The sequence below is a fragment of the Harpegnathos saltator genome, unplaced genomic scaffold, assembly GCF_003227715.2.
Source record: "Harpegnathos saltator strain DR-91 unplaced genomic scaffold, Hsal_v8.6 scaffold213, whole genome shotgun sequence".
Classification (NCBI taxonomy): domain Eukaryota; kingdom Metazoa; phylum Arthropoda; class Insecta; order Hymenoptera; family Formicidae; genus Harpegnathos; species Harpegnathos saltator.
In genome coordinates, this window is record NW_020229999.1 from 1,252,662 (window position 1) to 1,519,698 (window position 267,037).

The 267,037-nt window shown below is 48.5% G+C and overlaps 6 protein-coding genes across 13 annotated transcripts; 3 read left to right on the top strand and 3 right to left on the bottom strand.

Annotated features, from left to right (window-relative positions):
• Positions 1 to 2,537: 2,537 nt before the first annotated feature.
• Positions 2,538 to 160,661, top strand: Liprin-gamma (liprin protein kazrin). Its single transcript, XM_025298337.1, has 19 exons — positions 2,538 to 2,588; positions 77,414 to 77,565; positions 85,655 to 85,767; positions 122,483 to 122,912; positions 126,548 to 126,925; positions 127,969 to 128,354; positions 136,684 to 136,890; positions 137,360 to 137,533; positions 137,581 to 137,809; positions 141,073 to 141,162; positions 142,852 to 143,068; positions 146,229 to 146,496; positions 146,827 to 147,174; positions 147,356 to 147,479; positions 148,014 to 148,158; positions 152,952 to 153,141; positions 154,924 to 154,950; positions 157,363 to 157,383; positions 158,452 to 160,661. The coding sequence occupies exons 1-19, from the start codon at positions 2,539 to 2,541 to the stop codon at positions 158,689 to 158,691; spliced, it is 3,789 nt and encodes a 1,262-aa protein (XP_025154122.1). The 5' UTR covers position 2,538; the 3' UTR covers positions 158,692 to 160,661.
• A 1,921-nt stretch (positions 160,662 to 162,582) lies between these two features.
• LOC109503604 (disks large-associated protein 1-like) lies at positions 162,583 to 164,006 on the bottom strand (the record flags this gene model as incomplete). The annotated part of the gene is made up of 1 exon (XM_025298286.1): positions 162,583 to 164,006. A coding segment is annotated over one exon (1,404 nt), but the record flags the coding sequence as incomplete, so codon positions are not given.
• Positions 164,007 to 166,038: 2,032 nt separating this feature from the next.
• On the top strand, positions 166,039 to 169,866 carry Eno (alpha-enolase). The gene is made up of 7 exons (XM_011156931.3): positions 166,039 to 166,296; positions 166,904 to 167,009; positions 167,113 to 167,286; positions 167,386 to 167,543; positions 167,872 to 168,172; positions 168,265 to 168,551; positions 168,991 to 169,866. The coding sequence occupies exons 2-7, from the start codon at positions 166,947 to 166,949 to the stop codon at positions 169,310 to 169,312; spliced, it is 1,305 nt and encodes a 434-aa protein (XP_011155233.1). The 5' UTR covers positions 166,039 to 166,296; positions 166,904 to 166,946; the 3' UTR covers positions 169,313 to 169,866.
• Positions 169,867 to 169,974: 108 nt separating this feature from the next.
• On the bottom strand, positions 169,975 to 182,832 carry LOC105192659 (facilitated trehalose transporter Tret1-2 homolog). Of its 4 annotated transcripts, none has more exons than XM_025298336.1 (11): positions 182,120 to 182,832; positions 179,402 to 179,727; positions 179,122 to 179,317; positions 176,905 to 177,040; positions 173,599 to 173,807; positions 172,285 to 172,554; positions 171,955 to 172,186; positions 171,540 to 171,736; positions 170,869 to 171,048; positions 170,531 to 170,665; positions 169,975 to 170,439 (listed from the first exon to the last, which is right to left on the bottom strand). In XM_025298336.1, exons 2-11 carry the CDS (start codon positions 179,416 to 179,418, stop codon positions 170,368 to 170,370), a joined length of 1,644 nt encoding a protein of 547 aa, XP_025154121.1. In that variant the 5' UTR covers positions 179,419 to 179,727; positions 182,120 to 182,832; the 3' UTR covers positions 169,975 to 170,367. The 4 variants fall into 4 exon arrangements, with proteins under 4 accessions (XP_025154121.1, XP_011155234.1, XP_011155237.1 ...); XM_011156932.3 differs by lacking the exon at positions 182,120 to 182,832 and adding an exon at positions 181,288 to 181,565; XM_011156935.2 differs by lacking the exon at positions 182,120 to 182,832 and adding an exon at positions 181,048 to 181,281.
• Positions 182,833 to 208,232: 25,400 nt separating this feature from the next.
• On the top strand, positions 208,233 to 210,090 carry LOC112588423 (uncharacterized). Its single transcript, XM_025298333.1, has 2 exons — positions 208,233 to 208,603; positions 208,702 to 210,090. The coding sequence occupies exon 2, from the start codon at positions 208,881 to 208,883 to the stop codon at positions 210,027 to 210,029; it is 1,149 nt and encodes a 382-aa protein (XP_025154118.1). The 5' UTR covers positions 208,233 to 208,603; positions 208,702 to 208,880; the 3' UTR covers positions 210,030 to 210,090.
• Positions 210,091 to 212,408: 2,318 nt separating this feature from the next.
• LOC105192666 (uncharacterized) lies at positions 212,409 to 249,076 on the bottom strand. 5 transcript variants are annotated; one of them, XM_025298302.1, is made up of 5 exons: positions 248,919 to 249,076; positions 230,975 to 231,079; positions 230,436 to 230,549; positions 226,662 to 226,852; positions 212,409 to 216,380 (listed from the first exon to the last, which is right to left on the bottom strand). In XM_025298302.1, exons 3-5 carry the CDS (start codon positions 230,485 to 230,487, stop codon positions 215,223 to 215,225), a joined length of 1,401 nt encoding a protein of 466 aa, XP_025154087.1. In that variant the 5' UTR covers positions 230,488 to 230,549; positions 230,975 to 231,079; positions 248,919 to 249,076; the 3' UTR covers positions 212,409 to 215,222. The 5 variants fall into 5 exon arrangements, with proteins under 5 accessions (XP_025154087.1, XP_025154086.1, XP_025154085.1 ...); XM_025298301.1 differs by having other exon boundaries at positions 226,662 to 226,861; XM_025298300.1 differs by having other exon boundaries at positions 230,436 to 231,079.
• Positions 249,077 to 267,037: the final 17,961 nt, after the last annotated feature.

Below are 267,037 nucleotides of genomic sequence, written 5' to 3' on the forward strand. Positions count from 1 at the left end.
TTTTGTTGAGCGCTCCGATGGCGCGCTGCGCGCTCGCTCTTTATACCGCATGTAGGTCAAGTGTAAGCTGTCAATATTTCGTTTTCCATATTTCACCGGCGATGCGTTGGCTCTTCGCGCTGTGCGCTGTGTGGATATTTTTCTTCTTCATCCAGGTGCATTTCGAATATTGACCCACCGTAAATCTTATTTTCACTCTCCATTCAGAGTTACTTCGCAGCCGTCACCGGTGGTGATCGGTAAACTTTTCCGCCGAAATTACGCCCACCCTCCTCCCGCCTTCCCACCCTCACCCCCCGGGAAAATGCGTGTGTCGGATGTTGACGGCATGACGTTACGACTCGCGATGGATCACGCTCTTCCGACGCGCGTTCTTCACTTTCGCTTCGCTTTCGCGACGGGCCATTCGTCATTTCCGTGTTTTCCGAAATAACGAATCGCTCCCATGGAGGAATGTCTACCCCCGGAATTTGCGAGCCGCGGTCACGACATCGCCGTCTGTCCTTCCGCCCTCACCAATCACCTGCGAGAAATTACAACTGACTTTAGAGGGACGGAATCGCGGTTTATCGCGTGATAGTCGCGCGTTACGACAGTTCGCCACTGCAAAAAAGGGGAACTACGGACGCGACTCGGAATAGGCCGGCTTCTATTTCTGCAGGATGCGTCGGCGAGGATACGACGCGAAGTTTGCGAGTCGTGTGCAGTTTCCGTGAGATCCTCGCTGTTCCCGGGAATCCCTTTATGAGGGCAACATCGTGGGGTGTCGGCGCGATAACGTCTCGCACAAACTTTGTGTCCGGCGAGAGAAGCGGTAGCGACAATGCGAGAGAGCTTACGCGGCGGGAAGCGTGAAGGTCGTCCCTTCTGCGCGCTGCGTATTTTTCTCGGCGTAGCCCGTCTATATCCTGCTTACGCGTCGCGCGTCCTGTTGGGACTCCAAGTGTCACCCCATCTCTTTATATAGGTATCGGATCGAAAATCCTACCGCGACGAGGATATTCCGCCAAACCGTGTAACACAACGTGGAAATCATCCCTCTCTCGGGTCGGCGTTGCGTTTTTCCGATACGCCTGGATATTCCCGGAAGGTCTCTGAATTGTCTCGAGATGGAGGATGTTTCTGTCTTCCAGGGAAGACGAATTCGCGTCTGAGAGAAATGATTCTGCCGACAATATCGAGCGAAAGAATTACAGGCAGGAGAATCATTTTGTTCGCAGTGCGTCAAAGATAACAATCGTATTCCGATCCATTTTGCAAAGACACTGTTTTCTTGTCAAAGCAACGAGCAGGCAAGAAGTTGGGGCGCAAAGTAACGATCATCTTACATCAACCGTTTTTTCTCCCAGTGAAAGTCTTTTATTATCATTTCTTTTTCCATCACTTGTTTAAATATCTCGTTTAAGTAGTCTTGTCGCGTGATTGACTCGTTACGAACAGCAAGAGCACAACAACTGCAAATGTTAATTTCTGTACTTGAGAAAATTCGAGAACTATTCGTGGACGATTGGATCAGCGCGGAGGAGGTTCCAAGGACGCGAGAGGATTTTTCGTCGGCGGTGACGTTGACGCTGCTCCGCGGCGAGTTCGGTACACGCAATTTGGCGCCATGATGACAGTATGACTATTGCATATAACGGAAGCAATGAGCATAATATCACGCTCACGCGTACACCGAGTAGGAGAAGGGCTGTTCCCGCAGAGGCTCGTTCTCGTCGCGACGCGGCAACGAACACCCGTCGCGCCGCGCGGTGATGCGCTACGGGGCGAATTTAATAATTGCGCGGATTCGCCATCTTTGTCGGGCGCGGTGTAGCGCGACGAGGCGTTAATTACTTCCACTATTACCATTTCAGATTGAATCGCGGCCGCGATGCGCCGGGGTTCATTACGCGAGCAATCTTCCTTATGAATAATTTTGCATTTGTTGTTATCGGGGGGCTTTTTCGTGGGGCGCGCTTCGAGACGGCCGAGTGGCTCAGAATACGAGAGCCGATGGTAATTTGAGTAATACACGAAGTCGCTCAAACGAGATCGCGGCGGAATGGAAAGTTCAGCGACGCGGATACGAATTGCACAGATCTCACGAATTTTTAACGCGACTTTATTTCCTTGCCTCTTCCGTTCCTTCTCTCTCCCACTCTTCCAGCGTAGTGTTGCGTTAGTATTTACGCGAGAGAGAGCTCCTACGGAGCCCTCGGATACGCCGCTGTAACGCCAAGGGCACGCAGAGGTCCAACGCCCGGATCTTCATCCTAATTATGAATGGCGTCATTCGTTCGGCCTCTCAAGTAGGGGAGACGCGCACGAACGTCCTCCTTCTCGCTCCCTCTCGTTTCTGCTCTCCTTTCCTCGCTAGACGGTCCCCACGTTATGCAGTACGCGATACGGCCGGCGTTTATAAAATGTGGGCCACTTCAGTACGCGGATCGTCGATGCGCGGATCGCATTACTCGTAGCCGAAGCATCGTCCACCTAAGTTCGCGCCACGATGATCGAGCTCGCTGTTGTTCGCCGTTCGGCCGTCAGGTTGTTCCGATGGTGCCGTTGGCTGCTTTACTACCTGTACGCGAATGTATCGTATCTCGGTGAGTGCGTGTAATTTAAGACTATCGATCTTACGAGGGATACTCGAGAGAGAACGAGAGAAAAAGAGGAAAGGGGCGAGACGAGGGTACTTTTGCACCCTCGGCGTCTCTGCACCCGCGGCGTCGTACTTTTGCAGCGCGATAAAGCTTCGCAAAAAGATAAAACGACAGACAACTGGCGTAGTGTAATTGCGGCTGCGGCGCTTATCGGCGACTCACACCGCGTCGCGGTCACTGTCAAGGCTGATAAGAACAGAAGCGCGATGTTATCTAATTGTGCACGCTCGTGTGATAAATGTTTCCATATTTTCGCCGTTCACGTTCACCCGGAACACCACAGCAGAACCGCAGCTTCGGTCGCGATCTCGCGCGAAACTCGATGCGCGCCGGTCGTCGGCCGGTAGGATAAGAAAGAGAAACAGGAAAAAAAAAAGGAGATCCGTACTTTTCTCGCAGAGAGCGCGATGACACTGATGTGATGTTTTTTTATCGCGAAGAAATATGTAACGTGATAATCGCCTCCTCGCCTTTATAACGTGCATTGCGCAAGCTGACCCCTCTCGCGAGATAAGGCTCCGTGCGGATCCGATGCGTCGTCGGGCCATCGTCGAGGAATTGGCGATCGACGCAGCTTGCGATATAATATTGCACACACGTCGCGTCGAATCGATCGGGATCGAGATCGATGATCGTTCCTTCTCTCCCGGAAGTGCGACACGTGTGATCACGGTGTCGTCTCGCGTCTGTCGCCGAAGACGCCGGTGTCTTCCCGCGTGACGACGCTGAGGCGACGTCGATATGTGCATGTCCGAGCTAGGCTCCAGCTGTCCGACCCGATAGATGCGCATGTGCTTAGATAGAAACTGGGCCGCCACTTCCCTTCGCGTTAGAACGCACTTCCGCATGCCTCTCGAGCGCGCTTCTCCAGCGGCGACGTTGCTGACGCCTCCTCTCGCTGTCTCGCCTCGCCTCGCCTCGGCTCGGCTCGGTTCGGCTCGAAACATTACTCGCCGACGAACAATATCGCGGAGCGGAAACGGAAATAGATTCGAAGTGACTGCCTCGTCATCGAGTCGGACTTGCACCGGCCATTACGTGGCCCTAGCGTGGCGCGCAAAGCGGCCTTTATGGCATATCGCTCGGGAAAAAATTTTACGATTAATGGTTCCGCTGCATTAGCCGACGCCACGGCGAGCTTCTCCATCGTTCCGTTATTACCATCGCCGCGGTATCTGGAGCATCCAAGGCGCGGTTTTTATCGTTACGCGTTGAGGAGCGCGCTCTGCGCTCCCGCGGCGTTCCTCTCATTCGGACGAAAATGATAATCGCGAGATTTCAAGCGTTTCCGAGCGCTCAAGGCGAAATTAATATTGTAAGATCTGCTAGGAGAAAGAGAGAGATAGATAGAGAGAGAGAGAGAGAGAGAGAGAGCGGGGGAGGGAAGGAGGGAGTTACACTTTTCCGAACAGCTGGCGCTCTCCGCATCTGCAATTCAAAGACGCGGCCGCGCCTCGCAAAATGCAATTCAAAGAGCTCCTCGCCGAGCGTGACAAAGAAAATAACATACATTCGCCCGTTTCTCCGTTTACGCGGTATGTCGCATGTATACTCGTGCTAGCGCTAATAACACAATGCGCGTTGTAAATTTATGTAGACAGCGTCGTTAACGCCTTGCCCGCCTTCTCTTTCTTTCCAGCGCGGCTCGCCCCGACTGAACGAACGAAGCGCGCGACGCGTCTCATCGCGTTATCACACTTAAAATAATAACGCGCGAATTGCTTCGCGCGAGTGACGTGTGAAACGGAACACGGGGCCGAAGCGCCGATGAAAACTCGGTCGAACACCCAAGGCGTGCATTTGTCGGGTCGACAAATTAATAACGCCCGCGCCGCAAATCCGACCTGTCAGCGTCGAATTGTCTGAATTGTCGACAATGAAAGATTTCCGGCGCGAAGGCGATGTGACCGGGCGACGCGGAGCGGGTTTTCACGGTTTCGCGTGTACGCCCTTCTCGAGGCCCGGCGTGTTCTAATAAATATAAACAGAGCAGGAGAGAAAGAGGCACGCAACTGCTCCGTCACAGTTCATTTGACACAGTTCTCTCTCATCAGCGGCTTTTCGAGCCTTCTCCTCATTTATGCGATTACCAGGACTGCTCACGAGAGAGGACATTCCGCGTGCGGGAGCGGCTGTTGCCGCGCGAATCACTCGAACCGGAATTATTTTAATTATCCGGAGCGAGATTTCAACGCCGAAGCGTCAGAGTCACGCGCGGCTCGGGAAAAATTCCCTTTGGAAGAAAAGGACGTAGCAAGCCGTCCCAGTTTCGCCGCTCGGATTAGCTTGCGGAAACGCTGCCGGGTGGCTATATATCGCCGTCGCGACCGGCCCGGTTTGCTTTGCAACAACGCAGAGTGCGTTTCGTTTTCGCGGTGTTCAGGAGATACAGACACACAGCGCGGACGATCGTGCTTTCGCCGATCATCAGCAGGTACACGCCGCGCCGCGGCGCGGCGGTGCAGTTGCGAGAGCATTGCGGCTCGCTTTGATTAGCGAATCCGTTGTGAACGCGCGATTAGCCGCCCCATGAGCCGCGAAGCACACAGGAACGGCGGCTCGAAAACAATCGGAAACGATTCCGGCTCCACTCAATCGAGTGACATCAAAAGCTCGTCGATGAACTTCGCTCCGCTCGCCGCTCACCTCGCGGCTCCGTCCGGCAAGGCCAGCGCCATTGAATACACACCATGACGACTCGTCCCAGGTCGATCGAGGGTTGCGAGAGTGGAGAAAGCCGCGTTTCATCGGGGTTACTGCACCGCAAATCGTTAATTGGATAACGCGCCTCCGGGGAGAGGAAGGGGGAGAGGGGTTGCGGCTTTTCTTGCTTTCTCTCGGCCAAAGCCCTTTGCCCGAGAGAGGCCGTCGTCCGCTTGCCGTCGTCGCCATCTCCGTCGCCGACGTCGGTGACGTTGAATGCGATTGATCTCGCGGGGGCGACGTGAGGCCGCGAGACGGATCACGTATGTATGTTCGTCTGTCTTGCCGACAGGAATTCAAAGTTCGCTAGAATAGTCTCGTATTTCACTACGTTTAGTGCGTCACTTAATGAGCTGAATTTCAGTTTCCGCGGAAGATCATTCACGAAAGTTTAGCTCTCGTGAGCTCTAACTTTCCCTTTTGAGTACAGCCATGACTGTTTGCGAGGGTCGCTTGATATTTCACTCTTCTCATTCTTCCTCAGGGATCTTCCGAGAAATGACGTGAAATCTGCTTATTTTTCAATACAGTCGATTGATCGTAAAAGTTGACCGATCAAGCCACGCCGATCGAAGCTTAACAAACTTTCACGCGAGCTTTGCGAACGTTCGCGATCATTTCTCAGCGAAAATATTCCAAAGACCGCGCAAGTGTATTTTATCTCGTATACACAAACACCTTGAGAAGATATCGCGATACAAGCAAGCGTCCGTATTGACGATGGAGTTTGTTGATACTGGGGTAAGAATCGGCCGGCCGATACATCCCCGAAGCTCTATTTGGTATTATGTAACTTCTCAGACTTCCTCCCGCGTGGAAGATCGGGATAAGCACGCGTCATTTCTTCCGCAAAGATCGCCATCGCCATGCGTCAGAGCCAATAGTCGCTATTCAATCCATTAATTGGATCGCGCGGAAGGGACACCCCCTATTTTGCGGCCTCGTAGACGGCACCCCTCGCGAGCAAAGAGCGAAGGGATCGGCAACGTGATTAGGGTCTCCGCGCCCACGACGCGGCGGGAGAAAATATTTTCCCAGGTCGGGACCGGTAAACACGCGGCTTTCGCGCCGCCAAGGATCGACCAGTCGGTCGTTCGTTTCAGAGGGCCGGCGAGGTGGTGTTGGCGGTGATGGCGCTTGGGGGTTAAAGCCGAAGCGATCGAGCGGCTAGATCCCAGCTGCGAGTCAATGGCGGGCTGATTGGCCGCGCGGGGATGGCGATTACACGGGCCGCCGGTGTAACTATGGGTTACAATGACACCCGTGATTCTCCAGCCGCACCCTTGGCTCGTCTCGCTGTCGACCTTGATGCGATCTCGCCACGTGGGCAGCCTCGCGGCGAGCTCGTTAGCAGCGCCGTGGCCGGTCGATGAAATTAGCCGATGCCGTTGCGACGAACAATGGTCGGCGGTGCGCGGTGATTTTCGCCCGGGCACAATGGCGCGCCCAGCGGCGAAATTGCCGGCGGAAATTTTGCGGAACGTTTATCAATCGTAAAACGCGCTGGAATTGCGAGCCGCGTCTCTGAAGCCCCGCCGTTCGCGAGAGATTCGCCGAGTCGGAGAGGGGCCAATTTATTCTCAACTTCGCCGACTGCAAACGCGGAAGGTGTATTAGCCTGGCGCTCTCGTGCGTCTTGTTTTATGACTTATTGCTGTACACAATTTTGCGTTTGTCCTATATAATAATAATAATAATAATAATAATATATATGTGTGTGTGTGTGAATATATATGTATATACACACATACACACGGTGTACGGTGAATGTGCCAATTATTGAGCGAGTATTCACACCGTGAAAATAAATTAATGAATTAATGATATACGCGTTAAGCAAAGAATCCGAAATTCTGTAGTCATCCGAACAGAACACGTTCGGTTCGTTCATTAATTCCACCAATCGCTTTCCGTTCATGTAGATGTATAAAATACCAACTACCAACTAGTAATTGGAGAAACGTTAGGTCGGAGAGGTCGGGAATCAACAAAACGGTCAAACATTGTTAATGACGACATTTATTTATAATTACTAAAACATACTAAAGTCAGGAATTATACACTCGACATAATTAAGTATCGATTGGCACACGGCGCGGTCGCGATTCGCAGGCAGAAAAATCTTTCGGATTTTCGCGGAGAAGCGACATCGCCGTCGATGGTCTCTCGAGGTGTCGAACGATCGTTACTGACGTCACGGTCGAAATCGTTGAAGCACCTTAAGAACAGCAACGCGCGTCGTCGCGCGCGCACTGCGTCAAATTATTGATATTCTAATTACCTTGGAATAATTAGGGGACACCGCTCTGCGGCGCGCGCGGTTCCTCACGGCGCGGCAGCGAAATGCATTTCCACGTTTCAGCGAGACCTCTCTGAGCCGCGGTGGCTCGCTTCATTTGCGATGAATGCTGGGATCTCACCGCTGCCAGCAGCAGCAACAGCAACAGTGGCAGCAGGCGATACACAGTAACGCCGATTAATCGCCGGCCTAACCAGCCGCGCTTCGTGAAAATATAGATTTGACCGGCCGCGCGCTATTGTCGGCCGTCCGTTTCCGCGAGCTTCGGAAATATCCGGCCGCCTATATTAAGTGGAAAATGTGACGACGCTCGGCTATATTAATCCCGCCGCTCCGCTAACGAGAATAACAAAATTTCCCTGGAACAGAGGCAATCTTCGCCGCGGACATGCGCGGCCGCACGCTGCTGCCTCGGTCGGCGATTCGTTAGCACAACGTTTGCTCGAATTTAGAATTATCTCCCGCGGAAGAGATTTACACGCGAGTCTAATTATAAGAGACACGTGCGGCGAGTCATGCGCGAATTAAGTTTCGAGGAGCGAGCTAACACATTCTTATTCTCTCGGTTAATTTCTCGTGGACTCTCCCAGATAATTTCAAGAGACGGAGGAGGTGCGGGGCGGGCGGTGGAGGGCAGAAGTGGCACTGGAATCTAGGAGGAGGCGGGGGCAATAAATCCAACAAATTGCGCAAGTTTTCCGATAGAATCGCGCCGATAATGCGAGGGCGCACAATTAGCCGAAGGTTTCTCGCGCGCACGTCGCGCTCGCGAAGCGAGAGCTCGGGCCGACGGGGATGATGATGGTCGTAGCGGACCTCTCGACGTCTCGCGACTCCGTCTTACATCACGTTACGCGAAATTGAACATCGACGACGCTCGCCGCGTGTGTTTATCCGGTCGACCGGCCGCGAAACGTTATTTACGAGAGGATCGGGTTTTTCGCTAGCGTCCATTACGGCGTAAGGCACGCGAGAACGTAACGCAGCTCGTAAATATATTTCCGAAGGCGGCCCGCCGCCGCATCGGCCAGCCACGCCGGAGGGAGATTCCTGCGCTCCACCCCCGCCGCAGTCCGGATCCCCCTGTGACGCGAGGGTGAAACCGATACCCGTGCAATTTTCTCAATTGCAGCCCCACCCCGTTCTCTCATCGATACGCATGTTCCGCTGCAGTTCGCGTTTGATCCGGTGATGTCATCGGCGTAACGAAGCAAGGAGCACTCTTTGTATTTAATTACGCGGCGCGACGACGAAGTATGGGGAAAGTGTCCGTGTTATTAACCGTGTTATTAGTAGGATGGGTGGGGAGGGAAAGATCGTGTAATTACGCGTCTCTCTGAATATCTTCGTCGAATGTCCCCTCGTTGACGACGACGACGACGACGGCGTCGAAAATAATATATCGAGATGCAGCGCACGCGTATCTCGTTCGTGCCGAGAGCGAGAATCTCCGGCGAAGCCACGCGCCTTTAAAGACTCGTTCGACGCGGCTATCGCGGCCACGTAATTGCCCCACGTACTTATCCGGCTATTAGCTCGACGGCAATAATAATAAACGCCACCGACTCGAAACAACGACGTTGATTTATTACCGTATCCGTGACCGCGAATTCGCCCCGGCAGCGCTATCGCCAATTATCAAAGTAGAGCTTTATTCAGTTAGTGGCGCTTGTTTAGCTGGCGATAAATCCGTATAATTCGATCGTGCGCGGCTGCGTCTAGAGAGGCAGCGCGTAGAGAGAGAGAGAGAGAGAGAGAGAGAGAGAAAGCAGGGGGAAGGGAGGTGAAGAAGTTACTTCACGCTCTTGAGGCTGGTGACGATTCATCGTCTCGCCCTGGCCGATAAGTGCACTCGCCTTCTCCCCCGCCAAGCCTTTACTTTCGAAAACGCCAATAAAAGTCGACGCGACGGGATCGCGCTCGCGTGACCACCGGAATTTAGTTACTCATTTAAGTTTCATTTGCGTTACGTGCCTGATGCATCCTGTGCGCGCGCAGTGCACGCCCTTCTCGTCTTCCATCCTTTCGTTCTTTCCCCCCGCGGCGAGAGGGCCGATGCATCGCGCGACGCACGCGAGCGCAAGGACGACCGGCGTCGCGTCGGCTCGATAAATCGGTCGATAGGATATTATCGGGCCGCACAACAACCACCCTTCTTCGCGCGTAAGAATTTCACTGAACGTCGCGTAAGTGAAATTCCGCGGCTTCGTGCGATCTCTCCCCGTACACACGTACGAGTACGTACGGCTCACCTCTCTCCTCCCCCCTTCTGCTTCTGCTCTTTGGCAGAACCCTCCGTGGCCGGTGAATTCACTCGTGAATCTTTTCCGTTCGATTTCCGCGTAATTTGCCGTCGTCGGATTCCTCCGGCTGCGCTCTCGGGCGAACGGCCGCGCGAATATTCGCCCCGCGAGATTTGCTCGGTGGCGACATGACGGATACGCGCCGCGCGTCTTGCTCGATCAATATTTGCAATGACTACACCCTATCTTTCTTTTTCCTTACTCCTTCTTTTTCCTCTCTCTCTCTCTCTCTCTCGCGCGCGCGACGACAGATCGGCGTTCGCTTCGGCTCGCGATTCGCCGCGAAGGAGAGAATTCACAGAGGAGCGTTTGATTGACAGCTAAGAAATGATACAGGCACGACTCAATCGGCCAGATATATGAAGCGCTCGACGGCAAAAAAAGTAATTAATTTCTTGCCCGTGCGTTCCGCTCGATGGCTTCGAAATACTGTATCCAGCTGAGATTGTATAGCGCATGTGTGCGCGTACGCGCTCATACACATACACACACACACACATACATACATACATACATACATACACACGCACATGCGCGAGCGCAACGTCCACATGAACGAAACGCAGGCGGTATTATATGAAGAAATTGCACCCGAGCCTCTTTGTCTTTGGCTGCCTGAGATTCTGAGGAGAGCATCAGAGAGCGGAGGATATACATTCTTTGATGTCTTATCCTTTTCATGGTGCTTCGACACTTTCTGTTTTTCCTTTTTTTTTTTTTTTTTTTTTTTAATCAGTTTTGTGCATCCGATGCTTTGTGGCAAAATATAAACGCGAAACGCGCGTTTGACGGTTTAATAACGGTGCGCTCGCTGACAAAAGGAGAACGCGTCGAATAGAACGGAACTTCGCTCGCACGTTTCAGGCGCATTGGCACGAGAAAGTCATATCGAGTACCCAGGGCATTAATATTAAGCGCGGGGGGAGAGGGAGATGTGTCATTTCATCGAAAATTATTCCGGTTCTTTGTTTAATCCGGCACTTTATTATCGGCTCACGCGCGTGCGCTCGCGCATTCGCGACCGCCGCACGCCGGCGAGGTCGGCGGTCAGGTAGGAAATAATTCACCCTCGTTCCTTCCCAATTGCAGTAATACCTATCGCTTCGCGTTAACATTCAGCGCAATGCAATTTAAGCGGCTTCACTTAATAATTTGCGATTGAAGCTTTTATATGTGCACGATATAGGCGCGAGATGGATATGGATGCGCCTCGTGCCTGATGAAAGCGTATATTTGGGGAATGGCGCCGGATGGAATATTCCTCGCCTGTCGGCGCCGAGGACGCTCGATTGTTGTCTCGATGTTGTCTCGAAACTTCCTGCGGCCTGATCCGCTTTCCTCTATCTGAATTGATCGATTGCCTGTCAAATATTTCTGAGCCGCTCTCGAGAGAGAGAGCGCGCGCGCGAAACAGAAAGAGGAACGGAAAGCGAAAGGATCGACAGTTTCATCGTCGTGATCTCGAGCGCGAAATGCAATTGGATTGAATGCAAATGTAGAGCGGATGTCTTGATATCGTGGAGAGAAACACTTGGCTAACCCTGCGCGAGAGATCGCAATCGGTCCATTTTAAACGGGGCATTACAGCTTTATGGCGTGTTGCGGAAACGCGCTTTATGGAAATACTCGAGTGTTTTCACCGCTGCTTATCGTGCAGAGGGGAACAGAAAAGAAATGAAGGGAGAGCTCAAGTTGAAATTTCGCTTGTGCGCGTGTACTTTCCAAATCCCGTTCAAGAGTCTCAACATGTAAAATTATACAAGTTCTTATATTGTTCTGTCTCGATGCGGCGAATGATTACGTATTCTCATTTTCTCCACGTCCACGTTGAGAAGATTTGTTTTGAAAGATTATTTTACATCCTGTTATCTTAACGTTCTGTCTTCATCTCATCCTTAATCTTATTTTAATAAAGCAAAGCGTCAAGCAATTACGCGACTTGACTGCAGATGAGTTAAGTACGCGATAAGCAGATAATAAATAATCCATTAAAAATTAATGGAATTGAATAAAATGACGAGTTCGTTTTTCTTATATAATCTCTTTATTTACATACTATACTTTTCAATCGACGCAAGAAACTCTTGTAATTTCAGACAAAAAGGAAACAATGGAGAAAAAATTGTACAGGCAATAGTCGCGTTATCTAATGACGTGGCGCACACAAAAAGGAACATTAATTTCATATATTAGTATATTTGTATTATATAACATATTATATATATTGTGTAATTCCAATGTGATATATCGCTTCCCATCTCGGCTTTCCGATGCGACGTTTCGCTTCTCATTGTTTTGTCGCGGCATTTCGTGGATGCTCGATCATCGCACTGACGCTCGCGTACACGCTGTTCGATTGCAGAGCCGCGTGTTAATTATGCTGACGATGCTGACGAGAGTCCGATTGATGAATGTTCCAAGAGAGTCGGCGAAATATTTTAGTCTCCCGACGCGCGAATTGTAACAAACCAACCGCCGAAGGTCGTCTCGCTCTCCATCGATCACAACATAAACAATACCGTCAGTATATATCCCGAGCTTCGAAAGCTCTCGTAAACATAATCTCGTGCGCCTCGCTACGTTTCGGGCCGACGAGCGGGCACCTCCCCGCGAGGATCGGTGAGTTAGTCGTCTTGTTTTCGTTGTTTCGCGACTCTTGAAAACATCTCAGCGGGCTCTTGTCGACTTGATTCGCGTTGATTAACACGCGTTTCTCCGATCGAATCGTATTCACGCGAGTGCCGGTGTCAGTGTCAGTGTCAATGTCTGTGCCACGACGAGGTGCAACCGGGATGCTGGATCGGCAAGCCAGGACGCAGGCAGCGCTACATCATATATTTCCAGGTATGTAAAATTATTTATTGTACAGGTTGTTTCCGATCGCGCAATTGACGTTTGACGAATTTATCGAGAACAAAGAGACACTCGAGTCGTCGAAATTTAGAGCGGCATTAATAGCCCGTCGTCCTTTGATAAATTATCGTTTGACGATTATAGTTTGATGAATCTCCGATTACTCGCCGCTCTATGCCCGTACTTATTTAATATATAATGCGAAAACTCGCTCGAACGACCGTACAATGGTCGTTTATGAATACGAATTTTGGTTGATTATTCTATCCATCGAAAATCGTACAAATGATTGACAGCTAATGAATGTTTTACCGGCTTTATGCTGGTAATAATGCTCCTTGAATTTTCCCAATACTTTGTCCCGATTGCTGTTTGCCTTCTTATCGCGCCGAATTTTAAACCAAAATTTAAACAATTTAAGCTAAAGAACATTCTTGAACGCGCAATCAATTTGCATTAATCGTCTACCAATTTCCGCACAAAGGAACGCAGATACGCTTCTTTGTTTCCTTTTAGGTTACATTTTTGCTCATGCCCGTGCTATTTCCCCGGCTTATCGGGACTCTCTATTTCTTTTTTCCTCGCATAAAAGCGAAGCGTCTTCGGATGGGGGGAGGAAGAATGTTTCGAGCGGCAGCGGAAGCACCGTTGCAAAATCGCGCCCACGGTGAAATCGATAACCACCCCCCGTCTTGGCGCGCGCGTCGCTCCGCTCTAAAAAGTATGTCAGCCAGCACATCGATACGGACGATGTGAGGTCGCCTTAAGTCCAAAGTTGTGTCCCCGCTTCGCGTTTTAAGTCGCGTCGACCGTGTAATTTCGCGATCGTTAGGCGCATGTAAAGCTCACGCGAAACGACCGGCTGCGAAGCCGTACGGCCGCGCCGGCACCGTTATATTAAGCAAATACGTCCGACCGTATACCGCGACCAAATTACGCCCGGGAGATCCTTAATATGCATAATTTATAGTGATTCCGTGCATTTTGCGCGTCGCGCCGCGTTTGCCGTTCGCGTCGTGATTATAGCTTGCTCCGTCCGTCGACATGCTGTTAACGCGTGTATCGCTCGCATTCCGGGGGGCAAATTTCGGACGAGCTTTTCCCGGACGCCGCATTCCCGAGCGTCGTCGCTCGTCGGAACTGGCCAACTTTCCCAATCGTCGTAACGCCCGCTCGTCGAAGAATCGATCGGCAGCCGCGTTATCGTCCGATTATCCGGAAATCCCTCCCGTTATTACGAGATTAACGCGCGCAGCGAGAAAGACAATAACTCGCCTCGCGGATAACAGCCGGGGCGCAACAATTTGCGAAGGCGCTGACGTTCGAATCTAGTACGTATTACTCGCTGTATCATGAGAGCGACCTACTCTCGATTGTCGATCCTCTCCCCTCTCTTTCTCTCTCCCTTTCGTGAGAGAGAGGATAGAGAGAGAGAGAGAGAGAGAGAGAGAGAGAGAGAGAGAGAGAGAGAGAGAGAGAGAGAGATACCTCTTTGGTCTCGCGCGCCTGACAGAAACCAGCCGCGTTTGGATCGCACAGGCGGCATTTCGCGATAGGCTCGGCGCTCATTATGAGCCGGATAGCGGTGCCGTGTCTAATACGTAGCCCTCGATATTATACGCCCTGTCTACAGGCCGTCCGTAATCAATATCCGCGATTCGAGCGATGCCCATAATTAATTTCGTAGACTGAAACCTGAGCCGCGTGATTAGCGCCGTATGCGCTCTCGTCGGTTTGTACAGCTCTTAGTTTGTGGCGTATAATACCTATATATGTACATATATATATATATATATACATATACACACACGTACACGTGTGTACGTCGTGAGGGTTTAGCGCGTTAGTTTCGTCGATGGTGCGGGAATCACTTTATCAGGAACGCGACCCTCACTTAGGGCGGGAGACAAGGTGCCCGGATAAGAGCGTGCATCAGATTCGCGACGGTATAAGGGAGCAGCATCGCTTTCAGCGATAAGAGACTTTATTAACGAGAGGCACGCGAACGAGCGACGCGAGCGTGCTCGCAGGATAGAGGACGATCCATGTGTCAACGCACTGTTCAAAGCGCCTCCTCCTCGCTCGTTAGTGACTTACGGCGCGACGTCGTTCCCTTGCTTCTCGCGGTGCACCAGAATTCTCTCCGGCGTAAAAACTGTGTCACGGATAGTTCGGCCCCGTCGGCGACTCGGCGTCTTCTTCTTTTTCTTAGTTTACTTTTCTTCTCGTGTAATCCGCTTAGGACGTTGTTAGTGTCCGCTCGCGCTGAAGTTGGAGGGAGGGGAAGGAAGAGAGCGCAGGGGCGCTCTCTTTCCCGTGAATTGACATTAATGGAATATTATACGCGTTTATTCGGAAATGTTAATGGAATACGAAGGAACGAAGTGAACGAGTTCCCCCCGCATCTCGACGCTAACGTTGACGGAATCTTCCGCGGCTTAACGGCTTATTCACGTAAATATTTTCGTCGCGTCACATTTATCGCGCGTCGTTTTTCCGGTGTCCTCCTTCTATTCATCGTTAGCTCCGTAGAAAATTCGCGGAGCGTCTCTCGCGGAGGCGAGGAGACTGTTTACAGGGGCAGCACAATGATTTTCTTGCAAAGAGTTGTTATGTCGATGTAAATGCCGAGTGAGACGGGAGGAAGTGGGCGCGAAAGTAATTAAAAGTTTGCCATGTTGATGAGCTTTTCAGACGGCGCGTCGTGACATCGTTCGCTATTCCGGGAACGTCCCGACGCCACGACGACGAGGAACTTCGTGAAAGAAAAGAAGAAAGAAAAATCCGTTACGACCCGGTGTCTATCACGCAAGAATTTCGTCGCAATTAAGCGTTTATAAACACGCGTGTATACACGCACGCGGGCCTCGTGCCACACCTCGCAAATTTATCGTTGCCGCCGAGAAGGTGTCCCCGGGCCTCTCGGTGTTGCATCAACGGTGTCTCCCGACGAAGAACAATATTCATTAAATACCGCGAGGATGTCGCGCTGACGACGATGAGTAGAGCCGTTAATGTCGCGCGAAGCGACATTAAACGCGAACGCGCTTAATATCGAGTGTATAAAACGGTCGCGATTCGTCGCGAATTTCGTCAAGTACCTTCAGTTCACGAGCATTATTCCCCGAGATCGTTTTTCACGTCCGATCCATAGAAGGGATAGCGACTTCCGCTTCTCATCGATCCTCGCGTATCTGCATTCTGCTCCGTGGAATTCCAGTCGAAACTGCGGCGGAGGAACGTTGGATATTGCGACGATGTTGCAGACGGCTTCGCGAATAAAATATCCGTCAGCGCATGAATATTTCCAAACACGTCTGCTGATGGTAATGACGTTGCGATGTGTCGAAATATGCTTCCGGACGCAGTTTTTCGGTCGCGATATCATGTATCATGTATCTGTTTCTCCTCCCCCCTCTCTCTCTCTCTCTCTCCGCCCCCTCGTTACCTTTACCTCGTCCTCCACCGAGCGAAATTTCCACACGAGCCGTAATTAAACACGTTGTGTTCCATAAACACATTCGCGATGTAGAAGTAATTAAAAGTTTTGTCTATTGACGAACTTCGCGTCTGGATACCGCGGCGTTGCGTCGCTCGCGACGCTTTCAGGAACGTCGCGACTCCGTGGCACGCGCAGCGATTGTCGTTGACGTTGAGATTTGTTTGTTACCGGGAGGACAAGTGCGACACAGCGAGCACTGTACACAGTAATCTCACTAGCGGGGAGTACTAGAGACGCACACCGGGGATGCGTGTGAGCAAGCTCGATGCGCGCGCTCTTCGCGTTAATCCGAATGATTCATTGAAATCCAGCAGGCGTCCCTGCGTTGGAAAAGAAGACAAGAATTGCTCGAATTTGCACGTGAACGTCGCATGTGACAGCGGCGCGACAGCGCGCGCTGGCTCCACGTGTGAAAGTATTATTTACGTGCCCGTTGAATAATTAAAAAGATTGCGTGTGTCGTCAATCTCTCCCGGGATATCGGAGAGAGGCCGGCGACTTTGTCAGCCTGCGCGCGTTTTCGCGTATAAACCATCTATGCCCGGCTATTCGCCGGGGATTTTTTCGTGTACACACACGTAAAGGTAACACACACATACGCGCGCGCGCGCAAGACGCTTCAGCGTGAAACGATGACTGAATGCGTCAAAACCAGCGCATCATCAGTCGGGTCAGCGGTCTGTGACCCACTTGGGAAAACGCGTGCCGGCGTCTCGTCGAATAATAAAACGCGCCAAATCACGCGAGAGAGCGAGCGGATCGAAGTGGTGTCGCTGTCCAGGAGCCCCGGGTTCGCGCGGCCCCGACCTGGAACGGCGTAGTTAAAACTTTTCAGCCGGAAGGAAAAATAACGCGCGACCGCGTCGCGGGTTCGTCAGTATCGCCGGCAAAGTTCCCGCGATTCGCAGCTGGCTAATACATAATGGCACGATAACGTGAGTTCTCTCTTTACCCCAGCTGCGAACAAAAGAATGTCTTATGAAGAATAACGAGGGCCTCGGAGAGGAAGAGAAAAAGAGAGAGAGAGAGAGAGAGAGGGGGGAGAGAGAGAGAGAGAGAGAGAGGGAGAGAAAAGATTGCTTTAATTCCAAACGATTTCGACTTGGCGGAATCGATTTATCATCTTCGACCACGCGGGGTCGAACAACCGCGAAACTCTCGATCACCGTTCCAACAATTTCTGTATTTCACCGACAAGAAATATCGCCTCGCGGCCCGCGGTACACGGAATAATTGGAACCGTGAAATCCGAGTCTGAAAACTGTGAATAGCTGCAACCTCGTTTGTGATTCAGTTCTTCCTTTTATTCACGAGCGGAAGTACGTTTCTGAATATATTGTGCTTTCGGTCGATCGGAATAACGGAGAGGGAGGGAAAAATGATAATAATAATAATAAACATATTAATGGAAAAGACGTCGCATTTTCGCACAAATTTATTTATTTCAAACGCGCAACGCGCGTGTGCGTTTCCATTCGCCGCGTAACCTCGCTCGCGCGAAAGAGACGCGCGAATTATTCGGAATCGATTATCCGCGAAAATGAGGAATGCGACTCTCATCTCCCTCTCTCTCTCTCTTTCCGTCGCGCGCGCAACACCGCAGTACACCGCGATCAAAATCAACTTCCAAATGATAATTAGCTGCTGTCTCGTCGGGCTTCCTTTCAAAAAAAGCGGAAGAAAAAGATGTCGTGGCTGGAGAGCGCGGTGCAGCGGGCGAGAGGGGGTGTGGTGGTGGTGCCGCATTATCAGTAGCCGAATCTGTGGTCGATATTCACGATAATGTCGGCCGGTATGACGCGGCGCACAAAAAGGAGACAAATGGAAGCGGCGGGCAAAGGGGAGAAACGGGGAAGAAAAAAGAGGAGCGGGAAAGCATCGCGGCGATGGCCGTGCGGAGCCACAGGTATCCCGCAGAACTGCGCGCGACCACCCTCGGTCTGCCGATGTGTACAGGTTGTTTCACGAATTCCGCGTCGCAAGCTGCCTCGTTTTCGTCCATCGTCTTCTCTCCCCCCCCCTCTCTCTTTCTCTCTCTCTCTCTCTCTCTCTCTCTCTCTTCCTCTCTCTACTCGTTCCGGAACTTTATCGCCCGGCGCCGTCTGTCACGCGCTATGCGCGCATGGAACACGCAGCCGCCGCAATAAAATCGGCGTATAGCGGCGCCCTCCGACGACTGACATCGAGATGGGGCGGAACTTTGTGTAAATCTAATGTCACGTAAATATTCCTCCTCGCAGATCCTTGTCTCCTTCTCCCTCTCGCTCCTTCAATTTCTTTCTCTTTATATCTCTCAATGCGCGGGACACATTTATACTATACCGTTCGTTTATATACTCCGTGAGCACTTTATGAAATGGGCTTCCTCGGCATACACGGTAATGAAATAGCCTCGTAAAACTTAAAACTGTAGACTCACGTTTACTGTCTCAATAGCTTATCTCAAATTTGTTTCCTTTTATTATTAGCGCGATGTGACTGCTACAATATTGCAACATTTTAGTCTTGTCTTTAAATTTTACGTCCTTGGAGAGCATGCTCTGGAATGGACAATAAATGCTTCATCATCATCTCTATTTCATCAACTTCCTCTCTCTCTCTCTCTCTCTCTCTCCCTCTCCCTCTCTCTCTCTCTCTCTCTCTCTCTCTCTCGTGCATTATGGTTATACGCTGTAACACGCGTTATTCTCGCCGGATGTAACGTTATGATCCTCATTATCAGCGTTTGCGGTTGCGGAGCGATCCTTTCGAGACTCCCAATGCACGCGACCACCGCAGGGGGCGGGTTATCGCCATCGAATGTTGCTAATGTTTACAGGCACCGCATATATCCCGAAATGCAACAGTCTCGCTCGTTTAACGAGAGCCGACTAAACGCCCCGCGCTGTCGTCTCGTGCGCGACGAACCAACCGCGCCGTAATTCAAGGACACAGAACACCCCCGACGATACTTCGCCGCGCGCGTCTCTCTCCAAATTTCTCTCTCTCTCTCTCTCTCTCTCTTTCTCTTTCTCTCGCTCTCGCTCTCTCTCTCTTCGTGCAGTCGAATACATTTTTAATAAATCAACTGTCCCGCTCGTCCGCCTCGACCAACCTTCCTTCCTTCCTTCCTTCCTTCCTTCCATCCTCTTCGCACTCTGCCCTTTTCGCGCCACCCTTCGTCCTTTCTCGCCTCCTACGCAGTGCTGGATTTAGATACGTACACACCCGTGCGCGCGAAAATTTTTCCAACTTTAATCTCCGATCCCACACACGAGAGGTGACAATGCGCGTCTGACGCAGACCTTCCGACCGACCGACCGATCGATTCGTGTGAACCGCGAATTGAAGTCAACCGATCGTCCGAAATTAATCGCGAGAACAGCATGACTCTCGCGCGCTAGACAAATGACCGCGCGCGGTGTTTATGCGAAAATATTGCCAACTCCGCGGTGGGAGGAAGCGCCGACACGAGTCTACTCTCGCCGAATGAGACACGGTAACACAATGCGCACTGCGTGCGCGCCGAGAAGCAAGGTTCTCCTCTTATAATAGTATATAACAGTAAGACAAGCTTGTCATTTATCACGGCTCGCTCTCCTCCGTCTCCGCCTCCGCCAAGTGGAGAGGCCAACACGCTGACAGGCTCGCGAAAATAAATTGGCGTAGGGTGTCCTTCGCCTCCGATCCAGCCCTGCTCGCGCGAGTCGGCGCGGTGTATACGCGTGCCATGGTCGCCCGAGCACCCCCTCGCACCCGCCGCAGTATTGATCCACGAGCGTCCCTCGCGCCGCGCTCTCCATCGCTTCCGCCAGGTCGCTCGGGGGATGGTAACGGAGCGGCGCGATGGCGAAGATGGGGAACGGACGAACGCGGTGCGGGGGTTCGCTCTGGGGCGAAGGGGAGAGCTGCTGGGGAACCCAAACCGAAACCCCAACCCCGCAAACTGAAGCGAGCCATCCCCGCGGTTCGCTCTTTGCCCTCCTCGGCCACACCGTCCCGTTTCATCCCTCGGGCTCGCACCAACACCCACGCGGACGCCAATACGTGCGAGCGTGCGCCTAGGCGTCTATTCGCGCGTATCTATATATATGTTTGTGTGTGTGTGTATGTGTGTGTGTGTGTGTGTGTGTGTGAATATGTGTGTGTGTGTGTGTGTGTGTGTGTGTGTGTGCGTGCGCATACGAACGCTCGTGCGAGTACATGCGGCTGCACGTAAACTGAGGCGTGCAGGCCGCACGATATTTATGAAATTGGGATGACCGGCTGTGTATTGCTAGAGAGAGAGAGAGAGAGAGAGAGGGGAGAGAGAGAGAGAGAGAGACGATTTCCCAGCATTGAGCGAATACTCGGCTGTAAGGAGGATGAGCGAATTGTTGAAAGTATTGGCCAAAGGTGAATACGCCCGCCCGTGCGCGAAACGGGTCTAATTGAAAAATTCGCTTTTTCCAGCGGAGCTGGAGGAGGCTTCGGAACGGGCTTCGGATTCTTCGCGAAGTAGCCGCGCGTCAAGTGAAAAATGTCACCGGGCTCGATGGGGGAGAGGGATGTTCCTTGGCTCGCTCGGCCGATGTGAAATCTCGAATGATCATTTTCGCTTTCACGCTTGCGAAGATATTCGTCGGCTGGGGTGCCTTCCCGCTGCGTATTCCTTTCCCTTTTTCTGTCTCGCCGCGCGTCGAGGGAAATTTCCCGGACTACGATAAAACTCGAAACACGCGTCACCCTGTCTCGGCTACGATTAAAAAAATCCAACGTCTCGCTCGTCCGCTCATTCGCTCGCTCTCACTCGCTCGCTTGCGCGCTGTGACGTTCGGCATGGCTGCGTGTCCTACCGACTGACGAGAAAATGAGAAAGGGCGGTCGCGCGGTGGTCGGGGCTGCTAGCTGCGGAGGAGGAAGCGGCGGCGGTGGCGGTGGCGTTGACGGAGTTGGGGTGGCGGAGCGAGAGCGAAAGGGAAAAGCGTGGAGAAGCGCGTCCCGCGCGTTTAACCCCCCGAAAAAGAAATTCATCGTGAATCCACTTTGAGAGAAAGCGAGCTCTCTCCGCGGGGCACAAAGGGTCGGAGTATTGTTTACTCTGACATGAGCAGGTAGTGGGGGTGCAGGGAGCGGTGAGTGCAGCGAGGGATTGGCTTGTGGGGGTGGTTGGCTGGAAGGAGAGAGGATCGCTGAGAATTCGACCACGCGATAAAGGGATGACAACGGTGCCGCGCTCGAGTTGCCAGAGCCAGGCTGTCGCCTCTCTTCCTCCCTTTTTCTTGCCCTTTCTCTCTCTTTCTCTCTCTCTCTCTCTCTCTCCTTTTCATTCTTGCTCGTTTTTATTCAGCGGATGAAAGGCGCGCGCAGGGACGACAGAAAACGAAAATGAGAGACGAACGTAGGAATTTGAATTGAGGTGGCCGATTATATACAGTCGCGAAGTCTTTTGTCTCCCGCGACCTCCTCGCTGCGCCGCGAGATGCTCTTTATGCATCTACTTCCGTCTTTCTCCATTCCTCTCCCTTTCTCAGAGGTAAATTGCTTATTAGACATCGCGATGAATCAGTGCGGCTGACGAGCCCTTTGATCGGAGCGCCAGGGGATCGCGAATTCGACGTGGAGCCAATCGCGGCGACTGCGATATCCGTGATTGCGTACATTGTCCGAATTGTCCTCGCAGAGGACAATTTGGACAATATAGTTGCGCGGCGCACGTAAATTCAGGGTCGTCTCGAGACGGGAATTTTGAGGACGAGGCGTCGCACCCCGGACAAGATGGAAATGAAACAACGAGATCGCAGGACTGAAGGACCCTCCGCTCTCTTTCTGTTCGTTTGCTGAAGCGTTTTATCGTCGGGTGCCCCTCAGTGGAAGTTGTACGTCCCTTCCCAGCCCCTCTCTCTCTTCTTTCGCGCGAACGTCTCGTTTCTTCTTAATTGTCCGGAGCGTTCCGTCAGAGAGAGGATCGAGTTCCGTTCGCCACGTGTGACGTGAACGCAATCGGATGTAATAACGGAGAGCAGTATAAAGTGGTCGGCGGAATTTCCAGAGAACCGACCGTTCTCGTATTTATTCATGAACCCCTTGTTTCGCGGCCTCCTTCCGGCGGCGATAATTAACGGGAAATTGCTTGTAGAGCCCTTATATTTACTCGTCGAGCAAAAAGTGCGAGCTCGCCGGCGCCGCTGTGCATTATTATCGACTGCGTATCGGAGTCGACTTTCCTCCCGCGATGCGAGTTTAATTTCTTGCCCGTTTGTCGAAACTTTGTGAATCGCCGCGTTAAATATTCCGGTAATTGTTCCAATAATTACTCGGACTTTCGAGACTGAATTTTCGATGAGGCAACAATCGCGCTTCGGCTTGAACGGAGCGGCCGGCGTGGAGGTTCCATTGCTGCGTCCGCGACTCTACAGATTCGTTGCCGTTGGAATCGCTTTCTGGAAGTTTCGCTGATTGAATCCTCTTCCGGAGTGTATCACATTATGTCTTCGGTAACTCGCGTCGGCCGCGGATGAGAGACACTGGCAACTATATCGCAGCGGGCGATATCGATTGCGGACCTCATTTCGGAAGCCGATATTTATGTAACATCCCGTGCGCATGTGTCAACGAATGATTGTTCGATCCGTCGATGTTAATGCAATCATTTATTCCACCGGCTATTGTCTCGGCGGCTTTACAATTTGTCGCCGAAATTACAGCATCGATACACGCACGGATCAATATACGCGTCTCTCGCGAAAGAGAGAGAAACCGGCCGATTGTTTTTATGTATGAACCGGCGACCACAACGCGCGCAGGCGACCCGAGCGCGCCGTCGTCATCTGCTAAATCGCCGCATACATTAGACCGACGAAGCACGTCGTTCGAATTTAAGCGCGGCATGCATATTTATAAGCGTCATTTTTCCGCCGCCGTCGCTACCGCCGCCACCGCCGCCGCCGCCGCAAGTGGCTAATTTTGTCGACATTTTTGCCGCGAAGTGTCGCACGAAAACGCGGGATTACGCGCGTTTATCGACGACACACACCGAGGCCTTGCGAAGTTAGCGGCGCACCGAGCTGGGAATTTCGGTGAAAATCACGCGGCATTCACTAATTTGATCCACAATGATCTGTACCTTTCCTCCTGTCCCACCCCGTGAAAGAGAAAGATCATTAGCAAATATCGCGCGAATCAGGAAGTTTCTCTCGGAAAGTTCCTCGGATGAAAGAGGAAGAAGAGTTCAAGTACCTCGTGGATTACAACTGACGACGTAATTTCCGGCGGGACAGCGCGGCATTGTTCAGTGGTAAACTGCGCTTCCGCTGCATTCGCACGATTTTGTCCGAGAGCTCAACTAGACGGCTAATTGTTAATCGATCGTCGAAAGGGCGCGTACCTCGTGGCAATGGAGATCACAATCTCCGGGGCATGGTGCGAATTAGTTGCAGAGAGTTGCGCCGAGCGAGATATCGCTCGGCGGTGCAATCCGCGATGCGTTTCAACGACGTTGTCCAAAACATCACCGTCGGCCCGGTGACTCCCGACCGAACGTGGAAACGGAAATTGCAATCTTGGCCCCGAACGCGCGCAAATTAACGGCGACGCGGTGTCGCGTTTTCACATCGCTACATGATCCGAAATAAATACGTAAATAAATCGCTCGCTTGCACGCGCGCTCGGAATCCAACGAACGAACGTCGCACGGCGATCGTTTCATCGAATATCCATCAGGATCGACAGGGTTGGTTCCGGGTTAAATCGCATCGACAGCTAATACCGCCGACTGTGCGTACGGCGGAATAAAAAAGTAAGCGAGAATTAAGATAAAGCGATCGTGTCGGATTGATCGAGGTGTGTTGCCCCCGCGGACGATCGATAGCTCCTGGAAGCTAAATTGGAGCGGCTTGTAACGGACGTTCGGCCTGGTTTCGCCCGGAACGGAGAGTAACGGGGGTGTTCTGTTGATAATAAATCGCCCACTCGTTTGCCGAGCTTCCTCCAGACGAATCAGACGAAGCCTTCTTCCGCGCTCCTTCTTTCTCTGCTCTCTTACGTCTAGGGAAATCGAGTAACCCCCAAGAGCGCCGACGCGAACGCGACCCGGGATCGACGTGGATTAGCCTAACGACATTTTTTGTCTTCATTTTCGAAATTACGCCATTAAGGTTCGCGCATCTGATCGAAGTACGTAAGATGCGAGTGGAGTTTTCGTATTGGATATTTCAGCCAGGACAAGTCCCAGCTCGCCGTTACGGCAATTTCGTCGCGCGATTTGCAAGGATCAGGATGTCTCGCGAAGACGAGTCGCGAGAAATATAGATGGAGTTGATCGAGCCGGACGCGCGTTTTCCGGCGACTCGCGTCGAATAAATGCGGCGCGGAAATGAACGATTTAGCGATTTGATATCCAGTGAGCGCCTTTCAGTTTCGCGTGTGCTCTTCCCCTCCCCTCCTCTTTTTCTCTCTCTCTATCTCTCTCTCTCTGTCTCTCTCTCTCTCTCTCTCTCTCTCTCTCTCTCTCTCTCTCTTTCTGTCTCTCTCGCCAAGGCGGCTGAATAGTCGCCGAGTTCTTTTCATCGCGCGCGAACGAGAGCGCCGCTCGCTCTCGCGCTCATTAACGCGCCGGACGCGGCGTCCTCGGCGTCCTCGCGAACCTCGCGACCACGCAACCTCATCACACGTTCGTCGTGGCGGCGAGGTCTATTATTGGATTTCCAGCCGGTTGCGCGGCCCTTGCGGCCGCGTCTTTCCGTCGACGACGTTTAGAAGGGACGATCTCGAAACGCGCTTTGATGACGATTCGATCCGATGGCGATGATAACCGGAGACCTCTTCGCCTCCGCGCGGCGCTGGCTTGCGCCACGTGGGGACGCGTAATCAGAATCGACGAGGGTGGCGGGATGTGAAATGACACGCGGTTAATATTCATGGCGAGCCGGCTTGACCCTCTGTTCTTTATCCGGCCGTCGTCAGTTCGCGAGATGCACCCCTTGACGCCACGCCATGTGTTCTGTGTTCATTTTCATTCCGGTAAGCTCGCTCGTTGCGTCCTTGTCAGAGGAGGAGAAGCGCTCCCCCCCTTGCGACTCTTCGTTAAATATGAAGAGATAAATTTACCGGACGATTGAGAGACGCGGCGGATTGCGCCTCTCGACGACGTTTTAGCATCGTGCCGTCTGAGCGCGCTCCGTCTTTATCCCGCCGGACGTCCACGGTGCTTAAGGTCAGCGCGAACAAAAGCCAGGGTCGATGCTTATCAGCCTCGACGTCGTGCAATACGAGCCCCTGTACAAACGTATCTTGAATCGAGGTCGTTCGTTCGGCCCGCGATGAAAATCCTCCGAAATTTCTCCGCAGTCCCGGGCGTGGATTTACGAGATTGCGGGTCGGCTTAAATCGAGAAAATTGGCTTCGGGAATGCCGATTACGAGACTCTTGACCCCGCGAACGGCGGAGGGAGAGCGAACGGCGGAGGAAAATGGGAGGGGGGGAGGGCGGGAGGGGGAGAAATTACGAGCGAGTCTTCGCGAAACAGGTACCATCTTCAGACATCATGTCGCCTGCGGATTGCCTTCGTTAACACGGATTGTCATTCTCCGTCGAGAACGCAACTACCGTCGTACGGCATGAGTGTAGCATGAGCAACTCGGGAACGAGAGAGAGAGAGAGAGAGAGAGAGAGAGAGAGAGAGAGAGAGAGAGAGAGTAAGAGATACAAGTGGAATACAAGATGTTGACCATTTCACGACTAATGGGCCACTCACACGCGTCTCATTGTATAGCAGTTTGACGCCTCGCGAGTCGATTCCGCCCTCTTCGACGTAACGCGTTTTAGCTTGTAATTCAGTTAGATTCGACTCGACGATTCAGTTAGACGAAGATACGGGACAATATTGTTCTTTAGCGTCGTCTTTAGCACGACAATTTCCGCCGAGATATTCATAAAATCTTACTAGCAGTTGTCTCTGGTGAAAGATTAGTCCGCGACTAACTAAATCCGGAAGCTTCTCATCCCCGAAAGTGACGAAGAGCGGCGTGAGATTAGTTAATGGATCAAAACCACAGTGGGCTCTCCATTGAGAATCCTCCCTCTCTTTTTCCCGTCGATAGTGGCGTGTTAACACCGATATCAGCGCACGACTATAGAATTTCAACATTGATATTACGAAACTTCCCGATGGCCGCGTTAAATCGTCGCCGGCTCGTGCATGCAAATTAGCCGGGGGCGAGGGGGTGGATCGCGCGATGGTCGGGGCTGGTAGCCACGGCGAATATGGAAATTTCGCCCTTGTGAACGCTAAGTGACTCCTCGAAGCCGGACAGGCGGATCCGCCGCGAATGAAGATCTCTTCGGCAACACCCCCACACCCGCTGACGTTATCGTCAGCGTCGCCACCGCGAGGGCGTGCGTCAAATTGAACGCCCGGCGATTTATGTTCGGGGCTCGTGAGCCGTCGATTAGGATTATCCGCGGATTATCTGCCGGTTCAGTCTGTTCCTCCGTCTTTTCGACGACGACGACGACGATGACGACGAGGATATAAGATGAGGACAAGGAGGGCGGCGCATAGAGTTTCGCCCTCTCGCCCCCGTCAGCCTTTCATTTCCCAGGGTAGCTTCTCGGTGCGCCGCGCGAATTTCCCATCCCCCTCCCCGGTGAAGCTCATAAATTTGCGGGGATGATGTCTACCGCCGCACGCCGGCTGCAACGTGTTTCTCGCATTATCCGTTACCGCCGCCGGGACGAAATTAACTTTCTTGCGCAACACTTTTAAATTACTGCCGACCTGAAATTGCCCGGCGCGGGATTGATTAAAATATCTCCATTGCCGCCGCCCCGAGACAAGGGTGAGCCCGGTGAACGCTCGACGTTGCTCGTCACCGATCGAACCGCCGCCGCCACAGTGTTGCGAAACCTCCAAATAGTGGCCATAAATCAATTGTCGCTATAATGTACTATAGTTGAATGAAAAGCATACTATATTGTAAATACTAGTACTTTATCACTAAAATAACATGTTTTCTAATTTTATTATTTTATTTTTTATTTTTTTGTTTTTTTATTTTTTGCTTTTTATTTTCTTTTTTAGTTTTTATCTTCTGCTTTTTACTTCACATAACTAAACATTAACTAAACAAAATATTTAATATAACTATTCATCGTCCGAAACTATATTTACTACAACTGGATTTGCAAGCAATTCAATAACTTCTTTAGGGAAGGGATCGGTTTTTTTATCTGAAACTTTTTTTAAAGACAAAATGATGAAATCTGAGGAAAGAAGAAGTCTTTTATAAATAAATCTTTATTCGTCGCAATTCTCGAGTTTTTTCTTGTATGATACTCTCTCATATCTCTACAGTCTTTATTTTTACTATTGTTTACTACATTATTTAATTAAAGCTTAAACATTATCGTTAATTATTATATTTGTAGTTAACATTAGCAAAATTAACTAGAATAAAGAATTTTTATAGGGGGTATAATTTTTGTGTTGAACAATATTACCTGCAGTAGACAGCGTCTGACCGTAAGCGCACTGAATGTCAAACTCTGCTCATAAAATTTATCATATTTTATCATAAGCGCTGGATATCGCTCTTTCTACCTTTGCATAAGGATTAATAGATATTTTATCTTTATTTTCACAAAGTTACAACATGGTGCGAAATGATGCATTTTTTATATATCACGATATAAGTGATTAACTGTATATTAAAAGTGAGTCCTGTAAATCTAATTTTTATTGTATATACTTATAACTTTCTAATATACTCTTTATTGGAAATAAAAGTACACAGATGAGATATTAGACAGGGAACATCATTTTCATGATAAAAAATTGTTTCAACGCAAAATCAGTTGTATCATTTGGAGGGTTATAACCCAGCTATTCTATACTTCGCATCACGTGATACATTTGAATTCACTTATCTTCGTGATACAATTGGATTTCATCAAAATGTTACTACAACTTATTAATTTGGACCTTTTGGAAAATATATTGAAAACGGGAGCCGAAAATTTCGCTTTTTATTTTTTCCTATTTTGGCCATGTTTAGCGATTTCTGCAACACTATGCGCCGCGCCGCCCGGCTCGTTTCGTGTCGAATCGTTCGATCGACGTGCGAACGGTTGTCATTTGCGTTGCCCCTTGCGTCCCGGTTTCTCGTGAATTTCGTACAATTCACTCGTAACAACGATCTATTTGACAGGCGACCGGCAACCTGTTGCGCCGCAAAAATGATCGCGAAATCTGTGCTCGATATCAAAAGGGCAAATTGAAAGCGCGTAAACTCCTTTGCGACCGTTTATTTTCGTTATTATTTTAATGGCGGCGATGCTCGAAGAGCTTCGATGATGCTGCGCGACGTATCGTATACCGCGGTTATATATCTGCGACTGTTCTCTCCTCCCTCCCCGCTCCTCTTCCTTTCCCGCAGCTACCAAGTCCCAGGTCTCGCCGAAATTACCGTAGCGCGACGTACTAATTTAATTCTTCGGAGTGGATCCGTTTTATTTGCGTTTACTTTAGCCAACTCGGCGAACTTCCGCCGGCCCGACCCGGCGGAACGCTAAATGTTTTCTCCTCGTAAAAGATAGATTAAAATTGCGCGCGCGGGCGGAAAGCCGGCGCGATGAAGATGGAAATGCGGCGGAGGCTTATCCTCGACCTCGATATCGCCGCGGCGCACGATGCTCCCGCGGGGGTACATTCGCATCTGCTTTCCGCGAATAGCACGCGCGAGATCTGTCGATACGGGTTCTTCCGTACGGCCGCGTTTTCGTCCGATGCGATAATCGTCTGGGGAAATAACGGGCGTCGATGCATCAACGCGACTACAACGTCGGGAGCGGCGTTGTCCGTTGAGGTGGAAATTAGAAGTAGAAACGTAACGATGATGGAATCGCCACTGGACAGAGCGAGAGAACTTGGACGTTTTGCCCTTTGCCGAAGAATCCCGAGTCTCTCTCTCTCTCTCTCTCTCTCTCTCTCTTGGTGCAAAATGTTCCACGAGCGAGAAGCCTAACCGAGATTCGGAATCTCCCCTCGGGTGGAGAGGAGTGAGATTTCACGTTAACAACGTCTTTTTCCTCGTGCATTTTCCCGGAGAGAAACTTTCGCGGGCCAGCGCGGACCCGGCTGCGAGATCAACTCGTCCGATACCGCGTTTATCTCGCAGACGGATCACTCTCTCTTTTTCTCTTCTCCTTCCCCAATGGGCCATCGAATCGATTCGGGCGCGCACGGGGCACCCGAAATCCGCGCGGCTGACGACAATGGCCACGAAAAGCGATGAAAATTGCGCGGTTAAAGAGAACGTCGGTGTTCCTGGCGACCGGTCGACAGGGGGGACACACGCGGGGGGAAAACAGTTGCGTTAGCTCGAGACGTTTCCAATTTCCCATGATGTGGTCTTATATCGAGGAGAGGGGGTTGGGGGTGCAACGCCGCGGCGATCCTGAGCGCGCCAAACGCCGCGCCGTTGTTGCCACGGGAGAACGTGAGAGTCTGAGATTAAATTGAAAACAGACGTGCTGCCGCTACGCAGAATGAGAGAGAGAGAGAGAGAGGGGGGAGAGGGGAGGGAGAGAAAGAGAGAAAGGAAAGGACGCGACGGTTATTTCAGCGGGCGACGTCGGCTCCTCTCGGTACGCCGCCTCCTCCCGGTTCACCTGCGAGATTTTATTCCCTGGGATCACGGGAGCTCGTGTAAGTAATCCGTACGTGCGGATGGCCCGGCCACCCGGAGATTTCGTTCGATCTATCTCTGCCGTCTTTCTCGTCTTCCTCTCCTTGCTCTCCTTGCTCTCCTAGCTCTGCTTCCGTCGCGCGGAGCTCGGCCGCAGCGGCCACATTTGAATTCTTCAGGCTTCGGCCCGAAACGATATTCACGGCGCGAATTTCTCTCCCATCTTGACGGCCGATCAGACGAAGTGGACGCGAAAATCTTGGCCGCAGCATTCGCGAGAGGAGATACAATATTTCGAGACGTATAATTGTTCCGCGCAAGTTGATATTCTTCATACACATCGAAGGATATTTTTGTAGACACAGATCAATTTAGGTTCGCTCTGGCCGAGGAAATGATTTAGCCGTCGCGCAGTAGGGAGTACGGGGCGAGGGGGATCGATTCGTTTAAATGGTTTATTTCAAGCCGATTTTGTGAATTTTTTATAAGTGCTTGATTATGCCGACGATGCAACGGGTGATGACGTCGGATTTGGTCGGCAGATAATTCGGGTTTTAATCCGATTCGTTTGATTTGCCTGACGTTAAAAAGTGATGTTCTGCAGAATTTCATAATCAACCGCGACTAGTTTTTCTCGGTTTTCTTTTAACGCATGTAACACGGATCTGTCCGTGAAGATTGTCCGCGATACCTGTGATATTCAATTTTTATCGCGTTGCTAAAAAATATCGCGATGTTATATCGGAACTAGCGCGCATATTCAAAAGATGTCTCTCGTTTTGAAACGTCGCCGTCTATATTGTATATTCTTTGCCGGCTCAGAGTCATTATTTATGCATCAGTGTTTCCCAATAATAGCTTTTTCGCTGTCAATAATCTTTGTCAACTTTTTGTGCACATTGTTTCTTCGACCTCGTCTGTGCTTCAGGAACGTGCTATTTTTTTAGATTTTCTAGATTTACATCATTTATTTTCTATTAAACCGCGAATTTCTATTAAAAAGCTCGATTTAACCCTTTAACGCCTACTGGTAACTATAGTTACCAGAATTACACATTTAAGAATCCATAATTTAGTCAAAAAAGGAGATATTTTCGTTTTCTTTGCACCACTGTAAAGGTGAATTCTTCTTGGTAAAAGGTATATATTCTTGGTAAAAGGTACAAAAATGGTATATTGATTGTATGTAGATTCGGTTTAGTCTGTTTTTAGCTCAGTTTTAATGATAACATGTTTTGTCAAATTCCAAGTAGGCATAGTTAGCATTGTTACTGACATCTGGGAAAGTGCACTATAAATGAATAGATTGCTGTCTGTTATAACTTTATACATTTGGAAGCTTTCTCAGATACAAAATGTGAAATTAAAAGAATACAGAAATTCAAAATGGCGAATCCAATATGGTGGACACGAGAATCAAGAAATCAAGCTATTTTCGTGAAACCTACTGGTGACCTACAGTTTCTTATGCGGCGAAAAATGAAGGGACAATTGACTATTTAAATGGTGATCTATAAGATATTCTTCTGAAATAGTAAGCTTGAGCTCGCTCTGAATGATAAACTTCACTCACAAATATAGTAAAGTTTCAACTTAAAAATGTCAAGCTGACTGTCAGAGTTATGTCGTATAGATTACCCTTCATTTTTCTCTGTACAGGTTGCTCATTTCGTATATGCTTTTAGGATCCAAGTCATATTTACCAATAAACAAAAAATGAACGATAAAAAGACCAATATAAAATTCTGATATTTTTTTTGGTTATTACTACTTATAGTCTCAGTTCAAAAAAATTCAAATTTTATTCTTAAAACACTTATGAACAAGTGTCGGGTGTTAAAGGGTTAAACAACAGTTTTAAGCATCATTGCGTTAGAGTAATTGAATTTCCCCTCGTCTAAGAAGGATAAGAACCAAATGAATAAGTTCTTCGTGGGAACAGAGAGATTCCTAATCGTTTGCACTCGTCTCAATCGAGTTTTTAGACGGCCGAATGCTTTAGATCGCGGTGTGACAGAGACATCGCTTCTCGCGACCAAATTCTCTCGTCTGCGCTCCTTATTCAGTTACATGAGCTGAGCTCCTTTGTCCGTGCGGTAACCGGGTAGTCGGTCTCGCAAAACTCTCGCGAATTTCCCGAATCGATGAATACTTGTCGACTCGCCGCTCTCTTGAGAGTTCGCGCTTCTCCGTTTCGCGCGAATGCCTTCCGGGATGATGGTCGCTCGCGAAGAACAAGCGCCGTATCCGAGGGGATACCGCGGCCGCATCCCAGCGGCGAAATATCTTCGAGGAAACGAACTGTTACCGATACTCCCGCTACGTGTCCCGACGTCGCGCGCAACGCATCGGAATTCTCCTCAGGCACTCGCGGGATAACCGCGGCAATTTCGTCGTCATCTCTCTCTCTCTCTCTCTCTCTCTCTCTCTCTCTCTCTCTCTCTCTCTCTCTCTCTCTCTCTCCCCCCCTCTCTCTCTCCCCCTCTCTCTCTCCCTCTCTCTCTCTCTCTCCCTCTCTCTCTCTCTCTCTCTCCCTCTCTTTATCACTCTTTATCTCTCTACTCTGTTCGTCCGTCTACCGTCCGTCGTCAGTTTAATCCGAGACTTCTTCAAGTTCGAGGATGTTTTCGCGAGCGCTTCCCGGCAGCTTCCTCTCTGCCAGGCAAAGCCACATTGTAGGAAATTGGAAAGTCTGCTCCTGACAGTAGAATCATCCTCTTCTGGCCGACACACGTCGACCTACATTTCCTCAGTCTTATTCTTGCTCTCTTGGATCGATCTGGACCGCGCGTTCTCTTAGATGCGAGTCTGCTCGCGCACGCGAGATAATACGTTGCCATCTTTTCTCTTGGGCTCACGTCCGCCTCCGGATTCAATCCGCGCGACTCGCCCCGTCGTTCCTACGAGAGCGTTACGCTTGCTTAACCGCGCCCGTCAATTCGCGAGTCGTGCCGAGGCCTCTCCTCCTCTTCTTCTTCCTGCTCCTCCTCCTCCTCCTCCTCCTCCTCCTCTTGAAAATGGGACGAGAGATTTCCAATCTCGCTGTCGATACCTCATCTTCACGGCGAGGGCGAGACTCGAGACCTCGGCAAGTTTGTATTCTTTGTTCTTGTTCCGCGTCACTGCGCTTTTCCTGTCCCTTGTTCCCTTAATTTCTCCATTTTCGCGAAGATGATGTATATTTCGTCGACGAGCAAAATCAAAAAAGAGGCCAATAAAAGCGCCCGCACCGATATTACAGTGCAATCACGAATAAAAACACTCGATGCAACACGCCCGCAAAATTCAGGACATTGCACAATTTAATGTCGCAAACATCTCGTCCCCTTGTCCCCTATTCGAGCTCTTTCCGATGGGATATAAAACATTATAATTAAATCGTTAAGTGCACAACAGAGGCAGCGGAGCGCGTCAAGTCGGAAATTTATTAGACAAATAAAACGAGTGAGAGCTTAGAAACTCTCTCTCTCTCTCTCTCTCTCTCTCTCTCTCTCTCTCTCTCTCTCTCTCTCTCTCTCTCGCTCTCGCGTGTTCCGCGTGTCGATCGATCGAAAGGCGCGCGTGAAGAAATAAAGCGCGCGGCCGCGTAAACGGAGGCTCGCTCGCGCGCTCCGTGAAGCCGCGGGGAATCGGCGAGGAGAGAGGGCGAAAGGGAGGGAAAAGGATGCAAAGGCCAGGCGGAAGTAGCCGTTCGAGTGTAATCCCGCACGCATTCGGCCGCCGCTCTATTGTGACGGTGCGACGGTGCGCTTTGTCGAAAAAACGTTTTCGAAAGAGCCGACGAGAATACGCGCGCGCCGCCGCGCGCGCGCGCGCGCGTGTGAGAAATGGAGACGACCGGCAGAATAGCTCTGTTGTAGAGCGGAGAACTCTCGCTCGTAATACTAAATCAATATCTGGCGGTGGGGTGACCCGTGTACAGGGTGTTTCGAAAGCGGCCGTCGCGAGCGGCGATCGATCTTCCATCGACGGTGTGTGGGTGCCTTTCGGCTCCGTGCGACCATGTTGTCCGACCGCCGCATAATATATTCCGTCGCGATGATATTCCGCCGAAATTACACGATGATTAGTGTAATCGAAGAGGCCGCGGTGAGCTTTGAAGAGCCGAGGTAATCGGCTTTTTCGCATGCGGCCGAAAGAGAGAAAGAGAGAGAGAGAGACGAAGCGATTAACGATTCATCGTGGATTCGATTGCTGCGGAGAAGCGCGAATGGAAACAGCTTATTCGCCGCGGGAAAATACACGATCGATCGTCTTTCCGCTCGCGGAAAATGCCCTCCCGCTCGCGCCAGCCCTCTCGCCAGTCCTCTCGCCAGTCCGGAATACCGCCAGGCGGTATCGGCGGCCATCGCAATATCGAATCTCGTAATTCGGCATTTTTATAGCGCGTTCACGCCGAATGACTCACAGGAGCTTCCGTCGCATCACCGCGTTTGCTTCGCTTCGCTTCGCCTCGCGCGCGCGCCTCGCGTTGTAACGGCGACGATAAATGCACCTGTCCGTTCGCGCTGTCTGGCGAATCAATTTATAGGCCGCCATTAATAATGACTAATGATCCAGGCAGCGGGCATGACGAACGCCTGCGTTCTCGCGCCTCGCCGAAAATTGCTAGATCAAACGCAATATCTCGGCGGCTCAACGCGAGATTTACGCGTCCGCGTCGTGCGTTCTCATAGGACCTACATTTATAATTAGCTGTAATTTCGTCGCGACGTACGTGCGCGCGAAAGTTTTGATGCGTTCGCACCTCTCTCTCTCTCTCTCTCTCTCTCTCTCTCTCTCTCTCTCTCTCTCTCTCTCTCTCTCTCTCTCTCTCTCTCTCTCTCTCTCTCTCTCTCTCTCTCTCTCTGTGTGTGGTAATCAAAGTAACAGGAAAATATGTATGTACATGTATGTATTCCCTCTCTCTCTCTCTCTCTCTCTTTCTCTCAGCTTCTCTATCGGACATTGTCCTGCCACTTTCGAGTTAAGCACGGCGCGATATCCGTCATCCTACTTCGAAGCTGTAAATGCACGAGACAGACGCGCGACAGCGCGAGAGGATGACGTGTTAACTGCAGTACAGCGGATTTATAGATGACATATCAAAAGCGGGACGCGCGCGCGCGCACACACGCAGCCGATTCGAAAGCGCTCGCTTTCGCCGCGCAGCGCGGCGCGGCGCGGCGCGTCTCGCGACTTTTCAGAGTGATGTACTGCTGTTTGTTCATAAAATTTAATGGATCTTCGTACAAACAGTATCGTTCGTCGCTATTGCGCGAGAGTGAGTATCGGCCGCCTCCCCTCCCCCTCTTCCTTTCTCTTTCCCTTTGGTCCCATCAGCGTTATTAAAGCCGTTCGCTATTAAAGTCGCCGTGGCAGGGTAAACACGAGCAGCTCTCGCGAAACAGGGAAAAGGGATACAGCGGAAAGTTTCGTCGGACCTCGTCGGGAGGGGAGGGAGCAGCAGAGTTCCTTTCTTCCCTTTCTTTTTCCTCCGTGCTAGCCTGCGGGGAAGGAAGGGCGAGGCGAAGGGTAGAGAAAGGGAGGGAAGGGAAGGTGATAGTCACGCGCGGGGGTTTTACGTGGACCCCATTCAGCACGTTGCTGCATACGCCCCTCTCGGATCACGCGCGCGAGGGGCATATTGTTCGTGGAGTGACATGCTCGCTGTAAATGTGTTGGATTATTGTGAAAATGCGCCGCGCAGGAAAATCGTGGGCGGACTCGGCCATCATCGAAGCCGCGACGTTGCTGCATAATCGGGATGCCCGTTTACGTGTGCCCTATTTTCGGGACGTTCGTCCCGCAGGGTGATAAATCTCTGACGGTATATGACATTCAGAGCGCACGGTGAGGAAGCAGGAGAGAAAGAGGAATTTTTAGAATGATATATTTAGCGATACACGATAAAATATATGGCGATCGACGGTATTTATATTTTTAATGCATTCTGCAGACGACTCTCGTGCGGATTTCTCGTGCAAGCGCGTTTTTTATTATCGCTCGAGCCCCTTAATACGTGTCTCTTCGCATTCGGGAACTTTGATCACGTAGTGACAAGAGAAAAAATATGTATATATGTTTTGATGAAAAGCACGCAGCGCCCCCGGAAACCGGCAAGTATCGCATTAGCATTCTAATGGCGGGGCTTGCGTGACAAAAGCGTGAGGTTTCACGTGGACACCCTGTATTACAGGAGCCCGTTGTTCTCAGTCTGTACTCACGGCCACCCTCCTCGTGCTCGCGCAGTTAGTCACCCTGTCCTCCACCCTCGATTTTTCCCGTCCCACCCTCGCCGTCTAATACAGGATGGCCCGAAAGCGGCGCGCTCCTCTGCGCCCTTTTTTGCGGAGAGAGGCCGCGCCGATCTGGCGGAAATTTGACAGTGATTGTGACGCGATTGGAAACGAATTGAGCCGCCGAGCGCTCTCTTCCCTCCTCCCGAAAAAAAAAAAAACAGAGGGAGAGAGAGAGAGAGAAAGGTGCATACAAAAAGAGAGAAAGAGGGAGACTCCAGGCAGGTTTAAAACGCGCCGGAGTCGGCCGGAGTCGATCGGAATTGATCGGGAGGATTTCGTCCGCCTCCTTGAATACCGTCGACTAGGAGGCTCGAAGGACTTGCGGGTCAAAGTGCAACGGGATCCCCCGCGAGCTTCCAGACACTAGAAAATTGACCGTCTGGAAATTCTTGGAGAAACATTATCCGTCGCGTCGCGGCGTTTTCTCGTTCGCTTCGACGTTGGCCGTCGTCGATCCTCGCTTCTCGTATTCTCCGCCACCGACTCCGCAGCCGACCGAGCGCGGCAGGAGCGCGTCTCGGAAGGAGGTTAAACGAGTCTTAGGGAAATTTCAAGGAGAGGAGCCCCCGATCTCCACCCCATGTTCCGTCTCTCCCTTTCGCTCGGCGCGTTGTGGCGGTCCACCCTCCGTGCACTTAGTCATCCTCCCCTAACCTCGTTTTCCGCCCCTGTTGGCGGTACAGGATGGTCCAAAGGGGCTTGCACTCTCTGCCGGAAGACTCGCCTCGCTTCGCCTCTCTCGCTGAGGCATCGCGGAGAAATACGATATCCGGGCTATCGGCCGTTTCCCTTTCTTCTCAACGTTCTTTCGCGTCGTTTCATCCCGCTGCGAGACGCGTAACGCCTAGCTGTATTTTCCTCTTTCTCTCTGCTTCGCTCTCTTTCTAGCAGAACAGCAGCCCTGGACCTTACAAAGGAATTCCTTTTACAGAGGGGCGACTTTTTCACGTGAAACCTTAATCCGCCCGCCCGCGCCTCGGATTTATAAAAAGAGCATGCGTTTCAATTATTCAGGAATTACGAGTAGACATTGATCGGGCGAGAGCGACGCGGCGAATTAATGGAAAAGCCGCGGTTGCTGTAATCAGTGTAGCCTAGCCAGTTATCAGACCGGTTAATTAGCTTAACCGTACGGGCCAGTCTGTAGTTTTCCATTTCCGCGCTAAACCAGTTGATTCATCATGAAGCGTATGAACGTCGCAGCGCTTCGTGCCGGGGAGCGCTTTCCGAACGGCGTTGTACGCCGCGCGCGCGCGCGCGGAAATTGCGTGCGATGGTAATTCCACCGAGAAGGAGGTTTGCTTTCTTCTTCGAACGTGAAATATCGCACGGATAAATCACACGAGAGCGTTCGGCACGGCTTAAAGGCGCACGAGCGCGTTTCACGCTTTTCAACACGACTCGGTTCAACAAGTCGCGTGTAAAAAAGCACGTGTATAAATCTATATCATCATTATTATTATTATTGTACTTTATCGATGGGATATCAACCCCTTTGGCTTTTCGGGACGTGATGTACAAACGATAGAAGTCTCAAAGGAAATGGCAAAAGGACCGATTAATTCCTATTATTATTCCGCTTTATTGTTATATATCAACGGGATGTTAAATTCCCAATTTATGGGTGGGTTAAAAATTGGATAATTATCCGAATTATGCTAATTAGCAGGGATGTTAGGAGATTGAGGATAGCTCTTTGTAAAACGTGATTATCTCAGCTTAGGCTAACTCCCAGGTATCGCACGTGGGCCGAGATGATCGGTCATTTTTTAACACGCGCAGGTGTTCGGAGAATTGGGGGGGGGGACGATGAGGGTCCCGAGTAGTTTTTCTGTAGCCTTCTCTCTCTCTCTCTCTCTCTCTCTCTCCTCTCTCTCTCTCTCTCTCTCTTGCGAGTAGCCACGTGGCTCGCTCGTTGAGTCCGACAGCAGGTGGTGGCCGTACCAGGAGGTTCACCTGGACCTTGGAGGATTTAAAGCGTTTTCGAGTTCATACATAACTATTTCCCGCTATGGTCGACGAAAGCGTGTGTTTCGCCTCCCCTCTGGGTTCTCCTCGCCCTTTTCACATATCTTCCTCTCCTTCTTCCTCATTCTTTCCCGTGCCCTCCGATGCTGTTGTATCGATATTAATTGATTTGCCAGCGCGACCCGCGGGATTTATCGACATCGTTAATCTCAAAGTGCGGCAGCGCAATGAAAACTAACGACACGTGAAGCCACTTCGACCTCCGTGTGCAGAAATCCTTCGTTCCTGTGCTCTCTTTTTCCCTTCTCTTTTTTCTCCCTTTTTTTTTTTTTATCCTTACAGCCAGGCTTTCTCCGGCCCACGCTCGCATTACATCGGCGCCCCGTGTTTCAACGGAAAGCACCATTATCGAATTTGTGCCGGCGTTACTTTAATACATGTGTATATATATATATATAACGCTAGATCTCTGATTTTCGCAGGAACGTTGCGCGAGAGAGAGGCCCGCGTCGTTTAATCTGAATTTATAATAGCCCGTGATAGTTTTCAACAGTCGCGATAGGAGTTCAGAGGTCAGACAGACGCAGCCGCGTTACGATGGTCTGCGATATCGCAGTAATTCGCGAACTACACGCGCAGTTCCTCGCAGTCTTTCAAGCGCGCCGCGGGCGATTTGTATATCGCGGAATTCATCGCGATTCTCGTGTATCTCGCTTTTATTCCTCTCATTTTGTCATCAGACGTTTCTCCTTTTTCCACGAGAAAGAACCTCGCGATGCCGTGTTCGTTCAATATTTGAATACGACGCGCGTTAGTTACACGATACGCTGCGCGGAAAGCTGCGGCGTAAACCTATCCGATATTTTTTGTCGCTGAGCATTCCCTAAACCGGCGTTGACATTCATTTATTTTTCCGATGTCGCCATAAACAATGTAAATATTTGCGGCAGCGGCGGCGACGGACACGCGTACGCGCACGCGCTCCGCCGTCGAGTTATTTTTCCGATAAAACTCATTCGCGCGACGCACGATAGCGCGCGTCCCCCGTGGATTTTTTAAAGCTGCTTCCTTCACGAATAGTCAATTGCGGCTGGAATTAACACCGTATGAATAACTGATCCTCTGGAAGAAAAAAGAAAAAGAATCTCTCGGGTCAAAGCGTTTCCGCATTTTTCTTTCCTCCTCGTTAACGGCTGCGAGTCTAAGAGCTTCCTTATTAGTCCCGGCGGCGACACACATTAACGCACTTAACGTACCGCCCGCGTCAAATCGGATCGAACCTCGTAATAAGACATCGACCTGATATCGCTCTGCGAGAGAGCCAAGTCTCGGAATTCATCGCTGTCCGATGCACTCGTGCGTCTCGATGCACTCTATCGCTTCGCTGTTTGCTCGGGAAGTGTCATGCGGACCGGTTAGAGCGTAGAGAGCGCATCGTGCTCCACTAAACAGCCCGATGTATTCATGGATGTCGAGGCTCTCGTCATCCCGCAATATTCCCGTAGCAATATGTGCTCTATGCTCTTGCGCATGCATGCATACATACATACATAGGCATGAGCCTGCCACCGTTTGTACGTGTGTATATGTGCACATGTAGGAGCGAAGACCTGGTGCGCGAGGGTTCTCTCTCTCTCTCTCTCTCTCTCTCTCTCTCTCTCTCTCTCTCTCTCTCTCTCTCTCTCTCTCTCTCTCTCTGTCTCTCTCTCTCTGTCTCTCTCTCTGTCTCTCTCTCTCTCTCTCTCTGTCTGTCTGTCTCTCTGCGGGCGACAGCTGCACCTCGAAACCTTCTTACGGCATCTGCCGCCAAGGGTCCAGGTTGGCCGTGCCACGTCACACCGCGCCGCGCAGTGCCGCGTCGTCGACGTGTCCTAACGATCCCATCTGGAAATCGCTGAGTTTTTGAGGCAGAAAACTTAGCGTTAGGCCGACATGGCGCGGCCGTCTGGTCGCGCGGATATCCGGCCAGTTGGCGGGAGGAAACGAATCCGTTTCCTCTCGGCGAAGAGCCGGCTCTCGCGAGTTACGTCAACTTTATTATTTGGTGCTGGAAATGTTATTCTCTCGATTGAATGTTATTCCACTTTTGTTCCGCGCCTTTCTCTCTCTCTCTCTCTCTCTCTCTCTCTCTCTCTCTCTCTCTCTCTCTCTCTCCTCCTCGTCGTTGTTGCCTCACTTATGAAATTAAATTTCGATCCATCGATTCGCGCGCGCGCGTAAACTTGCGGTTTAGTGAGTCGAGTCGAAATAAAATTGATCCTCGTATCTGACACACTTGGCCTCGTATCTCCGCCTCTTCATCCTCGTACTCTTTTGCCGTCTTGAACGCGGTTAGCGATCGCGTTCGAGCGCGTTACACGTCTACTTATCTGTAGCTGCTCGGCGCGCAGCGCGGTACGCTATTGTGCCGTTCGACTTTACGATGAAGCCAAATGGCGTGCCGCGATTTATGTCGGCGCGGGGCTGTATCTAGCAGCGGCACTTAGTGTGTTCGGTGGGATTAGTTGTCGCGCGCTATCGGGGAGATGTGAACTGTGGCTCTAAAGGAGTTGTGTGCAGGTGCGTCGCCGTCGTACAGCACTTAACTTAATATACACTGTTACGCCGCATTAATACGCCCGTGCATTAGCCGAGCGTAACTCCATTTGCATAACTCCGGCGAAGACACGCGCGAGGATCCAACATTTTGTTTAATCTAATACCTCGGTGGAGTGCTCCTCTAGGTACTATTTCCCCCTATAGGTACGTACTTTCTTTCTGTTATAGCCCCGTCGCTATTTTGAGATCTTTAACGCCGATTTACGTCTGATTCTCGGTCGTCAATTTCTGAAATTTTGTCCTTTCAATTCCGCACGTTTGATTCGATTGGGGAGAGTCCGCCGTTGCCTGACACCTGGCGCAGTTTCCCACGTCCCGCGGTATCCGGGGCTGAAGTTTTCGAGCCGGTTTATGATTGATACCGCCGCGAGAAAGAGAGACGTACGACCGAGCGATCGTACGTACCTTGGATTTACCGCCGCGGAACGCCGAACGCCGAACGCCGTCGTGTCTCGATTTATGAATGGAAGGGCGCGCAGGGCCCTCGGATAATTTGTAGCCCAACATAAATACCGGGGCACTTAAGAGCCCCGTAGACACGTCGCGCGCCGTCCTACGATGCCGGTGTATCGATATTTATCGCGCTGTTAAATGCACCTCGTAAACTTTACTGCCCCCGGATCCCGATGAGAGAGAGAGAGAGAGAGAGAGAGAGAGAGAGAGAATATGAAGCGCGCGGTGAAGAGGGACGAGGGCGAGCGCGACGACGACGGCAATCGACCGCCTTGACGTTCCGGTCACGCCTTGGAAAAAGCCCGGGAAAACGCCCGTAATTCTAGTCGGAATCGGTTAACTCCGGCCACGGCGACTGCCGCTTCGCCAGGTTAGCATTACGCTCATCGCGGTTGAACGTGGGGAGAAATTAAACGAGTCAGCGGAGTAAACGGTCGATCGCACTCGGCTGTACAATATGCGGCAAGACGTAACAAGACTCAACCGGCCGACCCGGTGAGCTCGGTTTCCGTCGTCGATCGTTTTATTTGTACAGTTCCGAGCAGGCCGAATGGCCCAACTTTCGGCTTCGGCGAACGAGCGGTTCCGAACGTGAATCTGATTCGCCGAGTTATCGTCCGCTCCTGATTCGCCGGCGAATTATCTCTTTCGCGAAAATGCTTATCAGGCACCCGTATAGAAAATGTTTTAGAATCTATTTGGGTTCTATTCCGATTTCCCAAAATATGTTTGGGTTCTAACTGGGAAATCTATACGGATTCTAGTTACAAGTGTAATGTTTTAAAAATGCGACTCTAAATGGGAAACACAAACAGATTCTGTTCGGTCACTCCCAACGTTTTCCCAAAAATGTTTCTGGGTTTCATTTTACATTCTATGATAAGAATGAGATGTACAATACTTTAAATATGTACACTTTACATATATATGCATGCACACATATATATACTTGCAAAATGTAAACATTTTGAAGCATAAATACTTGAAGCAATATTTTGTGAGAAGTTTTTATAAAATAAATGAATATTTAAAACCATATATATTTTTTTATTGTAAATATTAATATATAATAATTATCTCATATATACAACAATAATGCATATACATAACCGAATTAATAATATGATATATATATATATATATTAATATATGTATATATATAATATATATATATATATATATCGTATTTATATATATATTAATTCGATTTTTAAAATAACTCAAATTGTTTGCGAGAGAAATAATTATGAAAAAATATTAATAGAAGGCTTTCAAGCTAAAAAAAATAAAGAATATATATAAATATCCGACAAACTCATCTACATTTACACATGTACGATTAATCAAATTATCTTCAAATATAAAAATATATTCTATGCATTGTATAAAACGAAAATGTATTACATCACGTCCGAATACGGAACAATTTAAGATAAAAAACATTTGTATTATCCCTATTGCATTAATAAAAAAAGGTTGGAATTTACACGTTATTTCTGTTCCGATTCTAGATAGAGAACCCATTTTTGGGACAAGAATGGGATTTCTAATTGGTATCGTGATGGGATAATCTATTTTGGGTAACAAATTTGGGTATTCTAGTTGGAATCTAAACTGTATATGGGAAAATCTTGAGAAATTTCTATACGGGCAATTTACATCGCGCCTCCTGCGGCGCCGAGCTACAAGAAAGCAAAGTCACGAACTTGAAACAGCGCGGGGTAACCGCGCTTCTTTCTCCCTCTTTCTTTTTCCCTCTTCCCTTCCCCTTCCTTATTTCCTTCTTCGCACTTTCCAAGTCGCGCGTATTATCGTCGCAATAACGGCAGGCTCGAACGTCCCGCGCCGATGGAGAGGAGCGGAATTAAAAGCCGCGGTTCATCGGGAATTGCACTTTCCTTTGGTGGAACCAATCGCGGCGCGGGTTTAATTAGAGGATCCTTCGCGAAGCGGAAGATCGCGGTTATTTGGGTCACGAAGAGGGGCGGCTCATGAAAAATTTCATTAACTCCACGACTCGTCTCTCGCTTTCGTCGCGTCCGCGCCGCGAGGCGGAGAGGAGAGCGAGAGAGAGCGAGAGGGAGAGAAAGAGAGAGAGAGAGAGAGAGAGAGAGAGAGAGAGAGAGAGAGAGAGAGAGAGAGAGAGAGGGAAAGAGAGTGAGAGAGAGGGAGAGGGAGAGAGAAAGAGGGGCGGAACGGGGTACAAAATACAGACGAAGGATAAAGAATTTACGAAGGCCGATCCAACGTTGAAAGTCCGAAGACACGTCGAAGGCCGAGGATATACGCGCGCTGCATTATTCAGGTCGAGTCGCATCACCGCGGCTGTTTCTTCGCGGCGATCTTGTCCCTTCCCCCGCCTCCTTCCCAACCACCCGCTCTCACAAGCTCTCGTCTCCCGTGATCCTGCCCGCCTCCGTGTCCTCCTCGATCCTTCGCGTATCGAGGTCGCCGTCGCCGTTTCCTCGTGCTGGCGGAATTTCTGCGAGCTTATTGGAAAAACATCGTCCCGAGAGACGGAAAGTTTGGCAGCGCGCCTCCTTCAACTCCCCCACTCGAGATAAGGGTGAAAGATCGGCCCAGCCACCCCCGCGCCCCCCTTCCCCCTCCCACTTGCATCGTGGCTCAACACACCGACGCGGCGACCTCGATGAGCTCGCGAATTGGTGCACTTCTGATAATGCCATGCGAATTACTCGGGACGTTTTCAATAACGACCCTCGATCGCCCGGCAGATTTGCATTCTGTGAGAGCTAACTCTTGTCACTCTCTCTCTCTCTCCTCCCTCCCCCCTTCCGCCACCGAAGCAATCTAAGAAGAAGAGTGGGAAGGCGACTTTCAAGGATCGCGTCTCCTGTTGTTCAATCCATTTCACGTCGTCTGTCCTTCTAAGCCGATCTTCCAGTCAATTATTTCCTGAAATCTACTGCGTTTCTTTCCAGCGTGATTTGATCTTACAAGCAAAAACGAAATATATCGCGTGAACATTGCGCGTTGAATCTGTCTCGCGTGGGAGCACGTGAACGCTGGAAGAAGAACATTGCTCGCCCCGTTTTTCCTTCGCCAGCATGAACGCCGACGAAAATTCGAGAATTAACAGTTACAAGCCGCAAACGGATTGGGTGCTTAACTGTAGTGCGGGAGATCGTTTGGCGAATCGTACGCGAAGGAAAGTACCGCGTGAACGTGTAGTTTGCGCAAACCGCCCGTGAATTCTGCAGTTTGTACCGAACACACCGTTACTATTCCCGACCGTGATACCAAGCGCGCTTTACGGTAATCGTTACCGCATATTTGTCTCGCGGCAAGGATCGTCCTAAAATCGCGCGGAATTAAACAGTTCGCAAGTTGAAATTGTGGGAAGTACTACAGTGTCGACGATAGCGTCGCGATGCAGGCGGAGGAAAGACTGCTTGGATTAACGCGACAGTGGACGAACCGAGCGCATTTTGCCTGAAGAGAGCAGAATCTCTGCTTCTTGTGAATCAGATTTGCTTTCAGAGAAGCAGCGATTCTGCTCTCTCCGAGCAAAACGCGCTTGGCTCGTCCATTATCACGTGTAATTCAACCGAACCTTGTTCCCCGCGTGGAATATCTGAGATAATTAAAAGCAAAATTCCGAATAAGGTAGTTAGAAGGGAGAATACGTATATATATATATATATATTTATTATAATACGCATGAATCTTCAACGCTAAGGACAACATTAAATAAGAGATTATAAATATACGAGTTTTCTTGTCTCACTCGTTCAGCTCAGTTAGATTCGCCTATTATTCTATTATTCTGAATCATTCGATTATCGTGTATATATTTTGTCTGCAGCTGAGTGGGTTACGCAATTGATACGTTGCTCATTGAAATTAAGACTAAAGATTAATCGCAGGTAGAATATTGAGACGATCGATTGATCAATTGCTGAATATACGTTATACTTTTTCGAGTTTCAACGAAGAGAAAACTGCAGCGAGTAATAATCAAGTGACAAAATAACAACAAACTTAAGGTAACTTAAGGTAACGGACTTAAGGTAACAGTCCGTATAACGTTACGATTTTCCCCCGATTTTTCAAATCGATGAGATTTACAGGATTAATGCGGAACCAAACTTTCGACTCGGGATTTCAGCCGTCGCGTAGAAACGCTCGCTCCGGGGACTTCTCGTTTTCTCTCGTCGTTCCCCCGCTCTGGCGAACAGCGTGAAATTGCGATCGCGACGTAACACCCTCATCGATATCGGCATAAAAAAAATCCTGTAATAAAATTCCTGCTCCAATAACTCTACAATACTCTCGATCCTTACATTTCAATTTTCCGTGGCTCGTGATCGTCGCCGATAGACCGTCGTAAATGGCAATTTCTTCGTCGGGCAAACTATTTGCGATATCTGTTATACCATGAAACTGGCGCGACGCCAATGCAAACTCGATTCCGACAAAGCCGCCGTCCATCGATGGCGTATTATGACACTATGAGACACTTTCTCATCCTTTCAGTCGATCACAATGTTGCCGCGCGCAATTTTTCATCCGCCCGACACGCCTTCCGCAAAAAGACCAAACAGAAAGTCGACACGTGACGGAATACGCGAATTTACCGTATCCTCTTCGTCCTCTTCCTCCTTTCTCTTCTCTTTCTTCCTCCCCCCCTCTCTCTCTCTCTCTTTCTCACTCTTTCTCTTATTCATCGCCTCTTCGTTCTCTCCGCTACGGAGGTGGCGTAATTCGCCGCGCCGCGCCGTCCGAGCTTCGATTTTCTCAAAGGCAGCCTCGTTCATCGTACGTTATTTAATAACGGCGACTCGCACGCGAGCCTTTCGTATGCGCGGCTTTTGATTTCCCTTATCAGTGCGCCCGAGGCTCCTTCGCCTTCGCGAAGGCAACTGCGGCAAGTGCTAACGGCTCCGTTCCGCTCAACATGCACGGCGGAAGGGACGATTATAAAATCACACCGCTTCCCGGATATCCGCGCGATATCAGCGCTGGCGCGGCGCTGCTGGCGAAGGACGCGCGAATTTTTCGCTAATTGCGCCGCTACGACGCACTATCGCGCCTCGGCATCTTACCTGGCGCGCCCCCACGGCGACTCTTCGAGCGCCGTTCATGCATCGGATTCCTCGCGATCGCAAAACTCCCTCGAGATGTGACACCACGATATCCCACGAACTGTGAAATTAAAAAGAAGAAAGAGGATCAAGGCAGGAAGAAAATCCGTTGTATAATTTAGCGATTTGAAGCGAACGCTTCTTTTCCGAAAGTTCGCTCCTTGGAATTCTGATTCGCGGGCGGAGATAATCGGTCGCTAATTGCGAGTTCCTTGACGTTTTACACAATTTTCTATTTCACTCCTTCTCTCTCTCTCTCTCTCTCTCTTTGTCTCTCTCTCTCTCTCTCTCTCTCTCTCTCTTCGTCTCTCCTCTTCTCTCGTGCCGGCCGTAATCGAGAATTAAATGCGCGAGGAAATTAAATGCGTACACATAGTGCGCTTTGTTTTCGAGACGCTCGTTTCTCCGCGCTCTCGTTGCTTCCTCCAGTCCCGCATTTTTCAAGCATGAAATGTAGATTCTTGATAAACACCATCCGGCTGTTTAGACTTTGCATTACGCTTACGCATCCGTGTACCTTCGTTTCCTTCGGAGCTCGTAGCTCGCGTTGATCCGAAAAACCGCGTGGCAAGCACGTCGCGAGAGATATTACGTTCGCAATTATCCCGCAAGTCATTAGTATGCGACGACACGTGAATCACCGCGCACGGTTCTCTCTCTCTCGCCTTCCCCCTCTCGTTTCATTTGCCGAATTGCGGTGGAAAATTCTGCATTCCTCATCCGCGACGTCCGCATCTTGGGTTGCATCTCCTCGCGTTGCGGTCGAAGTAAAATGGAGATTCCTCGGCAAGATAGAGCGATACACACGAAATATATTCTCGAGCAAGACGTCCGCCCGCCATGGGAACAAGAAAAGCCGGAATAATCGGAATTCTCGAGGCACCTTTCCCCCCCGTCGTCGTCGTCTCCGTGTGAGCAAACGACTCGGGTGATCCCGACTTGATAACAGTTTTATCGCTATCTACTGTTACCTCGCGCGCTCGTTGATGCGCTCATCCGTTTACGCGTCGTCCGCGAATATGTAGCGTGGATACCTATTTCATGCGCGATTTTAATTGAGATAAATGCATTGCGCTCTCTCTCTCTCTCTCTCTCTCTCTCTCTCTCTCTCTCTCTCTCTCTTTCTCTCGCGCACTACTCGGATCGCGTATCAATGAAATTTTACGTCCGGCGCACGATGTCGGCGTTTATTTGTTTCTACGGTAAATAAATACCTTTTAATCGCGCACTTGATCCCGAATTAATCCGCGAATGGCGCTATGAAATCGCAGTTTCATTTCGGTCAGTGGCCCGGCGGCTCCGTTTTGTTAGGAAAAGTATCGCGTACGCGTTTAAATATTGATGTTGCACGTCGCGTGCAGCTTTAGCGGCCAATCGCCGAAATAAAAGCTTTCGCTCACAGGCAATGCGCGCGCGTTCTCCGTTCAGGACGTGTACAACGCCACAGGTAAAACGCATTGTTTGGTTGCCGGGTAGCAGATATTGCGGGCACTCGGCGCACCGGTCGGCTCAGGTGTTTCCTATCGCGCGGCGATGCTACTCTGCCGATTCAGGCCCGCCACGACCGAGGTCGCTTTAAAGCCGAGCATCTGCTCCTGAAAAGGGATAAAAGCCGGCGCACGCTTTTATTAAAATTTACCATTGCTCGTGATATAATAGGATATTCTTTCGGTACCCTCGCCCGTGAGAGTTTTCCGCGATCATTTTCTAAGTTGCTCGCGTAAATTGCAACGTCTGCCGGAGCTGCCGTGTGACGGGCACCGTTAAATTTTGCAAAATAACGAGCGCCGCTCGAGCCATAGGGGAGGCCTGTAATTAACGTGGAACGCAAGTTTCATATCGCGATCGTACCGCAAAAAATATGCAGAGTGCTTTGACCCCTTATACCGTGACCTTTTTATTTCCACCGGCGAAGTGAAGAAGAAAGAGGAAAAGAGAGAGAGAGAGAGAGAGAGAGAGAGAGAGAGAGAGAGAGAGAGAGAGAGAGAGAAAGTGAGAGAGAGGTGCGTTTTGAAATTTAAGAGAAATTGCTTGAACCTGATCAATTTCGTCAGAAACAATTATTTACAAACACAACAAGTGTAAGAGTATGCAGAAATGTGCAACTGCAGGCGGCGAAGATAATCATAGCTCTTTTTCATACATCATACATCTCTTCAATTTTACTACGCTTTGATAAAATAGTTCATCCTATTAACAAACATGATAATTTCCTAATAAACATATAAGACAAGAGGCTTTTGAGGGTAAACCAGTTCTTGTAACATTGACACATATGGAACGGAAAGATAATCGATGAGGACGGAACGCATCGATATACAAACTCCTCGGCTACAAACTTCCGTAGGGAAACTTTTACCGTGAAATTCTCCGCGTGTGTGTTGGCTCGGGTAATCAGTTTAAATCACGAAACAAAGAGCGATGAAGAAACATACAATTGCGCGTGTCGTGATTCACGAGATGTTAGAATATACTCGCAGTAGGCTCACAGTTGATCGCGAAACGCAGCGAAATAATCGCGGGAACCTCGCCAGACCATTATCACGCCCTCATTACGGGCCCTTCTTCCGTGGTTCCCTCGTCAAACGGTCCTCCGCCTTTCTCGCGCTCGTTCTCGTATTACCCGTCGCGTTGGCTCGCTCACTCGCAAAAATAAACGGCCACCACCACCCCGACAGTTTCTCGTCTCGGCATTCGGCCGAGCAAAACGCCGCGCGCAGGATGCGCATAATGACAATAATAACGGCAAACAATAATGACCTCGTGGGCAGAAGTCGTTCTTCCTGTTCAGACAGCAGGCGCTCGATATAGCCCCGCCGCGCGCCGACTCGCTACCTTGAGGGCCCCCTGAAACGAGAGGGTCCCTCCCCACCATGGGGCCCCATGGAGGGCCCGCAGGTCACGGCAGACGTTGGCCGTGCGTTTCGCTGGCCGCTCGCATCCTCTCCAGTCGGCAGTGAACCGCTGTCGAACGTCTACTTACGCGCGTGTTCTCGCTCCGCTCGCCGTTCTCTCCGTCTCGTTCCAGCGAGAACGGCTTCCGTTCCGAGAGCAGTAGAACGAGAGAGAGAGAGAGAGAGACGGCAACACACGAGCGGCTTCGCGGAAAATCGCCGGATTCGGGAAAGCGACGGAGGAGCTCCGCTCGCTCGAGCTTGCTCACTCGTCGTCGTCGTCGTCGTCTCCTCGGAATTCGCTTCCACCTGCGCCACGTCGGCGCCGGATGGAACTGAACTCCGAAGACGAGGTCCCGCGGCGTTTACGCGCGTGACCGGCCGCGAGGCCCGGACTCGACCGGCTGGCGGCGGAGCTCCTCCTCCTCGTCGCTCGTCCACGACGACCAGCTCGGCCGGGGGTATCGCGCTTCGCGCAGAGTGCTAAAAACGGAACGCGCGCGGCCGGCGAGAGGAGAACGACGAACGCGTTCTCCTCCGTTCGGCGTTTCGAGTTCTGCGAGTGCACAGTGCTCCGGAGTGGAGGCGACGGTGAATACGGTGTGACAGTGCCGGTTCAGTCGCGCTAATCGCGAGTTACCGCGAGGCCGGAAAAGTTGTGGAAAACTGCGACGCGTCGCGCTCCGACGGAGGATGCGCCGGCGCGAACTGTGCGGCGAAGTGGTCTTGTTTGATGAACGACGCGTATCGGTATTGAGCGAGTAGATTGTCGCTCGGCTCGATCGCATATCGAAGAAAATTTCGCTCCGATAGCCGGAGCGATTCACACGCTGACGATATGGGTAGGGACGAGATGGGGTGAGCGAACGCGTTCGTCGAGATGATCGCGAGCCGCGATTATCCGGCGACCTGCGATATCGCGTCTTTCGCGTAAGGAAATATGAGGCGGAAGGAATAAGCGATTTTATGTTTGATTTACTTTGCTCGCTAGCTGGAAGTATATATGGAACCTTTCATATTCTACAAAATATATTGAGCTCTGTTAAATATATGTTTTTTATATCATGACGTGCGTGTGATACCTCTCGTAACGCACGATGCGAATATACATATTTGATTTGCTTAAATGCAGATATTAATTTATAGAAATTATTTATTTATCTGAATCGTTTATTTTTAAATTTATTTATCGGGATGTGGATATTTATCTTTATCAATTTCCCAACACCGCTTCTCTTCTCTCTTCCGCCAATAGCGAATTATTTTTTTTCGCAATTCGCGAAATTTAATACGCGTGTCCCACGAAGTGCACCACGAAGGTATGCTCGCGAAGAAAGCGTGCGGCTCACGATTATTTCCCCGCGCGCGAGAGGGCTTTCAAATATTAAATAAATCTCTTGTTCTTTTCCTCTCGAAATTTCGAGATCTCGAATGCAGCGAGTGCACGGTGCATTAGAGATACTCGCGAGGTTGTGAAGGTGCAGTAGACCGTGGCCTCGGTGTTGCATTTGTATGCTGCATTTCGACGGGAGGATTTATAATGGAGGGAGATTTAAAAAAGCGTAGACACTGCGGCGGCCGTTCGTGATTGCGAGGAAAAACACCGGCGGAGTAGCGAATTTAAAGAGCGCCTGGCCGCGAGGATGGTTAAAAACACCGGAGCGGCGTAGCGGCTCGCCGGTGCGACGCGGTAATGCGCGATAATCGGCGGGATGCGTCCTGCGTAGTCCTGTATGCGAGCGGCGAGACGCAGTCGTCGCGGTTCGCGACGATATTAGCACGCCGATATTATTACATCTCGGGAATTAAATGACGAGCGCGCGCCGCTCGATGAAACATAATAGGACATCGGGGCCGGTGTAAGAGGCGGCACCGTCTCTCTCTCTCTCTCCCTCTCTCTCTTTTCCGATGCGCAGAAATTCATTCTCTCGCGACGGCGAATTACAATTTACAGCGCGGACTCCGGATGCAAACGAGTAACGAAAATTTCCGATTAATTGTGAATAACGCCGGCAGGAGTGATTCTCACCAAGATTACACCGAGCTCGCTAATCATTTCTGTTATTATCCGTCGCGTTTCCATTCTCGAGCGTCTGCGGTATAATCGGCGCGCCTTTCTTTTATTTAATAAGCCCAAGAGACCACTCTCTGATCTCCGCGTAACATTTCGCGTCGTGTCTCTTCCTCCTCTCCCTCCTCTCTCTGTCGAGGGATATTAATTACGTGACGTGCAGCCTAGAGATGCGACTAGGGCAAGGAAGAGCGAGAGAAATAGGCAGATGGAGCAGAGAGAGAGGGAGGGAGAGAGAGAGAGAGAGAGAGAGAGAGAGAGAGAGAGAGAGAGAGAGAAAGCTAGGCGAGAAACTTGGCGCATCGCACGGATGCGGTACTAATGCGTTTCTCCTCTCTCCATTCGCGCGGTCTCTCACCTAAATTCGCATCTCTCTCTCTCTCTCTCTCTCTCTCTCTCTTTCTCTCTCTCCGAGACAGCGATCCGCGCGAGACGCAACGTCGTGTACCGGCTGCTGTTGCCGCCGTTGTTGCATCGGGCGGTGCAACGCCGCTCGGTAGCGGTTGTTCCATCCGCCGTCGCTCTATCCAGCCGCATTGCATTTCGCCGGCGCAGCGCTGCGCACCGTTCCCGCCGTTGCATCGGTAATGCGGCTGAACAGGCGGATTTACTCTCCCCTGATGTTCCGCCGGCGTGCTATCGCGTCCTACATGGGTCGAATCCAAGACCAACAACCGTGCGTGATGTTTCTCGTCTCTCATTTTCTTGCTCTCTCTCTCTCTCTCTCTCTCTCTCTCTCTCTCTCTCTCTCTCTCTCTCTCTCTCTCTCTCTCTCTCTCTCTCTCTCTCTTCTCTCTCTCTCTCTCTCTCTCTCTCTCTCTTTCTCTCTCTCTCTCTCTCCCTCGCGACAAAACGAGCCGCTTTCCGAAGACACCGAAGTGTTTTGCAAATAGAGCGAGCTATCAGCTGAATCACGATCGAAGCTGCTCCGCTCGTGTCCCACTTTCGAAAAGCCGCGCGTCTTCGTTACCGTCTCTTTGATCGTCCCTCCCGTCCGCTTGCCGCTGCGAGATTCACCGTTGCGTTCAACGTGCGATCAAAGACAACGTCGTACCGTCTCGTTGCCCGGGCGAGATAGGTGCTTCCCCTGGTCCCGAGGAAAAAGATAAAATAGGGAAATCGGTACGTTGGTGCATTTTAATTCGACGCGGGGATGCTGTGAGAGGCGCGTACATCTTCGTGCAATTTGTTTGATTCCTTGCTCTTGATTCGCTGCGCCGTTTAATCGGACGCAGCAAAACGCAAACTCGGCTCGGAGCGGCCGAGCGGAACGACGACATAAATTCGAAGGATGCCGCGAGCGTCGCCTCGTTGCCTCGCGGTCTCGCCACCCACGGCTGTTTCTGGACACACGACGCCACAATTACCTTTCTTCCCGGCGGATTTGTGGCTTCTTTCCTCCTCTTTTTTTTCTTTTTTTTTTTTTTTCGGGAATCTCTCTCGCCCCGCGCTCGCCGCGCAGTCGGGGCTACTATTCCCGCAGGAACCCAGCGGATAGCAGCACGCGGCTCTCGGCGCTCCTTGGCTTCATAAATTCCTCGCTCGTGGCTGCTCATAAACACAGCGCGCTCGTGCGCGTTCGCAAACGTAGTCCATAGTTCGCAATATACATTTCTCCCGAAGATCTGTAGCTCTCGGCCCTTTTTTCCCGCGGAATTCTCCGTTCTCCGCCGCTCTCCCGCCGAGGCAGTAAGGTCGCGCCGCTTCCGATAAATTCAAGCGGTGCACGTGACTCTCCATGCCTATGGCGCGGTATCGTGCATATTGCAGCGAACCGCAGCGAGCGGGTATCACGTAGATACCTGGATCTTCCCCTGGACCTTCCATCCGCTCGAGCTCAAGGACGTCGAGGTCGGAAAAGAGACTGAGCTATTGCACTCCGTGATCCACAAATAATATTACTCGGCTACCTGAGCCGCGCCGCGTCGAGCCAGAGTTCGCCTTTTCACTCGGTGCTACGTTGGAGGTCGCTCTGCTCGCTCGATGCGCGCTTCCGTGGCGAATCCACGAGGGAAGATCTCGTTTGCGGCGGTGACTTAATCGGCTTTGGCCTCCGCAAGGCTCGCAAGGCGGTCCGAGCGAGATTTCTTTTTAGCCGCTGCCGCCGCCGTCGTCGTCGTCGTCGTCGTCGTTGTCGTTTCATGTTTTATTTTATTGCTCATTCGAGACGATGTTTCCAATATCGACATCTAGCTGCCTCATCTCCCGTTCGCTGACGCGTACCTCTGTCTTCGCTCCGCGAGAGAAAAGCCGAGCCCCGCGAGCTGTATAGCCCGTCACATCGCGACTGCGCGCTTGATGGCCGAGCGAAATCGAGCGAGGTCGTCGCCGAGTGCGGAGCCGAACGTTTCTGGAAACGTGAGAAAATAAATAATAAGAGATATACGGTAGAGACGATAAAAATTGGTCGACGATATCGGAAATAGCGGATTGTTCGATTCTCGTTCGTCACGTCGCGATCACCACCTCGTCTCTAATTCCTCCGCGAGATCCCCCGAGAATTCACCGCGCTGAGTCACATCGAGAACGAGTTTGAGATTTCTTTTTTTCTCCCGGATGATTCGATCGAGCGCACGACTCGAGTCGTGCTTGTCGACAAAGTAAGCTCCCGCAGCGACGATTCGCGTCAACGGGGCTCTTTATTCTCCTCAGCTGTGCCGCGAATCGAGCGCGCGGTCGTAAACGTATTTCCGTTGATATAAACGCGTTTACGATATGTTTCCGCGCTTGTTCCGCGCCCGTCCGTTCCCGACTGAAAGGTCCGCGCACGGTAACAAGACGCGATACCGAATCGCGCCGCGGCGCGGGTACCGTCTCGTCGGAGCGAATAATCAGGAACGAGAGTGGAGAGCGACGGATGTCAGCAAATAATATTAGCCGGGTCGAGTCGGCCGGGTTGGGTCGGATCGCGCGAGCGCAACGGCGGGTATCTTTGTCCCGGACCTGTGATTCGATTTCGCGCGTAAATTGGCGCGATACGAGGACCCGTAACTCGGATTCGCGTATCGAATCGAGCCCCGGGAGTCGCCGCCGCGCCGTCGATATCGGCCCCGATATCGGCTAAAGCCGGCGGATAACAAATGGCGGCAACAATGCGCCGGTGAAAACTTGCCCCGCGCTCCGCTCTTACGGAACATAATTCGCGACGTTGATTTCATTGAGAGAAACGCGAGCGGGCGAACGTGCACAATGGCGCGTCAGCGCGCGCCGGTAAGTCGCCGGTTTCGAGAAAACTGCCCCCCCCCCCGGCAATTGTGTTGCCGTCGGATTGAACGTCCAAGTTACGACGGGATTAGCGGACGCGGCCGAAGTTACTTTCAGCGCATTATCGCATTCTTAAATGACGACTCGGCCGCGAGGAAGCGAAGAAGCTCGGCCGAGCGAGTGACATTAACTAGCCCGACTAAACTTGCTCGATCTTTACGTCGGATTAGGGAGCACTCGGTGTTGCCCGGCGAATAATCGACTTACGAGAGTCGAACTTTCGTTATTAGAAACGACGGTGTGTGTATCCTTGATTGCGCGAGCGAGCGAGCGAGCTCCGTCGCCCCCTCCCCCCTCCCCCTGGCCGCCGTCCAACAAATTATTAGTGGAAAGCCGAACACGGCGAAAACGGACAAAAGTCTCTCCTCTCCTCTCCTGCCTGCACGTGACCTGATTTCTTTCTCTCGCGCGAACAAAGCGGGGCGGACGACGGGGCCGGGGGCAGATTCGTTTTAAACATCTAAGTTATCGGTATCGACACGGCCGGATATTGACGATTCTTCCGCGGTTCTCTCCGTGACTGACGCGTCGTGAATTTTACGAAACAAGGATGGAATTATCCGGGCGAAGAGCTGCGCCGGATGGATGTGAAAAGGGGAAGGGTGTTCGCGCGCGCGCCTCTCTCGCAAGAGAGAGCCCCTTTCTCGCGCAACAGAGAGAAAGAGAGAAAGAGAGGGGGGAGGGGGGAGAGGGAGAGAAATGTCTGTACGCCTGTGGATACCGATAGGGAAATGCTTTGTGAAAAATATGCTTTCCTCCGTCGCGCAAATTTATTCCGCCAAGGACGAGGCGCGTGTGCGCCTCCTTTCGAGAACGACACCTTTCTCACTCGCTGCGCGCGTCGGTGTGCGTGCGAGAAGCGCGCCGTTGGTCGTAAATTTCGCTTAGAATATCCGCGGCCGATCCTCGATGTAACTTGTAGGCATGAGACGCGACAGACAGAGAGAGAGAGAGAGAGAGAGAGAGAGCGAGAGAGAGAGAGAGAGACGCCTCGAAAGCCGATTCTTCACGAGTGTAGTCAACATGTCGGACGTTTCCGCTGTCGACGTTAATTAAGCAGGATTGATTCGTCGCTCCCTCGTCGTGGAATAAGAGCCGGCGGAGAAAGTGTGTTGTGATTTGAAATCGTGACCGCGCCGTGCTGGCCTGTGCGCCATGAATAACTACTGAGCGACGAACGAGCGGAAGTGGAAGCGTGATTGGACGAGCGCGCCCCGCACTTCGGAGCGCATTCGCGAAGCGTGGGAACATTTCTGCTCCGGATGAGCCGAGCCACGGTGGAGTTCAGTACGGAGGAATGCTCACCGGCAAGTTCTTCCCTTCGTGTGCCTTCGTGCGGCTCTCCTTTATTTTCCCTTCGACTTCATCCGTAGCTCGTCTCGAGCCGTCAACGTTCGAACGGATTGATTCGCCGGACGCGCGAATCCTCGTTGGGGAGGGGGGGGGGAGCGAACTACGATCTTTCGCGAATCGTGATTTTTCTTTCTCGCCTCTCTCGAAGATTCTCGTCGAGCGAATAGGACGAATGTCCGAATTAGCGATAATCGCCACTCGTCCTTTTTAATTCATGCAACAACACGGATTCATATTTAAATCAAGTGATATTACTTAAAATTTTACACATCATCGACTGTAGCTAGTTTTGTATAAAGTTGAATGCCGCAACGTCATAATAACAAGTACATTGTTAACGACGACAGTTTGAACAGTTGCGCTTCAGAAGTTGACGCTTAAAGTCAAACGGCCTATTTGCTGGATCCGCGCAGTTATTCTTCAACCCCTTCGAAACTAGTCCGTCGTGTCGCTAAGTGGCACTTGAATCGTTTCTAAGAAAATATAAATGAACGGAAATCTTCTCATAAATCAGAAAAATATGACACAATTAAAATTCCAAGTGTGTCAAAGTCCAAGTGTGTGGGCTTTCCAAAGCAATTGCGTGTATTTAGCTCAATAGGTATTTTATCAATTTCTTAATTAACGCTCACGATGAGGTTGCTCGTAGCCACTAATTGGGACATTTATCTTAATGCTTAATTACCTTGATGGCGAGTCGCGGAATGGAATATTTTCGCAGATACGGCGGATGTGTCAAGCGGTGTGTAACCGAGACTGTCGAGTATACTCGCGGAGTTGCTCGTTCTCCGATAATAAAGCCGCAGGTGTGATAGTCAAACGACGAGAAACGCAGAGAGAGCTCATTAAATCTGCGATCGGCTCAAGTTCGGGGCGCATTGTCCGGTTTATTAAAAGGGTTCGATCAGCCCACCTTTTTGACTCCGTGAGCGTGCAGATTCCTTCGCAGACTCATCCATAAAGCATTCGAAGCAGGATAGCGGGAGTACTCGAAGGGCTTGTCGCGAACGAGCTCGTGCCGGGCCGATCGGGATGAATTTTGCACGATGAACCACTGCGCAAGAACATCACTTATTAACGGCGGAACTGCTTTCTTCCTTTCTCTCGACAGCCGTCGAAGTCACATCCTTCCAGACGCGCACCGCCTTCCAAAGGACCCGGGGGACCCGTTCTCTTTTTCGTTTCCTCCTCGTCGAGGGAGGGAATGACGGGGGGGAGGGGGGTGAGCGAGAAGACACGGCACTTGCTCGAGTATGAATTCGGTACAATCCGACATTTTGCGGCGGCGAAACGGAAAACAGCGGTGCGGATCGAGCGACCATTGTCGTCGCCGCCTCGCCGCGAACGAGGGAGTCCGCAGTCCGGCGACGTTTCCGCCCGAAGCTTGACGCGAGCCGGCTTCAATTTCGGCTAGCTCTCTGCCTCGACAAATGCGATCGGGGCGACTCCGACGTTCGGTCCCAATCTCCTGCACGTCGCTTAGGATCGTGAAACAGCGAAGTCTGTCGAAGCGCAGCACGAAGCGTGCGCGTCCACGTCCGCGCGCTCGCGAGCGCTCGCGAGCGCTCGCGAGCGCGTGCGGCCTGTATTTGCATATTATTCTGACGCGCAATAAATATTTATGAGTATTCGCAGCTGCAGCCCGAGAGCGCACTCGTCTATCCGCGCGCTGCACGCGCGACCGGCGAAAGATTGGCGTAATTTGGGCGGGACGCGACGTCGTCGTATTTCGAGGGCGAGCCGCGCGTCATCGCGGATCCCGCGGGGATAAAAGTGACACACATACGCACGTCACGGATGATCGCAATTACGCCGAGAGAAGGAGGCGCGCGTTTAGCGAATGATAAATATTTATGAGAGCCTTCTACTTGTTGTCCGTCTCTGTTTCTCTCTCTCTCTCTCTCTCTCTCTCTCTCTCTCTCGCTCGTTCATGCATGCATCGATCATTTCGTCCGTTCCGCCGCGCGCACCGAGACGGCGATCGCTCGCCGAGCGCTCCTGCGATTGATCACTTCGGGAAACACTTCCGCGGGAGTGTCGTGCGCCGCATTCGGAGATCCTCCCGGGCTCTCGTTCATGCCGCTCCTTCCTCCTCGCTGTTCCTTTAGTTCCTCGAACAGCCGGGAGGATCTGAGTTATCGGTCGAAGCGAAATTGGTAATTAAAATCGCGTCGAAAGAGTTTCCGCGCGGGGCGACTTGCGTGTATCACGCCGTTAGAGGTGACTTCAAAGCGTCCGGGATTGTAACTGGCAATTTCACGGGGAAATTTCTATACGATTGTGAATATTGCACAGTTAATACGCGCATATGTTTGGGCGAATGTTTACCTCCGGTAATGATTTGACGGAAAACCGCGGTTTAACCACTTCATCTCCCCTCCCCCTCCCCCCCTCTTTCTCCTTCTCTCTTTCATCAATTCTCTTTTTCTGAATTTTTTTCTCGCTCTCTCTCTTTCCCCCTTCTCTCTCTCTCTCTCTCTCTCTCTCTCTCTCTCTCTCTCTCTCTGCCGCTAAATCGTCATGTGAGCGATCAAAGGGATAAGAGGGAAATCTAAAAATGTCCGCCGCACTGTTCTCTATAATTTACACGCTTTCAGCTTTATCCCCGGCGCTCCGCTTTTGCCGGGACTCGGCAGTGTCTCTGTAGGGCCCGGCCGCCGAGCTGGTAACGCAATAGACTTAAACCGATCGCGGAGGAGCTGGCGAGGAGGATTTCTATAGAGGGTCTCGATAACGTCCGCTCCGTCTCCGCCGTCGTACTTTTATTCGGTCTTGCTCGGGATTTAATCGAATCTGCGGGAGGGACGGAGGGAGAAAGAGAGACAGAGAGAGAGAGAGAGAGAGAGAGAGAGAGAGAGAGAGAGAGAGAGAGAGGGAAAAAAGGGAGAATGAGTGAGAGAAGATGGAGGTGGAGAGTCTTAAACGCGCTTCCTATCTCGTCGTTTATTCAGCCGAATACCTTAACCTGTAATCGCGCGCGCTCTCCGCACAGGCGACTCTTTACGGCGAGAGACGAGTGCCTTAAATGGCGCGCTGCGCTCTTGGCTGTTTTCAATGCCGTCGCAAGAATGCACCGGGCGCAATTAGAGTATCGTTACTCTCTCTCTCTCTCTCTCTCTCTCTCTCTATCTCTCTATCTCCCTCTCTTTCTGCCGCAGCAAGTGCTGGCATCCGTGCTCGATCGCCGAGTGACCGGGTAAATCGATCCGCGAGTGATTCTAGTCATTATTCACGCAATTAAACGGCTCCCGACGAGGCCGACGCGCGCGAAAGCCCGCGCACGACAGATTCTCATCCGCGCCGGCCGGCGGGGCTCGTTCTTTAACGAGGGAACGTTATCGGCGGGAAGAAATCGCGCTCGCTCGCCTTTATCCTCGCACGCGGTCGGACTCTCGCAGAGAAATTGAATTTTTTATTCGCGCAGCGGCTGCCGCGCCGCGCGCGCGCGCGAGAGCCGCTGCATGCACGTTTTATTGCGGGCTTCAGTGCGATCATTTACGACGAGCCGTTGCCGCGCGCGCCCGGCGCCGGCCGCTGTATGTGAGCGAAGAAATTTATTTATTGGAATACCAGCGGAGAGCCTTCTCGTCGGCCGTCGTTTCGACGGCTCGCGTCCCCTTCGATAAAGTTACATACGCCGCTGGTATTTTTCTCATTTTGCCTTTGCCCCCGGCGGCATCGCGCGGCGAATGATCCGAAAGTCTCGCGATGCTCTCGTGTGTGCCCTTCCGGCGCTCTTTACGCGCCCAAGCTAACGCTGTTTACCCGAAAGTGCGCGAGGCGACAGCATCAGTGCGCTTCGAATGATTTAAGGGGATGCCACGCCGCGGAGAACTTGGCCGGCTTCTTTCTGCGAACTTTCGCAAACGTCGCCACATCGGTCGTTCGCGCAGAATCGCGAACGCTCTCGCGCCGTCAAAGTGCGCCGGCAAGAATGCTCGTCGTGGATATTTTTACCTTTTGCGCGTGTGCGTGCGCTTCCCTCTCTCTTTTCCTCCTTTTTTTCACACAATCGCTCTTAACAACATCGCCCGCGGCGCAGCCGTGCTTCGTCGCCGTAGCGTAACGCTTCGTCCCTCGCACGTGCATATATATATATATGTACACGTACGTGTGTGTGTGTGTGTGTATTAAATATATGAATAATTTATTACTGCCAAGCGCTCTAATTGATGTAAAATATGACGCTGTGCAGCACGCGACGGAATTATACGGTCGGAGCGATTCATCAGCCGCGATCGGGCCGCGCACAAGCCGGTCTTCGGCGCCGCGGCGCGCTTAGACGGATGTGCCGCTCTCGCGAGAGAGCGATGCACTCTATTCTCGCCAGCCCAATAAACCGCCTTCCTGTGCGAGCCGCGTGGCTGTCCACATCGCAGAGAGCCGACTCTCTGGATGGAATAAATGCATCGCCGGTGTCGTTGCCGCGGCCGCGGCTTCGCGGCCGAACTCGGCGGCTTTAGTTCCGCGGGAGCCGTCGCGTCGCGTCGCGGGAAATGCGCGTCGCGACGTTTTGCATATTCATCGGCACCGAGGCTCTCGTCACAGGACCACGCTTAATCACGTTCGACCGCGGCGCGCTGGGATTACTTGCAGTGAAACGCGCGTCGAGCTTGCGAATACTCGCGCTGCCACAGTCGCAATCTGTTCGCCGCGCTAAATTCATCAATGATCATGAACGTATGAGGAGAATTATAAAGATCGCGCGTTACACGTCCGAGTGTTACGCTTGTTATTTTCCGGACATTCGCTGCTCCGCACACGGGGGAAGAATAATTCCGTTAGGTAATTGAATTTCCCCGGCTGCCCGCCGGGCATAGGGATTGTATGGAAAACTCGGTTGTAGAAACGGGGGGGAGCTGAAAAGGTGACGCGAAAGACTCCATGGTGTACGATGGGAAAATTAGTGTGAAAGTGCGTAATAAATATTGTCTACTTTATTGAGACACGAATGTAGAGACTGAATGGGCAGGAAGATCGAAATATACTTATAGAAAAATAGAAGGACACTTTCATGGAGGATTTCACCTAAAAAAGTGTAATTTCAGAACAGGCGGAATCATCTAAATTTTAGAGGATTTTATTCTTATATATGACCTCAAGAGGATTTCTCTAAGATTAAAAGGAAAATATTATAAACATATTATTCTTAAAGTTAGAGGAATTATACAGGGTCTGCCAAGAGTTCCGGAAGGGCTAATTATTTCAAAAAATAATGATTGTTTAAAACAATGTTTGAAACAAAAGTTGTAGAGCTTAAAAAGAGCTATCAGATATTTAGTCTGTTCTTTTTAGCTGCACTGCGAAACTGGTGCAATAAGTTAGAATGAGACAACTATATTTTTTCTCACTTTAACTTATTGCACCAGTTCAGTAGTGCAGTTAAAAAGAACAGACCAATTGATGATTGTTTGATCTTGGAATGACCGTGAGAAACGTGTTATCAAGGTCGATATAAAAATCTTAAATGGAAACTCCAATTTTTTATTACACCGTCTTTTTCCACCAATTAATTTGAACAACTTTTGTCTGAAACATTTTTTTATTTGCCTAATATTTTTTGAGATATTTAAGGATAACTTGGTAACTTTTTCAATATTTAACTCACGATATCTCGCTAACAGTTTGTCGGGATAAAAAAATGGTACTAGACTTTTCTATTCCATTTGATCTCAAGAATATTATTCTTACTGGATATACTAGTTAATTTGAAAAATTATTATAAATAATATGTAGCAAAAAGTAATATATATATATATATATATGTATTTCTGGCTCCAGTTTTACAATAAATAGGCACGAATAAAATAAGGTCATCATAACAAATAAATTTCCAACCAATTTTGTCATGGACTTCATAGCTGCAAAGATGTTCATCATAAGCAATTGTATGAAACATTGTTAAAAGAAACAATATATTATTCAATTTCTTGCAACAGATTATAAACTTATTTGATCAATCACAGCAAGAAACATACCCTTTTTAAAAAGCGTTCCAAATATTCTGCCGCATGAGCATATGGTTATTTTTTCGTTCGTGTCTGGAGGTAGAGCATGACTGAACAAAAGAAGCCGACATTCAAATCAACATATTCCTCTTCATATAAGAGGAAAATTAATTGATATAAGAGGAAATCCTCTTGAAATAAGAGGAAAACAATTAGAATAATATCTAATAAATTTTAGATGAATGGTTCACTTTAATCGCTTTGTCGAAAGAGGAATCCTTTTTCTGTAAAGGGCTCTGCTCAGAATATGAGACTATGGGAAAAATCACTTTACAAATAGAATATTTTTTTTCGGGTGTTCCAGTCGTTCAAATTCCCCGATCAATCGAGTCCTCTTAAGACTGCACAAAGTTGAAACGTCCATCCCATGTTCTTGTTCGGTTGCACGGAATTTTTTTCCCCGTACACGCCCCCGTACGTGTCTCCGTACGACCCAGACACAATTGGGAAAATATTATTCTCAATGGCAAAAAACACAACAACTGATCTGTGTGACGAGTGTGCGATAACAATTTCAGTAGCTCGGTGCGCACGAATTTCCCGCTGATTTATTTATCTGTTACGCTCAAGCTGCGCGAATTTCAGAACAATCAATGGCGGTGGCGTAAAAAAGCGCGTTCTTTCCGCGTGGACGATGTGCGCAGATTGACATATGCGCGCGCGGTTACCGGCACGTTCATACGACGTGGATAACGAAGCCGCTTTATGACGGAGTTCGTAGCGAGCTTTATCGCGCGTCGCGCTCGCGCATCGCTTCCTGCGATCGCATCGCCGTACTTGGCCGCGCTTTGTGACACCGGCTGTCACCGCGAAAGAGCCATAACGTTGCGCGATTTACACGAAGCGGAAATGCGCGGCGCGTATCGCGCGCCTCGATTGCGCCACGTTCGATTAACCCCCAACTGGTCGCGTCTGCCTGCAATCGGCCGACTTATCGCCCGGAGCGTCCGCCGTTCGCCGCTCGTTCGTGTCCTTTTATGCGCGCGCGTATAATGATAGCGTTATCGATGACGCGTAAATTGCAGAAATTAATTTCGCAAATTGCGCCTATCGCCACGGGGATTCCGTGTCAAATCCGTCGCAAAAAGTGTCTCGGCGATGCTCGTTCGCGACGTGACGATGCCGCGCACGTACCGGCGCGAGGAAAATCCCGAGGAGTAATCAGGTGAAAGTTCCAATGGCGGGGCGCGCGCTCGACTTCAGTCCTCGACGTTCTTATCGCTGGCGTCCTTTAGATTCGAACGCGTTCGACATATTACGGAATATATATGTACATACATTAAATACAAAAACGTGCATTCTACGTCGCAACTTCAAACGTTCCTACTTACAAAGCAAGATAATAAAAATGCCTCGAGTCAGACACATGTGTATATCGATACCTTCAGCTCACTCACCCTAAATGCAAATCGAGTCGGCGAGTGATAATCGATTTCTGTCCGTTCGAGTCGCAATCGCGACACGTATGCACGCACACATCATTGCTCGGCATCCTTAAATATTTGCCGGTCGTTATCACGTACCAGAGAGAGAGAGAGAGAGAGAGAGAGAGAACGCGGAGGATAATCTATTTCAAAATATATTAGCACAGTTTCCTTTCTCTCCCGCCGCCTCCCTCGGCAAGAGTAATTCGTTTCCGATAGCATTTCGCAGGGGCCGCAATTTTTCAGCGCGTGTGTGCGGGGGCAGATTGGATTCGCTCGAATAATCGACGGGAGGCGATCGACCGATCGACCGCGAGCCGTCTCGTGCGCGCGCGCGCGTCTCGACGCGCCGAGTATCGATGCGCGTCGTGCAGCGCTCGACGTATACGGGATGCCGATTAGCGTGACTCGCTCCCCTTCCTCCCCTGCCCCTCCGCCGCCCCTGTTGATGCACACGAACATGGCTCCGTCGTTGGCAATTAAGAAGCAATTTAGCGCGCCTCCTCGCGAGAGCAAAACCTTCGGCATGCGCGCGCGCGTGTACGTGCGTGCGTGCGCGCGCGCGCGCGCGCGTGTGCATGTGTACGTGAGTTGCCTCGGTAAAGTGAGCTCGTGTTGTTTGTTGCGAACTGCCACCTCCAACTTACGCTTATCCATCGGCCGACGATGCAACTCGGCTAGCGGGCTTGCAGCCCGCTTAGATTCTGCGTGCGTGCGTGCGTGCGAAAGCGAGCGCGCGAGTTGCTTCAATTCGTTGCAATTTCCTTCGTTGTTAGGGAAACGCACGACGCGCGGTTAAGTGTTTAATCCCGAGTGAGTAACGCGAGGGGCGCCGCGCTGTGCGCGTACACCGCCGAACGAAATATCCTATCGTATATCCGAAGGCAGATCCTCCGATCAATCACCCCTCGAGCGGCCGCCTCTCTCACGGAGAGGCGCTATAATTTTTCCGTCGAAAACGGCGATAGATAAATAAATTCGCGTGTGAAATTCGCGACGGAGAGCGCGGCTGAGAAACATACAGATGGTTGGGTGGGTAGATAAGTGGAGAGGGCTGAAAGAGAAAGAGCGGAGGATTGGGAGAGAGAGAAAGAGAGAGAGAGAGGGGGGGGGAGCTTTTGTCGTTCCAGATACACGCTACGTGCCGCAGTTTTGAGCGGCTCTAGCAGCGTACATTGTGTACGCGCATGTCTATTTACCAGGGCACTGTGCCATCGTGCAGTCTCTAAGCTTCGACGGCTCGGCACACGGCTGCGCTCCGCTTCGCACGGTTCGCTCGTCTCGGCTGTAACGTTGCCTCGTCCTTTTTCTCCTCTTTTTCTTCTTCCTCTCCGCCGCGGCTAAATCGCGACGTATTCGATACTCCGCGAGCGCAAACACTCGACGCTCCGCCTCGGCGGTCCCCGCGATTCTCTCCGCTTTCCGTGCGCGGCCGAAGCTCGCGCGTAAAGGTGTTACACATCGGTCGCGCGATTAAATGGAAATTCCGCGCGCCGGAGGCTTAATTATTCAATCCAGTAATTAAATATGACCGCGCGGCCGGCCCCCCCCCCCCCCCCGAGCCGCTCTCATTTGCCTAATACAAGAATCGTGTCCGGCACGATAAGAATTTTCAGCGAGAGACCCGGGAGAGCGACCCGGCCGACGACGACGACGGGCTCGTCGGCGCACGACAGGAAGGAATACTTCATCGCTCTCGCTCGTTACTCGCTAATCTCGCGACTCCCGCGTAATTATTGGGACACGTGTAAAGGGCGGCGCGGCGCGCGGCTAATTCCACGTCGCGCGCTCGTTACATATACGACGAGTAATACAATATACAGTTAACGCTGTCGCGCGTATTACGTCGGGTCGTACCACGACGCATACCCGCGCCATGCATTATGAACCGTACTTCATTCGCCGCGTTCTGCTCGGCTAGAGTCCACGTATCTACCGCTTCAACCGCCGCCGCGCACTGTACAGTGTGTTGCCACGCGCCGCACAACGTCGTCCCTTTTCCTAGGCTTCCACCGCGACATAACCATCCGCTGTGGTATAAATATTCATGTCTCCTCTCTCTCTCTCTCTCTCTCTCTCTCTCTCTCTCTCTCTCTCTCTCTCTCTCTCTCTCTCTGTCTGTCTGTCTCTCTGTCTTTCTCTTTCACTCTCTTTCAGTCGCTCGCTCTGTCTCCGTCTCTCCTCCACTTGCTGCGTTCTACAAAGTGCGCCCGGACTGTCGAGCGAGAGATCACGCTGACTCGACAACGAAGAAGCGACTCTCGTTCGAGCTCTTCCGCGGCTTCTCAACGATCGGTCACGCAAGTTGTCGTCTCGTGCAAATCAGGACGATCGACGGAGAAGCGAGAATTTTTAATATCCCGCGCATCAAGCGTCACTCGGCCGCGTCCGTCAGGGGGATGGTCTTTCGCGTCATTCTCTGTTGCTTTGCGAGCGAAAATACGCTTGCGAGGCGCAGTTGCGAAGGGCACTGTACAATGTGTGCGGCTCTTGGCTTCTATCCTCGGCTACATCCTCCTCCTCTGGTCCGATCTCGCTCTGATCTCATTTCACTACGGTGACCTGTGTATGCGGCCCTAGAGACCTTCGCGAGAGGAACGGAGAGACAGCGCCGGACAGAGTGGCGGGGAGCAGAGCACGAGAGAGGCGAAAGGGAAGCGAGAGAGAGAGAGAGAGAGAGAGAGAGAGAGAGAGAGATAAAAAGAGAGAAAGAAGGACTGTAATTGGCTGCTCGTCACTAGATAGACCAGCTACCGACGCAAAATAAATTTCCTCGCCGCTAACTGAATTTGGACACGGTCGCCTAGCTTGCTGCGTGCGCGAATCCACGATAAAAGGGACGATTAACCTTTCTCTTTCTCTCTCTCTCTCTCTCTCTCTCTCTCTCTCTCTCTCTCTATCTGTCTCTTTCGCCGTAGAACGCAGGGAAATTTCGCCGCGCGCGTCTTTCCGCGCCACTCGCTACGCGACTAACCAAGGCGGAATGTATTACAGTCATTCACGCGTCCGCGATTTCGCGGACGCTCCGCTCTTTATGCGTCCCTTATTTATTTGGCATTTCTGCACGCCCGAGCCCGGGCAATATTCCCATGCGCTTATCCGGCGAGAGGGCCTGGCGTGACTACGTCGCCCGCCGACGTCGACGTAGCGACAGCGCGCGTTCGCACACACTTTTATCCCGGGAAACAGCCGCGCGTCCCGCGTCACCCTGATCAACTTGTGTGTGTCTAATTAAACACGAAGTCGCGAAATTACTTTGGCGAAATTACTTTTGCTAGTCCGCTTTATATCTCACAGATACTCCGGAATGATTTGACGGAATTTCAAAGTTTATTTCTCTTCTCCTCTGCCTCCGTTCAATTGCATAAAGATCAAAAGGACCACGGATAACCGTGGGACTGTCCGTCCATTCCGATCTCCGTCGATCGCTGGGAAATTTGCGGCAACATCTCGTCCGGAACGAAAAGCTTTAGATACCGTTCGCATTGTCGTATCGCCGGTCACGGATCGTCGATCCTTCCGGTCCGGCTTTCACCGTTAAGGCTCATCCCGAATGCTCCGTCGTGCGAGACAGATTGTCCCAGCGCACATTGTTCTCGGCCGACAAAAATCGAGCAGGTCGATTAAGAGAGCGACGGCCCCCGATCGCGAATTATGCGTCTCGCGCGACGATGGCCGTTCTTTCAGCCGAACGTTCGCTCGCGCGCGCCCGAGGGAGAATTTTATCTCTCCCCCCCCCCTCTCTCTCTCTCTCTCTCTCTCTCTACTTTTTCTTCTTTTGTACCGATTTAACTGGATTATTCTAATTTCCCGTCGAGAGAGAAACGGTGTATAATAATTCTCGCGCGCGAATTACCGTTATCATATTGTATCATTTTACACAATTTTTGCCGTTTACCTCTCTGCACGCTTTTCGTTCGTTCTCGATTTCTGCGCTAAGCGTTTCGACCGTTTAATTAGTGGTAGTGTCGTGTATATTTCTAATAGTATTTAAATCATTCGTAAATTACATTTTACGCTCATCGAACCAGATAACCGTAGTCATCGGCCGTCGGGGGTCAGGGATAAGTTGCGGGATCGATTCTCGTGAAACGAAAAGGTAACGAAGCGTCCAAGTTTAAGATAAGAAACTTCGGCCGACGTTCCGCTTGAATGTCCCACTGAAGTCAAAACAATCTGACGATTCCACCAAACTTGGTCCTCGGCTCACTGGAGCTTAATCGCGCCCGTGTCAACCATCGCGAGAACTCGGCCAGCTCGACGTTTTTTTAGACCCTATCCGATTATCCGAATATTATCGGCGGTATAAACACATTTTTCCCTTCGAGCTCGAATCGCTCTCCACGTTCCTCCTCTTTGCTACACGGCTGCGCGCCTCCGAGCGCCCAGCCGTGTAGCAAATCGCGAAGCGACATTCGAGATCTACAACTGTCGCGAATGCTGAAATCCGGACTCGAGGCGGAAGCGTCGCGCGAGGCGATTGCGACGCGATCCACCGACATCGCCGAGTACACACACCTGGGAGAGGAAAGTGCACGAAGACGAAAGAGACGGCGAGGGTTGGCAATTGCCGGGCGTACTCGTGCGCGGAGGAACTCGCTGCGGCTGGCAGCCGCCTAACGCAACCGTAACGCAATAATTATGCGGTCGGGGGCGCGCTAATTAAGGCTGCGGGCGGAAAAAATAAAGGGCGTTTAGCCTGGGCGCCGTGCTCGACTTTAAAGCCCTCGGCTCTCTCACGACGCGCTCCTTCGAGTTCCCTGAGCCTGCCCCTCCACGGGAACCCCCTCCGGAATATGCCCTCCCGTCCTTTTTCTTCTCCATTGCACCCGGGCTAAAATCGCGCTCGGCTCCGCGGAAGGATTTTCCCGGAAACTCGCGCTGGCCGATGATATCGCTCTAAGCCGACGCGACACGCGGCAGGCCACGTCGGCTTAGACCGCGAAGACGAGAGAGAGAGAGAGAGAGAGAGAGAGAGAGAGAGAGGAATTGGCGCGGAAACAGGGGTTAAATTGATACCCATCGGCTGATTAAAGTCGCGTTACGATAAGCGCTGTCTCGGCTGTCAGGCCGACCGGGTCGCACCTGCGAATTCGTCATCTGCAACGAAATATTCCTCCCCCCCCTCCTCCAGGGGGCCAAATTTCGCCGGCCACGCTGTGTATCGGCAGTAATGGAGCTGGAAGCGGGGAGGGAGGTAATTTCTCGACGGAACTTTCGCGGGAGTTCTCCGGGAGGACTCGACTTCGCGACCGATACAATTAAGCGCCGGGAGAGCCCTTCAGCCGTGACTCACACGGCCGTCCGTATGTTAATCGCGTTAAGCGCTCAGGTTGCAACGCTGCACCTGCGGGACGCGTCGCTCAGAGCGCTACAAAGTTTCGCTCCGGGTCTTTCACGCGAGACGACGACGACGACGACGACGACTCGAATCCCGCGGCAACGTCATAAATCCTAACGTGGCCGCGTCGCTCTCGCAAGTCAGCCAGCCAGCTAGTTAGTTAGTTAGTCCTCCGCGTAAGTCGCGGGATAAAATCACCACAATTGGCGGGGACGCGTCTCGCGCGAGACTTCCTGCCGCGCGAGGGAAGGTTTACTCGTCGCTCTATGTTTTTTTCAAGAATTCTTTTCTTTGTGTTTGTGAGGAGGGGTGAAGGGGGAAGTTTTTAGCTCTTGACAATCGGTGATAAATTTTGTCGGCCAGTCGTCACGACCGACTGGAGCAATCGGCTGATTAAAGTAGCAACATTCTGCGCTGTTTTATCGGGAAAAAATGTCGCGTCCTTTTCCAATCAGTCGGCTGTAGGAACAAGATAGAGAGACAAACTTCCACTGTGCTTTCAGATGCCCACCCTTGTTTTTTTTTACGTCATATATATTTTTCTTTTTAATAACCGAAATGTAAACACGTAGAATCATTTGGTACCGCTGCGATACTGGGTCGCTTCCGCAAGCAGCCTGGGGTAGGTTGGCAGAGTACGAAATACATATATGTTTGCGCAGCTTGAGGAACGCTTCATCGTTTGAAACAAATATGGTTTGCCGTTGCCTCAAAGTAAATGCAAAGGCACGTTCTCGATTGCCAGGGGACTGCAGTTTCTTTTTTTCTTTCCATTTGCATTTTCTTCGATTTCAATAATTTCACGAAATGAAAAATTACCTTTCGTCCCGCGAAATGTTGTGTGACGTAGCTGCAGAAAGTTTCACTCTAATTAACAACAACATGCCGCTCAAGCTCGTTCGTTCGCGACGTGCGGAGAATATTAACAGGATAACAGAAATTTCGAGGCGCTCGGGCATTCATTCCGCTGCTCTGAAATTGCAAATGTCCTTCTTTTCTATAACTGCCATAATTCTCCAGTTTCAACGAAACGGGGAGAAAATCATGCTCCAGGGGCAACATTTTGCGATTCCCTCTCCGCCGTTTCGCGAAGCTACCCCTTATCGTTCAGATCTCTCCCGTATTCGGGATATCTGCCGGCCGACGATCCACGGAATACTCGTCGTCCGCGCGATTTCTTCCCGCGCACAAAGAAAGGCGCGACGCGCTGCTCGACCGCGAAATTCCGGGGACGAGCTTCCCGGTAATTAGTTCCCCGCGACGACGATCGCCACTCGCTGCCGCTACGGAAGAGACAAGGGCCCACGGCTGACTCTCGGGGGGTAAATTAGACGCGACAACAAAGCCGGCTTCGTCAGCCGGAAATTGCGAGAGAGCGGACGTGGCCGCCGCGGCCGTGCATACACATAAAGCGAAACGGATGCCGCGGCAGCAGGATCGAGCAAGTACGTTTCCGTACTTCCGTGGCCGGTGAAAAATTAGGGGAGGCCATGTTCGACGAGATCTCCACGCGAGCATCTCCTCCCGGCAAGTTATATCTAATTCATGCGACTCGTTATCCGTAAACGCGACGCCGGTACAACGGCTCGCGTCGTAACTCGTATTTACGAGCCGAAGCTGGTCGGTCGACCCTTCGAGAGGAGGAGCAATCGATCGGAGACGGAGTACGATTCCGGCGAGGGGTGACGAGAGAAGGAGAGAGAGAGAAGAGAAAGAGAGAGAGAGAGAGAGAGCAACGGTGAATGTCGGTGACTCGGTCGTTTTCGTCGATATATCGACTACCGCGATGCCCTTTCCATTTATTTTACTCGGGTGGACTCGATGACCGGAATGGATCCCCTCCTTAAACAGGGTTATTTCCACTAGACGCCACTCTCTCATCAGAATGGAGCCGATAGGACGCGCAAGACAGGACGGCCCTCAAATTCACGCGTTCGCGCCGATCGAGTACGACTTTGGCGCGCGTTTCTTTTCCTTCCGTCACGTTTTTCCTCTCTGTTTCCTTTTCCTTTTTAATCAACGCGTTCGATCCATCTATCGGAATATTGCTGCAACGTGGTCGATCGCCCCGGCCGCCGCCGCGGAAGTCGGGACGCGACGGCGGCCGATTGATGGAGGAGAGAACGGCCGAAGAGAGTCCGAGTCACATTTCCCGAGCGGCTGAGTCGCGGAGGGAACGTCGGGGCCCGTTAGCCGTTCATTTCGAAATTGGGCACCGGGGGGTCGTAGGCGACAGCGGGCACCCGAACAAACCTGACAATAACACTCCTATCTGGGCGGGGGGGGAGGGTGCAGTAACAGAAATTATTGCCCCATTGTGACAGCTGAATCGTTACCCTAATACCTGGTCGTGAAGGATAAGACGAGACTTAGGTCGCGCCATAAATCGCGAAATGGAGCGGAGCGGATCGTCGGATCTATAGTTTTGCCGTAATGCGGTGTGGCGATGCGGTAATCATCTCTTTGCCTCTCTTTATCTTTGCGCTCTCTCTCTCTCTCTCTCTCGCTTTCATCCCGAGCGAAAAGCTCCCGCTTTTATATTTAATTTTATACGTGTACATTTTCGCGCGCGTGAAACGCGCAGAGACGCGAGTCCCCTCGATCGAAGACTGTTTTTAATTTCTTGTTCCATTCTGTCGTTTCGTACACTCCGTACGCTATTTTTGTCTCCACGCTGAGTATTTTCGTATTTTATTCATCGCCGCTGTTTCATGCTGTTCTATTTCTATTTGTTTCTCGAATCTGATCATTCTGCGGGGGAGAACGTGCCTCTATAGCAGATTTCATCCGCCGATTTATACGAGTCCGCTCGAAAAGCAGTCCAATTCATTCGCGACTTTATTGTCCCCGTTCGACTTGGGGTGCTTTGTTCCCCCTGTCGTCAACGTGAAAGTGTTTGCTCGCGGAAGTTCATCGATACGAATGAAACCGTAGAACGAGAGAAAACGAGAGAGAGAGAAAGAGAGAGAGAGAGAGAGAGAGAGAGAGAGAGAGAGAGAGAGAGAGAGAGAGACAGAGAGACAGAGAGAAAAAGAGGACGGGAGAGAGGCAGGAGGGAGGAGAAGGGGAAAGGAGAGAGAGAGAGAGAGAGAGAGAAAGAGAGAGTGAGAGTAATTTCTCCGCTCGAACTGCGGTCCGCGGTTTGTCGCCGGTCTCGTTTCCGTCGCGATACGCTCGTTCGAAGATTATTAATGCGGCTAATGCGGCTAGAATTACACGGGCGTCTCACTTACAAAACGCACGATGCGAAAGTCAGCCGATGATAGAAAATAATCGAGGTTACTGAAACGGAATACACGGGCCATTTATCGCGGAGAGCGAAAGAAAACGTGACAGACGCGTGTAACAACATATCGTGTTCCCTTAATCGACCAACAAATGAATCTCGCGGGCGGAGAAGCCCGGTGTCTCTCTCTCTCTCTCTCTCTCTCTCTCTCTCTCTCTCTCTCGAGTTTCTAAAGTATAATCAGCGTATTTTCACTGAAACGCTATACTCGGAACTGGTAGTTCAGTCATAGGATATAGCCCGCGGCAATCGGTAAGATCTTGCTGAAAGGATCGCTTAACAGTAACGACTGTTCCCGCTAGCGTTGCAAAGTTTGCGAAGGCGAATGTAAAATTGCGCGTAACCACGCACGCGGGAGACGGGAGACGGGAGACGTTAATTGCGTCGCCGCGAACGCGAAAGTTGTTCTCTCGGTGTACAGTGTATAACGAATTTGTGCACTGCAGATTTTGCGCAGGGGGAAACCTTATTTCCGCCGGTCAAAGAGTCGGTAGCGAGCGATGTATTCAAAAAGTCCGTCTCCGCCGAATAGCGAGCGCTTAGTTCGTTTTCTCGTCATTGTGTCGCGTCCATTCGACCAAACCTTTCTCCCCGCGCAGCGTAATAAAATCAGAATTTACATTTCTCGTGTAATCAAGAATCATACTTTATTATAATCGGCGAGTTGCCGGGCGGAAGAGTAAAGTGAGCGAGCGAGAGAGAGAGAGAGAGAGAGAGAGAGAGAGAGAGAGAGAGAGAGAGAGAGAGAGAGCGAGAGAGAGAGTGCTCCCATTGAGAAACGGTGAATATTCATTGATTACCGATGAAGACTCGAATCAGAGACGACTTGAGGGAGCCTCGGCTTAAAGGAGCGCGAATAGTTAATATTTCTAAAGTTCCCGATAGCGATTAAGGCGACGAGCCGATGAAGCGCGCGACGGCCGATGGTACATCTCTCGTCTGGCTGGGACAAAGTGCTCCCCGGATGTTACCGTCTTAAATCACGGCCGAGTTGGAAATCGCCGGCGAAGATTTCCGCGCGTAGCGACGAGACGCGGCAAGAAAGAATGGAAAAACGCCTATAGATCTCCCTTATGAGTTCTGCTGTCACGGCACATAAATCAGAAGGCAACTCGCGACCCCGCAAGAATTTATCGACTCTAAACGCCCACGTAATGCAATCCCTTCGCTCCGCTTTGTCGTCGAGACATAAATATACCGTAATAATAAAATACCCGATTTAACTCTGCGCGGAGAGCGAGCGAGAGCGCCCCCGCGCGCTTTCTTAATCCGCTGAACCGTTGATTGGATTGATAATGAAAAACGACGAGGGCGTCCCCGCTTCGATTAGTTGAACAAACAACGAGGAATCGCTCGGCGGATCATCTCGCCGGTGTTACGGCCGTTTGTGTGTTTGTCCGCACAAGTCGCGCCTTCCGTTTTGTTACTTTTGTCGCAACGCGAATACTCCGAGTCGCGCGTGAACGCGGAAAATCCGCAGCGGCCGAAGCCGCGATATTCGTCGCTGAATGCGCCGCTAAATAGAGGTGTGAATACGGAGCAATGAAACAAACGGAATTGTTTAACCACTTCGTTAACGTGCCACCGCAGCCGTTCGTCGTTGCTGAACGTGAAAACGTTTTCGACCGAGAGAGCGAAGAGGGAGGGAGGGAGAGAGAAAGAGCGCGTGCAGAAATTGAAATGGCGGACGTTTAATCGCTTGTTCGTTCGCTCGCAGCGCACGCGAATTTATTCAGATTGGAGCATTGCTATGCAAAAGTATTCTAAATCGCTTATTCCGTAACGAAGTCATAAAATCATTAAACCGTTTAACACGGCCCACGCGCGGACAACGGGCCGCGCTTAGCTCTGCCGAAGAAGGCCGCCTCGCTGAATTTCAGCCCGAATTAACAGATAGCCATCGTTATGTATTAATAACTATATTCAATATCATCAATTGTGTTTAATGTGTTCGGGACTGTGCGCATACGGTAGTGCATTTCTGTTATAATTCATGTCGATATCTCCGCGAGAGATTCTTCGGGCGGAAAATCAGCGTTTCGCGCTTCGAAACCGAGCGGACGCGCGCTCGCGGGCGCTGGCCTTTGTGTGTGTGTGTGTTATCTTTTATATGATACTTATAATATGATTTATATATATCCGTAAATATATTTATGAGAATTTCGGCGAGTGTGAAACGTCAGGATTTTATGTTCCAATCGGCGAGAGCGGATTACGCATGCGTGCGTGGCGAGAGGTCGCCGTGTGTGTTACACATACATTTGTAATAATACACCATTCATAATTTGTATCGATAGCTGCGATAAATTTGACGGACGAAATATTAGATTTCCCTGTGCGTTGTCTTTTGCACAGCACTTATATAGCTTCTACCAATGTTTGCATTACCGAGAACACAACTGATATCAATATTTATGACAAATCTGGCGGATAAACCGGCAACTGCTCCGCCATGTTTCGAGCCGATACGAGCAGATGTCCACGGGGCGGGCAGTTTGTCACCGTGCGTTATTTCGTGACTGACGATCGTATCGCGCCGGATATTTCAGTACCGGAAGGCTCGCGCGCGCACACGGAACGTACGTGCGGTAAAAGTCGGCGCTTTTTCCACTTCGCCATCGGCGGTCCCCGGGCGATTCGCGCCTATGATTTCTCACCGCGCCGTGACGCGGCGAAGAAGGGTGCGCCGCGATAGATCTCTCTTTACGTGCGGACGTCACAGTGCATAAATCAATGGGTAACGTTGTTGAACACGGCGTGGATTTATCGAGAGAGCGCGTCTCTCCCCGCGCGTAATGATAAATTATGACGATCAAATGACGGCGGCTCTCTCTCTCTCTCGCTCGCTCGCACGACGATGACGACAGCGAGCGAGGGGGTGCATAGCGCGCGTGTGCGCAGGCTGACGTGTAACATGAGGTTGAGCCGTCGTTTTCGGGGGGGGGGGGGACTATCGACGAGCCAACGTGAGCCGTTATTATATGCTCGTCGTTTGCTCGCCAGCCGCCAATACGGACTTTCCGCGTAACAGCGTCATCCCCGAGGCGACGGCCGATGGCGTACGCGCGTACGCCCGAGCGAAAGCGCGGAGATGAGCACGCTATTTTCACGATGACGCGTTCTCGCCCACCCTGACGAGAGTAGGTGTCGATCAATTTCTGCGACGTGCTACTTTGCACACGTTGCTCTTAATCCTGAGATACTGACACGCGCCTTTACGAGTTCTTATAAATTTTCTTCTTTTTTTTCATTTTTGATATATATATATATATATTCTTGTAATATATTCTTGATCAAGTTTCTTGATCAAGTTCAATACCGAAGAGTTATTAGGGTGGTCCGTTACTTTTAGGACACCCTGTATATTAATATATATATATATATATATATATATATTAATATAATAACTCTTTGGTATTGAAGTTTCAAGGAAAATGATCTAAATAAAAGTTGTAGGAATTTAAGTGAGCTACCTTACGATGATCTCGACTTTGACCCTGACCTCTATTTTCAAGGTCATTTGAAGGTCAACTTGTGTTTTTTAAATGGGAACCCTTATTTTTTATTACACTGTTTTTTTTCTACTAGTTAATTTGAACACCTTTTGTCTAAAACATTTTTTTATTTGTCTAATATTTTTTGAGATATTTGGGGAAAACTTGATAACTTTTTCAATATTCAACTTCCGATATCTCGCTAACTATTTGTCGGAAGAAGAAGTGGTACTAGAGTTTCTTGCTTTATTTAGTCTCAAGAATATACTGTTACAATAGCGCTCTGATTTTTGTTAATTTGATGATTTTGAAATTTCTAAAAGTCAGTAAGTTAACAAAAGTCAGGGTCATTATCAGTTTTTTATTTAGAGAGCATTTGCAAGGTCAGTTGAAGGTCAACTTAATTTTTTAAAATAGAAAGCCCAATTTTTTATTATACCTTCTTTCTCTACCAATTCATTTTAACAACTTTTATTTGAAACATTTTTTAATTGCCTAATATTTTTTTAAATATTTAAGGAAAACTTGGTCACTTTTTCAACATTTAACTTACATTTAACTTATATCTCGCTATTCGTCAGACTATTCGTCAAACTATTCGTCCAAAGAAAAAATAGTATTAGACTTTTTCACTTTATTTACTATCAAGAATATATTACTGTAATAGTGCCTTGACTTTTGTTAATTTAATAATTTTGAAATTTCCAAAGGTCGATAAGTATATATATATATATATATATATATTTACTTTTATGCACAATTTTAATTACGCGGATTGATTAGAAGAAATTAGCAGTCGGCGCGTAGACGACGGTGTTGGCACCCGCGCGCGCGGAGGAAATATTCATCGAATGATATTATAGACATCGCGTAAGTGAGATACAGGCGAATCGTCGAGTCGCGGCGGCGTCTTGAATTCGCGTGCTCCTCCGGCTGGTAATCAGGCAATCTACATTTAATTAGAGAGAAACTCTAATCACAGCGCACTAATTAACGTCACTACGTGCTGCGTGTGGGTGGCGCAGCTGCGGCCGCGGACTGCGACTGCGAGGTTCCGCGGCGGCTCAGCCGTTTCACCGCCGAGACAGCCCGGGCATAGACTGGCTGACTTTTACGCGGTATCAGACGAGAAAGCGCGAGAAAGAGAAAGAAAGAGAGAGAGAGAGAGAGAGAGAGAGAGAGAGAAGTGTATAAATTACATTAATTAACATTGACGTATCCCTCACAACCTCGCCGTTATACCCGGCCGACCGGCGTGAAAATCGGCGTGTATTATGCATTCGAGCGCCGGCGCATTAAACTCGCGGTCTCACTCACTTAACATACTAATCATGAAAGGCTAATGAGCTTATGTACAGCATACCGTGTGCCTGTAATTCGCGGATCCTCTCAAGCCCTAAGGATAGCGAAGGGAGCGATGTTCCAAACCGCACGATTCCGAGAAGGATTGTCTCTCTTCTCTCTCTCTCTCTCTCTCTGTCTCTCGTCTCTTTCCACAGATTCTGTTTGTTTTCCCCTCGATTCCAAGTGCGAATTCTCATTAGCCGCCGCAGCGGCGGCGGCGGCGGCGGACGGCAGCTCGTCAGTAATGAGAACCAAATCTTAAATTAAGGAGAAAAAGGCAGAAAAATCGTACGGACAGTCTCCCCGCTGTTCCACTCTCGACGAGAGTCTCGGCGTGTGAAATGATTGAATTCGGTAGCGCGTTGATCCGCGAGGGGTGAATCATCATCACGAATGTGATGATAATTGCGGGAGGGCGATAAATATAATCTTGCCGACGCGACAACGTCCATACGCGCGTGTGTGTTCGCGCATCGATTTGCAGGATGGGACCGAAAGTCAAGGGACATGGGAGAGGAGCCTCCCTCGGAGTTTCTCGATCGCAGCCCTTGATCGACGTTCTCGCGTAACACCAATTACAGACACGAGCCCGCTGCGCCCAACGATAAGTGCACGCTCGCCGAAGAATCGGCCGCGAGAATGAGCGCGGCCGTGGAGAACGGCGTGGACGCCGCGAAGCCGCGGGGCGTTTTCTCGAGGGCGTTCGCCAAGCGAGCGCAGCCCTTCGAGGAAGGTGAGTTCGATACCTTTCGTCTGACCCTTGACCGTCTACCGAGCCTCGCACGGGGCTCTGTTTGCACCGCGCAGGTTTATTTACCCGGCTCGCTCGCGCAAGATTTCGTATGCGCCCGAGGCGCGTCGCAAGCCTCGTTTTCGTCTGCGATCTGAAGCGATCCGTCTGCGAGTTCGCATCGGAAACTTCGGAAATCAATGCGCGCGCGGAGCACACGAGACTTGCGTTAACTTAATAACATGCTCGTGTAATTCTACGTCGATTAGATTTATCACACCGATTATATTATATCGATTGTGTTGAAATTCACTCGTAATCATATCGATTTAATGACGCGCCACGTGCTGCTGCCGCTCTTAACAGGACGTGCTCCAGCAGCGACTCGGAGGATAACGAGTAGCGTTGAACGTTTCGCGTTTAAACGCCATGAGAGCTCAAAACTCTCTCGATTTATCTCTCGGCAGCGTTAATAATATTCATGCGCGTTATGCACTTTTTTCCTCCTCTTCCTCCCCCCCCCCTTCTCTCTGTGTGTGTGTGTGTGTGTTAATATACGGGCGACAGATTCGCACGGCTTATGTAAAATGAATGAACTCCCGTTGCGAATGCGCGTACGTTGTGCCGCCGAACCGAATATTCCGCATTTATAAAGGATCCTGCCCAACGATACTGGCTCTCTCTCTCTCTCTCTCTCTCTCTCTCTCTCTCTCTCTCTCTCTCTCTCTCTCTCTCTCTCTCTCTCTCTCTCTCTCTCTCTCTCTCTCCTGGCTCCGCAGGTGCGCCGATTTTGCCGTAACTCAAAGCCCGCCGCTACCGCCGTAGAATTCTGCTCTAATTGGAGAGAGAATATTCGGCCGCTTACACTTCCCTTGTAACTCAAAACATCGCTAATCCATTAATCCTGTTTCCAGCGTGCTCGGAAGTCAGAACCCGGCAAACCGTGCGCGCATCTCCTACACCGCGCATCTCCTACACCGGATGTATTAAGCGCGATGTAATTCTGCCGCTTGTGTCGCGGGGATTGCTGGAACGCCGCGATACGTTTGGGAGATGCGCATTAGGTTTTATCTCCATTTCTCTACCTTTCTCTCTCCCTCTCTTTCTCTCTCTCTCTCTCTCTCTGCTTCTCCGTCCGTCCCTATTTATTATAAATCTCTGTCTTGGTCACCGCATCACCGAACGCAGCGTATTTCATCGAGATTTTTAGTCGCTCGCGCGTTAACGCCTCGAGCATCCCCGGGTTTTAACGCGCCCAGCGTTGAAGCGTTCCAGCAGCGCCCTCCGAAGGGTGGTTTCTCGCCGAGGAAATTCACATCGCGTCGCTACGTAAGCGTGTCAAACTTCGTTAATTTCCCGGACAGATTCGCGCGCGAGGGCGGCGCCTCCCTCCATCACCCCGGCTGTTCAGTCGCTGTCGTTTCTCGTCGAGTCGGCCATTCGTTTCCTTCGATGTCTCGAAAGTTCCGCTTACGAGACAGATAGCGATCGACCACGCAAAGAAAGCCGTCGGTCGTCGCAACGCGCCTCCCGGCTCGCTCCCGGAAGTAGTTGCGATTCGACGCATTGGGCGGCGACGCGAAGTGAAATCGCGCTCAGCGCAATCAAAGGAAAAATCGGCCGACTGAATATCGATTCTCTTTCGCATGCCGTATCGATTGCACAGAATTACGAACATGTTTTCACGATAGAAATAGATGTGCAAAAAATGAATCGGAGAGTGCCGCTCAGTATGTGGTGGGAACGACAAGGAATCCCAAAGCTGACATTTCAGCCGACGTAAAGATTTGCCTGACACGCAGAAGTTGCGCAACTTGCATGCACCGGAAATATGTTCGTTCCGCATGAGGGAAACGTCAAAGAGCCATCGCTGTGCCTTCGCGAGCAAAGTTGGAGACACGTAAAAATACACGAAAAGTTTGCGGAAAGACCGCTACATACGCGTGCTTCGGTATTCCGCGAGATATGCTGGGAGAGTTACGAACGTGTATTGGCTTCCACCTTATGCAACGCGCGTCGCGATCTTCCCCAGCCATGTCCGGACGCGTCGCGTCTGTTTCCACTCGATATCGAGACCCGCCGGCCCCAGCTAGTAGCGCGCTCTCGCTCAAAGCGGATATAATCGCGAGAGCTGCGGTTCGCGGCAGAGATTAAAGCAACATTTCGCGTCGTAAACCGCCCCTTTAGCGCGTCGAACGAAACCGAGCCACCCCGCAGCAGTATCACATTATCTGCGCCGTGCGCTATAAAGGGATTCCGGTTTAGCATCGGCCGGCTGGTCGCATCGTGTTAGTCCGCGCAGTTTTGAGTCGCTGTAAAAGCTCATAAAGAGTCTCGCGCTTCTGACACACACACACACACACACACACGGAGAGCTCATAATATCAGGTCGAGCCGTATATCAGCGCGACCCCCGCCGCGTCGAGGGAACGACGGAGGCGTGCCTGCTCCTCTTTCTCTCTCTCTCTCTCCTTCCGCGCGGATCTACATACCTCCCTTCCTCCTCTCCGTGCTCCCCGAGCTGGAAGGTCCTTCCAGCCACGGGCACGAGAGAGCTTTTCGCCGTTGCGCTCCGGCGCATGCACCCTTCACCACGCTGTATCGCCGGCGAGGGCCGCGTGGCGAGGTCGCGAGCGTGCGCCACGTAGGGCCGAGACGCCCTACGACGACGACGTGGCGTTCCGCGACGCTATCGACTCCCTCGCGTATCGGCAATGCGCGGAATATTCTACGCGCCCGGCCACCGTTGCGAGAGCACGTCCTGCGCGCGTCCATGGGCCGCGCGCCGCACGCCCAAGATTTATCGTCCTGCTGCGCGGCTCGTGCCGACGCGCTGATTCATCCCCGCGCGAACGCACCGGCGCTTTCGGACATTCGCGCATTTCTCCGGCTGTGACGACTCGGCGTCCTCGCAGCGTGCGACCCAGAACCACGGTCCTCGCGAGCCTCAACACGTCGAGTGCGCCACGTCACCCGCGTCGGCTGAATCTTCTGGGGTGAACTTCTGCAGCGGTTGGGTCACGCGTTTGGGTGTGTTTGTCTGATCAGGACTGCTTGTGCCACGCTAAGAAGGAAACTCTGTCCCGGGTAGCCGATTTTCTGTCTGGAAATTCTGTCTGGGAAGCTCGCTTGTAGGTTAGGTGCTTGTAGAGAATTCTCACTCACAAGGAACATCCGCGAAGTGTGTGTCTCTGATTTCGACGAAACTCGGCATATTTTAGCAGCATATTATAGAGTAGCCGAAAATAAGACTCATATTTTTTTATCGACTTTGGCCCAGGCTTAAGGGGTGAAACTGCCCCTCCTACACAGAGAGAACGATTTAGTTGAATTTAACAAATACTTATTTGGAATAGTCCAAATAAATGTTTTGATTGATCGAACCAAGTTTTGTTTGACGCAATAAAAATATTTTGTTGCAGCTTAGTTCCAACGAAATGTTTTTGTTGCGTCAAACAAAATTTTGTTCGATCAATCGAAAAATTTATTTCTACTATTCCAAATAAGCATTTGTTAGATTCAACTAAATCGTTCTCTCTGTGTAGAAGTTTCATCCTATCTCGATAATTATTGCGGGTAGAAGAGAACTTTTTAAGCAAAAATTGTACGGTTTTTATGCCGTACAATTTTCGTTTGAAAAGCTTTTTTCTGTTTGCAATAATTATCGAGATAGCATAAGGCAAGGGCAGCTTTACCTCTTAAACCTAAGCCATTGCTGATAAAGGATATAGATTTCTTATTTTTGGCATACTCTACAAATATGCCAAATTTCGTCGAAATCGGAGACAATAAAATATTCTCAAGCGCATTTTAACGCGGTCGAGTGTTCCCCCGAGTCGCGATGGCGCGGATATCGATTTTCGTCACCGAATTCTCACTTGATCCCGCTCGGTGCGAACAGAGGTTTTTTCCATGTATTACCCGCGGGTGTACATATTTTTGTTGCTCTTACCGAATACAGGAATATCGCTTGTCAGACTTTGAAATGTACAATACTCATTAAACCCGTGAGAATATTATTTATAAAAATGTAGAGATGCTATAAAATATTATCGTAAATCGCACCGAGGATTCGGGTGTGGCTGGGTTCGTAGAAATTCGCGGCGTGGTACTCGACGTGTTAATAGCGATCGATGAGCAACATCGACGACCGAGGTCCTTCCGTCCGACTGGATCTTCCGTTCCGCGAAAACGACCGCGAGGTAAGGACGCAGTTGCCGCACTTCTCAAGCTCTCGCGCGATAGCTTTCCCCGAGATAGAAACGACCCGCCTCCCTCCCGACCCGCTCGTAAGAATTCGAGACGCGTTTCCCTTGCCGCAACGATCGCTCTTCGGACTTTAGATATCGCCGGGCGAGTTACTTCTCGCCGGAGCGACCTGTAAACGGACGCTTATGGTTAACCGTTGTTGCGGAAGCGCGCCGCTTTAATCGGGAATCTCCGGCACGAAGCCTCGTCCCGAGGTTTCTTCTTTCGTTTGAGATAGTAACGATCGCTCGAGATTATTCGGCCGAGGGATGCTCGACGTTGCACCGACGCGACGGTGCTTCCTGCCGTGTTTGAAGAACCGTTGCGAGATATCGAGATCCAGACCACCGTGAAGAAAGGGCTCCTCTCTTTGCTTATCTGCCCATTCGGGCGTGTTTTTTTTTTCTTCCCGCTTATCCGCGATCAATCGGCTTAAAGGTGACGGACAGGAATCGCAACTCATCGCTTTATCGCGTATCGCCGGACGCGTCGATTCCCATTGATTATTTCGCAACCCCGCCGAGGTCTGAATAAACAAAGTTACGGCGGCCAAATGCGATTCGCGAGGCATACATTGTGCCATTTAATTGGCTCTCCATTGGCCATTAATTGCTTCCGTTGCACGCAATTGGTAATTGGGTCACATGAATCGGAGAAACGATATTATATTATCTTTTTATTTGTCGTCTCTCTTCGAGAGAATACATCCGACATTTTAGCGCGCTCTTTTCTTTTTTTACTTAGAATCTCAAATATCTCTCCGAGCTTATTTTATAATTCATGCAGTAAGGGTCTAACTTGCTCTGTTGCATTTTGTAAACTGTGTTTAAAGTAGTACGCGCTGAAGGCGATCTACGGATCTTACAGCGCTGAATAAATTACACTACAATAATGATAATAATAATAATACTAACGATAACAATATCATAGTGCCCTCGACCGTCGTACTAACCGAAGTCGTGGGAAAATCTATCGACCTCTCTGCTCTCGTTGTGCAATTCTCCCTCTCTCTCTCCCCCCCCTACCTCTCTCTCTCTCTCTCTCTCTCTCTCTCTCTCTCTCTTTCCTGTTATCTGAGACATGATATCCGAAATAAAAATACCTAGAGGAAAGAACGAATGTCGCAGTATATCGCGGCGATACACTCGCTGACAAGACGAGAGGACGTTATCTCATCTTCTCGTCCATGTCGGGGATATATCTATCAGTGCTCTCGCAAAGTTTCGTTTCTCGATCTCGCCGGCGAGGAAGAACGATTTTACGACGAGTCGTTTCCACGAGATCCCGCGATAATACGTTCGTTCTTTTCGCGGGCGCTTCGCGAGACGCTCGGAGATCCGAGCGGGAAGACCTCCCGGCGATCCGCCGGAGTTCGTACCTTATCGCGAGAGGTCCTTTGTCTTCGGCGAGCGCGACTTACCGATAAAACATGTCTCCCCGGATCGTGCTTTACAGCTGGCTGCGGCCCGGCGAGCGCCTCCGGTGCTTTAATTGCGTTTAATTGCATCCCCGGTGTAACAAATAATCCATGTCCGACCTAATCGGGCTCGTCCTCGCGACGCGATAATCGCGTATTGAACGCGAAAACTCGTTTTCGCGCCGGGCAGATGAAGGCGTGAGCGGGCGCTGCGCGCATCCGTATGAAAAATCGCGCGCGCGCGCGATTAAAACTGGATTACCGGTAAACGTCATTAAATCCTCGGAGGCCGCCGGCGCGCGAAACGCGCCGCTGATGCAATTATGCGCTCTCGCGCAGCGCGCGAGATTGGCTCGGAGCGATTTCGAAATCTGCCGATGAACACGCGCCGGATTTTCGTTCGCGCCTCTCGACGCGCCGTTAATCGCGCTAATTTCAAGATCACGTTGTCGTTGCTCTCGTCGTTGCAGCCTCGACGCTTCGATTCTCTCTCTCTCTCTCTCTCTCTCTCCCCCGACAAAGAGAGACATTCTTCCCCAACGAGACTCGTTACGACGTGCATCTCGAGAGTCCGTTGCGCGCGTGTAATGCGGAAACCGCGTCGAAATTTGCCCGCGCCACATCAAAGTATTCGAGCATGTACGGGCGTATAAGCAACCGGCTAAATTCGCGTTTAAGTACTCGTAGAGTTCCGCGACGCAGGTAATATACCGCCGTGTACCTGCGTTCTTCGTCGGGGAAAGTTGATCGCTCGTCGGAAAATAGTTACCGTTTTCCTTTGAGAACGGCGGCCTCGCTCGGCGTTGCGAGGTAGAAAGAGAGAGAGAGCCCGCAGCGGCGGGCCCTTCTCTTTGAGACGTAATAAAATTTTCCTCTATTATTTCTACCGGCGTATGTAACGGCCGCGCAACCCGCGAACTGGAACGTTTAATTTCACGGTTGAAAAATATAGACGGATCTTCAACGCGCGGTATTTCAGTTGCGCTTTCTTCGCTTGTCTTCGCTACCAGCAGAAACACACGTTTGGGGACAGAGAGAGAGAGAGAGGGGTTAGGTGGCGGGAGAAAGAAAAACGTTTGTTAATCGTATGTGCCTTCTAAGGACTTTTACAATCAAAAATACGGTAAACAAAGGAGAGTTTGAAGGTTTTTTAACTAACAGGCTGCTAACTAATAGGATGAAACGTCCAGCAGTCGACCAGTTTTCGGGGCAATCTTGCTCGGGTTTGATCAAATATTAAGGGGCGTATGGGGATTAAAATGAACGGACAAGCAATAAATAATTAAAAAATAATAAATCCCCTTGCACCTTGATATTCAGTGAAATTCGCGCTGTTGGATGCTTTATTCTATCGATGAAAGAAACACAATGTTATATAAAAATCTAGAGGAGTCTATTTGAATAATCAAGAAGCAAATGAAAGATAAGAATAATCACAATTTGTACATAGACGATGAGAGAGAGAGAGAGAGAGACGACGAGAGAAGGAAAGTACGAGGAAGAGAGAGAAAGAACTTCGGCGCGCTATATCGTGGCGGAGCGTCGAGGAAGCGCGTTCGTTCCGAGGTAGCTCGGCAGCCTGTGCGAAACGAGCTTCTCTCACGAACTTGTCGATAACAGTTTGGCAACCCTCGGGCGGCCTTCCCACCTTCGCGCTGCGACTACCGACTACCACGGGAATTCAATTATCCCGCCGTTCGAACGGCCGGGCTGGTGAAGATAATACGAGACGAGCCGACCGGGAGAGAGACAAGACCGGCCATCTTGGTCGATGTGACCCGGGCTTGTTGGAAATCCCGGTGACTCCCGGCATGTCTCCCGGGTGAGAAAAGCTTAACGCATCCGGTGCGATGGCGCGCGTACGCGGCCGATTGAGCAGTCACTTCCGGCGATTTTCACCGAGCGGTTACTTAGCGCTGGAATAACGCGCGCCCGCGAGTGATTCGCAGGACAAGACGGTAATATCGGTCTAACGAACGTGAACGTTATATCAATCGAGGATCACGAAGGAGATGCGGGCAGTCCGAGAATCTCTCTCGACCGTCCTGACATTATCTCAAATGCTTCTCTCACGCGTCTTGTTATCGCAGTGTCGGATTTTCTATCGACTCACACGGAGAGGAGCGATCGGTTGAATTAGCGCGACATCGACGAGCGAATCAAACACGTTCAGCCGGAGGAAGGAAGTTTCTGCTTCTGAAGACGGAATCTCGCTCGTACGAGACCAGAACATTCTGCTCGCTTCGATCAAGATGCGTTCTATTCGCTCATCGTTACGCTCAACTTTCCCCTCCCCCCCCCCTCTCCGTGTGCTGTAAAGGAGAAATCAGTTGATATACGTATCAAGCGTAATAAGAAACACGAAGATAACACCTATCGCGGCGTGTTACAACTTGTAGTGCATTCGCGTCTTCTTTTCTGTTGCAGCCCTCAAGACCCTGAATCACTTGAACAAGGAAGGCGAGGCGCTTGCCCTTCAAGATGACCTCACAACGCACCCCACCTTGGCCTTGATGCGGCGCATCCTTGCAGATGCACAGGTGAGTGACTCGTTTAACCCGGCAATAATAACGAAAATGTTTGCCCTATTTTTGTCGTGAACTCACTAACCACGTGTTCTTGTTCTCCAAATATTGGAAAAGTAACGGAAATTTTATTTAAAATAGAGACCTGCTCTTTGAAAACGCGCAGTTCGCCATTTGCTAGGTTTTTGAGAAGTCAAAGTTGTACATTAAATACAAAGTCGAGAAAGGTCGATGTGGGTGTATTAAATTCGCGCGAGATGGCGTATTGAGGTCGAAAGCGGCATGAAATTTTGACTCGGAAAAGTTAGATCGGCGATTGGATGGGCGAAGCGCAGCGAAGCTCTCGCTACACAGCCGAGATACATGCAGTTATAAATCGCGCGTGCGCAGCCCGTAGATACGGCGAGCTCGGCTTCAAGCGGCGCCTACGTCAAGGGGTTAATTATCGAATAGGTAAGGGGTTGTCTATATACACCGCCATTGATATCGAAATCCATTGTCTACCGTGAACCGCGAGCTATTATATATCGCAAACGTACGTCGAGATCATGCGCCTCCTGACACGGGGACCGCGTGTACTCCAAGTTATACTCACAGGAACCTGCCTTCTCCTTCATCCTCCCTGCACCCGCCCCGTCCCGCCGCGCGGGCGCCCGTTCGCCGAGTTCGGGATTACATCCCGACGTTACGAGGATTGATAATTAACTCGGTTAATGGGCTCCCCGAGTGGAAATTTTGGCCTCACTTTCGCAGCGGAACTGCCTCACATTCGCAGAGGTCTTTGAATACCTATTTATCGAGGTCTGTGGAGCTCTGTGGGGGGGATAGACTGTAGAGGACATTTGTAGATGCCTAATATTCTGGAGAATCAATGGCGACCTAACTTACTTAGAAACTGAAGCCCTACTCGGGATGCGTTGAAGTGTGACGGAAAACGCGACAATTCGCTCGCAGGTTTTTCAGAGCCGGCAAAGCTGTGGGGTTAAGTAGCGTCAAAGCGGGGTGACGTAAGCTTCAGACCGTTAAGTAGCGTTACATATTAAGGCCAAAAATAGAATAAAAATTTCGGCTCGGGTCCAGTTAAGCGCGATTTACACATCGAGGACAGGATCGATGTGCGCGTTCGCTCAACTGTTAATCGTTCGAGAAGTCCATTGTCGGGCGCGGCGACTCTCTCCGAGTGAGAAACTCTCTCTTTCGGGTCGGCGCGTACACGCCCGATTTTCAAGAAAGCGAGGAGCCGACGATTCGAAGGGGTTAATTGTCGGACGGACAAGGGATCGCTATTGATAGCGGGCTCCTTTGTCCGCTGCTAACTATTGTTACCTATGCGCGACCCCCCGCTGCGGCTGCGATTTGCCAACATTTCCCCGGGGAACTCCGTCGGTCGATGTTTATTACGAGACAGAAAGCAAGAGAGAGAGAGACGGAGAGAGAGAGAGGGGGGGGGGAGGGAAGAGGGGGAGGAAGGAGGGAGGGAGGAAGAGAGTCGACTCGTTGGCGGGGAGGGCTGGCTCGTGCGCACAGGGAGGGAAAAAGGGCCGGTGGTAAACCGCGCGACAAGCTTCATCGGCGCAAATAAAATAACAAAATAAGGATCGAAGCGGAAAAAGCGTCCTTCGTGGTGGCGTTCACCCGTAGCTCCCGGTATTTCGCGTCCGGTTCGTGCAGATATGAGACTGCTTCTCTCCCGTGTAACAATGTAGTCGTCCGTATCTCGTCGCGATCGATAGTAGTTACGTGAGATTTTTTTAGAAACAGAGGGGGGGAGAGAGAGAAACAGAGAGAGAGAGAGAGAGAGAGAGAGAGGAATACTCCGTATTCCCGGGTAAAAGTCGCGCATGCAAACGAAGTGTAATCGCGATAATGACGCAACCGCGATACGCGCGACGGTACGCACCCGGTCGAACGATAAAATAACGACGCGACGCACGGCGTAGAATTTTCCCTCTAATTATTATAGGAACATTCAAAGGCACAAATTTTTGACGAAATTAGAACATTCGCCAAATTATTAAATTTGTCCAAATTAAATTGCTTTGAAAATTTCGACGAAATTGTGCTTCGCCTGCATCTTTCTACCGTTATCGGACATAGCTATGAGACCTCGTAGATGTAAAATATAAACTTAACAAATGTATAATCTGTCGCGAATATCTTGTAATTCCACATAACTTAACACTTACCGCGATCCGGTGACCATCATGACGGCGTGGAACGTGTCAAGCTAATCCCGGGCAATATTCTAAAAAGATATTCTGCTCGCTTAAAGCGTCGCAAGGTATGCATTAAAATTCCATTGTTAACATTGGTTAGTCAGCGACGATTATATATCGGGTCATTCGAGATTTAAGTGGAAGGAGATTATCTAACGTTCGCACGCAAAATCTGATTAGACTCTTCTCAGATTCTCACACTGTGGCGACGTCCACCGAACGAGAGCTTCTCCATGGCGGTTCTTTTTTTAATCCTGCGCGATAAATTTCACGAGCGATAATGCCGCTAATTCCACAGAAGGGGGGATTCTTCGCACGCCTCCTCGGCGACTAATTAAAGGAACATTGCCGCAAGCTCGCTCGCTCCCACTCGCGCGATTCGCATTCCCCCCTCCTCCCGCTGCTCCTCTCGTGGATCGTCGCAACGTGGTGAGATTAAGTCGAGAGCGGGTTACTGTTCCCCGCCTAAAATTGGAAGGTCAAAGTCGGGCGTCAGGAACATGCAAACTAATCAGCCAAAGTCGGCGCTCCCGTCTACGTACACTCGCTATGCTCGAGTAGGCTTAAAGGCGGATTCAAAGGACAAACCCTTGTGTAATGACTTCGCCGCCGGGGGGGAGGGGGGGTTACAGTGTTCCGTAGCCGGCTTCCGCGCCGGGAGCTTCCCCGGGATGAAGCTCGCATGACGTCTGCGACGTGCATCGGATCTGCGCGTGTAAGGTGAGCCGAGCGCGCACGCGAATCGTAGACGCGAATCGAGGTCGAGAAGCAGCAGCCTCATTCTCTCGTCGTGTTTTTTCCGGCCTTGTGTCGCTTTTACGTTTCGGCTGGCGGCTTGATGAAAATTTTACGCAGCTCGTGCTCCACGATTGTTCGCTCGAAACGGAACTCTCGACCGAGACGACGCTTTCGTGCTTTCGCGCGACCGCGCTGATTACGTTTATTAGCGCGTAAACGTAAAACAAACGGCCATTACCATCGATGATGTCTCTCTCGGTGTCTCAATAATTGCAATACCGCTTTCAATCGCTCCGCCGGCATAAAAACGCGCGTCAAACAGAGACGCGCAATATCCGAGATTGATTACGCTGTTACGCGCGAATAAAAGGCGAGCGAGCGAGCGAGCGAGCGAGCGAGCGAATGACGGCGCGGCGAACTTTCATTTCGGCGTGTCATTCATTCCCCCCGGCCGGTGTAACGCGCGCGTCGAGAGCACTCTCTCTGTTAAAAGAGCCGTCAGACTTGTTAATGTTTGATACAATGATTTTCGCGCAGGGCGCGCATAGATTAATGTTGGCTCTCGGCTAATTTCGTGACACATTGCCGCCGACGATGAATGCGAAACATTTTATCCGGCATAATGCAAGGGACGCAGTCACGTCGCAGATACCAAATCGATCGGGGTCTCGTTTCGTTTAATTATTACGTTATCGTCCGCATTCTCGCGCGTTCGTTCAAATTATATCATATCGGGAAGTTGTATCATGTCGGGAGTATAGCCGGCGGTACCTTCCGATATCGCGCGCTGAACGGGGAAAGGGAGAGAAAAAGAGAGGTGTATCGAGATTTGTAAAACTGATACGAGACGATAAAGGGCGCGAGATATTTTCAATATCGCGGCGGTAAGAATGTACGCGCGGGGTGCGCGCTACGCAAAATTCCGTGAGAGTTTGGAAACGTGCGGGGAGGGGGGGAGGGAGAAGGGCGCGGTAATGGCATATTTCTAGCGAGGGAATTTCGCGGAAGAGCTGCGATTTGGATTATGGCTAAATCACACGCGACACGTCGCGCATAAATACGTTATCCGGCAAATAGCATTCGAACGTGGCGGACGTGGCCATTTCGGAATTAATGCAATCAAACTGATGGCTCGCAGTTTGCTGACGGTGCAAGCGCGCGAGCGCGCACTTTAGCTCGCGCCGGCGTACGCGCGGCGTTCGTCGGGGCGAAATTAAAATTGGGCTACGCGTGCTTGCGTTCTGTAATTAAGCGCTATAAAAATCGCGGGCTACGGTTTACACGAGTTCCCGCCGCGGTGTGTGACGCTCGCGCGAGAAGCTCGTTCGGCTTCTCGCAATCACGCGCGGTGCGCGACGAGCGCGAGTGATCTGATCGGAATAATTATCCGGCGTTGATTACATATCGGCCATAGCGCTCTGATGGCAATAAAATATGCGATTATTAAAAATTCTCGAATACGCAGTCGGAAGCGTCGAATGCGTAATGAGGCCCCGGCTAACGCAGATACCGCGCGAGCAAACCGCGGTGCATAAAAACGATCTCTCGTTTAACGGTCGCGCACGTTTCGCGCTTATTTTTCCGGTCCGATCCGAGACGGCGCCGGCTGCGGGCTTGCTCATTGTTCGGAAAATAAGAGAAGCGCAGGGACAAAGCGAGAAAGAAAGAGTAAGAGAGCAAGGAGAGGTTACTCGCCGGCTACGGCGCGCAACGTCGAACGCTCAAACGTCGCTGTCTGCTCGGCGCACTGAAAAGTGCCCTTTGCTACCTCGCTCGTACAAACAGCCCTTAAAGTGCATGTTACAAACGCTCTTTGAGCCGCTCTTTGAGTCGCGTCGAGGACGATCTCGCGTTTTCAATCCCGCTCCGCGCCGCCCGCCGCGCCGCCCGTCGCCGCTGTCGCTGCCATCGAAGATGATCAATCGGTCGCCGAGCAATATCCGGCGGAAGGAGAAGTTCCAGTCGACCTTTCGCGCCGGCGAAATCGCTCCATTATGCGACTCGCGTTCGAATTTCGATCTCCTGCGCGCGTGCGCGCGCGAAAAGAGGTCCTGCGCTCGACGAGACGAGTACAGACCAACATGGCAGGTAACCCGTTGGAGGAGCGAGGAAAGGGCGCACGTGGAAGCAGAAGGGTGCCGTCGTCGCATCGGGTAGTGGCACGGGGTGGCGGGGAACGCAGAAAAGGAGAAACGTGACGAGGCATATGAATCGGGCATAATGTCGCCTTAGCGTGTACCGCTGAGCGGATACACGCTGACAGAAAGAGAGAGAGAGAGAGAGAGAGAGAGAGGCAGAGAGAAAGCGGATAACGAAGTTTCCTAGTCATCGGGGGCAGGAGGGGTGGGGTCGATACCTCGCGTCGCGAGATCTCGCAGTTCGAACGGGATCGCGTCGACGACGCGACGCTTCTTCGCGCGAGGATGACAGGGAGGAAGCAACTCCCCTGAGAGCGAGGCGGAACGCGCGCTCGACGTGAGTACGCGATCTCCGCGAGCGTTCTTCAAAATTTTCGCCGGGAAACTCCGTCTCCGTAAATTCCATTATCCGGATGCAAACGCGTGTTAATCGCGCGCCCCTTCCGCTCGCCGCAGTGGCGCAGTTCCGTTGTCCGGGCAAGTTGGTCGGGACGTCTGAGGGAGGGAAGGTGGGTTCTTCGTGGGCGAAGAACATCGCGAGAACGCGTCAGTCGTCGAAGTTGCGCGCGATGGGTGCTGACGGTAGCGTGATTGATCGCGCTGCGCCGGTAGAAGAACGCTCGGCCAGGCGAGGAAGGAAGTCGAGAGAAAAAAGGGTGTAAAAGAGGAGGGGATGAGATGAGGACGGAGGAGGTGAGAGGGAGGAGGCGCGTTCGCGCACGTGTACTCGGCGACGTCGGGTAATAAGGACGTTCCCGAGGGACGACCTTGCGAGTATGGCGCGGATATTCACGGTGGCGAGGCTACGCGCTCGCGTACACGACGGAGACGTGTACGTGTGCACCGCGAGACTACCGTCGACACTTCGGGCTGAAGGGCTGAGAGAGAGACGGGCTATCGACGGAGCGAAGGAGCGCGAAATCCTTGACCCTTAAATTTTACGTGCCGACGGCGGTGAAGGCGGGCTCCCTCGTGATTCGGCGGAAACCGCGTGGAGGCGCACGGCTTTGTTATTGCGCGGACTGGGTCACTCAACCCTTGCGTGACCTATTCTTTTTCCTGTTCTCCTATTCCTATTCTTCCTGTTCTTTTTCCTGTTCTCGAAGCCGCGCACCATGTCGGCTGATCGACTAGGGTGCGCGGTGATGGTGGACGGAGGTGCTTTTGTATCAAGCTCTCGACGTTATATTGGGTCGGCTGCCTTGAGAGACTTGTCGTTTCTCCGTCAAGTAGAGTGTCGCGAGAGAGTTTGGATGTTGAAAAGGGAATAGGAAGTCGTCGTTGGATGTCTGAGATGAAACATCGAGTCGATGCTTTGTTCGTAAAAATTATTGAACCTTCGAGACCAGATAATCCCGTCTTCTACTTTCTTGGACAAACGCGGCGAGTCTTCTGCGTCAATCTAATATCGAGTTTGTCGGAAAGTTTCCTTGCAATTCTCGGTAAAAATGAAAGACGAAAATCCGAGGGAATTCTCTGATCAACTGGTGGATATTAGCTTGGGTCAGAATCGGTCCAATACTCTGGTAGAAGCGAAGTAATTGGGCGCGAGTAATTTTACATGGTGTGTGTACAACAGGTGTGTGATTACACCGTGTTAAAGATTGCCTCGTTAAGAAATTTGTTAAAAATAAAGTTGGAATATTTTTCTATCTCCGAACGTGAAGGAGCTACGGTCGCGAAAAGCGCCCTTAAAGTGCACTTTCCGTCGTTATAATAAGCTAAACGTGATTATCAAACACACGATAATCGTCAGAGGCAACGTTGTCGCCGCAAAAAGAGGCAGCTTACGGCTATTCTTCCTTGGCATGAAAATTATTCAGGATGCAAGGGGCATACAATCCCCCCCGTCTTCCCCATGAATATTATCTCTGGCAATTAATGCCGTCTCGGGGAAAACTAAATGCATGCGTGAAGAGCCATCACGTAATCACAGATATCGCGCACATAGATAATAGGCCGCAAACGAGAGAGCTCTGGCGCGGCAGACGAAAAGCGGGCGGAGCGAGCGGAGAGGATTCATCAAGAGAGAAGGTGGATGCCATTTAGCGGCTGAACAAACAACGTCGCGAAATGACGAAGAGGGATGAAACGACGACGAGACGATAAGAGGGCCACCGATTTCGCATGTGCATGTGGCGCGCGTGTGGGATTCTTTTTTTTTTTCCTTTCACTTCCGCCCGTTTTATCCCGAACGCAAGAAAATACGGAAAAGAGTACAGTGTTTCCCCCCTCTCCTCTCTCTCTCTCTCTCTCTCTCTCTCTCTCTCTCTCTCTCTCTCTCTCTCTCTCTCTCTCTCTCTCTCCTCCTCTCCTCTCCTCTCTCTCTCTCTCTCTCTCTCTCCCTCTCCCTCTCTTTCTCTCTATTTTTCTTTTTTTCCTCATGACGAATATTTCCTTTTTCCTCGTATTCCTCGTGAAACAACGTATGAAAAATCGCCCGACAAAAATACACAATTTCACATCGGATTTAAAGGCCGTTGGGTAAAAATAAAAAATTTTTCTCTCCATCCAGACGTATTATTTCTCGTAATAACAATAAAAATGTTGCAACGCGCTATATTTTTTCTGTACTTTCACGGAGTAACTGTCGAGATATCCGTCGAAATAGATATTTATTTAATAGCATACTTTTTATGTTCTTCGCTTGTGAAACGCATACAACGATGACAACGAACCTCGTAAATGTTCGCGCGACTCCGAGTCGAAATTTCGGTTTCATGTTAACATTGCATGTTTCAACGAAATTGAAGGACGAATGAAATGAATGAATTTCGAGATGTAACTTTATACGGATTGTTGTCCTTGCTGCATATGATTGCAGCATTACTGTTTTCTCCTTGTTAAAATGCAAATCTGCGACCCACAAATGTAAATGTGTAATTAATTTTGTAATTAATTAATCGAATATCGCGCGAGCAATCTACAAATATGAATAACGCCAAAGTTTAATAAATACTTTCTGGCGCTTTTAATAACACGAGATAGCATTTTAAATTTACCAACGCTTTTTTTTCATTTTACTTTACCGTTATTTTAGCACGGAGCTACATTTAAGTTCCTATTGATTTTAGCAGTTTACATAACTGCTCTTTAACTTTATAACTTCTTCTCTCCGTTTCACTTTTTTCAGATATTCAGGTCATAGCAACATCATTAAAAAATAATAATAACAAAAAGATTACAGTTCTTATTGTTGATAGTTTCTTATTTAATTTATTCATTAATCTCGTTATCTATCCACATTTGTTACGTAATATTGTTTATCGCAATTCTATTTGCAGTTCTGTTTATAGTCGACTGAGTCGACATAATCAATATACATTATTAATTAAAATGAAGAATAGCGAAATGAGGGGGGTGATATAAAAATAATTAAATATCAATTATTTACAAATATTAAAAATTCTAAAAATGCTTGCAACACGGGAGCTCTGGTGGCCACTTTAAAGGCACCTCCTAGCAGGTCCCCTTCATTAAACCTTGTAAAAACGGTTCCGTATAAATAACAATTTTTGACACGAACGCTAGGTCGATAATAATTACATCTGAAAGTTCCCCGTTACTCCTTCGAGCTCGAAGAAGTAGTACCTATAAGATTAATTATACAGAACCAGAATTTCGCCTCGGCATCAATCCGCTTCGCGTCGCGCGCATCCGCAAAAGGATACGTCATTAATTATATCCGAGCGACGGCGAGGCGACAACGCGCAACGGCGATTATTACGAATAAGAAGTTCGTCACGCTGGCAAGGCGAGCAGCAGTCGCTGCGCTTGCGAAACGGAGGGTGAGTCAGGTGAAACGCGTTTTTTATTACTCGAAACGCCGCGTTTTACGAGCGCGAGCGCGCGATCTCTGAGGAGTCGCGCGCTTGACCCAGTAATTTTTACGTCCGAGAGGGCCATCAGATTTGCGCCGGTGGGAATAATTTATCGAGCGGCAAGCACGGCGCCAGTTGTAACGGCCGCGGGCGATAAAGGGCTTTTCTCAAATCGAAGGGAAAAATTTAATGCGTTTAAATGCGCGCGCGCGCGTCTGTGTGTATATAAGCCAAGCGTGTGTGAGTTTAGCAAACTCAATAATCATTCCTTTCGGAGGTGATGCACTTTATGTGTTATTGACGCGTTTAGACGCGGTTAGATTCAGCGTACCGTGCATATTAGACAAGTTGTGTGTTTGCTTGATCAGCAACATCGCCTGACAGCACCGAGAGACAACCGAAATTCAGTAGATATGCTCTTCTTGTCATAAACTTAAACGAACTCGAAGTGTTCGCTCAGACGAAGATCGGCCTTGCACGCGGCGAGTGCAGAGAGGTTCGGGCGAAGGAACCGTTTTACTGCCACGTGTGTTATTTACGTCATATTATTATTATTATTGTTATCATCGTTATTGTATTCCGTGTACAACAAAGCACGTGCGCGCGCGCGCGCGCGCGCGATGTGTGCATTTCTTCGGGCTGCCGCAATTTTGCCAGGGATTTTCGGCAGCGGACGCGAAATTTTTTACGAGGAAAAATGTTTACGAGACGTCTGGATTATTGCAAAACGTCCGCGCAAAAGCCATGCGAGAGGGATGTGAAAGCTGCGTTTACACGACAACCGCGGCAGCAGCGCGAGGGCCGCGAAACTGGAAAAAATGCGGCCGCGGGGGCGGGCGCGCGCGTAAGCGTTTGCGCGTGCGAGTGCGCGGCGCGTGTAAAACGAGTCGGTTCGTCTCTTGTGCGTATATTTTATAATGAACGTTAACGAATACATTAAAGCGGAATGGACGGCGCGGCGCCGTTGCTCTCTCTCTCTCTCTCTCTCTCCTCTCTCTCTCTCTCTCTCTCTCTCTCTCTCTCTGTGGTCAAGCGACTGATACAACTGGCCCGCCGTCACCGAATTTTCCGTCGTGAGCAATGTTGTTTTCCCTTTATTTCCTCTCTCTTGGCGAATTCGAATGGAATATTTTCGCTCGGTCACGGAAATCCGTCCGACGTTGTACACGAGTCACTTCGATTCTTAGAAGGCGTTCGTGAATTCTTCTTCTCTTTGATACGAACTCATATGAAGAGTGACCACACTTTCAAAGAATTCTTCCAGCTGAAAAATGTAAACTTTTCACGCGTTCTCACGATCGGCTCCCCAAGAGTCGAAGCGACGATACACGATGCGGATATAGCTAGCCTATTGCTCCACTTTCATCTGATAGATAAAGATGCAATCGATATACCGAACGTTCCACAAAAGGCTGCGAAAACTGCACGCGTGGAGAGAGTGGCCTGAAAAGGAAGCGCCACGGACATTCGATCTTTGTCCAGCTTCGTTTATATCAAAGACGAAGATAAGACGCGCCTGTGTGGTGACCGTGAAAGGTGAATATTGACGACCCCTCCGTATCTCGCTTTCAAATCACTCTCGTAGAAGAGGCGGCGCAATCTACGTATCTAAATCTACGGTCACCGATTGTCGCTCAAACTCGTGGGCATTGCCTCACAATTGCGACTACCAAGAAAGATATGTCCATTCTGCGACCGACCGTACCGTGCCGAGCTGCTCGCACTTTTCAACCCGCCAATGGCGGCTCATTATCCGCGCTGTCCGCTATTACGACGGGCACAATCTCGTCGTTCCGCATAAATCGCGCGAATTAGTCGTCTAAATTCCGCGAGTGCCATCGGTTCGTTATTTGCGCGAAAATTCCACGCGTACGGCGGTCGCGTGAGCGCGAAGGGCTGTCCCGGAAAAAAACGCAAACCGCGGCCGGCGGCGACGAGTCACGCTTTGAAGAGTCACGATGACTTTCCGAGCGGCGCGTACGCGCATACGCGCCGTCTCGTTGCCAGGCGGTACGCGTGCGGCGTGCATTATACGTGCCTCAACACCAGCCGTAATGGATTAACCCTCTTTAACCCGCGCGCCACTCCGTTGCTATTGCGTTTCCACTCCAATTCTCTTTGTGCGTGTGTGTGTGTGTGCGCGCGTGTGTGTGTCCGACGAGGGATGAAAGAAAATGTCGCCGTTGTTTTTGAGCTCGCTCGCCGCTGGTTTGTTTTTCCGCTTTTTCCCTCTTGTCTCCCTCAGCCCTCTCTCTCTCTCTCTCTCTCTCTCTCTCTCGCGTTCTGTCATTTCTCTCCAGTCCTCTTTCCTGTTCTCTCTTTTTTTTTTCGAAATGGATATCGCGGAGGCTTTCGCGGCGCCCCGTAAGCCGATTTGACGGGAACGGCGGCGTTCATGTCCGCCGACGTTTTCAGACGCTGCACAATGCATTTCGATCGAGCACTCCGGCTCGGAGCGAGTAACGTAACTTGCAATAGGTCAAACGACTTGATCGCGGTTTTACGATAATGCGCGACGAGCTCTCGCGCATCGGACACAGTTTTGCGCCGCTTTTGTCGTCACGCAGCATCGCGCGCGGAGGACACGGCAGCCGGGGAAAACATCGCGGTTGCGCGCGCGGCGGCGCGACGGCGGCGAGAAGAATATTTAAGCGCTTTGTAAAACAAAAAAGGAAGGTAAAATGCACACAAAGCGTGAATAATAAAACGCTCTTTTTCGTCCTCCTGAATAAAACATTTAATACCGTGTGGAATCGATGTTAATTGATGTCGGTGAGAAAAAGGGAAAAATAAAAATTGTCACCGTGCGAAAGAGAGAAAGAAAGAGGAGAAGGCGCGAAGCGTTTGGAGAATCGCAAATTCTTTTATGAAAAAGCGACTGCGGTCACAAACGCCGCGAAAATGCGAGACGGAGATTCGCGAGTAGCGGCGAGCAGGGGGTGCGAGAGGACGGAGGGGGGGCTCGAGTATGTGGCGCGGTAATTAAATTTACATTTCTTCAGTTTAATTCCGTTTCGTCGGGAAAGTAGGCCAGGAATCGGGTCGCGAGAAATCCGCACGACCCTCGCCGCACGCGCACCCCTCGCGTCTCCTCGCGTTTCCTCGAGCCCATCGCGACGTCAGGACGTCCCGGGCACCGGGGTTATATACGCGAGGTTGCGGTCGAAGCGACGCTCCGCTGGAAACCGCCAGTGCACACGGCCGATTAACTTTTAATTGTGCCCTTTTAAATCGTCCGGTGTGCGATATTACGAAATTATTACGGCGCGGAATGAGAGAGAAGCGGGAGACTTCATGCCGTCGAATTGACCGCGAGATAATATTTATGTAATGCAAATGCATAACCTCTCTCTCTCTTTCTCTCCCTTTTCACCCGCTCGCTCCCTTTTTCTCGCGCGCGCGCGCGCTCCATTTATATGACGCGCGTATGTTTAAAACTGCACGTTTTAATTTTACTTGGCGTTCTTGTTTGTTGTTTTCTCGCGTCGAGCAACATTTGCCGTCATAAATACCATCTATGTGTTTTTCGCGCCATAAAACCACTGAAACGAGCATTATTTCCGAGAGAGAGAGAGAGAGAGAGAGAGAAAGAAAGAGAGAGAGAGAGAGAGAGGGAGAATCGCAGAGAGACTTCTTCCTTTACCTAATTAATTAGGTTACCGGTAGGAGCGATATATCGTGCGTAATACCGAAATTCGCATATTAGGCGACCGGTAACTTTAATTAATTGTTTTTAATTAATTACTGCGCGAGTCGCTTTTAACGCGAATGCTGAAATTCACGGGCCCGCGGGTGTATTGTCGGAATCCTCTCTTTCTCTCTCTCTCTCTCTATCTCTCTCCCTCTCTTTTTTATCTCTTTCCCCCTCTTTCTCTCTCCTGTGCCGCGCAATTCTCGAAATAGTTTATCTTGTCTCCACGCGCGGACACGCAAACGCGGAATACGGGCGATATCGAATATTTTTCCGTAAAATCGACAACGCCCGAACCAGAAACCGACAACTGGACGAAATATTTCATTTGTTCCATTCGGGTCTCAGATTCTATCCCTTTCTCTCTTTCCCTCTCTCTCTCTCTCTCCCTTTCTCTCTCTCTCTCTCTCTCTCTTTCTCTATGTGTCGCCATGCACATAGTCCGGCCTTCGGGAAAATGTGCGGGGGATTGTTTCATAATTTCAGCATTGTTGCTCGCTCGCATGGAAAAGCCGGACGACCCGCTCGAAATAATTACGCGAAAGAACGAACGAACGGAACGAACGACCGAAACGAACGAACGAACGAACGAACGAACCCGCTCGCGAGACGAAACGTCACTCGGAGTCAATTATTAAAACAGTGTCGAAATTGCGCATTTCTCTTGCACAAAGCGGCCGCCGATACGAGTGGACGGAAACGCGAGCGACTTTCGCGCGGAATTGCGCCCTTCTCGGATTTTTAAACGGCCGTTGTTTCCGACGGCGGCCACGTGAGCGATAATCGACGATCGCGGAAAACCGAGGAGAGAATCGCGAGCGAAGCTTGTTCTTTGACTTCCCGTTTATTCTCGTCGCTTCTCACCCACTCGCTCGAGGGAAAGAGAGAATGAGAAAAGGAGCGAAAGAGAGGAAGGGGAGAATTTGTCCGAAATTCGTCGCGCGTGCAGCGGGCTCGGTGCTTCGCCGAGCGTCATAATTTCCCTCGTATACGCGCTCGTGCGCCTCGTCGGTTTACGTTTCCTTCATTCTCCTCCTTTTTTCCTACCTGCTCTCTTTTTGCTCTCTGTTTATGAAATTCCGCTTCCGCGGGCATCGCGGAGCAGCGCGACTAGGAAATTGCCTTTCCCCTTTTTATTGGGCTCAAACTTTACTGCCGCCGACGGTACGGTTAAGCCGGTCGGTTTGTGCGCGCGGCAGCCTCGGTATTTGCATTTGAAACGCGCCTTGTGGCATCGGCCTTATCCACGACAAAGCGGCGAATTGGCTATTTAGCCATGCCCGCGCGATCCTCAAAAAGCCAAGAGCTTCCGTCACATACGTCCCGCCATTAGGAACAGCTCTTTTCTCATACTCCCGCTCCCTCTCCCCCGCCCCTCTGTATTGTCTCTCTCCCTTTCTCTCTCTCTCTCTCTCCCCCTCTCTTTCTCTCTCCGCCGAGCTGACAACCAGCCGACTTCTCGAGCCAGTTTGCAAATGAGCGTCGTCACGTGCGACGCTGTAGAAACACGCGTTTTGCCCAGTCGAAAACAACATTTCGCACCGACGGCAGTCGGTGCCATCGTCACACGATAATCACCGATAAGCATCACCGATAATCACCGGGAAATAATATGTCTCCAAATGTTTAGCTCGTCCATGGAAGTTGCGTGAAAATTCAACTGCCAACGAAGGCCAGGCGGATGCCGACCGACGAAACATTGTGCTCGTTTCTGCACGGAGAAGTAAGATCGGTGAAATCGACGTGAACGAATCGAGCGCGTTTTGGTGGAGGAAAACGGAATTTCTCGCGGACCAAATTCGGTCTTAAGGAAATCCAAAATCTGCACTTGTTTTGCACATTATTAATTAAGTCAATCTTTCCTCTTTGTGTGACGACTTCTTGTATGCTTCTTTCGCACGTTCCGGCTGCCCGTTTTTGCCAACGTCGGTTGAATTTCAAATCTTTGAGTACGGTTTGAACTCAGGTCAAAGTTTAATCGATGTCGCTGGAGACACGGTCATTAGAAGATAATGTTATGTGGCGGATGTTCGTTCGCAACTGCGAACGAATTCAAAGTCAAGCGCAAAGTCCGTCGCGAATTTCCGCACGCGTCGCGCATGACTTTCGGTCGGATGAATAATTTTACCGCAAGATTCACGGACACTCCGGCATGGAGAATTCACAAATCGCTGGTGGACGCGTGTCTGCGAAGTTAGCACGACGTTTTAAAAATTATTGAAAAACAATGTTAGTTCCGGTAGCATTTTTCATAGCTCTACAGTTCCTGATAAAAATAAAAAAAAATTCCGTATTCTTGATACCCAAAAATCGAAATTGAAAAAATGTGCTAACTCCACGTTCCAATAGGAACGTCCCCTCTAAAGTCTCCTCTAAAGATGCCGAAGTACAAGATTAAAAATACGAAACTTTTTTTATTTTTATCAGGAATTGTAGAACTATGAAAAATGCTATTGGAATTAACATTGTTTTTTAATCATTTTTAAAACGTCGTGCTAAATTCACAGACACGGTGGGCGCTCATTTTAAAGGCAATTTTTCGTTCTCTTTCTTCTTTCCTCTTCTCGCTTTCCGTCTCTCTGTCTTACGTAGAAGCACGAAAACAGAGACTCGGAGAAATAATTTTTTTTTCCTCGCAGTCGGGCTCTCCGCCGAACTCCTCCTCTCCTTTTCCTGCAAAGTGAACCCGGCAAACAATTTATCCGAGTAATAACGACGCTACATGATCCAGGCGCGCGATCTCGCCAAGGGAAAAGAGAGAGAGAAAGAAAAAATAATGCAAGCCTGAAATGCTCGCGCGAGAGCGCGTCCGCGTGTGATTCGCAAAAAATTTGAAAAATTAATCGCCGAGCGGTCGTAAAATTCTACACGCGATTCGAGGGAATCTCTTGATGTCTTGGCTCACGAACACGAGCTCACCTGAGCTCCTTCTCAGAGATCCCGCAGGTCGGTCGAACTCGTCGACGATGGGGAAAACCTGCGTTTTTGTTTATCTCCTTGGCAATCGCGGACGATGAGCGCGGGGACGAAGGGCGGCGGCGTGTTCTCGTCCGAACTGCAGTCGTCTTGTTACGACGAATCGCACGCTACCGGTAGGCAGTCGATGCCCGGGGTGGACCCGGGGAGTGCAATGAACCTTTTCGAAGCGTGACGGATGAATATAAGCTTAACGTGCGCGGAATTATGCATCCGCGCCTATAATTATCCAGCGACTACTTCCAGAGAAAGACGCCGCGCCGGGGCGGGACGCGTTATCTCTCTCTCTCTCTCTCTCTCTCTCTCTCTCTCTGTGTGTGTCTCGCGCGCCGCCAGGACACACCGATGTCACCGGTAATGAAACCAAGCCAGGGCGGGTGCGCCGAGTCCCCGAACCCCCGCAGGAAATTGCTAGCGAAGGGCACACGCGAATAATTCGCGCGACTTACTTCCGCGCAAACGGTTTGCCGTTTCGGTTCGGCGGATCAGACTCGCAAGATGCGCCAGAGAGAGGGAGAGAGGAAGCAGTGTTTGTTGCGTGCTCCAAGTCAACGATCTTTTAAACGTACGCGGAAACGATACGATGTTTAATATGTATAAGAAAATTGCATAGGGGGAAAATATTGTTGTAAGAATATAAGGAAATTTTCGTGAATTTAGCTCATGCGGAAGTTTGAGCGAAATTATTTCATAACCGTTTAAATCTTATATCTTGTGCGTTTGATTTTTTTACTGTATAATATCATAATTACTTTTTGGATATTTCGTTGCCTTGTTTTCCGTCGTTTGTTCTTATAATAAATCATATTACGATAGCGGTATATAGTCGAGATTTGCAAAGAAACGTTGTATAAAGGAATATAATTTTACGCAATTTACATTACACTTAATACTTTCTCCATATAAAACGGAAGCGCATGAAAAATTCTTACGAAATTCAATTTCATTAAATAATGTGTAAGGTCTTTGATTCGTAACAGTGTCGTATATGCAAGATAACCTACAAAAAATATTATATAACAATGTTCGCGCCTCGAATTTATTCGCGGCTACCAAAGATTGCTGTAAAGTCTCGCTATATGCACGCTTCCTCGAATAAAGAAGGAGGGAGAGAGAGGGAGGGAGGGAGAGAGAGAGAGAGAGAGAGAGAGAGAGAGTGAGAGAGAGAAAACGAAAGATCGGTCATATTATGTGTACAAGTAACATCTTCGAGATCGTTTTACGGCGACACGCTCTGCGAAAGAGTCTGACGAGATCGCTGTAATAATTTGGCCTCTCTTCGAGGGATCGTCGACGGCGTGTAACGCGGCGGTAATTTAATTGTTTCCGAGAATTACGAGGCGCGCGGGCCGTCCTCGAGGATGCAAACGCGATATCCTCGCGAGCTCCTGGGTGGAGGAACTTGGCGCGTAAGCAGCAGTTATGTAAGTCGCGCCGTCGAGAACGCCGGGCCGCGCTACGTAACGTAAGCTCGCGCGTACGTCCCTGTAACGTACAATTAGTCGCGTTAGTTGAACGCGGTAACTGATGGGACGTGCCTCGATGTGCCGGCGCAAGTGCGGCACTTTGTTGCATCCGTTTATTATCCGCGCAGTGATTACGCGTAACTGATTACGAACGCGACGTCGCCGCCGTCGCCGCTGCTTTCCTCGGAAGCGAGCGCGAAACAGCGCGCGCGATTGCCGCAGTCTCGCGCGTCTCCGGGAATGTTTTCTATTAATAACGCGGGATTCTCACCGCAAAACGTGCCGCCAGGCGGACGGATAGATGAACTGATAGATTTATTTTGTCTCTGGGATTATAAGGCTCTCCTTGGGTCGAGAACAATGCTTATTAACAATAGCGCGATATGCAACGCTGTGAGAAGGAAAAGTATAGAAAGTCTGAAACACCGGCGCGCGCGCGCGCGCACACATATACACATATCGGTGTTGAGCGATCAAGACTGATGTAACCATAGACATAGTACACTGAGAGAAAAGTATATGATATTTGGAACTATAATGATATAGTAACTAAATTATAGTCTGAAATATCATATTTAGAGTAAGTACAGAGTAAGTAATATCGGTAATAATTACGATATAGGCATAGTATAACCAAGCATATAATATTTTTACTAAGAATTATAGTAAGTTAAACTAAAATTGTTGTATGGATACAAATGTAAAGTGGTGGGTAAAGTAACTCTTTTATATAGTCAATATTACCAGAATATTTGCTAAATGATGACAGATGTAACTATATGAATATTAAATCTCACTATATTTGTGAATGAGAAATTACCATATATGTGGTAAAAGTAACTAAACAATTATTTCAGACAAGCATTGACTATATATTTGTGTTTATTCTATTATATTTTGCAGGTTCCACGAACTATGAAAATATGGTTGACGCCAAAATCTACTATAAAATATAGTGAGATTGTATAGTTAATTCAACTATATTTTCCCATCAGTGTATATCTAGACTGCGCGTTCTCCCAAATTTCAAGGGTGGGGGTATAACTCTCGGAGAAAAGGAAGCACTCTGTTTTTACTGTTCGTTCTCTCTCTCGCACAGTCCCGATGGAAAGGGAATAGGGGCGGTGGTTACTGTACAGCAATTGCCTCCCCTATATATACCCTTCCATCGGGACCGTGCGAGAGAGAGAACGAACAGTAAAAACAGAGTGCTTCCTTCCCTCCGAAAATTACATCCCCACTCCTCGAACATGCAGTCTAGATATACTATATCTATGGATGGAACAAAAGCCATACCATATAGCGAGTTAAGTTGGAAAATTGTTTAAGAACACAATGATGAAATTAAACGAGAATGTAAAGGTGATAGCGATATACTTCAGCACGTGGTAGACAGCGAAATTGTAGAAGGACAATTTGTCACTCGAGTCCTTACTAAACTATCAAGTGGCGGAAAGAATAGCACGGGTGAAAAATACTCTGCACACGTAAGACAGAGAGGGAGAGAGGTAGAGCTAACAAACACGCTCGCGTCACGTTACCATATTAAATTAAATCGCTCTATTATGTTTCTCCGCTTAATTGGACGTTAGAATATTCAGTCGGTGGCGGAATTTCTCAGGCAAACATTTGGCAGCGATATGGCGCGTCGGCTGCGGGAAAATATGTATTTCCATACCGCTTGCGCGCGCGCGCGTGCGTAGAAGCCTTGGAAATATTATATGTACCGCCGCGGCGGCGGGAATATGACGCGGCTCGTTCGCCGGGCGGTAACTGAATTTCTCGTTTGACTTTCAACGTGTTTCCCGGGTCGCGAGATGGCTACGCTGCCGCGTCGTCGTGCCCTGGAGCCTCCAACTTCGCCCTCGAGTCGCGATCTTGATTTTCGCGGAGTGGAAATACGCGCGCGGACGACCTGGGGACGAATCATGTTCGACGCGATTCAGCCACCTCGGAAGTGTCCTCGGCTTCATGGCGAGACTGTTGGCGATTTAACGCGCGACCAAGAAGCCGGGACGAGCATCCGGCTGCGACGAGGGGCGTAACGTTCTCTGCTTTCAGCCCTTTCAGTCGTGATCTCTCAATCGAAGCGACGATCTCGATGTCGCTTTACGCGACACTTTGAACGCGGCTGCGCCCGCCTTCTATCCGTCCTCACAGTGAAGAAAAAAATACCCGGATGATAGGGGCGAAATAATAGCCGGCGGGAGCCATCTGTGAGCCACCTCTCAACTTTGTTACGTACTTTCGCGCGCGCGCAAAGGAGAACGAGCTCCCAGGTTATGTCGGTCGCGCGCGCCCGTTTCCTCCTCTGGATTATTTTATTTATTGGAACTCGCTTGCGGGGAGAGGAAAAATATAGATTGTGAAGAAAACCCTCCCTCCTCTCGCAATTTACCGTCCCGATATCCTTGCTGGCCCCCGATATCTTTCGACGAGAGATCATCTTCAAGGCCCGAGTGGTTTTGTTTTCTGGCGCGTCGGGTGCTCTCTCTCTCTCTCTCTCTCTCTCTCTCTCTCTCTCTTTTTTTCCGACGCTACTTACGCCAAATACTTCGTCGGCCGTACGTAGTAATTTCATACGAAACAGCCAGGATCCGCAGGGAATAATATACACGGCTCTGATAAATGTTGCATTGGCGCTTGCGGGCCTGTCGATTTAATATTCATCCCCTTCCCACCATTTATCCCTCTGCCGCTGTTAATTAATAACAAAACGCTATTACATGCGTCGGATATATTGCAACGCATATATGGCCGCTATGTTCTATGTTGTCGTTCTATGTTTGATAACACTCAAGGCGGCTGCGACGGCTAGATAGGCAGATACCGCGTAACGGAATGCTAAGTGCGCGGGCCGAGTTATGCAATAAGAGCCGTTATATCTGGAAATATCGAGGTGGCCGAGGTGGCGGGAATCGGGTTAATGAGATGCTGGCCGCTATCTCGAGTATTTGGCGGTAACGAACGCCGAGGGCGTCGGTGGCGACGTGGTCGGCCGGATTGCTCGCTCTCCTCCGCCGACGCGGAATCGTCGACCTGACGAAATCTCATCCATCTTGCCGTGAGGGAAACACCGAAACTTTCGCGCTGTTTTATTCCCTTATCTCCGGATAAAGCTCGCTTTGATCTTTCGCAGCAAATCCCCCGAGGCTGCTGAGAAAAAAGTTTCAAGTACGCGCGGGGAAGGAAGATCGGGGTTGAATCGATGTGATGACGACGGACGAACGAGCCGGTCGCGTTTTCATCGGAGGGAACAGAATATGCCCTGGTTCCCGGTGGAACCAATTTTGATCGATAATCTCGTCGATTCAAGAGCTGTCGCTTTTTCTTTTCTCCGTGCGTGTAGGTATTTCGTGACGTATCCGGGGCGGCGGATTTTTATCTGGATGATGCGTCCCGCGATTCTCATTAAGGCGCACGGTTGCACGATCGCTGTCGGCGTCGCTTTCGCTTCTGGATTAAATCCGATATCAGCCGCGGTCGCGCGCGCACGCTAATAAAACGCGGAGCACTCGGCAGGCGCGACTCGGAAATCGCGGTTGTCTTCGCGGATTGTCGCGGCCCCCGGCGAAAATCGATAGCACTCTACGTGACTCGAGTCCCGGCAATTATAACGGACTATTCCGGTGCGCGCGGTCGGGGGGGGGGCTGGAGGAGGCGGCAAAAAGCCGGGAAAAAGAGGAGGGATTGGATTATTTTACCTCTCCGTACGTCGCGAGACAAATTGCTCCGACGCGCGATGCAACGAGGGGCCGGAATTGCAATTTCATAAATTCGAGTGACGGCCGCCGCTGACGCCGCCGTCGCCGCCGCCGCCGCCGCCGCCGTCGCCGCTGCTGCTTCCGGTAATGTGCAACTACTACTACTACTATATCATTCCGTAGTCGCCTTACGTCCTTCTATCTACCTCTCCGGCATTCTCGGTCGTATCTCTCCCTCGCGCCCTCTCCGCTTCGTCTCTCCTCCATCTCTCCGTGCCTTTTCCATTCTATCTCTTTCTCTCACGCTCCATTTCTCCTCGCCCTTGGCCTATCCATCTTACTTCCGCCGTCCGGAAGGACAAACTTGATAATTACTATATCGTCGTCGCGCGCGCATGCGCTTTCCCGCTCGGACGAGCCGAGGAAATCCTCCGGGCGCGTCGAGTGGCTTTATTTTCCCGTGTCACTTTTATTATTTCACTGGCTCTCCCCTGAGCCATGGCTGGAGAAATCACTCTGTTTCCCTCTCTCTCTCTCTCTCTCTCTCTCTCTTTCTCTTTCTCCTTTCTCTCTCTCTCTCTCTCTTTGTTGACGATCTTGGCACCCTACGCGCTTCTGCCAGCGCGCTCAAGTACGTCGGTTGCGAAGAAACGCTCTTACGTGGAATTAAACTTTTTCCCTTTTATTCGCGCGTTTTTCGCGACAGCGCCCGCGGCGAGGAGGGAGTGAAGGGAAGGAGGAAGAAAGTCGCGGGAAGTCTGCGGAAAATGCGCGTGTTCTGTTTGACTTTTTCAACGGCGACAACAAGTAGCGTTCCATAAAAATTTCCATGTTACGGCGACGGCGGTGGCGGCGGCGGCGGCGGCGGCGGCGGCGAACTTAATAATCACGAATGCAATATGGCGCTCGGTCGCTGGAAATTCCATCTCCCTCGCGCTCCGCGCCGTGGAAATTCCCGCCGGTGTCCACTTTAATTTCTCTGTCGTTCTTTTCTCTCCTCCGACATCTGCATGTCTCTGGGGAGCGAGGAAAAAAGGGTCACTCGACGATCTTTCTCGGCTCGACCTCGCTCGCTCGTACGCCCGTCCCCCCGTTTCCCCCTCGCCATTTACTTTTCCACGATAAATTCATTCCGGGACGCCTCTTGCGACTGACAGCCTTCATCTTGCCGCTTGCATACCGTATTTCTCATATAAATATGAGTCAGCCGCGAGGGCGTGAATGGCGGCTCGCGTGAAAAGGTCCCGGGAAGGAACCCCTTCGGGGGAAAGTTGCATGCGCGGCTGAAAATGCGCGTTACAGCAGAAATTTGCAGGATGCGCAAACAACTGACAAACTGACAATGAACGGGAGGACAAACATCGCGAATGTATGAGACAAATTGCGGCGATACATATTGACGCTATATCAATATTTATTCATGTAACATAGCAACGCGCGTGGATATTAATTGTACAAAATCGCATTTGCAGGCATGCGCGGCGGCGGAATTCCTCGAGTATTCCGGGGAAATACTCGAGAAGTTCGTAAATATCCCGCTCTCTGTAAGCCGCGGCTTATTCGCCCCCCGCCCGTCCCGGCCCGCCGCTCAGTGCGGACGAAACGCGTCAGGAACGGATAAGTTGCAACCGCGGAAAATCCGCAGGGAAATAAGCCGAATCGTATCGGTGAGACTACAAATTGTCATTCCACTCTCGGTGCCCGTAAATTCGCTTTATCCGCCTGCGTAAAAAGGAGACGCGTACACCGCCCGCCGCGCTCGTTCGATATTATTTTGTGACGGATGTTCGCACGGGTAATCGAGACCGGGGTGTGTGCGAACAGTCTGCTGGAACTTCCTTGTCTCCGAGTCCGTAAAGTTGTCTTCTCGCGAGAACAAGGGAAGAGATAACGCCGCATCGTTAACACGTGCGGAACGGAGAACCTCGGCGCGTGTAATCGAATAGGGAGCAGACGAGAATTCGGCGACGAAGGAAGTGATACTTCTGTTACTGTGATCCTGTGAATACTTGTCTGAAACATATTCAGTTGGATTGGGAGGGGGTGGCTGTCACACCGATAGAAAAATATAGTTGAATTAACTATAATCTCACTATATTTTATAGTTCATTCTGGCGTCAACCATATTTTCATAGTTCGTGGAACCTGCAAAATATAATGGAATAAACACAAATATATAGTCAATGATTGTCTGAAATAATTGTTTAGTTACTTTTACCACATATATGGTAATTTCTCATTCACAAATATATAGTGAGATTTAATATTCATATAGTTACATCTGTCATCATTTAGCAAATACTCTGGTAATATTGACTATATAAAAGAGTTACTTTACCTACCATTTTACATTTGTATCCATACAATAATTTTAGTTTAACTTACTATAATTCTTAGTAAAAATATTATATAGTTGGTTGTACTATGCCTATATCGTAATTATTACCGATATTATGGTAATACTTACTATTAATATGATATTTCGGGCTATAATTTAGTTACTTTATCATTATAGTTCCAAATATCATACACTTTTCTCTCAGTGCATAATTGAAATTTTACTAACAAAATACTGACTCTCTTCTGCGAAGTTTACGTCGTATGTCTAGTTGCGTAAAGTGGCAACAGCTTGTACATGAAAAGTGCATTAGAAGTATATCAAGTAGTATCAAGTGTATTGAAAGTAGTTTTACATTAAAAGAGTACGCGCGAAAAAGCGAGTTGGAGCATCGCGCAGTATGTGACGGAAATGTGATGAAAGGTTTCGAATTTTATACATTTGGAGCCACCGGTCGGCGAAAATATCTGCCCGACGCGCGAGTTCCGCAGCTTGTTACACATCTCGAACGTGTGCTCCGGAAAATTCCGAAGAACATTGTTGCACTTTTACAACTGAATTTCGAGACTTACAAGTACACGAGAAGTTTGCGGAAAGCCTCCCGTACACGTGTAGTTGTGTTCCCCGCTGAATATCAATAAAACAAAGCAGCATACACACACACACATACACACATCTATACGACACTTATATGTCGGGGAAACACGGAAAAACGCGAACGTGTTCGCTTATCCGACACAACATATTTGAACGATCGCCTCTGCGCTATCGACAATCTCCAAGATTGTCGTCCGCTCTGGCGCCTCCTTAAAGCTCGCTCGACGCTAAACTGAAAGCGGTCGATTCATTAAGAAGCCCCGCCCAGGAATCTTTTTGTCCGAGTTGCAACCGAGTTTTCCGTTCTCCCCGGGTTGCAACCCGGGAAATTCACTTACACACCGGCAGAATTGTCGCGTTTCCGCGGCGAGTGTAACCGCCGAAATGCTCTCGCCGATATTCGACGTTACCACGACTGCGCCGCCATCGAGATGTTACAATCGCCCCTCGCGCGCGCTCCCCGCATCCCTCCGCCCCCCCCCCGCTCCCCATGAATTATCCTCTCGCTGCATCCGGCGCTGCAACAGCGACAATCGTTAATCGCGCGCCTTCCGAGCGGCAGGTTGCAGCAAGGTCGGGATCCGTTGCCGGCGGCCAGAGAGAACGAACGACTGAAAAAGAGCGTATCGGCCCGACGTGGTCGGAGCCCGACGGTAATAACGTCACGATAGCATCGGCCACTCGGTATCGCCTCCCATCGACCATCGCCTCTCGCCCCGGCGAGAGAGAAGATGCGATCTCTCAAACGAGGGACCCATATGCCGGACCGCCCAGCAGATAGCCGGGCTAACTTAGTTGGATAGTATATGGCGTGTGCGCGTGTGATATGGCTAACGCCAACGCCTAAGTACATACAGGCTTCGCCTGTGCCACGGCGAAGCGGCGGCGGCGGCGGCAGCTGCCCGTGTATACCGGGTGTCCTGGACTCGCACGCGCCAGCGAACGCAGCTTCCTCGCGCGCGCGCGCGGCGAAAAAAAGCGCCGAGTCAGAGACGCCCCCGCGCTCTCCCGAGAGAGGAGCCCCGTCTGGAGTGCGTTTTTTTTTTTTCCTTTATTCTATTGTCTCTCCCTCGGAGAGATGCTTTTGCCGGGCGACCGAATTGTTCGGCGAAGACTCGAGTTTCGATGCGACCGGCTCGGCGAGCTCGAAGCGCGTTTACATTTCCGCCGAGGCGGACCTCACGTTCTTATGTACGTGTCGCGAAGGCACTCGCGGGCGGAATCTCTTTCTCTCTCTCTCTCTCTCTCTCTCTCTCTCTCTCTCTCTCTCTCTCTCTCTCTCTCTCTCTCTCTCGCCGGACGTGGGCGACAGCGCTTTGTCTTCGTTTCGCGCCTCGGTCTGGCTCTCGAAGTTTGTTTCTTCGTAATAGCGCCGGCCCGACTTCGCGGCAACTTCCGGGCGAAAATGCGAAAAGATCGCAAAGTTTGCACACTCTCGATAGGAAAACGAGATACACGCGAGAACCACCGGCCATCGCGGCAAAGTCGACGTAACAGTTCCTGTGCCCCTCCTCTTTCTGCTCCTGCTGCTGCTCCTCCTGCCCCCCTCTTCTTGCCATTCCGGAGGTGGAAGTACGTGGTTTGCAGAAAATTTTAATTAACGAACGACAAAGAGCCCGCGCGCGCGCGCGCAAATGGAGACTCTCTCGACGGGATCTTGCGCGACGGGCTTTAAAGTTCAGCATCGGGCTTTAAACCTGCGAACTGCGAACGCAGCGATGGCGCGCCGAAAGGCGGAAGAAAATACACCTGACGACGGTCGGCTCCATATGCGAAATACGTCGCGATGATATTTCAAAGTGATAACTCTTCTCCCCCTCCTTCCCCCCCCCCCGACCGGCCGGCCCGTCCCTTGCCGCCCCATCTCGCTGCATCACGTATCCCGGAGCAAAGTATGTACCTGGGGAGAAACTTTTACTTCCGCGGATAAGATAAATCTTGGAGCGAGTGCGAGCGAGCGAGCGAGCGAGCGAGCAGGCAAGTGAGCGAGTGCGAGCGAGCGGACGTGTCTATACACTGATAGAAAAATATAGTTGAATTAACTATAATCTCACTATATTTTATAGTTCATTCTGGCGTCAACCATATTTTTATAGTTCGTGGAACCTGCAAAATATAGTAGAATAAACACAAATATATAGTCAATGATTGTCTGAAATAATTGTTTAGTTACTCTTACCACATATGTGATAATTTCTCATTCACAAATATAGTGAGATTTAACATTCATATAGTTAAATCTGTCATCATTTAGCAAATATTTCGGTAATATTGACTGTACAAAAGAGTTACTTTACCTATCATTTTATATTTGTATCCACACAATAATTTTAGTTTAACTTACTATAATTCTTAGTAGAAATATTATATGCTTGGTTATATCGTAATTATTACCGATATTATGGTAATACTTACTATAAATATGATGTTTCGGACTATAATTTATTTACTATATCATTATAGTTCCAAATATCATATACTTTTCTCTCAGTGTACGCTGCCTTGCGCATTTGGCTGGCCGGATGCTCCGACGCAATGCACATAGTTAGAGCCGGCATTCGGTCGCTATTCCAATTCGGAGATGCCGCAATTGAATATGCAATGCCATTAAACGCATCGGCGCAACAAATCGACGCGGGCACGATGCGGCAGTTGGCGATAAAGACCGCTGAATTATACAATGTACGTCACTACCTATCTGTTTCCGCGCGAGCGTCACTCCCCGCGACTCGTGCGAGCGCGGAAGAATCGTGTCGAGTCGAAAGTGCGGAATATTTTGCGGAGCACAGCGAGCTGTAAATCACCGGGAACTTACGGAAATCCGTGCGCCATTCGTCGCTTGAATCTCGCAACGACGATTAAAGTAAAAGCACCAATTGCGGAGCGCACTTAACTCTGGACTCTTCTTATTGTTCTGGCCTTTAAATTCGGAATATTTGGACGTCAATGTAAAATAGATACGCACATTTCGTGAATATACATATACATACGTGTCATATTTTATCTTGGCACTTTCGAGAGATTCGTATTTAGAGATCGAAACAATAAGGACGAGTCAATCACGCATCTCGGCGTCGCTCGGTACTTTGATCTCACACGCTACTTTCTTCATGCCCTCCCTTACCTTTCTTCCGTTTTCGGTAAACACACGACATATCTCGCAACCATTTAAGACCCCGCGTCGCAAATCCCGATCGACGAATCGGCGCGAAGATGCACCCTGCCACGGCGAATCGCTGTTTCGCCAGATCGTCGGAGCGGAGAAGACTCTTAAATTCGCGCGCGGGAAAGTCGCGCGGGCTCGATCTTGCGCGCGATACGCATCGTAAATTTCGCGCGGCGAACGAGATGCATGTGCATAAGCCGAGAACGAGCGGCGGCCATCAGCGCGGCGAAGAAGGGTAGGGTTGGCGGCAGGGGGTGGGCGGGGGCACCCAATACCCGGTGAAAAATCGCGGATGCATCGAGCGATGCATATTTCATGCGCTACTTCACGACGAAATGAAAATCCCGCTCCTTCTTCTCGCTCACGCAACGACCACGTTGGCACCTCCGTGAAACAGGTCCAAGGGGTGGCGAAGTTTTGCGCTCGTAATTAGCGAAGGAGAGAGCGGGGTGGCGAGCGCTCTCTTCCTCCCGTGCGATTCCAGCGAAATTCTTAAATTACTTGGATTAAGTTTCGCTCAGATATTATCGAGCCCGGTGAAAATCCGGCGGTATAAGCAAATTAGCGGGCGAAGCAAAAATGCGATTACGCGAAAGTTAATCCGCGGCCCTTCTCAAGCCGATCTCATTTATTCAGTGTTTGGACTTCATTTCTCGAACATTAAAATCACTCGCGCGTCGCCGAAGCGAAATGTTCACACCGCCGCACGACGCATCGAACGCATCGAACGCAGTGACTCGCGTCGTCGTTTTTCCCGGGAAAATGAGCGCAGCCAACAATTTGCGCAAACGCGACTCGTACGCGATTCCAATGTTCGACCACCAGAGTCCACATAGAAAATTTTTTGAAAAATTTAATTGCGCTTTTCGGTTCGATTCGCCGAAATCTCAGTGAAAAACGTAACGTACGTTTCGGATACGCGACTCTAAGCGGGGAAACTCGATGTTTCTCCGATATTTTTTCTGATTGTTATTTTACGTTAGAATTTGATTTCTCTTTCAATCTCTATCCGACTAGAACACTGCGGGGGGCGTGTTTCTGACCAAATAACATTACATTAATATCGCGAGCCGGCAAAACCTCGCGCGAGTCGCTTGTCGACTGCGAAAACTGTCAAAACCCGTTCGATATCATAAAAATATACGAATGTTACCGGCTGGAAACAAAACGCGAGCTTACCCATAATATTTCTCTATAGCTTCCAGCCAGGCAACGTTTAGTACAAGAATAGGATTCCCAATTGGTATTGCAATCGAGCAACGAATTTTGTGGCAAGCCTGGAAATTCGAGTCATAATTTATGCTATATCTGGGAAAATCCTGCGAAATTTCCTGCTCGCTGTGTAACGACGGGAACAGCCAGCCGAAGGGAGAGAGAGAGAGAGAGAGAGAGAGAGAGAGAGAGAGAGAGAGAGAGAGAGAGAGAGAGAGAGAGAGAGAGAGAGAGAGAGAGAGAGAGAGAGAGAGGACGAGAGAGACGAGTCGGGTCTCGACTTACTCCGCAATGACGGCAGGAGATAATTCACCGATGCGATTATCGGATTGTTTGTATTCTCAGTGAGCGGCAGCGTTTCTCCGTAAGAATGAGGCAAGCTGCGCTGCCGACGACCTCTCAAAATAAATCAAGATTCTTTTCCTCCTCTATTTCGCTCCCAACGGTCGCGCTAGCGGCAGGTGTTTCTGCTTGCTCTTTGCCGGGACACGTCCTGCCTGCCTGCCTGTCCGTCCGTCTGTCTGTCGGTTCGTTGATTCTCGCAGCATACGTGTGACAGCAGCGTATCGACTTCCGCCAACGAAAATTACTCATTAAACCAGCTGTCGGTCTACACGTGAACCTCTTTAATAAAACGCTTGCTCGGCCCGTTCCATTAACGATGTGTCTCGCGTGCTGACGCTTCCCAGATCGTTAAAACGACTCGGAGACGAGAGAAAAAGGGGCAGAGAGAGAGAGAGAGAGAGAGAGAGAAAGAGTCGTAGGATTTCCCCGCCAAGTTAACCGGCGACAGCACACGATATCGTTACCCGTGAAACTTTATTCGTCCGGACCTTTGCATTTTCCAGCACTTCTTTGCGCGACGTCCACGAGTCGTAAAAGAATCCGCCGAGGAAGTAGTAAAAAAAAGTAGTGCGACAGGCGGCGTGAAATATAAATGATTGAAATATATACAGGGAGGCAACTCCCCGCGCGGCCCCCTCCTCTTTTCATTCTTCTGCCTTCCCCTCTCTGTTGGACTCCTCTCTTCCTCTTCTTTGTTCGAGCTAGGATGAAAATGAACCACTCCGTGAACGACTTCGTCGGCAAGTTCGCGATACGGACAACAGACTCGCTTTCTCGTGCGAGCGAGTCGCGGCGTGGCGCGAAACGACCGGTCGTTAACGTCTCGTCGACTCGTCGTAACCCTCTCTCTCTCCCCGTCGGTCGTCGTCGCAAGACGACCGTGCAGGATCCGACGTACTCGTGATCACCGCGACGTCCTGCCGAAGGAGATCCCGCTCGTTCAATTATACGATATACTCGGCGCGCGCGCGTCGCGCCGAGCCGAGTATTCACGTGCGACGTGAATCGTCCGGCTAATGACCCGCTCGTTTGTTTAATTGTTACGACCACGTGCGCGCGCGCGCGCCCGCCCGCCCGCCCGCATTGGCAACGATTGCACGTGGGATTGTTTCTCGCGATTGCGGCCGCGAACAACGATCCGTCGGCCGAACATAATATCGCGCGCGGCCTGCAACAAACGGCCGACGCGATGGTCCGCGGTTAGTGTTTACATCTGCTCGCTCGTGTAACTGCACCCGCGGACTCGAATAATCCGCAGCCCCGCGACTCTAGTCCGGGCATAGTCGGGATAACTAGCGAGCCACGGGGTAAGCCCGAATTCGCCGGCGCTGCTATGCGCGACTACTGCGTCGCGCCCGTACAGTTTTGATCCCGGTCCCGGTCAATAATTCGCTTTCCTCCTCCGTCTTTCTCTCGAGAGTTCGCTGGCTGGCTCGCTCGTTTTAACCCTTTCACTGTTAGTGGGAAGTATCTCCCCCCGCCCCCCCTACCTTTCCTTCATTCAATTTTGCGTTGTAAATCACACAATTTTGAAGAACTAATCGGGGATTTGAGTTTTCCGGATAACTGAATAATTGTTCCAACATACTCCAGTAGGTTATTATACTCAATTATTCATTTGTGATTATTCATAACAAATCAAAGTGGAAAAAATATGCTTTTTTGGGGAGGGAAAAATCGATTCCTCGGAGAGTATTGAATGTAGAGGTCTGAAATTTTCGCCAAATATTTTTCTGCTGTTGTACAAAAAAACATGTATGTTTTTTTCAGTATTTTGTTGCAGGTGAGATTTTTTTTTTTATAAACAAATATTTTTACAAAAGCGGCCGAAACTTGATTTTTTTTGCACTTTTCTGCTATTTTCCTAGTTTTTTCATTCTATATCTCCATCTTTATCCATATTATCAATATTATTTTACTAAAAAATGAATGTTTAATCTCTAGTATAAATATGCAATATTGAACATTTTTCCACACAAAGTTTTACCAACTCGATCGAGTTCCATCGTCCAGAATCTCATATGTTCTTATTACGATCTGGTCATTATTTAATAATAATTGGAATTTTCATTAATTTTGTACATCATGATCGCCATATTGAGTCCGCCATTTTGAATTTTGCAAATCTGACTTTAGATTCGTAATCAGCGACCCAAAAAATATAAGACTACCAAATATTTTAATAATTCTCTCAAGGGAAGTTAATCAGCAGTGAAAGGTTTAACGGAAACCGATCGCAGGGTGAAATGCGCCCTTGTCGGCACTATCGCGCGGATTTTATCAAATATTTAAATGTACGGGCATTTATTATTTTACTTTTTTCATTTTACTTTATTTACTTTTTTTTACTTTACTTATTAATCGTTCTCTCTTTATTCACTCGCGTATCTATTTTTGACTTACGTTTCGTCAAATCCGCGCGAGAGAATGCCGAAAACTGGTCGGATGTTTGAGAACTCGAGTGTGGCGTTACGCGCGCGTGTTCTCTCGATCGTCGACAGACGCGTGTGAGGACGTTCGTGAAAAAGCACGAGAGATTTATGCGAATCTCGTGGAGCATTTTGCAGCTGAGGGACGGGGCGTCACTATCACCTGCCGGGGTATTGATCGTTCTTTCGGAAACAGCGTGTACGAACGGCGCCGGAGAGGCCGGCGGTTTAACAGCGCCGCGACCAAGTGTATACATTTTGCAGAAGAGCGACGATGGTGTTTAAACGCGCGGCACTAAAGACGGAACTACTCGTTGCGGAAGAGAGACAGCACAGTGGCTGTGGGAGGAGGGGGAAAGAGAGAGAGAGAGAGAGAGAGAGAGAGAGAGAGAGAGTTAAAAAAAGAGTGAGACGGCCCGGTGGTTTTCGCCCGGCGCTCAGCGCTCTCTTGTTTTCCATTCGGTGGGGATTTATCGTCGCGATTCCCCGAAAGAAGGGCGTGAGTGTGATCGTTGTTCGGCCGCGTTCGCTTGCGCGTTTCGGCTCGAGAGTGGAAACGCCTCCGGGAACGCAACAAGTCCGCGAGATGCCTTCTTCCACTTCTCTTTATCCTTTTGTGACGCTGGAACTTGGCCAAAGATGACCCCCTCGTCGTCCACTCGCGTTTCGCTTCCCCCCTCCTCTCTCTCTCTCTCTCTCTCTCTCTCTCTCTCTCTCTCTATTTTTCTCTCCGCTGTCCCACCGTTTCCCTCGTCTTCGCCTGCTCGGAGTATTTCTGCCTCCGAGGTTTCCTTGATAGCGCGCGGTTTCCGGGCTGCCGCGTCGCGATCTTCCCGCGATAATTGATCGCAGACTATCTCGCGGACTCTACGAGCTGCGCCGGCCATCTTTCAGCCGTAGCCGCCGCTGAGCGAGAGCGAGCCTGGCAAATATTTTCCGCGATATTTTCGATCGAAGATATTCCAAAGACATCGTTCGTAAGAAAAAGCGCGATTATCATCCGTAGTTGATAGCGCGCAAAAGTTGTGCGCGAAGAATCTGCAATCGCGAGACGCTTCCTTGTAAATAAATAAAACCCCTCGTTCTCGAAGTTGATGAATCACCCTCGGTACGGACGGTCGAGCTAGCGTGAAGCCGCAATGAGAGATCATCGTTTGACAGCGTGTCATTAAATCGTCACGACCTACCGGAAGCTGTTTACGGTATACACGGCGGCTTTGGATAGAGACTCTCGCGCACCGCTCGCCACCCCGACGGTAGCATTGAGACTGCAAATTTCAGAGGGCTCCGCTCGTGCTTCCGATTGCGGAGAGCCGTGCGCACCGCCGCTGAGCGCCGCAACGATCAGTCATTCGCAGTCGCGAAACGCAGCCTCGACCGCATCGAGCGCAAAGCGCCTCGGCGATGATACCGGCCTCGCTCACGTCTGCATTAATAAAGTCACCGCCCTTAAATTGCCGCCGGAACATATCGCTTTCTCGATTATTTCAAAAATCATCCAATTAGGGGATCATCCCGATTATTTCGAGTATAATATGATATCGTATTACATATATGATAATATAATAAAATACGATAACATTATACCCATGATATGGAATGTGATTTCAATATGTGATAATTCTATAATATAATACGAAACGTATGATGCGGATGTGAAATGTACATTATACATAATTGATATAATATAATTGAGTAAAGTTGAAATGATGAAATTAAAATTATTATTATTAATATTACTTTTGTTAAGATTACATCCTGCGATTTCAAATATAAATAAATCAAGACGGTTCCCTCGGCTCGATCGGATCGTGTGTACAATTAAGGTAAACGTCCCAATAGCCGGACACGCCCCAGTATCCGTCCACTTTGAAAAGAATATTTACTATTTATTTTAACAATAATGAATGAAAGTAATAATTATTGTAAAAAAAAACTCCAATATTTGATGATTAGTTGGAAAAAAATATATTCAATTTGATACTTTTGTATTGAAATAAAAATTAATTAAATAAGTATGCACCTATGGTTTGGTAAAATAATCGTTAATAAATTCATCAAAAGATAACGTCTAGCTAATAGTATAAAAATAGATATTTATTTATATTTGTGAATAAATAACTGAATATTTAGTTTTAGAAATTAGTTAGAAACTTGCTTTGATGAATCACACCATAAAAATTGTAATCGAAACGATATTTCTGACTGGACGAGAGATTGGTATTGTACATTAAAAATATCAATGGTCCTAATCATTGTATGCATGTGCAATCCTAAGCTGTCAGAAAAAAATAAGATTAGCGTCATGTGGTGTCGCCTTTAACGTGTAAACGTGAACAGATTTTTGTAGTATGTATAATATTTGCATTGTTTGTAAGAAACAATTGTTTGCATGCGAGACTTTTTAAACCTATTAATCGATGATCTTTACTTCCAAATATACAAATATCTATATTTATATTATTTCTCGTTAGCACAGTACTAATTTTCTAATTGCGGTCAGACACTTGAACAAATTATGCCCGAACATTGGGCCATAACTATTTCAACTGTTCGGTCACTGGTATATCAATGCGCTTCATTACTTATGTAAATATTTCATTAATAATAGATATATACATCGGTTTAAATCATTTTTCTTTACTTAAGGGAATTTTAAGTTTTCGAATAAATGCAAATATTTATATCAAAACTATTCTTAATATTATATGTCGTGTTTTTTGTGACGACTTACGCTTAAACGTCCGGTTACTGGAACATTTGCTCTACACTGCTCCTTCTTTTTAATCCTTTCGAATTTTCTTGAGCAACTCGGCGGTCGCCGGCGACTCGTCCATTCAAGAAAAAGGTTAAGAGAGTTAGACGCGTAAGCGAAGTTCGTTTACCCCGTAGTCTCCGTTCGGTGCACCACTCATAGTTAATCGCGCGCGCGCGAGCGTCATATTATATCATCGACCTATCCCAACATGCGGACCCGCATGTCAGTCTGGACGCGAGGGAGCCATCTATTATTCCGCACGAAGGATTCCGCAGTCGTTTGTGTGAATTAGCGTTTCTGGGAGTTTGCACGGACTGAGCCGCGGAGTCTCATTGATCGCCATTAGGGAACGCCGCTTTGATTTCGTAGCCGGCGCGAGCATCATTCCGCTTTAATGCCCGGCCGCGATAGACGTCGCACGGCTATCGCGTAATGAGAGCGATCAAAGAAGAATATTCCCCGCTGGAATTTCCACGAAGCCGACGGATCCGGCAATCGGCAAAAAGCCTGCGGCCGAAAGCGCCGGAGAGCCGCGCGAAGTTCTCTGCGTCGTTTTAACCGGCCGTTGGTTGGGAACGTTTTTCGAGCGCGAAGCACTCAGTGACGTGAGTGGAGAGTACGTAGGGACGAAAGAACGGCGATCTTGGTCGATTTCGATCTCCCGAGTTCTCGCTCGAGGAGGAAAAAAGGCTCCGAGTGAAAACGCAGCGGGAGGAAAAATCTACAACCAGGATTCTCTTTCGCGGGCGTGTTCTCTTCGCCGCCACCTTCGCCTTCGCCTTCGCCTTCGCCTTCGCCTTCGCCTTCGTCGTCGTCGTTGTCCTCGTCGTCGTCGTCGTCCCCGATTTCGTAATCCGGAAAGAAATAGCATTTTACTTATCTCCGGGGTTACTTCTAATGCGACTGAGAAAGAAGAAATACGGCGCTACGTGTCCCACGTGTTTCTCTCTGTTTCGCAATTTCAGTGATTCGTGCCGCGACTCCGAAGGCGGCTGCCGACTGACATGGTGAGCGCTCGCTCGCGCGCGTAAACTTCTGAATAGCGTAGGCGACACGTCGATACCGCGATGTGCCGTGTAAAGGGCTTTCAGCGCGCCCCGCCGAGGACGGGCGCAAGGACGGACGTCGCGCGAGGCGCGCGCGGAGTGAGATTCGCGCTGGCTGTAGCCAGCCAGCCAGCCGTCGGCCGACGGCTTATTAATATTGCACGCCTCGCGCCGGCGAACGAAACTTTTATCGGTCCGCGATTTGCTCGTTTTACCCCGGCAGGCATTAACTTCGCCGGGAACTTCGCGAAAACGGCGAGACGTAGAAGCGCACCGGCCAGCGTCGCCTTTTCCGCCCGGCTCGACGGAAAAACTCCTTTATCGGCAAATATTTGCGATTAATGTTTCCACCTACGCCTATCTTTCAATATTCGCTATCTTTTATTATCATCTCACTAGATTTCCTCGACATCGGCGGGTCTCCGGGATCGTATAGGTTACGGGATCTCTGCATTTTTCGTAATGAATGCCGCTTTAGCGGTAATAATCTTCTATCACTTCTTCTCGCACTTCTGCTGGTTCGTTTTTGTTTGGAAACAGTGAAAGAACGTCGAGAGTGACTAGAATTTAAATGGGGTTGTTTCTGATTACAACTGCAATGAATTTTATAATTACACTACAAGAACACTACAAGGCGCGCCATTTTAGCTTATTCATATTAAAGTTTAGAATAAATATTATAAATCATAAAAATAAGTGTTACCCTGTAGTGTAACATAAGTTTAATAATATCCGACTCCAACATACGATGTATTAGGCGCATACAGTTTGAAATTCCATGACATATTTTCTGAATAGTAACGTGTAACCGTATAACCAATTAATTTTTGACGTTTAACATTTTTATTCCAGACCATCTTAAGTTCATCTTCAGATGCTATATGTAACCTTCTATTGGCTAAAAAGCATTTGAAGATGAATTCAAGACGATCTTGAATACAGAAGCTGACTCCCCCTTCCCACTTCCCCACTCCTCCCTCCCTCTCTCCCTATCTCTCTCCCTCTTCCCCTTCTCCCTCCCTCCCTTTCTCCATCATTCTATCACTTTCCCTCACTCTTTCTTTCTTTTTCCCTCATTCTTTCTTTCTCTTTAATTCTCACTCTCCCTCCCTCTCTCTCTCTCGCTCTCGTTCTCTCTCTCTCTCTCGTTCTCGTTCTCTCTCTCTCGCTCTCTCTCTCCCTCCCTATCTCTCCCTGTCTCTCCCTGTCTCTCCCTGTCTCTCCTTGTCTCTCTCTATTTCTCCCTGTCTCTCCCTGTCTTTCCCTGTCTTTCCCTGTCTCTCCCTGTCTCTCCCTGTCTCTCTGTCTTTCCCTGTCTCTCCCTGTCTCTCACTGTCTCTCCCTGTCTCTCCCTGTCTCCCCCTGTCTCTCCCTGTCTCTCCCTGTCTCTCCCTGTCTCTCCCTGTCTCTCCCTGTCTCTCCCTGTCTCTCCCTGTCTCTCTCTCTCTCTCTCTCTCTCTCTCTCTCTCTCTCTCTCTCTCTCTCTCTCTCTCTCTCTCTTTCTCCTCCTCTCACTCTTTCTTCCTCTCTTCACCCGCTTCGATATATTCGAGATCGAGGTTTCACACACCTTTTTTAAAAGAGATTCCCTGATACAAAAACTGTCACTCAGCTGTCATTCCACGCAATGACAGCTGCAAACGGCACGAAGCCGGCCGTAACGCGACTTCGAGACGGCCAATCAGCATCGTGGAAAAAGGCTTCAACGCTTCGATATAAAGAGGCTTAAACGCTTCGATAAGAAATACATGCACAATGTTGACATGCGCTTTTTATTAAAGGGAGGGACAATGAAGTAATCGTCGGTGTTGCGTAGTGCGATTGATTACATGATAAAGTAATTAGTAGCCCGAAAAATCTTTGCCGCGGCAATCGCTGCTATAACGTGAGCGACAATAACTTTATATGCATACAGACATTTCTTGGTGGAGCAACAAACAGACGAGACGCTGAAAATGATTGTAAATTCAACGAAGTAATCGCTACCTTCTCAGCGCAAGTGCGAGGTTCCTCTCGCACTGCCGCCCCTTTGCTGCGCTTTCCCAATTCGCGACTTACAATCCTGACGAGATGGATTCGCGTGTTACAGGCAAAATTCCGCGTGATGGTGGAGGAGAACGCAGCGACCGGCGCCCGGCTGGACGGCGAGCTGGAGCGCGCCAGGGGCGAGTGCGCCACTCTTCGGGGTGAGTTGCGCGACGTCCGCGGCGCCTTGCCGATCGTGCTCAACAACAACAACGCCGGCGCCGGCGCCGCTGCAGCCGCGGCAGCCGCGCCGGCGGCGGGTAACGGCAACAGCAACAACTCCGGCGCGGCGAGCGGCGCGAACCCCGGCCAGGACGCGGAGGCGCAGCAACAGGCGCAGCAAGACGACGGCAAGAGGCTCAGCGCCGGCAGCAGCCCGATCGAGAAGAGGAGCTCGGCCAGCGACAAATCGGCCAGTCCCATCGATAAGAGAGCCAGCCCAGTCGACAGGAAGGAGAGGACCAGTCCTATCGATCGTCGAGCCAGTCCCATAGGTTTGTCGGCAAAAATGTCCTTGTTTTTCCTTGATCTTTCGAGATCACGTGCGGCTCCGGAATCTTGAGAGTTGAATAGCCACATATGTAATCCGAGAAAAAATGGAAATTTGAGCAGCGGGGTGATCCCCCGAGATACAATTTCCTCGGGACATTGGAAGCATGCGGCTTTCAGCCGGACACGCACACGTGCGAATTCGAAAATCGTATAAGTATAACAATAACTAGTTTTCGGGCTCGCGCGTCTTCGGTACCTCGGGGACGTTTTTTTTTTTTTTTTTTTTTTCGGAAATTATCCTGGTATTCGAGGTACTCCTCGGGATTGTTTGACTTTTCGAGAGGCAATAGCCCACTTTAAACTTTGGTACTTTTTCCTCGTGATTGCGCGTGTCCGTCAAAAATTGCTGAGAAAAAGATTTCGAGCTGCTCGTTTTCGCGCCGGGAAAGTGTCCGAGGCGTTCCGGAGAATGATAACGTCGACACTTCAGACTTCGGCGGGGAATCTGAATTCTTCATGAGCTGCGCTCTCACGCTTCTGACTACATGCGCGGCATAGGAATTTTCCGGAAAGTTTCTCGCGAGACATCAGTTTTCAGAGAAGCGGCTGATCGAAATTCTGCGGGCGCATAACGGCGATATATCAGAAATGTGTAACACGTCATATCCTCGTAAGATCCAACCCAGCTCTACTTTACATACTTGCCGTATTTTATTCGAGCCGCGCGATAAAGCGCCGAGATGCGCAAGTCCGACGAGGAAGAGACTGAGTGATCAGCTCAAAATACGATTAGCGCTGCAGGAAGCTGTTTGCGAATAAAGAGACGCCGCGCGTGGAAATCTCGGGGAAGCGCGAGGGAAAATCTCAAGGTTGCGTCCCGGTGTGGATGTTCTCTATACGTTCGGGGTTATTTCGCAAAAGTATTTTCATAAAGACAACTCCGCAACGTCGTGATGCGCTCGGCGGGAGGGGGAGGGGGGAGGCTGCGAAGATGGGCGGAAAGTTATCGGCGCCATGAGCTTCGGCGGATGAGACTTCTTAAGAAGTTGGCGAGAATGAAATTTTAAGACGCGGCGCGCTCGCGCGCGAGAATGTTTTTCGCATTTCCACGTTTATCTTAACTTCTCGCCGGCGAGTTATCCTTTATATATATATATCTCTCTCTCTCGCAGTTATGTGCCTGTTACCTTTATGGCCGGTCATGATTCATCGTCTCCTCCTCGGCGTGCTTCTTCGTGCCGCAGCGGCGTCCGGCTTCTCTTGCCACCCTTCAGCCGCCCTCGAATCGTGTATTATAGCTTATAGAGCTCGATCTTCTTGACAAACGTCCCAATTGTCGTTATATCTCGCCGAATACGAAACAACGAGCCGCGACGTAGCGTTCCTTGCCGTTCGTTCGTCTGCATTCTCGTCCTTCTCAATATACGCTCGTCTTGCGTGCGCTCTGCATCTCGAGGGCGAAAGTGGCTCTCTGTAACCCTTTGTGGTTTTACGTCGAGTCTACGTCGCGTTTCATTCCGCCCGACTCTGAGAGATTGAATATTATGATACTATAATATGATAATGTAATAATATAATAATAATAATATTAAATAATGTAATAATACGATACAGTAATACGATAGTATGATTATAATTATGTTATATGACAATTCAACGAAATTGACATAATTTAATCAAATTATACGTAGAAACTGAATTGAATTAAGCTATTATTATTTTATTCTTTATCTATATTATCACAGCTTATTTCTATCGACGGCTTTTGCGCAATCGCGCATATTAAAGGCGTTGTGCCCAATAGATTTATTGTACCTAAGGATATTGAACTTTATTGTCTTATTGTCGGTGTTCCCAAACACTCGACAAGACTTTGCGCTTGTAATGGAAAACGTATAACGATTGAGAAACGTTAAGATATCTCTCTCGGGAAGTCGCTTGAATGTCTCCATCCAAGGAACAGGAAAATCGCTCAGGAAGAGGATCGGCGCTACATTCAACATAGAAACACATCACTGCAAATGCGTTGCGCGCGTTGCATCAATTAACTAACGATACGATGAAGAAATCGAACCAATCGCTAGCGTCGCGACGTTTCGCCGACCGACTGGACAGAAAAACACGGGAGCCAATTCGGAGTCACCAAGAGTCGATAATTTATCCCCCCTCCTGCTCATTTCAATTACCCAGCCAACACCCAGCCAGCACTGTTAACCGTAATTGGGCTTCATCTTCAGTCAACCCGGTACGATTCCCCACGACGCGTCGCTACATCCCCGAGAAACTCTGTCAATTAACGACGAGTCGCGTCAGATGACCGCGTCCGAAAACGCATTCCCCGTCAGAGGAAAACCTCATGGATTTCAACAGGACGCCGCAGACGCGCTCCATATCTTCGCCCGGTACGTGTACGTGTTAACGCGTTCGCGGAAGATCAAAGACACCGTGTACATTATGCCACTCGTGTTCGTTCCTCTCGTCTCGAGGAGATGCCAACGGACCCACTTGAGAGAGAGAGAGAGAGAGAGAGAGTGACCTGCGCGTGCATGCAAAATTCGGAACGAGCGTATCCTGAACGCTGGCCCGGCCGGGCTGCGCCGCGGCTCCAGGAGCTGTCGGGCTATCGCCGCTACCAGTCGACGGCTCGTCCGATCGATCATGCGTACCACGTAGGGATATTCCGCCGTGAAGATCGCCGGACAGATCCACCTTATCGAGCGGCGCATCCGTCTCGCATCCGCTCGGACGTACATTCCAATAAAGGCTGGCTTCATTCCAGCGATTTCTCCGCGCGGCAATATAAGTTGCCCTCCTCCTCCTGCTTCTTCTCCTTCTCCTCCTCATGCTGCTGCTGCTCCTTCTGATCCTCGTCCCAGTTCACTCTCTCTCGGCGGGTTTCGCCCAGATGTAGCCGACAGTGAGTACTCTGTAGTATACTGGAGGGACTCTTCAAAGAGACAGATACGTGTTGCTTGGATTGTCATCTTTGTCAGTAACACGTCTTATTTGAGGTGCTGAGGACTGACAGAGATAACGATCCGTTCAACATCTATCTATCTTTTTGCAGCCTCGTTCCAATGGAGCTCATTGGTGGCCGAGATCCGAGGATCGCTCGGAGGGCATCCTTGCGTCGAGGAGGCTGCGCGACGGCCGCTGAGAAGTTTGCCGAATAGATTAAATTATATATATATATATGTGTGTGTGTGTGCCGCGCATACGCCTTACGCCGAGAGCGCTCATGAAAATTAGTTAGCGTTCGATTTAAATCCTCACGCTGATTGCGCATGAGCTCTCCCCCTCCGCGCCGCGTCCGCTCCGCTGCTGAGCGGCTAATTGAGTGAAACATGGCGAACTCGTAAGCACCAGACACTAGCTCGCTCTCGAACGAAATAATGCGATCGGCGTGATCGGGAAAAAAAAAAAGAAATTAATAGAAGTGGCCTCCGTTGACGAACTCCGACTGGCTAAGCCGGCCGGTGTTGTTTCGACCCGAGAAGGAATTCATCGTGCGATTACGTTCACCCAAACGTATCGTCCACTCCCCGTCGTCGCCATTCCGACAATTCCGGACTCGGTCGCTCGGCTATTCCCGAGTGGAAACTCTCCATCGAGTCTTGATTATTCTTGTTGGTCACAGAGCGAAGAAATGGCTCGCCCTGCCGCAGCCCGAGCGAGAAGGCTCGCCGTCCCTATGCCCCCGCCCTGGAGAAGACGCGCTTGGGCGGGTCCGGCGGCAGCGTGGACTCTCGATCGGGCAGCGCCAGTCCGGATCGCGGATCATCGGCCAACAGGAGCGGCAGCTTCCTGCACCGCGGCGGCAGCGACCGCTCCAGCGTGGAGCGGCTGCGGATATCGACTGCCAACCGCGACTCCCTGCGATCCAGCAAGGAGATGAACGACCACGAGAAGGACGCCGACAAGGACCTAGTGGACGGCGACGCGCGCGCCGACGAGGATAATGAACCACCCGGGCCGGCGCCAGGCAGCAGACCGTCGTCCCCGGCTAATTCTCTCGGTGGGTAGTCCGGTGTTTAATTATGAACGACTCGCAGCGGACTGACTCGGCTTTCATCCTTTGCCCTTCGTGAGCCCTTTGAGCGGACGCACACGCGAATTGTCTCAATGGCGTTCTACCGCAGTGGCGCTCTTGCATTGTGTCGCCTGCTGAGAGAGCGTCGCGCTCTGAGAGTCTTGAAACGCCAGGCTGAGATACGTTTTTTGTTATGAGCGAGCGAGCGAGAGAGAGAGAGAGAGAGAGAGAGAGAGAGAGAGAGAGAGGGAGGGAGAGAACCGGGAGTTTTAAACCACGTCTTGAGCCGTGACTTTGTGAGTTAACCAACGACGTTCTTGAGAAAATAATTCACGTCTATCCGATAAAGAAACGGCGTGCGACGAGCTGCTTTTGATGGCCGTGTAATCGAGATAATGAGATTCTTATTCTCTACCTTCGCGCCAACATTCGCAACCGTGTCCCGCGCTGATAAGCACGAGGAATGTGCGTGACATAGAAAATGAAGTCAATCTGGACGTTACGTAAGTCTTTTCTGCTATGCGTTCTATTCGCAGAACAAACTTAATCCCGTCAAATGAATGCGATCGAGAATGAATAATTCATTAAATAAAAAATTAATCACGTTGACTCCATATCTCGAGAGTCTAAAATAACATTCCGCAGAATTCTTCCCATGCCCCCTCTTATCTCCCTTTTCTTTTCTATTTGTGAAACGAATTTAATCCCATTGGACGAATCAGATCAGGAATGAATACTTCAGGAAATCAAAAATTGACCATGTTGATTCCATATGCCGAGTGTGCGAAATAAAACTTACGTATATTTCTTCCCCATGCGTCCCTCTTCATTTCCTTCTCTTTCTTTCTCGGCTCGTTCAATAAATTCAATCCCGCAGAAAGAATGCGCTGAGGAATGAATAGTTGATAAAATAAAAAGTTAATATCGATTGGAATCAATATGGATATTGATTCCATAATTCCACCAGGGTTCGAGCGAGTAGAGGAGTATTATCCTTTCACGACTGTGCTTTTTTGCCCGTGGTCTAGGAATCGGCGACCCAGTGGTGGCGTCCAGACTGTCCAACATCCACGGGGGTGGCGGCGGTGGGCCGGTGGAATTGGCCAGCGCCAGGAGACTGCGATTGGAGAACGAGCGGTTGGTGGCGGAGGTCGCGAGGCTCAGGAGGTTGTTGTTGAGCGGCGCAGCGCGAGGCGAGGTCGGTGCTGAGGACGCCGCGATGGAGGAAGAGGCTCGCTTCGTCGCCTTGGAAATGGAGCTGCAGCACGCGAAGGAGGCGCTGCAAGCGCTCAAGGCTGACCGGAAGCGGCTGAAAGCCGAGAAGTTCGACCTCCTCAATCAGATGAAGGCTCTCTACGGCACTCTCGAGGACAAGGAGCGTGAGCTTCGCGACTTTATACGAAATTACGAGCAGGTGAGTGTGACGGCGTAGCCGTTCCGGCGTAATACTCCTCGCGTGCTTCCGCCCGCTTTTCTTTCTCCCTTCTGTCTCGCTAACGAAGAAAGCAGTTCGCCGACGAAGCTGCTTAACGACTGCTGGCGAACGAGTGCCGCCTCTCTTTCTCACGGCCAACGGGACGGTCGTTTCGGTCGGCCGGGACGAGTCATTTTAATAATACCTTCGTGAAGTCTCGAGGAGAGATACCTCGTGCTCGCGGAGGAGCGACCGACGGCGAAATTTCGCGGAACGTCTATTCCCGGCGAGCGAAAAATGCCCGTCTCTCCCTCATGAGCGGGACAGTTATTACTTTAGATTTATACGAAGAGGTTCCGGGGCTGGGGTTGTTGGAACCGAAGATATTGGATTGAGATTCCATAATTCCTTCAGCCCCCTGCCGCGGATAGGGCGCTCTTCGTCGCCGATAATAATCGATCTCGGCATCTGCGAAAATAATATTTCCATAATTCATTGCGACGAGAGACCGGTCGGAAGGAGCTCTCTCCGTTCGCGCTCTCGTGAGACACGCCTTACGTAATTCGTCCGGCAGAAGTCGCGTTCTCGGGAATTTTAATCACCCGGCACTTTATCTCTCTCCCCTCTCGCTTGCTCTCGCATTCCGCGGGCGCGAACGGTAAACAGCCGGCGCGTGGTGGTAAGCCCGCTCACGGCGAATTTGCATGACTCGCATAGAGGGGAATCGATTTTCGATAAGGAGCCGCGGGCGCGATGAATCGAAGAAGGCGATGAGGCCGATGGCGAGGAGCCGCGCGTGGCCACGTCTCTCGCCCGCTGGATATTTGTGAAAGTCCAACTTCTCCCAAGTCGCTGGCCCCGGCGACGCTGTAATTTCCTACAGCGGTCGGATCGCTCCTGCCGACCGTGTATGTCGCGTATAAAAATATCCGCGGGAGAAAGGGATCGGAAGGGCGCGCTCATTAATGACGGACTCGTTATGGCGCGGGCGATTCAGCAACGCACGGCAAGGATGAGCCGCTCATCCTTCAGCCGGCTCGAGCCACGTGACTCGGCGTGATCTCGCAGCGTCCACTTCGGAATCGAAGTGCCGCGCTGCCGTGGCTTTACCAAGTGCGCGGACGACGGCGCTCGAAATAGCGTCGGAGAGAGTGGCTACTTTTTTCTTCCCTTTTCCGGGTCGACGTATTAATTACCGGCGCGGCATAAAGGCCCGCGGCGACGCGCGATGTGCGCGCGTCGTTAGGATTTATAAATATCCATCTTTCGAAATCATTCAGTCGACGTTCCGTGGCGTCTCTTCGACTTATTCTCGGACGTGTGAAAGTGTCCACACATTAGCGACCCGCACCGACGGCCCTTTCTAATTCCGGACTCTCGCGTCTCGCCCGGCGACGCGCGCCGTGAGGTTTTTCAGTCGAAAGGAAAAATTCCGCCGAGAGGCTTAGGGCCCGTCCGCCCGTCGTGAGAAGGGCTTTTCGCACGCCTCGTTATCATGAACGCGCACGTTCGATTGAGCGCGACACGCTCAATCGAACTCGATCGTCGTCGAGCCGCTCGACTGTTAAAGCGTGCAACAAAATGCGCCCCGCATGGTTCTCTCCATGGCGGCGACCCTCGGTGAACGAAAGTCGAGAACAACGCGAGAAACGAGCGACTGACGAAAGCACCTCCCTATGGCGGCTTTTAATTTCCCCTCTAATGCGTCCTTATGAAGCGACGTGGTGGAAATATCGCGAGGAAAAAAAGCCCACGGGAACGCAGCAATGCCGCAACGGCGATTCTCAGCGCGCGGGCACGGCTCGTGCGGGCACGCAATTAAAAACTTTTAAATACGCAGTCGGCACCGCACCGCCGCGTCGCGCCGGCGATTAATCAGTAATCGTTCGTCTTGTTCTTGAAACTTCATTAAGCCGCGAGCGAGCGGCCGGGCGAGAGCGTGCTCACGTCACGTCATTCAGGACCGCATTGGCAGTTTCCGATGCCGATTTAATGGCGACGTGCGTTATAAATCGATGCTCTCGACGCCTGTGGTCGGTGTCGGCTGACTGACGACTGGAAAACGTAAACGGCGAAATTGAAAGCGGGATTTCTTTTTCGCGAGGTAATTCCTCTCGCGGGAACGCAGCGCGCGCGGTTCGCGCCGTTCAGTTTAGCCGGCCGTGTTTCTTGCGTGTCCGTTTCTTGCCAGTCTGTCTGTGTTGTTTCGATATGCGCAGACAGTACACAATGGCTGACGGACACCGTCGGAGGACAAGAACCGTTACGAGCGCGGCACGGAAAATAGAAAGCGTTGTAAGGAACGTGAAGCAACAGATTCTGCTTTCGAGCATTGTCATCGAACACGCGCTGCATTTTGTAATTAATACGGAGGACCATCCGCGAAATGTTACGCTCGTACTTGCGCTCGTCTGCGCTCGATTTCCTTATATCCTATCGCGAATGCGATACCATCGCTATCGATTGATCGACGAACAATGTGTGTCGTTCGAAAAGAAGACCGGCTGGCGTCTCTCTGCTGTTTATCCGGCTGCGATTAATTCGCTATTCCCGTATTACGCGGCTCCGGCGATGAACTCTACGTGAATCGGGAAATTAGACTGGAAACTTTTTCCCTTTGGCTACCGTAGCAACGACACGAACTCGCGCGCGTGCAATGAATTTAAAGAGCTAGAGTTGTCCCGGGAATGAGACACGAGTACGAAAATCATGGGTGAGAGACCATTACCGCCGGGGGAGACTTGGAGGACCTACTTCGTGGACGTAGCGCGCATCGAGATTGCCCTCGCCGGTATAACGGGTCTGTTCGTTTAGTCTTAAGCCAATGTGTAACGATGTACCGAGATAAAGAGGGAGAATGTGTGGCGAGCCTTTGTCGCTGGCGATTGTTATCAACCCCGGAACAAAGGCACGGCTCAGCCTCGATTCTCGTCGAAAGGTTCGAACCCCGCTATTCCGGAGTCTCGAAAGGCCCACATACGCAACTTCTGGGCGCACACGAGCACATGGGATTATTAGGGGACAGAAAGCGCCCCGCGAAATCCTGTTTCGTCCTTAATGAAATTATATTCGCGCAACCGACACGGTGAATTAGAATGCGATGTTGAGAGAGACAGAGGTGGGGCCGGAGGGGGGGGCGGCGGCGGAGAAAGAGAAAGAGAGAGGGGAAGAAATTGAAGAGAACCGAGCGAGATTCCGCTATTTAATTTCGCGTGCGCGAGAGAAAAATTAATTAGGTCGGAGATAATTAATTTCGAGCCAACAGGAGTCGTATCGTGCACGTAAGAATCCGAATTCGATCGCGGCGGGATAAAATGAACGATGCGAAAGACGTCGAGCGAAGCGCGAAGGAAAAAAGTGTCGAGAGTGAATACGGTGAGAAGTAACTGTTAATAACGCACGCTCGAACGGGAGAGGCGAGAAACGAGCGGGTAACGAGGCGGGTTGATGTGATCGGTTGCGGGAATTGATGCGACGCGCGATTGCGAATTTATACAGCAACAACCTCGCGCGGAAGCACCTTTTTAATGCCCGCGGCGAAGATGGAACGGATACACCATTTCGCGCAGCCGGAGCGTTAAGAATAATTAATAGTATTGTTCCCGAGACGGGCGACGTTGCCGCGCGAAGATCAAAAGCGCCGTCGTAACGTTACTCCCATGGTGATGTCGGTATTTTTAATAAAAATGTTATTACGTGGCGCACGCTACAGCGGACGAAGCAGCCCACAATTAATTAATAAGACTCCGCGCTTTTGTGACGTATATTTAGCGCATTCCCTCCCCCACTCCCACTCCCCTCTCTCTCTCTCTCTCTCTTTTTCTCTTTTTCCGCTCTTTCTCATGCACACGCGCTCGGCTCTGGACTATCGCCGAGCAAACGGAATTTCACAGCAGGCTGAAATGAAACCCACCAACGTCGAGCGTTATGACATACATAGAGAGTGTATGTTATAAAGAAAATATGATATGATACGCGAGAGAGCAGCTAATTCGGCGATGAGTTAATTTCGTTATGGTCGCGCATGTATTTACGGCAAATTCGTTAAACCGTATGAAATTCGTTAATTCATTTACGTGTCTTTCTCTCTCTCTCTCTCTCTCTCTCTCTCTGCGCGCAGGATCGCTTCTCCGCCGCGTTGCCTCTCCGCGCCCGAATCTACGCGAAGTTCACATGCAAACTATGCAAAGAGACACACTTGAAAGAGAGCTGCGCATTCGAGATGCGCGTTTGTCTCGCGAGAAAAGCGAGACCGACGACGACGACGACGACGACGACGACGACGACGACGACGACGACGATTCACACCCGTTCGCGCACCTTCACGCGAACTTGATCTTGCGGAAGTTGAAATTCCGCTACCTACCGTCAGTCGCGAAACGACTTCGTTACTCGCAGGAAGGCACCTGATGAGAGAATATCAGGCTACACAGTGTCACCGGCAACGGTGCACGCGCCGTCATGCGACCTCCTCCGCCGGCGACTTCGTTGTCCCGAAAGAATACACGCGTCGCCTCTGGTTTTACGGCAGTTTCCCGCCGTAAAGCGCCCCCGTCAATTTCCCTTCGCTTTTATCTCCCTTCCTTTCTCGCTCACGTCGCGCTCTTTCGTTTTTTCTGTTCTCTCTCTCTCTCTCTCTCTCTCTCTCTCTCTCTCGCTTGCTCTTTCTCGCTTGCTCTTTCTCTTATTCTGTGCCTCTTCCTTCTCCCCCTTCCGCATAAACCACTTTCGCTCCCCGACAAGTGCCGACGCGTTACTACGCTTGGCACACGACCTTATGATTTTCTATCCCGCGTTGTCCTCTTCCGCAAAGCTGCGACAAGAGTATGCTCGCGGCGAGAGTCTCTCTCTTTCCTTCTCCTCCTTGTTAGTATCTAATTTCGCAGGACATGTTACCGTATCCTTTGATTCCTGGCGTACATACGATGACGTTGTCGGATAGTTTTTCAATTTAACTCGCGGTGAATTCTTCCTCGCGATCTTCATCGTCCTTGCACGGTTTCGTCTTTGAAATTTTTCTCCCGAGGAAACCACCCCCCCCCCTCTTTCTGCCTCATCTCTTTTTATTTCTGTCGAAATCACACTCGATCGTCGGGCGCGTATTACGAGAAGAGATATATTATCGCGATACTTATCTTATTATTGTCTGCAATTCCTTGATACAAAACACTCGATCCTTTTTTTGAGCCGCACTTAATCTTATGGCGCGCCCCGAACACGACATCTGCAATTGAGCTCAAAGCAAGTAGCAGCCCATATATAGCACAGACGCGCGTGCGCGCCCGACTGTTTTCGCGCGCAATCTCTTTCAGCGTGCCGCCAGGCTTTGTTCGGGTTTGCGAGTCCCGACGTTCCACGCCGGTCCTACCTGTTTATCATCCGACGTCATAACCCGGCGATGCGCTTATGAAACCCTGATGGAGTTATCCGCCCGTCGCTGGAGCGTCCAAACTGCTTACGGGCTTCTTCTATTGCGTCGCGTCGCGGAAAATTGTCGACATCGTCCGCATATTTAGCGCGGAGAGTGGCCCGCCTCCGAGTATTTCGTCGCGCCTTATGAATGCTTATGAACTCGATAATTCCGCTGAAATTATAATAAAGAAGTCGGGACGGGGGCCGGGCTCCCTCACGGGTCGGTAATAAAAACGTAATTACACCCTGCTCTCTTCTGTCAACTCCCTCGTGAGTTTTTTAGGTAATCAGCTATTCTTGTGTCGTGTTTGACGCGGCAAATCCGCGACGTAACGAGGCAGAGACTCGTTGCTGCAGACACACAGGACATCTGGATTAGAGAAAAAAAGCCCGCTCTCTTTTTCCCTCGCATGCGGGTGAAATTCGTTAAGCCGGACGAGGAAAAATCCTCGCTTCGTCGCTTCGTAAACCACCGTGGTAATCATTGTGATATCGGCGAGAGAAAGTGTCTGAATCCATTGCCGGCCTTCTCTCATGCATTGCGATTTTTCCTCATTAATATCTCAATCAATATCGAGAAGTCTCGGTAGTTGTTTCGTTTGTTTCGTTTAAGCGAACATTTCACGCAACGCTAGTTTAATAGCTCCGAAGCCCGCGTCGAGTCCTTTCGATCGTATTTAATCTACAGCTCCGCCGAGGAGTCTTCTGAAGAAGCTACAAATGGCAAATTGCGCGTTTCTCGCTATTTAGAGAAGCACCGAGAGTAGGACTCTAGTCTCCATACGAACGAAATCTCCGCTAATCCTCCGGAATCTACAGATGTTAAACAGCTCGGATGGGAAATGGAGAGGCGAAATTTCGGCCCGGCTTCATTGAAATAAGCCGCGGCCAGGTCCAAACTTCCTCTGTAAAATATATACCGACGCTCGGCGGCGGGGCAGGAGGAAACTTGTCGCGATCGGCAAACTTTGCCGAGCGCTTTCCGCGCGCGAGTGACGGCGCTTTTAGCGGCGCAATTATACCGTATAAACGAAGAACTCGTCGGGCCGTCTCTCAGGTTGCTCTCTCTCTCTCTCTCTCTCTCTCTCTCTCTCTCTCTCTCTCTCTCTCTCTCTCTCTCTCTCTCTCTCTCTCTCTCTCTCTCTCTCTCTCTCTCTCTCTCTCTCCCGGGCTTATCTCGCGCGCTGCAGTTTTTGACAGCGAAACTGCGCGACGTGCTAACACAGCCGAGTGAACCACGCGCCGGCTGCCGGTAATAACCGCGTTCGCCGCGCGAAGTTTCGCCGATAAACCTGCCGCCGCAACACCTGTTATACGTACGACGGAGTTACTTGTGCGCGCGTTCGCGAGAAAGATAAGTGGATTAACTTGGCCCGCAGTCGATACCGTCGACGGAGTGGCTAATAGCCGATAGTAAACGTCACGTCCGCCTTGCTCGCGGCACGTAATCGCACGCGCGCGCGAAAAATCGAATTATCGCGGCATTTAAGCGCGCGGCGCCGCGTAGATTGACGTAATCCCGTAATTTGCTTCTCCGCCAAACTTCGTGCTCTCTCTCTGTATACCCGCCGCCTCTCCTCTTCGTCTTCTTTTGCCATTCTCGTCTTTTTCCTCTCATTCTGCTCTCTCTCTCACTCTCTCTCTCTCTCTCTCTCTCTCATTATTGTCGCCGGACGGGGCGACGCGGAAGAAACACGCGGAGCGCGCGCGCTTGAATTCAGACACCGGGAGACACGTTCGCGATAATTCCCCACGTGTTTTTAGCGTATGTAATTTCCTGACGCACACGCGTTGTGCGAAATTCACCAGCGGGAAATCATATTTCCGCTACATCCATCCGTACGGTCTCAATTACTCCACTCAACCGCGCGCGCGCGCGCGTTGCGTCGCGTTGCGTTGCGTTGCATTCGCCGGCTATTAATTATGCTTACACGGAACAGTCGCGAGACGGAATAATCCATCGAGAGCGTCAATCACCGGAGAAAGGGGGTGGGAAAGGGAGTACGTCCGTGTCACGCGTGTCAAAGATCCGGCTTTGCACGTCTCGAGTGCTCTCTCGCCCGCCCCCGTCGCTCCCCCACACCCGCGGCGACGTGCTCGAGAGATAGCGCGAAACAGTATCGCGCTATGTATCCGGCTGACATTTTCGCGAATATATCAGCCGGATATTTGTTCTCGAATCCGATTTCATTTCCACCGGCTATTTGCTACCGCCGCGACCGACGTGATATTAGTTTGTCCGCCGGGCTCGCGCCGCGAGCCGGCCGAAGTTGTTTCGCCGAGTATCGATCATAATTCGCGCGCCGCTCCGCGCGATCGGTCGAGCTTTCAATTAATTATTAACCCGCGGGCGTTTTATACGCTGCTGATTTATGACTTTGTTGCTTCGGCGCTTGGGACGTTCGGGACTTGCCGCCCTTTCTCTCGCCGTCTTCCTTTGCAGCAAGCTTTCCTTTCTTGCTTTTCTTCCTTACTAGTCGCGTACCGCGCAGTTATATTTTGCAAATATATCTCTACTTTGATTTTATTATTTATCACGGTGAGGTTGCTTGATCGCCAATCAAGCGCGGTTCATGCTTCACTTGATTGTACAGTTTATGCTTTTCTTCTTTTGTGCAGCTTGAGTCTGTGGCAGCTTATTATTGAATCGCTGCAAACTCCGAGGGGCTGCCGCACAAGTGAACTCTACTTTCCCCTCCTCTCTCTCTCTCTCTCTCTCTCTCTCTTTTTATTTTCAACAAAAATAGACGTTCACGGCACGCTTGCTATGCGCTGCTCACGAAATCTCGAAGACGCGCCACTTGTTCGCGCTGTGCTAGCTGCGCATTTGCGAGTGTCGTGCACGCCGTGGTAGACGGTGAAGGTTCTGGGGCGGAGTTACTGCCCGGACATGGGTCCTTTTGACCGTTGATTGCAGCGGATGCGGGAGAACGAGGCGACCCTGGGACGTCTCCAGCAGCAAGGAGCCGGCATGCCATCGGAGGAACGCGAGAGAGAACGGGAGAGGGAACGCTGGAGTCTGTTGAGGGCGGCGAGAGACGAGGCCGATCGAAGCCTGAGCCTCGCGGCTAGTTTGGCGGACAAAGAAGCCGCCCTCTCGCACGCGCACGCAACCATAAAAGAGGTGAGCCCTACTCGCCGCCGAGCGCGCACGCACAATTTCGAACTGGATTAACGAGTTTAGAGTCGAGCCGGGGCCGGGCGCCGGTTTCGATTTGAAGGATTTCGGCGGAATCACGCAGGATTCCCTTCGCTTCGAATTTCCCGCTGAATCTCCAGCATCATGAGAACCCATCAGGGGCTTGCCAAAGTTCTCAGCTCGCCGGAATTTTCAGTCATTGTTCTTTCATTAGCAACTGCGAAACTGCGATACTGCGATACAGTGCTCCGCCAAAGTAACGCCGTCGTTATCCGCCATTCCCGAACAATCGTCCCAAACTCAGGTCCATCAGGCGACACGGGTGTGTCAAGCGCAACTCGCATTCCTCAGAAACAGGCGTATCCTCCTGAGGAGGAGGTCGGAGTTACACTTGGGCATGCTCGGAGGAGCCGAAAGTCGCGTCCGCTCAGGATCGCTCCGTATCTACTTGCAGCTCCAACGTCAGCTGGTGGAGCGTGGCGGCGGCGGCGGCGGCGGCGGCGGCGGTATCTGCCTGAGCGACCAAGAGTCCTTGGTGTCCTTCCCGCGCGGCAGCGTGAACGGCGCCGCGACACCCGGAGCCGGCAGCAGCAGCGGCGGCGGCGGTGGTGGCGGCGGTGGTGGCGGTGCCGGCGGCGGCGGAGGCGGCGGCGGAAGCAGCGGAGGCGGCGGCAGTGGGGTTGCGCCATCATCCCCCACGTGAACTCGCAGCCACCGCTGGGCACCACCGAACTCGGCGTGTCCGTGGGTAACGTGGGCGGCGGTGCAGGTGCGGGATCCTCCGGCGGCCAGGCCGGCGATCGCGGCAGCTGCAGCGCCGACAGCGGCGTCCGCGGGTCCAGCGATCGAGAGAGCGGCGGTGCGACCAGCGTCGGCGGGAACCTGTCGGACTCCACGACGGACGGTAAGCATCACTCGCCGGACTGCTTTGCTCTCCGCGAAAGCCACGTGTTCGATTGTGTGTCTGTCCGTTTCTCGTGGCAACTTTTGCCAGCGGTGTCTGTCGCGTTCAAACGGGGGGGGAGGGGGGTGTCATGTCGCGCAGGCTAGACTGCCAATTGCATTTGGACGTATCTAGATGCTAAAAATGAGAAACGCGCGTGTGTTTCGTAAGTTTCACAAGTACTTGTTCGGGAGCTTCCGAAGGCTTGAATGTCTCGAGATTGATGCCGTGGATTTAATTATGAACAGCCTTTAAAATCGTAAGATACTCGAGAGTTTCATATTTTTTGATGTACTTAAGGGGGGAATTACATGCGAAAGACCATTTTCAAGACTCTCTTTTTGCGAAATTTTTTAACAGAAACGGTAAGATCAATGGACTTGAAATTTTCACAGTGTATTCATTAATGTTCAAAGTATAAGATAAATTTTATTGAATCACAAGAACCAATCCAATTTATAATTGTTAGATAAAAATGCAGTTATTTGCGAGCTCTATGTTTGCTGTCGACATAATTTCGGGCCTCTCACTATTCTGAGACAAAAAAAATGAGAAAGATTTTTAAAATATACGGTTGCCATTACAGCCCGTACCAAAGTGAAGACAGTGAAGTCAAGTTTGGAAAAATAATGACTGTAATAAAAAATAATAATAATAAAAATAATAATAAAAAATAAAAAAATAAAAGGAAACTTTTTTCAACTTGTAAACATGTTTAAAAAATGAATAAAATAAAATATAACTGTATTCGAGGTAGGGACGAAAATTACATGTTTACTATATATTATGTAAAAATTTTAAGTTCCTCAGTAGTTTCTGCATAATCGTGTCGACGGTTTAAGAAAGTGGCGTTCCCAGATAAACGCGTTTAAAGTTTTATGTGTATACTTTCCATATAGATAGTAACAAATTCATTTTATACATTATTTGAACGTTAATGAATGCACTGTGTGTGAAAATTTCAAGTCCATTAATCCTACCGTTTCAGTTGAAAAAATTCGTAAAAACAGCCTTCAAAACGATCTGCTCCGCATATAACTTCTTCCCTTAACACACAACTCTGTATTCAGGTTCACCAAAAATTTCACGGTCTTTTTTAGTCGTCAGCGTTATTACTTCAACAAATTTTGAGGTTCTTATAAAGAGACAAAATTTAAAGAGTATTTTCCACACTTATCTCTCGTCGTCACGGTTTGAAAGATATTAAAAGTTGCTAATCAGATCAACTCAGAAAAACCGACAATCAGACGAGCGCTCACAGTGAAATGTACGGAATTGGCTCAAAGAGCTTGAGCTGAACTCTTGAGCGCAAGAAATTGCAAAAGGGAAACGTCCTTTGTATCTTCGGCTTCTCCGCGATATATCCCAGCATAGTCCAATTCGAAGTCGGCGAGGAACACCTCCAGACCTTCCCTCTTCAGACCGAGTAGTCTTTCGCCAACTCGCTCGGCGAGTTATCGTCAATAACAAGCGACCAGGTACATCTCGGTCGTACGCTTATAAATCAAGACCCACGTAACAGTCGGCCGTACAACACGTGAACGTCGGCCCCGACCGTAAGCGATCGACGTGGCGCAATGACCGCTGATTGCATCGTTAGAATCCGGCTGTAATGGTACGGCTGCGAAGGGACATTTTTGAGGAGCGTCCATCCAACGCGTTATTATTAATCACAATCCGAGTGACACTCGCTTAAGAGATAATGACTCCCGGCGTTTGGATGCAACGAGCGGGCAAGATTAATCGTCCAGTTAGAGAGCGTTACGGTGCATCCAGCTAAGTACCGGCTTGAAAAATAGTCCGCGCCGCGCGGCGCGGTGCGTCCGTGCGTCGGCACCGCGAATGTTAATCGAACGTAGGTGGTGGCACAGTCGAGCACGCTTCCTTCATGTATTATTCAGCCAGCCGCCGTACCGTTGCATCAGAACGGTTTGATCGATTGGCACTTCCTGGCGCACGTTTGCGGTCAATAAGGAGCGCGCGGCTTCGGAGAGCCAAGCGTGCTCTCTCTCTCTCTCTCTCTCTATGTGCACTCGGATTTGCGACTTTCGCACAACCACGGGCGCAAACACGCGGTCCTTCTTTGACTCTTTGAGCCCGGGTCTCGCGATTAATCGAGTTCTTCTGTCGAGTTGCATTGTCGGCTTGAACACTTCTGTTCTATTCCGCGTTCTATTCTACCGCGCTCTTCTCGGATTCCTCGTCTTCCCGCTTCGGCTAGATACATTGTTGGCGGGCGTGTTTAATTCTGGGAAAAAAAAAAGTAAATTCATAAAAAGATGGGGAGTAGTGTCCGAAAAAAGTCGTAGTCCCCAAAATCGAATAGTCTTCGAGTTCGCGGCTTTTTCAGCCGTTGCCTCTCCTCTCGCGTTTCGGGATTTTGATTTTTCGGGAATGTTGCGCGTTCGTCATATTAAACATTTCGAAACACTTTGAAACATTTCAACGTAATATGGGAAGCTATTTTACATATGATATAAACTCTCATAGTGCAGATTTCGCAAATAAAGGACTAATTAATAAAATCGTTGCAATATATTTGGACCTTCGGTATGAACATTTTCCAGTTATAATTTCCAACGTATTATTGACTAAAATTATCCTCCATGTAGGGGGAAATTTGCGTTCAATTACCATGCAACACACACACGGCCACGAGTACAATAGGCGCGATTAATTGGCGGACCTGCCGAGAATCTTAGAACAGAGCGAGAGTCTAGGGAACGTTCGTCAATGATAGCGCGTGTGGCGGTGGATTAAAAGTTAATTAGTCAATTGAACGTTACTCTCCCTCCGAACACGAGGAGAGGTTATCAATTAAAACTTTCCCTATTAGCCGGGTAGAAATGCGCGCTAATGGTCGCGCGGCAAAAAGCCTAAGTCGCTTCGCACTTTCGTCGCGTCAGGATCAGGACTCGCCTCTCCCGCCTCGCTCCCTCCACTTCCGGCACGCCGGCCCGGCCCGGCCCGGCCCGGCGAAGGCTCGCGTGACCCCCGGGTAATAGAGAAACCGCGCGAGACAGACCAGGTATGCGACATAAAGAACACAGGCTCCCGGCCGAGACCTTCGACGAAGAGAGAGAAGCTCGTTCTTGACAGCTCCGACGGAGACGCGAGGCGAGAGGCCCGTCGGGCCCCGGCCGACGAGTCTCCCTCCCCTACTTTCCCACCCCCCTTTCTCCCGTCTTCGTTGACATTGATGTGCCGTATATATTTCCGCGCAGGCACGCCGACAATTACGGTCGAGGGCAGCGGTCTCGACATGGACAGCATCTCCGTGGTATCCTCCGTAGCACCACCCCACATATACCAATGTAAGTGTCCAAGTGCATAAATCACTGATCGTCGTCACCTCCTTTGTCACTCGGCTCTCGCTCTCCATCCGAATCCCTCGTCGTCGTCTTCGTCGTCGTTGTCGTCGTCGTCGTCGTCGTCGTCGTCGTCGTCGTAGTAGTCGTCTTTGTCCTCGTCGTCGTTATCATGTCCATTGGCGCCTCTGCTTCTCTTTTTCTCTTTTTTCTCTCTTTCTCTGTGTTTCTGTCTCCTTCTCACCCCTATTCCATTCTCTCCCCGCCGTGAGCGATCGCGAAATGGTCGATCCGGACGAGCGAGTCGATCGACGGCCGATCAATCGCCGTCGGCCGCGCGGCTACGCGGAGACGCCGAGGCAAGATCGACAATCGCGATCGCTTGTCGGCGGACAATTACGTCGCGTTGGAGTACTTTTACAGTCGCTCGCCCGACAACGATATTCCTCTCTTTCGCTCTCTTTTGTCTCTGTCTTTGTCTCCCCGTTACTCATTCTCGCGGAACTTCGGAGCTCTCCGGAGTCGCGATAGTCGACGAAAAATCGGGCGACGCGATCGCTATCTCACTCTGGTCACCCTAGTAGTCATCTATCTCTTCTTGTATGTATGTATGTATGTATATATGTGTGTGTGTGTGTGTTTGTGTGTGTATGTGCTGTGTTGAGTGCAAGAGTGCTCCTTAACATGGTGAACGGTGGTACCGAAAGGGATCGAGGGCACTCGGCGAATAAATCATCGTTTTTCTCGGCGCGTAAAAGTCTAACCGACGGCAACGGGGCTCTCCCCAAGGATGTGTCCCCGATACAAAATCCTGCCTGCTACGTGGCCCGATGCATGCGCATGCACATACCGTAAACCTGACGGACGACAAGAACGAGCTGTGCCCACGAAAGGGCTTTCTTGCACGCGAGCGGGATCGCCGCACGAAGCGCTGTGTGTTCTTTATGTGACTTGCATCGATTACACCTCTCTGCGCTCCATGTGTCATTCACAAGCGAAGGATGATGCCGCCGACCTTGCCGGCGCGCAAAACACTCCCGAAGCGAACGAGGTGCGGGCGGCGGACGAGACGAGAAACACGCTCGCGCCGCGCGAACCGCCGTCGTCGGTGGCTTCGTTTAATTTCGGTCACGTACCACCGTGCTACGTCTGTCTAATCACTCGTCAATTAATACCGCGAGTGCATCATTTGCGCAATGGCGACGAGCGTGGAAGAGAAGAGCACCTCGCTCGCTTCCGCAAGCGTCGCGTGACGTCGCGGTTGCGAACGTTTCCACATCCACGTCGAGGAGAGCGACGCTTCGCTCTCGATCCTCGAAGCCCCAGCGAAGCGCGAAGCCGACTCGGAAGTGAAACACCTCGGCCTCGCGTCTACGCGGTAATTGCCGAGTAATAATTTATTCGCTCGCTTACTTGCGCGATACAATCGTCGAGCGGGCAAGCGGCGCTTTTACCGGCTTCGTTCTCGCGCTTCGCTTTTCGCGAGCGACCGGGCTCTCTCTCGTCGGTCGAATCTCATTACACTTCCGCAATGTATCTCCGTCATCGCCTGCCCCCCCCCCACTCCCCCACGTCCCCCTCTTGAATCCTCCCATCATGGACCTTATCTCGCGGGAATTGACCGTTGCGGCAAATTGACGGTACCATCGTGCGACGCGCTGTGTGCTCAGCCGAGCGTGCTCTTTCCACTTCCAGCCGCGACCACACCGAAGGACTGCAGCCCCACGTTGTCGCCCCTGAACGCCTTCTCGAGGTCCATGGACAACTCGTCGCTATCGCGATCGGTCGAGCAGCTATCCAGCCCGCTGGAATCCGAGCCGCGGCGAAACAAGCAGCCTCCACCTGTCGTCGCACCTGCCGCGCACTCGCGATCGTCCGCTACTCGCGGCGGCACATGGGGATCCATTTCAAGGTAAGAAGGCCCCGGCCTCGCGACCTGCACGTCGCTTCTTATCGCGCGCGAGACGCGCCCGGCGCGGTCGGCCGAGTCGGGCCGGGAGATCGGAAAAACGACGTGAAAATCCGGTCTCGAGGAGAAGGAACAAGAAACGGGGGAGTGAAAGAGAAGAGAGAGAGAGAGAGAGAGAGAGAGAGAGAGACACCCCCCAGAAGTAGTGTTATTTGATCCGAAGTCTCGAAAGTTTGGCACGATGAGTGTAAAGAACTTTTAACGCTCATTTCTGCGCTCGAGTGACATCGTACTGTTGTTACGAAAGAATTGATTTGAAATTTCTCGAATCATACTTTTGCCGCGAGTCGCAATCGCGGTTCTCTGTTTTGTTTCGCGCTCCAGTCTGTTCGAAGTTGAAGAGCCCGAGTTTGAATAATTCGACTTGGAAGCTGCAGATCGAGGCTCTTGATACAATAGAACTAATTTTGGGGATTGCCACGGGATAATCAAGATTCGTAGTGAGAATTCGAGCGTTCGGATTGTTCAGCCTTTGAAATTTCGTGACGCGAATACAGTGGCGTCGGCGCTTGAGCGATCGAAGCTCCCCGAAGCTGCGCGATAAGATTTACAGCTGTAGAAAATAGACGAATCGAGAGCGTCCGATTGGCCATTTTTTCGCGTTCGCCCTACGCGCATCCTCCCGATGATGCTAATTACGTATTAATTAAGTGAAAACGCATCGATTATGCGGCTCGTTGGACAAACACTTAATCGCAATTACCGTCGATGCGCGGCAGCGGCCGGTACATTTTACGTGTTAACGAAATTGAATCGTTTCATTGTCGCCTGTAATTTATGCGTCCGCGACACCGAGCCGCGAATAATAGGTCCGGCGGCGACGTGAAAAGCCGCGAAAGTTGGCCGCGACGAGTTGGCGCGCGCGTGCTGCGGAAACGAGGTGCGATCGTAACGCCAAGTCGTAACTCGGCTCGCCGTCGCGGCGATGAGCGCGAACGGTTTTGCAAGCGCGGTTTTCCGGCTGCTCGTTGATTCTTCAATTCCGCGCGTTCGCATGCGGCGCAGCTGCTACACGCTTTCGCATTCCGCGACAACTTTCAGCATCGATCACTTTCAGCAGCGATCGCCACGCGAGTCTTCGCCGCTTAACAATGTACAAACGAGCGAAATGAGTTCGTAACGCGATAAGCGAGAGATTGCGACTTTACGACGGTGTGTATTATTATCGCGCGGCACCGCTGCGATGTGCATCACGTTCGGGACGAATTGCGAATTGCGAAATTCGCGGGGAGGGGAGCGCGAAGCGGACTCTGAGCGACCGCGGGACGACTTTCCCGTCCCGTTTGGGAGAAGCTGCCGGGAACGCGATCGATTTTTCAATCACATCTCCCCTCAGACGCTGCGTAATCTACGGTCGCAGGTATCGATGACAGGCTTTCATACCTGAGCCGTTCGCGACGTGATTTATTCTAAGTGATGGATGGTGCCAAGCGGCTCTCTTTGGCTATAGAGCGCACGCTAGAAATCTCATAAACCTCCGTTATGCCGGCGGGCCGTTAACACGACACGCGGTACGGAACGCACTAAGTGTATATTCCGCCCCGGCGGAATCTATTTTCCCGTTTTTGGCCGCGTCGTATTTGCAATCGGGCCCGACGATTGCACGAAGGTCTCGCGACAAGCAACATCGCTTTTCCTGCCCGGTAGCAAGTTTACTCGCGGAAACAAGTTGGCTGAGCTTCCGCGGTGTTATTTTCAGCGGAATCCGACGGCGGTTAATATCGTCGAGTCTCACGCAATGTGATTGATGATTTCCCGAGCAAGAAATTGTTAGGGCCATCCTCACGAAGCATAAGGCCCCGATAAGGCTGAAAAGAGGATGCCCTAGAAAGGGATGTCTCATTATTACCACATCAGGCTCGGAGATGGATCTTTTAGGGATACGATTTTAGATTTTGCGAAATAACGCTTTGATAGGGAAAGCTGAGGAGGACCTTAGAAGGATTTTTTAGGGATGCCTTAGATCTAATAAATAAGATTTTGATAGGGAAAATTGATGTGGGCCTTAGAAGGAATTTTTAAGGATGCTTCAGATGTACAAAATCAAGTTTTATTATAGAAAATTAATAAGATCTGAAGCGTATAGTAAGTGGTCATAGTTTAATATTGCTTTAGTAGGTACGTTCTCTACCTGGTTCTTTTAAAGATTTTTTAATTATACCGCAATTAAAAACAAATTTTATTAGTTTTATTACCATATTCATTAGTCATTATTAAAAACAAATTTTATTAGTTTTGGTTGCCATGTTCATTAGTCTCTTCCAAGGATTATTTTAGTATTGCCTTCATTTGAAATGCAGCAAACTTTAATAAAAACAGTAGCAGGATTTTTACGTGTAAAGAATGCTATATTTTATTGTAAACTATACTATATTTTTAAAATAAAAGAAATTCTTGTATACTAACAAGGTTATAAAGAAATAAAGAAATTACAATCTAAATTTCTTGGATTGAAAAGAAGGAAAATTTTTACTTAATTTTACTTAAATAAAAATATTTCCTTATGAGGCTCTATTAATATTGCCTTATAAGGCGCTCATAATATTGCCTTATAAAGACCCATTAAACTTTTGTCACACATCTTAGAGCCCCGTGTTTTTTTATCCCTACTAGGGCTCGATTGATGTTAGGGAAAAATAATCAGGCCCTTACCAGAGCCCTATTAATTTTTCTACTCGGGTTCTTGAGATGAATAAAAAGATATTTATTCGGTGGGTGCTAATGATACATTTTGCTTTAAACTAAAAATTCATTTATCTAAATAAAAAAAGTACCCCGACTCGCGGCTTTACAAACACAGCAGATATTTTCTCGTTTGCAAACGAACTTTCCCGCTATACAAATAATAATAATACACACACACATATCGGTGTGAGCAAATGTGTTATCAGTACCCATCGCGAATAAACGCAGTCTCCATTTTTAGATGTTTCTTCAGCCAGTGTATTTCATCCGCGTCATAATGTGAGGAAGAATGATAGATAAACTTCACGGTGGATTCCAGCGACTTTGAAAGTCAATTTATAAAGATTCATTCACCCGATTCCCCGAGCATTGTTCCATCGAGATGCGCGATATGAATCATCGTTCTTCCTCCCGGCAGGGTGTTCGCCCGCTCGCGACACCGGAAGACGGCAAACAGTTCCGGCGGCGGGAGCGGCGGGAACGAGGGATCGGACGGCTTTGATCCATTTCGATCGTGGTCGCCACTCACCGAGGAGGGCTACGCTGAGAAACTTCGTCTGCTGCGAGAAGCGGCCTCCGTACCAATGGAACGATGGCGAGCCCCTACCGTTTTAGCGTGGTTAGAGGTGGCCCTCGGGATGCCGCAGTACGGGCCGCGATGTGCTGAGAACGTCAAGTCGGGCAAGGTAAAGGAATGGCAGACAGAAAGAGCAGGGAGGGAGGGGGAACGAAGAGAGTGCGGTCAGCTGTTTCATCAGCAAGTTTTGAGGTCGTTTCGAACTGGTGGACGCGAACGCGGAGTGTCCGCAAAGTCAGGTAGTTTTATTGTTGCCCGCTGCGAGGTCGACCTCGTTTTCGAGTTAAATCACCAACCGAGTGAGAGAACTCGAAGAGATCAACAGCGACTGACCATCGCCCGAGATCGCCGTAATCGGCGACCTATCGTCGTCATCGGGCACCCGCGAATACTTACATGCTGTAATTATCGCCGTTCGTTCGTAACGTCCGTTTTGCAGGTGCTGCTTGAGCTGAGCGACGCCGAGCTGGAGGCCGGTTTGGGCGTCACTCACCCCCTTCACCGGAAGAAATTGCGTCTGGCTATCGAAGAGCATCGGCACCCGAGTCACGTCCGGTACCCCTGCATCGCCCAGCTCGGGCACACCTGGGTAAGCTCCGAGTGGCTGCCGGACCTCGGCCTGGCCCAGTACTCGGAGAGCTTCGCCACCAATATGGTGGACGCGCGTATGTTGGATCATCTGAGCAAGAAGGAGCTGGAGAAGCTGCTCGGCGTGACGAGGAAGTTCCACCAGGCCAGCATCGTCCACGGTATTCACTTGCTGCGGATGTTGAACTACGATCGGCAGGTGAGCGAGTCCATTGCGCTGCCGTTACGTTACGTTACGTTACGCGAGCGCGAGGACAAAGGCTCGCTCGCGCTAACGCCAAGATTGCTTTTTGCGCGAGCGGCTTCTCAGCGACGACTAATTGAACAACGTAATTGCGGCTGGCGAGCCGTTCTAAAGAGACCTCGTGCTTCTGTGACAGGCGCTCGCCGTCAGGAGACACCAATGCGAGCAGGTCGACACGGATCCTTTGGTCTGGACGAACCAGAGGTTCATTCGGTGGGCGAGAAATATCGATCTCACGGAATACGCCGAGAATTTGAAAGGTGACCCATGCACGTCAGATTCCTCGCGTCGTGCCACCCACCCACCTTCCTTCCTTCCTTCCTTCCTTCCGTTTCCACGCGACGGATTTCGAGATTCCATTACGCCACGAGATCTTTATCGTTCTTCCCGAGATTGTTGACTTTTATACATTGCGAACGTTCTCGGGCTAAAAATTGCAGCCGAGGAATATAATCACGCGTTTTGTCTTGATCGATTATCTTTTCGTTTCACACATATATGCTACTTGCAGGCTACCAAAGTCTGCTGTTGACAAAAATTCTGTGTTCGTTAAAACCCACCGTTTCTTAGTAAGATAAATTCCACCGACTGACTGTAAAGCCTTCCCACCCCACCTACCAGGGAACGTAGTAAAACTGAAGAGGGTTTACATGAAAGAAAGCCTAATATCCTCCCCTTGTATGAACACCGTCCTAAGAGTTTAAGTCCACACACGAGCCGTCTACTTTCTTCCCCTCGGAAACGTGAAAAGTGATCTCGGACGAAGGAAGACGTTCTGCTTTTCTCTCCCGCAGACTCGGGTGTGCACGGCGCTCTGGTTGTGTTGGAGCCGTCGTTCACCGGCGACACGATGGCGACCGCTCTGGGCATACCGCCGGCCAAGCACATGATCCGACGGCACCTCACCGCCGAATTAGAAGCGCTCGTTCTGCCAGCAAGGTACTCAGTCTACTGTCATCCAGAGGCGACACTGGACAACGCTCACTAATCGACACGACGTCGTTGCTCTCGCCGCTCGCTGCTGGCGAGGCCGACGTCCGGAACAATATCCGAGAACTCGCGACCGCGAACACGTCCCGTCTCGAAGGAGCGCCTCGGGGGGATTCGACGAATCCACTTAAGGCTTCGAGAACAACGTCCCATACAGCCTCCTCGAGCGCGAACGCTTTGTTAACTCACTTTCACTGCGCTTCGTACGTCGATGACGAGCGGACACGTGCGCTCTAATAAACGCCGAGGACCGGACAAACGCGCGCGGACGTAGTTCCTCCGACGCCGCGCAGGAGCTATGAAACCGAGGAATGTATTCCCCCGCCGACATAAGAATACCTTCGACGGGGCGTTTTACGAAGGGAAGGTCTAATTGGCGCTAACAAGAAAGTTACGGTACTTTCGGGTTTCCTCGAACCACGACTCTCTCGGATACTCCCGGCTTTACGGCCGCTCACGTTTGGAACCGTCACGTTTCATAACCATCGCGGTGGAATAACACGTTTGAAAAAATTTGCCGACTTCATTTACTGCAAGTTGTCAATGCGTCATATCGCATGACGTGCGCGAACAAAAGGGGCGAGTATACAGTTCGGATAATTCAAAGTCGCGGCGTTCTCTTTCGGTGAGTTTTGCGTCGAAGGCAAGCGTATTCTCTGAGAATTGAACTGAAAAGTGAATTCTGTTGTTGGCAGACAACGTTGCAGAACTCTCGGGGGGGGATTTCGTGACCTTCGATCAAACAAACTCTACCATAATTTTCCCTTTATCGCAAATTGGTAGCAAAACTCCGTTAAATTAACATTGCTAAATTAGCATTGCGAATATTCTTCCGTTCGATGATCTATTCGGTGAAAAGTCGGCGGCGCGTCGCTCATCGGGTCAACTGTCACGCTCGATAAAACCCCCTCGCTCTTCGACGGAAACGTTCCCGCGAAACGTAATTCACTGCCTTTCATCTCGTTGGTCCGGGAGGCTGCACGCGAAAGCGAGAAGACGAGGAAACGGAAAGCGCTCGATCCTCCGAAGATTTCGATAGTCGACCAAAAGACAATAAGGCGGAATCGAGCCTTCCTATAGCGGTGGTCGCGCGAAAGACGCTCTTCCAAGGCTCCCCTTCGAGGACGGGAACACAACAGCGGGAAGGGGTCGGGTTAGTGCTGGGAGGAAATGAGGTCGTCTACGGTCGTGATTATATCCTCATCCTCTCCGATCGACTCGCCGTGGATCATCGCTACGATACGGCGCGTTAACGATCGAGACAGGCAGGTGCGAGTTGAGAGGCAACGAACAACGACGACGGGACGACCCGGACGGTCACGCGCCGGATACTCCGCGTCTACGACAGGCTACGTGGCGCCAAAGTCAGGTCCCCGGGTGACGACGTGGCCGATCGCGGGCGTGTCGGTGTTCGCGGCGGTCGCGGAAACAGAGGCATTCGCTAGAGCATCGTCAATTATTTGTTTACAGGGCTGCTTTTTCGCGAGCGTGCGCACCCGCGAGATCGGGAATGCTTCGAACACCTCCCGTTCGCTCTCGACCGCGAGAGGAGCCTTCTCTCATCCGCGAAACTTTTCGCGATAAGAAAAGTCCCATCGGAAAGATTCACCGGCGGATCCTCTCGTCGTCGTGGCCGTCGTCGTCGATGACGGCGGCGCGCATTCCACGCTTTCCTCGCGAGCGATCGATACTCGCGTTTTGCGCCGTAAAATAACGTTAGTCTGGAGAAGAGGGGCAGAGAGAGAGAGAGAGAGAGAGAGAGAGAGAGAAAGAGGGAGAGAGAGAGAGAGAGAGAGATAGAGATAGAGAGAGAGAGAGCGAGAGTTGTTACTGTATAGTCACTGGTAATCGATAGGCAGCTACTTTTCCAGAATTTCTACGAGTAAAGTTAGGATAGCCGTATAAGGGCCGTATCCGTGAACTTCCCGCAAAAAGCTTTCGTAATCGACAGTAATTTTATGTATCGTTTAGGAATCGAGAGAAGGAGAGGGAGAGAGAGAGAGAGATAGAGATAGAGAGAAAGTTGTACATATCCCGAGAACTAGCTCGGGCGCGAAGAATATGAAGGGAGTACAATTTTCACTTGGATCTTGTCACGCTCCTCTGCAACGCGATTAACGCGGACGCGTCGGGTCAAATTAGTCGCTCCGCGACGAGAGAAAGAAATCAAATCACGAGGCCGACGCGCGCTTTCAGCTTCTATAGTAAAAAGCCGGCGTAAAAAGCTTCTCTCGACGTGGAAGCTAACACCAAGCGCGGTACTCCGCGCAGACGGCCTCGATAATGTGTCTTCGTCACGGTATATCGAGTACACAACAGCTTCAATGGAGCTTCGATCCTTGTTGAGGCCGGAACTCACTAGTGCTTCCAATCATCCTTGTCGTATTCGCACGGGGAAGAAGATCTCACTTCGTGTAACCGAATGGAGACCAGGCGAGAAAAACGATATCTTTGTTACGCCGCGGTTGAAAAAAATTCGTCCGAACATTCAGCTGTGACTGTCGGAGACTCGGCTGAGATAGCCTAAAGGAATTGACTGATCAGAAACTTCCTGCCGGAATCTTCCCGCCTTTGCAGCCGACCTTTTCATCCGGCAGCGGGAAATCCAGTTACACTAACGAAATCGTTTCTTCTGCGCGCGGAAAGAATCTCAATTCTGTGTGTGACTGGCTGTGAAGCGAACGAACGGAAACTCGCTGAACAAAACGCTACTTGGCTTATTCGCTATGAAATCATATCTCTGTCGTCGTGACCGGGAACTCTCGTCTAAACATTCAGACTCGATTGAGACAGTTGAAAACGATAGATTCTTCGACAATAATTAGAGACATTTTTCTCTCCCCACCTCGAGTTTCCTCTAATCGCATCGGGCAGCGGAACATTCAGTGATACTAACGGAGTACTGCTTCGCGCCCGTGTAGAGTACGATGTAACATGTTCAAACACGTCAAGTGCTGTCAAAGTGAGACTAGAACAGCCGAAATAATCAGGTCGCCCTAATGCGGCGACATCGCGAACGACTGGAGTTTCGGCCTGGCGAATGCCGTTGAAGCTTCATCGAAGCTGCCTGCACACGCCGACTGATCGAAGCGAAGCTGAAACGTGGACACCTTTGGTATATATCGAGCTAATGGATAGAGTGCATAAGAGCGCGCCCGCTCGCCGCCGGTCGTCGATCGCGCAGTGATCTCGTAGGTCTCGCGGCGAGCGAGCGAGCGGAAGTACCCGTTTAGTCTTTAATACACATGCCATACCTGGATATACATACATATATATATATATATATATATATATATATCGGGCATACACACACGTAAATATACAGTACAGTTACAGTCTCGACATAATGTACATATGCAAACGTACGCGAGATTACCCAGTGGAACGTGCCGGAGTACTCTTTTTGCCGTGCTCCCGCGGCTTCGCCGAGTCGCGGCGCGACTCGCTGGGGTCTGCAAGTCCACTCGATCGCGGATCCACCGGTAATGTGTCTCATAGCTGAGCCGTAGCCCACAGCTGCCGCCTGCACTGCACTGCGCTATGTACAGCACATGTTAATCTTAGTGATCGTGGTGTAATCCTTGGTCAGACGCCCCTCCCCCCCCCCTTCCCCTTTGGCCGCCGCACACCCGTTGCTCTTACTCGCGCCACACTCTCTTCCGCAACGCGTTGCTCGCGAGGCAAATCGCGACGGTCTCTCGAAAGCCGAAAGTCTCTCTCAGAGCACTTCCGAGCACTTGCGTCTCGTCGGCTGCGCGTCACTATCGGTCGTACCTCGGTTTCCCTCATTATCGGTGTCTTATCGGTAACGTATGAAGAGAGAAAAAGAAAAAAAGAGATATACAGTTGTTGTTGTACCTTTGCCTCTCTCGTCGTAGAGCCCTCTCTTGCTACTCTCGGACCGGTCTCTCTGGCCAGGAATCACACCACAGTGCATTATGATTCCTTTTATCTTTTTCTGATTTCTGCCAACTTTGATATATTTATATACATCTTTGACTGTTCGATGTTTATATTCTCTCGTTGACTGGTTAGCTGGCGGCTGCGAGCTGCGTCTCGGTCGTCGGTCCCGATCGGCTCACGCTCGGCTCACGATCCTGCGCAGCTCGGCAGCCCGGTAAACATTATACATTATTCTCTATATCGGTGGTGCACAAAATGCTTGTGTATGTATATTTATGTTGTAACTAGATATTCATTATGAGATAGATCTCGTCTCTACCGTCTCGGGCACCTGCAGCGAGCCACTACGTCAAGAGCGAGTGTCGTCGCGGGCCACAGGAGGCCGAGCGGCGGAAGCCCGCTCTCGCTCACTCTCTCCCTCGCGCGCAACGACGCAGGATCAGTCGAAATATAAAGGACGGTCGCGAGAATCGGTATACGTCATCTGAGCGAATTTAATCGTCATCGCGTTCCATTCCAATGTCCACGTCGGAAGGAACAGAGTCGAGCAGCGGCACACCGCGATGCAAATTTTTACATCGGGTGAGAAGCTTAAAGCTACCGGGCGCTTTCTTCCCGAGGGAGAAAGAGGGAGAGAGGGAGGGAGGGAGGGAGAAAGAAATAACGAAAAGAAAAAGAGAAAGAAAGTGATAAAGATAGAGCGGTTCGCTGTAGCACGTGCCGTACGTGTGTGTGTGTGTGTGTGTGTGTGTCCGTGGTCGAGGTATGTGCGTATAGATGGAGGGGGTGCGCGTACGCAGAAAGGCGTGCATGAAGGGTGGTGTGCGTGTGTTGCGTAGAAGTCAGCTGGAGATGGTCCCGAGGAACAGCAACGCCGGGGGTCGTCCGATGAGCACCGCGAGCGCGGGCGGTAGTCTCGGGCGTGGGAGCAGGGCGCTGCATCTACAGCATCATCAGAGCTCGCTGTCGGCCCTCCACATGACGGCGAATCACACCGGCACCGTCGACCGTCGCAGATCCAGCCTCAGGGTAACGTACCGTCTAGATTCGCCAAGGGCCTGGTCCTCCGCGCACGACTGCACCAGGAACTCGATGCCGCCCCCCGCCTCGCCCTTGCACTCTTCTTGATCCTTTCTTCCAGTCTCGCGGTCTCACAGGTAGGCGCGTGATCGCTCAGAGCGAGCCTCGCCGAAGGTAATCGCTAATTACTAATTAGACGGCGCGGCGCGAGTTCGAGTTGAGCTTGCGCGTACTTTAGGAGGAGCTTCGCACACGCTTCTGCGCTTTCTCTCGTCTCGTGTTCACCGAGCGTGCAGACTGAGCGCTCGCGCGAGGCATCGCGCGTTTACGCGTGAGAACTGCCGACAGTCGAGACGCGTAGCTCTGTCGTGGCGTTTTCTTTCAACGCCCGCATTGAAAATGTGAAGTACATCGTTGTACGAGAGTGAGTAATCTTTAGAAGAACTTGTAGAAACCGATCACTTTCGATCGCTCCTTTGGTAGCTTTCGCCTGTCAATCGATGGGACGATTTCTTCTGCGGGGGTCGAGAGAAAGAATCGACGGCTTCGATTTCGACTGGACGTCGGACTGGAAGGGGAGCCGAGAGGACAGTGCGAGATAGTCTCCCGGAAGAGATAATCTCCCGGCGAGTCGCTTCTCTCAGCATACGCTTGATCTCATCATGACCATTGTGCATCGTAGAGATATCTAGAACATCGGTATCAGTGTGACATACATACTCGATCCCGCATATTCGATCCCCTCTTCATCAGGATCACGTAAGTGACGGATTCATTCTCCCCCTCCCCTCTCCTCCCTTCTTCTCCGTCCTCCTCCGATCCTTCTCGGGAGAAAGAGAGATGAGAACGGCCGTGTCCTCTCATGTATATGTTATGACAGACAAAACAGACACTCACATTTCCGCATTCAACATTCATTCGGTCTTGCATGAAATCAAATAAGCACTGCGAATTATCAGCGAGAGCACGCATATCCATCATTTTCAGCGAGATCATTCCCCCCGACGTGTTGATTCATTCGGAAAATTGCGCGAAGCGCGAGCCGCTCCCGCGCCCGCGGGTTACACACGACGCGAATATGCGCGCTGAAAAATGCAGAAACTCATTATTGACGCCGTTCTCCATCCGATGCACAATCATTGGCACGCGCGCGCGCGCGCGAGACTATTGGTCCTGGCGCCGCTCACTCCTCGCCCCCTTCACATCTCCATCGCGCTCATCTCCCCCACGCACCTCATCAGTGTGACTTTTCATCATTAGCTCTTTGATTTTCTTAATCATTGGCACGACTGCATGGCATCGCTTTACTTAAGGACGCTCGCATAATGACACCCCACTGCGAAGAGTATTCTCTCCCGTGACGCCCGTGATTGACCCTCGCCGAGCGCGAGACGGACGATCCTGCGGACCGCGCGAATTTCGCTCTCGCGGACTCGAGCAGCCTGCTGCCAAATCGCGCCAATTATTCTCAATGTTTGCGATACCACTGCGACGTCATTACGAACGCTGGCGGAGTAACGTTCGCGGGGTGAAATTCTAAGCTGAGGCGCGTGCAGCCTCGAAAACGAAGATACCTTCGCCGGAGATCGCCGGACATTGCTTGACGCTTGACGTATTCATTCGGCGAGATTAACGACCGCTCCGTTCGCGCTGTTTGATGTTCTCCGTCGTCGTCCAGGCGGTGCCGGAAGTTTCAGGCCGCGACGAGGGTCAATAACAGAATCTCACGCTGTGAGCTATGAGCTCGACCTAACGTTAATCATTGTCCCTGCATCCTGTGGATCATCGCAGACCTGCAGTCTTCTTTACTTGAAAAAGGTTCGGTATTTCTATATATATATATATTATATATCTTTACATATATATATAAATATACATATATCCGTTTCTTTCTCTAAAACTTCATTGTACATTGTTCTATCGCCGTAAAGAGCTCGTATTATCGGACTTTGCTGTCGACGCCGCCGCCGCGCGTCTCGCTGCATTCGGTTATTTCATCATTGCGGCGCGTTTTCGCGGAGTCTCCGACAGTCCGCGATCGGCCGCGGCCGGTCGAGCTTGAAATTCTAACACGGACCATCAGTTCCTACCGTACCGTACCGTATCGTCTTGACCGCGTTTGCCAATCGGGAAACATTGTTTTCGCCTCGTCAGAGACCGGAGTCAGGAGACTTTGAGAAAACGGTCTTCGCGAGGGCACGCGAGTGACCGAGCAATCGATCGCGTCCAGTCTTCGGTTCACTCGCAACGTTACGATTACGCGGCATCATCATCTCCATGTCTCTTCTGGATCACGCTGTTGCAATCCCCCTTATCATTCTTACCGACCGGAAGGCAAAATCCGGACGTGCTGAAGCTCGCGAGAGGATCTCTCGTGTCGCGCGCCGCGATCAGTCTCTCCTCGGTGAGGATCGTCCGATCGCGAGAATCGGATAGCAGCAAAGTGTTCTCGATCGATCGCGAACTGGTGCCCGCGTTCTCTCCTAGGAAAGTAACACACAGAAGAGTCATCGGTATCGCATTATCGACGTCGCGCGGTACGACGAAGCGTTCCACGTCGCGAACGCTTCCTCGCTCGCTCGAGAACGACGGGGTGAGAAAGAACGAGAGAGAAAGAGATAGAGAGAGAGAGAGAGAGAGAGAGAGAGAGAGAGAGAGAGAGAGAGAGAGAGAGAGAGAGAGAGAGAGACAGTCGAAAGCTGACGACCTCAGCGAAGCGAAGCGACGTGACGAAAGTTGGAAGGCCGGTGAGACGAGAGAGAGAGAGAGAGAGAGAGAGAGAGAGAGAGAGAGAGAGAGAGAGAGAGAGAGAGAGAGAGAGAGAGAGAGAGAGAGCAGGAAAATTTCCGGCTAACGCGACTAATTGATCGGCCGTTGGGCGGGGAGGAGGTGAGTCGGACGTTTCGCTGAGGTCCGAGCGATTCCGTGGTGGATCTCGGCCTCGATCGCGCCTCGATCAGACCTCGAAGGATGCGGGCAAGCGAGCGTATCTCGCGTACGAGAGACGTCTTGTAATTTTGCGCGCGGGCCACGCGGGCGGGCGTAGGGAATTCGTCAGTCGAGCGCGTTTCCGGCGGTCCGCGAGTCCGCAGGTTCTTCGTATTCAGCGTCGGAGACCCCTTGGCTCTCGCCAAGGTTAAAGAAAGAGAAAAGACTGATGGAGTACGAGCCTAAGCCTTGTAGCCGTAATTACTGTTCGCAATTATATAGAGAATGAGAAGAGAAACACGCGAGAAACACCTTCTCCTTTGTACTTAGTCATCTTACTTGTACTTACCTTGTTTCCGTCTTTATAGCCCAATCAGATTGCCAGACAATCTGCCGCGCTGAGAAGGGGGTGTCGTAATCGCGCGGACGGTCCTTCCGCGTCGTTTCCCCCGTCGGTCGTCGTCAGACGAAAGATTCGCAGCTGTTCGAGACACATATTTATCAGGATCAACACCTCCGTCGCCCCCGCTGTCGTTGATCCTTTATCCGGACCGCAGTCCGGGGATCCTTCGCCTGCGTGTGTAACGACGCAGGCGGAATCCCCGCGAATCACGGGGACGGATCGAAAGGCGTCGCGCGGGATTGCTCGGGGGGAGACTCCGTCGCGAATTTCCTTGGCGATTCGTTCGCCGTTATCGCGGGCGATTTCGCGTCGCGATTGTTCCTCCGCATCGTAGCGTAGAGCTTCGCAGCGTCGAGAGAGAGGGCGAGAACTGCCTCTCCCGCGAGCCGTTCGGAAATCCGTCGATTACTCAGCCGCGATGCGATCGCGCGCGTCGTTTCCTAATCCCACGATTACACCCCCCGTTCTCAGCGCCAAGTACACCGATGTGTACACGCTATGCCACACTGTAAACACTGTATATAACGAGCATATATTAGCTAAACACGTGTCCTCCTCATGTATGTAACCAGAGTGTCCCGTGTCTCAAGGCACATCTTCATAGCGAGTAGCGGTTAAAATTGCATTATGCAGCTCGAATTAATTACGTAGCTGAAAGAGAACATTTGAGGGAGATAGATGAGAGAGAGAGAGAGAGAGAGAGAGAGAGAGAGAGAGAGAGAGAGAGAGAGAGAGAGAGAGAGAACGTACTAATTATAACGAGCCATTACTTATGACTGCGAGGGGCTCGCGGCGCCCCGCGCCCGTCATAATCGATTGTGTAAATATAAACTGACGATTTCAATGTGGAAATTCAACGTGTGTGGATTCTTAATCGACCTTATTTCGTCCTTTACTAGTTGTCGTGGAGAAGCTCACAGGTATGCGCCATTAACATACAGTCAAGTACGTACGCTATCCCCCTGTATTAGTGTTGTCACTTCTCCCGGCGATCCTGCTCGCACAGCTCGTCTTCGATCGTCGCGATCGGCAGCGAATCCCGCGCCGATCGCCGACGTCTGTTTGCGAAGTGACGAGAAGCGAGAACTGCGAACGCTCCACTTTGTCGTAGCACGTGCATCCTTCCTGCGTCGTGTCTGCAATCATGCAACGATCTCACTCTGCTCATCCCGACTGCTCATCTCTACTGAAACCTACTCGCTGGTTCTCCGCTGCTAATGGAGGACAGCATTGAGAAAATTTAAATAGCGATGTCGCGCTCTCTCCTGCGACAAGAGCGCGAGAAACTCGATTTCCACAGCAAATGTTAAAGTTAAGCGAAACAATTAAATTTATTGAATTGAATGACAGAAATAATTGAATTTCACAAATAAATAATGTTGTCTTGTACATTAATTAAGTTCAACCGTAATTAATCATCAATCATTGAACGCTAATTTGATGAAACTGAACGATGGAGTTGAAACATGTTGTTACATTTATTTAAAGATTCAATCGAATTATTTAATTTTATATCGTACAAACGTACAAATATTAATTAATCAGTTCTCAAATTAATTAAAATTCAGCAATAGAGGACACCGGAAAAAACAGCGGGAGCGGGAGATACTTGAACCAGCAGCAAAAATCGCTATTCAAATTTCCGAGCACCCCCCCCCCTCCCCCTCGCCCCACGCTTGTCTCACTCCTCCAACACGTAACTCCCGCGAACAACGCGAGAGACGTTCGGCGACGGAGACGTCTAAGAACCGTCTGAAGGTACCTGCCGACGTTCCTTAGACGTTTTCTCGCAGCTCATCACTCGGACATTCGCGCTGCAAACCCCCGCAGAACTCTCTCGGCACTCTCGGGCGTCCGCCCGGGACTCCGCTCTCGTTCGCCCGTAGCTTCGACCTCACCGAGCCGGGAAGTCGAGATCCACCGCTTGACCCGTCGCGCTCGGTCGACCCGCAGCGATCACTCACCCAGACACGTGATGCTTTTCGCAGGGATCCCTGAGCAGAGCGTTCGGTCTCCGGCCTAGAAGCGAGAAGGCGTCACCGTCGTCGTCCTCGGACACCGGCAGCCTCGCCAGCCAGTGCCAATACATGAGCAGCGTGCGCAGCAACTCACCGCCGCCGCCGCAGCTGCCGCCTCGGCCGATGACGGGCGGCAAACGGCACCGTCGGGTCAAGAGCATCGGCGACATCGAGTACATAAGCACGGCGGCGGTGAGCACCCCGGTCTGACAAGAGGGTAGGCCCCACCACCCGGGGCCTTACCGCAGCTTGAGCGAGCGCGGCTACTCCTCGTCGTACTCGTCGTCCCAGTACGGCTCTTATTCGGGCTACAGCAACGTCCTCGCAGCCGAGTATCAGTATCAACAGCAACAGCAGCAGCAGTCCGGCAACTACTATCAGCTGCAGGGCGGCTATTACTCGCCGCAGAGCTCCGGTCCGCCGTTCCCGGGCGTGCAGAGGTACGGCAGCCTGGCCGAGGAAACCTGGTCGTGCACCACCAAGAGCGACTCGCCGGGCATCTCCAAGGCTAATCCCAGGACTTACTTGGCTTAGTGGGCGGCCGCGGCCGTGCTGAGAACGAGATTCGTCGAGTAGGCGGATGGTGGGAATTACGCGAGCGCGCGCGCGCGCGCGTTGGCGCACCCTGTGCGCCGCGACTCGGAACGTTCCCGATGATGCGTGCTTCTGATGCGTTCTTGAGATAGTTAGATCTTTGTTATCCGTGGCCTCTCATGACGTGATGAATGACTGAGAAATAGCGAGGAGAACGTTGAAGGAAAGACGACACGAGGGAACTGCGTCGCGCGCTCGTCGGAACGCGTGCGAATTGCACGCGACTTGCTTGTTCGCGATTCAAACGGAATGATTGTCGTCGTCGACGAGACACCGAGAGAACCATCACGCTGAATCTAAAAGCCCCCGAGCTCCTGACGTCCCCCGCGTTAAGACGCGAAGGTGTCTGATTGAAAGGACCCGATCGAGCTTATAGGTAATTCGACGAAACGATCTAGATGTCTCGAGCGCCTCCGGCGTAATGATAATTGTTACTACAAGTCCGAGCAGCTGGCAGGATATTCATCTCGTTGATGTGACAACCGTAACAGACAATACCTCTCAGTCGCGGACGACGGACGCTCGCGAGAGCGAGCGGATTGCCTCGGACGAGCCTCTTTTAACGACAGAGCTATACAATTAAGAGAACTCGAGACTCGCGCTGAAGCTCCGACAAGTACGAGTAAATGTCGATGTGTCACACCGTTATCCTTAAGAGTTACTCTCGATTACGCAAATTAATTCTACGTCGTACAAATGTTAAAGCAGCATATCGTGACTGTTGATGAGGGAGGAACGACCGAGAGGGGGGAGCCCGACCAAATTTTATTAGCACACATCGAGCTAAACGACGTAAACTCGCCGACAATTCACCCGACACGTGCTGGTGAGTAGAATATAGAGGATTATATATTTACGATCGCGGGGCAGGTAGGGTTTAAGCAGGAAGGGTGAAGAGGAAAGGTCAAGCGAGCTGATGTGATGAAAGAAAAAATACTTCTCGGTTATTCGATCCCACCAGCGCTGACATCATGTAAACGCAGTTCGCCGGAATCAGTTCTTTCTCAGCGTCATCGCGAACGACGAATTCCCGTGTTTACCGAGACAGAGAGAGCGGGCGAGCGAGCGAGCGAGCAAGAGAGAGAGAGAGAGAGAGAGAGAGAGAGAGAGAGAGAGAGAGAGAGAGAGAGAGAGAGAGAGAGAGAGATATGTTAAGTTAGATTAATGAATAAAATCCATTCTAATCTGTAAGCTATGGAGCACACGTGAGATCGCGTCGTGGGCGTCGTTCGAGGATATTTTCGCTTAAGGATCGACGGACAGATGAAGGGAACGACGAACGAACGAACGAACGCACGCACGCAAGCAGGCGCGATCGATCGTGCGATCGAGGAGACGCGCCGAGCGCGTTCGGTCGCAACTTGGCTCGCGTTGTCGGGGCACATGCTCGTCCTCGGCTCGTTGTAATCGTTAATGATAATTAATACGTACAATATCTCCTCCCCAGTGTTCGTGTACCCACGCTCTCGCGCGGTCGCGAGACGATATTTTGTAGATAACGCGTATTTAAACGCGATATTTATTGGTAGAGGCGGCGATTATTTCGCGACACTCGCGAGAGAGAGAGAGAGAGAGAGAGAGAGAGAGAGAGAGAGAAAGAGAGAGAAAGAGAGAGAATCTCTTCGCGCCTGATCGGATTATTAGATTCCACTCGGCCGTCAGTCGGATCCACAGGACCACAGGACAACGGGCGTGCACGTCCGGTTACGCGGATCCCGTTTAGTATTACCGCCGTTTCGCGAGTCGGCAAACGGCGAATTAATACGCCAGCTCTCTCTACCTACGATGCGTACCTAAGTGATTTATTTATATAAATTAGTTTAGGTCTTAATATATATATATATATATATATATATATATATATATATATATACATATATATATACATATATTTATTTATATACGAGATATATATATATATATATTGTATATCGCGACTCGCGCGCGTGCGGCCAAAAATCCTCCCCATCTCCCCTTCCTCCCGCCACATTCAGCTTGCGCGACAGAAATCCCGAGACAGCGTTTCGCTTCTGTACTACATCGGTGCGAGGCGGCGACCACACAGATTTCACTACGAAACCGTTGTAAATGTGCTCAGTTACGTCTGTATATATTTATTTGTGAACTGTATCGAAGAGTATTTGGGGAAAGATTAAATAAACAATTCGCCTCTCTTTACATCCGTCGCTACTATACAATCGTCGTGAACGCGCAACGGTATCAGAATCACTGGGATAATAACTTATTTCATTCTTTTCTCTTTTGTTTCTGGAATCTTCAAGCAGCGCAAACATCGCGTCCACACTATAATACTATAAAATATAAAATATCAAATATTATAAAAACGAGATTTCTCAAGACGAGATTCCATGGGGATTCTCTCACGGATCGCGTCGCTCCGTGTCCGACGATGCAACGCCATCAGCTATGTCACCTGCGACATCAGGATTCAACTGAAATGAGACAGTTGAGAGTTCAACTGAAATGAGACTGAAATGAATACAGTTACATTGATAATTAACAATAACGCATTGATAATTCTGCGCAGTAATTAATAATACGAGGCCCCTCGGTGCCAAATAAGACTCGTGATTCAATTTTTATGTGTTTTAGTTAATGTTCTGCGTCTGCAATTTGCGTCTTGTAACTTACGATTTATGCAGACTGGACATTACAGATGCAACTTTATTAGGAGTTGAGGTTCTTTATATATGCTAATGACTTATAACTAGACTTATACTATTCAAGATATCTTAGTTATTCGTGTTATTAATTACTACGCGACCCAATTCGAAGCGAACAACTCACCATTAGATTCAGCAACTAGAGTTTCTCCTCAAAGGCAGCAACGTGACGTTCCTGCCTTTGAGCGGTGTGAAGAAATCTACGGGCTGAGTTTCCCGACAACTCTGCATTTTCACTTGTCTGACTCTTCGAGTTCCCCACGAGCAACTTCATTGTCGAGTCCTCTTGGGATCTATCGAGTCTGCTAGATTCAACTAGAGTGCCACTGTCGCTGTCAGGATCTTTTAGAGACGAGAAGATACTGCTGTTCTTATCGTTCATGGACTGGAATACGAAAATCGAGTCGTTTGGCGGAGAGTAAAAGTCCAGCTTCTCTTCGGTGCAAACGCGCTCAAGCAAATATGGCTTGCTAACGAAATCATTCATCTTCTCCGACGCATTCATCGAATCTCGGTCGACCTCCTGCTTAACCTTCACCGACTCCTCGTCGAGGGACGCTCACGAAACCGGACTGTCGTCCATCTGAAGCTTCGATCTTATATTCAGACTCTTCGTCGCCGACCCACTCGGTTTCACGACTGTGTCCGGTCCAGGTGTCCGATTGGCGTGCTGTATCGTGTCATTCAACAGCGTCGACTTGTTAGACAATTGGCTTATCTTCATCGTAATGAACGGCGTGCTGAGTCAGTGGAAGGTTTTCGGGTCAATGTTGCGGTGCGCCGGTGTCGACGTATTTATTCTCTTCGAGCATTTGCCCGAGGTGTTTTCATGCTGCATCACCTTTAAACTTCTTTCAGATACGCTCGTGAGCCTCTTATTGTTCGTGACGCACTTATCCAACGTGTCCAAGACCGACCAGGGTCACTCATAGCTGTCTTGCCCTGCTTATTCTGCATCTCCGCTCTCTTCTTCCTCCTCTCGGCCGAGATCAGTTCTCGCAACGTGCTGTGCCTCACCGGTGCGGTCTTCTTCTTCGCAAACTTCCTGCTCTTCTTCGCGACGATTTCCTTACGGGACTTTGCGGGTTTCGGCTCCTTCTCCCGCCAACGAGCGGCGCGGAGCCTCTCGAGCCTCGCGAAGCGCGAGTCGCAATCCTTCACCTCGATGTATGTCAGGTCCCAAAAGCCCTGTAGGTCCGTGCAGTTGATCGGCAAATTAGAGCTGCCTGTTTCACACTTCGTCAGCAAGTCGCGGAATTGTTGGAACTTCTCGTTGATCAGCAGACTCGTCTGCCCGATCTCCTGATTGATGAGCTGCTGGGCCTCCTCCGTGGTGTCGTCCTGCGACTGGACCTCTGTCCATCGCTGGCAGAGTTGTTGCAGCCTTTCCGTTTCCAGCTGCAACTGCTGCTTGAAGTGCTGCACGGTGTGCTTCTGCTTCTCCGTTAGGACGTCGGCAGGCTGCACGTCCCGCGACAGCGACAGGTCGGCCGACCCTGAAGACTGATCGTTGCTAGGACTGGCCTCTTGTTCTCCTCGGACATCGTCTTTAACAACATCGGTAGACACTGGAAGCGTACCTTTCGCGTTGTCTTTCTCCACAACTGTCACGACGAAAGAAGTGAACGAAGACACTTGGGATGATTGGTGTGACTTCGTGTTGCTCGTGTCGCGCGACCATGAACTTTTCGTAAGACTCGACTGCTTCTCCCTCGAGGAATCTAAGATTTTCTGTTCATCCGACGACACCTGCAACTTGATTGTTTCAATAGTAATCGAGCCGACATCAGTGTTGAGATGTCCCGTCGTTTCCTCGTACTCGAAGGTATCGCTCTTCGGGGACAACTTTATTTCCTCTATCGACGTTTTTCCGAATAAAGGACCGTTAGGCGTACTCGACGTAAATACATTTGTTACAGATAACGTCGATAAGTTGAATTTAAAATTGGCTGGAGCTGTAGAGTCGAAAGAATGTAAACATTCTTTAGTATTGACTTTATCAGCCTTGATCGTGCCAGCCTTGGGAGATGTCCGCAAGTCTTTCACCGAGACCGATGTTTGTTTTATGGTTTTCGTTGCCTTTTCAGCTAGACGCTTTTGCGTGACCTTGGTGATTCCAGTTCTAACGTTAGGCTTTGCGTGAATTTGCGCTGTTGGCTTCTTTTCTATGGTTGTCGTCGCCGCGGCTGAAGTATTAGAAGAAGAAACCGGAGAATAGATGCGGCGGGACAATTCCAACTTTAAACGGCGGTTTTTTTTTCAATTTTTGCTTTTCTAGTTTTTTCCTCCTCTGCCGCTCTGCTATCCAATCGGACAATTTCTTCTGAATCTTTAGAATTTTGAGCACATGGTCTCTTGTAGAATCGAGAGGACGTTAAAAAAACGTTTTCAGAAAATTGCTCGAAAAATTTTTCCTCAGGCGTCGACTGCGTTTCCAAGTGCATCGCGAAGGAGAAGCATTCGCGATGCGCTTCGAGCTGTTTTACGAGCGAATCATTAATTAATTAAAAATTGACCAATTAAAAATTAATTTATCTGGCGGGCTGTTAAGAAATACGCGCTTTTCACATCGATCGATCAGTCGAATCTTTTCATCGGATATAATAATCGTGTTCTCTCATTTTATACACAATATACATGTACTATGAATAATATCCCAGCATGTAAACAGCAGAAAAACTTGTTGATTACAGCGAACCAGCTCGAGGGAAACGGGATCTAGGAAACGGGCACTAGGAAAAAAATTTAGTATCTCTAACAAAACTGTTTAGTTGAGGCATTTTTCAATAGCAATCAAATATCTTGTTTTATATAACAAAATATTTAGTTGTCCCAACTAAATATATTTTTCTGCTTTGTTCTCTGGACCAAATGATTTTGTTCTTAGACTTCATGTATAAAAAAATTAAGCATTTTAGTTATTTTATCCATAAAAATTACATAATAACGAAATATTATTTTACATAAACTAAAATAACGCCCAATGGATGCTATTTTGTCTTTCTGTGCACTAAAATTTAGATTTTACATATTAAGAAAAAATCGTAGTATTTTTAACAAAATTCATATAGTTAAAGCTTTTTGGTTGCTATAACAAAAGTATTACGTTATACGAACAAACCGTAATCAAATAAGATATTTGTTTAACAGGAACTGAACAGTTTTGTTGGGCATATTTTAACCAAATTATTTTGTTGTTACAACAAAATTTTGGTTCATGCAACAATACACTTTTCCTAGTGTAGACAAGCGTACAAAATCGCAGAGCATGCGAGCCTCGATGTGAATAATCTCGCAACGAGCGACTTCATCGCGACATCGACTTACCGTTTTGTGTGGTTTCCGTTTCGCGATTCTTCTCAAACTCCTGTGTCCTGCGTTTCTTGCGGCTGTCTTGCAATTTACGAGCAAGCTTGGCCCTGATATTGTTCTTATCGCCGAGAGTTGACGGCGATAAGTCTTATATTGTCCCTTAATTATTGGCGATTTCTTTCTATCTTCCGTTTTCTTCACTTTCTCCGACATTCTTCTCACTCCTCCGATTAAAATCGAACTGACCCGCAATGACCTCGTAATGACCCGCGAGTACGGTTTCACAATCACGCCCGATTTATCCGCTTGATAACGGCGAACAAACGGTCCGCTCGCCTTCGAAATGTATTTCAATCTAACGCTGGGAACACAATGTTGCCAATCGGAGTTTTCTCCCTGACCGGTACTGGAGCCAGGCTGATGGCAAGAGCATCGTTTCACGATGCTACGTCATTTTCTGGACGCGCGTTCACGCGTCACACGCGGTAGTTTGATCTCAACATATATTCGCATGAAATATTTATTTAAACGAAAGTCGCAAGAGCAGAAAGCGTCTGTCTTGATAATCAGGTGACCACGTCGACATGTAATTCTAGGACCTTTCATTCTAGTTTCTCTTTTTGCAAACATTTTATCCTTCGTATTTTTTTCTGAAAAATGCACACACATTAGGGTTTGTTTATCTTCTTTTAAATATTACAGCGGCGAAGGCATTGTGACAAAATGACACCGTCAGTACCATTAAGAGCGGTTTCTAACGGCAATCGAAGGCAGTTGGTACGTTTGCATCTCTTCAGATTCGACCAATCGATTTCGTGGACCGCACAAGGTCTCTTCGCTATTGGCTGTTCACTATAAACTGATATCCCAGAGAGCGTGCGCTAAAATTCCTGCACACCTCGCTCGTTATGTAATTCACTGCGGAAGAAACAATGAGAAATTCTACGTGGATGCAAATGACGGGCGATATTAACGAGCGATAAATCGTCAATTTTTCAAAGCACACTTACTGACAGTTACTTAATCCGCACATTAACAATTACAATTCCAACGTCCATGGCGAGTCGCGGCGGACGAATATCGCGACCACCCCTTCGTTCTAACCTCTCGCTCGACTCTCACAATCGATATCTCGTCGCTCGCAACAGAACGGGAGGTCACCAGCTAGGTCAAATCTCATTCACCGTCGAACGGTCCGAGCGGATTGTCGCGCGTGTCGTCTTAGGTGAGCATAGTCACTCAAAACGATAGCCGGTATATTTGTGAAAAAAACGTCGCCTTTGTCCACAAATTCGCGTCGTGCGATTGTCGAATCCTCGCGATTCCTGCGAACGCGCGAGTTTTATCTCCGCACGGTCGAGTTCTCGGCGAAAATGCTGCTGTTACGTGCCGGTAGTCACCTCTCGTTCCAAAAGCAAGTCGCAAAATCCTTCAGGATCGTGAGATCGCGCGAGCTGTGCGCTCCTCCCAGGATAAAATCGCGTCTTCGATCGCGGAATAATTGTCGCTCTCTCACCGGGCTACGGGCGGCTCCTTGCGATGACCTTGACAAGGTCGACTTCTCCGGCGCGAAGGTCAACGGAGACCCGCCTCGATCTCACCGGCGTTTCTCTTTATTCGCAATACGTCATTTTTGAGACATCACGCGTGATTCGACAGCCACTCATTGAGGCCCGCTTCTTATCTGATAACGTAATAATGAGGAGCTTGCCAGGCGGATGTCATATCGTACAGCGTATAAAGCAAGGCGACGAATGTGTCGTTGAGCGCAAAATGTAACGAGGTAAGAGATAAATGTGTATCACCGCTTCAATTTTTTGCGCTGCTTGCAGCTTCCAAGCCGCAGCGAGATACTTTACATTGACACACGTCAGGATGCCGATCCAAAGCATCAAGGCTCGTCAGATCTACGATTCTCGTGGAAATCCCACGATAGAGGTAGCATACGTTGCTTAATTATGAAAGTATTATGTAATTATCTCAGAGGAAACACGACGTTTCCCTCTAAAACCTCCCTAACGGCAGGTGTCATCTCTTTCAGGTCGACATCGTCAATGAACTGGGACTCTTCCGCGCTGCGGTGCCATCGGGCGCGTCCACCGGGGTTCACGAGGCCTTGGAGCTGAGGGACAATGACAAGTCCATGTACCATGGCAAATCTGTCTTCAAGGCCGTGGAGAACGTCAATTCCATCATCGCTCCTGCGTTATTGAAGGTATCGCTTCCTAGTTGAACAGCGAAAGCGTCTACTTACGTAATAGCGACGATTATCGGGGCCGGGAGACAGGCTGACCGTCTGTTTTCTGTTCTACAGTCGAATCTAGACGTTACGCAACAAACGGAGATCGATAACCTCATGTTACAATTGGATGGCACACCGAACAAGTCCAAGCTAGGAGCCAACGCGATCCTGGGTGTCTCCCTGGCGATCTGCAAGGCTGGGGCCAAGAAGAAGGGCGTGTCCCTCTTCAAGTAAGCGTCGGAGCGTGTGATGAAGAAGTAATCTCGGAGTTGCTCCGTGAAATGAAACGATTGTACGAGTGTGTATGTTGTTGCAATTCCACGAAACGATGCATATCCTCTTTCGATCATGAAGAGAAACAAGGTTCCAGTGCAGTACTAGTTTAGCTAAAACACACAAGCCTGTTGTTTTGTACGATGATCATAATGAGATACAAGTTCAGTCGGCTCGTTTTACCTGAAAAATCCGGAATTGCTGATTACAAGACGTCGCGTAATCGAGTCGCGAGCTTGTCTTCTTGCGTGTTTCGTCGAGTTAACGAGAACATTCGTGTTGCAGCTACATCGCCGAGTTGGCCGGCAACAAGGAGATTATCCTGCCGGTGCCGGCGTTCAATGTGATAAACGGTGGCTCTCACGCCGGCAACAAGCTGGCCATGCAGGAGTTCATGATCTTGCCGACCGGTGCGAGCAACTTCACGGAAGCCATGAAGATGGGCAGCGAGGTCTACCACTACCTGAAGGCGGGCATCAAGAAGAAGTTCGGCCTTGACGCCACGGCCGTCGGTGACGAGGGTGGTTTCGCGCCGAACATCTTGGAGAACAAAGAAGCTCTCAACCTGATCATGGACGCCATCAAGGTAGAGGAGAGAATTTGTGTCAAAGACACATTTTAGCACAGTCATTTCAAGATGATCGGTAGCTCGTGATAACTTCACGCTGAACTTCTCAGGCTGCCGGCTACGAAGGGAAGATCAAGATCGGCATGGACGTCGCCGCGTCCGAGTTCTATAAGAACGGAAAGTACGACTTGGACTTTAAGAACGAAAAGTCTGACCCGAGCACGTACTTGGAGCCTGAAGCATTGAAGAATCTGTACTTGGAATTCGTCAAGGAATTCCCGATCGTGTCGATCGAAGATCCCTTCGATCAGGACGGCTGGGACTCTTGGACCTCGATGACCGCGTCTACCCCTATTCAGATTGTCGGTGATGACCTCACCGTCACTAACCCTGAGAGGTAACACTTGAATTCAAGTGTCATCCCATTTGACAGTTCCTGCTTTAGAATTCTAACAAGCAGAAATTTTGTCTTTTTTCATCAAGAAGCGTTTGATTCTGTTGTTGTCGCATTAATTCGACCGATCTTTCTTCCCATATATTCATTATATCAATTATATTATTTATAGTATTTATCACAAAGTTTATATTATTAAGTTAACGCGAGAGACTTGTCGTTTTTTATTAAATGCTGATGAATACTAAAGTGATCGATTTAGATATTAAAAAAGAAAAGGAAGAAACGGAAGGACCTCGTGTCCGCTAAAGGATCAATATTGCTGAATATTTATGTTTGCCAAAGTTATTCGTACTTTTACGAAATTATGTGGTCCTGTTTTCAATTTTATCCAACGAACGCGACGAAGTTGCTTAAAACAGCAGGATTTCGACGATTTCAGGATCAAGACAGCCATCGAGAAGAAGGCCTGCAACTGTCTGCTGCTGAAGGTCAACCAAATCGGCAGCGTGACCGAGTCGATCAACGCTCACAAGCTCGCCAAGAGCAACGGTTGGGGCACTATGGTGTCCCATCGTTCCGGCGAAACGGAGGACACGTTCATCGCCGACCTGGTAGTCGGCCTCTCGACTGGCCAGATCAAAACTGGCGCGCCCTGCCGCTCGGAGCGTTTGTGCAAGTACAACCAGATCCTGCGTATCGAGGAGGAGCTGGGCCCCGCCGCGAAATACGCCGGCGAGAAATTCCGCAATCCTCACGCTTAAAGGATTAGGGTCCTCGCGCGTTGTAATGTCGCACAGTTCACCGTTCGCGGACTAAGTTCCGGCTGCTTGTAAAATGTAACGTGAAACAACCGTATATATTTTGTGATCACGTTTACAAGTAATGCCAGGCGCGGTCTAATCCGAAGGACGAGAGAGGTTTGTGTACCGTGAATCGATACCCGTACCCCGTAACGATAAAGGATACGCTAAACATGGCACAGTTGTCGCGTTTTGCAGATCGTATGGATGATATATGTGTGTAGCCGCGAATATTTCAAACGTAATGTTGAAACGTGACGCTATGTAGCAACATTATATAACAACATATACGATATACAATATACGTGTGTAAAGGAGGAAAAAGGAAAAAGAGAGGGAAAAGTCGAGCGAAAAGGTAATAAATCCTGTCCCAGCGAGACAGACCATGCGTGTGTATGCGTGTCCGATATCACATATGAGTGCCGACAGTAATATATCATGCCGGTGGACCTCGTCGAAAAGTCATATCTGTAAAAGTACGTTAATAAACTGAAATAAAAGGAAAAAAAGGAATACTCACGCCTATTGAACGTGCTGCGGGCTTGACGCAACCGTTTCCGTTTCGTGTTATCGCAAGAATGTCGCGACTGTCTTATTGAGGAAACATGACGGGGTCACAATCGTCGTGAGAGATATCGTTTTATTCAAAACGTGAGTGACACAAAGATCGAGTGAAGTTTTCCTCGATTAAAAATTTGATCGACGTCGCGCGTGCACGTGGCGCGACGAGTTGTAGCGTTTTCTCACTTCGACGAGTTACAGAAATACCTTACGATACAAAATAGTGATATAAAAACATCATTATCTACACAATCGCAAATCTCATTTCAATATAAAAAAATATATCATATAACGAGACGTATGGTTGATTAACGCCGTAGTCGAATATAAATTACAATCTAACGCTAGTTACATATCGTATTTATTTACACGTGCTCTGAGAGAGAGAGAGAGAGAGAGAGAGAGAGAGAGAGAGAGAGAGAGAGAGAGAGGGTGAGAAAAGGAAAGATGAACGCTCAAGTTTTATCCACCGTGATCGTGTTCCTCCTTTGGTTTCCCTCCCTCGTCACCCAAAGCAGATTACTTTGCTGTAAAGACACATTCGAACTGAGCGCACCGCAATCCATCACTCCGACCGATATAGGAGCTCACTTCATTACTCGAGCAGATCCTCCTTACCTTGAAATAATCCTCGATCTCCTCGAGCGTGCTGCTCTTGGTTTCCGGTAGAAAGAGGTAGAGGAAAATTGCCACCAATAGACTGAAGATGCCGAAGACGGTGAAGATCCCGGTCACGCCAATCGCGTTGTTCACCTGGAAGAAGGATTCGATCGTCAAGCTTCTCGACAAAGCGGACAGCGCTGTGCAAGCGTGCACGTTGCTAGACGTCACTTCGATCGGGGAGCTGACCAGCGAAATGAATATTCCGCCGTCGTGAAACTTTTATCTCCCCGACGAAAGGTGAGGAGAGAAAGAGCCGAGTCCGACCGGATTCTACCGAGTCCTGTGAGTCTTACCGCTGGGAAGCATTTGGTGATGAGGAACATGAACAGGTTGAAGATGAAGAAGCAGCAGCCGCCGCCGATGCCGCGCGCCCGCATCGGTATCAGCTCGCCGACCATCAGCGCCGGAAGCGTCACCAGACCCACCGTGTTCGCGGCCACGTAGACCAGCAGGAACGTGGCCAACAGGTACGACTGAAACCAACCGCCCATCGATCAAACCGGATCCATCAGTCAACCGTTCCGAGCTTGTTTCTGGGGAGCTTGTTGCTCTTGACTCGAGAGGAGGTTTCCTCCGCTTACAACCTTGTTGTTCTATTAATTCTGACTCAACGGCATGTTACTCGTGTATACACTGCAAACCCGAGTGTGTGTTATTTCGACGCGTATAAGCTGAAGCTTCCTTTACGCGTATCTTGTCTTGTCTTAAATCACGTCGTTTAACGCGTTTAAACGCGTCAAGTGACACCGAAATGCATCAAATGACGTGATTTCGGACGACAAGAAACGCGTGAAAAATAAGCTTCAGCTTACACGTGTCCAAATAACACACTCGGGTTTGCAGTGTACTTGAAGAGAATTTTCAAGGCATTCCCCCGCTCGAACTTCGCTACTTTCCGAGAAACTTTTTCATTTTGCGAGTTTTAAAGTTCCGATTTTCCGAGACTATGTATAGGCGTACTCACATCCACGGAGGATCCTTCTTGCCTTGCGAGCATGTATCCTGCGAGCACCAGCGAGGCGACAGCCGTGCCGAGCGCCGAGCTAATAGCTACGATTCGTCTCCTTATCCGGAGGAACATGACGCAAGAGACGATGGAGAAGACGAATCTCACGACAGCCGTCACCACAGCTGCAAGATAGTTGTCGACGCTGCCGCCGTCTGCAAGAAGGTAAAGAACGGTAAACGGATTTTCGGTACGCGCTTTTCGGTCGGAAGCCTATCTCTGCGTGACATTGACCGATCATCGTGAGCATTGGCAGGCTGAATGAAAAAAATGTTCACCGGTCCCGTCTACTCCCGAAGCAGGAAGAAGCGACATGCGAGTCGAGGATCAAAGAGACGCAAGGCAGATTTGAAAATTGGACTCATCCGCTCACCCATATCTTGGACGAGGTTGACGGCGTAGAATACGATAATGTAGGTCCCGCTGCACAATTGGAGAATATTGAACACGTTGATGATGATCAGCGGCTTCAGCACGCCCGGGTCCCGGACGACGGACATCATCGAGGAGATGCGTTGCCTCAGCGAGACGTCCACGACCTGACGCTGCCTCTCGACTAGGTCGGCCGTTATCCTCGCTTCCAGCATCGCCACCTCCGTGTTCGTCTGTTAATCAATGAGACCAGTCGAAGTCAGTTCATCGCTCCGAGATTCGGATTCCCCGCGTCACCAGGACGCGAGTCCATGGGGGAGTATTGCTTCACCTGTTCGGCATCTCCACCCCGTAGCCAAAGAAGCGCCTTCCGGGCCTTCTCGATTTTCTTCCGTTTGATGAGCCAGACAGGACTCTCGGGCAGCAGGCAGAACGCGATGAAGGAGAAGACGGGGAGTGCGATCCCGTAGAAGGCCACCAAGTCCCAGTTGAAGGAGGCGCCGAGAATATAAACCAGCAGAATACCCAAGCAGTACGCGGCGAAGCCGCCGCACACCAGGACGCCGCGGAGACCTGTGTCCGCCGTTTCTCCTAGCCACACCTGACACGGATTTGCAGATGAGAACAGGTAAACGCGGATCATCCGAATTCCTATTCGATACGATTTCTTTGACCGATGACGAGTGTCTGTAATATTTGGAGTATCATTTCGCGAACGAGGCTGTTTAAAAATGTCTCGTGTTATCTCGAGGTTTCTTCACGGATTTCAAGAAGCGTAAAATTCACCATCATGTGACTTGCGCATCGTCAAGTACCGAGAATGACTGGATAATGTCGGGCGTTAATCGATTAAAAAAATTTAAGAAGCACTGGAATGACGTTGTGTGATCGTTAAAAAGAAATAAGCACCCAACTTCAGCGATTCTTCATATTTAATCCGTCTAAGTGCTCTAAGAGCGATCAAAGGTACCTGATAACGTGATGATGTGAATGAGCGTTTCAATCGATTACGTTGATTTCACGTTGATTACGTATCGATCAATAATTAATTCTCTCTGTCGATTGCATCATTCGTGGTTATACGTATCGCGACTTGATCTTGATTATCGATCTGCCGATTATCTCGGTCGATTAAAATTTTTTCATCGATTAATTCGTCCGCCATTGTCGCAGCTCCACGGAAAATCCAGTTTCATTGTTTGCTATTTTAACGTAATTCAATCTGGATCAGACTAACTGAATTCATATTGAAATATGCAATATTATCTAATTATATGATATCTCAAAGTCCTATAATTATGACGGTAATTATAACGTATGTTACGTTATTGTATTTAGCAAATATTTAGCAAATATTTAGCAAGTAACATATAATAATATAATTAATATAAACGTATAAAATACCTATCGAATAACAACGTGTATACGTCCTTTCAAAAATTTATGCAAAAATGTAATCCCTGCGTACGTATGTATAAAACGCGACTCTCTCTCTCTCTCTCTCTCTCTCTCTCTCTCTCTCTCTCGCAATTTGGATTTAACTTGGCGAGATTCATTATCAAATATTCAGCTGACGCATCGCGCGCCGCTCGCGAGGTGCAACGAGAAGAATTTTGCTGATTACGAGCGTTTTAAAATACTGCACCTGCGCGGGCACTGCCATCAAGCCGACGGATAGGCCGCAGATGACCCTTCCTACTAAAATAGAAGTCACGCTCCTCGAGAAGCCGATGATCAGCCAGCCCACGCAAATTGGTATCGCCGACAGCTGGAGGCAGCCTCGGCGGCCGATCGCCTCGATGAGCGGGCCTGACATCAGCGAGCCGAAAGGGGTGGCCAGACTGTGAATGGAGGCTGTACGAGAAAACAATTCCGCGCTTTAATAATTTGTCAATACGAGAGGGATATAAATAATAATGATCAGTCGTAAACAAGCAAAATCCATAAGTGGACATAATAAAACCCATAGAATAACAAAATGATCGGATAAAACGCAGACGAATAAAACGATACGGTATAAATAAAATATTTCATAAGCAACAACGCATAAACAATGCGGGAGAATGCAAAAGTGAACATTATGCTCTGCCCCTCCCCCCGTGTGATAAAACTATTCCGAATATCGTTTGTTTCTTCTCCCAGAACAACGCTCCTGCGTTCGAAAACCGAACGCGACGGCCGATGCGCGCCTCTCTCGTCGACGATTCGCGAGCTGTAAAGCTGCGAAAGAAATGAAGTTGAGATTTACGCCCGGCGCGGCGGTAAAACGCGAATCTAATCGGCATCAACGGGCGCACATCAAGCGATAGACGGCGATTGCGTGCCTATCGTAAAGTTCTTACGGGCTTGTTAAAATGCTATTGTGCGTCGCGGCAGTGGCAATTAACGTGGTCTATTTATCGTGTGTGTACGCTATTATCGGAATAGTGCGTAGGACGCTTTTGTCGTAAATGTTAAATGCTGCAAATTAAATGACACGTAAACTTGCAATCGCGCGTGTTATCTAACTCGACAGAACTATCGAAATACAGCACGTCGATGTAGTTAATATTGCGATACAAGAAATAGCGACACGCGATAAAATGAAGATTCCAGGAGTTTTCATAGTGGAAAAGAAAACAGGAATCGAGCCGCCACTCCGTTATATTTTCGTTCGTCGGGAGTTTGAGAGAAGAACATTATGTGTCGATTAAGTCGACGCTATCATCGATCGTGAGTTCCGCTTTTTCGTGGGAAACGACGGGAGCTCGCTATGCCGTGCAAGGAAAAAGATGGACATTTTATCGTTTAAAATTTCGCGCGAGAGGAGAAGACTTTCGAAGTAATGTAGCGTTGTAATTCGCGCCTCGAGAGACGATCAAAATTTTCAATACGGCGTGATCGCGTGAACGAGCGGGCTCTTACGGCGATCAGACTGTCTGATCGCTGACCGATAAATCAACGCTCAGAAAACGAAGGCGTCTGTTGTAAATTAAAAATCAAATCTAGTTAAATATAAATAATATAAATTAAAGAAAAATGTACAACGTCCCTAAGCGCTATTCCTATTCAAACTGAATAACAAATAACGTTTCATTTAATTAAGTAAGTAAAGGTAATTTTGCACTCGTTTTTTATAATATCAGAGAAATGATTACCTCGTTGAATTGAAAAAATAAAGAATAAAATATAAAAAGTGAGCGGACGATTGAAAGATGAATATCGGCCGATGCGATTACAAGTATTATCCAACATTGTAAGAAAGTAAGAGGAAAATTAACATATGAAAAGGTGAATCGAGTCTTCCCTGACTCGATCTTCGATCGTCTGAGTGTGAATCAGGCCGTCATTTCCCGGGAGTCTCGTGATCAACGCGAATACCCTCCGCTTCCATCAGCATTCTCATCGCAACCGTGGAATGCAATCAGCGTTCGCACGCGTGTCGCGCTTCTCTCACCAGCGCGTTATTTCCGATCATACATAATGAAGGAAATTCGTTGGGAAACAGGAGCCCGTTACGGAAGGACTTTCCGTTTTCCGGCTAACCGTTTTTAACGAGATTAACCTGAGATGAGATGAGAGAGCAACTGGACGGCAATTTGGCCTGCCGCTGACGAAAGTGCAAAATTTTCAGCTGCTTTTCGCAAAGCGTCGACCCGACGCTTCGTTATCGTCGGCCGTCGGCCGAGAGGTTGCGCAAAATACACGGCTTCTGCAGCGGCGAGTGTACATATCCGGTATATTTGCAAAATGTAAAACACGTAATATGCTGGGTGTCGCAAATTTTATGGATCAGCGATAAAACGCACCGCGCGCGATAACGCAACGTTGCACGCATTGCTGATATTGTTAATATCCCCCCCTCCCCCCCGCCGAGCGCTGGGAACGACGAACGCGCTGTCTGCATCTTTTATACATCGTACGCGCGCGAAACGAGGACGAGGATGCGCGAGATCGGAATTATTGAAGACGATATCTCGTCCGGTATCAGCGAGCGAGACGTTCGCTCTCTCAGCGCGGACGAGACTCCAAATTCCGGCAGACTCGCTCGACGCAGCTTCGCGGCCTCGCGCATGAAGCTGTCTCGAGCTAGCTCGAGCAAACCGATACGACGTTCAGCGGCGTTTCTTCAGCGGCTGATATGAAAGAACTGACTAGATTCAATCATAGATACATGTAATCGTGAGTCTCATATCTCATGTCGCGGCGTTGTCGCTATGCCATGCCGGCCACAACGTCGAAATTCGCACGACGTCGAGAACGACGAAAGCAACGTCGGGAGAGACACGACAGCACTGCAGTGAGAGCGGGCCGCAAAGTGTTAAATGACTCCGTTCGAAGCGACGATTTAAGTGGCGCGCGTCTATACGCGATCGTCTGTGACATTGCTCGTTATCAATGAGATTTAACGTAGCCTCTCCCAATGGTACCTTTCGCTCTCGAACTTGGCCATGACACTCATTGATAAAGATTATTCAATGAGACGGTATGTAGGTCAGTTACGGTTACGTGCGGTTTGCGACGATCGGCGGCCGCTTCATTAGCGCGAGGGTTACGCCAGCGCAACCTTGAACCTGCATGTTGGCTCTTGAACTCGCGAGGTTGCAAGGTCCGCGAAGAGACTTAAATATGCGTGTATTTTATTTTCCCTCTCCTTTCTTCTTCTTTTCTTTCTCGTCCCCCTTTCTCTCGCTTTTTCTTTATTTCTCTACGTAATGCGAGTATCGACTATAATTACAAATCGAAATTTGACTTCTATCTCTATACGGATTATATACTTCGCGCGAAGAAACGTCAATAAGACAAATGAAACAACAAACAAGTAAACGAGCCCGCAAATCAGATGAATAAAGACCGCGAGTAAATTGTCCGACCGACACGCGAATACGTCGCGGTTGCTTCTTCTCGCGTCTCGCGCTTTCTCAGGCCGAGTTGGCCCGGTTAATTAGCGTTAATTAGAACGCGTCCTCACCTATCCAGGAGCCGAGTTCTTGATTCACGCGCACGGTGCTGTTGGGTTCCGACAATTGCGGCAACATGACAGCGCTGTAACCAATCGGCATGCCGCCACCGGTAGCCAACAGCAATACAGCACCTGTTACTAAACACTGCAAACAATCCAACCATTAATCTCGCCTCACTAATTGGACCGGACTTGACAAATCGTCGCGGCCGTGATAAATCTCGACGCGACGCTACCGATACCGATGATGATTTTGTTCGGCGTGAAGTAATCGCGAAGTAACGACGACTCAGTCGATATCTCAACGTCAGCCGTCGATGAGCGAATCGATAGGACCAAATTTTAACGACCAATACACGAAGAAATTGCCGATGTCGTGACGTGAAAAATTGCGGCGTGCCAAGCAATAAATATATTTTTCGATTCGAGCGAATCGAGCGAAGGAGAGAAACAGGAAAGAGCGAGAAAAAGAAAGAAAGAGAGAGAGAGAGAGAGAGAGAGAGAGAGAGAGAAAGAGGAAAATGCGGTGCTTATTACAGCATTCTCCTCAAACGTTAGGTAAGGTTAGTGCATAAAGATTAACCATTCGGCCATAACAAGAGATAAACAAGAGAGAAGATAAACGAGAAAAATAACATAAAGAGACGGGAGAGATGAACGATAAGAGCGGAAAGCGAAAAGAACCAAGAGAGTCTCTACGGTAAGTATGTTCGGCTACTGAACTGTACATGAAGAGCTAATTAACATCGGAGCTAATTAAGAGCTAATTAACAACACGTATCGACTCCGTCAATAGCTCGGTATAAATCATCGTCGAGCATACCGACGCGAGACGAAGTCCTAACGACCGGCACACGATAGCCCTCTGCGGGGGGCTACCAACACCGTCGTGAAACATTGGAATGTCCCGTGCAAGGAATATGTTAAAGGAGAAAAGAAGAAAGAAAAAGGGTGAAGGCGACCGCAGCAGGTCCGCAGAAGACGAAGCGCCTTGGAGCGACTTCAAGGCGAGTGGATATACATCGTGATCATATAGGAGGGCGAAGCTTCGACAAATTGAAAAGGGGGATAAGAAACGTGCGGTTGACAACTGGCCAGGATTTACCGGCGTATTCACGGGACTTAAATCGCTATTATACCGCGTCGCTTTGCCTTCTCTGTTTCTGCAGTGCCGCGGAAATTGACGTAAGTCGCCGGAGTGTATTTACGCGGCTCTGCGCGGCCGCATCCGGAACGGAGTTCGCTTCAGACGTAAACTTCGCCGCGAAAGGTTGCAGAGGGAGAGAGAGAGAGGCAGGAGGTGGGTGGGAATGAGGGCAAAGGAGTGAGGCAAACATCGCCAACATAAATCACGGAGAACCGGTAAATGATACATTGCAAAAAGAGCAAATGCACGCGCTCACCTCGAGGACAGCTCCGAGCGCTTGTCTTGTTATGACAGAACGTGATTTGCATTTTACCGTAAGGCCGTACCAGCAGCGAGAGTGAGAGTGCGAAAGAGAGGGAAAGAGAGAGAGAGAGAGAGAGAGAGAGAGAGAGAGAGAGAGAGAGAGAGAGAGAGAGAGAGAGAGAGAAAGAGAGAGAGCGAGAGCGAGAGATATAAACACCGGCGAGAAGAAGCAAAATTATATATTCTCAATGAGAAACACGCGGTTTTACGCGTCTCTACTTAGCCGCTGAGCGGTTTCGTTAAAGCGAAATTAATGAGGCTGCACATCTTGTACTCTGCTCCGTCGCTCGCAAGTGATATTTACACATAGTTTCATAACGATCCGCTATAGAACGCCCGATTCCCGCGGACGATGCGAATTTTGCATACGCGGTAAGCGGGGGGGGGAGGCGAAAGGGTGGGACGGTCATGAGCGTTGGCGCGTTCGAGTATCTATTTATAAATAAAGAAAAAGATACACTGGCACCAATCCAGAATATCTGGTTGGCGCTGCTCTCGCGCTGTTGAGCACGCAGCATGTCTCGCCCGCGAACACGCTGCAAATTCCCTTTTGCGCCAAAGTTGGCGGTTTACGCGCGCGTTACTTCAGGCAGAAAAAGAATTCGTTAGAAAGCTGGAAGCTCGGCCGAGCGAGAAAGCACCTCTGTGAGGGAAAAGCGGAGAAGAGGCGGAAGGAAAAACGGAAGCAACGGAGAGGACAAACTGGACAGATCGCACAGTCGCCTCGTGTTTTGTTACTCGCGGCGACTGACGCTGAAGACACGCGATCGTCTCACCTGCGCCAACACTCCCTTCGCATTCGACGAGTACTGCGCGGCCATTTCGCCCCTGTTCCGCGACGCACTCCCGTGACTGCTCTTGAAATTGTTGAGGCTGTTGTTGTTCTCGATGTCCTCGCAGAACCTCTTCGCGCTCGGCGCCTTTTCGTATCCGCTGTCGGCTTCATGCCGGAGCATCGCCTGCTGCTCCTCGCTGAAATGCAACAATCACGCGTGTAATTGTTTATCGTCGCGAGCGTAATCTCGAATCGCCGATCGGCCCGAGCCGATTACGTACCTACAGATGAGCGCCATTTTTTTCGCTTCGATTGGGAAACACGATCACAATCGGTTACTATCGAATGCGTACCCTCGATAATCGACGTCCTTGGCGATGCGAATCTAGATTGCAATGTCAGTTGCAAATAAGCTTTGCTGACGTTTCGTGTGGCGGCGCTTCGACTTTTTCTCGCACTACATTACGCAATCCTCTGTCGTAGATGGTTTGTTCTTCTTCACAAATACCTTACAATGTGAAGCGAACGAATGGTAGTCTCCGAAGAAATAGGACGTTACACTCGCGTACGTAGATACGTTCCGAGCTGGACTGCGACAATTTTCTACCTGCAACGCAAAACACTGGTTGCAATTATCGTTAATGATTGACTAGATTACACGCACTCGATGGCACAGTATTTTAACTTGCTGTGCAAGCTATACTGGCACAAGTGAAAAATTATAGAAAAAAAAAAATGTAATTAACGACGAATAAATCAGCAATAAAAGTCTGTCAGAGCGCAAATAAGTTACGTGAAAAGGTTACAAGACAGATTGAATGAAAGAGCAGGACAAACAGTTTGCTTGAGGCGGTTTGTACAGAGATGATGATGGAATAAAGCGCTTTTTCATTGTCGCTAGAGTTATCTAGTTATATCACTGATACGCTTAAAGCGAAAAGTTTCGCGGAACGGAGTTTAGAGGAGTAATTAGCACACAGATAAAGTAGAAGAAGGAAATATTTATCTACATGAATTTATTATTTGTTTGCATATGTTTTGTATGTTTGCTTGTCTATTTCAACGTATTTTCATCCTGATAAAAATTGTACGATTCTACGAGAACAAACGTAGAATCTCGATTTCGCGTTTTCTCTGCTTCGAGCGTTTCACGCGCTTCTGCCTGTTATATTTATGAGACTGTTTGATCGTTTAGCTTTCGAACAACTTTGCATATCTTTTCACCTTTATTTCACAGACGGATGAAGGACGCGCACTGAGAGAGGATTTAGAAAAATTTCTATCGATAAAAATTAAGAAAAGAAAAAGAAGAAAATGAAAACGAAGAGAGATAAGAATTGGGGAAAGATCGCGAAAGCAAAAGATTCGTTGAATTAACATTACAATGAACGAGCCAAATGCCTTTGGCTCGAAGCAGAAATAAAATTTCTGTTGCCTGCTAAATTCTGACAACCAGAAATACCGCTTCCTTCGGCCAGAATTATCGATAATGATTGAATAGATTACGCGCGCTCGATGGCACATTATTTTAATTTGCTGCACGAGCTATACTGGCACAAGTGAAAAACTATAGAAAAAGAGTTTCTGTTTCGCTCACTGCCATATTAATTCATAAGCAATTTTTCTTCCACGTGTCGAATTTAATGTCGTTGCTAGATGTTCCTCGCGTATTTCCGAATCTCCATAATAACATGCTCGTACCGTAAATATTTACGAGTCCGCGAGTCATTTTTCTCTCTTGTATCGATGCAAGTTCTATCTACTTACTAATATCTGAACGCGGTCAATGCCAATCGATTATACTCCGAGTGCCGCGTTAACGAGCGTTGGTCGAAATTCCGTCTCGTCAAACGCGATAAAAAAAATTGCACATGACGAAACCGAGTCTCTCTTCAAGTTCCCGATTTGCTGAAGCTCTTCACTCTACCTCTACTTCTAATCTACCATTCTCCTTCGTCACTTTTATGATTCAAGACTGGACACTTCTCCGACAGTTAAGAATCTCAATTGCCCCGAGCGACTCATCGACGCAAATTCAATACCGATGAGCATCTCGCCAAGGCGCGGCGCAAATAACAATACCGCGCGTAACAGTTGCGAGAGATGAAAACTCCTCGGGAAAGCAGCGAGAGGACACACTATTCCCGGCAGACTCGGTCCGCCTCACCTTCTTTCGTGACGTCCCAGCTTCAACGAGAACGGCCGCCACGTGGACCCGCGACTTGACGCGCCGCCCGACTCATTCAGTTCTCCCCCCGCGGCAGAATGTTGAACTCGCGTAGTTCGTAATTTGAACGACTGGCACTATTATCCGCGTGGAAACTTCGTCGCCTCGTCGGTATAACGAGTCGATTATACACATACCGGTCCGGAGAGCGGACGAGCGATGCGACGATCCTCGACAAGAACCGAGCCTCGTTTGCCGCCTCTCGCCGACGCAACGACGAACGCGGCACCGACGCGGGATAAGCGTCGATTGATTCCTCGCGACACGATGACTAAGCTGATGAATAATCGCCGGCGATTAGGTCCGCTGACTCGTGAGACCGTCTCGATCGATCGTCGCTTTCAGTTCCTGCGAAGTCGCAACAGAGCGCGCGAGCACATTCCTCAACTTTCCGCGGCTGTTCTCGTTTACTACATAAACAGCTGTTCGCTGTTGTTACCACCGGTAATATAGTCTGCTGAATAATCAAACACGTTAGAGGCGATGCCACCTTCCGCCGGCCACATGACTGCGACCTTCTCACCTACTTGCGAAGCTGCTCGGACGTGGAATAACTCGATGAGGAAAAAGCAAAATCGAATTTACATACCGGCCGAGTCTACGCGAAGGAACGTCACGATAGTTTTTAGCGAGAACCATTTTCTCGCCGGCTACTCGTTAAAAGTCGTCGGCAGCGAACGAGAGACTTCGACCCGCGTCTCGATCTCCCGGCCGCTATTCCGCCGCGCGCACCAATTCGTTCCCAACAGCGAAATCTGGCTTAAGCTCGAACCTGCAAGCTGATAAGCTGCAATAACACCGTGATCCCGTTATAGACGCAGGATCAACCGGTCCCTCTTGTTGGCGATTCGCCGTCGCGGCCCTGCACCACTTTCACGTGGACCGAATCCGCCTGTCTGCTCTTACTGCTGCCGTCGTTGGAGCCAGATCTACATACTGATGACCGGTTTTACGCGGCATCACCGGGCTCGTTATGTGACCAGCCTCGCCAGCGGCGGTCTCTGGCGAAGTACGGAGATAAAAGTGGAATAGAAGTCGTTCTCGACGCGGCTTCCACTGATTTTATTCCTCTTCTCTCTCGGCTCCTCTTTCCCCCTCCCTCCCTCTCTCTCTCTCTCCCTCTCTTTTTTCGTCCCACGTAACGCGCGATAGTCGTACGAGTTCCGCAACCAAGATCGCTCTCTTTCTCTCTCTCTCTCTTTCTCTTTCTTTCTCTCTCAGCAGCAATAATCGTCGTGAAAACGATGTTGCACAAAGCGTTATCGTTACGCGATATGCCTCAGATATTACAGTTATCAGGAGCGCGATGGTCTTCCCTTTCTCGGTACTCCTGATACGGCTCCAATTTGCTAGATCGACGGGCGAGCCGAGCCGAGAGTCCAGTCCAGCCCAGTCGAGTCAAATGGAGACACGCGAGTGAGAATCTCGTGACGGGTCGGCCGGCCAACGCGAGTAAACACCGTATGGTCTAGCTCGGCCTGAGTCACGCCAACTGCACTGAACGAAACGTCTGTCGAGGCTGCCTCTTATAGGCTCGCGCACTTTGATTAGGCCCCTTTTTCGACCGTTGTCGACACGGCACCGGGACATGTGAATTCGTTAATAGCGGGCCTTGACTGCTCAACCTTTGCGACAAAAGATCTTCGGACACGAGCTGAGGAAGGACTCCCGCGCATCGATGGGCCACCAGACTGAACGCGATGAGCGTGTGTCTCATTTCCGCGTTGCTTTGCCTCGCGAATATTCAGGCGGAGACAATTGTCGCATTGTGCGGTTAATGAATGAGTTAAACCGATTAATAAATTGCGAGAGGTCGATTAAATGGGTTCCGATCAGATGGGTAATCGTTGCTGTCACGCGATCGCTTTATCAGCGGGGAGATAAGCGGACGCAGTCAGAACGCAGCCATCGACGAGAGATCGATTTTAATGTTTGACGAGAGAACGAGTCGCGCGCGAAAAAGAAATATCGGTCGGATTAATTAATCTGATGATGAATGGACCGGACGCTCTTCCTCTCGGCTCTTCCTTTCGAAGTAGAATTTTTTAATTTATGCTTCGTGGTGTGAATCAGAAATTCCGTTTTTAATCGAAACATGTTACGTGACACACGCGTGTATATATCTCATATAAATATGTAAATATGTAAGGAACTGTTTATGCAAGCTTCTCGTGTATATCTTGAGTTTTTTAAATTCAATCGGAAAGGTACAGCAACATATTCTTGGAATATTTCCTCAGCGGAGGAAAATGCAAGTTCGTATAAACAAGTTGCACAACTTTGGTAACTTTGCAATCTTCCACCGCTTTCGTCGCATATTGAGCAACGCTCCGATTAACTTTTGCATTAATTTTCATTTCCATTACATAAAAACGTCCGGTTTCCAAGTTGGAACTGTATTCGATTCGTCCGCCACGTTCCGTGAGAATTTCGACTCACATTATCACAGAGTCAGGATAGCATAGATCGAAGACATTACTAAAAGCCTGGATTCATAAAAAATCATATCATCATACCATTGTGTAAGAAGCATGATGTAAAATATAAACTGCATAAAAAGCGCCGAGTCAGCTTCGAATAGCGCCTCGACGATGTTGTGACGCTACGTGACGTAAGCTTGATTTGAAAGGCTTCATTCGAGTGAGTAATCCCAAGACTCATCGCATACTTTCAGCGCAGAAAAGAAAACAAGAGCAGGTCGCGAAATTATTGATTCTCGCGATAGTCCCGGCGATGCGATATTAACGGGCAGTCGACAAACCGCGATAAAATGTAAGATATCTGCACTTTCATGCTCCGTCGCGCATCGTTCGCGAGAGAGGCCGACTTGACGGTTCCTGTTGATTTCGCGCAATTTCGCCCGCAGCCTACCTCGACTAATTCTTATCTGCGGATTTGCACGTTTGCTTCACGTGCTTCCCAGCCGACAAGCAACACGCATTACAAATCGCGTGATGATACACGACGCTCGTCGTCGCGTTCGAAATTGGCACGCGCGATTAGCCGGCTCGGACGGCTCGACGACGCGCGCGAGATGCGCGATTGAGACGCGACGTTAATAAATTATTGCACACAAGCCGATGGTAAAACCGTGCTATTGTCCCGCGAGGAATAACGCTAGACTAATGAGAACGCTCCTTCGCCGCTGCTAATCAACGTTCGACGACGGCACTCAGTTTGCACCGAACGGATCCTCCGTCGCCGAAGGAACGAGCGTCACCTGAATGAGTTGAACGCTACACATCATCTCTGTGTCTTCCCTTCCTGAGAATTACAGTTGTCCCGGCAAAACTGCTCGCGCACGGCGAGAATGAATTAATTAATCCCGACGTTGCAGAGAGAGAGAGAGAGAGAGAGAGAAAGAGAGTGAGACAGCATCCTTCGGCGGGAGCGCGCCGTTTGTTCGGTCGAACGCGAAGACTCGCCAGCCGAATTTCGCGTGTCAATGCGGAATAGATAGAACTGTGGATTCGCGGACAACCCGTAACTATCAGCCGCCGGCTATGCGAATATTAATTCGGGTGGTCTGCGGTAATCGTAGTAACGATCCACGCTGGTTATGACCGCTGTGACGGCGGCGCGATTCGCAAGAGCGCGCGCTGTATCGATCGCCATCTCGCTCAAATAAGGGAAATTCCGTCGTCGAAGCGAACGACGGTCATCATCAACTTCGGTCTCGCAAAAAGCGCCGTCCGGCTTCTTCCGAAAAGCTCGACGTTTCGCGAATGGGGACGAAGGAGGAGCCAAGAGAAAGAGCAGAAAAGAGAAAGGAACATGCGTTATATAAAGTTTCGCCTCGTCGGCGGAATAGCAAGATTGAGAAGCAATCATGATTTGTACCTCGCGCCGTTTCTTCGCGCGTCAGCTATAAACTGCTCGAGCGCAAAAAGAGCGACGCGCGGAATCGTCTTGTGAAACGACGAAACGGCCGGGAGCGTGCCGGCCGCGGTTAATTAAGCGTTCTTGTTCGGCGCGCGCGATCCGATCTTGCAGGAAGCCGAATGGAGAAACGACCGATCTCTCCCCCTCGAATTAATTAGCCGAGTCTGTCGGCCAGAATTAATTATACTTGCGGATATTGACTCGTGTCTCGTCGCGCTAAGCCACATGACTCTTTCTCGCCGGTTCTCTCCGCCGCCGCAAATGCACGTAATCGCGCGGACATCGCGCGAGATTTCGTGGGCCGCCGCTGAGAGAGCGCGACGGCCTCTGTATTATGCGGATCAGTGGCACTATGCCTGTATTGACGACGCTTGTCATACACAGCACAAACAAAGAGAGGGAGGGGGTGGGATTTGAATACGGGTTAACCAAACCTGTTTATACCGCGGGCGGCGGTATTGCCTAAATGGCAATTAGGATGGCTAATTACCGTCCTGTCTGCGTGGCCCTGTTGAAATTGCACTCTTCGACGCGAACCTCAATAACTGGAACGAGGAAATTATATCGGCGTTATGACGGTCGTACGCGTAAGTGGACGGTGTAACTCGAGAGCCGAGCACACCGTTTATTTTCGCCTACCGCCGGTGTAATGGCGGAGAGAGAAAGAGACAGAGAGAGAGAGAGAGAGAGAGAGAGAGAGAGAGAGAGAGAGAGAGAAAGGCAGAGAATGTTTTCGACTTTTTTCACATGTTTGGGTTTTAATTCGTGAGTGTTTCAATTTTTTCCCTTGTTCCGCAATTTTCTTTGTTACCTCTATTTTTAAATGAGGAATGATCATTGTTTTTTTTATTGGTGAACGTATAATAAAATAATAAAAATGACGAATAATTTTTCATTAAATTGATTGACTTTTGTCAGGTAGGTGAATAAAGGGCCATTTCAATAAGGTGAGGACAGTTCTTTATCCTTTAGTATCGTTTCATCACAGTTTTATTGAAATGTTTGAGTTTCTTAACCGTCTCGTGTCATTTTTAGCTGACGCGTTGGTCAGTTGCGGGCGGAATGAAAATCGTATCATCTTGATCTTTAGAGATTTCTGTCAAAAACACGTGAATTATGCTGAAATTAGAGCACGTTATACAATTACAAAAAGAATAAAAGGGATTGGGTGTGAAGTGCTGTCTATTTTTCAACATATTTCAAGATCAAAGAAACACGTCGCAAACGTGCCCCCTTCGCATTCCGTCCGACCAGCAAATCGAAGCCTAAGAGGAAACGATCGAGACACTGTTGCTCGCGCTAGGTTTTTATTTACCGTAATAGCGTGACAAACGGATGCAGAAGAGGACTCCGCGTTCCTAAGCCGTCATTTGCAAATCAGATGGCCGAGCGGCGGGCGAATTCGCGAGCGTCTCCCACGTAGGGAGTGTCGTCAATTGCGTTAGCAGCCGGCGGAAGGAGCGACGCGACGCCCGCTCCTGCAAAGTGTCGTCTTTATCGGCCATCAAGAATCAGCCTGCGCGATGCCGAACGCTTGCCCATTGACGTCCGATAACCTTGACCTGATATTCAGATAACTCGTCGGCAAGGCTGATGCGACTGGGCCCGACCGGTTGTTACATTGCGACCTCTCCTCATCGCGCGTACATACGCGCCCGCGCCGGATTCGTACACACGTAACGGTCGTTGGTGTGCGCCCACCGTGCTCTCTTCCTAGATTTATGGCCCACAAAGTGGTCCATGGTCGCGTCTACGTGCGGCGCGCTGACACAGACGAAAATGAAAGCCACGGGTATGAGCCGCAGGACGATTTTACGGCGGCGGCGGCGACTCGCTCAAGTACGCGTCGCGAGCGCAACCTTTCGTTCAAGCCCGAAGCGGCTTGATAGGCGTTTCCGTTAATCTGCTGCTGAACATGAACGACTTCTCTCGATATGGAACGTACAAATAAAATTCCCTCTGCTGCATGATATGCGCGCATTAACATCGCGAATCGATATCATCTCTCATTATGCGACGGTCAGGTGCGTTCAATTGCGTACATCATATTGTAATATTATAATGCTAATAATGATGCATCATACAGTATCATATCTCACGTAATCATATCATATTTCGCGTATCGTATGTATCACATGTAAGATCGTATTACCTGGAAATTATCTCGTGCTCTTTTTCCCCGCAATAACCCGGCTGTTATTCGTATAACTATTGAACTTGCCGATAAGTCAAACGGCGAGTAAAGCCGAGAATTCGCTCCTATCTCGTGAGCAAACTCTGGACCTCTGGAGCGAAATCGCCCGCGAGATTGCCATGTTTGTTGATTTGGAGTTTCAAAAGTGAAAAAGAGAACAGCGATAAATAAACATTCGTTGCGTCAAGCTAAATCAACAACCGGCGTCACGTCTCGGGATACCTTTCTTTATTGTCCAAATGTAACGAGAACTTCAAGATTAATATAAAAGCAAAATTTCGACGCGGGTGGAAACTATCTGTATGTTATGTGTAACCGGAATGACACGCGATTCCCCGCCTTCCAAAGAGCATCACTCACGGCGACAGAAAAAGATCTTTCCCACGATGAACAGAAACATATTTCAAGTGTCGTGGAATTCCCGCTCGTTCGTCAAACACCCATCATTGATCGAACATTCGATCGAGCGCATCGTCTTCATCATCAATTTCTGAAGGTACGAATTTACTCAAGTCAGAAGAAAATTATTTGCTTTTCATCGCAAAGTGACAAGTAATACGGCAAGATTTCTCATTTCCCCCTTGAAGAATTACGTTATGAATATTTATTCGCAGAAACGTTTTTACGTTTGACTTGAAAAAAAAACTAAACGCCTCTAAGCGTGCAGGTTGGTGCCATTATCGCTGAGGAGATCGAAGAGCATCAGCGGCGGGATATTTCCCGGCAATCTCGCACGTGACGGGAGTCGCGCTGCAAACAGGACACGCAGTATAGAAAAGCAATCTGCATCCGCGGGGCTAACTGCTGCGAGGGAAATTAATCCTCGGCTTGCCTCCCGAAACTTTTATAATTTCAGACGACGAGATCACGCCTCTCTTTCTCTCCTCCCTCCCACCCCCCTCGCCTTCCCGCTGCTTTTCTCGTCCGTTCTTATCCGCAGTATGTCGCGCGCGAGATATGATATTCGCGCAATTCGTTTGCATAAATCGCGAATAAATGCACGCGCGTTAACGCCTCTCAACTCGCGCGGCAATATCTGCAGCCATTCTCTCGCGTACGAACGATGTTTCACCGCGGAATTCATCGCGCGATTTTTCCCCGTATGCGAATTTCGCTCTCGCGGACGTACTGAATTATTAAAATATTATCTTCGTAAATTTCGTTCTATTTCCAGACGACTCGTTTACATCTCGAGCTTCTAGATCATCCGACGGCGGAAATTCACGACCAGACATGTTTACATATAGCTCGCGTTTGTCGATTTGCTCATCGAAAAGACGGGACGACACGGTAACGTCGTAATCCCCGACTAGGCTGACTTATTGATTCGCGCATATAGTTTAGCAGCGACTTACTCCCGTTGGTAAATGTATAGAAAAGGGTACACCTCGCCGATTTTTTTCATTTTGAAATATGTTATAGAGGATGAAATTCTGAGTGACTTTTCCCAATACAATTGTATGGGGGTCGCTTATAGTTTCTGAGATATTTGACTTTAAAGTTTTATAATTGTACGTCGAAGTATATATTTGAAGTAGACAAGCAGTTTTCATTCACTTTAAATATAGGAAACAGTACATATAAGCGAGAAAGAGGCTCCGCCCTTGCCCCACACCCCCTCCCCAAACAAATCCTAACCTAACCTCACTTATTGCATCTTTATATATTTTTGGACATTGCTGAAAAAATTTCTCTTAAGATCTATCACCTGGCTCAACTTAGCTTATTATAATATCTGCATATAATTAGGTGTTGTGGCTTTTAAAGAGATCTTTTCAACATTGCCCAACAATATATAAAGATGCAATAAGTTAGGTTAGGTTAGGATTTTTTTGGGGAGGGGGTGCGGGGGATTGTTTCCTATATTTCTATGTATACACTATATTTGGATTAACTGTTTGAATTATACTGTAAATAACGTCAGCTTATGATAACTGGAATTTAATTCCAAGATAATCAAAATTCCAAAACTGTAAAATCAAATATCTCGGAAACTATAAGCGACCCCCATATAGTTGTATCAGGAAGTCACTCAGAATTTCATCCTTTAAAATATATTGCAAAATGAAAACAACCGGTGAGGTGTACCCCTTTCTATATATTTACCCTCCCATTGATTTCATCGCTCGCTTTTAGCAAGGAACGTTACCGTCCATCGCATCTCCTCGAGCACTCTCGGCCTTGAATTAACTCGAGTTAGTCGCTGGACCAGTGATTAGTTCGATTTAATCACTCGGTGTAGGTCGCTACGTTGAGAAACATTGCGGCACACTCGGGGCAACTGTGCATAACTCTTCTCTCGTTTGCGGAACACGTATTCGCCATTACAAAGCAGGATCGCGCAATCGCGCATACAGACTAGTGTAGGTTACTAATGTAGGTATCAGCCCGCAATTCTCGCCCGTATCTCACCTGCTACTTCCGCTCACTTCTACGTGCCGTCGTTTTGTTTCCGGAACACGCGTGGCGCGGTGCCAAGAGCGGCCGGCCGACCGACATTTATGATGATACGTCCGCATTCGTGGAATATCAAATCGCCTGCGGCGAAAAACTCTACCTGAAGTCGGCGAGGAGTCGCGAGAGCAACCGAGAGAGACCGACCGCGGATTCCGCGCCACTTCCGAGATTTCGGAATCGTCGTTTGGAAAAGGCAAGAAGAGGCGCGACGGGACAGGGTGAAGAAAATCGTCACGTTCTCCGTGGCCACTCGTAACCACTCACAGCTCTGCGAGCGTATCTCCCGCAAAATTGCATCCCCGAAGCCCGCTGGAGAACGAGAGATAGAAGAACGGTGGAGGGGCGTGAACGAAGAGGTAACCGTAAACAATACGCCGCTATAAATCCATAGGCGATGCTATGCGGACATTTGTCTCGTCCGATCGACCATAAAGTCAGATTCATCTCGGGGGATAAGGTGCATCCCCGGCGTCGACCTTGGACCCGCGCTAGTCCGTAAAACATAACGATCGGCCGCTCGCTTCGCTCGGGGCCGAGGACACGAGATACCGCCATCCATCACCGCCGGCTGACAATGCGTAAGAAATACTCGCAGTCGGGCCGTGCGAAGAAGAAGAGGGCGAGAGAAGGGGGGGGAGGGAGAAAGAGATTCGACCGAAGGGGAAGCGCCGAGCCCGCTGATAAATGGAGCCGGCGAACGGCGACGGCGACGGCGACAACGGCGATCCTGCGGATGAGACTGAAGATCCCGGTGCTCCACGACATCGATGGCGACATATCGATGCTTCCCCTCGCGGGAAGCGACAGCTGCGATCGGTCGGAAGCACTTAGCGAGTGACCATCGGCGACGAGCGCACGGCGAAACAGGGGGAAGCTGGAGGCGCGCGCGATACGAAGAAGAAGAAGAAGAAGACAGGTGGGCGTGTAGGCGTTGGTAAGCGGAGGAGGACCGCTACGACGACGGAGTTAATCGAGGGCAGGTACGTGCTGTAACCTGTTCTAGATTCCGGAACGCGGGAAATGCGATCCGAGATGGGGCATTTCCGTGGGGCGGCTCTTACGTGACGCGGCTGGGAAATAAGAGCGTACCGCTCTCGCTTCCTGCGTCACAGGAACACGAGATGGGCTTCTGGCCGAGGAGAAAAAAAAAAAAAACTACGCGGCGGAGGAGAAAGAGGGGAGGAAGAAGCGCAAGAGAGGATGCTGATGGAAAGGGTAAACACACTCCTCTGTGTACTCCGGAGTGTACTTAGCGAGAAGGCAGCGCGCCGGCGGCTCCGCCGCGGCGAGAGCGGAGTTCTGCTCGGCGAGAGAGCTTGACACCGGCTCGCCCCGCGAGAGAGTCCTCGAAGATGAAGAATCATGCCCGCGCTCGGGATGGCGCAGTATCACCTTGTGCGGTGCGACGATGGATCGTCGTGGCTGGCAGCGTGAAAGCCGGTTAGACACGAATGAGCTTGGAGAGCCGGGACGCAGCCAGGTATTTCCTTCCCGGCGACGGGTAAGCACATGGCAGTGCTTGTCGAGCGGCCGCGCTCTGTGCGAAAAGAAGTGTATGATACCGCGCGACAAATCCTAATTGATTGCGCGGCCAAGCTGAGCCGCGTGATAGAGTCCGGCCAGCTTGAGGGCAGACCGCCGCCTTAAGCCTCGATGCCTGGGGCAAGCTGTAAGCCGTAAATAGAATCTCTAAATAGAGTCTTCGGGGAAGCAAAGAGCCGGAGAGCTGGATATTCAATTGCCACTTGAGCCGCGTGTTGCATCGTGCATCGTAAGCGTGTTTTCTACCTATCTCTCTCTCTCTCTCTCTCTCTCTCTCTCTCTCTCTCTCTCTGTCTCAAACGATGCATCATGCGCAAATGGACAGACGCGTATGATGATGATTGCTCCTCCTACGTCTTATCCGGAAACAAGTTTACGAAAATTTCATTCGCTACGCTTTCCTCCTGAAATTGTCGAGAGTCGCTTCGCAGAAGTTGTTACGACTCGAGTGTTACAGCTACAAACTGGCTCATCCACCCGCGTAGCCAGCCCTGAGTTCCCGTTTCATTGAGAGACGGAGATAAGCGGAAAAATTGAAGGATAACGGATATTTATGGTAGCTGAGTATTAACGAAAGTCGTTGGAGTGAATGCGATTTACTTGGGTCGTAAATCGTTGCGCGCCGTTTCTTGCACGTCCCGTTGGTGAGATATACGGCTCCGGACAATTAGGAGATCACTATTCTAGAAACTCATATTAACCTATGGCCGAGTGTTCAATTAATCCAACTGGAAATTTAAAATCTATCATAAATCTCACAAATGCTGATTTATGTCCCCGATATTGTTCCTTGGACTGCAAGTTCCGTCTTAAATCTCGCAACTCGTCTCTTCTTTCCGTTTCGGTTTTCGTCGTTTTTAAATATTTGCTGACTTTTCCCCGATACAGAACTATCAGGCAAAGGCTTTCGCTTCTTCTCGTCATCCCGTTGAATTACCAAATTCTACTGATATTTCCAACAATAAAGGTAACAGCAAAAAGTAATAACAAAAGAGTTGAAAGTTGAATACATTAGTAGAGAATATTGCGAGATAATCAGATATTAAATATATTTCTAATATTTGCAGGGTGTTAAAGTGAGACGAGAATTTTTATTCGAACGAATATTCGGAATATTCGACTGGCTCTTTGAAAGTACCTGTAGTAGTAGAAAGTAATTTTGGATAAATATATTTAAAAATAAATTATATAATATTTTATCGTTGACTCTTACATTTATGGCTGAAGCTGAAAAACTGTTCGACAGAATTATTCACCCGATACACAATTCCGTAGTTGGCTCCGAGAGGAAACTCTTTTCGTTGAATGAAATTCTCACATCCATCACAAAAAGTAAACTTCACGAATATATCGCGCAGCAGAATTCGTAACAATATTGCATAACAATCTCCGCACAAATATTGCGACGTGATCTCCACATGAATATAGTGATGTAATCTCCGCTGGAACATCGCGTGTAACCATTGTTAATTTTGATCACTTTCCGCGTAAAACGTTCACTGACTTTGCACCATCGATAACTGACATGATCGATACGATCGGTGTTCAGCTTGCAATTTTGCCAAGGCGCAATTCGCGATTTGCAATTATTCGCGATTTTGCAATTACTCGTATAGTAACACCGTACCGTAGCGGTACCGCGTATTTAAATACCGCGCAAGAATTTGCGTCATGACAGCCGCTCGTCGAACGAACTCGCGGATTCTATTTTCGTCTCTCCTCGATGAGATCTCGTGGATTGAATTTCGTTAATTGAATTATCGCTGATTCCGATTCGAGATAAACCGAAGCTCCTCGCCGATGCGGTCGAAATTAAATGTTTTCCATTGAGATGCGAATACTAAATCGCACCGCGATTATGCAGCGAAGTGTAATGGAGCGCGATCGACGTGGGACGACGCTGGGCGGAAGCTGGACGCCGCGCGGCCACTTCCGGACGCGCCGGCGGTCTTCGTTGGAGCTGGACGTTCGGGAACGTCGGTGAGCCACGTCGCGAACTTCAGCAGAGTGCCGTACAATATAACGTACACGTGGACACAAACCCTCGCTGATTCCCAACGACAAAGCACAAAAACTAATGGCATGCTGCTGTCTAACCTCTTACGCTGTAGTCTGCCAGACATCTTTCATCATTACGAGCTCAGTGCGTCTCAGTCACGCAACGTAGCACGTGCTTTTGTTCTCTCTCTAAGCGTCAACTCAAACAGACGCATATATTTTGTACGAGAGTCACTTAAATGTCACCACGAGGGCTTAAGACCGCGAATACACGTCACGTATAGTGTTATAATGGCGTGTTCTAAATTTTAATTACATCCTCGGTAGAAAGGTACCAAGGTCGTGGTTAGGCAGGCAATGACGCTGCATGAATTTTGACACGAAGGTAGACGGCTTGGTTGAGTTCAGTTGAGTTCCGTCCGCTAAATTTTGCGTCAATACGTGCCGAAATTCTAGGAATACGCTATTAAAGCGTCACACGACAGCTTCGAGACACCCTATATAGACGCAATTAGTTTAGTGGAAGTTAGTAAGCTTCCAAATGTAATTGGATCGGGATCCGAGCGTCTTGAATGTAGAGGAGGAAGAGGGAGAGATAGATAGAAAGAGATAGGACGAGGGAGGAGTCGAAATAGCACAGGCTTCAAAAGTGCATTAAATACGAACGAAACGACACGGACGGACGAAGATCGATCGCGAGGTGTCGAGCACTTCCGGGTTCTCAAATATTCCCGGAGAGACGAGCGATTACCGATGTCGTGCGTAATTCTTCCCGCGATCACCCTTTTTGCTCAGCTTCCGCTCCTCCGGTTTACCGTCAGGCGCTCGACCGTAATCTACGGCAAGAAAGAAAGCAGAGCCCGGCTTCCGCAAAACCGTTCAAGTGTCGAGCGTTCGCCGCCGAGCAGCCCCGTTCAGGACCCGTAATTCCCATCCTTCAACAACAGTCCACGGCGAGGCGCCGCCTAAGAGTCGTAATTTCCCTTTATTGCCGTCTCATGCTCGATGACACTGCGAAACGTAGGACGCCTTCAGCGCGGAGAACTCTCGCTGGCGTGAAAACGACGCTGAAGAGATTCGCCAAGTGCGGGCGTACGCACATACGAAAACGCAACGAAAACAATAAGCGCAATGTGGGCCTGGTTGCCGCAGTGGAACCGCAGCTCTTCGATTCCCCGAGCTTTCTTTATCCGGAATTAAGCCACCGTCATCGGGCACCACGCTGCAAGGAAGAAGACGCGCGGGACAATGTAACTCGTCAAGCAGAATGGAACTGCGGTAAGAACGTCGCTCACCGGGAGCCAGCTGCTTCCAGGTCGACGAAATAAAATGTTTACGGTCAGTGGTTGCTCCCCGTCGGGGGAGACTTTTACATCCTGTGTGCTCTTCCGCGTCAAGGTTGGATCCTCACCATCCGTGTAAGCGGCGGCAAACAGAAATCCGTTAACGCCGGCAACTAATCCGATCTGTTTTTACCAGTATAAACGAAATGGCAGGTTTTCGAAAAAAAGTATGTTAAGGGCAGATATGTTTACTCTTTATTAAACTTTTCTTTTTTAATCATATTCAACGCCTGTACAAAGATACAAAAGACGTCGTCGATAATGATTTGAGTAATTTTGGTAAAAAAAATCAGTGTGAACCATCCATCAAATTTTTTCTTTTCTTTTGTTACCACGAGGAAAACAATTAAGATGCGACGGTGACGGTTATTGTTCCAATGCGAAAGCATTGTAGAATGTTTCGACGGACAACCGACGTTCCGTCTGGCGTCGTCTGGACGAACAGTGAGAATCCAGCCTACTCTCGCGCAAGTCGCCGTTTAATTAAGACGATTACAGACGAACAGCGCGTGGAGGTGAGATCAGCGATTAAATTACGGATCGATCCGAGACGAGTCGCGTTTCGTTCTTCGATGCTGGAGAGACTGCGGTGTTACGTTTCCCTCGTTTCATCCAGACGGTCCTGCTGTAACAGCTGTATATCTTTCGCAGACAATACGCACTTGGTTCGTTATCCGCGACAGAACGACGTCGTGTCGGCCGAAGTCGTTCGCATTCGGCGTTCGTGTGCCTTTGTTTCCTCCGGATTACGTGTCGCCGATCGACCGTATCTCTCTCCGTTTCTTTCTCTCTTTTCCCATGTGCTGGGCAATCTCTAAGGTCCGATTTTTTCTTATTAGCCGCTTCTCTCACCTACGACCCACGAAACCACATATTACCCCTCGGCGAAGGGTCCGCCATTCACGGCTACCGCAGTCGAATGTAATTAATTTTAGGTGCGACCGGTTGTATTAAATTTGTACGTCAAATTCAGCCGCTGCCTCGAGGTTATCGCTAAATATCACGTCAGTTTTTAAATAACCTTAGACTAAAATGCGAATTTATACGAATACATGCAAAGTTTTTCAAGAGGATTGCGCTTCTTGAAATAGAAATCACTCGATTTATAATAATAATAATAATAATATGTGAATTATTTACGAAGACTCAAATTTATGAAGACTCATAACTTTGCATCACTGATCGGCATAACTGATGTAATCAATACCATCAGTCTCCACTTTGCAATTTTTTCAACGCGTAATTCGCGATTGGCAATCACTCGTACCGCGATCACCGATCGCATATCAGTGTCGAATTCGCGGATTCCATTTTCATCTTTCTTCAATCAAATCTCGTCGCCTGCATTTCGTTAATTGCACTACTGCTGATTCCGATGCGAGATAAATCGTGATTCGTGCCAAAGAATCTAATCGACCTCTTCGTAAACGGTCGTATCTCAACAACTGCATCTTCGAAATTTATTCCTCCGAATGTTTCGCAGCCAATTTTCCTCCCATTATTGAATTTTGTCTCATGTTACGTCGATTACGTCTTGTAATCGAATAATGGATAATCGGTAAATTGCTCATCCGCGTAATCCGCCCACGAACCACGACTGTAGATCCACTTTGTAACTCTCAACGAAGAATATCGTTACTTTTTGTCATGTTGAATCGTTACACGATTTATGATAGAAAAGATACGCAATGGCGATATAACGATAACGATGTAACGATATTGTAGTTAAAAGTTACAGAATAGACGTATTGGTGGGCGTTCTCGCGATGATATCGTCAATTACAGGTTGCGTGAAAAGTTCGCAGAGCGGCATCTACAAATAAACGGTAGAATTATAAATTGTAGTCGGTTATATAGAATCACTCTTCACATGAACCTAGGTTAGGTTTCATTTCCATCTGTCAATTCTTTCTGTGTTTACAAGCCAATTGAAGTTGACATGTCAGTATATTTGTTTGCAATGGAAAATTTGAAACAGCGTGCAGTGATTGAGTTCTTTGTTAAAAAAGGTTTAAAGGCAATGGAAATTCATTCCGAGATGGTAAATGTGTTAGGGGAATCTCCGCCTTCAAAAACAATGCTTTGTAAATTGGCACTTGAGTTTCAACGTGGTCGTACAAGCATTGAAGATGGTCCACGCAGTGGGCGTCCAAAAAGCGCATCAACACCAGAAATCATTGAGCAAATACATGTTATTGTTTCTGAAGATCCAAGTGTGACTACGCGTGAAATTACTTATACTATAGGCATTTCAGTTGAACGGGTACGGCATATTTTGCATAAAGAATTACGAATGAAAAAGGTGTTTGGAAAAGTGGTACCGCATACGTTAACAATTCAACAAAAACTCGCTCGAAAGCAAATTTCTCAGCGTCATTTGGATCGTTTTAAGGAGAATAAAACCGATTTTGTGCGTCGTTTTATAACTATGGATGAGACTTGGATCTATCACCATGATCCTAAATTGAAACAGGAACGTTTACAGTGGACTGAAGCTGGATGTTCAGTTGCAAAGCAAACAAAGCATGAAAGATCGGCAAAAAAGGTTTGGCATCAGTTTTTTGGGATGCTAAAGGGATTTTGTTAATTAACTATCTGGAAAAAGCTAAAACAATTAACTCTGAATATTATTGTAACCTCTTGGATCAATTGGACGCAAAAATTCGTGAGAAAAGACCTGGTTTGCAGCACAAACAAATCATTTTTCACCAAGACAACGCACCTGCTCACACAAGTGTTTTGTCAATGTCTAAATTCAATGAATTGAAGTACAAATCGCTTGATCATCCACCGTATTCGCCAGATTTGGCACCCAGCGACTTCTATCTGTTCCGAAACCTGAAACAATTCCTCCGTGGAAAGCATTTTTTGTCGAATGAAGAAGCTGTAGCAGCCGTAGAGGCATATTTCGCAGACCTTCCAGAAACACACTTCCGCGATGGAATAAAATTATTGGAGAGCCATTGGGCCAAGTGTATTGAAGTTAATGGAGACTATATTGAAGAATAAAATCATTTTTAGAATTTGGTACTCTTTATTTCAGTTTCGCTGCGCGAACTATTCACGCAACTTGTAACGCGACCTGTGTCGCTCGTTTGGCGGACGCGATTAAACAGCTCCTCGGATGCGAAAAATTAACTGCGAATTAACGGCGAGCTGTGTGTAATATTAATTAACTTTAATATGTTTTAAGTGTGTAATATTAATTGATATTAATAAATGTAATATTAATTAAGGGCACGCGTCGCACGGATGGACCGTCCGCGACGACTTAACGAGAACGCTCGACGGAAATATTCAACAGCCCGCTCTTTCAATCAGTTAACATCGCCTCTCGCATATTGACCCGTGACATTTAGCGACGCGGGGTGTGCCGCATGAAATATAATTAGAGAGGATTATTATATCGCGCCGCGATCATGCGAAATTCCCCACCGCAGACATGTACACGCGCATTATTTGAGCAAATAATCGCTCGAAGCAACGATGAAATTACCATTAGCGATGCGAGCGAGACGGCGGGACTTATTAATTCATATGAAAATCGACTGAGCTTCGTAACTTCGTTCCACCTCATCGTCGTTTTCTCGCTAATTATTCAGATTATTGGCCAGCCAGCCGGCCAGCCACCGAGCGAGCGCGGTTCGCTTCTTCTTCGAGTCTTTTATTTATCGAGATTCAGTCGTCAAGTGGAACTACGTGAAATGCGCCGATAAAATGCAGCTTCGTGCGGCAAATCGGCCGTGTTGAGCGTACACGCGATCTTTAAGACACATCACGATGCGACACGCGTCGTGTAGCCGATGATAAAAACCAAAGCGAACGGTACACGTCGCGGAGCCGAGTCGGGCTTTTCCGGTGAAACGAGCGCGTGACTATAACTCACTCCTCGCCTCTGCGGGCGTATTACAGGAAAGCAGAAAGCTCCGCAGTGACGTTATTCCACATTCTCGGCCATAAACTTTTAACAAGATACAAGGACCGCCCATCAGACAACGGGAAGATGGATCTCCGTGTGTGTGTCTCTGTGTATGTGTGTGTGTGCGTGTGTATGTGTGTGTGTGCTCACGCTGCCTCGACAACTCCCGCATAATCTCCTCCGCGAAACGAACGTCCCGAAATCCATCTTTAGGATTTCGCTCCGGAAAAAGGGAGGTGGCTGGAAGTAAGGGAAGAATCGTCATCCGCCGGACAATTTCACGGGTCGCGCGACTGCTAACGCTAACTCGAAAGCGGAGAACAATGCAAAAACGCTTCTGCTTCAGCGCGCTCTGAGAAGAGAGTCGGAGATCTGATGCGATACAACGGCGGCGCGATGAATTTAGAGAGAGGGAGAGAAATGGAGAGAGAGAGAGAGAGAGAGAGAGAGAGAGAGAGAGAGAGAGAGAGAGAGAGGGAGCAAGAGGGCTCGTAATTGAACTCTCGACATGAAAAGATGTGCGAAAAAAGCTCGTTTGCTAAGCATTATTTTCCATAAAGATGACTTTCCGTAAAGAGACGACTTTACGTACTGCGCGTCATACGTGCGAAAAATGTTGTGCGAGCATAAATTTCGTAAGAGACCAGTCTCGACTTTACGAGCATTTTCGAAATACCGTCACTTCACCTCTGGCGTTTGAGCGGTCGAGAACGAGCGAACGACGATGCCGTGCGTCGTTGTATTTTCAATTTTTCTCGGATGACTCTCGAAGGTTTTGCCGAAGGTGGAACCTTTGGGCTCCGCGCACGCAACCTTCCACGCTGCGAAGGGGTTAAGTATTTCGCGTCCGTTGTAATCCGAGAATTTATGTGTTCGGCGCGCGAAGCAGCTCTATCCCCGCTGATAATACTCTGTTGGCTTTTTGCAGCTGGTCGATCAGTAGAGAAAGAAAAAGAGAGAAAGAGGGAAAGAGAGCGATATTCTCCAAGACTTCGCTGAGAACGTCAGGTTGAATGTTTGTCCGATGCTCTCTTTCCATTTCCTTTTTCTTTTCTTTTTTGTTAGTCTTCTTGCTAGGAATGCTTTCGTCACCGCCCACGCGTCTCTCCCTCTCCCTCTCTCTCTCTCTCCCTCTCTCTTTCTCTCTCTCTCTCTCTCTCTATCTTCTTGATATTATCCCGCCTCTTCGGGAAAAGGCGAGCATCTTCCTATTTCTCGGTTGGATATGCTCGCTACCTCATGACGTGAAAATAAACGTGGGGAGTCCACAGTGTCGCCGAAAAATGCGAGACGCGAGAAACGCGATATGCCGCGGGCAATCTCTAAGCGTGAACTCGACGAAAGTCGAGAGGTTAGTTTGAGAATTGTCCGTCGAGACGAGAGACACAAAGGGGACTTGGTGAGCAAGTGCGAGAGACGGCTCGGTAGTTAGGTTATTTCCCGCCGACACAATTTCTCCTCAAAATACACCGTTCCCGATACAAAAAGTAATCACGATAAAAAATTGACGGGGATTCTTACGACGACTAAAGTTACAACGCGTAAAACGGACAGCGTCGAACAGCAGCGACTGAAGGAGCGAGGAAGCCTTATCGGCTGGAAGATGCTCGACGATATTGCATAACGATATCGGAAGCAATATCTTGAACCCTCGTGCTATTGGACACGAAATGATGTCAAGGTTGGACGTCGTGCCCTTGAATCGAATTATCCTCAATAATCTTTAAAAGGAGGGCACTCTTCACCGTCGTCGCCATCCTCGCCGTCGTAAATGCTCGGCCTTCATAAATCATATCTATTTCATTGTCAAAAACAGTGCCCCAAATAATTTCCTTCTGTCGTCCCTGTCAACTCGCCTAATTGCGTAATGTAGTCAAATAGGGGGGCCCCACTTTGTCGCACAATATTTATTCACACTGGCTCAACTTTTACGAGCCCTTCGTCATGCCTATTGCTCCACGGTTGTGTGCTGGCGATGATCCGCCTGTAAAGTGATTTATATTTTACGCATGCGAGTAGTTATCGCACATTCGTTACGCGATGATATGCATGTTCACTCGTGCGACGATAAGTTATCAGACAGCACGTGTTGTGCGACGATAAGTGCATGTAATAATATGCAAAATGATGAAAACAAATTCACTCGTGTAGCTGTCGTGAATTTTTAATCTTATAATTTCTAATTTAAATTTATAATCCTCAATTTTGTGTGTTATTATTTCGAATGTATCCTAAATCGTCAGATAATAAATTAAAGAACTATAAAATTGATGCATGGCACGTGGAATGATTTTGTTCTGTTTGAAACAATTTTTTTCTGTTTGCCCATTATTGCAGAAAGAGATGGAAATAGCAATATCACGTAATAATGTGCATATTATGAAATGTATTGACGAAAAACTCATTTAAATTTTCAATCTAAACTTTTAATTTCCGTTCGTCCTTCAGTCAGAATATAAATCTTCGACCGTGGTATGTATTAAATTAAGAAAGAATAAAAGATCGGTCATGTCGAATAACGTTTCCAAGTTCACGATCTCTCTGTGGTTACATATAATATTGAAGAATCACAATGCAGCGTTGCAGGTTGAGAGCCTTTCAATTCAGACATTTCCCCACTCGTTCTCTGCATTCAGTTAACGCTAATAAAGTTAGTCGAATGTTCGACTAAGAAGGATCACTTACCTTGGAGAAGAAAACAGGATGCAAGACTTTTGCTTTTTACGCTTCTTTCGCATTTCGTCGCAAGAGCCATGAAACTTGTGATAGCTGCCAGCGGATTGTTACCGTATCTCCGCGAGCTCCTCGTCTCCTCGAATCTTCCAAGTTCACCTGCCTTTGCCGAGGCGCTCGTCAGTTTATTCTCTCCCTTGTCCCTCGTCGGCTGCGAAGACAGACCGTGGCGGCGGTGAAATAGTCGTCCCACTTTCGAATTCGTTCAACAACCGTGAGAAAAAGCCACGATCCTAAGCGGGACGTGCCGGTGCCGATATCACCAAGACAAGATGTTAAATCGTTGCCTGATCCTGCGAACCTTCGACGTTACCTCCCCATCCTAAGGTGGCGTATAACTCGTAAAGCCCATCGCAATCTCACGGTCGACGACTTATCTGTTAGAAATCTACCGCGTCATTGCAGGATCTCTCGGCGCGAAGGTGAAAAAATAATTCCGAGCGAAATTGTGTTTCGCCAAATTATCGTGAAACGGGGAACTCCGTTAAGTGAATTCTTCTCTATTGAGAGAATTCTTCAAACAGGCTTTAGCGTGCAATTCGAGTTCCTTTGAAGAAATTAAGCCCAGACGAGCGTACGAGCGATTCTATTCGCTAAAACTTTCCTCGATCTCTTTTCTCCGCCGTCTGTCCGATCCGCCGTTTTTAATTTTTCTAATTGAAGCCCCCCGCCTCTGCTCTCCTCCAACTGAGTGAAACTGAGAAAGAGATAAAGGAAGAAAGAAGAAGAAACGCTCTCTCCTTCGCTTCATCCTGCCGAGAAGATCCTAATCGCGCATTAGCATCCGCGATTCTCGCTCCGATCGCAGTTGATCAAATTCCTTCCGGATATTATATTATAGAACGTTAAATTGAAAAAAGTGCGGGCGTTGTAGCGTAGAAAAAGAGAGAAAAAGTCGGGAAGTACTTTAATAAGTAAGTTACACGATCTCGAGTCAAGATCTTTTGAAGTATTCATGTCTTTAAATATTCATACATTTTATCCGCGCGATACCCGCGCGCGTCACGAAGTTAATTTTGCGGATTCTTGGGACCTCGGTAGTGGGGTGATACGGAAACGTTATCTCGCGGCAGCAGTGCGCGGACCATAGGGATGATCTTGCTCATTTCTTGTCCGGACGCGAGATATTCATAAAATTCCCCGAGATGAACGAGATAAAAGAAAGCTCATCCGCGGATAACGCGAAACAGGGCCACGGACGCGTGTCTCGCAAGCAGCGGCGCTTAAAACGCGGAAATGGCGTTACGGCTGAAGTTTAATCAACGAAAACAGGAGAGACGGAAGATGAACGGCGAAAACGCACGCAAATTCCCAATCCGTCGGCGCCGCGCGACTGCGCGCCGGCAAAAAGGGAGGAAAAAAGCCAACGCTTCGGCGGAGCAGGTAAAACGAGAGAAGAAGCACGGATATATCGTTTCAACAATTCGCGTTTAATGTTCGCAGTACACGGAGAGTGTTGCGCTCCATTGTGTCTCCGTTGATGCGCGCTTCGCCGTAGAGGCGAAGCGGCGTAATCGCTGAATCGCGCGGAAATAACGAGCATTTCGCAGACAACGATGATGCAGACGCTCGACTACACACGTAATTTTTGCTTGCCACGCGCGCTGTCGACGGCGGTGATTCGGCCGGGACAAGGCGGAGGGAGAGGAAGAGGAGAAGGATATTTCGTAAAGTAAGGACCGGGCAAAAGTGTGACGGATTGAAGCGGTAGAAGAACAGCCATGCCCCGGGTATTCCTCATCGCGGAGATATTTGACGTTTAGTCGATATTATTGATGGGCTGTATTAAACAGTTTTAGACGCTTGTTTCCTCACTGCTGAAACAGTTTAGCGCGATCGTAAAGGCAATCCGCGCATCACGCCGGAAGGACGTCAGTCGGGACGTGTAACGAGGAAACATATGGAAGCGTCCTGCACCGATTTCGATATGTCGTGAAGCAGCTGGAATAAAACGGACGCGTGTCTCTTCATGTGTGCCCTCTCACGCGCGTTTAGGGATTGAGAGAATTCCCCCTCGGACGGTGATTCGGTGAAATCCATGAGCGAGCGTGTTTGAAACTGTTTCAGATTGTGTGAGAGAGAAAAATGTTTCAGATGAAAGGATTTTATGTATTCAATAATATACCTTGTAATTCTATATTCATGTTTTTTAGAGATGTGTTACGCGAGACTCGGGGGTTTGTCAAAAAGCGACGTTCTTGAAAAGTTCAAACGTACACATTTACGATTAAGAGTATCAAGTACTGTAAAACTTTTGTCTGAAATAATTTTTCGTATGTATATGTGACTCAATTTCAACGATATCCGCTTACGAATTTTAAAACGAATTTTATCAGACCGGAAGATTTAAACATGCGAAAACGGGTACGAAATAAAATTAATAAGCGAGACGAAATGAAATAAAAGCTCGAGACGCGCGTAAAACGGAACAAATGAAAAATTAAATTAAACAAATAAAATACAAATTGAACATGCGAAGGCACACGTACAAGCCTGTCTCTTATTTTTAGTTACTCCGCGATATGTTCAAAGTGCATCAAAATCTGTGAGGGACGCTTACATATGCTTTCACCTTAAGGCGAATATGACGGAACAGTCGACAGCTCGTACGTGCTCAGACTCGATCTCGAAATCGTGCAAGAGACACGTTGAAGCGCGAAGTTTCAAAGGAGCAACATTTCACGCAAAGGAATTGTCGCGAAAGAAAAACTGTTATCTCAAAGGAAAAAAAAAGCAAAAAGGAAAAGAAAAGTAAGTCGTAAACCCCGCGCGAATTACAAAAGTGTGACGCGTTTTCACGAGATAAATCACGCAAAAGTGACTGTCGGTCGGCAGATATAGAAATAACCGCTGCGGAAAAAGAGAAACGTAACGCGCCGGATTAATTATTCCGTGTTGTTGGATTCCAAAGTTCGGCAAATTGAATGGGGAGGCTTGAATGGGGAGGCGGAAGGAACCACTTTGTGCGCTTCGCTTTAAAAGTCTACCGGTTTCAGGATAACGAGCTTCATAATCGCCGTGCGCGATAAGACGCGACGCGGCACGTCAGGATATTTCGAAATTGAGAGAGCTTTTACGAGAATTTCCGGTCGGCAAAAGAACTACTGGGTTTCGCGAGGGCAGTGCATTTCGTCCGCCATCGCCGCCATCGCCGCCTCTTCCTCTGCACTTTATCGTGTGTGGTAATCGCCGGGCAATTCCTTTGGGGAAGTTCGTGAAAGCGCGCGAGCTAACGGACGCATTTGTCACCGCGCTGGTATTTTTGAGAAACAACAACACGGATAATCCGAGATGAGATTAATCCATCGACGATCGTTGTCCAAATATTGCCACAGCAAACTGTGATGGAGGGAGAGAGGGAGAGGGAGAAAGGAGGAGAACGAGAGAGAGAGAGAGAGAGAGAGAGGAACTCGCTCGTCTCCTCCCCCCATTTTTACATGAAATTTGGAATTACGTTTCCCTTCGTGTCATTGAAAGCCTTTATTTCGATGTCCTTTCAAACAATGTTTATTGTAAAAAAGTCATTCGCTAACATACTCACAAAATTATTCTCTATAATCTAAAAATTGCACGAGACCATAAAAATCATATATATATAAACAAACCATTCGATACCGTCGGTCGCGTTAACGAGCGGACGGGAAATAAGAGCCGGCCGGTCGAATATATTATTAATTAAGCCACTCCCCCAGAGCGCGCGCTGCGGGAGCTCCAACGATGTTTAAACTTTCGATGCGACAATCGGAAATACACGCATACGGTTTTAACACAACGTTCAAAATGCGCGTCGTTTGATCGCCGTCGTGCGATTCGCATCCAGTCTCTGACTGCAAACGGAGCGAACATGCGACCGAAGACAATGTAGGCTACATCGGTATGCCGTAACATAAATCGTTAGCGTCGACTGGAATCATAAACATTCTTACGCCGCGACAAATTCGCCCAATTCGCGGGTCGCTCTCCGCGACGAATAAAGAGAGACTCTCTCTTGATCATCCATCATCATATGTTCGTGCCACGTCCGAAGATTAACGCTACTGTTCTCATTCATACATGGTGCTTTGACATTGTACCTTCAAAATCTTCGAGCGTGTGCGGGCCAAGATAAAGGAAAAGGCAACAGAAAGAAAGGGAGGGATGGAACGAAAACGCACGCTCGATGTTCCCGCGGGAATTCTCACATTTCGCGGAATTTGCGAAACAATCGACGTCACTCAACGCCGTCGATAGAATGGACATTATTTGGCAATTTCGCCGGCAAGTCGAGATTAATGCACGCTCTTTTGCGGAACGACTCAGCGACTCGCGACGCATTCCGAAACGTCCGCGCAATGTCCAATGAGCAAAAGGTATCTTTTGAGAATTATTCAAGAATAAATTCTGCCGTCACAGCTGCGCTCCGAAGTGCGTCGGAGGAAAAGTGTTGAAGCTCCGCCGTTCGTCGAGCGAGTCGTAGGCAAATGAATAAACAAATGCGACGCTCTTGTGCAGAAGAATAATGCGTGTACGCAAGAAATGCCTGCCTCGTGTTTACTTACTGGACGCCTATGGAAAAATATGCGCTCTTACTCTTAGAACTCGAGTTCTTTTGATTGGAACAGTCTAAATCGTCGAGAGTTTCAAATATGTTGCAACGAACGTTGCATTACTGAGACACGTCTCAGCGTGACATCGCAAAATTAATGCAATTTATGAATTATTCGTATTTTACGGGGCGTGCCGGGATTACAAGCAAAGACTGAGCTGCGGCTGATCGAGCTCACCGAAGCAGAGGAGAAAATTTCGATAAAACACACACGTCCGCAAACTAATCGGCTCTTCATTCCGCGAACCATGTTCCGATTATTCCTGCGCTTCGATCTACGATCTAACAATATTGATCTCGTTATCGTCACGATGGAAGATGGAAATCGAGAAAGGATGACAGAAGGAAGAAGTTACACAGCTACTTCAAGCTTTAATTTAATTCCAATTTCTGCCGCGAGTGAGAAAAAAGAGGATGCGTCGTGCGTAAAGCCTCCCTTTAATCCGTGATCTACGATCGTCCTGCGAATCGACATGAATGACGAAAAGGAAAAGAGCGATACATGCGCGCACTGCAAGAATCGCTTCTTGTTTCACGCGTCTACGTCGACTCGTTCGCGAGTTACAGCCGTCTGAAGTTTCGGCGACCTGACGCGAGCGAGCGAGACATCCCCCACCTCTGTCGCATCGTGTGCCCAGAACGAAACGCGCCGTGAAGTGCGAGCGAGAGCGAGCTCGAAGGAAGTGAACGACCTCGTGTCGGTTGGGTCGTGTTCACTACGCATGCGTGACAGCCGGCGGACGAAGCACGTGCGGCGTGCGGCCAGAGCTAGCCACTACAAAGGCGGAAGGGCCCGCATTCTGGAAGTACAATGTAGCTGCGACGAACATTCCGAACGCGGGGGCCTGACCCCACCCGCGCATAACAGATGCCGCGGGCAGACTCGCTAAAAGCGCCGAGGCGATCGGAAGCGCGTCGGAGGCGGAAACGCCGATATTTCCGGCTCTAGACGTCGTAGCGGTGTGAAACAAAAACTGCTGGATACAGCTGCTGAGACTGCCGTGCTTCTGATAGACGTGTACTGGTTACTCTTCCGGTTGGAGAATCAATTTCAAGCCCGGTCAGATTAGATTAGCGCGACGGAAAACGCCGATCGCCTTCGGTCAAAGTGGGAATTGATCTACGATAGAAACTAAGGAAGACTTATCGTTTTTGGTGGACATAAAGTGTGTTTAGAGGAAGAAAGAAATAAAAAACGAGAGACTTTGACGCATCGAAAAAATTGATTTAACTCATTGTAACCTGTTTTGTAACATTTTGAAAGCTCTGAAATGTTAATACAGAGTATGAGAGTATAAAGAATTTAGCTTAGAAAATGAGGAGTTTAATATTTCTCGAAGAACAATCAGTATGCGGACGCATGTGTGTGTTTAAAACTTTTGTAAAGCTGCTTGTAAAGCTGTTCCGTGAGCTTCTTCTATTAAACCGGTTAAGTCTTCGTTTGTGATTCTGTGTCACGCCTCTCGCATAAAATGGTATAGTAATCTTAAATTTAAAGCTTATCTTTGGTCTGAACGTGGCTACGTATTTGTATATCTCATTATTCTACACCTCATTACTGACTAATTAGAAGGTCCCGTTGTTAATGAATTTCGACAGCTGACACGAGAGTGAGCTAGTTATTATAATAGTTCGATAAAATTTGACAATAGAGGTAAACATTCGCGCTCTGGTCGCGAGAAATATTCTAATACATCTCACAGGACGATGCTCTCGCATATCATTTCGTTTGCAATTTTTGCAATTGACCGCTTCGGAACAATAACACATTAACTACCGCAAGTAAGGTACATAGCTTTATCATTTCTCCATAGCTCACAAGGAGATGACGCAACCTGTTTCATCGATTTCAACACGAGTCATAGCACACTCGATAGCTATGATGCCGTGTATAAACGTCCTAACATAATATGCGTGAATGCGTCTTTGTTTACGAGTAATTTGCAGTTAAAGTTTGGCTCGCGGAGCCGTGCCCCATATAGGGCGCAAGTTACGACACTCTTTCACGAAGCGGCGTGGCTGGTTGTGAGCAGACAGAGGCTCCCGCGCCGCGAACACTTTTGCGCCGACGACGGCGTTCGAGTCCCGCCGACGACTGGTTCGTTTTTTTTTTCGTATGTAAAGACATGTAATAAATATTTTTATATTGTTCTTATGTATAATTCCTTTTTTTGTTTCTACGCTATTAATCAAGGCTAACTAGGAGAGTCAGGTCTTTCAAATATGAACACAACTTTTTTATTAATTACAATAAAATGTTTTTTTCGTGTAAATCTATTTCGCATAAATATTTCGTATGGTATGGGAAAGAAATGGGCAGACAGTGATTATTTTGTGTGAGAGAAACCCGAGAGCCGTTAGAACCGTTACAAGTGGAAAGGAACCCTCTTCCCTTTCCCCTTCTCGCAGAGGGATTCTCATGTTTTGTGACGTGCTCGCTTCATTCTCTGGGCAGCCTTCGTAACGTGAACAGTGAAAAACTCGTGTTAAAAATGGAAACCACGTTTGTAGATGAAGCAACGATCAGCTATGTGCAAAATCTAGCAAAATGTGATATTACGAAAGAAGAGTTGACGGACGCAATAGAATAGAATATCTTCGAGGTAAATATATTGAATGTGTGAGCAATGGAAAGATATATTTGTACGTATTGTTATTGGCCTTGTATACAATATCAATTATATTGAATTCATATTTGCAGATGTCCTGATACAATTTAATTTAATTAATAATGAAGCGCCAAGAAAATTATCAAAAAATTCCAAATTAATTGGCGGAAAATTGTTTGAAAAATTAATTAAACTGTTGGGAAAACATAAAATATCAGATGAGGTGGAATATTATATAGCAGAAGGAGAATACGTGATTGAAGAAGACGCGATGGAAGATGTTCGATCGTCTTCTTCGGACGAGCCTCATACGAGTCAAAGAACAGAAGAGTCTTCTCCGGACAAGCCTCATACGAGTCAAAGAACGGAAGACTACGAACCTCCGCAAAAAGTTGCAGCGATGGATCTAGTGCCGTATGATGTAAAATTGAAAATAGTTATGACCGCAAACGAACATCCGAATTGGAGCTTCCGTACGTTACAAAGCAAGTTTAAACAGCATTTGCATTATCACAGTGAAGTTGCACGCTTCCGCAAATACATTTTATCTGGTGGAAATTATTGGGATAAGCTGCAATTAATAAAACGGAATGTGTATGATCGGTTTACGGAAGCAAGAGAGCAAAGGCAACTTGTTACGCGACGTCTTCTTCAACAGTGGGCGATGGCTGCAGCCGTTCAATATAACAAACAAGGAGAAGAAAGCGAAGAACATGGCAAAGCTTTCCGCTTTGTAGCATCGAACACATGGTTAACGTCATTTCTACATGAATACAAAATTTCTAACCGTCGAGTTGTTCGGTATTTATCAAAAAGAGAAATAATATCACCGCAAGCTGTGATGGAATACGCTGTACACTTTCAAGAATTAATTAGAAGTATATCACCGGATTACGACCCGGATTTCATAGTAAATTCTGACCAAACCGGCTGCGAATATCGCGTAAATGTTGCACGAACGTACACTGGCGAAAAATTCGTACAATTATATATCGGCGATCTAAATAAAGTGACTCACTCTTATACTGCACAATATTCTGTCACACAATCGGGCAAGCTATTAAATAAAGTGTTCGTTTGCTTACAAAAGACTTCCGACATATTTGGAGTCCGGGTACAGAAAGAGATAGATGCGTTATTGCTATTATGTAAAAATGTTGTTCCAGTCTGCTCCAAATCAGGGAAATTAACAACGTCTCTCTACCAGCAATATTTGAAACTGGTTCTCAAGCCGTACGTTGGTAATCATCAGTTTTTATTTCTTGTTGATTCTTGGGGAGGACAAAAGAATGTCCATATGTATAACGAAATATTTCGCGATAATAACAATAGGCCAACGTGTAACCTACAAACAATACCACCAAATTTATACTTTCGTCGCCGGTATATAAAGAAGGACAGTTCTGTATACGCTTTATAATGATTTTGACCTGTCTATAGAAATAAACATCGCACGGTTGACAAATTGGCGTACATTAATGTACGCCAATTTGTCAACCGTGCGATGTTTATTTCTATAGACAGGTCAAAATCATTATAAAGCGTATACAGAACTGTCCTTCTTTATATATCGGCGACGAAAGTATAAATTTGAACACTCGCGCTTCGCAAGATGCGATTCGTATACAATCGCTCACACACTATCTGTTATCAGCACCAGTTTTCAATTTTATGCTCCAATATGCGTAGTATGCGTCCAGTCTTGTTGACAGTCGCGAGGTATTTTACAATGTCAATCAAATATGTTTTCCACCAACTATACATAGTCAAAAGTGTATTTGTGCAAAAAATTATGCGTTCGTTACGTGCAGTTGGTGCAAAAAACTATTATGTTTTACATGCTTTTATACGGCATTCCATCCGCAGAGTTGCGACTGCATGACCACATTTTATAATACGTAACTTTCATTTATGTGCCTTATATTTGTCTTATGTGTGTGTGTGTGTGTGTGTTTTGATACGGACAAAAACATTTTATTGTAATTAATAAAAAAGTTGTGTTCATATTTGAAAGACCTGACTCTCCTAATTAGCCTTGATTAATAGCATAGAAACAAAAAAAGGAATTATACATAAGAACAATATAAAAATATTTATTACATGTCGTTAGATACGAAAAAAAAACGAACCCGTCGTCGGCGGGACTCGAACGCCGTCGTTGGCGCAAAAGTGTTCGCGGCGCGGGAGCCTCTGTCTGCTCACAATCAGCCACGCCGCTTCGTGAAAGAGTGTCGTAACTTGCGCCCTATGTGTGGCAGGCACGGCTCCGCGAGCCAAACTTTAACTGTAAATTATTCGTAAACAAAGACGCATTCACGCATATTATGTTAGGACGTTTATACACGGCATCATAGCTATCGAGTGCGCTATGACTCGTGTTGAAATCGATGAAACAGATTGCGTCATCTCCTTGTCAGTATGTTATTGGGCTATGCTTTTCGATTATAGCCGTGCGATCATGTCGAGACAAGAACAGAAGAAAGTGACAAGAAGAAAGTGACAACAGTCGCCGATAATTCACGTTTTCGCATTTTGCGTAAATGCACGCCAGAATTATTATGATAATTTTCTCATCTCATCAGAGATCCAATTTCTCCCGCGAAATTAAACATTTCAAACATCTTATCTGCTAATATACATATGCAATAATCTCGTTGTAATTTTCATACAGATGATCGCGTCGGGTGATCTTGAATGAATTAAGCAGACATTGAGTCCCGATTATATATCTCTCTCTACTCATCAAATTTTCTTTTAGTAAGACTCTGACAACAAAGAGAAACAGAGAGGAGAGAGACAGAGAGGGGGAGAAATATAATGTCGGCTGGGTGAGATAATTTCCTTCATTTTTACGCTACGAATACTCATGCGACTATTAATCACCCTCTAGAAACACTCCAGTATCGAACGCGCACGCTACATATATCGCTCAATGTTGAGGGAACTAAGTCTATGAATAATTTCGTTAAAAGTTTAATTTCTCTCTTACACCTCGATAGATAAAAATATGTAGGCTCTCTGAAAATATCTGTGTGACATATCAGTTTACGCACGTACGAATGTGCATAGTCACATACACAACGCGCGTGTGTATGTGTGTGCATGCGCCATGTAGTAAAACTATCGATTATTCAAAATATGTCATTTCGTTATATCGTAAAACGGATATATTATATCTTTGTGAAGATATGACGGCGATGATATAATATTACATTTCTATTGCGTACGATGGTTTTAGAATAGTAATGGTTCATCGAGCGTCTTTTGTACTTTACGATAATCTTGCGTTACACTGCGAGGAGAGAACTTCGTGATGTCATTCCTTTCTCTTTTCATTTTCGAAACCGAGAGGGACGCGATTTCGAAGTCCGCTTTTGTAGCAAACTTCATGTTACAAATGCAATCCTGTTCCCCTAGCATGATGACATTTGACATTTTCGCTCAGACATATCATATCTAAATATTCATACATCATGATTGTTGATGTATCAATTATTTATCAATTATTGAATATATAATCAACAATTATGACTCGTAAGTATTTAGACATGCTCCTGACAGAAAATGTTACTAGGCCACACACAGAAAAATACACACTGCATTGGAATGCGATATTGCTTATTTCAAATATTTCATAAGGTTGTATGTCTGAAAATCTGTTACAAGTTCACCATAAGCATCAGATTTACCCAAGATACATTCTGAATCTTAGTAAGTTTAGTACTTCAACGAAGAATATTAAATTAAAGCCAAAATCTGGTTTCTTCTTTCTTTTATATAAAGTTTATAACATCCTTGAAAAAAAAAAATAAAGTCTTCCTTCGAGTACATGATGACGAATGTTTCTAAAATTTGATTTGGTGAGTACAGCTCAAAATTGTTATCAAGCAAATATTTTTTTACTGAAGATTAACATTACCTGAGAAAAAAAGAAGAAAAAAAGAAGTATACTGAATGATCGTTCCTTTTGACAATTGAATATCTTCTTCATTCAGGGAACAGGAGTGCATTTATGAAGTTTGGTGTACGTGACGATGCAGTCTTTCGCCGTTCGCGATGCGGCGCTCGCCGCGCGGCTGCAAATGAGCACGTGTATTAATTAATGCAAATCGGTCGATGCGCGCGATTAATCGAGAAATCAAGCCAATTGAACGTTCGCCAAAATAACGGGGCCTGGCGAACGGCATTCGATTATGTGCGGAAAAGCGGACGCGCGTCCCGATAGCTCCGCAACAAGCGCGGAGGCTGATTGTTTCCGATGTGCGGGGAGAGGAGGAGTGAAGACGTTTGTTTCTTTTTCGTTATCTCCTCTGGTTTCTCCTTTGAAATAATCCCTGAGCATGTGTCGTTCTTTCGTCGTGCGTGGATGTCCGCTCGGATGCTCGATAGCGATTTCACGAGTTCTGCGGGATCGAGCGATCTCGGCCGCGCCGACGACGAAGCGCGCGCAAGCGCCCCGCCGGCTTGCGCGCGCTTTTTCGCGCGTGCAGACAATTCGCGAGAGCCCGTGCGTACGTCTACGAGTCGGAGGAGGTGCTACACGGGACCTCGTCTCCGAAGAATAGACTAATTTCTACGGCTCGCTCCTACGACAGCTTGCGTCTCGCGAGGACGAAAAGGAGTAATAGTGTAAGAAAGACAAAGGGAGAAAGAGAGAGACACGGAGTGAAGACCTCCACTTATAATTACATCTACGAGTGTAAAGATGGAGAAAAAGTGAGGGAAAGAGAACGGGACGAAGAGAGGGAATCAATTGGTCGATCGGTTCTTTAAAGCTTTTGGTTTCTCTCCCCGGTAGAACCGATGTCATCATACCGAGCGCGCTCGCTCGTGAGTCCGCGATTTTCGAAGACAGTAATTAGGGATCTCGGGCCGTCGGGAGGCGCTTCAAGAGAGTTGAGAAAAAGAAAGAAGTACGCGAGAGACAACCCGGTTTACAATTTCGCGCGATCGTCATCTCCGCTCCGCTCGTTCACCGTGGAAATCGGCGTACGACTGCATTCGCGCCGCGCGCGCGCGTCTCCTCCATTTTCCCCCGCGGTTCCCTCGCCGTTCAGCTTAAAACTCTCGAATACACCGTTAACGAATTGTCGAGTAACGAACGGCAGGTTCCCCGGTGATTTGATCGAAACGTCCGTCATGTATCATTCATGAGACGGCAGAGTTGTTCGAATCGACGCGCGGTAGTTTCGCTACTACGTTTATTTTGTGGCTAAACGAAACGCGGACAGCGAAATGGGAGAGAAAAAAATAAAAATGGAAAGAGGGAACGAACAAGGAAACAATATCCCTTCTGTCGAAAGTATGCAAGCAAATCCCGGCGGAAGTGAGCGGTTCGCCGTTTTCGTTGAATATCTCAGCATCGGTCTTGCCGACCGATCTCCGTGCGGCCCGCATAGACTCGTGTACATTCCATCTTGAAAATTTCCTAGGATTCTTAATCGGAATCTGACCTAATTTTCCGAAACTTGTGTAGATTCAGGTTAGAAGTGCTTCCCAAAACGTTCCCAAACGAAATATATCTCAAAACGAAGGACATTTTTATACCGTGCTGTGCTATACCGCGTAACTAATTACGACAATTAATTGATGGTTCGCTCGCGTAACTTTGCTTGTTGATATGGCAACTTGTACCACGTTAAGACAACTTCAAACGCAAATAATTTGAGGATATTTTAACTCGACAAGTTAGTATGGTAATTCCGGAGAATTAATATATGTATTGATATTTTTCAAAAGAATTTTCTCCGTATGTGATTTTCAGCGGGAAACTCCAAGTTTTTCCAATCTCTTTTTTTCTCCGTTTTGCATTAGAATGTTATCCTTTTTTTTTATTTTTATTGTTGATTTTGAATAAAATATTGCCGGTGGAAATATTTCATCTTCTATTCGACATCATGAAAATATATCGAAATTTAAACCCGAAGTTAAGCTGAAAAAAGACAAGTTTCTATATTTTTCATTTTGAGGCAGAAAAGTCATGTTCAGAAAAAAATGGTATCGGTTAGTATCTCGCAACGCGATAACCGATTTTGAAAAAAGAATTGAAAATTCTAATCTGCGTCGTACCTGGAAAAATGCTGAGAAATGTCTACGCGGTAGAAATACTCCGAGCGCTCCGCAGGAAGCTGCTCAAACAAAGCTGTCCTATTAACGCAGGCATTCGATCTCTCTCTGTCTGCTTGACTCTTATTGTAGCTAAGTGACTAGACAAGCACGATCTAGACGAAGATCAAGTGCCCACGGACAGCGGCAGGGGAGAGTACAGCTTCCCTCGAGATCTCGTCTTCTGCAATCAAGTCGATGCGTACAAGTCCATGATGGAGCACGCGCTTTAAGGAAATTAGCCGGCGCGCTTAATTTCGCGCGCGCACAAAACATATCGCGTCGGCGGAGGAAATGGAGGAAAGCAGAAGGGACGCCTTTGAGCTCCCAGACAGACGCGGGTCCATCCATCACATAGCCGCGCTTCGGCTTGTGTGAACCGGTTTAAGGCCGACGGGGATACCGGCGACAAGAATCTGGTCGGAACGCGCGCGGCGCTCGTCAGCGCCGCGGATTTCACTGACGGTAAACGCAGGAGCGGAGCCGTCAGACTTGCTTTCCCGCGCGATTACACGCACGTCGCCTTGTAGCCTAGCACGACGTCAGGCGTTTTGCTGCAGGACGGACGGTCGAAGTGGTAGGTGGACGAGCCGTTATTCCTGTCGCGGGCGAGTCTCGGTCCTTGGCTGTCCTGCCGATCCACCACGTTGCTGACGCTGCCGCGGAAGTCCCTGGACGACAACGAGGACCTGTCCGAGATCTCCATCTTGTCGACGTTGCTGACGCTCAGCCGCCGGTCGCGCTGTAGCCCCCTGCTGCCCCCAGCGGTCTCGTCGTGGTTCCGCTCCAAGAAGTTGCACACGCTGACTCGTCTCTCGCGCAGCAGCGATTTCCCGGACGGCAAAAGCGTGGGCCTCGCCAACACGTCCATCCGGTCGAAGTGGCAGACGCTGTTGCCGCGGTCACGTTGCTGCAACGACATCGGTCTCGCCAGCACGTCCGTCCGGTCGAACTGGCAGATGCTCATGCCGCGATCACGTTGCTGCAGCAACATCGGCCGCGCCAACACGTCCGTCCGGTCGAACTGGCAGATGCTCATGCCGCGGTCACGTTGCTGCAGCAACGTCGGCCGCGCCAATACATCCGTTCGGTCAAAGTGGCAGATGCTCATGCCGCGTTCGCGTTGCAGCGTCGGCCTGGCCAACACGTCCATCCGGTCAAACTGGTAGACGCTCGGCCGGCGTTCGCGTTGCTGCAGCATCGGTAGCCGCGACGGTTGCTGCTGCGACAACGTCTCGCCGATGGAGCGCAGGGTCCTCAGGGTGTCGCCGTCGCGCTCTTCCCCGTCGTCGTCATCGTTATTACAGACGATGTCGCCGTCGTTATCGTCGTCGTCGTCGTCGTCGTCGTCGTCGTCGTTGTCGTTACCGCGGTTGTTACCGGATCGCGCGACGACGCCCTCCATCAACACCAACGACTGCAGGTCGAACGCGCTCTTGGCGCGCCGCGGCGTCTCCCGGCCGAGCGGTAGCAGCGACGCGCTCGAGCCGACGAACACGCTGTTCTGCCTCAGCCGCGCGATCGGGCCGCCGAATGCCGCCGAACCAGGGCTCGTCTGGTGCAGCGTTTGGTGCTCCAGGCAGTGGATGTTGAATTTCGAGTAGCTCCGGTGCTGCGAACAAGAGATCCGCTCTGACGACAAATCCTGCCGGTCGGCCCGTACGATCTGTGTCACAAACGTCGTTCACAACGTGTTACGTTATTCGTCAGAGGCTGAACGGCCGCTCCGGACGTCCGTTTATCGCGAGCGACGACGCGCATTGTGCGTCTCGCTGGCTGGCTGGCTGGCTAGCTGGGCATGTTAGATCGAAAAGTGCGAGAAGGTCGCAACATGTTGCAATCCGACGTGAAATTACCGAACGTGGCGGCTGCTACTGCAGTTTGCACGGCTCGACCGTGTGTATCGTTTCGTTAAAAAATACAGCACAGCAGCGAGGAGTCTCATGAGAGTCTCATTGGAGCGGGGCACCAACGCTCATCAACGTTGGGAATCGAAAATTTATTATATTTTTATACGTGCAGACAATATTTTTCATTGTATTGCCCGGTGCTTTTTTCTCCCTTAAGGGGACTGCAGGGTCAGATTGCTGGAAAACCGTGCTTGTTTTTGACAATATTTTCCGATGAACTGAATAAATGTGCAAGAATGAAAATTTTAGATATATTTATACAACATGTGAAGAGTAGAAAAATTTTGTTCATTAACAAATATTCATATAAATATATGTCCACTTAATTTTAAACGCGTTCAAAAGTATCAATATAAAATAAATTTGTTACTATCTGTATGGAAAGTACACATGAAACTTTAAATGCGTTTATATGAAAACACCATTTTTTTAAACTGTCGACACGATTACACAAACACTATTGAACCGAATAACTAGACATTTTTACACAATGTATAATAGGTATGTAATTTTCGCCCTCGAACACAGTTATATTATATTTTATTCATTTTTTCAGACATAATTACAAGTTGAAAAATGTTTCATTTTCGATATTCTTTTTACAGCCATTATTTTTCCAAACTCTGCTTCATTGCTTTCATTTTGGTACGGGCTATAATGGTATATTTTAAAAATCTTTCTCATTTTTTGATCTTAGAGAAATGAGAGGCCCGGAATTATCGGCAACAAACATAGAGCAAACGGATGACTGCATTTTTATCTAAAATTACAAGTTGGATTGGTTCTTGCAATTCAATAAAATTTATTTTACACTTTGAACATGAATACACTGTGGAAATTTCAAGTCCATTGATTTTATCGTTTCTGTTAAAAAAATTCGTAAAAATAGCTTTGAAAACGGCCTTTCGCATGTGATTCCCCCTTCAACTCATAGCTCTCGTTGTACCTCTTATTACAATTTCAAGAGGAACATTGTCGAGATTGTCCGAGATCACCTGAAATAATTTATACGGAATATCTTCGGCCGTTTTGTCGCGTGCGATGATTAGAACCCTCCGAGTTAACGAATTTCTATATAACTTCTAGATATTTCCTCAACAATTCATATCGCAATTCAAGATACATCTAGACGTCGCGAATGCTCTGCTCGGATTAATTGAGTATTTCAGCGTGCTACAATAGTCGCATCCTTCTTCGTTGTACTGTAAGCGAAATACCAAGGGCGGAGCGAGCTCGCGGTATGCGTCTCTCTTTCTCTTTCAAGCGATACACATCCATAGTCAATGAATCACGGCTGCACCGGCCATGATGGTATTCCCATGGAGATACTTAGACCCCGGGGCTGTAACGATGAGCTGTGTAACGGAGTGTGTTGTCTCCGCGGAAATGTGTCAGGCGAACGTGACCGGGTCGGAAACGAGCGCTCGCTCGCTCGCAAGATTACGTCGGACACGTTGACACAACTTTCTAAACACCGCAGGACCGTTTAATGAACACGACGTTTTATTGTCGCGATAACGAACGGAATTTGTTTTATCAAGCGTGCGCACGACCACCTCGGATAACAATATTGCTTCGGAATGAAGGAACTGTGTACGCGCGCGCGCAAAGCTGACACGATCAATGCTTCCGCTTTGTGGCAGACCGAAATCGCAGAAGCGAAATAGGCTATGTTATTCTATTGAATTCTATTATATCAGGCGGCGTGGGTGGAGATTGCTTTACGAGATTCCTCCCGAGAAACGCAAATAGGAGACGCTTAAAGCTTCACGTCGTCCGACGTGCTACTTCGTAGCTCGTCGAAGCGTTGCACCAACGAGCGTGCATCCGGTAACTGTCGCTATGCAACGTTCATTGTGAATCGCGAGTATGTTATTCCGGACACCGAGTGAGGTGATATCGCGCGGTGCGTTCTATAAGAAGCGACGGGCGCTGCATCTCCCGAGATTACTGTGAGCGGGACTCCACCGGTTTCCTTGCAAGAGTAAAGATGATGCTGCGTTTACATGCATTATGCAAAAGCGGACGGAAAGGCAAGATGCTCCGGGATGCTCCTCTCAATTTAAGGTCTCTTTCTCCCTCCCCTTGCCTCTCTCTTACTCTCTCTCTCTCTCTCTCTCTCTCTCTCTCTCTCTCTCTCTCTCTCTCTCTCTCTCTCTCTCTCTCTCTCCCTCTCCCTCCCTCTCTCTCTCTCGCAATCTTGCATCGTGAAGGTAATATAGGGTGAAGCTTGTAGAAGCAACGAAGCAAATTGCGTTGATTGATACGATCAGAAGTAAAATTACAAACGCAAAGGGCATCCCGTGCGAGCCTCGCCTCCGTACTTTCGCGATCGATCAGCAGGCTGCGATCTCTCTTTTTCCGCGTGGTCCATAGCGGAACGGTTCGAGGAGCGGAACTAATTACTCAACCGCCCGAGTTATACGACTGGATACTCGCGGCGAATTCCCACGATCCTAATTATTGGGGAATGTTCGGCGAGTGTAGCGGCGAAACCGTCCGATCGTGAGTGGAACAGCACACACATCCGGGACCCGTTAAATATCTTCGCCAATTTATCTGTGACTCGACAAGTGACTCGTCGTCATTAAGCTCGTTCGTGATTTTCGTGACTTGTTTCGTTCTTCACGGCGAATATGTCTCGTCGAAGGAAACGACGTCAGCGGTACGAGAGAACGATCATTGTCGCTGTGCGTAATTCGGTCTCTTTGCGCCCGACGGATCGGGAATCGAGGAGGACCGAATGTACTTCTCTATGTGCGTGCGTGTTTCATTTTTCTGGATAATCAGTCGCATTAAAAAATGATTTTTGGCCAATAAGAGTCGCGCGGACGGTAAGGAAATTTTTTTGAAGGGTTTTAGTTTTTTTAAGGATTTTTTTTAAGGGAGGATAATAATGTCGATGATTTTTCGATAATATTTATAATCATACTCTCTGGTATTCCAGCTTTTAATCATTAGCTTGTCATTTTTTCGCACCGTTTTTCGAAACGAATTGCTTAGAATTACCTTCGACTGGTGTGTGTATGATCAACGATCAGCGAGCTCTATTCCATTTTCATCCTCTTCCTCTTTTCCTTTTACTTTAGCACAACACGCCGGAGCAATTCGATAGGAAGGCGCTTGCGCGAAATTGACTCGCTCGACTGCGAGAAATCGGAAAATCGCGAGCGAGCCGACAGCATATTTTCCTTGCAGCTTCCTCATCAATCGCGAGAACCACGCGGTACAACGATATATATCGCTTAACGCCGCAGCATCGAATCGTACGATGCCGAAGAACGCGAATCACCGGGCAATACCCCGAGACGGCATATTTCCCATAGACGAAAGCTCATGTAATATGCGCTATGCAAATACTACGTTAACACTTTGCTAGAACAATGTATAACTGTATGAAGCGCGCACCGCTTGGTAATGATGGAATGCATGTTCCGTGTGCGAGCATACGCAAATTAACATAGCTCTGCATTATACAGACATTGCCTCGAATAGCCGATGTAATATCGCTTGTCATCTGCAACTATTAAGTGTCGCAACCATTAATATAACTTTATACATATATTAAAGCCCTCGACGTAATATATTATCATCAACGAGGGGTTAAATCTGTAAGTGGATACTAAAATCCAGGTAGTTGAAAGTTATTCGGAAAGTTACGAGGAAGAGGGAAATATCCTTCGCCACTTTTGACGAAATCTGAATACGTCTGTCTAAAGATGTAAGAGACATAAATAATCATTTGAAGCGCTGATTTGACACAGCTATTTAATATTGTTAATAAGTACTGTGAGAACTGTGCGATATCTGAGAAAATGGAATTTTATGATTTGGTGTATTTTAAAACACAACGCATTTAGATTCAGCGTACCCGTTCGTCTTCCATTGTTATTTCAACAATAATTGAACTTTTTTTGTAAGAGTACAAGATGAGGAATATTTTACGCGAAATTCAGCCGTGATAAAATTATTTGCTGATATCGTATTTATGAAGAATACGAGTTGCGGACGCAGCACTATTAGTAGATTCAGACGTGCGCGGCCAGACGGGCGCAGAAATGACACAAAGCGTCTTCGACTACTTACTCCGCGGCGTTTACGATCCATATCTCACGAGTGATGTCTCACAAAATACTTTTATTGTGCAGAAGATAAACATAACGCACCGTGTGTTAATATACATCCTCGCACGTTTAGAAATTGAAGCAATCTTTCGAAAGCAATCCCATATATTTGTTCGGGAGTAAAATAACTTTAAAGTCGTGAGATGCCTAACAAAATATTTTGCATAGAAATTATATAATATTTAAGGTGCGCTCTATCGGTGTGCGCGCGTGATATAACATTACGTCGAGAACTGAAAACTCTCGCTTAGGTAAAAAGTAAATAGTAAAAGATAAATAAACGAGCGACCACATTGTTCCACCGAAAATCCGAGTCCGTGAATTAGAAAGTAAAATTAAGCGAGAGGACTCGCAGCCGTCGAATTTCGCAAATCGTAGATCTGTGAATTCTCACGTCCAACCCGCGCCGCGGTTCACTCGATCATCGTTTGCGCTGCTTGGAATATGCATGATAGAGATCCTCGGCAAAGTATTAATATGCAAGTCCTCCCCCCTCTCTCTCTCTCTCTCTCTCTCTCTCTCTCTGTGCGCAGTTCCGCAACGCGGGTCGTCTCTCAAGACTCCAACCGAGGTCAGGAATTGCCTGTAATCCTTTGGAAGCTCGCCGCGAGCACACTGACCGGACGATTTAGGAAAACAATGGCAAACGCTCATGGCGGCCGATTGCAAATGAGCGATTAATTTCCCTTTGAGAATATTGAATCCGGCGTCCTCGAGGCTTTCCTGTGGGACTCGCCTCGCGGATTTGCCGGATCCTCGCGCTTAAAGTGAAAGCTACCCGCGAAAGGTCCCAGGGAGGATCCCCGACGATCGCGTCGTCTCGCTCGGGGCCGTGACCCCTTGTAACTACATCACAGGTCGAGAGTTATCGTTAATGGAGAACACTCGCGACGATAGTTTGCGAACAGCGCGCGGTTCGATCGAATCACGCCAAGTGTCTCGCGCCAACTATCCGTCTACGTAGTTACATTAGGAAACAACCGGTCGGGCCAAGTGGTGACCTGCGAGCGAGCGAGCGAGAGAGCGAGCGAAGTGATGTCTTAGTCCTTTTAGATTTTCCGCGATGCATTACGTCAGCGCGACTAATTAATGTCTCCGCTGTGTTATTAGGCACGCTGGTCGAAACCAATATTTATTTTATCGAGAATTTCGAGTGGGTCTCTGCGATCTGATTTCATTGTTTGATGAAGTGATGTCCGTTGAAATATTGATTTCGGTACAATCATTTGTAAATATCAAACAATAAGAGTAGCTTCAAGGGAGATAGAGAGAGAGAAAGAGAGAAAAAGGGAGAAAGAGAAAAAGAGAGACAGAGAGAGAGAGAGAGAGAGAGAGAGAGAGAGAGAGAGAGAGAGAGAGAAAAGTGTTTATTTCTATCTTAAGAGAGGTCTTTCAAGAACGTTAAAGAAAATTATATATATATATTATTTAATTATATATATGTATATAAATGTAAGAGCATAAGAGTAAATACGTTAAATTACATATTTTCTTTTCTCTTTTCTGTCCAACATAACATGCAAGTAAAATATGAACAGTTACTTGAATGAGCAGGTTTACAATAATTAGATGAGTTTTATAAGCTATAAATTTAATTAAATTCACTGCCAACTTGCTGACGATACGAATATTTTAACTTTCTTAATTCGAAATTATAGCACATAGTTGTAGATTAATTAAAAAGATTTAAAGGATTCCATAATTATAACGGTGGCAATTTAAATGGCAAAACACACTCAACGAATCATTAGTTGCTCAATCTTTTAAACTATCCAGAAAGAGAGAGAGAGAGAGAGAGAGAGAGAGAATTTATCATCTCCGATTTCACATAGAGCCCCATCGCAGCGAACCGCGTTAATTTTAAGGGATGCGCGGAGATGCGAACGGAATCGAAGTCGGGATCGTGTGTTTGATACGGTGGTTTCGCGATGCAATCCGCGAAAATCGAACGTTTCCGCGATTGAATCACCATCGACGTAGAAATACATATTGGCGAACGGCGATTTCTATCTGAAAATAATTGCTCGCAGGCCGGCGGCGTCGCGAGAGCGTATCCGTATCCGGAGTATCACGATCAAGTGCACGTGCACGCCCCTCCCCTCCTGCTTCTGTCCCTCCCATGCCACGCTTGGTAACATGTGTCGGACGCGAAAAAGGGCAAAAAAGTGCACAAACATTTAATATATCTTTTAGCATCCCGTTCTATAACAAAACCCGGTTATTCTTCCCGTTGTTTTTTATAATATTTGATAGTGCTTAATTAGTAGGACAAATGATATCGACGTCGGTGCACCGCACGGGTATCCGTGTACGTTACACGTGTTCCATCGGAAAAAAATTTTCGCGAGAGCAAAATGAACGACGACTCATTCGACAGGTCACGCGCGACGAAACGCGATCTGCCATCGCGCGAGTCCCGCCAATTTCGCCCATTTCATCGGACGCTTCCCATTCGCATCGTGATTTGTATTCCTTTGTGCTGTTAAATCCAACGCGTGTGTGCATGCGTGTGTGTATGACTGACACCGCGCGATACTCGCCGCGCCCTGCGCGCAAAAAGCCGATTCCAGACGCGGCGCATTGTTCATTCATCGAATTTTCCCAGCGCTGCGTGTCGAGTGACACAAAGTCCAGCCCGCCGACTCAATGTATAATAATCGTATTTTAAAATAAAATACAAAAAGTATATATATATATATATCTCTCTTTCTCTCTTTCTCGGCGCCCGACTAGATCCGACTAGATAGACTAGATTTCCCGAGCTAGAAATTTGGCGAATGCGATTCCCGCGCGGCCTCAGAGTGACTCGATTCGCGGAGCGAAACTTTATTTTACGCGCTTTCCCGCCACCGGCGTATCTCGCTCGCGCGGAGATACTCGTCGCGCTCGTGTTCCCGCGGAATGCGGTCGCCGGTTCGTAAAAGCGACTGGGAACACGTTCACATGCCGCTGAGCGCGTCCGTTATGCCGTTAACTAGCGGCGCGATCGATCGCGGGCAAAAGATCGCGTAATTCCCGGATGCTTTCGCTGATAAATCGCTCCATGTTTGTCTGCCTTTTGTACGGCCGAATCATGAAATATCTGCAGTCATACGAGCGAGGCCAGCGCGCGTTCACGCGCCGCACAATCGTAACAAACGCGCCGCTCTAAATCTCCGCTTGTATCTCGCGCTTACCGCCATAAATAATGAACGAGCCCGTGCGAGTGCATTTGGCGGTTAGCTGGAACGACGAGATTTGAGAACTGCCGGAGAGCGCGCACTCGCGATCGCGTGTCCGGAACAACATGAATGGGCAGTATCGACAGATTTGACTTACTGAATATGCATTGGATTCGGGAAAATAGCACGGTCGCCTGAGCAACAGCGGCGCAGCAGGATCATCGCAAGGTCGCGATGAATACGAGTGAATTTCTGGCGCTTACAAGCGAAGCCGGAGGAGCCAAGCGAGGATCTTATCGCGTACGTGACTCGCCTCTCGCGCGTACAGAAGATAAATTTTTAAAGCGCTCGTAGGCTCCTGGCTTGTTTACACGCGGTCGACGTGATGAGTGCGCGAGGCAACCTCAGTCGAGTTAAGACCACGTCCGTCGGCTGCGATCTTACGAACGGACGATCGATCGATCGCGAGGTATTCCTTTCGCAGGGAGCTATTAAAAGTCCCACAGTTGCGTTATTTCTTCCGATATCCGCCCGCGGTTTACATTCGCCGGACACGGAACATTCTATATACAGGGTGTCCGACGGTAATGTATACAACTGTCACGTGCACTGATAGATCGGTCGAGCACTGGTCGAGAAAATACCCCACGATTTTGCGAGCAACCATTGCGAGTAACATTTCGGGTTATTAATTAAAGAAGATCGATCGATGCGCGATATTCGCCGTTCGCTTATCAGCGGCGAGCGAAGGCCGCAGTAACGTCCTTTCCCGTGGAGTTTCACCTAATCTACAGCCCGACTAGAAATTTTGATCAGGTCCTAACATTCATCACCTAACATTGATAAGGATCTAATAAAGTGAATGAAAGGTAATCCTAAGTAAGTCACTCCTTGTAATGTCCTAACGACAAATGAGTAAGAAAGACCTTTATAAGGTTATAATGATTGGGACACATTAGGGATCCACATTAGGATCTTAATGTACCAATCTAGTATATGATATGGTTCAATGAATCAGGTCCTTGTCGGGATCTTATCCATTGTACTTGATATGATTTGCATTATCAAGTTTTAACAAAACAATTTTTGGATGTCATTTCCAAATATAAAGATGTTTGCATTGAAAAAACACTTTAGATCACTTGAATATATTTGTAAAATGCTATAGAAACTATCCTTCTTTTAGCAGTCAATAAATAGTTGTAAAATTAACGTGACATGTAACTTTTCTCTTTAACACTACCTTATGTCTTGTCACCTTGTGATACTTTATGATCTTATGATATTCATTTGATGTTTCTTTTCCGAAACATTTTACAAGTATGCTCGAGCGATCTAAAATATTATTTTATGCAAATATCTTTTTATTTGGAAATGACATGAAAGAATTCTCAGTGTGTCATTTCTTATTTCTAATGTCATCATCCAATATAGCCGTGGCGAGTAATCAGGAGCCATAATTTGAAGAAAAGAAAAAACGTAATAAGGATTCCATAAGGTAACTTAATAAGGACCTGACTATGAATCCTTACTAAGGTCCTGATATTCACGCTGCGTTACATGACTTACTAGGACCCGATAGTATTACCTTTTTGGGACCTGATGTCCGTATGAGGTTAACCTGATCGGAACCATGGGATAAATTTCTAGTCGAGAAGCACACGTCCATCCATTCGCCACGAGATTCAGCAATCTTCTTCCACTAATGACTCGAAATTTCACTTGGTTGTTCGCGAAATGGAATGAAGAGCTCCTCGGTTTTAGTTTGGTTTCACCTACATGCAGCCGAGGGTTGTATACGTTATAGTCGGACACTCTGTGTAAAGTATGAGAGCATTTCAGGTATGTGTGTGTGTGTGTGTGTGTGTACCTCTGCCGGGCTTGTGATGCTTATTACAGTCTCTCTGGAGCTTGCGAATCTCCTCCTCCTCCAACGGACGGTCGATCAGTCGGTCGGCCGACTGTTTGTTGGTTTAACGTGCCGAGCGGTGACGTGCCTCTCTCGGCGGCGGTACGCAACGTGCTAACGCTCGCCGTTATTTCAGTAATTATACGGCAAATAATCAGCAAGTGAACAATCTCGGCGCACGCGCTGCCGCATGCGCATATATATTCCGTATAATCGCCATATGTATTATATATATTCGGAAATTTAATCCCCATCGTGCTAATTGCAAGATTCATATCCGCATCAAATCCTCCGGTAGCTGTGATTGCGCCCAGGAGGCGGGGGAAGAACAAGGGATGGGAAGTTGGCGAGGTCCAATTCAATTACGAACGTACCGCGACATTAATACATCGGCGGGGGATCGCCGACGCGAGAAACGAAATGCGCGCACTAATTCGTGAAACGAACAAACGCGCGTTTGTTCCGCTTCCTCGATCCCGAGCGTCGCGTGCTCGTTATATATGCATATTTACTAGTCGAAAGACGAAACTACCACGATTCGCTCGCACGATCGATCCGCGATACGATCGGCCGCGGATTGCGTTCTGCGTGGGAATCTCGCTCGGAATTCGAAACAACACGATATCACGCGATCGTCCACCTCCGGTTCCTCCCGCGCGCGCGCGGGTCCGCACAAATCACACGGATTATGCTAATCCGACGATACACCGCATTCCTCCGCGGTGTGTGTGTGTGTGTGTATGTGTACGCGACACAGCCGCGGGCATTATGCGCGTTAATCAATTACGACGAGTAGTCGCAGGGGCGAAATGCGAACGCGAGTCGCGGCGAGCCGGGGCTTACCTGGAGCGGATTCGGATCGACCAGGCTGCAGCTCTGCTGCCGGTGTTGCTGCTGAAATTTCGGCTGGTACGGCTCGAGCATGCGGATCTTGCCCCACCGGTTAAAGAACAAAGCGATGGCGGCCACCCACAGCACCAACACGAGCATGACGATCAAGGCCTCCTCGGCGCGAACCACCACCGCACCTGTTCCTGCAACCCCTGGCCGAAGCCGCAGGCATTTTTATTGCTGCGGAAAACGGAGCGACGCGGACACGTCCGCGGAGCGTCCTCGGCGCGATTCTTTCGGAAGGGTAATTACCGCTGTGAAAGGAAGGAAGAAGGAGATTGATGAACGTCATGGACATTGAGCCAGCGTTTTAACGACTCGCGGCGCGAGCGACCCGTCGTATCTTTCCAGTCGATCCGTCCAAATTCGGTTGTTCGTATCGCGTAATGTACTTCGATACTTCGATATTTCACTAACACATTTTTGTGGTAATGTTTATAACGAGTGTAGTGTAGTTAACGAATTAAAAATTGATTTGTAAAATTGACTTTAAACATTTTCTCTCTCTTGATATATCATCGTAGTCTTGATTAAATGAAGATTACTTTATTAAATAAAGAAATCAATGTATTTTATTTTGACAGAAAAAAATCAATAAGTTTCCTTTCCTTTCTTTCTCTCTAAGTTAAAATGAAGCGTCAATTCTGCTTAAGAAAGAATAAAATGTCAATAAAAAATATCAATAAAATACCAATATAGGAATCAATAAAATGTCAATTAAGCTGTTAACCGCTGCAAATATTGCGGTTGGAACCGCTGAAAAGAGAAGCCCGGAAGAACTAAAATATGGTCCGACGAAGTTCGATGGGTATAGGGAGGGTTAAAACTGAAACAATGACAGCGCTAATGTATAATCCAAAATTTCCACACACGTTCCTTTGTTCGGTGAGCTAATTGCAATTATAATTAGGTCAACCCTGCGGGCTAACGGCAACGTGCTAACGGAAGAAAACCAGCCGGGGAAACATCAAGCTCACCTTGCAACGCCAGGATGTTCGATGTTCGTTCAAACGTGAAGCTTTGTTGGCGATTCTACAATGACCCTAACAACGCTCCGTAAGTAGTACTCGTACGTTCACATGGCAAACGATCAAACTGATAAATTGATATCTCGGTTCGCTCGCCAACAGAGTTGACCCTCTCAAGAGGGGGAGAATTCTACGTCGCGAGCTATCACGTAGAAAATCAGAACGAAAGGGGAGATTCCGCGCGTTCATAATACCGGCATACTTGTCCCGGCATCCGCGCAAGCTATGCAAGAGAGACACGGAGAGAGAGAGAGAGAAAGAGAGAGAGAGAGAGAGAGAGAGAGAGAAAGAGAGAGAAAGAGAGAGAGAGAGAGAGAGAGAAATTTGAGATGCAACGAAATCCTCTATGTATATATAATCCGTATATACCTACTCTAAATTTCTTCCCTGCGCTCCTCGTCTCGAGCGGGCCGGAAATTTTCACGCGTTCTCGCAACTTCGCGCACTTCAAAGAACTTTCAGTTTAATTAAAGTAACTTCGGTTAGGTCAACTTGGAAAAAAGGAAGCCGAGAACGGATGAAAGAGGGAAAAAACGACTGCCGCGGGAGCCAGCTGATCGCTATAGTTCCCCCCTCCGCGACACGAGAGAGCACGCATACTGATGCCGGATCCCCCGCGCGATTTTGCCGAGTTCATGGAATTTTTCACTTGATGTGTTTGCGACTCAAGCGGCCGATTACGCGATCGGTCTTCGCCGAGCGACGATTTCTCATCGCGAACCCTCGGGCGGCTCGGAGTCCTCGTAGAATTCGACGAGCGCACGCACGTACGGCCACGCGTATGTCAGCAAAACGGATAAGCGACGGCAGCGAAACGCGCTCAAACTACATATATCGCATTAACGTCCGCCGCAGTTAACGAAAAGCCGACGCTCGGGGAAGTGCGCAAGCCGGGGGCGCGCGCGGGGGCCGCGCGGTAATCAATTATTTAACTTCCCATCTTCGTACTGACGCGCGCGCGTTACGCATATTCGCCATTCGGAGCGTTATTCGGTTAAGGGTGATTTACACGATGCTGCTGTTACTCGTTTCCAGCAAGCTTCTTAAGTCGCCAGCAAATTCGCTGGTGAGAAACTTCTTCTAGACGCTCGATTTTTATTCACTAGCGTCTAAAATTTGGAAGACGCAGCGCGTCTATTAGTCGCTATGGCAAAGTTGAACATGTCCAACTTTTACCGCTCGCGTCAAGCGACATTAAACTGTCTTTTTTCTGCATAAGCGGATGCACCTTTTTCAAAAGTTCTTCATATTTCTCGCACGTTAACCGCAATACTTTACGGTATGCAGTTGGATCCTCTAATGCCAATTCTTTGGAAAAGATTATTTGACGCACTATGAGTTAATCTTCTACCTATCCACTTATACGTACCCACATTCTTTTTTTTTTTTATTTTGTTTACTGAGCCACGAATTTCTGTTTGAAGAGCTCGTGCACAAAGCACGATAGCAGCTTGAACTATGTCCTAATTCCTTGACGCCATGATCCTTTTAACTGACCGTTTCCACAAAATTTCCCTTAAAACGTTAGCAACTAAACGCTGTTTATCAGCATCGTGTAAATGCTCCAACGCTAGCGACTTTGTCAGCCACTCTCTCAAAGTGCATCAGTGAAACTCACTGTCGATCAGCGATTATGCACTGATTGTCAGTGCATGCTAAATATACCACTGAATTGTTCAGTGGTGATCACTGATTCACTTTGAGAGAGCAGAAATTCGCTCTAGGAAAGCGAGAAGCTGCGGCGACGAAAGAAGCCAGCGTCAAGTGTCAAAAGTAGCATCGTGTAAATCACCCTTTAGCGTTACGCGCGTTTACCTTCGAAGCCGGCGTCATTCGCCTTGCGTTATGCGCTTTTGTCAGGGGGCCGCGTTACTCAGTCGGCGAGAGGCCTTCGCGGCGCATCGAATAATCGCCGGGCGAATTGAATCGGTTGATGAACGACGGTCGAATTGAATCGACACGACGCGTGGCTGTGAAAGAAAAATGAGAAGAGCGAGAAGAAGAACGGAGAGGGATAAACACATCGGGAGATGTGCGGAGCGACTCCCACGGGTCGTTTGTATCAGTTTGCCGCGATAGGGACGGGGCAATCATGATGAGTCGCGTCAAAAATTCACATCGTGGGAGAACACGCGGCCGAGGATCCTTTCGTCCTCGCGGGATCCCCGAGATGTCGAAAGTAACGTGGGAGAATGCGCGATCAATGTTTCAGGGAACTCGTCGAGCTTCTCGCCGTATATTTCCCCCCGGTGCGGCGGTCGCGTTCCTTTTCTTCTTCTGCTTCTCTTTCTTCTTTTTTCCTCCCCGCTGAGCTGCGGCTTATCGCGAACTGGATCGCGAATAAACGCCGCTCGCGCGAAGACGGATGCTGCCGGCTGACAAATGTGACTTTATTTTAACGCGACTTTTCAGGGTGCCGCGCGGGAGACCAGAGCGAACTCGCTTCTTTCTTCAGTTATCGAGCAGCGCGGCGACGGATTAGCGAAATAAATTGACCTCGTCCGCTCATGAGCACGAGGTGAGGAACGAGTAGCGTTTCGTGAGGTCGGGACCCGCGGTTCTTTGTCCGGATATTCCTCGACATTTTCATATCTTGTATTTTAGCAGATTGGACAGGGAGGATATTGCGAAACACGACGGGAACGAGAATAAGGAGGATTACGGTCTTCCCGAGACAATATGAAACTGTTAGACTCACCATCGGGAAAGGTGGAATTGAGTTCGCTGGTGGGCACCAATTCCGATGACATGGAGCCGCCGATGACAGCATCCGGTGCTTCCTCGAGCACCACCTCGATTTTTGTCACGTCGTCTGTAAGCGAGCATTCAGAGGGCATCACGGGATTTCTAGCGGGACTCTCGTTAGGCTTTCGGATTCTGCCATCGTTAGGTATCTCGAGGAAATAATTAAAGAAAGTTTCAGGGAATTATGGTCGGATATTTTTGTCTACGGTCTTTTCCAAATCGTGTTTCTTTTGTCTCGTGTTTTTTTACTTCACGTCTAATTTATTCTTTTCCTCCGGCTGGGAATCGGCTGTGCTAATTTTCATTAGTCTCCTGGTCCTCTCTTCTCCACCGAGTCTCATCTGTTTCTTTCTCAGTCCCGATAGTGTGCGCTAATTTCTCGAAAAAAAGTCAGGCCAATCGTGTGATATTTATTTAGCGTCTACCTGCTTATCTACCTATCTGTTTATCTATTGCCTTGTTATAGCTTCTTTTATGAGTATGCACGCGTACCACTTCCATTGGCGTCGTGATGTTTGCTCGGTGAGATCGTAACATGCCGATGTCTTCTAGGTCGATCGCTTCCCTCCACAATGAGAACTTCACTGCCGTAACAACCTGTAATCCGAAGAACGAGTGTGCACGTTAATGAACGGCGTCTTGTAATTAAAATCACGTTATGAATTTCACTTTGTTGCGATCGATTTATCGCGATCGAAGCACCCGGCATTATGAGAATCGCTCGTTTTATCGGCAATTCGCCGGTGTCCCGCCAGGGAAGAATCCGGTCTCTCCCGACGGAGAACGGTCGAGGATGCTCTTGCTCCTGGTGAAGGATTTCACTTCGACGGGGCGGATCCCGCAGAGCGCTATTATTCCGACGGGTGGATCTGCGTAAGAAAAATGTCGCGCTCTGCGTCCGCGCGCGGGACAGCAATGACAAACGCATGCATCTCTCGTAGGACGAAGCAGCGAAAGGGGGAAAGTAAAAAAGGAAGGGGAAAAAGCGAATAAAGGCCGGTGGCGCTGAAAATGCCTCTCCCGGCTCGCGCATCGCTCGCTCTCATACATTATTCAGAGAGCCGTGCGCTCGACTATGTTTGATAAATATCGGTTACGCTTCTTCGGTCACCGTTTTCGCGATACAGCCGCGATGGCCGCTGCGACGCGACATTCGTTTGCACTTTTCGTGTATGCAGTTTCGACGTTTTCGAGCTCGCCGCCAAATCTCTCTCTCTCTCCCTCTCTCTCTCTCTCTCCCTCCCATTCTCTTTCCCGATTACTGGCACCCTTGGCCGATACATCCAGACCCGCGCGAATTTGCTCGCCCTGCCTTTGTCTCCTCACCTTTTTGTTTTCTTTCGCCACCGGTGGTACATAAATCATCGTATTCGCGAACTTGACTTATTAAACGTCAATGACACGCGATTAAAGAATCATCGATCATTCGCGAAGCCTCGTCGGCCGCGTTCGCTCTCGCCCTGCGTCGACCCTGAAATTATCATGCCGGTCACGCATAGGCCTCGCGAATATTTCTCAGGCGTGCGTCGTTAATAATGAAAAAGCGGACCTATATCGACCGCGGGAATGTACACCTGTGTATAATGAACGCAGTGAATATGACCGCATCCGGATGCCATGATGCATCATTAAAGTACTATTAAGGGTATTTTCGTAAAAAAGGAGGACTCACGACCGACGTATATCCTTGGAAGGATACTATTAAACGACATTATAGCCCCGGTCGCGCCGGAGGGACCGTCGTGGGATTTTCAGCCCCTCGACGACTCCCCCCATCGACGATGACGTGCTCGCCGGCGAAAGAATCTTCGACAAATCCCGAGAAGTCTCGTGTTTCAGTCTTCACGGTGACTCGCTTAGCGCTAAAAGCCCCGCCAGACAGTGGATAAAGCGCGAAAAATGCGCGGGCAATTACATCTCGGGATTCCCCTCTGCCGTTCTCCCCCTCATCTCGCGACTCGTCATGCTGTTTCGTTTGTTTTGCCGTAGACGGAAGAGACGAGATGATCGCGCGTGTCGCGCCTAAACGAAGCGCGAAATTGAAGGCAGCCGCGAGTCTAACATTTCTTGTCTCTCTCTCTCTCTCTCTTTCTTATCGTCGTGCTTGCCGGTGAAGAGACGAAGAAAAGGGAGAAGAGGGAAAAGCAGCAACCTTGAAATGATGAAGTGCCGGGACGAAGAAGAATCCCCGCCGACAAGATTAACCCCGGGGTTGTCCGCACGTTATCGGTATCTCGGCTTTTTATCGCCGCTCTTCGCTGAAATGTTCGCGTAACAGCGTGACTGGCGCGCACGGACGGCGCTTTGTCGTCGCAACGTTACGTTATTTCCAGGCTTCGTGACTACGATGCAACTTTTTTCCGCCCGCCTTGGAGCAACGAGGGAGGAGGCGGAGAGAAGGAGCGAATGTCATTTGCTTTGATTGAAAATGGCCGGCGCCATTAGGCAAATTTATTATGTGCTGAAAGCAGCTCGATTTCATTATGTAAAGACACTCAGCGTGACGCAAGCCGCTTAGATAACAGATAATAAGCAAGGCCGTGCGCGCACGCTATCGAGGAGGGAGCGCGTTCGCGATGGATTCGAGTGTCTCCAAACAAGCCCCCTCTCTGGAGCCGCTTCCTAATTAACACGTTGATCGATACACGGCGTGAAATCAACGCTACGAGCGGCCACGAAGCACGATCGTAATCTTTGAGCGCCGTATCGACCGTATATTTTTATACCCCGATATCCGCTTCGCAGTAACGTCGGCGCTTCTTCGCCGTTGCTCGGGGGCGTCCTCCGCGCGAAGACTTCGCGTTTATTAGGGAGATGAGGGCCCCAAGGCTACGGGGAATCTCGGCGCGTAGACTATGCGCCTCGCCATCGCCGTCGAATGCGTGCAATAAAGTGTTACACGCGATAAAGTGCCGCATAAAGCAGCGTTAAGCTGCCTCAGTCCCTTAATCGGCGGGTAGTTGCTTTCGCGAGCTCGGTGAACGGATGCTTCTTTATTTTACTAGACGGCAGGATGGCAGGAAAGAAGGAAGGAAGGAAGGAAGAAAGGACGTAAAGAGGCGGAGGCTGAACAATGGCGCTTGAGGAGAATGTCACCCTTTTTATTGCGGCGTTATATTGTGAATTCTTTCCTATTCCGGCGCGGCGGTGAAGTCTGCGAAGCGCACGGCCGGGCATTTTTAGAAGCGAGGCGATAGGAATTATCGGTCGCTCCGCTCAACGGAGCGGAACGCTTTTTATTTCGCGATGAGACTTTTTGGAAACACATTTCCGCTCAAAATTTCCGAAGCGCGCCCGGCAGGAAGGTCGGCCGGAGGCAGCGAGGGGGCGAACGGCCTCTGCCTTTTGCAGACTTTATTTGTCGAGCGAGGTTAACGCGTTGATCGCCGCGTCGATTTCCTCCGATGATTGTTTCAAAGGTCAGCTAAAATTTGAATAATCAAAGACACGGCGAATAAACGCGATTCGAGAGTGTTAGTTGGTTTCCTCGACTCGCTAGTGGCCGTGTATTTAATTTAATTTGTCAGGTGTAATTGCTGCCTTCTCGCATGCTAATTATTGAGATGTGAAAATGTTGCACACCCGGTCGTTCGAGATCCTTTTATGGCAATCAATATATATTAACTTATTAAATGTCATAATTATTTGATAAATACTTTTGATCAAAGAACCGACCTGTTCCATTTTCTCTGGAGGTCTCAAATTAACTATAGAACTATTTTTATCGAAAAGACAGATATGACTGAAGTTTTTAGCACCGCTGAGAATATAAAAATAATATTGTACATTAATCGAGCACGAGAGATTTTATTCAATAAAAAGTGCTACCCGTCAATGGAACGCTAATGGGTTAAAAGGAGATACAAATATTTATCAGGCTCAATTTAATTTGAGTCTGTCAGAAGTGAAAATCGAACATTTGCATTTTTCGAGAATTTTTTAATTTCTATATTATACGGAGCGCACAATTGGTACAAGTTTTCAAAGTTCAAACGTTTAGGATAAACGAAATCGATCGGTTTAATTCTCGAAAAATGAGCCTCGCAATTGTTGGAGATCCGCATCGTTGTTACGCCATTCGAGCTGATTGCGTTACTCGAGAGCCGACTGCACGTCCATCAAGTAAGTTTCATCCACTTCCAGCGGTTGACAGTGAAGTAGAGTTTGTCGGCGGTTTGTCTCGCTGAAATACGTGACTTTAATTGAGAGACCAAATTGGGTGGGATTTTCGGACGTGACGCGCGACGAGCTAGCAAGAAAGGATCAACCATCAAATATCGAAGTCTAATAAGGTGTTCTGTGGAGGGACCAGTTTGCACGTTACGCTAAGGTTGACGTAAAGTTTGTTCCCATGGCGTGCCTCGGTCACAAGAACACGATGGGAATGCGTCTTGCGGCGAGATACAAACGTTGTTACGTCCCTTGGGAAAAGGCAGATGTTCGGCAACTCCCGCAACTTCCCCTGTTAGGCGGGAACAATTAATGCGCTCTCGGGATTTCCGGAAATCGACACCACGCTACGCGTGAATATGCCGAAATCGACGGAAAGTTCGTCGCAGAAGTCGCGAAAATTGGTACCGGGAGCTCGCTGAAGCTCGTCAGCTTCCCAGCCATGTTTCTTTCCTCGACAGTACGCGCAGAAAAATACATATCGCATATCTTTACAAATTTACATATCCCGCTCGCACCTCTTTCTGTCCACTTTTCAGGCGATCAGCTGATCCCGCGTCCGTAAATTGAATCGTCGTTCGAGCCAACGAAATTATCGACGCACAACAACAAACATTCGAAAGCCCCGTGTAATATATAATATAATAGCACGTTATATGCGCGAATAATTCTTTTAAAGCGTGAGTCATTTGGTCTTTCGTCAAATTTTAATTAGCTCCGTTCTTTGCACTTAGCCCTTAACGCTTCATTTATTTATTGGAATAGTGACATCAAAGCGATGTTTTCTGTGTATGGACGCTTTAACTAGACACAATAACGATTATTCCAGTTAAGTAACACTGAAAGAGAATTAGTTAACTCGTGAGCGGGAGGAGGGAGGGGAGAATAAAGCTGCAGTTTGCGAACGAGATGACGGCGGGCGGGCGAGCGGACGGGCGACGAGCGAAACAAAATTACTTCGAGTTTTCCGACGATGATGTAATAATTAAAGTTGTTATTTCAGTCACAATGTGCGCATTGCGCCATTATATGCCAGAATTATTTGTCTTTATCACGGGAGAAAGAAAAGTTTGTTAAATAACGGCTGACGGTCGCTGGTGACGCGACGTGCTTCACGTATGTTCACAGTTGACAGAGAAAGAGAAAGCAGCAATAAGCGCGATTATAAAAGACACAGAAATTCGCAAAAAAAGATCTCGTAGAGACGAATCTCTCTTTTCGCGATGAAACTTTTTTAATCATGAGGAAGGGAGGAATTTCAAGGGAGATTACGCGATATCGCGTGCTCTCGCTACAGTGTATGTCCGTCGTTAACATATGCCGTTTTCCGACGGCATTTATCGGCGAGCGAGCCGCTCGCTAGAGAGAACGAGAGGGAGGTTTCCCTTTCGCTCTTATAATTACAAATTACTGTCACGACGTTCTCATGTAATACAGCGCGCGCAGGGACGCGTCTGAATGACAACGCCGGGTGGCGACGTGTATACATAAAATTCACATATATAAAATCCACCGATGGATGCACCGGATCGTTTCTCGCGCGGCCCCATTCTTTGGAAACAATACTCGGGGCGAAATATACCCCAGTTCGAAAAAAAGAAAAAAACAATGGACGTCGCTTCTCCGCGTGTAGTCGATTTACGGCTGAAAGTGTCACGCGCTATTCGCGATTTGGTATCTTCCGCTTTTATTTCAGAGATGGACGCGACGTAGAGTCGCTGATTATTAATCGATCCGCTCCGGCTGTAGAGACGGCGATCTATTCTACCCTATCGGACATCTTCCGAAAGATGTCATACCGAAAATATAACACTCCGCTTCCTCGCGTACGATTAATAATGCACACGTCGACGTGCGTTTCCGTGTGTGACATTCGAACTTTCTTCCTTGAGAGCAGCTGGAAGTTCCTCGAACGACGAGGGGAGAGAGAAATCGCGAGGGAGAAACTGCGCCGTCGTATCGCGATTACGTTATCGTTATGTCCACCGCGGCACAGCGTGTATATTTGCGGACGAAGGGGCGGCGATCGCGCAGGAGAGGACGATCCGGGCAGAAACCATCATCGATTCTTCTTTCAATTTCAACAGCAACGCTGGCAGGAGGCAGGAAATGGCAAAGGGAAAGAATCGCGAAGAGCGTCCAGACGAAACAGCGCGCACCGAGCGGAACACATAATTTTCGCGCTATCGCCTCGCTGGTCAACCGGGTCCCGCTTCGAGAGAGGGAAAACTGCCCCTTCGCATTTCGCTTCGTTTCGCTGCGTGAAATGCGTTCTCGATTTTATCGTGCAGCACTCAAACTCCATTTGCGAGGACGACATCATCGAAGACATCTGCGCATCGGCGTTGCGCGAATAAAATTTGAATATCCGATTTTATGTCACGCGGGAATATCACTCGCCAAGGTAGAGAAGTAGAAAGAGGAAGCTTATTTGGGAACTTATTTCGCACCCTGGGAAGCACGTAAAAGTACAACCTTATAGTTCGCGTCATTTATATTAAAATGAATATCATATTTTAAATAAATATTTTAATAGCAGATACTAAAATAGGAGAAGGAGGAGAGCGAGAGAGGGAAAAAGAGGAAGAGACAACGTAAACTTGATATAAACTTAATATCGATCTCGAGATACTCTTTCAGAGAGATATAACTAACGTTTACTCGCGAGATAAGAGAGTCCACAGGGAAGGGGTGGAAGTGGACAAGGCACTTGGGAAGAAGACATCGCGTTGTAACGATGACAATGCACATACATCCAGCCGGCCTCGACTGGCATTGGCGATCTGAAAACGGCCGTTGAAATATCGTCGTCTTGACGGGTACGTCGTTGCGACGTATAGGCGTATAAACGACGACGACTTCGTCTTGCATTTCGAGCTCGCGCGAGTCCCGCCTATTTTTCGCGCGGATCTCTCGTCGCTCGCGAAACCGTGCGAAATCGCCGAATTTTGTCGCGCTTCAGCTGTTTCGCTTTCGGTTTTTCCACGAGCTTCCCTTTTCACTTCTCCACCCCCTCCCCCCTCTCTCTCTCTCTCTCTCTTTCTCTCTCTCTCCCTTTCTCTCGCAACCAGCTTGCCTCATCGTCGAGGCTTCATCGTTCGGCTATAAACGACAACGTTTCCAGAGGACACTCCGCTCTCCGCTAGCCTGTTTTATCGAATGATCTCTCTCGTGTAGGCGTTATCGTCGGTCAAAGCGAAAAGTCGATAGCGTCGAAGGCACATGGAAAACTCACCGCTCTCGTCTACATGCAAATCTTCCGATCGCCCGTTCGTCGGCGCTCAGCATAATTAATCGCGCGCACGGCCGGACCGACGTACAGTCGCTCGTTCGCTCGTTCGATCGTGCCACGCGAGACGTAATGAATCCATTCAACTTTACGTTCACTTAGTCTTCATTGATCGAGAGGGAAAATACGAACGGTCGGCGCCGCGGTCGAGCTCTCTTCCGCGTTATAAGTATCGTGGCACGAGATTGTTTTAGCAAACTCGCTCGCTCTCGCTCTCTCTCTCTCTCTCTTTCTCTCTGTCTCTCTCTCTCGCCTTCTAAATAAAACAAGACACGCTGCCGGCGCGTAGGTTTATTAAAAACTACCGCGCGGTGTACGGGGCGGAGCTTTCTATATATATGCGGCTTCTCGATAAATATGTAATATATTGGACGATTAATGGATACCCGACGCCCGCCGAGAGCGGAGGTGCAAAAAATCACGGCAGCCCTCCGTGGCTCGGAGAGAGAATTATTCTACGTTTAAGGCGGCGAGCTTTTTTTCTATCCAAGAAAGCGACCGGTGAATTAGAGGAGTGGCGGCCTGAGGGACGGAGAGAGGGAGAGTAAGAAAAAGGAGACGGAGACGAAGAAAGTCGCGGTAGACAATAATTGATGGAAACCGATTACGCCTCGGGGTATTTGGAATTTTTTTCTATTTTTTCTTTGTCTTTTCCTTTCTTATCTGCTGTCGCTGCTGGCTGAGCCAGACCTTCGCACCTTAATGACGCAGGGGTTTTCGCGAGAGACTGCGAATGAATACGCGGGATGCGTGACTTCCCGATCGTCGACGTTGAGTAACGGTGGCGTTACATCGACGTCATAATTTCCCGCTCAACGGTGCGACGGTTGTGTACAGTGTGTGTTACGTATTGCATACTTACATACCTTTGAATATTCATGAAATTATAACATTGATGTGATATCATGATGTTGCTAACGTTTACTGGGTTAGCATTAGAACTAGCCGGTGAGCAAGGGAGATTAAATCAGCGTCTTGAAACTTGAAATGCTGCTTTCACGCGTATCTCTCGAACGTTCTCGCTTAATTAATATCTCGAAAATATTTCCAAGCGCAATACGATCTTTTCTAATAGTGCAGAAATATTTTAAACAAGCTACAGTTATTCGCAGCGACGTGGATGCGCCATTGAAAAGTACGCATTGGAAAACGTTACGTGATATTGAATATCACTGAAATATAATGGAATATCGTTGCGCGATACGTCGTATCAACGATTCCTTGCTCACTGAGTAGTTTACACGTGTAAGGCTGCGAAAAAAATCGTAAAACTCTCGAGCCATAGATTGATAAGGCATACACGAGGCTGACTGTATCGCCACGAAGCGTCGGATTGTCGAGGAGAACGAAAGAATAACCGTTCTTCGCGCGTTCACCTTCGGCCGCTGAATAATTTCGACGACGCGACCGACAAGGGCGAAGGGAATCTTCCTCGCGAGACGCTTGTTACACTTGTTGGGGAAAATCAATGCCGGCCGAGCTCAACGTCGGTGTGGAATTTATGGGATACCACGGGTTAATCCGCACCGTTGTAGCCGGAGATAACGAGAACAATGAAGGACGACGAGAATTAGGTCCAGGTCTCCCGAAGAAGAAGATAGCGCGGCGCCGCGGGTGCCGCGCGGTCGTCGAATTTGATTTCTCATTGTAGCGGAAAGAGGCGCAGGACTCGCCTACGAAATCCAGCCTACAAAATTGAGAGCTCATAATTAATTAGCGGAGAGCCGCGCCGCGTCTGCCACGGAACGTTCGATCGGGCCATTAATCACGGGGTTAAACGCGAGGCGATTGGATCTCCAACTTTATTTACCTGCCCCCCCTCCAAACCGCGATATTCTCGTACGTGAAGTATGTATGTAAACGTATGCTTCGGGATTAATATGAGAAGCAACGGCCCGTATATAACGTATATCACGCCATTTTCCTTCCTTCTCGACGCGACAGCCGGCGAAATGTTGCCGGCATAAAATGGAACATTGAACAATATTGACTGTAACATACGTACGTCAGCCGACCGGGCAACGGGGGTTAATAATAGTCACGAGGAAGGTAAAGGTTACAAGGTCTAAAAACGGATGAAATTGAAGGGAAAACGAAAGAGTCGGGCACGTAACGAGTAAACCATTAAGACGGATTCGCCTGCGAATTTAAACAGCGAGCGGCCCTCACGATCCCCCTTTGTCGATTCCCTTTCTCCTCCGTTTGTCATTACGACTCCGTTGGCTCTTCTGAAAACTTCGTTTGTCAAAATAAAGTTTCGCCTTGTCACTCGCGGCGCGTCAAACTTTCTCGCGGCATAAATCGCGGGCGACGTCCCGCATACTCCGCACGATTCGATACGGAGGAGACAGAGAAAGGAAGAACGAGAGAGAGAGAGAGAGAGAGAGAGAGAGAGAGAGAGAGAGAGAGAGAGGGAGGAAGTCAGCGATAAAAATCATGTGCTTTTATGCGCGGCCATTAATGCTAGCAGTATATATAGAGGGAAAATGGAGGTCGACTCGCGAAATACGATGTCGCGAAGTCAGCAATTTCGAAATTCGCTCGTTTGTACCGCCGCGTATATAATTCCTCTGTAAAAAATAACGGAGGACCGATCGCGTGAGAGTTGAAACAATCGCGAAATTCCATCGTTATGACGTTATCACGAAACCGGACAGGCTGACGGATTGGCGTGGTTGTCTCTCAAGGTAGCAGTAGTTACACAAACTTGTTACGAGAAAATGCACTTTTAGTGGCTCCCACTTTAGCGGCGCCTGCCATTCTTCTTCTTTTTGCCGAAGAACACCATTAGCGAATTTGCGACGGCGAGCATACGGTGACTCCTTTGGCATTCGCGAAAACAAACTTGGTGTCCCGCCGAGAAAGAGACGGCGGCAGCTGGCCGCGAATACTCGGAGCGCCGTCTAAGAGCCGATAATTCTTTAAAACTCGTTATATCCGTCACTCTCTCATTCGCGGGGGAAAAGTGGCCGCTCGTTTTATCGTCGCGAATGGCGGATCCAGATCCACCGGCGATAATGCGTCCCCGAGATGACGAAAGATGTCACGCGGTCGGAATGACCGTCGTTTTTATGGAGCTTCAGCAGTTTGAGCGCCCGGCGCTTTTGTCCCCCTCGGGGCGCTTTCGAGAGCCAGTGAAATTTATTTATTCATTCAACGAAAACAAATTCATCTTTCTTGCACGCGAGACGACAGACGGAGACGGGTAATTTCGTAGATTTAGTGAAATCAAAGACGTGTAATTTTGTCGATTTAGTGAAATCAAAGAGCCAGGCTCTCGAGAGCTCGTGAAATTTATTTATTTCTTCAACGGGAACAAATCCTTCATTTTACGCGAGATGAAGTGAAAACATGTCGCAAGGAGTTTCGTTTGATAAAATCAGAGAGCCAGGCTCTTGAGAGCTCGGGCGACGTTTATTTATTTATTTATTCCATAGGAACGATTTTATTGCTTTTTTATTTGAAACAAGGTGAAGATGTGCTGCGAGAAGTTCCGTAGACTCAGTGAAGTCAGCGAGCCACGCTTTTCAAAGCCCGTGACATTTATTTACTCATTCAAAGCTGCAACAGATTTACTTTCGTTTTACGTAAGACGGGATGAAGACATGTTACAAGACGTTTCACAGATTCGCTGAAATCGGTCAGCCTGAATTTGAGGACACGTCAACGACGACGGCGATCCGATCGAATTTCCTTCGAGGGGATCGACGAATGCGCGCAACGCGTTTTCTCCGCGCCTTCGAATTTCGGCGCGAACGAAACGCTAATTTCCCGGGCGCAATGGACGCGCGTGCGTGGGCGCGATGTGTAAAGGTCGACAGCACGTTCGATCATAAGACGCGTGCTGCGCCGGCCATGTAAACAATCGCTCGCGGCATTCATTATTTCGCGGTAATCGATGGACCGCGCCGCGAACGATGGCCGGCGAGGGCGGCGCGTCGCATATCGAAGCAAGGCGTAACGAATTTCGATTATTTATGACGGTTCAATTCGACATGTACGCATTTTTTAATGATTCCCTTACATCGCGGGTAACGATACCCCCCCTCTCTCCCCTAACAAATCGCACGATGAGATTCAAGGGCGAGCACACGACCTAAGAAAATTGTCGCCGGACTGATAATTCATTTCATGGAGGAACTCTTCAAGCTCGCGCGTGTCCGAAAAGGGTGAAAGCTGGGTTCGGAAAGCCGGATTCGTCAAACGACCGTTTCCATTCCCGCCATTCACCCCGCCGATTTTCCAGGATCAACGAGTGGGCGGAAAAATGTATTTGTGGCTGGCCGACACATTCGATATCGAAGTTGCCTTTATGAATCTTACCGCTTGAATGCGATATTATATCCGAACACAATCTCATCGACCGACCACCGATAAAAATTGAAAGAAATTAATTAATCTGTGACAGAGAAAGGGGGAGGTCGTAGCGCGAAGCTTCGTATGAAGCTTTGTCGTATGACAGAGTGATATAATTGACGAACTCGCGATGTATTTATAATAATAATAATAATGAATACAAATAACAAAAATTACGAGATAAAATGAGATAATAAAATGAGGTAAAATGGATGACAACAATGCCAGCGACGGACAGCAATCGATAGCAACGCAGACGCTTGTTCGGGCACAGCCGGAGAATTTCGAAATGGAGCATCAGTTAAATCGGATTTTCGGATTTCGCGACGTAATGCTTATACTCCGCTCCCTGTTGTTTCCATTAACGTTTCCATAACGTGATTAAGCTCGCGTTATCTTTGCGGTGTTCAGCGCAATGTCCAAATAGTGAGACAGCGAGAGAGAGAGAGAGAGAGAGAGAGAGAGAGAGAGAGAGAGAGAGAGAGAGAGAGAGAGAGAGAGAGAGAGAGAGAGAGAGGAGCGAGGTGGACAGGAGAACACACACGAACTCGTCGAAATTATGCCGCTGGCAGAACTCTTAGCTTGCTGAAACGCTCCTATTTCCGTGACGGAATCGAACGCTCCTACGTCATTGGTCATAGTAGCCTGGCCCTCATAACATTGTCTATCCCGTCGGTTGATCGAAAGTAACCGGCGCAGTGTGTTCCGCGAAATTACGATTGGACGAGGAGTTCATTTTTTATGAGACATAGGGTTCAATATCTTCTTGCTTAGCGACCGGGCCGCGAAGTTCCGCGACATGAAGTAACGTAACGCGACACAACGGCCAATTTTCCACCGAAGGTTTCCGCTTCGATCTCATTTCGACCTCGCCCTTTCTAAGTCCTCTCCACGGCGACGTAAGGACGAGCGACACGAGAAACGTCTCTGCTCGGCGGAACTTGCGTCTCTCGAGGTAAAATTCTCCTTAATTCTTTTTCTTAAAAAGCAGCATAAAACAGCCGTGAGATTTAATCCTTAGAACAGTCTTGAGATTTAATCCGATTTCTCAGAATCCCCACGTAGATTCGAGTTAGAAACGTAATGCTTCAAATACGCGACTAAGCGAAGGGACTAAAATTTCCGAGTATGTTCTCTGGTTTCTCATTTTACCCTGGAATTTTATTTCTTCCTTCACTCTTTCGCACATCGGGACACCGCAAGCGCGCTTTTAATTATGTAACATTGCATCGCACATTGCAGACTGTCAAAGCACATTACAACCTCCGCGAATCGTTCAGCTACAAACTGTTGAAATCGCTTGCCGTAAAAGCGTATCGACATTTCTGATCGAAAAAAGCGTGAATTCCCATTTTATTTCCGCATAGCTTCTAAACAGAGAAACCATTTTCTCTGTTTAGATAAAAGACTGAGATTCTCAGTTGGTGTTGCAGTCGGATAACCAATTTTGGGACAAATGTGGCAATTCTAATCGTAATCTACGCTGAACCTGGAAAAATCCTGGCAACCCCTACGCGGGAACGAGCACGAGATTACGCGAGGTGCCGACTTTATTCTTCTTTTCCCTTCTTCCCTCCCTCCCTTCCGACCTGGCGATTTCCCGGGGGCGCGCAAATGTATGTTTAAAAGCATGTATATTCACTGCGTCTGAATCTTTTAAAGCGACGCGCGTGTTGCGCGCGTGAAGTAAAGTGTGCCGTCCTGAAAGTCTCCAGGCGGGGCTCTCTTCGTCGCGTCGCATCGCGGTGAACGAAATTCGCCTCTCCGCACGCTATCTTCGCGGGGATTCTCTCGATGGCGGCGCAAAGAGCCGCGTGGGATTTTACCGATCGCGCTGATCGTTAATTCTGATCGTCCGACGACATCGCAGAATATGCACCGTACTTGCCGCCGGCGCCGTCAGAATTTCATGCGTCTATAATAATTACCTCGATAATTGTACAACGAACGAAGTTGTTCCACTCAAGAAAGATTTCTTCTCCCGACTTCTCTCGACTTGAGATGCTTTTCTTTTTTAACGGAAATTCGAAATATCGAGTTACACCAAGCTTTCAAATGTTGATATTTAAGAACTTCGAAACCACTCGAACAAACTTTCTCGTTTCATTTCTTTCTCTCTCCCTCCTTCTCTCTCTCTCTCTCTCTCTCTCTCTCTCTCTCTCTCTCTCTCTCTGTGTCTTTCTCTCTTTTCTTACTTCGTCGATGTTTTTCGTCGAAACGGAATCCGCATCAAATTTCACGGTAAAACAACGCAATGCGTCGACATCCCGTTAATTTTGCGTCGTGTTCTGTAATAAAGCGCTCTTCGATCCACCAGTAACTCCATACTTCCGACAAGGTGCGCTATAATTGCATGCATCCGAAAGGAAGAGTTCAAAGAGCTGTTCGCCCGTGCGCGAATGGCCGAGGGAAAATAGGAAATTCATCCTTTGACGAATGTGCTCGCAAACACGTTGTATGACAGATACGAACTTGACGTTATGCACATGCTACATTCACAAAGGGAGAAAGAGAAAAAGGAGAGAGAGAGAGAGAGAGAGAGAGAGAGAGAGAGAGAGAAAGAGAGAGAGAGAGAGAGAGTTTTCGTTCGCCCAAACGCGAATCCATCCAATGTTGGGGAAAGCAAGGAAAGGGTCGGTATGCAAACGATTCGCCGTTCGTCCGTTCGCTCGCTCGTTTGTTCGTTTGTTCGTTTGTTCGTTTATTCACTCGCGTTAAATTAAACCTGATGTCATTTGACTTGTGCGGAAAAGCGATCGCGTATTTCGATATCCTGACGCGTCTCTCGCCGCCGCGCGTCGAAAAATTATATCGACACAAAACCCGCGCATTTACGCTTCGTATCTTTTTTTATTCTTTCCCCCCCCCTCCCCTCCCCTCCCTTTCTTTCTCTCTCTTGTTCCAATCCAATACTGGCGTATCCAATACTGGGTCCGCATGAGAGCTGACATTTTAAACGTTGCATTTCGCGCAATCATACAATGCTTATCGTCCGACAATATTGCGCTGCAGAGAACAAATTACTAATTACGTTCATCGTAAGATAACGCAAGGTGGAGTGCGAGCGCGATGCAGCCACGGGCAAATCTTGAGATAGGACGCGGCTCCAAATAATAGAGCGCTCATTTAACGCCAGCAGACGCGCGTTTTTGCATGACGTGACGGAGATTGCCGAAACGTTATCATATCTCATAATCTTCCGCGGCATGCGCGGCTCGAGAAAAGATAATACCCTCCCGGCTGAGAACTCGTTAATTAGTCATCGCGCACGTGATCATTTCGTCGGAAATGCTCGTTCGCCCGTCGCTCATTCCAAAGTACCGCGAGACTTCCACGCTGGTAGACTTGTTTTTATTGCTACTATTCAATTTTATCGAGGCTCACATTATGTGCAAATTATGACAAACATTTAAGAGGATACTTTAAAAGTCGCTAATTGAAAGACGAACTGACAGCGCTGTGAAACGCGGGAGGAGGGGATATTTCGGGAATATCCTGAAGACGAAGCTCGGCGATTGAGACAAGACCGAGCAAAAGCCACGCTGTGAGGTTTACTTCGTTGCGAAGAACTTTAGACTTTCAAAAGAACTTCGCCCGTATAGATTTAGATCATCCGCGTACAGAGATGAGCTGTACGTCAAGTTATACAGCATGGAGACAGAATTAAAACTGCATAAGAGCAATATCTGGCTGAAACGTCTGATCGGTTGGAACATCTGTCGGTCGGTGTTAGGACCTCATCAATTTCGTGCGTGGAGTGTATTAATTTTGCTATTTATGCTTGCTTTTTTTCAATCAACTGATGGTCTTTTTATTACAAGAGCGTCCTGACTCTTGTTAATTTGATGATTTCGAAATTTCCGAAAGTCGATAAGTTAACAAAAAAAAATTAGAGCACTATTCTAACAATATATTCTCAAGACCAAATAGAGTAAAAAAGTCTAGTACTATTTTTTCTTCGGACAAACAGCGAGATATCGTTAGTTAAATATTAAAGAAGTTACCAAGTTTTCCTTAAATATCTCAAAAAATATTAGGTAAGTAAAAAAAATGTTTCAGGCAAAAGTTGTTAAAATTAATTGGTAGAATAAGATGGTATAATAAAAAGTTGGGATTTCTATTTAAGAAAAGTAATGAGTGAATATTTAAAAAATAGCGTCATTTGTAAACAAACTGATATAGATTGTTTTATGTTCCCCTTGAAACAACACAACTTTCGCCTGAAACATTTTTTTCTAAAGAGAAAAGATTGAAAATGCTTCTAAATCCTTCTTTCTATTCCCTTCCCGTTCTCGCAAGATTTATTTCTGCGTCCAGGACATCTCCACGCGGTGATGGCGGTAGCAAGCATATTTTCGATGCAATTTTTTTACAGATTTGTCATCTAGGATATGCCAAGTATCTTGCTGAAGACACGAGGACATCTTTTGAGGATGTTGGCGATATATTTTTCATTTTCGGTAGCTCTAGATTATATCGAACGAGCAGGGGGAACGACATTTTGGAAAGACCAAAATTGCTTTCAATGGCAGTTTGAAGATCTAAGAAATTGCTTAATTTTTAATACTTTTGTTATTGTCTGTAATATGGTATATTGACAATTGACTGTGCGCGATTGAGCGAAAATGGACCAAGTTCTTCCCGGCTAGTTACCGTTTCGCGCTCCAAGACGAGTAAATCCGCGCACTCCACTTCCGGGATTGTACGCGAGTCGTTCATCATTCCCTCGAGTGCTTTCAAATGCTCTAGACTGGAGCGGAAAGCCCACCGTCTTCGAGGCAGTTGGCAAGACCAGTTTGGGGAAATTAATGCAAGTCGCGTAAGCGTACATTTATATACGGGCCATTATAAATTCGGCTTTTTCCCGGCGGTTGTACATCTTGTTTTTCCTCTCTTGCTCTCCCTTCTTCCTTGCTCGGTGCATAATTCTGAACGTCTCATCTTAGATCACGGCGCTCCTTTCATTTTCAAAGTGGATTTCCGTCGCAAGCGACAGATCCGCCAAAGCGAGTTTCGAACTTGCCGGGTAACACGCGAGGTTTCTGTTTAATTCGCCCGATTCCGCCGTGCGTTTTAATTTCGCGCAGTTTCGCGTCGCACGGCGGCCTCCGCGGCGAGGGAAGTTTGAGAAGAAGGCTGCACCTTTGGAATTTTAACCAGCGTGTTGTGACGACCGCGAAAATCGCCGGTGAGTTTATCGCGCCTCATTAATTAATACGCGGGACGTGACTAATTGAGCACATGAGCTAGCCAAATCCATTTATCGAAATTACTAATTGACGAGATTTCAGCCGCAGGATTAACAGTTCTCTCTCGTCGTGCGCGGAGTTGACAAAATATGCGGCTGCCAAAGGCCTAATAAAAATAATTAACAAATATGCACACCGGCCCTTTCAATTCCAAGTTTCGTTTTGTTCGTACGAGCGCTATATACGTGTGATTCTTTGCTTCAGTTTGAGAATAAAAAAGCAAAAGCTTTTAAATTTACTTTTGAGATTTAGTCGTACGTTACGATGATTTTTATTCAACGTATGAGTCTCCTCTTTTAGCATTAATAATTTTTCTTGCATATTATCACGTATATTTACATAAAATTATATCGCACGAGTGATTAAGAAATTTGCCCAACAACAATATATTTTTAACAAAGATTTATAAAAAATAACGAACGCTTGCTCCAAGTTAAATCAAACCACAGAACGATTCGCGAAAATCAGCGTCATTAGTGGTCAAGCGAGTTTTCGCACAAAACAAACAGCAAAATCTTACACGAAAGCTAACGCATCAAAGATGGACATGTTAAATCACATATTAATGACGACAAAAACATCGACGTCATTCTGCAAAAAACTCGGCCGCGGGGAAAGAGAGGAAAAATTCTGTGAGAAGAAACGAGATCGACCGGAGCTGTCGCGCGAGATTCGAAGTAACGCGCGAGAAGGCTAAAGACCGTAGCAACGGCGAGTCCGCGTCTTTTTTTCTTGTAGACACGTCTTCCTACGTCAACGCGCGATGAACCCGCCTCGGTAGAATACCACCGTCCGCTAAGTATCGATGTATATTGTATTATTCAATGCAGCAACCAAGTATCATATCGGACATTGCAGACCGTTCCCAAGTAGATATTAGATGCCAAATGGCTATTCTGTTGTAGAGTATCGACCATATCTACCGTGTTGCGGTATATCCTCGCCCTTCGAAATAATAATGCACTTATGTCGAGCCACGAGTTATCTTGTAGGCGGCTATCTATTATTTTTGCTGAATTAGCGCGCCTATGGCCGCGAGGGGAAGAGCGAAAGGACAGAGAGTGAGTGAGTGAGCGAGAGAGAGATAGATAGAGAGACCGAGAGAGAGAGAGAGAGAGAGAGAGAGAGAGAGAGAGAGAGAGAGAGAGAAAGAGAGAGAGAGAGAAAATCTGAAGAAAGGCAAGTGGAAACCGTGAACTCTCCAAAATCTCTTCGTGCCATTAAAGATTCGAGGATTCGCGAGTGTCTCCTTCACGAGGCAGTCCGGGTATAATCACGAACGCGGAAGAAATGTGCACTTTCGAACGTACAAAAAGGCGAAGAGAAAGGTTATCGGGGGAATAGGTTAAAAGACAAAAATTTTTCAACCCACCTCTGGCGGTAATTTCAAAAACGTCCGCTGATCCGTGATGAGTCCCGGCTCTGGCTCTCTCGTTCGCTGACTTTTCTCACGTTGTGTCCAAGGATTTATCCTGATTATCGTGCAGGAAGGGGGACCGCGCGAGGGAACGCGATCCGTACCCGCGAAAGCTCACCACGTGACTGACGGGAATAGGTGTATCTGGCGGGGCCGGGAAAAGCCAAATAGAAATCTCCCGCAGCGCGCAGACTCGTTATTCGGATGGAGCATGTAAAAGGAAGAAGGTGTACACACCTTCAGATTCGTTTCTCACGATGCGTGGATTTTAGAAACTCGATTTTGCGAAAAGTGCAGCGAAAAAGAAGAGGTTCGAATTTCCTTGACTCGTTTCTTTCGGCGTTACCTCAGCGCCGGCGGGGATCGAATTGGTCACTTAAAAGTTTCCAAGAAATGCTGATGATTTGCCTCACATTATACAAGAATGGTGATTAAAAATTATTATAAAGGAATTAGCACTTAAAAAAGCGATAAGAGTATTCAATATTGAAGGGAAATATTGTGGAGAGACATCAAGCGCATTTTAATAATAATATAATAAGAAAATTTAACAAATAGCTATTTATTTCATGTTTAGTGTTATAACTTGACACAAAATGGATAACAATTATCCATATAAAAGTTTTAATTGATTAGGAATATTTGACAGTAAAGATGGTAGCGACTTATAGCTGCGTTAATGGAACTAATAAGACCGCTGGATTCATTCCGGCTGAATGGCACACTTACTGCCATCTAACGGTGCTATTGAAAAACTCAAAGAATACGAGAGTTGAATCCCGGTTAATTAAGATTCAAGTCTTTGTTAAAACTCGGCCCATTGACGGATGACCCGTTATTTTTATTAATTTTAAAATTTCCGCTATAAGTCGTCACTATCTTTAATGAAAAATTGAGAACGTGATAAGAACCAACCAGTCTATAAGTCAAACCAGAGAGGAACGTGAGAGCGGAGAGGGGTGTTTTCAACGACACCGACTTCCCGAAAAATTCGTCAAACGTCAAACGAAGAGCAAAAAGTGTCGTCGCTCGCGAGCCGATCAACACAATCGGCGCGATATAAACATTGCGGGCCTCGGCGGCGGTTGAAACAAGAAAGACTTGCCCTTGGGCATCTTTTTCTCGAAGGTTCCGGGACAACGAGGGGAATGCAAGGAGGCCTTTCAACTGTACGCGACATTGATTTACTACTTATTGATTACTGAAAATAAAGAAAATTATTCTGTCGAAGCATCGGATATTTGCTAGCTGTATGTTAATTAAAGAGCAATGTGTACAATTAAAAAATATATTAGCAACTAATTGTACAGAATGTCAAAGTTGTTGTAACGCCGTTTTCGGAGAATAATTAAAGGTCATGATAACGTTAAAGAGTGAAATTTCATCTCATGCGAATTTTGTCTTGTTCTTATTAAATGTTAGATTATCCGCTGCGGACAATAACTCCTCTACTTTTCATCTAATATTCAATGATAATAAATAACATTTAATTGCATTCGCTTGGCTTTTTTTATTTCGAAAATAAAAAAATATATACCAGGGTGAGATTTCACCCATGACAACATCAACGTGATTTTCCTTGATGCTTTTTTTAAAAGTTCAAATATTTCGTCGACTCGCGGGATACTTACAATCGGAGTCTCGTCGCGTTAATTAACATGTGCTCCTCCGAGCGGATAGAATGCTAACCGACGGCCACTGTCAGTGCCACGAGCGAATGTCCGGAGCGGATGGGATGCTGAATTGAGAAGCAGGACAAAGAAGGGAACGGGACGCGGGCAACGATACATTATGCGTCTCCAGACGTATCAAATTGTTTATTATACAGGAGATTTTGATACGGCAACATGTATGTAGAGGATTTAATATTTAATATGTACTTTTATTTTTCCTGCTCCCCCCTTCCCGCTCTTTTCAGACCTTCGGGCATAGTCTGGCATAGAGATAGTAACTATGGTTGCAGCACGGACATAAACTGCCTGAAAGTGGATGTAGCTCAGACTTCCACCACATGCAGATTTTACCACCAAGACCTAAAAGTGGATGTAGCATCTTCTCTCAAAGTGGATGCAGATGGCGCCCATTTCCAGTGCGAAAAATCGATGTCGCCGAAAACGCCGTGTTGGCCGCTCTCAGCTTCCTCTCTGCTTTAGTGAAAAATTGAGAACGTGATAAGAGTCAACTATAAGTCAAACGAATTTTACTTACCGAACAGTAAAACTTGAATAATAAAATAAAGTAATAATAAAATTTGTAATAATAAAATGTATTAACATCTAATTAAGAGCCTATACAGACATAAGTAATGGAATCAAACTTGAAAATATCAATAGCATCGAAAATAGTCGACCCTCAAGCAAAGGAAACATCGATTCATCGATCGAACGTCGTCATTTCTGTGTAAAGCGCGCAAAGTGATCACTGTATGCTGATAGCAGAGAGGAACGTGAGAGCGGCCAACACGGTGTTTTTGGCGACACCGACTTTCCGCACTGGGAAAGGGCGCCATCTGCATCCATTTTTAGGGGAATTACGATGCTACTTCTACTTTCAGGTTTCGGCGGTAAAATCTGCACGTGGTGGCGGTCCGTGCTACATCCACTTTCAGGCGGTTTATATCCGTGCTACAATCATAATAGCATTCTTGACAAGCACGGTCTCGCACATTGTTACGCGTTTGTAACATGAATTAACATGTTAACATGTGCAAAAAAAATAAGAATTGACATTATGTATAATTAATATCATGAAGATCATACAAAGGATCCGGTAATTAGCTGCCAACCCGAAGTGTGAAGGAAGGTAGATTGGGTTGAGACAAACATAAAAGTCCTATACCGTTTTGCGAAATTCACAATAATTATCGAGTTATTAATGATAGAAATCTGAGGAGTAGGAGCGCGCCGACATAGGTAATTGGAGAAACGTTGCAGCTGCTCAGGACAGCGATCATAAATCTTTTCCCTAGCGTGAACTAATGGAAAATGAAAGACTTCTGTTCAATTTGTGAAAAATGAAACATTTTATATGAATTTGGCAAATCGAAACATTTTACACAACTGAGTTGTTCAACATGGCAATAATTGAAGAACGATGACAATACCGATTGTTTTAATTAAACGATGAAGATAACGCAGACGTTTAAACCATACTATATTTCGATTACTAATGCGATACAAGTTACTAACGACATAGAAATATTGTATAAATATAATCGTTACGATAATAAGTCTGTTGCGTTGCTTGAACATTTCTCATCTCTTCTTGCTTCCTTCAACATTTGAATATGCTTCTGTCATGTTTTAGATATAAAAAGTACGAAAAGTTGAAGCAACACGACAAACCTAACAAAAGCTGCAAAAAATAAAGCATCAGTGCGTAATGTGACGTAATCAAAATTGCACAACAATATCACCAAGTAATTAAAATCTTTTTTAAAAGAGGTACAACAGTTTGCGCACTCGCGCAGTTTGCGCACAGCGCGGTAAAAGTATCACGAGTGGCGGGAGGTTTTGCGGCACGAAGGACGCAAGCAACAGCGATGGGAGTGTCTTCTCCGGAACTGAGAATGACGCGAGAACCACGTGCCGCCTGAATGTGCCCGATAAGCAATCGGACATTTCCCGTCAAACGTACACTTGGAGAAATCCATCAATCGTGAGCTTGTAATATTGGGTAAGTCAAGTTTGGCTTTGGATTTCTTCGACGACAGTTTTCTACGAGAGAAACATGACATTTAAAATTACCAATTCTTGAGATTTCGAACGTTTAAATAGTTTTATTTTCAGTTACTTTCAGATATCTTTTGAGTCGTCGACCTTTGATGGAAAATCATACATTTTTAGAATCATAGATTTAAAAATTATAAATTTATATAGTTATAGATAAATTCATAATTACGATTAGATCTGAAGATGGATGTCAGAAATCGAAAGTGGACTTTTCGATCGTGCAGCCAATGCACACAGGATTGCCCGATTATCTCAACAATCCACCGAAATTCGACTGAACCTGAAATTCAAAATGCACGTATAGGAGCGCGTCTGTCAGCCGAACAAGTCGCGAGCGTGACGGCGTAGATGACAGAGTGCGCGAGGCTTCCGTTAGAAGAACCGAACTCTTTATTAAAATGTAATTACAAAACCGTTGGTTCGCGGTATCACAGAGGTATATCATTTTATCTAGTTTTAGAGAACAATACTGGAAGCTCTTACCGGATAGAGATCCCTCCTTTCGCCTGATTCTGATCCTATCCGATTGAGAAACACTTAACCGTAGTATTTGACTAAAATCTCATTCATATAGTCGAATAACTCTCACACAAGAAGCGTAGGGCCGGTGTGAAGTTGGCACCTCATTTTGTAGCACCGCAAGTTTTAGCGATAGTTCCATTGGCACCCACAATAGTTCTACAGTTCCTGATATGTTATAACAATAGTTCTGTCGAATTAGTTAACAAAAAGGCAGTTTGAAAATATGAGGTGCTAACTTCCCGTAGCACCGCAACTTCCAAAAAAACCAATTTCAAGCACGAAATTTTATAGTTCTAGAATAGTTCTATAGTTCCTGATATGTTTTAGGAATAGTTCTGGCTTCTAACCAATTTTAAATAATTTTTGAAACTCAGCGACAGCACCGCATCACAGGAGTAAAGTATGTGTCTGCTGGCAGTTCCAGCCGACTTCTGGGTTTCTTTTAGTAGTTCTACAATAGTTCCAACGCTTTAGGTTAGTCCCGCAGAGGGTGCCGGCCTTTAACTATTTTTAAATAATTTTTGAATCTCAGCGCCAGCACCGCATCACAGGAGTAAAGTATGTGTCTGCTGGCAGTTCCAGCCGACTTCTGGTTTTCTTTTAATAGTTCTACAATAGTTCCAACGCTTTAGGTTGGCCCCGCTGTGGGTGCCGGCCATTAACTATTTTTAAATAATTTTTGAATCTCAGCGCCAGCACCGCATCACAAGAGTAAAGTATATGTCTGCTGGCAGTTCCAGCCGACTTCTGGGTTTCTTTTAGTAGTTCTACAATAGTTCCAACGCTTTAGGTTGGTCCCGCCGCGGGTGCCGGCCTTGAACTATTTTTAAATAATTTTTGAATCTCAGCGCCAGCACCGCATCACAAGAGTAAAGTATGTGTCTGCTGGCAGTTCCAGCCGACTTCTAGGTTTCTTTTAGTAGTTCTACAATAGTTCCAACGCTTTAGGTTAGTCCCGCAGCTGGTGCCGGCCTTTAACTATTTTTAAATAATTTTTGAATCTCTGCGCCAGCACCGCATCATAGGAGTAAAGTATGTGTCTGCTGGCAGTTCCAGCCGACTTCTGGGTTTCTTTTAGTAGTTCTACAATAGTTCCAACGCTTTAGGTTAGTCCCGCAGCGGGTGCCGGCCTTTAACTATTTTTAAATAATTTTTGAATCTCAGCGCCAGCACCGCATCACAAGAGTAAAGTATCAGTTTGCTGGCAGATCTAACCATATGAGTGTACATGTGTGTCTGTGTACGTGCGTGCATGCGCGAGCGCGCGTGTGAGTGTATGTGTGTGTGTGTGTGTGTGTGTGTGTGTGCCTGTGTGAGTGGGTGGATGTTGTTTGCGCGGGCGCTTGCGCTCGTGTACGTGCAGGCGTTGGTGAATGTATATGTGTTTTATATATATTTTTGAGTCAGTTATTTATTGAAAATAATTTTTTTTTGTATTGTTTTTTCTGCTTCTTATTTATTTTTTGTTTTTATGATAATTTTATAATAATTCTGCAAATGCTTATATTTAAGGTTTAATATGTATATATATAGTATATAAAAGAAACCAAGAAGTCGGCTGGAAGTGCCAGCAGACACATACTTTACTCTTGTGATGCGGTACTGGCTCTGAGATTCAAAAATTATTTAAAAATAGTTAAAGGCCGGCATCCGCGGCGGGACCAACCTAAAGCGTTGGAACTACTGTAGAACTACTAAAAGAAAACCGGAAGTCGGCTGGAACTACCAGCAGACATATTTTACCCTTGTGGTGCGGAGCTGGCGCTGAGATTCAAAAATTATTTAAAAATAGTTAAAGGCCGGCACCCGCGGCGGGACCAACCTAAAGCGTTGGAACTATTGTAGAACTACTAAAAGAAACACAGAAGTCGGCTGGAACTGCCAGCAGAAACATACTTTACTCTTGTGATGCGGTGCTGGCGCTGAGATTCAAAAATTATTTAAAAATAGTTCAAGGCCGGCACCCGCGGCGGGACCAACCTAAAGCGTTGGAACCATTGTAGAACTACTAAAAGAAACCCAGAAGTCGGCTGGAACTGCCAGCAGACACATAATTTACTCTTGTGATGCGGTGCTGGCGCTGAGATTCAAAAATTATTTAAAAATAGTTAAAGGCCGGCACCCGCGGTGGGACCAACCTAGAGCGTTGGAACTATTGTAGAACTACTGAAAGAAACCCAGAAGTCGGTTGGAACTGCCAGCAGACACATACTTTACTCTTGTGATGCGGTGCTGGCGCTGAGATTCAAAAATTATTTAAAAATAGTTCAAGGCCGGCACTCGCGGCGGGACCAACCTAACGCGTTGGAACTATTGTAGAACTACTAAAAGAAACCCAGAAGTCGGCTGGAACTACCAGCAGACATACTTTACCCTTGTGGTGCGGTGCTGGCGCTGAGATTCAAAAATTATTTAAAAATAGTTAATGGCCGGTACCCGCGGCGGGACCAACCTAAAGCGTTGGAACCATTGTAGAACTACTAAAAGAAACCCAGAAGTCGGCTGGAACTACCAGCAGACACATAATTTACTCTTGTGATGCGGTGCTGGCGCTGAGATTCAAAAATTATTTAAAAATAGTTAAAGGCCGGCACCCGCGGTGGGACCAACCTAGAGCGCTGGAACTATTGTAGAACTACTGAAAGAAACCCAGAAGTCGGTTGGAACTGCCAGCAGACACATACTTTACTCTTGTGATGCGGTGCTGGCGCTGAGATTCAAAAATTATTTAAAAATAGTTAATGGCCGGCACCCGCGGCGGGACTAACCTAAGCGTTGGAACTATTGTAGAACTACTGAAAGAAACCCAGAAGTCGGTTGGAACTGCCAGCAGACACATACTTTACTCTTGTGATGCGGTGCTGGCGCTGAGATTCAAAAATTATTTAAAAATAGTTAATGGCCGGCACCCGCGGCGGGACTAACCTAAGCGTTGGAACTATTGTAGAACTACTTAAAGAAACCCAGAAGTAGGCTGGAACTACCAGCAGACATACTTTAACCTTGTGGTGCGAGCTGGCGCTGAGATTCAAAAATTATTTAAAAATAGTTAATAGCCGGCACCCGCGGCGGGACCAACCTAAAGCGTTGGAACCATTGTAGAACTACTAAAAGAAAACCAGAACTCGGCTGGAACTGCCAGCAGACACATATTTTACTCTTGTGATGCGGTGCTGGCGCTGAGATTCAAAAATTATTTAAAAATAGTTAATGGCCGGCACCCGCGGTGGGACCAACCTAAAGCGTTGGAACTATTGTAGAACTACTAAAAGAAACCCAGAAGTCGGCTGGAACTGCCAGCAAACTGATACTTTACTCTTGTGATGCGGTGTTGGCGCTGAGTTTCAAAAATTATTTAAAATTGGTTAGAAGCCAGAACTATTCCTATAACACATCAGGAACTATAGAACTATTCTAGAACTATAAAATTACGTGCTTGAAATTGGTGTTTTTGGAAGTTGCGGTGCTACGGGAAGTTAGCACCTCATAATTTCAAACTGCCATTTTGTTAATTAATTCGACAGGACTATTGGTATAACCTATCAGGAACTGTAGAACTAATGTGAGTGCCAATGGAACTATCGCTAAAACTTGCGGTGCTACAAAATGAGGTGCCAACTTCACACCAGCAGAGAGTCGTCCATGTAGTCGAAAATGTAGGGTTTTGAGAGAACATTATTTTGGTGCCAGACCCAGGCCTGTATCTCTAACCGTTTAGGAGATATCGAAGATTAAAGTTTTCCAACCTTTCTCCGTTGATATCTTCGCTCCTACTGGGAGTAGAGAGTCGCCATTTACGGTAAAATGTAGGGATATGAAAGGACTTTAATTTGGTACCAGAGCCAGGCCTGTATCTCTAACCGTTTAGGAGATATCGAAGGTTAAAGTTTTCCAGCTATTCTCCGTCGATATCCAGCCTTCCTCCGTCGATATCTCCGCTTCTAATGGGAGTAGAGGGTCGTCCATGTAGTCCAAAATGTAGGGTTTTGAAAGGGCTTTAATTTGGTTCCAGTCCGAAGCCTGTATCTCTAACCGTTTAGGAGATATCGAAATTTAAAGTTTTCCAACATTTCTCCGTCGATATCCAGCATTCATCCGTCGATATCTCCGCTTCTATTGGGAGTAGAGGGTCGTACATGTAGTCCAAAATGTAGGGTTTTGAAAGGGCTTTAATTTGGTACCTGTCCGAAGCCTGTATCTCTAACCGTTTAGGAGATATCGAAGGTTAAAGTTTTCTAACCTTTCTCCGTCGATATCCAGCCTTCATTCGTCGATATCTCCGCTTCTATTGGGAGTAGAGGGTCGTCCATGTAGTCCAAAATGTAGGGTTTCGAAAGGGCTTTAATTTGGTACCTGTCCGAAGCCTGTATCTCTAACCGTTTAGGAGATATCGAAGGTTAAAGTTTTCCAACCTTTCTCCGTCGATATCTCCGCTTCTACTGGGAGTAGAGAGTCGTCCATGTAGTCCAAAATGTAGGGTTTTGAAAGGGCTTTAATTTGGTACCTGTCCGAAGCCTGTATCTCTAACCGTTTAGGAGATATCGAAGGTTAAAGTTTTCCAACCTTTCTCCGTCGATATCCAGCCTTCAACCGTCGATATCTCCGCTTCTATTGGGAGTAGAGGGTCGTACATGTAGTCCAAATGTAGGGTTTTGAAAGGGCTTTAATTTGGTACCTGTCCGAAGCCTGTATCTCTAACCGTTTAGGAGATATCGAAGGTTAAAGTTTTCCAACCTTTCTCCGTCGATATCTCCGCTTCTACTGGGAGTAGAGAGTCGTCCATGTAGTCCAAAATGTAGGGTTTTGAAAGGGCTTTAATTTGGTACCAGTCCGAAGCCTGTATCTCTAACCGTTTAGGAGATATCGAAGGTTAAAGTTTTCCAACCTTTCTCCGTCGATATCCAGCCTTCATCCGTCGATATCTCCGCTTCTATTGGGAGTAGAGGGTCGTCATTGTAGTCCAAAATGTAGGGTTTTGAAAGGGCTTTAATTTGGTACCTGTCCGAAGCCTGTATCTCTAACCGTTTAGGAGATATCGAAGGTTAAAGTTTTCTAACCTTTCTCCGTCGATATCCAGCCTTCATTCGTCGATATCTCCGCTTCTATTGGGAGTAGAGGGTCGTCCATGTAGTCCAAAATGTAGGGTTTTGAAAGGGCTTTAATTTGGTACCTGTCCGAAGCCTGCATCTCTAACCGTTTAGGAGATATCGAAGGTTAAAGTTTTCTAACCTTTCTCCGTCGATATCCAGCCTTCATTCGTCGATATCTCCGCTTCTATTGGGAGTAGAGGGTCGTACATGTAGTCCAAAATGTAGGGTTTTGAAAGGGCTTTAATTTGGTACCTGTCCGAAGCCTGTATCTCTAACCGTTTAGGAGATATCGAAGGTTAAAGTTTTCCAACCTTTCTCCGTCGATATCTCCGCTTCTACTGGGAGTAGAGAGTCGTCCATGTAGTCCAAAATGTAGGGTTTTGAAAGGGCTTTAATTTGGTACCTGTCCGAAGCCTGTATCTCTAACCGTTTAGGAGATATCGAAGGTTAAAGTTTTCTAACCTTTCTCCGTCGATATCCAGCCTTCATTCGTCGATATCTCCGCTTCTATTGGGAGTAGAGGGTCGTCATTGTAGTCAAAAATGTAGGGTTTTGAAAGGGCTTTAATTTGGTACCTGTCCGAAGCCTGTATCTCTAACCGTTTAGGAGATATCGAAGGTTAAAGTTTTCTAACCTTTCTCCGTCGATATCCAGCCTCATCCGTCGATATCTCCGCTTCTATTGGGAGTAGAGGGTCGTCATTGTAGTCCAAAATGTAGGGTTTTGAAAGGGCTTTAATTTGGTACCTGTCCGAAGCCTGTATCTCTAACCGTTTAGGAGATATCGAAGGTTAAAGTTTTCAACCTTTCTCCGTCGATATCTCCGCTTCTATTGGGAGTAGAGGTCGTCCATTGTAGTCCAAATGTAGGGTTTTGAAAGGGCTTTAATTTGGTACCTGTCCGAAGCCTGTATCTCTAACCGTTTAGGAGATATCGAAGGTTAAAGTTTTCCAACCTTTCTCCGTCGATATCCAGCATTCATCGTCGATATCTCCGCTTCTATTGGGAGTAGAGGGTCGTCCATGTAGTCCAAAATGTAGGGTTTTGAAAGGGCTTTAATTTGGTACCTGTCCGAAGCCTGTATCTCTAACCGTTTAGGAGATATCGAAGGTTAAAGTTTTTACCTTTTCCGGATATCCACCTTTCTCCGTCGATATCTCCGCTTCTATTGGGAGTAGAGGGTCGTAATTGTAGTCCAAAATGTAGGGTTTTGAAAGGGCTTTAATTTGGTACCTGTCCGAAGCCTGTATCTCTAACCGTTTAGGAGATATCGAAGTTTAAAGTTTTCCAACCTTTCTCCGTCGATATCCAGCATTCATCCGTCGATATCTCCGCTTCTATTGGGAGTAGAGGGTCGTCCATGCAGTCCAAAATGTAGGGTTTTGAAAGGGCTTTAATTTGGTACCAGTCCGAAGCCTGTATCTCTAACCGTTTAGAAGATATCGAAGGTTAAATTTTCCAACCTTTCTCCGTCGATATCCAGCCTTCATCCGTCGATATCTCCGCTTCTATTGGGAGTAGAGGGTTCGTCCATGTTGTCCAAAATGTAGGGTTTTGAAAGGGCTTTAATTTGGTACCTGTCCGAAGCCTGTATCTCTAACCGTTTAGGAGATATCGAAGGTTAAAGTTTTCTAACCTTTCTCCGTCGATATCCAGCCTTCATCCGTCGATATCTCCGCTTCTATTGGGAGTAGAGGGTCGTCATTGTAGTCCAAAATGTAGGGTTTTGAAAGGGCTTTAATTTGGTACCTGTCCGAAGCCTGTATCTCTAACCGTTTAGGAGATACGAAGGTTAAAGTTTTCTAACCTTTCTCCGTCGATATCCAGCCTTCATCCGTCGATATCTCCGCTTCTATTGGGAGTAGAGGGTCGTCCATGTAGTCCAAAATGTAGGGTTTTGAAAGGGCTTTAATTTGGTACCTGTCCGAAGCCTGTATCTCTAACCGTTTAGGAGATATCGAAGGTTAAAGTTTTCTAACCTTTCTCCGTCGATATCCAGCCTTCATTCGTCGATATCTCCGCTTCTATTGGGAGTAGAGGGTCGTCATGTAGTTCCAAAATGTAGGGTTTTGAAAGGGCTTTAATTTGGTACCTGTCCGAAGCCTGTATCTCTACCGTTTAGGAGATATCGAAGGTTAAAGTTTTCTAACCTTTCTCCGTCGATATCCAGCCTCATCCGTCGATATCTCCGCTTCTATTGGGAGTAGAGGGTCGTCATTGTAGTCCAAAATGTAGGGTTTTGAAAGGGCTTTAATTTGGTACCTGTCCGAAGCCTGTATCTCTAACCGTTTAGGAGATATCGAAGGTTAAAGTTTTCTAACCTTTCTCCGTCGATATCCAGCCTTCATCCGTCGATATCTCCGCTTCTATTGGGAGTAGAGGGTCGTCATTGTAGTCCAAAATGTAGGGTTTTGAAAGGGCTTTAATTTGGTACCTGTCCGAAGCCTGTATCTCTAACCGTTTAGGAGATATCGAAGGTTAAAGTTTTCTAACCTTTCTCCGTCGATATCCAGCCTTCATCCGTCGATATCTCCGCTTCTATTGGGAGTAGAGGGTCGTCATTGTAGTCCAAAATGTAGGGTTTTGAAAGGGCTTTAATTTGGTACCTGTCCGAAGCCTGTATCTCTAACCGTTTAGGAGATATCGAAGGTTAAAGTTTTCTAACCTTTCTCCGTCGATATCCAGCCTTCATCCGTCGATATCTCCGCTTCTATTGGGAGTAGAGGGTCGTCATTGTAGTCCAAAATGTAGGGTTTTGAAAGGGCTTTAATTTGGTACCTGTCCGAAGCCTGTATCTCTAACCGTTTAGGAGATATCGAAGGTTAAAGTTTTCTAACCTTTCTCCGTCGATATCCAGCCTTCATCGTCGATATCTCCGCTTCTATTGGGAGTAGAGGGTCGTCATTGTAGTCCAAAATGTAGGGTTTTGAAAGGGCTTTAATTTGGTACCTGTCCGAAGCCTGTATCTCTAACCGTTTAGGAGATATCGAAGGTTAAAGTTTTCTAACCTTTCTCCGTCGATATCCAGCCTTCATCCGTCGATATCTCCGCTTCTATTGGGAGTAGAGGGTCGTCATTGTAGTCCAAAATGTAGGGTTTTGAAAGGGCTTTAATTTGGTACCTGTCCGAAGCCTGTATCTCTAACCGTTTAGGAGATATCGAAGGTTAAAGTTTTCTAACCTTTCTCCGTCGATATCCAGCCTTCATCCGTCGATATCTCCGCTTCTATTGGGAGTAGAGGGTCGTCATTGTAGTCCAAAATGTAGGGTTTTGAAAGGGCTTTAATTTGGTACCTGTCCGAAGCCTGTATCTCTAACCGTTTAGGAGATATCGAAGGTTAAAGTTTTCTAACCTTTCTCCGTCGATATCCAGCCTTCATCCGTCGATATCTCCGCTTCTATTGGGAGTAGAGGGTCGTCATTGTAGTCCAAAATGTAGGGTTTTGAAAGGGCTTTAATTTGGTACCTGTCCGAAGCCTGTATCTCTAACCGTTTAGGAGATATCGAAGGTTAAAGTTTTCTAACCTTTCTCCGTCGATATCCAGCCTTCATCCGTCGATATCTCCGCTTCTATTGGGAGTAGAGGGTCGTCATTGTAGTCCAAAATGTAGGGTTTTGAAAGGGCTTTAATTTGGTACCTGTCCGAAGCCTGTATCTCTAACCGTTTAGGAGATATCGAAGGTTAAAGTTTTCTAACCTTTCTCCGTCGATATCCAGCCTTCATCCGTCGATATCTCCGCTTCTATTGGGAGTAGAGGGTCGTCATTGTAGTCCAAAATGTAGGGTTTTGAAAGGGCTTTAATTTGGTACCTGTCCGAAGCCTGTATCTCTAACCGTTTAGGAGATATCGAAGGTTAAAGTTTTCTAACCTTTCTCCGTCGATATCCAGCCTTCATCCGTCGATATCTCCGCTTCTATTGGGAGTAGAGGGTCGTCATTGTAGTCCAAAATGTAGGGTTTTGAAAGGGCTTTAATTTGGTACCTGTCCGAAGCCTGTATCTCTAACCGTTTAGGAGATATCGAAGGTTAAAGTTTTCTAACCTTTCTCCGTCGATATCCAGCCTTCATCGTCGATATCTCCGCTTCTATTGGGAGTAGAGGGTCGTCATTGTAGTCCAAAATGTAGGGTTTTGAAAGGGCTTTAATTTGGTACCTGTCCGAAGCCTGTATCTCTAACCGTTTAGGAGATATCGAAGGTTAAAGTTTTCTAACCTTTCTCCGTCGATATCCAGCCTTCATCCGTCGATATCTCCGCTTCTATTGGGAGTAGAGGGTCGTCATTGTAGTCCAAAATGTAGGGTTTTGAAAGGGCTTTAATTTGGTACCTGTCCGAAGCCTGTATCTCTAACCGTTTAGGAGATATCGAAGGTTAAAGTTTTCTAACCTTTCTCCGTCGATATCCAGCCTTCATCCGTCGATATCTCCGCTTCTATTGGGAGTAGAGGGTCGTCATTGTAGTCCAAAATGTAGGGTTTTGAAAGGGCTTTAATTTGGTACCTGTCCGAAGCCTGTATCTCTAACCGTTTAGGAGATATCGAAGGTTAAAGTTTTCTAACCTTTCTCCGTCGATATCCAGCCTTCATCCGTCGATATCTCCGCTTCTATTGGGAGTAGAGGGTCGTCATTGTAGTCCAAAATGTAGGGTTTTGAAAGGGCTTTAATTTGGTACCTGTCCGAAGCCTGTATCTCTAACCGTTTAGGAGATATCGAAGGTTAAAGTTTTCTAACCTTTCTCCGTCGATATCCAGCCTTCATCCGTCGATATCTCCGCTTCTATTGGGAGTAGAGGGTCGTCATTGTAGTCCAAAATGTAGGGTTTTGAAAGGGCTTTAATTTGGTACCTGTCCGAAGCCTGTATCTCTAACCGTTTAGGAGATATCGAAGGTTAAAGTTTTCTAACCTTTCTCCGTCGATATCCAGCCTTCATCCGTCGATATCTCCGCTTCTATTGGGAGTAGAGGGTCGTCATTGTAGTCCAAAATGTAGGGTTTTGAAAGGGCTTTAATTTGGTACCTGTCCGAAGCCTGTATCTCTAACCGTTTAGGAGATATCGAAGGTTAAAGTTTTCTAACCTTTCTCCGTCGATATCCAGCCTTCATCCGTCGATATCTCCGCTTCTATTGGGAGTAGAGGGTCGTCATTGTAGTCCAAAATGTAGGGTTTTGAAAGGGCTTTAATTTGGTACCTGTCCGAAGCCTGTATCTCTAACCGTTTAGGAGATATCGAAGGTTAAAGTTTTCTAACCTTTCTCCGTCGATATCCAGCCTTCATCCGTCGATATCTCCGCTTCTATTGGGAGTAGAGGGTCGTCATTGTAGTCCAAAATGTAGGGTTTTGAAAGGGCTTTAATTTGGTACCTGTCCGAAGCCTGTATCTCTAACCGTTTAGGAGATATCGAAGGTTAAAGTTTTCTAACCTTTCTCCGTCGATATCCAGCCTTCATCCGTCGATATCTCCGCTTCTATTGGGAGTAGAGGGTCGTCATTGTAGTCCAAAATGTAGGGTTTTGAAAGGGCTTTAATTTGGTACCTGTCCGAAGCCTGTATCTCTAACCGTTTAGGAGATATCGAAGGTTAAAGTTTTCTAACCTTTCTCCGTCGATATCCAGCCTTCATCCGTCGATATCTCCGCTTCTATTGGGAGTAGAGGGTCGTCATTGTAGTCCAAAATGTAGGGTTTTGAAAGGGCTTTAATTTGGTACCTGTCCGAAGCCTGTATCTCTAACCGTTTAGGAGATATCGAAGGTTAAAGTTTTCTAACCTTTCTCCGTCGATATCCAGCCTTCATCGTCGATATCTCCGCTTCTATTGGGAGTAGAGGGTCGTCATTGTAGTCCAAAATGTAGGGTTTTGAAAGGGCTTTAATTTGGTACCTGTCCGAAGCCTGTATCTCTAACCGTTTAGGAGATATCGAAGGTTAAAGTTTTCTAACCTTTCTCCGTCGATATCCAGCCTTCATCCGTCGATATCTCCGCTTCTATTGGGAGTAGAGGGTCGTCATTGTAGTCCAAAATGTAGGGTTTTGAAAGGGCTTTAATTTGGTACCTGTCCGAAGCCTGTATCTCTAACCGTTTAGGAGATATCGAAGGTTAAAGTTTTCTAACCTTTCTCCGTCGATATCCAGCCTTCATCGTCGATATCTCCGCTTCTATTGGGAGTAGAGGGTCGTCATTGTAGTCCAAAATGTAGGGTTTTGAAAGGGCTTTAATTTGGTACCTGTCCGAAGCCTGTATCTCTAACCGTTTAGGAGATATCGAAGGTTAAAGTTTTCTAACCTTTCTCCGTCGATATCCAGCCTTCATCCGTCGATATCTCCGCTTCTATTGGGAGTAGAGGGTCGTCATTGTAGTCCAAAATGTAGGGTTTTGAAAGGGCTTTAATTTGGTACCTGTCCGAAGCCTGTATCTCTAACCGTTTAGGAGATATCGAAGGTTAAAGTTTTCTAACCTTTCTCCGTCGATATCCAGCCTTCATCCGTCGATATCTCCGCTTCTATTGGGAGTAGAGGGTCGTCATTGTAGTCCAAAATGTAGGGTTTTGAAAGGGCTTTAATTTGGTACCTGTCCGAAGCCTGTATCTCTAACCGTTTAGGAGATATCGAAGGTTAAAGTTTTCTAACCTTTCTCCGTCGATATCCAGCCTTCATCCGTCGATATCTCCGCTTCTATTGGGAGTAGAGGGTCGTCATTGTAGTCCAAAATGTAGGGTTTTGAAAGGGCTTTAATTTGGTACCTGTCCGAAGCCTGTATCTCTAACCGTTTAGGAGATATCGAAGGTTAAAGTTTTCTAACCTTTCTCCGTCGATATCCAGCCTTCATCCGTCGATATCTCCGCTTCTATTGGGAGTAGAGGGTCGTCATTGTAGTCCAAAATGTAGGGTTTTGAAAGGGCTTTAATTTGGTACCTGTCCGAAGCCTGTATCTCTAACCGTTTAGGAGATATCGAAGGTTAAAGTTTTCTAACCTTTCTCCGTCGATATCTCCGCTTCTATTGGGAGTAGAGGGTCGTCATTGTAGTCCAAAATGTAGGGTTTTGAAAGGGCTTTAATTTGGTACCTGTCCGAAGCCTGTATCTCTAACCGTTTAGGAGATATCGAAGGTTAAAGTTTTCTAACCTTTCTCCGTCGATATCCAGCCTTCATCCGTCGATATCTCCGCTTCTATTGGGAGTAGAGGGTCGTCATTGTAGTCCAAAATGTAGGGTTTTGAAAGGGCTTTAATTTGGTACCTGTCCGAAGCCTGTATCTCTAACCGTTTAGGAGATATCGAAGGTTAAAGTTTTCTAACCTTTCTCCGTCGATATCCAGCCTTCATCCGTCGATATCTCCGCTTCTATTGGGAGTAGAGGGTCGTCATTGTAGTCCAAAATGTAGGGTTTTGAAAGGGCTTTAATTTGGTACCTGTCCGAAGCCTGTATCTCTAACCGTTTAGGAGATATCGAAGGTTAAAGTTTTCAACCTTTCTCCGTCGATATCCAGCCTTCATCCGTCGATATCTCCGCTTCTATTGGGAGTAGAGGGTCGTCCATGTAGTCCAAAATGTAGGGTTTTGAAAGGGCTTTAATTTGGTACCTGTCCGAAGCCTGTATCTCTAACCGTTTAGGAGATATCGAAGGTTAAAGTTTTCTAACCTTTCTCCGTCGATATCCAGCCTTCATCCGTCGATATCTCCGCTTCTATTGGGAGTAGAGGGGCGTCCATTGTAGTCCAAAATGTAGGGTTTTGAAAGGGCTTTAATTTGGTACCTGTCCGAAGCCTGTATCTCTAACCGTTTAGGAGATATCGAAGGTTAAAGTTTTCTAACCTTTCTCCGTCGATATCCAGCCTTCATCCGTCGATATCTCCGCTTCTATTGGGAGTAGAGGGTCGTCATTGTAGTCCAAAATGTAGGGTTTTGAAAGGGCTTTAATTTGGTACCTGTCCGAAGCCTGTATCTCTAACCGTTTAGGAGATATCGAAGGTTAAAGTTTTCTAACCTTTCTCCGTCGATATCCAGCCTTCATCGTCGATATCTCCGCTTCTATTGGGAGTAGAGGGTCGTCCATGTAGTCCAAAATGTAGGGTTTTGAAAGGGCTTTAATTTGGTACCTGTCCGAAGCCTGTATCTCTAACCGTTTAGGAGATATCGAAGGTTAAAGTTTTCTAACCTTTCTCCGTCGATATCCAGCCTTCATCCGTCGATATCTCCGCTTCTATTGGGAGTAGAGGGTCGTCCATGTAGTCCAAAATGTAGGGTTTTGAAAGGGCTTTAATTTGGTACCTGTCCGAAGCCTGTATCTCTAACCGTTTAGGAGATATCGAAGGTTAAAGTTTTCCAACCTTTCTCCGTCGATATCAGCCTTCATCCGTCGATATCTCCGCTTCTATTGGGAGTAGAGGGTCGTCATGTAGTCCAAAATGTAGGGTTTTGAAAGGGCTTTAATTTGGTACCTGTCCGAGCCTGTATCTCTAACCGTTTAGGAGATATCGAAGGTTAAAGTTTTCCAACCTTTCTCCGTCGATATCCAGCCTTCATCCGTCGATATCTCCGCTTCTATGGGAGTAGAGGTCGTCCATGTAGTCCAAAATGTAGGGTTTTGAAAGGGCTTTAATTTGGTACTGTCCGAAGCCTGTATCTCTAACCGTTTAGGAGATATCGAAGGTTAAAGTTTTCAAACCTTTCTCCGTCGATATCCAGCCTTCATCGTCGATATCTCCGCTTCTATTGGGAGTAGAGGGTCGTCATTGTAGTCAAAA

Coding starts and splice junctions, on each gene's coding strand:
- Liprin-gamma (XM_025298337.1), top strand. CDS start 2,539: ATGGTGCCGTTGGCTGCTTTACTACCTGTACGCGAATGTATCGTATCT. Junction 77,566..85,654: donor AGCGCAGCCCTTCGAGGAAG/GTGAGTTCGATA, acceptor TTTCTGTTGCAG/CCCTCAAGACCCTGAATCAC. Junction 153,142..154,923: donor GTCGCAGATCCAGCCTCAGG/GTAACGTACCGT, acceptor GGATCATCGCAG/ACCTGCAGTCTTCTTTACTT.
- LOC112588423 (XM_025298333.1), top strand. CDS start 208,881: ATGGAAGATGTTCGATCGTCTTCTTCGGACGAGCCTCATACGAGTCAA.
- LOC105192666 (XM_025298299.1), bottom strand. CDS start 230,574: ATGCCCTCTGAATGCTCGCTTACAGACGACGTGACAAAAATCGAGGTG. Junction 226,862..230,435: donor CAATTCCACCTTTCCCGATG/GTGAGTCTAACA, acceptor GGCTTCGGCCAG/GGGTTGCAGGAACAGGTGCG. Junction 216,381..226,661: donor TCGATCCGAATCCGCTCCAG/GTAAGCCCCGGC, acceptor TTTGTGACACAG/ATCGTACGGGCCGACCGGCA.
- Eno (XM_011156931.3), top strand. CDS start 166,947: ATGCCGATCCAAAGCATCAAGGCTCGTCAGATCTACGATTCTCGTGGA. Junction 167,010..167,112: donor GTGGAAATCCCACGATAGAG/GTAGCATACGTT, acceptor CATCTCTTTCAG/GTCGACATCGTCAATGAACT. Junction 167,287..167,385: donor TCGCTCCTGCGTTATTGAAG/GTATCGCTTCCT, acceptor TCTGTTCTACAG/TCGAATCTAGACGTTACGCA.
- LOC105192659 (XM_025298336.1), bottom strand. Junction 173,808..176,904: donor AGAACTCGGCTCCTGGATAG/GTGAGGACGCGT, acceptor TTTCTCGTACAG/CCTCCATTCACAGTCTGGCC. Junction 171,049..171,539: donor AAGAAGGATCCTCCGTGGAT/GTGAGTACGCCT, acceptor GGTTGGTTTCAG/TCGTACCTGTTGGCCACGTT.